Source organism: Anomaloglossus baeobatrachus, chromosome 3 (genome assembly GCF_048569485.1).
Source record: "Anomaloglossus baeobatrachus isolate aAnoBae1 chromosome 3, aAnoBae1.hap1, whole genome shotgun sequence".
Lineage (NCBI taxonomy): Eukaryota > Metazoa > Chordata > Amphibia > Anura > Aromobatidae > Anomaloglossus > Anomaloglossus baeobatrachus.
In genome coordinates this window covers 663,885,596-664,136,978 of record NC_134355.1, presented here as the reverse complement: position 1 = coordinate 664,136,978, position 251,383 = coordinate 663,885,596, and the positions used below count along the sequence as shown (strand labels likewise).

Here is a 251,383-nt window from a genome sequence, read left to right as displayed (position 1 = left end):
TCAGTGACAGCTCAGCTGATCGCTATACTCACCTCAGTTGCTGCGTGGAGCTGACCGGAGCGGCGGTGAGTAGCGCGATCAGCTGAGCTGTCACTGAGGTTACCCGCGGCCACCGCTGTATCCACCGCTGCATCCAGGTAACCTCAGTGACAGCTCAGCTGATCGCTATACTCACCTCAGTTGCTGTGTGACCGGAGCGGCGGTGTATTCTGCAGCTCCTGTCACCTTCATGCAGCACAGCTGTACGCGACGCTGGAGGTCTGTGGATTACGCCGGACATGGAGGGTTTGTCGGGGTTAATAAATTGGTGATGAGGGACTTTGTTAGTGTTTTTTATTTCTAATAAAGGATTTTTCGAGTGTGTGTGTTTTTTAACTGTAATTTACAGATTAATCATGGAAGGAATCTCGGGGAGACGCCTGACATGATTAATCTAGGATTTAGAGGCAGCTATGGGCTGCCAATAACTCCTTATTACCCCGATTTGCCAACGCACCAGGGCAAATCGGGAAGAGCCGGGTACAGTCCCAGAACTGTTGCATATAATGTATGCGGCAATTCTGGGCGGCTGCTGACTGATATTGTTAGGCTGGGGGGCTCCCCATAACGTGGAGCTCCCCATCCTGAGAATACCAGCCTTCAGCCGTATGGCTTTATCTGGCTGGTATTAAAATTGGGGGGGACCGCACGCCGTTTTTTTAATTATTTAATTATTTATTTCACTGCACAGTATACACACACACACCGGCTGCTGTGTTTGGGTGCAGTGAGACACCTGTCACTTAGCGTGGGGGCGTGTCTCACTGCAACCAATCATAGGCGCCGAAAAGCAGGAAAGTAGGGAATACGAGATTGTTTAATGAGCGGCCGGCTTTTTCAAAAGAGGAAAAGCCGCCGGAGTTTAGTGAACAGCTGTGCAGCGCCGCAGCAGTGATCAGGGAACGGTAAGTAAGAGAGAGGGGGGAGAATGACCGACAGACTGTGAGAGGGGGACAGACAAGACAGAGAGAGACCGACAGAGCGAGACCGACCGACGGGAGATCGAATGAAATAAAAAATGACCGACATCGCTAGTAAAAAGCACAAAACGTGCGTTTTGGACATCGGAGTGCCACACAATGTTTTACGTAAAATCTTTCATGTATTAATCTCAAAAAGTAACATACACCAGCTCTATCTCACTATTGGGTATGTGCCCTTAACATTTCCGACATGAAAATTCATTTTGGTGTCATTTTGGAAGGTTTTCTGGTGAGTCCGTAAAAATGGCGTAAAACGCGGACAAAATTGTTCACAGCTGTGACTTTTGAGTGATAAATGCTTCAAGGGGTCTTCCCCATGCTGTTGCCATGTCATTTGAGCACTCTTCTGAGACTTTTGTGACATTTTTAGGGTTTCTACATGCTGCCGGGGGTCATTTCATAAAAATACTCGGGTCTCCCATAGGATAACATTGGGCTCGGTGCTCGGGACGAGTACACGAGTATCTTGGGATGCTCGGCCCGAGCCTCGAGCACCCGAGCTTTTTAGTACTCGCTCATCACTAGACATTACATAAAAACATCTAAAAGGCACAAAAAATGACTGCAGCAAAACAAAATTCACGTTTCTGTTTCTTCATGTGAAGCATATTATTTCTATAGCACACAACTTAAGGTACCGTCACACATAACGAGATCGCAGCTGAGTCACTGTTTGGTGACGCAGTAGCGATCCCGTTAGCGATCTCATTATGTGTGACACCTACCAGCGATCAGGCCCCTGCTGTGAGGTCGCCGGTCGTTGCAGAATGGTCCAGGCCATTTTCTTCAAAGGCGATGTCCTGCTGGGCAGGACACATCACTGTGTTTGACATTGTGTGACAGGGTAACAGTGACTGCTGAGATTGTTATACAGGTCGCTACTGCGACCTGTATTGTTCCTGCATCGCTGGTAAGATCTCACTGTGTGACATCTCACCTGCGATCTCCCAGCGACTTACCTGCGATCCCTATCAGGTCGCATCGTTTTCGGGATCGCAGGTAAGTCGTTATGTGTGAAGGTACCTTTAGACCAGTGTCATTGTGTGCCGATGTGCGGCATAATCAAAGCTTTATTTTATTATCCCTACACTGTAAAGTGTGCTGTGTCTATGCCAGCATTTTAGCATTCTATTTTATACATAATTATTCAGTTATTACTATTATTCTAAACCTATAGGCAGGAATTTTTGTTTGTTGGGATAATATATTATAAAAGAGGTCAATTATTTCAGTTTTGCATGCATTTATTGTTGTCTATAGGACTTCTACTAACAACAACAAGTATTCCATGTTATTTGAGATCACACTGTGTAGACAGAGAGGGTCGGCAGGAGTGGTATACAGATTTGGCCTGTTTTTTGCTAAAGCGATTTTGTGTGTATTTTAAATGTTTTTATATAGTGCATTTTTGTTTCTTAAATTACAAATAAACTTTAATATTTTAAGGTGATTGCTTACAGAACTAATTGGTTTACAATTACACTACATTAACAACCTAACTGGCCTCTGCTGTCTGGGTCATGATTTTACCATAATCTGACTAATGAGGCATATGTAGCACTTCACGGGACCTGCAGGGCTTATTCTTCACCGGGCCAGTGGTTTTGTGGGTAGGGCTTCTGCACCCTGTGTGGTGCTGGTCCCGAAGGGGCTGTTGGGCTCACCCTCCGGCTACCATATGAACTCCTCTGTCTCACAGCTCCACCCAGTAGTCTACTGCTTCTCACTGTCTGCCCAGCACCCAGTCGGCCCCTCTGGTGGGAGCCGTTCAGCATCCCCCCAAGAGTCCTTGATCTTCTCTGCCTCAAGCTGTTCTCTCTCCTGTGTCCAAACTGTTCTAAAGTGAAACTAAGTGTGTTCACTCACTTCCCAGGCAGCCCCCATCTTTCTGATGACTCACCAGTGCTGGGGAAATATCTTTGCTATGGTGCCCACCTGTGTTGTGTAACTGCTGGCTAGCTGTAAGCCACCTAAGTGTTTTGTGTAAGTGAAAACCAGTGGTTAACCTCTTCCTTACCCGGGATGAGCATTGCATTTTAAGTCAGATACAATACTCTGTGGCGACTGAAGCCTTAGGAACATCACACATACACTAAACCTTATCAAATATGCACAGTGGTAAAGGACTCACAATCCCGCTGTGGCGAGTCAGGTCCACTTCCGGGAGTTTGACACTGTGTTGTTCGAGTGGCTTGTTGGGGCACACTCTCCTTCCAAGGCAGGGGGAACCTCTCCGATTCCACAGGCCCAGGGTTGATTGATGGATGGCAATGCTTCTTGTATTCGGGATCATCGACCTCAGGAGCTTCCCAATCCGATATTGGCTTGGCGAATATCAGGGCTCAGTCACAGTCCGGCTCGCAGCTTGGCACCATGCCTATCTTCCAAGTCTTGTTCTCGGGCAGTCTCTAAGGTAGCGTCTCCTCACTTACACAGCCTCTGGCAACCCAACTTCTCCTGTTCCTGCCCTATGCTTTTCTCCTGCCCTTTCTCAGCTTCCCTGCAATTTTTGGGCAAGTTTAGTCTAACTGCACAGTTTAGAGGCAAGCACCGACTCTGCCGGCTAGCCCCCCCAAAATACAGAACACAAGGGAGCACTGTCTCTTAAAGTCATAGCATGTGTAACCATTCATAGGGGTATACCCCTACATATACCCAACTTCTATTTCTTTTTTGCATTTCTTGCAATCTCAGGGTATGAAAAAGCCTAATTTCTTTAGATAGGTGGTTCCCTCCTAAAACTTTTTTTATAAATCCGGAATAGAAACAATTAGATTTAGAGATGAATGGACCAATCCACTAAGGATCGACTTCAAGAAAAGAATCCCGAAATTTGCAGGTCCTCGTGAATTCAATCTCTCTCTGACTTCGATTTTTGACGCTCGCAGTATATAAAAAAAATAACTGGCACCATTTCAAACACTACTGATCAATCAGAAAGCAGGCTAATGACTACACAGGCTTACACATAATGTCTGTAATGCCTGATTGGAGCCACAGACTCAGACTGGCTGTTAGGGGAGTTTAGAGAAAAGCCGCTCACAAAGCAGGACCCCAAGAACTATGCAACCCTTTAACCCTTTTACAGGGATTTGGAATTACACAGCGTCCCAGAGATCACTACCTGTGGTAGGCTGTAGTCCGTGGTCATCAGGCAGGGTCAAAATCAAGGAGATGCAAAACAGGAACCGAATCGGCAGGTAAGGGCATAGTGAAGAGACAAAGCAGAGGTCAAATCCGGAACTAGCAGCAAGGTACAAAAACGACAAGCAGGAGGGTAGTCAAAAAACAAGCAAAGGTCAGCGCACAGGAATCAACATACAAACAGCACATGAGCCAGGAGTACAGAACTATCTCTGGCAGTGGTCATGTGACAGGAGGGGGAATAAGAAGGGTGTGGTGTCTTCCCATTGGCTGCAGGTGAATGTTGGCAACTTCAGCTGGAAGACACACACGCCACCTAAAGTCAGCCAGTGGTACTGCAGGTTCCAGGGAAACCCAGCCTAGTGGATGAGCGGAGCCTGTACTCCGCAGAGCCACGGGCACCGACTCCTCTCCCATCACCAGCACTATCCATGGTGGGAACATGGCGTCGTCTGGCGATCGGAGCAGAAGTCGCAGGAGCGGGCTCCGGTGGGGACGTGACAATGTCCTGCAGCACATTTGAGAGCCCAGCCAGGGTGGACTATTACAACCAGTATAATAGATTGTGGCCAGATAGGCACCGCCATTTTAGGTTTTTACGGAGTAGGTATAGGGATTCAGAGTGCACAGCTCATCTCACATAGGGATAGAAAAAAGCCTTAAGTGATTCTGATGTACTACCATGGTGTATAAAACAGATTGATGATCATCAGTATGTGAATATTAATGGACAGATTCAAGTGATAATATATAGGGAGCTGCAAAAGGTGTATTCAGTCAGTCAGTGTGACTGTGAATTGATTACGATCTGTTATCCCTTTAGCCAGACAGGTCGAGGTCACTTGGACATTACAAAATTTGTGTTTGCATTACGGAGCTCAAAGCAGGTTCAATATAGACCTAGGACATCTCCTGTGTTATGCCCATATTTTCAAATCAGTTAAAGGCTTTCTATCGTAATTTAACCCTCGGATGGGATTAATGTGCCTGACAGGCGCTTCTCTTTTACTTTCATTTCTCCCTCCTGCCCAGATTTTCAGGAAATCCCCTCTCTCCAGGTAGTCTCCTGGCTCTAGCTGCTGTGTGAAACCTAATATCACAGTTGGTCTGCAGAGCTTCAGGAGGGCAGATATACCTGTGCTGGCTTCTCAGGCTTATTGTTCCCGAACACATCACACATTATAAGGTTGTTCTTGCTCTTTGCTCTGCAAATGTGTTTTTTCTGGGGAAACTTCAGGATCCAATTTTGAATAATTATGTGTGTAATATTATTTTAGGTGCCTTGAAATTATATTTTTTTTGCCAAATTTTTCTCTTTTTAATAACCGTTATGTGTTATAACTGGGGGCTATTTGGTGGGAGTTTTGAAATGTGTGTATTTCAGAGTTATTACTTTTATGTTGAGTAAATGGGTTTGTTTTGCACCTGATAATGTGTAGTCTCTTTTACTGCATCCCTATGAAGGTCTCTGATCACTTTTAGATCACTGAAATTGCAAAAATTAGATATTATAGGTATTTTTATAGCCTGCGCCTGACAGGCACATTATTCCGAAACTCGTTATTAAAGATATTCTTCCCACCAGAGGGATAATTAGAATCCAAATAAATTTGCAGTGAATCAAAATTTTGGAGAAAGCTGTTAAATTTGAATTTAAATCTAGTATCAATAAAAATGTCAACTTGCTCCTCAAATTACAAGCACTGATACATCTCAATTGACAGAAAAAAATGAAAAGCTTACGAATCTCAGAAAAAATTGATGCAAATAACAATCTAATTTTTACAAATTTCTAAAATTTTTTATTAACATTAAAATTATTTAAAAAATGGACACTTTTGGTGTTGCTATAATAATTCAGACCCGGAAAACCATGTGGCCAGGTAAGTTTTACAATACAACGAATAAACTGAAAACACCAAAAACATACTTATGCAATGGCATAAAATATAATATCTTTATTGAAAAAAAGTAAAAACACATCAAACTTGTCTCATGATAGAACCCCCCTCCAGGGGACAGGTGATAAGAATTAGGAACACCTGACCAAACCCCCTATAAAGAATGTTAGAAATTGAAAAAAAAGTAAATTTGGACCAATATAGTAAATCACCATGCATATGACTAGATATACCGTATTTTTCGGACTATAAGACGCACCGGACTATAAGACGCACCTTGGTTTTAGACGAGGAAAATAAAATTTTAAGCAAAAAATGTGGTCATGTTATGGGGCGAGGATCTGCTGCTGACACTGTTATGCGGGTAATGTCTCCAAATTTCCCACTAAGGCACCCCATCCTGGTCATGATCCTCCTGCCTTGTATATAATCCCCATCCTTGTATATATGTCCCTCATCCTGGTATAGCCCCCATCCTGATAAATACTCCCATCCTGGTATAGCCATCCTGTTATATACCCCGATCCTGTTATATACCCCCATCCTGCTATATACCCCCATCCTGCTATGTACCTTAATTCTGCTCATAATGTACCCCCATCCTGGTATATGCCCTCATCCTACTATATACCCCATCCTGCTTTATGGCCTGTATCCTATAGCACAGAAAAAAAATAAATGTTTATACTCACCTTTCCTCACTCCCTGCAGCATCTATCATCTTCCTCTCTGTGTCAGCAGCAGCGCCACTGACCTGTGTGGAACCGTTCCCCTGCAGCATTACGATGTCCTCCTGTCTGCCGGCCCACTGATGTGTGTGGAGAGCACGCACAGTGGTGACGTCATTCCTGTGCTCACCATTCTCTACACAGATCAGCTGGCCGGCAGACAGGGGGACATCGCGATGCTGCAGGGGAACGGTGAGTATACAGTACTTATTCATTGCTCCCCGCACTGATGATGATGCATGGGGGGCAGTGAATACAGCCGCTGCACATGATCACTCCAGGCTGTAGTTGCCAGGGGAGATCATGTGGGCCGGCACTTTACTATGCGCGCATCTACCGCCCATCATCCCGCCCACCTGTCAGCGCCGCCTTCAGCGCTGAGAGATAATGGGTGGGAGGATGGGCATGCATATGAAATAAGCAAACCCACATGGTCTCGGCAGGTGCTGCACAGCCTGCTTGTGCCGCCGATGACCCGCTCCACCACAGCACCCTCGTTCCCCGCAGCCCTACATTCAGACTATAAGACGCACCCACCACTTCCCCCCCAACATCTGGGGGGAAAAAAGTGTGCCTTATAGTCCGAAAAATAAGGTAATTTAAAAAAAGACACAAGTGTGTCATAATACTTTAAACATGTGTCAATCACATAATACATATACCATCTCACAGAAGACACGAGTGTCAAATTCATATTAAAAACAATAAGATATATTGTCAAAATGATAGACATGGAAAAGGTCCCAATGTAACAGACTATCACGGTATATACCTACATAGGGGAGTCAGCAAAAGGGTAGAATATGGAATCCCTAAACACCCGACGTGCGTTTCGCATAAAAAAAGGTTCATCCAGGAGTCAACGAACCAAAAAGCAATAATAACATTGTTTTTACTATTTCACAGGATTTGGAATTTTTTATCCATTTTTTTAAAAATAATAAATGGTGAAATCAATGATTCTATTCAAAATATTGAACTCTTCCCAGAAAAAGCCCTCATATGTTTTTTGTGGACAGAAAATTAAAAAAGCCGTGGCTCTTGGAAGAACAGGTGGAAAAATGACAATGGCTTAGGTGGAAAGTGGATAATATATTCTTTATCTTATTGTCAGCTCTCAAAGAAATTCGGCCCAGTGTTCAGCGTGCAGATAGGAAGCGAGAAGGTGGTTGTACTTTGTGGATATGAGACCGTGAAGGATGCTCTTGTCAACCACGCAGAAGAATTCTCTGAACGACCTTATGTCCCTATATTCCAAGACATATCAAAGGGATATGGTAGGTTTTAGTTTTTTAATCTAAATTTACCAACCTGTGCTAGAGATTAAATTCTCCTCTTTCTGAAAGAGGCTATTTGCATATTTAATTTCCCCTGAGGAGCATTGCTTGGCCTATAAGTCTTCTTATACCAGCATTTAAGGCATATCACTCTCCAGAAGAAGAAATGCTTCCCCTTAGTCCATGAATCAGATACTGTACCTCTCATCTAGCCAGATCTCCTGCTTTGCACTTAGTAGGGAAGCACACCAAAACACGTATCTGTAAATGGAGTGTCTGGTTTGGCTTCTTTTCCTAAGTCATGCAGCAAAGCTCGTAAAAGGGTACATATTGACTTCTAGAATTGTTACAGCAAATAGATAATGCAAGAGATCAAGTCCTCTTCTTTCTGAAGAGGCTGTTTGCATATTTAAGTTTGCAAAAGAGCATTGCATGGCCTAATAGACTCCTTACACTGGCATGTTAGGCATAATATTCTTCACAAGGAGAAATGTTTCCCCTTTCACCACCAGGTAAAGGTGAGAAAATTATGTTACTTTTTTGGATCTGAAAATAAAGGCATTCACAGTTTTGGGGGTTTTTTTACAGCCAGGGGAAATAAGTCACCAATATTTTAACATTCAGAAATTAGATGATTTTCAAACCGGCTGACAGTGTGTGCATTGAGGTACAAATCCAAATCAACCTCCAATACTAAAGGTGCACCACACTTGGCCTGACACCTGAGGCTTCAAATGACTTTTAAGTCTCTCCCATGTGTTACAAATAATTATTCAATTTTCTTTTTGCTTTTTACATCTCTGTTTTTGACCTGAGAAAGAGAATTCACTAGAACATACTGTGGAGACACGGAGGTCTGTGAGTACTCTCATCCGCTGGCCCGGCCAACTTTAGAAAGACCTCATGGACCAGGGCTCATCCTAACTGAAAGCCCAAACTCCTTACCTGTGGTCAAAACACTGCTCAGACAACACAGGGTGCGGGAACCACAATAATTAGACTTTATTGGATCCCCAAGAGTCAAAGGCATATAACACAAAACCAAGCAAATCACACAATGTAATAGGCAACAGAATCTCACCCTTCCGCTGGCCCACCCGTGAGAAGAATATTTGTGCCTTCAGAGCTTCCAGGGCCACATACCCCAAATCAGCAGTACCCTATTTTTGGCAGGTAGCCACCAAGAATAGGATAGTGACACGCGTAGGAAGCTTCACAAGCACAGCATAGTCCGTAGCCAGGTAACCGAACTGTCCCAACCTGGATTTCTTCCAGCCGAATCCTAGAATCCTTGGCAGTGCTCCTGCACAATATAATCCAGTTTGATTCTCTAGCTGGTGTTGAAATGCTCAGGCTGGGTAATGGACTTCCAATCAGGATCAAAACCCCTAGATTAAAAGCATGTAGCCAAATAACACCCACTGGTGACTCAAACAGACCCTTTTTATATCTCCCGGGCACTCATTCCAGGGAATGTGGTCTCACCGGTTTGGTGGAGTAAGGCTGTGATCTTATTGGGTGGCATTCCAATCTGCATAGTTAATTCTATAGGATTCTCATCTGAGTTAGGTAGACAGAGAGGCTGAGGGGAGGTTACATTAAATTAGCAATCCTCATTCTCAGACAATGGCTGGCTCCAATAGTCCTAGGGAACACAATGACTAAGCAAACAGGAGTTAACACACTTCAGGGATCCAGGTCTGGCCAATTAAGAATATTAACCCCTGACAGACATTTTACAGGGCCCTGTCTTCACACATACATTAACTATTTTGATCCAGAAAGTATCTCCGTTAAGAACTGTATATTAGAACCCACATTTTTAATATTTTGTGATAATTTCATTTAAATCAAATAGATGACTTTTCCACTATGGTGTAGGTTAAACATTTTCATATATAAAGATCTGTAGGAAAAAATAATTGGATATTTCACACAGCGTACCATAACTTTACCATTTTAACTGTCCAACCAAAAAATTGTGGGACATGTGGTTATCAGATTACTAAAAGTATGGATTTCAAAAGTCCTCATTTTGCTGACACAATCTCAAGAACTGATCTTATAAAAATACACCGACTATTAAGGTGGATTTTCTAAGCCATAGGCCAGGCTGAGCAGCATAGACCATAAACGATAGAGTATCAGAGTGGGTTTTGCTAGATAGCAGGTCACTCAGCAAAGGGCCAGGACAGGAGGGTATGCAAAATAGCAGACATAGATGTGGAGCAAGAATTACCAGATAATTCAAAGCCATGTATGAAGATACAGATGAGAACAGTATATTATAGGAATCTAATACCTGTCAGCATGGATGCAGTTAAAGGCAGGAATAACAGCATATGCAGTCTGAGTTTTTTTTCCTTATGAAGAGATTGGATGACTTTGCAACACATTAAGAAAAAAAAAAAAAAATGCATCGCCATCCCTACTACTTCCTTGATTCTTCCTTTGGAACATCACCAGCAGTGCAGAATATCTATCTATTACTACTTGACTCAAGACTTGAACATTTCGAATCACAGATGCCTCTATCCAATCTCACTAAGCTAAGAGCTATTTTGCAAAAAAGAATGGCCAAAAATGTCAGTACTTAATGGCACTTTGCTCGCTGCGACATCATTAGCCGATGGTAGTGATGCTGAGCGCAATAGTCCCCGCCCCCGTCGCACATGCGATATCTTGTGATAGCTGCCGTAGTGAACATTATCGCTACGGCAACTTCACACGCACTTACCTGCCCTGCGACGTCGCTCTGGCCGGTGAACCGCCTCCTTCCTAAGGGGGCGAGTCGTGCGGCGTCACAGCGATGTCACACGGCAGGCGGCCAATAGAAGTGGAGGGGCGGAGATGAGCTACTTCCTTCCGCATTGCAGGCGGGATGCAGGTAAGGAGATGTTCCTCGCTCCTGCGGCTTCATACACAGCGATGTGTGCTGCCGCAGGAACGAGGAACAACATCGTACCTGTCGCTGCAGCGAAATTATGAAAATGACCGACACTACACAGAACATCGATTTTCGACGCTTTTGCGATCGTTTATCGGTGCTTCTAGGCTTTACACGTTGCGACGTTGTTACCGGTGCCGGATGTGCGTCACTTTCTATTTGACCCCAACGAGATCGCAGTAGCGATGTCGCAACATGCAAAGCCCCCCTTAGATGTGAAAAGATGGTAAAAACATCCCCAAAAAACTTGCTGCAGTAACTGCAGCGAAAGGTGGTCTTACAAAGCATTGACTCAGTGGGGCAGAATAAAAATGCATGTCACAATTTTCAGATTTATATTTCTCAAATATTTAGAAAACCAGGTATCATTTCCTTTACGCATCACAAATACTTGGTTCTTTGTGTTGGTATATCACATAAAAATACATTATATATATATATATATATATATATATATCCCAATAAAGTACATTTAAATTTGTGTGTAATGTGAAAAATTGTGGAAAAGTTAATGGTGAATGAATAATTTCTCAAGGCTCTCTTAGGGGGGCTTTAAACGTTGCGACATCGCTTCCGAAATATCGTCGGGGTCACGTCGTTAGCGATGCACATCCGGCGCCGGTAGTGACATCGCAACGTGTAAATCCTAGGTGCGACGATAAATGATCGCAAAAGCATCGAAAATCGGTGATCTGTGTAGCGTCATTCATTTTCATAATGTTGGGTCGACCGCAGCTACGATGTTGTTTGTCGTTCCTGCAGCTCCACACATCGCTTTGTGTAAACTTACAGGAGCGACAAACATCACCTTACCTGCATCCCGATGGCAATGCGGAAGGAAGAAGGTGGGCGGGATGTTATGTCCCGTTCATCTTCGCCCCTCCGCTTCTATTGGCCGGCTGATTAGTGACGTCGCAGTGACTCTGAACGCACCTCCACCTTGAAGGAGGGATATTTCGGCGGTCACAGCAACGTTGCTGCACAGGTATGTGCGTGTAAAGCTGCCATAGCAATAATGTTCGCTATGGCAATAATCACCACATATCACACGTGCGACGGGGGTGGGTGCTATCGCGCTGGACATCGCTAGCAATTGCTAGCGATGTCGCAACGTGTAAAGGTTACCTTACTCTGAATTACTAAATATATATAGACAAGGAATGCCTACATAAGGTACAACATGAGGAATTCTTTAGCTTCTAGTTATCTCTGCTAACAGCCCTGGCCCAAGGTCTCATGCCAGGGGGTAAAATGCATTAAAAGTGTAATGAACGTCACCCGCTATCTAATTCAATATCAAAATGTCTATTGCTCAAAATCGTTTGTACTAATGATTAATTTTTTTTTCTGTTCGAACTTTTATCATTATAAAAAAATAATAGAAAAATAACAGTTTTTACTGTTTTTATTTTTCCGTGACATGAGAATTCATGACCTTGTATAGCAGAACAGCTGATGAAGATTAATTTATTGATCTGAGGTATGATCATGTTGCTTTGTGAATGATTTCTACTAATGCACTGCAAAGCACAAATTCACAGCAAATTTGTTGCAAAATGTTATTGATAATTGGTTTTAGACATTAGAAATTCAGTATTGGAGTTTTGGATCTTAGACATTATCAGCGTTCCCTATTGTTCAAGGATTATTTTCTCTTTTGACAAGGCGGTCAAACATGGTATTGGGACGTCCTGGCGCCGCCAGGTGGTCACACACCAAATAGGCCCCCACATAACACCTTCACTCACAGGGGTTACACCAGCCAACAACCTTAGTCACCCCCCTTAGGGTAGGACAGACACACCTGTGGGCGGGACCAGGCGGATGGAGAACGCCCACCTAGGGGTCAAGAGATCCCGTGGCGGGAAAAAAGTCAGTTTGTAGTTCAAGTTTGGAGTTAAGCAGTTAGGTGAGGTGGAGTGGAGTTCAAGCTTGAGTTAAGTGAAGGTGGAAGTGAAGTGAAGAGAAAGTGAAAGTTCAAGCAAAGTCAGAAAGGAAAGTCGTCAGGGTTTGAGCCCCGGCGTGCTGACTAGGTGGCAGATGGTGGTCGGTGTCTGTTAGGAGACGGGAAGATGGCTACCGGAGATCCGAGGTGGACCGGGACAGGGTAGGAGCCGCCGGTACTGACACCAGAGAACCGACCTGGAATCCGTTCACAGAGGGGGTACCTGGACCCTGAAGCAGAGTACGGAACCACTGGCTTTGTTAATTGACCAGTTGAGGACAGGATTACAGGTCCTGTCCCATCCAAAGTCCCATAAAACAGACAACAACCCACCGCGGGGGATAGGGCATCCGCCAGGGCCAGTTAGATCCCAAGGGTCAACGTCTGAGGGTAAGGCTCCCAACCGTAGTTCTGGGAGCAGACTCCCGAGTTTCACACCGAGAAGTCCAAAGAGAACTAAACACAGTGCAGAGGAAAGTGACACAGACCATCACCCCAGGTGAGGGACCAGAATACACCTAGCCGCGGCGGCCGGCCACCAACACCTTGGTTTACCATTTGGACTCGTGTGATTCATTCAATTGTGAGTAAGCTAACATCCCCCGGTCTAACCGGGCGCGCTGGCCCCTGCAAGTCACCATCCGTGCACAGAGACATTGGGCCCCGGGGCATCCATCCCTACCTACAGAGGGGTTAACATCCAGCTGCCATCCCATCGCCCCCGGGTGCTCCTCAACAGCAGCGGTGGTGCCACATCTCACCACACACCGTGGGTGGCGCCACAAAGTATCTACAGCAATCCCTGTATCTAAACGTCCCCCCTTTTATTTGAAGTGTTCCTCGCGACCCCCGGGTCCGGAAGATACCTTGAGCCACATTGCGGGTCCGGATCCGAGCAGCCCGGCTGCTGGCGTGGGGGCGGCACAGTATTATATATTACTCCTAAAATATATATTACATACATACATATTATATATACAATATGAGAATATTCTGTATAGGTTATCCCCAAATAAGGTTTTATTGTTTTATTTCTCTTTTTTTGCATAATTAGTAATTTTATCTTTTTTACTTTATCCTTTGTCATCAAGTTTCTTTCCAGGTGTTACTTTTTCTCATGGTGAGAACTGGAAAGTGATGAGAAGATTTACAATTTCAACTCTAAGGGATCTGGGGATGGGGAGGAAAACGATAGAAAACCAGATAAATGAAGAATGTGATTTCTTAGTAAAGAAGTTTAAATCATACGGAGGTTAGTGATGGGATTCTATTCTTTTCTGGACATAATAATTAAAAATTATAAATTATATAATTGTTTTTTGGATACTCTGTTAGAAGATGTTTATGCTATATGTGCATATAATAAGCCACTCAGGGGTTGTGAGGTGAATTGTAGCCTGTGAAGTAATTTGCTCATAATTTGCAATAGACTATTATTATTTTTATGGTAAAAAATGTGTTTTCTTCATAAAAACTAGCAGAAACATAAGAGTTGACACATTTATAATATAAAACTAAACCTTACCAACCTTCTGTAGCCCTAGATCCATCTCAAATACGATACCCAGTGTAAACATAATGAAGATACTGTATTTAAAACTACACCTTACATAAAAAGAGCACATGAGACGAAAGAAGGGATTACACGGACAGATTTATGGCCAAAAAACACCGATTGAAAAGTTGTCCGGCACTCGTTTAAAAGCTCTTTCATAGCGACCTATACAAAATGTATGGGGACAGAATGTGATTAATGTGATCATTATGCCTTTATGCAGTATACATATTTTTGCCACCATATTTTCTTTTCACACAGGGGAGATGTACTGTAAACAATGATGACAATGATGTCATGCGCTGTCCAGTTCCGCACACGCAGATTGCTACTACTGCGTTGGGCTCTGTTCATATTGCAGAGTCCGACATGCAGCCTGGTCTCTGTTAGTGCTCAGCTTGACTGGGCGTCGGCTGAGTTGTTTCACTGCTTCCAGCCGTTCAGCAGTTAATCCTTTTTGGAGTAGTATTTTACTCTTCTGTGAGCTAGGCTGCTGATTACCATCTCCAGCTGGTCTCTCCCTATTTAAGACTGGGGAGTTTAGTAAGAAGCTGCCGAAGATAGCTTCAGCGATCCTGGTCTCTGTGGAGTTCTGTTTACGGTGAACAGCATTATCTTTGTTGTGTGGTATGAATGCTCCCTTGTAAGTTTTTCAATGCTCTTTCCTTTATTCCCCAAGCATTCATATTGTCTCACTTTTGTGTGTGAGTGCAGTGTGTATGAGGTTTCATTGTCCCTTGTCCGTGTCTTTTCTGTAAGGGTGTGTTTCTGGGTTTCTAGCCCACTCCCAGAGTTGGGGGTAGTAAGATCAGGACTGGACAGGAGACAGGGCCAGGTTGAGAACCCAGGCCTCCCTACCATCAAGGGTACCCCTGGGGTGAGGGTGAGCATAGGGGCCCCAGTCTTAGGGCCAGCTCAGGAACTCCTGGTCTTTCAGTACCACCCCCATGACAGATAAGCTTTGAATTAGGCATCCACTTCCTTTTACACCAGTCCTTAGGTGTCCTGGACAGTCCCATTTCTCATATCCCATGCTTTCTTCTATCCCTTTGTCTCTCTCCCCTCCAAATTCTCATCCTTCTTATCCACTTTCTTAGATCCTGGTCATATCTTTACATTGAGCTGTTTGTGTTATGCTTTAATGTTCCACAGCCCTAAAAGAGAAAGAGACTTGTTCCAAACCAAACCTACCATTATCGGAGTAATTGGCCGTTAGTTAAACATCTGGTACATGGAAAACCGTCAACTCACCTGCCAGATGATGCTGTGGGTGATAAGAATCAGACAGTTGAAATTCAGGTTCCTTGGAAGATGAGCTGCTTCCAGAGTTTTCTCTGTACTTCCTTTTGAAGACAAACATGGGGGATTCAGAAGAATTAGCGGACAGCTGAAGAGTGCTTGGCTGTAAATTAATTCATGTGTACGGGGGCCTTTTAACATTGTTGTATATTTTGCCAATTAAAGTCTTAATCTATAGACTTGCTCTCTTCACTCAGAATGCCCTAATTGTGGTTTGGACTTACGACACTCATCTTGAATTTATCTATCAATTTTAAAATGAAACCTGTCATGTTGTACACGCAATCTGATCTGGGAACTGCATGGTCTAGAAAAGGAGACGCTGAGCAGAGTGATATATATGAGTCTTAGAAAGGATTCAGTATTACTCACACTTAATTCTTTAAAATCCCTAGACCATAAGTGCCTAGTGGGCGGTCTTATTGATTTACAGCTATCTCTACATACACAGTCATACATAAAAGACATTCAGTTACTGAAAAGGACCACCCACTTGACTCAGTTGCACTGGCTGGGAATTTCAATGACTAAAATTAAAGTTTAGTTTTAATCTTTTCCCACAAAAAAATCTACATCCATCTAATCCGTTCCTCCTGCTCTATAATATCCTGCCTGCAGATCGGAGACCATTTTCAACATGACAGGTTCCCACTGGGCAACAAATTTATTTTTTTTTAATTTTCTGTTGAATGAGGTTTTAGAACTTTTTCTATATATTTCTGCATCACTGATTCCAAATTTGAAATCCATTTTTAATGCATGCTCTAGTTTTTTGGCAATTGTCATTTATGTTTGTTAGCGTTTATGGTATGCATTGGTTTTTAAATTGGAGTTAAAGGGCAACGACTCTCGTATTGAACATAACCACAAGGCAATTAAAGAGGACCAGTCATCACTTTCTCATGACATATGATATCACTGATATCACTAGTCTTCTCAGCCAGCTTGGTGTTACCACTAGAGATGAGCGAACCGGTCGCTGTTCGGCTCGAGCTTGGTTCGCCGAACGGAGGTCTCGTTCGAGTTTGGTGCGGCGAACCGGTTCGGTGAACCACTTGAACCCCATAGGAAACAATAGGAGGCAATCACAAACACATAAAAACACATTCTAAATGTACACATACAGTTAATAAACATTGCCATAACACTTACCGGTCCCCACGATCCGTCCTGCACTCTGTCTCCTGCTGCTATTCCATCCGATGATCGCTGCATCCTCCCGGTAACCAGCACTGACAGGACCTATCATGATGTCAAAATAGCCATGTGACCAGTCACGTGTCTGTTATCTCATTGGCTACAGACTGGTCACATGACTGGGACGCGTCATGTAGGACCTGCGAGTGCATCTCTCCAGTACGCGTTGATCGTTTGTGTATCGCCGTGTACCGGGGACATGCTCTTGCACGCGGTCGGGTTCCCGGTCTGCTTCCCCGTTCCGTTATAATCCAGCTGCCACAGCCGGTCGATAATGGAGATCACCATTGCTATAGCAATGCGCCTGTTAGTGGTGACGTCACCGCTCACAAGCAGCAGCTTCTTCTCACTGAACACTGCACGGGGAATAGCACCGCCTTCTTCCTATGCAGCGCTGCTGATGGAGCAAAGCTGCATGTGTTCAAGGAGAAAGAAGACAGAAGAGCCGGATCGTGGAGGGATGCGAGGGAGTAATAAACATGGAGTCTCTAATGTGCCTGTGTATTTATTTCTATTAAAGTATTTTTTCTCTGTGTGGTGTCTTTTCTAAACCCTTTATTGGAGATTCTTAATGGCCGTGTCAAACTTGCCTGACATTAAGAATCTCTGGCTTAATACTACCTAGCAAAACAAAGCCAGTATTAACACTTATTACCCAGCAAGCCACAGTCACCAGGGCTGTTGGAAGAGTTGGACACAGCGCTAGATGATGGCGCTTCTATGAATGCGCCATTTTCTGGGGTGGCTGCGGATTGCAATTCTCAGCAGAGGCGCCCAGAAACCTTGGGCTAACCTGTGCTGCGGATTCCAATCCCCAGCTACCTAGTTGTACCTGGCTGGACACAAAAATATGGCGAAGCCTACGTCATTTGTTTTTTAATTATTTCATGAAATAAGTGAAATAATAAAAAAAAACGGGCTTCCCTATATTTTTAGTTCCCAGTCGGGTACAGATAGGCAGCTGGGGGTTGGGGGCAGCCCGTAGCTGCCTGCTGTACCTGGCTAGCATACAAAAATATGGTGAAGCCCACGTCATTTTTTTGGTGGGCAAAAAACTCCTGCATACAGTCCTGGATGGAGTATGCTGAGCCTTGTAGTTCTGCAGCTGCTGTCTGCTCTCCTGCATACACTAGTGAATGGAGCATGCTGAGCCTTGCCTGTTATGATCCGGAACCATGGAAGACCACCACAAATCATTGGCAAAAAAGGTGACAAGAGCATTGGCAACTAATCTGGCCGCCATCCCCTTACTAACCAACACAACTAGAAGTAGCCGAGGGGTGAACTAACATCCTGTGCACCGCGAACCCAGCCGGAGAACTAGCTATCCTAAAGGTAGGAAAGATGAATAACTCTCTGCCTCAGAAAATAGACAAGAATAACAAGCCCCCCACATTCAAAGACTGCGGTGATATAGGAAAAACACAATACACAGGTAGATGACAGGATTAGCAAAAGGTGAGGCCCCCGCTGACTAAAATAGGAAAGTACAGGAAAGGAACTGATGGTAGCCAGAGAAAAACCCTACAAAATACCAACTTCCTGATACTACAAAAAGGCCCTCAGATCGCTTGATCTGAACTCCATCCTATACCAGGTGCCCTTGTCATACCAATGAACAGAAAACAAGAATTATAACAAATTCAACAAGCCATAAACACATGGACCCAAAGGAGCTAAACTCCACACAGAACTGCAGGGAGTTCCTCAACAATCCCCTGAGGGGGAAAATCCCTGGAAGGAAATAAACTGAAACCAACCACAACAAATGACAAACCCAGATAAACAAAAGAACCAGACAATAAATAAAGAGCAAGCACTTATCTGGGGAAGATGTGGTGTAGAGCAGGATTAAGCAGGCTGAAAATACAAAGTACAACTGACATCCGGCAACAGCCTGCAATATGACCAGGACTTAAATAAGCAGAGAATTAGGAAAGGAAACACCCACTGCACAACCCACCTGGTCTCTGTCCAAACCCTTCCTGGCCACCAGAGGGAGCCTCCCAGCAGCCAAGACATAACTAACATTCACAACAGTACCCCCCCTTGAGGAGGGGTCACCGAACCCTCACCCATGCCACCGGGTCGCTCGGGATGAGCATGATGGAAGGCGCGAACCAACCTGTCCACATGAATGTCAGAAGCCACAACCCAAGAGTTATCCTCCTGCCCATAACCCTTCCATTTCACAAGGTACTGAAGCTGACGCCTACTGCGACGGGAATCCAGATTTTTTCGACTTCATACTCTAGTTCCCCTTGTACCAAAACAGGGTCAGGAGGCGCTGCTGCAGGAACTGCCGGCTCCACATGTTTCTTCAACAAGGACTTATGGAAGACATTGTGAATCTTAAATGACGCAGGAAGAGTCAAACGGAAAGATACAGGATTAATAATCTCCGAAATCTTATAAGGTCCAATAAATCTGGGCTTAAATTTAGGAGACGAACTCTCATAGGAATATTTTTAGAGGACAACCACACCATGTCCCCTGCTTTAAACCGGGGACCAACAGTCCGACGCCGGTTGGCAAACTTTTGGGCAGTTTCTTGGGACTGAAACAATTTATCCACTACCTGCCCCCAAATCTGCTGCATTCTGTCGACCACCGAATCCACCCCCGGACAGTCAGACGCCTCAAGCTGCCCTGAGAGGAACCTAGGGTGATACCCAAAATTGCAGAAAAAGGGGGACACCAACATGGTAGAGCTAGCTCTATTGTTAAGGGCAAATTCAGCCAAAGGCAAAAACGAAACCCAGTCATCCTGATCCGCAGAAACAAAATACCGTAAATAGGTCTCCAGGGTCTGGTTAGCCCTTTCAGTCTGACCGTTTGTCTGGGGATGAAACGCCGAGGAGAAAGACAGCTGAACACCCAATTTGGAGCAAAAAATCCTCCAAAACCTGGATACAAACTGCACCCCTCTGTCAGAAACAATGTTTTCGGGAATACCATGCAAACGGACAACGTGTTGCAAAAACAAAGGCACCAACTCTGATGAAGACGGCAACTTAGATAGGGGAACCAAGTGGACCATCTTGGAGAATCTGTCACAGATCACCCAAATCACAGTCATTTTCTGAGAGACGGGAAGCTCTGAAATAAAATCCATAGAGATGTGCGTCCAAGGTTTCTTAGGTACAGGCAAAGGCAATAATAGCCCACTAGAACGTGAACAACAGGGCTTGGACCTAGAACAAACTCCACACGACTGCACAAAATGACGGACATCTCGGGACAGGGAAGGCCACCAAAAAGAGCGTCTCACAAGATCCCGAGTACCAAAAATGCCAGGATGACCCGCCAAAACAGAGCAATGAACCTCAGAGACAACTCGGTCTCTCCATTGGTCTGGGACAAACAGTTTCCCTGTAGGACATCGCTCAGGTTTATCCCCCTGAAATTCCGCCAGTGCCAACCGCAGATCAGGCGAAATAGCCGAGAAAACTACACCATCATTCAGGATAGTAGACGGTTCGACAACCTCCAAAGAGTCAGCGCAGAAACTCCTGGAAAGGGCATCGGCCTTAACATTCTTGGTGCCCGGCAAAAAAGAGACCACAAAAGTAAACCGGGTAAAAAACAAAGTCCACCTGGCCTGCCGAGGATTCAACCTCTTGGCCGATTCCAGATAGATGAGATTCTTGTGGTCCGTAAGCACCACCACTTGATGCCTAGCCCCCTCCAACCAATGCCTCCACTCTTCAAATGCCCACTTCATAGCCAATAATTCCCGGTTCCCCACATCATAATTCCATTCAGAAGGAGCAAACTTCCGAGAGAAAAAGGCACAGGGCTTAAGTTTACCCGAAGTAGCGTCTCGTTGAGACAGAACAGCACCTGCTCCGATCTCTGAGGCATCGATCTCAACTTGAAATGGGCGAGACACATGAGGTTGCTGCAGAACTGGGGCAGAAGTGAATCGCCTTTTAAGCTCCTGGAAGGCCACAATAGCCTCAGGGGTCCAATGTTCAGCATCAGCTCCCTTCTTTGTCAAATCTGTCAAAGGTTTGACAATGGCAGAAAAATTGGCTATAAATTTACGGTAAAAATTAGCAAACCCCAAAAACCGCTGCAGGGATTTTAGAGAAGTCGGTTGCACCCAGTCGTAAATAGCCTGAACCTTAACCGGGTCCATTTCAATAGCGGAGGGAGACTGGATGAAGCCCAAAAAGGAAATCCTTTGCACCCCAAAGAGGCACTTTGACCCCTTAACGTACAGTGCATTATCCTTAAGTATCTGAAAAACCTCCCGTACTTGCCCCACATGAGAGTCCCAATCATCAGAAAAAAATCAAGATGTCATCCAAATACACAATCAAAAATTTACCAATAAGGTCCCGAAAAATTTCATTCATGAAAGCCTGGAAGATGGAGGGTGCATTAGTGAGCCCAAAAGGCATCACTAGGTACTCAAAATGCCCCTCAGGAGTATTAAAAGCCGTCTTCCATTCATCACCCTCCTTAATACGGATGAGATTATACGCACCCTTGAGATCCAGTTTCGTAAACCATTTGGCACTCTGCACTCTAGAGAACAGATAAGACATCAGAGGCAAAGGGTACTGATATTTGACTGTAATTTTATTAAGAAGACGGTAATCAATAAAGGCCTCAACGAACCATCTTTCTTAGCAACAAAGAAGAAGCCAGCACCCAAAGGAGAAGATGAGGGCTGAATGTGCCCCTTCTCCAATGATTCTCTGATGTATGACCGCATGGCATCATGTTCGGGCACAGACAAGTTGAGAATCCGCCCCTTGGGAAATTTACAACCGGGCACCAACTCAATGGCACAGTCACAGTCCCGGTGTGGGGGCAGAGAATCAGACTCCTGGTCATTAAATACATCACGGAAATCAGACAAGAAAGCTGGAACATCAACTGCCTGAGCAGACGTGGATGACACGGAAAGGTCCTGATGCAAATCTTGAAAACCCCAACTAACTACCGATAAGGATCTCCAGTCAAGAACCGGATTATGGGTCTGCAACCACGGAAATCCCAGTACCAAGGTATCCTGTAGATTATGCAATACTAAAAATGTACAAGTCTCCTGATGCGCTGGTGCAACTCTCATAGGCACCTGGGTCCAAAATTGGGGTTTATGTTCTGCCAAAGGGGTAGCATCAATGCCCCTTAAAGGAATAGGAGTTTGCAAAGGAACCATGGGAAAACCACAATCCCTAGCAAACCCAAAATCCATCAAATTGAGGGCTGCCCCTGAGTCCACAAAGGCAAATGCAGAAAAGGAAGACAAAGAGCAAATCAATGTGACAGACAAAAGAAACTTTGGTTGCAAAGAACCCACAGTAACAGAAGTAGCCAATCTCCTTTCACGTTTAGGGCAGACAGAGATGTTATGAGAAGCGTCTCCACAATAGAAGCACAGTCTATTCTTCCATCTGAACCCCTGCCGACTAGCATTAGAAAGGACCCTATCACACTCCATAGGCTCCAAAGGCTGTTCCACAGGCACAAAACCAGAAGGTATCTTCCTGCGCTCACGTAAATGCCTATCAATCTGAATGGCCAAGGTCATAGAGGCATCAAGACCAGAAGGGACGGGAAATCCTCCCATTACATCCTTCACAGCATCAGCAATACCCTTCCGAAAAAGAGCCGCAAGCGCATCATCATTCCATTTGGTAAGGACCGCCCACTTACGAAATTTCTGACAAAACGTTTCTGCAGAATCCAAACCCTGAGTTTGTACGGGATTCCCTGAGGACTTAGGGCGCAGGTCAAAAAATAATTTACAATTATTTTTGAAGCTCAAAAATCTCGATCTATCTCCCGAAAAAAATTCAGGAACAGGAATCTTAGGCTCTGCAAGGGGAGTCTGTGCAAGATAAGACTCTATATGATGAACCTTAGCATCAAGATGAGCAACACGCTCACCCAATTCATCCATGCTAGACAAAAGGAATCTTCCACAGAACCCAAAGAAGAAGAGGAAAAACACCAAAAAAAAAAAAATTCTCAGAAGCTTTTTTTTTTTTCCCTTCTTAAGAGTACCCTTTAAATTTGTAGGCCGGATGTACTGTTATGATCCGGAACCATGGAAGACCACCACAAATCATTGGCAAAAAAGGTGACAAGAGCATTGGCAACTAATCTGTCCGCCATCCCCTTACTAACCAACACAACTAGAAGTAGCCGAGGGGTGAACTAACATCCTGTGCACCGCGAACCCAGCCGGAGAACTAGCTATCCTAAAGGTAGGAAAGATGAATAACTCTCTGCCTCAGAAAATAGACAAGAATAGCAAGCCCCCCATATTCAAAGACTGCGGTGATATAGGAAAAACACAATACACAGGTAGATGACAGGATTAGCAAAAGGTGAGGCCCCCGCTGACTAAAATAGGAAAGTACAGGAAAGGAACTGATGGTAGCCAGAGAAAAACCCTACAAAATACCAACTTCCTGATAGTACAAAAAGGCCCTCAGATCGCTTGATCTGAACTCCGTCCTATACCAGGTGCCCTTGTCATACCAATGAACAGAAAACAAGAATTATAACAAATTCAACAAGCCATAAACACATGGACCCAAAGGAGCTAAACTCCACACAGAACTGCAGGGAGTTCCTCAACAATCCCCTGAGGGGGAAAATCCCTGGAAGGAAATAAACTGAAACCAACCACAACAAATGACAAACCCAGATAAACAAAAGAACCAGACAATAAATAAAGAGCAAGCACTTATCTGGGGAAGATGTGGTGTAGAGCAGGATTAAGCAGGCTGAAAATACAAAGTACAACTGACATCCGGCAACAGCCTGCAATATGACCAGGACTTAAATAAGCAGAGAATTAGGAAAGGAAACACCCACTGCACAACCCACCTGGTCTCTGTCCAAACCCTTCCTGGCCACCAGAGGGAGCCTCCCAGCAGCCAAGACATAACTAACATTCACAACACTTGCCGTTCTGCAGCTGCTGTCTGCTCTCCTCCATACAGACAGACAGCAGCTGCAGAACTACAAGGCTCAGCATACTCCATCCAGGACTGTATGCAGGACTTTTTGCCCCCCCCCCCCAAAAAATTATTTGGGCTTCGCCATATTTTTGTATACTAGCCAGGTACAGCAGGCAGCTATGGGCTGCCCCCAACCCCCAGCTACCTATTTGTACCCGGCTGGGAAGCAAAAATAAAGGGAAGCCCTTTTTTTTATTAAATATTTCATGAATTTCATGAAATAATTCAAAAACAAATGACGTGGGCTTTGCCATATTTTTGTATGCTAGCCAGGTACAGCAGGCACCTACGTGCTGCCCCCAACCCCCAGCTACCTATTTGTACCCGGCTGGGAACCAAAAATATAGGGAAGCCCTTTTTTTATTATTTCATGAAATAATTAAAAAACAAATGACGTGGACTTCGCCATATTTTTGTGTCCAGCCAGGTACAACTAGGCAGCTGGGGATTGGAATCCGCAGCACAGGTTGGCCTGAGCTTTCTGGGACCCTCTGCTGCGAATTGTAGTCCGCAGCTGCCCCAGAAAATGGCACTTTCAGAGAAGCGCCATCATCTGGCGCTATATCCAACTCTTCCAACAGCCCTGGTGAAGGTAGCTTGCTGGGTAATAATGGGGTTAGGGCTAGCTGTATATTATCAACTGGCCCTAAGCCCGAAATTCATGGTGGCACGCCAATATTAGACATGGCCACCATGAATTTCTAGTACCAATAACAAGAACCACAACACACAGAAACATATTTTTATTATAAATAAAACACAACACAATTAGTGACTCCATCTTTATTGAAATAAAGAACCCCCCTCCGCAATAATCCTGGGTCAAGGGTCCCGCGCTGTCCAATCCGAATCCAATATTATCTGATCAGTTTGCTGGAAGGAAAAGTGATCAGATGATGTGTCAGGTTCAAGGGCCTGATTCACATGACACAGCAGCTGATTGTATAAATGGCTTTTATACAATCAGCTGATGCATCAGTGCAAAAAAAACAAAAAACAAACTACACTCTTCAGTGCAGACTCCTGTCCGACAGCATCAGCTGATAGTTTAGCCGGCTAGGCGGTAAAAAGCCGGCCTCACCGTTCGACTTATAGTGTCAGCTGATTCCGTCAGGTGACCACATCAGCTGATCATCGCCAGGTCTGAGAAAGAGAGAGAGAGAAAGAAGAGAGAGAAAGATGCAAAAGAGGAGAAAGAAGAGAAAGAGAGAAGAAAGAGAGAGAGTGAGAGAAAGAAGAAAAAGAAGAAAAAGAGGAGAAAGAAAGGAGAGAGAGGGGAGAAAGAAAGGAGAGAGAGAGGAGCAAGAAAGGAGAAAGAGAAATAGAGAGAGAAAGGAGAGAAAGAAAGGAGACAGAGAAAGGAGAGAGAGAGAGAAAGAAAGGAGAGAGAGAAAGAAAGGAGAGAGAGAGAAAGAGAGAGAGAAAGGAGAGAGAGAAAAGAGAGAGAGAGAAAGGAGAGAGAGAAAGAAAGGAGAGAGAGAAAGAAAGGAGAGAGAGAAAGAAGAGACAGAGAGAAGGGAGAGAGAGAAAGAGAGAAAGAAAGGAGAGAGAGAAAGGAGAGAAAGAAAGGAGAGAGAGATAGAAAGGAAAGAGAGAAAGAAGAGAAAGAGAGAAGGAAGAGAGAGAGAGAAAGAAGAGAAAAGAGAAAGAGGAGAAAGAAGAGAAAGTAGACAGAAGAGAAAGTAGAGAAAGAAGAGAAAGAAAGGACATAGGGAAAGGAGGGAAAGAAAGGAGAGAGAGAAAGGAGAGAGAGAGAGAGAGAGAGAAAGAAAGGAGAGAAAGAAAGTAGAGAAAGAGAGAAGGAAGAGAGAGAAAGAAGAGAGAGAAGAGAAAGAAGAGAGAGAAGAGAGAGAAGAGAAAGAGGAGAAAGAAGAGAAAGAGAAAGTAGAGAAAGAAGAGAAGGAAAGGAGAGAGAGAAAGGAGAGAAAGAAAGGAGAGAGATAGGAGAGAGAGAAAGAAAGGCGAGAGGGAATGAAGAGCAAGAGAGAAGGAAGAGAGAGAGAGAGAAAGAAGAGAGAGAAGAGAAAGAGGAGAAAGAAGAGAAAGTAGAGAAAGAAGAGAAAGAAGAGGAAGTAGAGAAAGAAGAGAAAGAAAGGAGAGAGGGAAAGGAGAGAAAGAAAGGAAAGAGAGAAAGGAGAGAAAGAAAGGAGAGAGAGAAAGAGAGAAAGAAAGGAGAGAGATAGGAGAGAGAGAAAGGAGAGAAAGATAGAAGGAAGAGAGAGAGAGAAAGAAAGAAGAGAGAAGAGAAAGAGGAGAAAGAAGAGAAAGAAAGGAGAGAGAGAAAGGAGAGAAAGAAAGGAGAAAGAGATAGGAGAAAGGAAAAGGAGAGAGAGAAAGGAGATAAAGAAAGGAGAGAGAGAAAGGAGAGAGAGAAAGAAAGGAGAGCAAGAGAGAGAGCTCACAGCTGATGTCCGGCTCCTCCCCTCAGTGCATAATTAAATTATATTTATAAATATATTATAAATATAATTTATTAAAAATAAATAAATAAATTTACCGGGTCTAGCACTCGTGTTCTGTAGCAGAGATGACAGTGTCGTGTGGATTACGTCGGACCTGAAGGGGTATTGGAGGATTTTAATAAAATGGTGAAACTGTGTTTTTTTGTCTTTTATTCCAAATAAAGGATTTTTCGCGGTGTGTTTATTTACTTTCACTTTATAAATAGATAATAATTTTAATTTAAAATTATAAATAAAAAAAAAAAAATTATTTACCGGGACTAGAACTCCCAACGTTATACTTCTTAGGCAGGCGCTTTATCCACTAGTCTATTGCCTGTTACAAAACCAATAGGCAGATTTTCTAATCTTGAAACCTGCTGTGCTGACTGAAGTCTCTGCTAACTGCATGAGTCATTTCATTGCTATGGAGCCACTACATCCCGAGAGAGCAGAGCTGACCTTGTTGTGTGGATTACTTCGGACCTGGAAGGGTATTTTTGGTATTAGTAAAGGGGTGAACCAGGGTTGGTTTTTTGTCTTTTATTCCAAATAAAGGATTTTTCGGTGTGTGTGTTTCTTTACTTTCACTTACAGTTTAATCATGGAAGGTATCTCGGGGAGACGCCTGCCATGATTAAACTCATTATTACCCCAATTGCCACCACACCAGGGCAATTCGGGATGAACTGGGTAGAGTCCCGCAGGACTGTCGCACCTAATGGATGCGGCAATTCTGGGCTGCTGCAGGGTGATATTGTTAGGGTGGTGGGCTCCCCATACCGTGGTGTTAGGGCCAGGTGGACGGGCAGACCCAGGAGGTGGATCCACTGGGCCGAACTCCTTGATGAAGGCAAGGGGTCTGGTAGCCGGAGCACTATGGGTAGCAGGACAGTCCGTGTACAAGAGTAGAATGGTGAAGTCCCTGGGACCACGGAGTCACTGATGGTAGTCCGGGTGACGGAGCTCAGGTTCGGAGGCCGAGATGTTGTCAGGCGGAGTCCGGAACCGATGGAGCGAGAGGACGGGTCACCACAGGGATCAGAGGTGGTACGGACTGACAGGATGGCAGATAGTCAGCGTTCGGGGTTCGGGAATCGGCAGGACCGGATGGTGAGGCAGGAACGGCTCTAGAAGAGAGATAGATAAGTATGGCACAGAGACACAAGGAGACCTGACTCCTAGCTTGGAAAACACGAAGAACAGGCCCCGCCCACTTGGACACTAAACCCCTTTATACCCTGTACCTGTGTGCTCAATTTCCTGTCAGTGGACGCTGGCCCTTTAAGAAAGGGTCAATGACCGCGCGCGCGCCCGAATGCGCATGCGCGCGGCCCGGGTGCCAGAAGCCAGGGCAGGGAGCGGTGAGCAAGAAGCAGGAGAGCCGGGCTGGGGCTGTGTAGCCGACGGGCGCCGGGAGCGGGGACCGGGACGCCTGGAGACCGCGGGCAATGGAGGCTGGAGACTGGGGAGAGAAGCAGGGAAGCCGGGGAGCGTGGCAGGTGAGCCGGGGAGCAGGGCAGGGGACCCGGAGAGCGTGACACGTGGCACTCTCCATCCTGACAATACCAGCCTACAGCCGTGCGGCTTTATCCTGACTGGTACCAAATATGGGGGAAACCGCATTTTATTTATTTTTTTATTTATTTATTTATTTATTTTAATGCACGATACCGGCGACTGTAATTGGTTGCAGTGAGACAGCTGTCACTCAGCTTGGGGACGTGTCTGACTGCAACCAATCATAAGCGCCGGTGGGTGGGGAAAGCACGGAATAACTAATTGACTAATGAAGCGGCAGCCATTTTCTAAAGAGGAAAATATGCTGCAGATTTGTGACAGCCGTGGAGTGAGACACCCGTGATCGGTGAGTAGGAAAGGGAGAGGGATTGTGCTGGGGATGCAGGATACATGCAGATAGCAACATGTGCACATAGCCTTACTGTGAAAAGCCACATTTATAGTGATCAAACTGTTCTCGAACGTAACTCGAGCTGCTGAACTTTTAGCAAAAAGCTCGAGTTCTAGTTCTATCTAGAACACCCCCCAAAATCACTCGAACCGCGAACCACGAACCGCGCTCAACTCTAGTTACCACTTACAGTTCAACAGAATGGCGGCTATTTCTTGACAGCTCTAAAAAGAGTCTGAAATGTGTTCTCCTACATAACGGTAATATTAATGCAACGGTTCTAACTGGTCATTCAATTCATCTACGAGAAGATTATAATGACATAAAAATTGTCCTCAACTAACTCAAGTATGAGGAGCATAATTGGATCATTTATGTAGATCTTAAAATGTTAAATCTCCTGCTAGGACAACAGAGATGTTTCACAAAGTATTCTTGTTTTCTGTGTTTGTGAGACAGTTGAGCTCGGAAGAAACACTGGACACAGAAGGAGTGGCCGAAACATGAAGCTCTGGGAGTAGGGATGCAAAATATTGTGAATGAACCTGTAGTTGACCGAGACAGGATCATTTTTCCCCCACTTCAAATCAAACTTGGTTTAATGAAGCAGTTTGTTTGGGTTTTAAATAGAGAAAGTGAATGCTTTCAACTTATTATTTCTGTTTTTCTTGCCTTGCCTTTCAAAAAGATAAAAGCAGGCGCATTTCATGGATCTCAAATTAAACCCTCATATGTGACAAAGAATTTGCAAAGAAGATAAATAAGGAGGAGAAAGCAGCATGGCAGTCTTTTGTGGCAGTTACAAAGAACTTCCTTGGCAGCAAAAAAGCAGAAAACTATGAACTTCTGGTTCAAAAGATGCTGTTGGCTTTCCGTGACATTGGATGTAACATAAGCATTAAGATTCACTTCTTGAACAGTCACCTTGATAAGTTACTTACGCTTTCATCAAGATCTAAAGACAATGGAAGAGCATTATTAGGGGCGATGAGACAAAAATATGCTGGCAGACTACTGCTGGAGCATCAAACGAGATTGTCCTCAACAAGTACACAAACGCAACATCTATACATGCAAATTTTTGCCTGAATAGCAATTAAATAAGTTTTGCACAAATTTTAAGTGTTTTAATATGTTCTATTTTGAAATTGTAGACAAACTCTGATGCAATCATATCTTTTAGTGTATTTACTGCATTACATTATTACATTTTCACAAAGATGATGCCCAAGAAGACGTTCTACTTCATAATGTTAAACTAAATGTTGATATTTGTTCAATAAGATGAAAATCTTGAATTGCAAAAAAACTTTAGCTTACAGAGAAAAACAAATCTCGTTTTGAGATCAGAAGACTTGAATTAAGTAAGAACAAGTGTTTTTGTGGATGCAACAAAATGTTTGTTCCCTAATGTAATCTTTTCACATAGTGGAAGTTTTGATTGATTGAGGACCGGTGCTCAGACCCTCACCGATTCCTCAAACAAGAGGACTGTAGTGCTTGGTTGACTATTGTGCCACCTCTGCGTAGCTCTCCTTGGAGATTGAGGTTGGTGGTTCATGGATCTATAGACCTGAAGACCTAAAATGCTATGAATAATATATAAAGAGCAGTTTTCATTTTTGGGCATAATTTATACTATACAATATTCTTAATCTCTCTCAAATTTCCAGGAAAACCATTCGAGAACACAATGATAATGAACGCAGCCGTCGCCAATATCATTGTCTCCATATTACTGGGTCATCGCTTTGATTATGAGGATCCAGTATTTTTACAGCTAATGAGTTATATAAATGAAAACATAAGACTGGCGGGAACCCCAATGGTCATGGTAAGTTCTTCTACATTGCCAAAAACATTTCTATTCATCATCACGAAGCGTAAATAGGCACAATAAACAGGATAACAATGCTGATCTTGGCCAGTGAAATTGTTACAAAATCTTGTGTTTTGTATTTATATTATTACTATTAATGGTTGATGCTGGCAGTGCATTGCAGACTTTAGTTACGCTGACCTTCGCTGTGACACATGGCGGATAAGCTTTGATGCCTCATAAGGCTGTTATATGACAAGTACAAAATACACTTTGGGGCTTGTCGTTGCCTCCTCCTCATTGTCAACATACAATAAATTGCAGCTTATGTATTATTCTCAGCTTGACCCACTACGTGACTTAAAGGATTAGAATTATTATTCTAGCCTTAGCAAGTTATAACTTATGACCTATTCACCTGTTAGATGATAATGATGCTCATCACTCTGCGTTCTGTGGCCAATGAAACTCTCACCGGTCTCTAGGCAGGGGGTTGATGAACCTCTATTAAATGGAGCAATTGCCATGCACATGCATCAGCTCTCCATTCATTGTCTTTCAGTCTGTAGGACATAGTAGAGTAAAGAACTTAGCTTACCTCTAGGAGCTGCAGATATGTGCCTCTATCAATCAGCAAGCAATATGTATATGTACATTATATACTTTATTTATACAGTATATGTGTTAAGGAAAATTCCACAGTTTTGGGAAATCTCCTTCTTAACAGTGAATGTGTGCTAAATCTCAAACTTAAGGTCACTGAGAGCCGCTGGAGAAATTCAGACCACACAAGATAGCTGGTATGAAATCCTTTCTCAGTAAGGTGCCAAAGTGTGACATGCCTCATTATCACAAGCCTTTTTATAGAACAGTACTGGGCTAATCTTTTAGAAAAAATCATAAGCAAAATATATTGTATTCTCACATTTATGTGTGTATATATAATATACTGTATATATACTAGCTGTAGTACTCGGGTGTTGCCCGGGATAGTAACTGTCTCTCTCCCAGTCTCTGTCTCTGTGTCGCTGTCTGTCTCTTTCCTTGTCTGTCTGTGTCTGTCTCTGTCTGCCTGTTTATATATCTCTGTCTGTCTTTGTATCAGTTTATCTGTCTCTACATCTGTCTCTGTGTCTGTCTCTATCTCTGTGTCTCTCTCTATCTCTCTGGCTGTCTGTCTCTCTCTTTCCCGGTCTGTCTTTTTCCCGGTCTGTCTTTTTCCCGGTCTGTCTCTTTCCCGGTCTGTCTCTTTCCCGGTCTGTCTCTTTCCCGGTCTGTCTCTTTCCCGGTCTGTCTCTTTCCCGGTCTGTCTCTTTCCCCATCTGTCTCTTTCCCCATCTGTCTCTTTCCCCATCTGTCTCTTTCCCCGTCTGTCTCTTTCCCCACCTGTCTCTGTCTGTCTCTTTCCAGGTCTGTCTCTTTCCAGGTCTGTCTCTTTCCAGGTCTGTCTCTTTCCCCATCTGTCTCTTTCCCCATCTGTCTCTTTCCCCATCTGTCTCTTTCCCCGTCTGTCTCTTTCCCCACCTGTCTCTTTCCCCACCTGTCTCTGTCTGTCTCTTTCCAGGTCTGTCTCTTTCCAGGTCTGTCTCTTTCCAGGTCTGTCTCTTTCCAGGTCTGTCTCTTTCCCAGTCTGTCTCTTTCCCCACCTGTCTCTGTCTGTCTCTTTCCCAGGTCTGTCTCTTTCCCAGGTCTGTCTCTTTCCCAGGTCTGTCTCTTTCCCAGTCTGTCTCTTTCCCCACCTGTCTCTTTCCCCACTTGTCTCTTTCCCCACTTGTCTCTTTCCCCACTTGTCTCTGTTTGTCTCTTTCCAGGTATGCCTCTTTCCAGGTCTGTCTCTTTCCAGGTCTGTCTCTTTCCAGGTCTGTCTCTTTCCCAGTCTGTCTCTTTCCCCAACTGTCTTTTTCCCCACCTTTCTCTGTCTGTCTCTTTCCCAGGTCTGTCTCTTTCCCAGGTCTGTCTCTTTTCCAGGTCTGTCTCTTTCCCAGGTCAGTCTCTTTCCCGGTCTGTCTCTTTCCCCACTTGTCTCTTTCCCCACCTGTCTCTTTCCCCACCTGTCTCTGTCTGTCTCTTTCCCAGGTCTGTCTCTTTCCCAAGTCTGTCTCTTTCCCACATGCGTCTCCCCGTATCTTTTCCTGTCTCTTTCCCTGTCCCTGTCTGTCTTTGTCCATCTCTTTATCCATGTCTTTTACTGCCTGTCTCTTTCCCTGTCTGCCAGTCTCTGTCTGTCTCTTTCCTTGTCTATATCTATTTCTCTGTCTCTTTCCCTTTCTGTCTCTATCAAGGTCTGTATCTTTCCCCATCTATCTTTGTCTGTCTCTCTGGCTGTCTCCTCTTTCCCTGTCTGCCTGTTTCTGTCCCTGCCTTCCTGTCTGTCTGTCTCTTTCCCCATCTGTCTCTTCCCCCGTCTGTCTCTTTCCAGGTCTGCCTCTTTCCAGGTCTGTTTCTTTCCCTGTCTGTCTCTGTGTGTCTTTTTCCCTGTCTGTCTGTCTCTTTCACCATCTGTCTGTCTGTCTATCTCTATCTGTCTCTTTCCCTGTCTGTCTCTCTCTGTCTGTCTCTTTCTCTCTCTGTCTCTTTCTCTCTCTATCCATCTCCCCACTGACATCATATTACCTCACACATAATGTCTTTTGTTCCTATAGCAACCAATCACAGCTGCTATTAAAACCAGTAGTTCCAGGCTTCATTTACTTTAATGGAGGCAGGTTTTTGGAGAGTAACTGTAAAGCGCGGGGTTAAAATATCCTGTCAAAAATACAGTGTATATATATATATATATATATATATATATATATACAGTACAGACCAAACATTTGAACACACCTTCTCATCTCTAGAACAACTGTTAAGAGGAGACTTTGTGCAGCAGGCCTTCATGGTAAAATAGCTGCTAGGCAACCACTGCTAAGGACAGGCAACAAGCAGAAGAGACTTGTTTGGGCTAAAGAACGCAAGAAATGGACATTAGACCAGTGGAAATCTGTGCTTTGGTCTGATGAGTCCAAATTTGAGATCCTTGGATCCAACCACCGTGTCTTTGTAGAAAAGATGAACGGATGGATTCTACATGCCTGGTTCCCATCGTGAAACATGGAGGAGGAGGTGTGATGGTGTGGGGGTGCTTTGCTGGTGACACTGTTGGGGATTTATTAAAAATTGAAGGCATACAGAACCAGCATGCCTACCACAGCATCTTGCAGCGGCATGCTTTTCCATCCGGTTTGCGTTTAGTTGGACCATCATTTATTTTTCAACAGGACAATGACCCCAAACACACTTCCAGGCTGCGTAAGGGCTATTTGACTAAGAAGGAGAGTGATGGGGTGCTACGCCAGATGACCTGGTCTCCACAGTCACGAGACCTGAACCCAATCGAGATGGTTTGGGGTGAGCTGGACCGCAGAGTGAAGGCAAAAGGGCCAACAAGTGCTAAGCATCTCTGGGAACTCCTTCAAGACTGTTGGAAAACCATTTCCGGTGACTACGTCTTGAAGCTCATCAAGAGAATACCAAGAGTGTGCAAAGCAGTAATCAAAGCAAAAGGTGGCTACTTTGAGAGTCATGTTTTACTGGAGCTTTGAAAGTTGAGAAATTGTAGAAATATAAGTGTTTAGGCCCCATACACAATAGACTGATGTTGTCAAAATACAGCAATATCAATTAATTTGATAGACAGATGATCGGGAGACATGATGATCACGTATATCCGTATATCCGATTTCAGACCTCCAATCGCGTTCTCTTTTACATACGGTGTCAGCTGACATGTCAGTCGGTGGCTTTCTCATAGAAAATACAGAAGTGCTTGGCTGGACCACCGCTCCTGTGTATGGGTTTTCGGTAGAGATGGTTGTAGACCAAACAATCAACCAAAGCATTGTTCAGCTGACAGTCATTTAACATGCATAACCAGCTTTAAGGGCGCTTTACACGCAGAGAAATCGCTAGCGATGTCGCTCGTGAAAGCACCCCCCCCCCTGTCGTTTGTGCATCATGGGCAAATCGCTGCCCGTGGCGCACAATATCGCTAATACCCGTCACATGGACTTACCTTCCAAGCGACGTCACTTGGCCGGCGAACAGACTCTTTTCTAAGTGGGCGGTTCGTGCGGCGTCACAGCGACATCACACAACAGCCGTGCAATAGAAGCGGAGGGGCGGAAAGCAGCCGCATGAAAGACACGCCCACCTCGTTGCCAGAGGACGCAGGTACGATATTGTTTGTCGTTCCTGGGGTGTCACACGTAGTAATGTGTACTGCCTCAGGAGCGACGAACAACCTGCGTCCAAAAGCAGCAACGACATTTGGGAAATAGACGACATGTCGACAATCAATGATTTGGTAAGTATTTTGCATCATTATCGGTCGCTCATACGTGTCACACGCAACAACGTCGCTAACGAGGCCGGATGTGCATCACGAATTTCGTGACCCCAACGACATCTCATTAGCAATGTTGTTGCGTGTAACGGGCCCTTAAATGGTACATAATCAATCCTGGTAGATTGATGAGAGATAAAATGTCCCAAAGAAAAGCTGTTCATACCCGTTGTTAAAGAGTTGATGAAAGCCATCAATCTTAGCAGGATTGACAAACAATATTTGGATTTTAAAATGGGTGATCATTTTCTCTCTCTAGTTAAACGGAACCAATCACCAGGATTTTCGTATATAAGGTAAAGCCAGTGCTATACTGGTACTATCAGGTTAATTCTATACAGACCTGCAGTGGTCAGCTCGGATGTGTAGGTTTTGAAATCCGAGAAAGTAAAGATTATAAAATCGGCAGCTTCTTGAGTGACAGCAGCTGAGGAGTAGATAATATCTGGGGGAGAATTCATAGTTATCCCCTTCCTCTGTTACAGTTAGCATAAGTATTCTACAATTGATGTAACTTTTCACTTGTAGGACCTGTGGTGAGGTCATACCCATGTGACCAGACCAGGGGTATGACCTCACCACAGGTTCTGGATGGGAAAAGTTATATCGATTGTATAATACTTATCCCCTTCACTGTTAGAATTAGCATAACTATGAATTCCCCCCCAGATATTATCTGCTTCTCAGCTGCTGTCACTCAAGCAGCTACCGATTTTATAAACTTTACTTTCTTGGGTTTCAAAACCTAAACATCCGAGCTGACCACTAATGGTATATATAGAATCAGCCTGATAATGCCAGTATAGCACTGGCTTTAGATTATATACGAAAATCCTGATGATTGGTGTGCTTTAAGTCATCATACATGTAGGTAAATCCAAGTTGTTTATGTTGAATTCAGGTGGTCTATTGTGTATATGTGCAGCCAAAGCATTTCCAATGTTATTGCCTTTTGTGGAACTTATTGTTGGACAATGTTCACTTTTAACCTCTGTGTAGTTATGAAGTATCAAATTGTTGTAAATTTTTCCAAAATTTCATGTTTGGTAGAATCCAAACCTTTAAGGATTTGATATGCAAGAATTTAGGATAGTACCATGTGTTTTTACAGCCAGAATTGTCAAGTCATTGATGTTTAACTTCTTGTTGGGCAATGTTTGTGATCACTGTCTAGTAGAGATGAAGGAATTTAATCATTATGAAATTAATTTGCCACGAATTTCCACAGAATTTCAGATTTGCCAGAATCCAAAATGTTTGGCTTTGATTTGCACAAATCAATCAAAATGGCAGCCAGTTGTTTAAGCAGCAAGTAATTGATGTCAGGCCTAGTCAGCTTTGGAAAACATTCCTATCTGAAAGATAGGACAAAGAGGTGAAGGATGCACTGGGCGGCAAGATGAGGCTGCAGAACAAGTGAGAGGCAGGAGTAATCTTTTATTACTTTCAACACCTTCTTGGTGCTCTCAAATCAAACCTAATGTATTGGAACTGAATCTACTTATTGTTATTATTTATTATTATTATAGCACCACTTATTCCATGGTGCTTTACATATAAAAAGGTATACCTAACAAAAACAAGTTCAATATTCATGAACAAAACAAGACACATACTGGTATAGGGGGAGAGAGGACCCTGCCCATGAGGGCTCACAGGCTACAAGGGATAGGTGAGGGTACAGGAGGTGAGAGGACCCTGCCCACGAGGGCTCAAAGGCTAAAAGGGATAGGTGAGGGTACAGGAGGTGAGAGGACCTTGATCATGAGGGCTCACAGGCTACAAGGGATAGGTGAGGGTACAGGAGGTGAGAGGACCCTGCCCGCGAGGGCTCACAGGCTACAAGTGATAGGTGAGGATACAGGAGGCGAGAGGACCCTGCCCATGAGTGCTCACAGGATACAAGGGATAGGTGAGGCTACAGGAGGCGAGAGGACCTTGATCACAAGGGCTCACAGGCTACAAGGGATAGGTGAGGGTACAGGAGGTGAGAGGACCTTGATCACGAGGGCTCACAGGCTACAAGGGATAGGTGAGGGTACAGGAGGCGAGAGGACCCTACCCATGAGTGCTCACAGGATACAAGGGATAGGTGAGGCTACAGGAGGCGAGAGGACCTTGATCACAAGGGCTCACAGGCTACAAGGGATAGGTGAGGGTACAGGAGGTGAGAGGACCTTGATCACGAGGGCTCACAGGCTACAAGGGATAGGTGAGGGTACAGGAGGTGAGAGGACCATGCCCGCGAGGGCTCACAGGCTACAAGGGATAGGTGAGGGTACAGGAGGCAAGAGGATCCTGCCCGCGAGGGCTCACATGCTACAAGGAATAGGTGAGGGTACAGGAGGCGAGAGGACCCTGCCCGCGAGGGCTCACAGGCTACAAGGGATAGGTGAGGGTATAGGAGGCAAGAGGATCCTGCCCGCGAGGGCTCACAGGCTAAAAGGGATAGGTGAGGGTACAGGAGGCGAAAGGACCCTGCCCGCGAGGGCTCACAGGCTATAAGGGATAGGTGAGGGTACAGGAGGCGAGAGGACCCTGTCCACGAGGGCTCACGGGCTACAAGGGATAGGTGAAGGTACAGGAGGTGAGAGGACCTTGATCACGAGGGCTCAGAGGCCACAAGGGATAAGTGAGGGTACAGGAGACGAGAGGACCCTGCCCGCGAGGGCTCACAGGCTACAAGGGATAGGTGAGGGTACAGGAGGCGAGAGGATCCTGCCCGCAAGGGCTCACAGGCTACAAGGTATAGGTGAGGGTACAGGAGGCAAGAGGACCCTGCCCGCGAGGACTCACAGGCTACAAGGGATAGGTGAGGGTATAGGAGGCAAGAGGATCCTGCCCGCGAGGGCTCACGGGCTACAAGGGATAGGTGAGGGTACAGGAGGTGAGAGGACCTTGATCACGAGGGCTCACAGGCTACAAGGAAATGACGAGGTTACATTAAGTGAGGGTAGAGCTGCCAGTTGATTCAAATAAACCAGCCCAAAATAAGTTTCGGGATATTTGCTTATCCCTATTGTCCTGCAAAAACAAGGCATAATAATTACACTAATTAAATGTGATTTATGGGATTAAAAGGAAATAACTGCTCCATTATGTTTTTCCTCTACAGTTGTACAATACGTTTACATCTCTGATTCGGTGGTTACCAGGATGTCACAGAAAAGTCAATCAAAATGCTGTAGACACCCAAAAGTTTATTAGAGAGACCTTCAAAAAGAAAAAGGAGCAGCTGGATGTAAATGACCAGAGAACCTTGATAGACACTTTTCTTGTCAAGCAGCAAGAAGTATTGTACATAGGACTTTCTTAAAGGGAACTTGTCAGGTGCAATAAGCACCCAGAACCACGAGCAGTTCTGGGTGCATATTAGTGTTTCCTGCCTAACAGTCCCTGTTTACACTAGTATAAATGAACAGATCTTTAGAAAAAGTATTTCTAAAGATGGTTTATGATATGCTAATGAGGCCAGAGACTAGTCAAAAGAGCATTACTTCCCTTGTCTAGTCGGCCCCCTTAGCATGTTTACATGCCCCTGTGAGCGTGCTAACATGCTAATGAATGCGCAGTGACACTGCAAATTCCTCACTACTGATGGTGACCGGCAGAGAATGGATGTGCACTTCTCCTGATCCTGGGACTTCCGATCGTGCTCACTAAACTGGTGCAGGGTGTAAGGTTCCTGGCTTCAAATAGGTTTAGTGTGCATGACTGGAAGTCCTTGGGACTCTTGATTATGTGAAGTGTGCATCTATCCACCGCCATCCGCCATGAAGAGTGAGGTATGTGCAGCGTCGCTGTGCATTCATTAACATGTTAGTACACTCATAGGGGTGTGCTAACATGCTAAGGGGGCCGACTAGCCAAGGGAAGTAATGCCCTTGCAACTAGTCTCTGGCCTCATTAGCATATTCTAGTGGGTGAGCATACCCCTACAAAGGAAGCTGAAGTTGACCGGAGATGTTATTAATAAAAATGTTTTATTTGTATCTGCATGTACATTGTGTTAGGGTACCCCTAGTGGCCGGGTGGGACGGCTGTCACCACAGTGAGGAGGAGGAGCCGGCAGAAATCAGGGGGGAGGAAAGGAGAAGTGTATGTGTGTGTGTGTGAGAAAGGCAGTTGGATCCGGGACGTGAGAGAGTGAAGATCAAGGGGCAGAGTGTGGGGGCTGAATTAAGAGGGGACGCCGGAGTGAACAGGAGTGTACGGAACCTCGGAGAGTGAAGCTACCGGTGTGGGTCCGGTGTGTGTGTAACCGCCAGTGGGAGCCCAGCGAAGTGGAATAACCAGGGCACATCCCCACGTGAGGGTACGTCAGGGCAGGTTGTCCCCCAGCCCCAGAAAGTGTTTTTTTCTGCTACAGCCGGATTGTGACTTCGTGTGTAAATAAAGATGTCTTTTGTTTTCACCACATCCTGCCTGAAGACTGTTTGTACAACGGCCGACGATGACATCACCACACTCTGCCCCACCAAGTTAGTTCCCGACCTTGAAGTAGTGATGGAGCCAGGGGAGAGCCTTGAATCTACAAAGGCCACGACTACAAGGCTGGAGGCCCCCCTGGCACATCAGTACATGTGGCGTAGTCGGCAGGATGCGAATTCCCTGCCGGGGACCCAAGAAGCCGGAGATCAAGTGGTGCCTAGGGCACAGGATCCGGACTATGCGAGAAGATTTCCAGTCCCATGGTGGGAAGAAGAAACAGTGCCTGTAGCGTTGGACCAGGCACAAGATGGCGGCAAGATGGCCGTCGTCTATGAGGAAGAAGAAAGCGCGCGAAAAGTTGGCGCCAAAAGAAGAGCCTGGGGCTGGCCGGTGCTGAAGAAGAAGTTCGGAGTACTCCGCCCAAAGAGGGGAGGCGCCAGTCCCAGGGCACACAGAAAGACATGTGAAGTGGGCGGTGTTTTGAAGAAAAAGAAGAACCGCCGCGGAGGGGTCAATATGATGTGTGAGGCTGGGGGTGGAGTATGCTCAAGAGCGGGAAAAATAGACCCGCCTCCACTTCCTCCAGTATCTCCACTGACCTCGCCGCCATTGCGAGAGCTACCAAGCGTTTGCACAATGGAGACCTCCAGGCAGCAACAGGAGATAGAAGCAGCGATGGCACTCACCCACCTGGGCAGAAGGCGCCCCAAGCAGTCTGCGGCTGCAGCTGCGAATGTGTCATCGCTTGCGTTACCGGCCGCTCCGGTATCCGGTTTTATCCGGTGACGATTATTTTTATAACCGGGTACATTTGGATGTTGAGGGATTACCTCAGCGGCTACACACGCTCTACCCAGGAGAGAAAGTCCAGTTTATACCTGAAGTGGGGTGCCACGGCCTCTTTGCGGTCAGCGTCTCCCGTATGCCCACCTCCCAAGAAGCTATTCAGTGGCAGCAGGAGTTAGAGTGGGAGGAACACCAATGCCGGCGGCGGGCGCAGTCAAGACCGGTGCTGGGTGAATCCTCTCAGGCAAGACGCACCCTAGCCGTCGCTCCAGAAGTAAAGGCCGGACCACCTACCGACTCGGAGAGGGGAACCCCGGCGGTGCTGGCTATCAGCCAGAGTCTTAACAGCAATCCGGTTATCATCTTGGATATACCACCACCGCCTAGGGTAGCGACCCCATCGCCTCCATCGGTGACTGAGGAGACCATGACACCGAAGCCTGCCGTTGCCTACGAGCCTTTTCAGCGGCTGCGCCGACAGCCCGGGCAATCTCTGTCCGATTACATCAGGGCTCAGAGAGCCGAGTGGAAGCGGGTGTTGCACCCCGAATAGAACATTTTGACCAGTTTATTGGAAGACCGGGTTTTCGTTTATAGTTGAAGTTCAGCAACGTTTAAGTGACTGAGCCCGGAGAGAGTCTGCTGCCGGACTGGGCCAGGGGCTCCTCCGCGTCATGGAGAAAAAGTTTTGTGTTCCTGCTGCTCACAACCAAGACCGGGAGCGCTGCTAAGCCTCCGGGCACCACCAAAGACCGGGAGCGCTGCTAAGCCTCCGGGCACCACCAAAGACCGGGCGCTGAACTGGTGCCCCTTCTTCTGGGCCGCCGGTTGTGGACTGGTTCGTAGTTTGTTCATCATGATGTGCCTAGTTTTAAACATGTGTGTTATTTTATGTGGAGCCGTGCCGGGAGGCTCGGGTTTTAAGAGGGGAGGTGTGTAGTGGGTGAGCATACCCCTACAAAGGAAGCTGAAGTTGACCGGAGATGTTATTAATAAAAATGTTTTATTTGTATCTGCATGTACATTGTGTTAGGGTACCCCTAGTGGCCGGGTGGGACGGCTGTCACCACAGTGAGGAGGAGGAGCCGGCAGAAATCAGGGGGGAGGAAAGGAGAAGTGTATGTGTGTGTGTGTGTGAGAAAGGCAGTTGGATCCGGGACGTGAGAGAGTGAAGATCAAGGGGCAGAGTGTGGGGGCTGAATTAAGAGGGGACGCCGGAGTGAACAGAAGTGTACGGAACCTCGGAGAGTGAAGCTACCGGTGAGGGTACGTCAGGGCAGGTTGTCCCCCAGCCCCAGAAAGTGTTTTTTTCTGCTACAGCCGGATTGTGACTTCGTGTGTAAATAAAGATGTCTTTTGTTTTCACCACATCCTGCCTGAAGACTGTTTGTACAACGGCCGACGATGACATCACCACACTCTGCCCCACCAAGTTAGTTCCCGACCTTGAAGTAGTGATGGAGCCAGGGGAGAGCCTTGAATCTACAAAGGCCACGACTACAAGGCCGGAGGCCCCCCTGGCACATCATTACAATATAATAAACGATCTTTAGAAATACTGTTTCTAAAGATCTGTTTATTTATACTAGTGTATACAGGGACAGTTAGGCAGGAAATACTAATATGCACTCACAGCTGCTCGTGGTTCTGGGTGCTTATTCCACCTGCCAGGTGGGTCAAAATAGGCCTCAATGTGAATAAGGGCTAGGAGTGACTGGGTCCCAACATTGGGGCTTATTTTGGCCCATGGTAAGGTTTTAATATTAGAGAGTGTAGGTACTGTCCCAACTGGGTACACCTTGTCGTGGTGGGATGGTTTTATGCTTTTTTTGATCAAACACAGTGTTTACTAAGTACCCTATGTTAATTTATATGCATTATGCTATTATTCAGTTACAGCAGGATATACGTCCATATTATTTTTGTATTTGTTTTTTCTTTGTCTTACAAGCTGCATGTATACCAACTCATATTCTAGCTCACTTTTTTGTTTTTAAATATCCCACAATGTTTGCTGTCTGAGGATTATTTAGAAGAGTTTTATATATCTATTGCGTAATATCTGTTTAATATTATCTATGGCCTACATTAGGATCCACTTGTTTCTGAAAATGTTTTTTTTACATTATTTTAGGAAAAAGCAGAATTTGCATCATATTTCCACAATGAAAATTTAGTAATCCTTGTCGGCAACCTTTTTGCTGCTGGAATGGAGACAACTTCAACCACTCTACGATGGGGTCTTCTTCTGATGATGAAATATCCCGAGATACAAAGTAAGAAACTATTTCTTTAAACAATCTTACACTAACAATTGTTTATTTTTTCAGAATTGTATTTCTTAAATTAGATTATAACTAGGAAAATAATATCATGCCACCAGTCAGTGTCATGGCAGTCTCCCTGTTGTTGGAGACTAGTGACAGGAGCCTCTCATCTTCACCTGGCTGTGTTTCGTTACTTTTAGTACTGAAATGGTTAATGTCAATCTTGCAGCTGGCAGCTTTTCCAGCAATTCCTAGCTGGGAGTGTTTCAGCTGCAATTATTTTTTAGTCACACCCTTTAGGTTTAAATAGAGGTGTTACCCAGCAATCCCTGCTGAAGATACAAATTCATTTGTATACTGGCCCCTTTGGTGGAAGGAGCTGAGTTGGAGCATTCCAGAAGCCGGAATTTTTGTTGTGTTGCTGTTTATCCCCTGTTTGTCTCCCCTACTGTCTTATCTTATTAGTGCAGTGGTGGGTTTAGTGAACCTCACCTGCTTCACACTAGTCAGAACACCTATAGGGTTTTCTCAGGGTTGGCGATAGTTACGGAGACTGTATAGGGACTGGCTAGGAATGTAGGGACAGCTACAGGTGAGGATAAGAAGTGTCTCATCTCTTACTAGCACCAGGGCCCTCCATTATTGTGTCCCCGATGTCCCCCCTTTGTTTGTGGTGGTGTTTTGGTGATTTTTTTGTTGTGTGTCAGACTCTTTTTGGTTTTAACACTCTCGCCACGCTTACTGTGTGACAGTAAATTTACTTAACCAAACCTTTACCTTTACTTTTGGCTTGACATCTTGAAAAGAGTAGTATGAGATTACCAGCTTTGAAAAAAAACACGACTTTGTAATACTGTGTCTATGTTAAATATGTCTAAATGTGGCCAACCATTGATTGTAGTCTGAATTCAAGTGCGCCTCCCAAAAATGCCTTAAAGATATTGACTAGCCTGTATAAAAGCAAAGGCAGGGAATGCAGCAGACAGTTGCTATTGAATCTGGCTAGTGAGAGGGTTCCATAGCTCACAACTTAGTGATAGCGATAGAGAGAAAGTAAAAGAAGATTAAATAAACTGTGGAAATCATGTGTGTGACAGCAGAACAGTGAAGAAAATTAATGTGTGCGAAAAAGAAAACAGGTTTTTCAGAGCACTTAGTGGCTTTGAAGTACTTTTGATTGGAAAATTTCTGCAAGTCTGACAAATTTGAATTTCAAAAGATTCATTATCTTTTAGTTATAATGTTAATAATTAACCTTATTAAAATCTGGGTGAAAAATAATAAAAAAATAATTGCCCTTTTTTTCAAGAAAATGTACAAATTGAAATAGAAAAAGTTCTTGGATCATCTGAACCTCAATCAGAGCACCGGAAATTAATGCCCTACACAGACGCCGTCATCCACGAGGTGCAAAGATTTTCCAACATAATTCCAACTAATCTCCCCCATGCCACTGCCCAGGATGTCACATTCAAAGGATTTTTCATACCAAAAGTAAGTGAGCTTATAGTCAAAATTGAGGATAAAAAGTAGTGTGATAAAGATGAACTAAACTATATTATTATTATTATTATTATTATTATTATTATTATTATTATTATTATTATTATTATTATTATTATATTATTATCATTATTATAATTTTGCTCAGAGAGGAAAGTTATGAAACTTTAACAATCATTTATTAGGCGATTTATCTTCATTTCTGTAAAAGAAAAAAAATAATTTGTGACCTCCAATCCCTGCTTTTTCCTAGTTTATTTTCCTGTCTTCAGTTGCTCTAATATCAGAAAGTACTTATTTGGAGTACAGATGATGGCAGAGATAGGGTCAGCTCCTTTCTCCCCCTCTGAGTGTTGCAATTTTCAGAAGTCTCCTGCAACAGCTTATAGAATTAAGGCCCAGTCACACTAAACAACTTACCAGCGATCCCAACAGCGATCTAACCTGATAGGGATCGCTGGTAAGTTGCTTGGAGGTTGCTAGTGAGATGTCACACTAAGCGACGCTCCAGCGATCCCACCAGCAACCTGACCTACCCGATGTGTACTGTGGCTACGTGTGCAGGGAGCAGGGAGCCAGCACTGGCAGCGTGAGAGCGGCGGACGCTGGTAACGAAGGTAAATATCGGGTAACCAAGGGAAGGGCTTCTTGGTTACCCGCTGTTTACCGTGGTTACCAGCGTACGCAGAAGTCGGCTCCTGCTGCCTGCACATTTAGTTGTTGCTCTGTCGCTGTCACACACAGCGATGTGCGCTTCACAGCGGGAGAGCAACAACTAAAAAATGGTCCAGGACATTCAGCAACAACCAGTGACCTCACAGCAGGGGCCAGGTTGTTGCTGGATGTCACACTAAGCAACATCGCTAGCAAGTTGTGCCTCAGCAGGGATGTTGCTAGCGATGTTGCTTAGTCTGATGGTACCTTTAGTGAGACAGAGGTGTTGAGCAATATCTTTCACTGTTATCATCTGTACTTTGAATGAAATAAATCCAACTTTGAGATCTTCACCTATCAAGTATTTATTACATATATTGTCTATCCCATAAATGTTGATGTGCAACTTTTTTCTCAACTCTAGGTATTAGGCTAGGTTCACATTTCCATTGTTTTGCATCAGTCACATGCGTTGCTTGACGCTTGTGACTGATACGTTGTACAACGGATGACAAGTTTTGTATGAGAAAGCGGATTCCGCCGGCCGGCCGGCTTCTGTGAGCGATCAGCTGATCTCCCGGCCGCCAGCTTTTGAGAGCGATCAGCTGATCTCCCGGCGACCGGCTAATGAGAGCGATCAGCTGATCAGCCTCCGGGAGATCAGCTGATCGCTCAGGCTCAGATTAGCCGGTCGCCGGTAGATCAGCTGATCGCTCTCAAAAGCCAGCGGCCGGGAGATAAGCTGATCGCTCACAGAAGCCAGCCGCCGGCTTATAAGAGCGATCAGCTGATCGTTCACAATAGCCGGTGGCCTGGGCGATCAGCTGATCGTTTGGCAGCCGATGAGCATGCGCAGTGAAAACACACGGATTGCGCTGCTCAAAAAACGTTACAGGCTGCGTTCCTGATGCCTGACGGTCAGTCGTTCCACGACTAATCAGTCGGGCGGAGGATGCAACGCACAAGGGCATCAGTCGCAATCCACCGCTCATGCAAGTCTACGGGAAACAACGGAATCCGCCAAACGGATTCCGATGTTTACCAGAGCCGCAGATTGTGACTGATACAAATAGCCGGAAGTGTGAACCTAGCTTTAAGGGGCTTTACACGCTGCGACATCGCTAGCAATTGCTAGCGATGTCGAGCGCGATAACACCCGCTCCCGTCGCACATGCGATATCGTGTGATCGCTGCCGTAGCGAACATTATTGCTACGGCAGCTTCACACGCACTTACCTGGTTGGCGACATCGCTGTGACTGCTGAACAATTCCTACTTAAAGGGGGAGGTGCGTTCAGCGTCACAGCGACGTCACCACAACGTCACTAAGCGGCCGGCCAATAGAAGAGGAGGGGCGGAGATGAGCGGAACATAACATCACGCCCGCCTCCTTCCTTCCTTCCGCATTGCCGGTGGACGCAGGTAAGGAGATGTTCTTCGCTCATGCAGTGTCACACATAGCGATGTGTGCTGCCGCAGGAGCGATGAACAACATCGCTAATAAGCAATTAACGATTTTTTGTTTCAGGACGACCTCGCCATGGTGAACGATTTTCAGCACTTTTGCGATCGCTTAAGGTCGCACATACATGTCACACACTGCGATATCATTAATGATGGCGGATGTGCGTCACAAACACTGTGACCCCGACGATAATTCATAAACGATATCGTAGCGTGTAAAGCCCACTTTAGTGTTTAGTGTATTTTATGCAATGTCTTCGGGGTTACACTCTTGATGCGTCTTCTTTTTCCAGGGTACATATGTCATGCCGCTATTGACTTCTGTCCTTCGAGATGAGGCCTACTTTGAGAAACCAAATGAGTTTTACCCACAGCATTTTCTTGACTCCAAAGGGAATTTTGTAAAGAACGAAGCATTTTTGCCATTTTCAGCAGGTAAGTCAAGAAGCTTTAGCACATACATTATACAATGTGTATTCAAACAAAAAGCCTCATGGTCATAACCTTAAGGTCTCGTATAGGTCACACTGGGAAGGGTATACATTGACCCTCCAGTGTGGCCACGAGACAGCACACTCCAAATAGCATATAACAAAACAAGAGCACAAGGAGTTTTAGTGCAAGTATAGAAAAATTTTATTTCAATCTCAATAAATAACAGGAATAGAATAAAGGACATATCAAGCGCAAGGTTAGGGAATTGAACACCTAGGTCCCGAACACCACCATTTATAAGGAATTGATTAATGTAGTGGGACTCAAATTTAAAGGGGCCAAAAAAGAGTCCCAAGGCATTTTGAAAGCTTAGGAAAGACACAAAGGGTATTCTATATCTGACATGCACTTATATGATGAAGGCTATATATAGAGTAACAGTGTACAGGGAGTCAGTAGTAGTCACAGCAGCCTATATCAAAACAAGTGTAAGTTTAAATAGAGTGCTTGCCTGCTCACAGCGTTGGTGCAGGGGAGCCAGATCAGAGAAAGTTTCTCCATCTGGGTCTCATGAACCCCAGCTATGAATTCAAAAGTATTGGATATTAAATAAAAGGAGCCCACATAAAGTATCAAGTATTTTTCGTAATGGAAAAGGCAATGCGTTTACAGATAGTCCACTCCAAAGGGGAGCCCTTGAGACAGGTGAGAGTGAGCAATATGTATTATATGTTTAGAGAGTCTCTGCAGCAGTCCTAATACAGAATGGGTTGTAGAAAAAGTAAATCGCTTACCGATTCAATAGAGTGGTGTAGGGGAACCTGGCCAGAGGGGACCTCCAGACCTCCGACGGCCATTTCGCGGTAAACTACCGCTTCTTCCGGGAGGAGTGAGTGCGATGTGAATAGGCCGCGCCGCCCTTTTGAATGTTCACCACCCGGTTACATGATCGCGATCACGTGACCGGATGTCAGGGAGTCCAGAGACGCCCACGCTACCGCACAACAGTGCCCAGCGCCGCACACAATATGTGTATACTTGTAAGATGGTACTTGTCTTATAACTGTCAATTCTGGTACCAACTTAAGATAATATCCTTTATTGACATGGTTGGCCTAATTTCAATAAAGTGTAAATATCTGGACAATGTGTAGAGTTGAGCGATGTTCGAGGTTCGAGGTTCACCAATTTCATGTTCGAGTGATTTTGGGGGTGCTCGAGATCGAACGCGAACGCGAGCTTTATGCTAAAAGCTTGATAGCTCGAGTTACGTTTGAGAACAGTTCGATCAGCAAAAAGCCTAGCTACTTACTAGCTGGCTTTTCACTGTAATAGTGTGAGTCACTCTATGATTCACACTATTATCTAATTTCAGCGTATAGTGTGTGGGTGGCGGCACATTTAGATCAGTGCTGCTGGGATAATGGCGATCGCCATTTATTTTTCTTTTTTTTCCCCTAAGCACGCGTGCAGTGGGGCAGGCCAGCATGTCAGCCAATCCCAGACACACACACAGCTAAGTGCTCTTTTTGCCAGACAAGCAAGGGCATGTGTCATAGGCTGTCCATGTCACATGTCCCTGCATTATAAATATGGGCATTTTCTCTCACGGCGCCATTATCTGCTTTCTGCGTGTAGGGGACAGTCACTGCTCACGCAGCTCCTGGCGCCTCTCCGGCTGTGTACGCTATACACACAGCGCTCTACAGATTAGGGACAGAAGTTTATTTCAGTCCTTTTCAGGGCTCATTTTCTCGGGCTTAGAGCCATAGGTGACAGTCAGGTCCGTGGAAATGCTGTATACAGCTTCAGATAACAGTGTCTGTGTACCTAAGCTCAGGGAATTCCTTGCTGCATTTCACCATTAGGAGGGAGGCTTCCTTTCATGTCCACTGACCCAGAGAACCTGGCCACTGTCCCCATCTGCCCACTTTTGCCACGCTATTTTTATAGCAAACAGTGCTAGACATAAGTGGCATCCAAAAAGTGGCTGCTCTACTAATTTTATGTCCCACTGGTGCCAAGCATTTTCCAGCACCTCTGCATTAAACTCTGATGCACATTTTGCTACGCTATTTTTATAGCAAACAATGCTGAACATAAGTGGCATCAAAAAAGTGGCTGCTATACTACATTGCTGTCCCACTGGTGCCAAGCATTTTCCAGTACCTCTGCATTCAACCCTCATGCACATTTTGCTACGCTATTTTTATAGCAAACAGTGCTGCCAGTTTTAGGGCCATAGTTGCATTGTCAGGGATTGTCAGTGTTTTGATTCTTCAGCTGTCAATAAAGTTAGACCACCTCTGAAATCTCCACCACCTCTCAATTTTTGCTACCACATTTTAAGTGACTAATCTTGTCGCTAACAAAATAAGTGGCAAAAGGACAGATGCTGGTGGAAAGGGGAACAGGCGTGTTGGGAAAGGAAAAAAAGTTTGTGTCCGTGGGGAAGGTGGCAAAGCTACATTAACATCTGCTGAAGATTAGCCATCTTCCGGCAAAAGTAAGATGTCTACTACTTTCTGTGGACAATCCGATGTGCTCCCTTTTTTACAGACCCGAACAACTGTAAGAAAGGTAGATGATGCACAAAAAAAGAACATGTTTGAATGGATCTCAAGTGCTCCAACAAGTGCCCTCTCCTCTATCTCAACTACCACATAAAAAAACCAGTCCTCTGAGTTGTCATCCCAATGACAATTGCTTTCTCCCAGCTCTCAAGTCTCCACCCGCCCTGCACAGTATGGTGTACCAGAGATGGCTGAGTCTGCAGAGCTTTTCAGTCACACTATAGAGTGGGAATGAGAGGTTTGCTCCCAAGCTACAGTGAGTACAGACCAGGAAATGGTCTGCAGTGATGCCCAGAACCTTTGTGACTCAGATTCAGGCCCTGATGACCAACTTTCTGAGCATAATGTGGACCCTCATACCCCCAAACTGTAACACCTGTTGGTGGAGACAATGAGGAACATACTGATGACGATTAGACGCAGATACCAGATTGGGATGACAACTTAAATATTCGGTCAGGGCAGGAAGAGGCTAGGTCTGAGGGCGAGGGAAGTGCAAACACAACGCTTGATGATGAAGTTCTAGATCCCACTTACTGTCAACCCACAGTCAGGCACTTGAGGAGGTCAACACAGAAATTTGATCAATGAAAATGACCGTGCACCACACTAAAGAGTATAAAGTGTAAAGAAATTAGTACATATTCAAAATAATAGTGTGCGAGTCAAATGGATGTAATTGACCTACGGTAACATAAACTAGGCACCGAAAAATAGAACAAAAAATTCTAAAGGAAACCGATTAGGTCAAAAAGTATAACAATTTTATTATTAAAAATGATTGCCAACTGGCAGAAAACCTAAAAACAGGGGCATCACATGTATAAATATTGTGTGCAGTAAGGGCAGGTATTGATGTACAGGTATTACAAAGTTAATATTGAGGCTGATTAAAGACATACAAAAATGTAAAATCAATTCACAATACTAAAGCTGATGGTTGCTAGAAAAATTAAAAAGGATTGTAATATCATATCAAATTGACATCAATAGTATATATATGGTGTTTGACCATCAGGTAGCTCCTTTAGTAAAAGATAAACATATATAGTACTAGCCATAAAGAAAAAAGCCAGTTGGCAATCTTTTTTAATAATAAAATTGTTATACTTTTTGATCTAATCGGTTTCCTTTAGAATTTTTTGTTCTATTGTTCGGTGCCTACTTGAGGAGGTCAACAGAGGCGGTGGATGAGGATGCAACTGATGACGAAGTTACCTTGCGCCTTCCTGGATAGAGTCGGAGTACTGATAGCACATCTACAACTGCATCCTCAGCCACCACTCTGCCTCTGAGCACTAGTCGGGGTGGCTCTACAGGTCGCATGCCCTCTAAGCCTTGCCTAGCCTAATCCTTTTTTGACCTTGCAAAGGATCTCCCAAATCATGTGATCTGTAAAATTTGTCATGAATCTACAAGTAGAGGCAAAAAGCTCACTAGTTTGACTAATTCTTCCATGAATCGTAACATGAAAACCAAGCATAATTCCCAGTGGGAAGCTCACTGTGCTGCAATGCGGCCTAGCATAGCGGCCCAACCACTGCCTGCCCCTTCCAGTGCATCCGCACACTCTTCATCTTCTATTACTGGGGGGACAGCTGTCACACCTGGTTTTCCACGCACACCTTCCACCACTGTAACCGCAACAGGCAGTTTGCTTGTTAGGTCGTCAGTTGGTTTGGAAGGGAAAACAAGTGCGTGTGTACAGCTCTCTCAAACATCAATAGCACCAACGTTGGATGAAGGCAATATCATGTCTACGCCTGCACTTTCCTCACAAACCTGCATTTTTCCAGGGACACCCTACTCACCACCATCTCCACACAGCAGCCAGATCTCTGTCCCTCAGATGTGGATAAATAAAAGGCCATTTCCTCCAACCCATGACAAAGCTAAGAGATTGACTTTATCCCTCTGTAAGCTGTTGGCTACCGAAATGCTGCCTTTCCGCCTGGTGGACACAGAAGATTTTCAAGACATTATGTCCGTCGCAGTGCCCCAGTACCAGATGCCCAGTCGCCACTACTTCTCCAAGAAAGGTGTGCCTGCGCTACACCAGCATGTTGCACACAACATCACCGCTTCCTTGAGACGTTCTGTGTGTGAACGGGTGCATTTCACCAGCGATACTTGGACCAGTAAGCATGGACAGGGGCGTTACATGTCGCTGACTGGGCACTGGCAAACTATGGTGATAGATGGAAAAGGGTCTGCTGAACAAGTCTTGCCGTCCCCACGACTTGTGCGTCAATCCTCTGTATGTATAAGTTCTTCTAACGCTTCTGCCTCCTCAACCTCGTCTGGGTCCTCCACCTCAGCCCCAAACCTGCATGGTCTGGCCACTAGCGTTGTAACTGCGCACAAGGAATCACGCACACCTCTTTACTATGCTGGAAGCAGAGCGCAACGGCATCAGGCGGTCTTTAGCTTGAAATGTCTTGGAAATAAGAGTCACACAGCTGAGGAGTTGTGGTCAGCTCTGCTGTCCAAGTTTCATAAATGGTTGTCTCCACTCAACCTGCAGCCAGGTAAGGCCGTGTGCGACAATGCTGCAAACCTGGGTGTGGCCCTTCGCCTGGGCAAGGTGACACATGTGCCTTGTATGGCTCATGTGTTGTTTTGCAGCAATTTTTAACACACTATCCCGGCCTAGATGGCCTTCTGCACAGGGCACGAAAACTGTCTGCTCACTTCCGCCGTTCAACCGCCGCAGCTGATCAACTTGCATCACTCCAGAAGTCTTTCGGCCTGCCAGTTCATCGCCTGAAATGCGATGTGCCGACACGCTGGAATTCGACTCTCCACATGTTACAGCAACTGTGGCAGCACCGCAGAGCCCTGGTGCAATACGTCATGACGTATAGCCTGGGCCAACGAGATGCAGAGGTGGGGGAGATCACCCTGATGGAGTGGTCTCAGATCAAGGACCTATGCACCCTTCTGCACAGTTTCGACATGGCGACGAATATGTTTAGCGCTGACAATGCAATTATCAGCATGACAATTCCAGTCATTTACATGCTGGAGCACACGCTAAACACTATTCGGAGTCAGGGGGTGGTTCAACAGGAAGGGGAGGAAGTACATGAGGATTCATATGCGCAAGGGATAACAACATCACCAAGGTCCAGACGTTCATCATCACCAAGGCGGCAGGCATGGGATGGTGGGGGAGAGGGATTAACAAGGGCGCATGGTAGCATGCAAAATGTTGAGGAAGGTTCAGGAGAACATGAAGAAATGGAGGATGAACTGTCCATGGACATGGAAGACTCAGCAGATGAGGGAGACCTTGGTCACATTTCAGTTGAAAGAGGTTGTGGGAAGATGTCAGAGGAAGAAAGAACGGTTAGCACCTCTATGCCACAAACACAGCAAGGACTTGGTCCGCATGGATGCGTAAGACACATGAGCGCCTTCTTGCTGCACTACCTAAAACATGACCCTCGGATTGTCAAAATTAGAAGTGATGATGACTACTGGGTTGCCACACTATTAGATCCCTGGTAAAAGTCCAAATTTTGTGAAATAACTCCAGCCATAGAAAGGGACGCACGTATGCAGGAGTATCAGCAGAAGCTGTTACTCGATCTTAACTCGGCTTTTCCACCAAACACCCGTGATGCACGGAGTGAATCTCCCAGTTGTAACTTGACAAGCATGGGACGGTCTCGTCATCAACAGTATAACCATACCAGTAGCACCGTATCTGGTGCTGGTAACAGCAATTTTATTGAATCTTTTCATAATTTTTTTAGACCATCCTTTGCAAGGCCATCAGAGACAAGAAGTCTGACACATAGTCAATGGCTGGAGAGGATGATACAGGAGTATCTCCAAATGAACCTCGATGCCATGACTTTGCAACTGGAGCCTTGCTCATTTTGGGCATCAAATCTTGAAAAATAGCCAGATCTCTCCACTTACGCCTTGCAGATTTTGTCATGTCCAGCTGCCAGCGTTGTCTCTGAATGTGTCTTCAGTGTTGCTGGGTGTGTGCTGACAGATAAGCGCACGCTTCTGTCCAGTGACAATATGGACAGACTAACGTTCATCAAAATGAACAAGTTATGGATCCGCAATGACTTTACTACCCCTGTGTCATCCTGGTGAGAGTAAAGGCTTGTGGATTTGGAATGTGCTTGATGCAAATGTACCTGTCAAGTTTGCAACTGGGGCACAAGTGCTGCCACTGATGGGGTGTCTGTGGGGCCCAATTTTTGGAAAAAAGGGAGACTTCGCTTGGAGTAACCCTTGCGTTGTTTTTAAAAAGGTTCCAAGATGAACAGATCTGGGATCAGCAAAGACTTTTCTCGACCTTTCCCGGTGTCATCCGGGCGACAGCTAAGGCTTGCGTATTTTTGAATGTGCTTGATGCAAAATTACCTGTCAAGTTTGCCACTGGGGCACAACTGCTGTCACTGAAGGGGTTTCTGAGGGGCCCAATTTTTGGAAAAAAGGGAGACTCTGCTTCGAGTAACCCTTGCTGAGTTTTTAAAAATGAGCAAGATGAACAAGTCATGGTTCTACAAAGACTTTGCTACCCACCCCGGTGTCATCCTGGGGACAGTTAAGGCTTGCGTATTTTTGAATGTGCTTGATGCAAATGTACCTGTCAAGTTTGCAACTGGGGCACAAGTGCTGCCACTGAAGGGGTGTCTGTGTGGCCCAATTTTTGGAAAAAAGGGAGACTATGCTTGGAGTAACCCTTGCGTTGTTTTTAAAAAGGATCCAAGTTGACCAGATCTGGGATCAGCAAAGACTTTTCTAGACCTTCCCCGGTGTCATCCGGGCGACAGCTAAGGCTGGCGTATTTTGGAATGTGCTTGATGCAAATCAAAACAACCTTTTTGCAACTGGGGCACAAGTGCTGCCACTGAAGGGGTGTCTGTGGGGCCCAATTTTTGGAAAAAAGCGAGAGTCTGCTTGGAGTTCCCTTGCTGTGTTTTACATGATTTTAGAAGGGCATGCCATGCCTATATCTGTGTCTCCTCCTCTTTTTCCTCGTCCAGCTGTTTAGTTTTCGCATGAGTATTTGTCCTTGTTACTTTCCCATGTGTTTGTGTTGTCTTGGAAGTTGTTTGGCACCTTTTGGACAACTTTGAGGGTGTTTTCCAGCTGTTTTTATGTGTTTGTGATTGCCTCCCATTGTTTCCTATGGGGTTCGAGAGTTCGACGAACGGTTCGACGAACGGTTCGTTGAACGGGGCACCGTTCGACGAACCGAACTCGAACTCCAGGGGGGTGGCTCATCTCTAATAATGTGCCAGACTTGGTGTCAATATATCTTCAAAAAACCCATAGCACACAATGTTTGTTAGGCCTAGGACACACGGCGGACAATACGGAGCAAGTGGAATGCGATAAAAACTCACATTCCTCTCGGACTAATATTACTCTATAGGACAGTTCCCACGAGTGATTGTTTTCTCAGTCCTCATCGGACCGAGGAAACAGTCTCAGCATGTTGCAGGTGGAATGCGATATTGTTTCACTCGCACCCATTCAAGTCTATGGGGCGAAAGAAACATCACACTGCTCTCACATTACACCGGTGTACCATGAGTGTAGTGAGAAAATTGCATCAGCTGGCAACAGAGGAGAGAGGGAGATAAATCCCTCCCTCTCCTCCGCAGCTGTAGTCTGATCGCACAAACGGACCACAGTCGCATATCACTCGCAAGACACTCTGCTCCCGCTGTGCTGAGAGTGTGAGCCAGCGTGTCAAAGTCTCGGAATGGCTGCACTCACAATAGCTGTCTGTTTCTCCTAATGGAGTGTAAAAATAAAGAAATAAAAAAAAAATGTCACAGCGTCCCCCATACATAGATACCCAGCATAGATAAAGCATATGACTAAATAAATATTTTTTTTTTAAAAAGTGTGTGATCTGCCTTAATTTTGATACCCAGGCAAGATAAAGCCGAAAGTGGGGGGCTGATATTCTCAGGCTTGGGAGGCCTATGACTATTGGACCCCCCCAACCTAAAAATAGCAGCCAGAAGCCACACAGAATTGTCACACCAATTAGATGCAATAATTCTGGCACTTTACCCACCTCATCCTGATTGCCCTGGTGTGGTGGCAATCGAGATAATATAAGGGGTTAATTACAGCTCACAGCTGCCACTAAGCCCTAGATTAGTATTGGGTAGGGATCTATGAGACCCCTATTACTAATACTGTATGTAAAAAGAAATAAACACAAAACACAGAGAAAAATCCTTGATTTTAAACAAACAAGCACCTTATTGCTCCAAGTTAATAACCCCAGAACACCCAGATCTTACATAAACTACAACACGACATACTATGATTATCCAGGCTCTGCTACATACTGAAGTTGCAGTTCACGGGCACACTTTAAAACATGACTGCCTCAGGCAGACACTGGCTGAGCCGCAGCTGTGAGCGGTGAGATTACTGAGTTTATCTGCGATGACAGCTGAAGGTTCCCATGGTACCCCACCTGTGACTGCAGGTTAATTCTCCTCAGGTTAACTGATTGAATTCAGTGACCTTACCTCAGATGAACTGAATTCAATCAGACCTCCATTTCCTGGGAGAAAACCGTATTTTCTTTGCCAGAAGCAGATTTGGTAATGAAATTTATGCACAACAGTGTTGCACCAAATCTGCATCTTTTGGTATAAAACACATCAAAATGCAATGCCAGGCAAAGATGCAGATTTGGTGCAGAAATTTAGTGTATAAATATTAGCACCAAATTTGAATATCCTGGCCAAAAACTACACTAAAGCTGTTTTGGTGTGGTTTTCTACTAGAAGATGCAAATTTGATGCTGAAATGTCTGCATCAGATTTTAGCACCAAATTTGCATCTCTCTGGCAAAAAAAGCGCACCGTAAAGGCGTCAAATCCGTTTTTGTTTCTTTGTTTTTTTCTAAGAGATCCAGATTTGGTACTGAAATTTATACACCAAATTCCTGCGCCAAATCTGCATCTTCTGGAGTTGCAGTGGATTCCACTTGCATTGAGAGTAGTGGGAAGCCCAGATTGTGACCTCTAGTGACCTGACTGACATCACCACTTCTCAACTCCGGATCCCCCCGCTGCCGGCAGTGTTTCCCTGAGTCTGCAGTGATCAGTTATATTATTTGTCACTGCAGAGTCTGGATGTAGCAAAGTCGGGATCATCGTGTGTCCTCATGTGGATTATGTAGGACCTGCGGGGGTGTTTTGAGAGTTAATAAATTGGTGAAAAAGGATGTGCATTTTATTTAAAATCAATGATTTTTCTTTGTGATCTTTCTTTGTAAAGGATAGATCCCTCCCATTACTATTCCAGGGTTTAGAGGCAGCTGTGATTTTTGACAGATCATGAATGTCATTAACCCCTTATATTACCCCGATTGCCACCACACCAGGGCAATCGGGATGAGTCGGGTAAAGTGCAGAGATTGTTAATTTTAATGGATGCAACAATTCTGGGTGTCTTTGGGCTGTTATTTTTAGCCTGAGGAGACCAAATAATGATGTGCCTCCCCAGCCTTAGATTACCAGCCTTCAGCTGTTGGTTTTATCTTGGCTGGGTATCAAAAATGGGAGAGATTACACACTGTTTATTACAATTATTTATTTAAATAATTTTAAAAAGTCTCATGGGGTCTCTCTGACTTTGATACAGAGCCAGGATAATGCACATGTCTGGTAGCTGCAGCATGTAGCTATATGCTTTATCTGTGCTGGGTATCTATATATGGGTGACCCTTAAACATCTTTATATTTATTTATTTATTTTATTTTTACACTCTTTTAGGGAACTCAAACAGCCTCTGTGAGGGCAGCTAATCAGAGACGCCGCCACACCGGCAGTCTTGACTGCAGCCAATCACAGATGCTGGCAGAGAGGGTGAGTAGGGGAAGCAGTGCATAGATTGATTTTTCTGTAATAATGTCCTGAAGAAGGAAGTTGCACCCTCCGAAACGCGTAGATCTGATTAAATAAAAAGGAAATTAATCAGCTTCTGGATATTTGATGTCAGCGTGGCATATCCCGGTTTCCTTCTTCTACATCTGTAACACGTCTCTTCGCGGCTGCAGCAGATGCCATTTTATGCCTATGTAGGAGTTGTGACTGGCACAACTTCTACAGGCGAGTACCTTACCTGTTTGTCTTGTCAAATCCCACCAGATAAGACCCTATCTGCGCTTCTTATCCACAGCATACATCTATTAAATGACTGGGGTCAGACGTTTCCAGCCATCCATCTATTATATCAAGAGCCCCTTAGACAACTACTCCTTTCATAGCCCCTTTCGCTGTTTCAGAAAATTAATACTTCTTCTTGAAAATAAGGTCATTGTCAGCAAATGTGGAAAGCAATACTGTGATCCAATAGAACTGCTGGCCACAGTTATGAAAATGCTCTCCATTGCCAGCCCCAATGGCTCTCAGTGCATGCTCCAATGTACCCACCATACAATTGTAACCAAAGTGAGTCCCTTAACGTGAACTACAAGTCACAAGTTTCTGCAGCCAAGAGCCAACCAAAGCCCACCAAAAGGCTTTGATGTCCCAACATGCATTCCCCTCCTCCAATTCTATTGCAATAGTTCACAGCTCACTGGTATATTTACTTGTACTTTAGGAGAACTCTTTTGAGAAGTCTTTCAACATAATAACTCTGTCGGTACATGACAGTAGTATAATAATATATATAAAAGAGTGAGTAATTCATATGTTTCCTTTGTGGTTTCTCTTCTCCAGGAAAGAGAAGTTGTGCCGGGGAGAAATTGGCCAAAATGGAGCTGTTCCTCTTTTTTACAAGATTGCTGCAAAACTTCACATTTCATGCTCCTCCTGGAGAAGAACTAGACCTCACTCCAGCTGTTGGGTTTACAACGCCCCCAATGACCTATTTGATTCAGGCCATATCTCGTTCCTAAGGACAGGTCTATAAAAAAGTGGACAACGTGGGGAAAGGGATGAAACGATGTTCTTCTGAACTAGTTTTTGATAGCAAATTTATACTTCAAACTAATATTCTTGAGGAATCCAGGGAGTTGTAGCTGAATGAAAACTAGAGAACCAAGACGGGAGACCACTTCCGTGCACCTGAAATTTGTTAGTGACCATAGTATAATTTTTTATATTAAAGTTGATGCCTAGGTTCCTTCTAATTATGTAAATAAAATGAAGACTTAAACCTTAATATTTGTTTTAGTATTTTTAGGGGGTGTCTCGAGATCAACTGCAATGTCCACTGGGAGCATATGGTAGTCTAAAAATCACTCATTGTCATATCAAAGGCTCAGACTGCTGCTTCTTCCATCAGTTATCTTTGGACCCCAATATAAATTCTGTACCAGGCGCCATGTATTTTGTGCTATTTATCATCACGGTGTCTTTTTATGATTTGTGTGCCATATACTTAACATCGTGATGCTGATTCTTATTAGATTCCATTGTGATTGAACTTTCCACTATTTAGTGCAATAGATTTGAGAATACGAGTCATTATTTTCTGTAGATAATCAGCTCTGCGGATTAATTATGATTTGAGTTTGGTCTGGGGGTTTGAAAAAGAACTAAATCTTTGAGGTGGGGTCTGGGATTTTCATTCTGTTTGGAGTCAGTTGTGGGGTTTGTAAAACGTTTGGGGAATGATCTGTCCGCTGTCTTAAAATAAGGATTTAGAATGAGAACTGTAACAAAAGTTACAAAGTTGTGGGAGAGCTCCACTGTTTAGTCACTTTTGGGGTAATCTCAGAAGAAATTGCACAACAAATTGTAAGGTGCATTATCTCCTGTTACCATTATAGATATAAAATATTTGGGGGAGGTGCTTTGTTTCAGCACATCAGGGGCTCTTTAAACACGACATGACATCCGCTAACGATTCAAGCCAATTAAAGTCAAAGGGCGCTCCTTCCCCTCTGAGCCCTACCGTGCGCCAAAATAGTAGATTTCTATAGCATAAGGGGTATCAAAGTACTCAGGATAAATTGCACAACAAATTGTATGGTGCATTATCTCCTGTTACCCTTGTGAAAATAAAATACATGGGGCAGGTCCCTGTTTCAGCATATCAAGGGCTCTCCAAACGTGACATGATGACAATGATTTTAGCAAATTTTGCATCCAAAAAGTCAAAGGGTGCTCCTCCCTTTCTGAGCCCCACCATGCACCCAAAAAGTAGATTGATATCCCATAAGAGGTATCAGTGTACCCAGGAGAAATTGCACAGAAAATTGTATGGTGCCCTTTCTCCCGTTACCCTTGTGAAAATGAAAGTTTTGGGGTTAAAGCAACACTTTTGTAGTAAAAATGATTTCTTTATTTTCACAGCTCAACATTATAAAGTTATGAAAAAAACAAGAAAGCCAGCACTAAATGTGCACTACTGAACTAAAAATTCCAATCTGTACTTATTATTAAAATTGAGATTTTGGGAAAAAAATTGCAATTTCTTGACCTACCCCGCCACGTCACGGCAAATCTCATTGGGACAGTGCTACTCTAACTTATAGTTATATAAAATGTGCCATACGGCCTCACATGAAAAAGTAGAACTGTTCTTAGATGCACTTACTTGATGTTTTTCAAGCCCGTACACATGACTCAATCATGGCTGTGGGCAGGACAGGCCCAAGAAAATGCTGCTTAAAGTAAATAGCCTGTGGACAGGGCCTGATGGCTGAATGTGAACAGCCACCAATTGCCAAAATCAAGACAGGTGGAATACATCCCAAATTAGAGTGCACGGCAAGGTGGGGGTCAGCCACCGACCAATTCAGTGAAGAAAGAACAAGATAGCCAGCACTAAATGTGCACTACAGCACTAAAAATTCCAAACTGTACTTATCATTAAAATTTGAGATTTTTGGCAAAAAATTGCAATTTCTTGAGCTACCCTGCCACGTCATGGCAAATCTTATTAGGGCAGTCCTACTCTAAAATATTTTTATATAAAATGTGCCATGCGGCCTCAGATATGAAATAGTAGAACTGTTCTTAGCAGCACTTACTTGGTGTTTTTCAATCCCATACCCATGACAGAATCATGGCTGTGGGTGGGACAGGCCCAAGCAAATGCTGCATGGACAGGGCCCGATGGTTGAATGTAAACAGCCACCAATTGCCAAAATCAAGACAGGTGGAATACAACCCAAATTGGGGTGCACGGCAAGGTGGGGGTCAGCCGCCGACCAATTCAATTAAAAAAAGCTCAAGAAATTGCAATTTTTTGCCAAAAATCTCAAATTTTAATAATAAATACAGTTTGGAATTTTTAGTGCTGTAGTGCACATTTAGTGCTGACTATCTTGTTTTTTCTTTATTATAAAATTATGTCGAACACATGAGAGTTAAAGGTGCTCAGGAAACATCTCGGTAATTTCCTTGAAGGGTCTAGTTTCCAAAATGGGGTCACTTGTGGGGGAGCTCCGCTGCTTAGGCACATCAGGGGCTCTCCAAACGTGAAATGGCATCTGCTATCTATTCCAGACAATTTTGAGCTCTAAAGGCCCCATTACATGCTGCAATATATCGCTAGCGATCGTCCCCGCCCCAATTGTTTGTGCGTCACGGGCAAATCGCTGCCCATGGCACACAAGATCGGTAGGAGCCGTCACCTGCCTAGTGACATCGCTGTTGCTGGCGAACCGCCTCCTTTCTAAGGGGGCGGTTCATGCGTCGTCACAGCGGCGTCACTAAGCGGCCGCCCAATAGAAGCGGAAGGGTGGAGATGAGCGGGACGTAACAATCCGCCCACCTCCTTCCTTCCGCATTGTCGGCGGCTGCAGGTAAGCTGCAGTTCATCGTTCCCAAGGTGTCACACATAACGATGTGTGCTGCCTCGGGAATGATGAACAACCTACGTGCTCAAAAATTCAACGATTTTTTAAAAATGAACCACGTGTCAACAATGGACGATAAGGTGAGTATTTTCCATTGTTAACGGTCGTTCCTTGCTGTCACACACAATGACATCGCTAACGATGCCGGATGTGCGTCACGGAATCCGTGATCCCGGCGATATATCGTTAGATACATCGTTGCGTGTAATGGGGCCTTAAAATTCAATTGGTGCTTCCATTCTGTCCACCATAATAGAAGTATTGCTGTGCTCAGGAGAAATTGCATAACAAATTGTATGGTTCATTTTTTTTTCTACCTTACATTTGGGGCTAAAGTAACATTTTTCTGGAAAAGTGAAATTTTCATTTTTTTCTTTTCACACTGCTTTAGGTTCTGTGAAGCACCTGAAGGGTTAATAAACTTATTGGGTGTGTTTTTGAGCAATTTGAAGGGTGTAGTTTTTAGAATGGTGTCACTTGTGGGTACTGTCACTTAGACCTCTTAACCCCTTCAGGACCGGCCGATTTTGAGCTTTCCGTTTTTTCCCGCCATTTTTTTTCCTAGAAACGTAACTTTTTTATTTTTCAGTCAATATGGTCATGTTAGGGCTCGCTTTTTGTGGAACAAGCTGTACTTTTAAATGAAACCATGAGTTCTACTATATAGTGTACTGGAAAATGGCAAAAAAATTCCAAATGTGGAAAAATTGCAAAAAAAGTGCGATTGCACTATTGTTTTTGAGATATTTTATTCACTGTGTTCCCTATACGGTAAGACTGATGTTTTGTGATGCATGAGGACGATGGTAGATGATAGATGATAGACACCAAACATGAATAGGTTTACTTTTATCTAAGGGATTAAAAAAAATTCAGAAGCTTGTCCGAAAAAAGTGGCGAACATTTTGCTACGTTTTCCGCGAACCGTAGCGTTCTTATTTTTCGGGATCTATGGTTTATTGATGGCTTATTTTTTACATCTTGAGCTTACGTTTTTAACAGTACCATTTCTGTGCAGATGCTACATTTTGATCGCCTGTTATTGCATTAAGCGTAGAAATTGTGGCGACCAAAAACATAATTTTGATGTTTGGAATTTTTTTTACCACTATACCGTTTACCGATCAGATTAATTGATTTTATATTTTAATAGATCGGCCTTTTCTAAACACGACAAAACCAAGTGTGTGTATATTTTTTTTTTTTTTTTAATCTTTTAGTTTTCAATTGGGCGAAAAGAGGGTGAATTGAGCTTCTAGGTTTTTTTTGTTTTTTTTTAATTTTTTAAACTTTTTTAAAACTTTTTTTAATTTTACTAGGTCCCCTAGGAGACTATAATGATCAGCAATCTGATCGCTCATTCATTTATCCCAATCAGAGCAGCATCACACAGACCGGGATAAATCATCATCTCTTGTAACAAGCAGCACTCGGCTGTTTCTTACAGGATCTGAGTCATGTGAGCACAGGAGTCATCACATGACCCTGTATTACCATGACAACCATCGGATCCACATGATCTCGTCACAAGACTTCCAATATCGGGCGGTGAGTACGAATTTGCTGTTATCGCAGTTAATATGGCACTGTCTTACCGGAGGGGGCTGGCAGTTGTGGTGGAGCAGGGTCACAGATGGCAGGAGCGATGCTTGAGTAGGGTGATGCTGCAGGCGTTGTGGTGGTGGCTGTGCTGGCTGCACTGTGGGTTGTGCTGGCAGTGTGGAGCAGGGTGGTGCAGCGGGTGTCACAGGTGCTCTGTTGGTGAGGCGGTCTTCAAAGAAATAGTGCTCAGAGTCGGCGCATGTGCAGATTGAGCTCTCTGCTCAATGACAAGATCTCATCTGCATCTGAGTGTAATCTGATTTTAGCCTGCTTTAGATGTTACGATTTCGTATGCGATCGTAACCGCCCCCATCGTATGTGCAGCACATTCAATTTGTTGAATGTGTCACACAAACGAATAACCACCGTCACACGTACTTACCCGTCCATAAGACCTCGATGTGGGCGGCGAACGTCCACTTCTTGGAGTGGGAGGGACGTTCGGCGTCACATCGACGTCACGCGGCAGCCAGCCAATAGAAGCGGAGGGGCGGAGATGAGAGGGACGTAAACATCCTGCCCACTTCCTTCCTTCTGCATTGACGCCGGGAGCCGCGGGACGCAGGTAAGCTGCAGTTCATCATTCCCGGGGTGTCACACACTGCGATGTGTGCTACCCTGGGTACGATGAACAACCTGTCGTTAAATTTTTAGGAATTGAACGACGTGCGTGCGATGAACGTTTTACCGTTCAATCACAATCGCACATAGCTGTTACATGCTACTATGTACCTTACGATGCCGGATGTGCGTCACTTACGACGTGACCCCGCCGACACATTGTAAGATATATTTTAGCGTGTAAAGCGGGCTTTACAGAGGCAAATTGTGCATGCTGCAATTTTTTTCATTGGACAAACTTAAGGAGGCTTTACACGCAATGACATCGCTAACGAGATGTCGTTGGCGTCACGGAATTCGTGATGCACATCCGGCCTCGTTAGCGACGTTGTTGCGTGTGAAATGTACGAAGGACCGCTAACGGTCAAAAATACTCACCTTATTGTTGACAGTTGACGGGTCGTTCTAATCCCAAATATCGTTGATGGTGCTGGATACAGGTTGTTCGTCGTTCCTGAGGCAGCACACATCGCTACGTGTGACACCCCAGGAATGACGAACAGTACCTTACCTGCGTTCTGCGGCAACGAGGTGGATGTCACTTTCTTTTTTCTGCTCTCCACCTCTCCGCTTCTATTATGCGGCCGCTTAGTGACGCCGCTGTGACGCCGCACGAACCGCCCCCTTAGAAAGGAGGCGGTTCACTGGCCACAGCGATGTTGCTAGGCAGGTAAGTCCGTGTGACGGGGACTAACGATATTGTGCGCCATGGGCAGCGATTTGTCCATGACACACAAATGACGGGGGCGAGTGCTTTCATGAATGACATCGCTAGCGATGTCACAGCGTGTAACGCCCGCTTTAGTCCAAGGAAAAAATTGGACTTGTGCACTGCCCCAAGAGCGATGTGTTGTTTTGTCGGATCGCAGTCGGACCAAAAATAGTCATCTGCACAAGCCCATAGACAGCGAAAATCACTCACTTTGTCACCCCATTAACACACTTCTTACATTGTAGGCTCCTCGCAAGGACGACGGCCGAAGCGTACACATACGCGAAATGGCCGTCGTCCTTGCGAGGAGCCTGCACTCAGCTCCTCCTCTGCCTTTTATGTTGCACCGTTTGCAATAAAGAAGTTTTTCACTGGCTTCCAGGATTGTACGGTCTCTTTCTTCTCACATGAACATTCTCTGGACGTCTCCTGTTGGACGAGCACTCGCCTGCCGTGAGTGATTGGTGCCCAGGCCATATTCCACCTTAGTGTTTGACCCCCGCAAGGTAAAACCCAGTGGTGCAGGGCTGTATTTTTCCATTTATTGATGCTCTAATTATAACAAAATTAATAAACTATTTTAATACCACCACAGCCGGCATCTTCTGACAACAGTGGAGACCAAAGCTCAGCTCTAGCTGCATAGTTTAAATATTTAAATGGCACTTTCAGTCTTTGATAGCGGCAGTTAAATGGACTGATTGGCGGTGCACCCTTGTAACGGATTCTACAATATGTCTATCAACTCCTTTGCAATGGATTATGATAGTTTGGAGACTGATAGATCCCTTTTAGCTTCCATATTTTGTCCTCCTGTGTAACCCAATCTGTGGCTGGACTTCATAGGTGAACGTAATTTTTTCTATATTTTGCATTACTAAATAAATAATAAATAATACTAAACTAGAAGAAGATCTCCAACAATTACAGGTCCAAGTCCACTAGGTGGACTAAAATAAAGTAAAAAAAAAAAATGGAATTATCCACCTTTCCGTCATAAATATATACAAACAATAAAAATGTGTACCGCCCTGCACTCGACTGCAGCCGAGCCACTCGGATCCGGGCCTGTTTGTTGGAGGCTCAAGCTCTTCCGCACCGGGGGTCACTTCACTCTGAAAGGGGCTGGCGCTTTGAAGGGGGTTTAGGATTACGGCCGAGGCTGTGGTTTTTGTTAGAGTTCGTGACGCCACCCATGGGTTGTGGTGAATGTGGACACCACCGCTGCTGTTCACTAGGCACCCGGGGGAGATGTTGTGCAGCTTTGGTGTTAACCCCTCCGTTGGCAAGAAGATGGCCCCGGGACCCGTTTGGTGTGATGTGTCGGTGCTTGGCGGTGCAGGGAGATGCGTGGCCCAAGGGCACAGTTTTACTCACTATTACAGATGCACAATAGTCTCTGGTAAACCAAAAAGATGGTGGTTGATGCCCGCAGCCGGCTGCGTCTGGTCCCCCAGTCAGGTTGGTGGTCTCCGCCTTTCTCCTGCACCTTCTGTGTAGCTGTGGGCAGCCCATGCTTCAGCAACGGGAGCCTGCTCCCTGGCATTATGTGTTGGGAGAGCCCGTTTGCCCGCAGACGCTAGCCCTTTAGATCTCTTTGCCTGAGCGGTGGCTTTTTATCCCCTTTTTGATGGGCTGTTGTCTTCAGTCGGCACTTGGGTGGGAAAGGACCTAAAGTCCAGACCTCAATCAGTTAATTAACTGTGTCCACTGGTTTCTGGACCGAGTTTCAGGGTCTGAGTACCCCCCTTTGTGCTCCGGTTTCCAGTCGGTTCCCCGGTTCGGTTCCGGCGGGCCACTACCCTGTCCCGGTCCCTTACAGTTCCACCAAGCCATCTTCCCAGCTCCTGCAGACTGAGGCCACCATCTGCCTCCTAGCCAAAGGTGACTGGGCTCCGACCCAGACACCTGGATTTAGACTGGGGCAGACCTGGGCACAGGCCTGCCTCTGCACTTGAACTTCACTCCTCCACTCTCAAACTAATCTAATCTCCCTTTCTTTTCCTGCCTCAGGACCTCTGAACTCCTCGGTGGGCATGGCCAACCGCCCGGCTCCGCCCCCCTGATGTGAACATCAAATCCTGAGGGAGGTGACTAGGGTTTTAAGGGTGGCTGATGACACCTTTTTGGGGGATGAGTGTTTGTGCAAGGGCCTACCTGTGACTACCTGGCTAGTCCAGGGCGTCAAAAATTCAATAAACTATAAAAAAATAAACATATTTATAGATATGAGAGAATTGTTTGGCGGCAAAGAAAATTGTTTGGGAAAATTTGTCAATCTCATGACTGCAAAGCTTCTAATTGCCTGTAAAATATGTGCATAAAACTCGGAGGTCAGTGTTGATCTTCTTTACAGCTATGTAATGCAAACACAGCTTTATTAATGTGGCCTCGTTCAATCTCCCTACAGGAAACAGAGAGTAGTAATCGAGTGGTGTGTACAGGTATAATATTAGACGCATAAAACTAGGAGATTTGCAAGTAAAAAAATGACAACACACATTTTATTGGTAGACATTTGTGTTTAAAGGGCTTACTTGAATAATTTAATAAATTAAATACCATATTTTTTTGGACTGTAAGACGCACCTTACTATTACACATACAGGTTTAGACCGTAAAAGATAGGTAAAATATTTTTCCTTTTAATTAAAACTTCCCTAGTGGTGTAAAGTGAAGAGGTGGAATCGGGAGATGATAAATCTATTGTTAATTTATCTCTCCTATGTGTATTATATGTATACCGCCCTTGTAGCAGTCAGACTGCTCGGATCCGGGGTTGCCGTGGCTCAAGAGTTTCCGCACCCGGGGGCTTGAGGCCACTCGAAAAATGAAAGGGGGTTATTTGCAGGGGATAAGTGTTCGTGACACCACCCGTGGTTCGCGGTAAGGGGAGTACCACCGCTGCCGATGGAAGTACCCAGGGGAGATGGAGTGGGGCAGCCAAATGACAATCCCTTCATGGGTAGAAGAGACCCCGGGACTCTGAATGGTGAAGGTATAGGGAAGCATGGTGCAAACTATGCAGCAGGCAGGACGCAGGGGAGGGCAGCGTACTCACTCAGGCCGTGTGGGTGTTGATGCAACCATTAAGTAGACTCTGACACAGGAGTAAACCAAGTCTCTGGGTGCCGCTGCCACTTCAGATGAGCTCGTCCGGGAATCCGTCCCCATTGGTATTGCTGGCGATCTGATCTGGAGCCTGCCTCCATGCACTTGTGTTTAGACGTTTCTGAGTGGCCCCTCGGCCTAAAGCTGTCGGGGTCCCGCTCCCTACAATTAAATAGAGTAGCTGTGCTCTCGATGGCTGACACTTGGGATCTTTGCAGGCTGCATAAGCTGGAAAGCCCTATCCCCCTCGTTGTGTTGTTGCCTTCGATCTCCTGAGATCTTGGGAAAGTTCATAAAGAGACTATCCTCCACAGGTTAATTACCAGGTTGCGTGAAGCTACTCCCTAATCTAGGGTCCAGTACCCTGCCATACTCGGTACCAGTCCGGTTACTAGATTTTCCAGTGCCGACCATTCTCCAAAACTAAGTCTGGGCACCTTCTCCAATACCCTGCGACCGGGTCTCCGACTCCTCCGGTCCCACACCACTGTCTGCGACCTAACCAAACGTCCCACAGGGAGCTCCAACTCCCAGCTCCTTACTTTTTGGGAGCTTCTTCTCGACTGACTCTAAGCTCTGACTTCCTCCCTCCCAACTGTCTGCCTGACCCCTAGGCGGGTGGCCCTGTTCCAACCAGACCACCTACTGGTGTGCCTGACAGGGTGTGGTGTGAGGTGTGGTTAGGATTTGAATCCTGATGGAAGCAATAACAATAGTTAGGATCCCGGAACCATGTAGAATTGAGCTCTGCACCAGAAGAGAAAGGAGTACAATTCCCTATGACACCCTGATAGATTCAGGGGCGTCACATATGCACACATGTCTGTTACATGCACGTGTACATACATACACAGCTCTGTTACATAATCATATATAGACTTATAACTCTGCTACATGAACATATAGACACACATAAATATCTGCTACGTGCACACTATATGCAAATGCACACACAGCAATGCTACATGAACATATAGACACACATAATTCTCTGCTACATGCACACTATATGCACATGTACACACAGCAATGCTACATGAACATATAGACACACACATTCTCTGCTACATGCACACTATGTGCACCTGTACACACAGTAATTCTACATGCACATATAGACACACACACTCTCTGCTACATGCACACTATATGCACTTGTACACACAGCAATGCTACATGAACATATAGACACACACATTCTCTTCTGCATGCACACAATATGCATCTGTACACACAGCAATGCTACATGAACATATAGACACACACATAATTATCTGCTACATCTACACTATATGCACCTGTACACACAGCAACGCTACATGAACATATAGACACACACATCATTTTTTGCTACATGCACACTATATGCACATGTACACACAGCAATGCTACCTGAACATATAGACACAGTTCTTCAACATATGCACATTTACACACCTCTCTGCTACATGTGCAAATTTAACACACAAATACTATACAGTATCACGTATTGCAGATCGTACCAGGCTTGTGACTGATCATATGATCTGAAAGGTCCTTGATTTAATAGGGTTGAAGGTCCTTTAGCTGCTCAGCTCCTGCAGCCTCCATTCATCTCCCGGCAGCTTCTTCTTCTGCCCTCACTACTCACATAGCTCAGTGTGTGGCAGAAGTAGAGAACACAATTCTCTCTGTGATCGAGAGGGACACTGTGGCAGCATTCTTCTCCATCACAGGAAATTGCCTCAAGACTTCAAGATGCACACATTTTTTACCAGGAATTTTTCTTATTAAAAAGTCTGTTTTAAATTAAAATAAAATACATTTAAATATTAACACGTTTCTAAATACCCTTATTTATCATTAATGTATGTTTTATGCAGTAGACATTTTTTCATTATTTTAAAGATAACCACCAACATTTATTTCAGTCTCCTACCCGTGCTAGTTTCCAGAGTACATGCAATAGGAAGAGGGTTGTATGAATAATATTTTTTCGAGACACTCGTCAGGTCAAGCCCATTTCAAGGATTATGAAAGTGAATTCCTATGTTTAGTCAACCTGACAAGACAAGAACCAGGATCTCTGTGATCCTCTGGGGCGGAGATACTATTGGTGTCATCTATGCAGCCGCACATGGGCACAAAAAGTAAGGGGGCCTACATCTATTTCCAAACCAGCAGACAGCTCCTGTCACAGACGTTATTGTGTGCAGCAAATGGTCCATATACTCTTCTTGCACAGGATCCCCCTTCTGTCTATATATGCCACTGGCAAGTCTGACAGATTTAGTGCAGGGCAAGAGGACAACACAGAGCAGGGTGAACTCAAAGAAAAACGTAGAAAATAAGCATTTCTGTTCAGTCTGACATGGTTGAAGGAATACTCTCTGTATCATCCAATAAACAGAAGCTTCCCTCATAACAATCCATGTTTTATTTCCTATATAAATATCCACACATACACTATAGTACACATAAATTTATACTTCTGCATATACATAGACACACAGATTTTGTATGCACTGTATTTCATGCAAAAATAGCTGTTTGGCTTTCTATATGAAAGAAAAAGACTGATGGCACATCATACCTTTCTAATGTGAACAGATGCAACCTGAACATGAAACATTGCAACAAAAAGGAGACAGCTGCACTCTGTAGTACTAAGATATGTGGAACAATGAATATGGGAATATAGACATGCATTACTGCTATGAAAACATGTAAAAATTGAGATACTTAGGAAACAAAAATGGCCAATTTTATGTGAGTCCAACAGCCAACGACAAAGTGACCTCTTTTTGTTTGATCATTATCAAACTAATGCCTCTCTTTGGGTTAACATTCCCCCACAATTTATGGGCAGAAAGGAACCTGCAAATGAACAATTAAAATCACCTGAGGCTGAAGAACAGGATTGCTCAATCAGACAACATATCCTTGTAATCTAAAAAAAAGACTGATGGCACATCCTACCTTACTAATGTGAACAGGTGCAAACTGAATATGAAACAAAGTAACAAAAAAGGAGACAGTTGCACTCTGTACTGCTATGATATGTGGAGCGATGAATATGGGAATATAGACATGCATTACTGCTATGAAAAATGTAAAAATTGTACTTAGCACAAAAATGGCCAGTTATATGGGAGCCCAACAGCTAATAGGATGGAGACCTCTTTTTTATGGTCAATATAAAACTAATGCAAAAACCCTACAATTTATGGGTGAACAGAAACCTGCAAATGACGAATTAAAATAGCCTAAGGCTTAAGAGCAGGAGTGCTCAATCAAAAGGCATGACTTTGTACTCTAAGAAAAAAACTGATGGCACATCCTACATTTCTAATGTGAACAGGTGCAAACGGAATATGAAACATAGTAACAAAATGGAGACAGTTATTGATAGTGTTTCTGTCGGCTTGGCTACTGCTGGTTGTGAAGAGGTTAAGATTCTTCCTGAGGATGTTCCTGGGCTCCCTCTAGTGGCCAAGTGTGTCAGGTTAAATACTTGTCACTAAGACAGGTGCAGAGCCTGGCTCTAATCCTAGCGGGCCAATCATATCCAACCCTTGTGTATAAAGTAATGCATTCTGTCTCAGACTGACACCGGTGATATTGTTTTCTTGTATCAATCTAGCTCCAGTGAATATGTCTTGAAAAACCCAGTCCCCCTGTCATGTCGGGTGTGTGCCTGTAACCCACTGGACACTTCTTCATTGTGCTCCAGCTTGTCTTTTTCTCTTGGAGATCTCCAGTGTTGTCTGCTGCAGTTTGCTTTTTTGGATTCAATTTTTGCCTTTTTTCCTAGCCAACTTCATCTCGCTTTTTGGATCCTGGGATAAGTACTTTGTCTTTTTTCCTGTGACTGAATGGTTTTCATGCATTTTACTCTTGTGTGCAATGATTATTTGATTCTATTTCAATTTGTTTTGAACTGCTATGGAAACTGTTCATTCTAAGTGAAAAAACGCATAGTGGTTTTTTTTCTGAGTCTGAATATGGTTCTTCGTTTCTTTTGCTCAAATATGCGTTTATGTTCCATTGTGTTCCCACTGATGATCTTTAACAAAAGGACATTGCTGAGAATCCATTGAAGGCTTTTTCCATCACTTTTCCATATTTATTTTTGTTGTTCTTAGTATAAGTATAACACTTCAATAGACTGATGACTATTAGTTCTGTTGGACATTGAATATTTTTCTGCCTATGGAATTTGCTACTAAGCCATGTTTCTGACAACCTCTTTGGATGCTAATCCTGTCTGTTTTTTTTCACAAGAGTTTCCTGATGTAGTGGGTAGAGGATCGTGTGGTCCTAAGGGAATTTTGATCATCAGGAGTTGGCATATATTAGGGTTTTGCTGGCTGCACCCAGTGATCTATCCTATCCTTTGGAGTCTTAGTTAGCAGGGCCTCTCTTTGCTCAAGTCTATTCCTAACCAACTGTGTAATGTTTGATTCCAATATCATCGTCAATATATGTTGGGGGCTTTAACTATCCCTTTGGGGCTGCTCTGAGGAAAGGGAGGATTCCTTTCTTTATCTTTGAGGCTAGCTAGTTTCTTAGGCGGTCATGAGGCATCTAGATAGAGTAGGCCCGCTCCATACTTGTAGTTGTGTATTTATAGTCAAGGGGTTGCTGCCTGTTAGTTTCCAACCACTCTTGTGCTCTGTTTTTTTGGTTTACCTGGACTCTTGGGTAGTGGATCTTGGTTCTTGGGTTGGCTCTATCCCTGGATAAGAAAGGGTGTTTACCCTTGAATGGGATATTTATGGGAATGTCAGCGGTCACCTGACCATAACAGGAGACAGTTGCACTCTGTAGAGCTAAGTTATGTCTAAGAATGAATATGTGATATGTAGTGATGAGCGAGTACTAAAAAGCTCGGGTGCTCGAAGCTCGGGCCGAGCCTCCCAAGATACTCGTGTACTCGGCCCGAGCACCGAGCCCAATGTTATCCTATGGGAGACCCGAGTATTTTTGTGAAATGACCCCCCGGCAGCATGTAGAAACCCTAAAAATGTCACAAAAGTCTCAGAAGAGTGCTAAAATGACATGGCATCAGCATGGGGAAGACCCCTTGAAGCATTTATCACTCAAAAGTCACAGCTGTGAACAATTTTGTCCGAGTTTTACGCCATTTTTACGGACTCACCAGAAAACCTTCCAAAATGACACCAAAATGAATTTTCATGGCGGAAATGTTAAGGGCACATACCCAATAGTGAGATAGAGCTGGTGTATGTTACTTTTTGAGATTAATACATGAAAGATTTTACATGAAAACCTTGTGTGGCAGTCCGATGTCCAAAACGCACGTTTTGTGCTTTTTACTAACGATGTCGGTCATTTTTTTTTTTTATTCTATCTCCCTCAGTCCGTCGGTCTGTCTCTCTCTGTCTTGTCTGTCCCCCTCTCACAGTCTGTCGGTCAGTTCCCCCCCCTCTCTCTTACTTACCGTTCCCCGATCACTGCCGCGGCGCTGCACAGCTGTTCAAACTCCGGTGGCTTTTCCTCTTTTGAAAAAGCCGGCCGCTCATTAATCAATCTCGTATTCTCTGCTTTCCTGCTTTTCGGCGCCTATGATTGGTTGCAGTGAGACACGCTCCCACACTGAGTGACAGCTGTCTCACTGCAACCAATCACAGCAGCCGGTGTGTGTATACTGTGCAGTGAAATAAATAATTAAATAATTAAAAAAACCGGCGTGCGGTCCCCCCAATTTTAATACCAGCCAGATAAAGCCATACGGCTGAAGGCTGGTATTCTCAGGATGGGGAGCTCCACGTTATGGGGAGCCCCCCACCCTAACAATATCAGTCAGCAGCCGCCCAGAATTGCCGCATACATTAGATGCGACAGTTCTGGGGCTGTACCCGGCTCTTCCCGATTTACCCTGGTGCGTTGGCAAATCGGGGTAATAAGGAGTTAATGGCAGCCCATAGCTGCCACTAAATCCTAGATTAATCATGTCAGGCGTCTCCCCGAGATTCCTTCCATGATTAATCTGTAAATTACAGTTAAAAAACACACACACCCGAAAAATCCTTTATTAGAAATAAAAAACACTAACAAAGTCCCTCATTACCAATTTATTAACCCCGACAAACCCTCCATGTCCGGCGTAATCCACAGTCCTCCAGCGTCGCGTCCAGCTCTGCTGCATGGAAGTGACAGGAGCTGCAGAATACACCGCCGCTCCGGTCACCTCCACGCAGCTAATGAGATGAGTATAGCGATCAGCTGAGCTGTCACTGAGGTTACCTGGATCCAGCGGTGGATGCAGCGGTGGCCGCGGGTAACCTCAGTGACAGCTCAGCTGATCGCTATACTCACCGCCGCTCCAGTCAGCTCCATGCACCAACTGAGGTGAGTATAGCGATCAGCTGCTGTCACTGAGGTTAATCGCGGCCACCGCTGGATCCAGCGGTGGCCGGGAGTTACCTGACTGACAGCAGCTGATCGCGCTATTCCCTTCATTAGCTGCGTGGAGGTGACCGGCGGCTTTTACTATTTTGAAAAAGCCGGCCGCTCATTAAACAATCTCCTATTCCCTGCTTTCCCCGCCCACCGGTGCCTATGATTGGTTGCAGTGAGACACGCCCCCACGCTGAGTGACAGGTGTCACACTGCACCCAATCACAGCAGCCGGTGGGCGTGTCTATACTGTGCAGTAAAATAAATTAATAAATAATTAAAAAAAAACGGCGTGCGGTCCCCCCCCATTTTAATGCCAGCCAGATAAAGCCATACGGCTGAAGGCTGGTATTCTCAGGATGGGGAGCTCCACGTTATGGGGAGCCCCCCAGCCTAACAATATCAGTCAGCAGCCGCCCAGAATTGCCGCATACATTATATGCGACAGTTCTGGGGCTGTACCCGGCTCTTCCCGATTTGCCCTGGTGCTTTGGCAAATCGGGGTAATAAGGAGTTAATGGCAGCCCATAGCTGCCACTAAACCCTAGATTAATCATGTCAGGCGTCTATGAGACACCCTCCATGATTAATCTGTAAGTTACAGTAAATAAACACACACACCCGAAAAATCCTTTATTAGAAATAAAAAACACACACATATACCCTGGTTCACCACTTTAATCAGCCCCAAAAAGCCCTCCATGTCCGCCGGAATCCAGGATGCTCCAGCGTCGCATCCTGCGCTGCTGCATAGAGGTGACCGGAGCTGCAGAAGACACCGCCGCTCCGGTCACCTCCACGCAGCAAATGAGGTGAGTAGCGCGATCAGCTGAGCTGTCACTGAGGTTACCCGCCGTCACTGGATCCAGTGACAGCGGGTAACCTCAGTGACAGCTCAGCTGATCGCACGGCTGTCTTCATTAGCTGCGTGGAGGTGACCGGAGCGGCGGTGTATTCTGCTGCTCCTGTCACCTCCATGCAGCAGAGCTGGACGCGACGCTGGAGTCCGTGGAGTACGCCGGACATGGAGGGTTTGTCGGGGTTAATAAATTGGTAATGAGGGACTTTGTTAGTGTTTTTTATTTCTAATAAAGGATTTTTCGGGTGTGTGTGTTTTTTAACTGTAATTTACAGATTAATCATGGAAGGAATCTCGGGGAGACGCCTGACATGATTAATCTAGGATTTAGTGGCAGCTATGGGCTGCCATTAACTCCTTATTACCCCGATTTGCCAACGCACTAGGGTAAATCGGGAAGAGCCGGGTACAGCCCCAGAACTGTCGCATATAATGTATGCGGCAATTCTGGGCAGCTGCTGACTGATATTGTTAGGGTGGGGGGCTCCCCATAACGTGGAGCTCCCCATCCTGAGAATACCAGCCTTCAGCTGTATGGCTTTATCTGGCTGGTATTAAAATTGGGGGAACCGCACGCCGTTTTTTTTAATTATTTATTTATTTATTTTACTGCACAGTATAGACCCGCCCACCGGCTGCTGTGATTGGGTGCAGTGTGACACCTGTCACTCAGCGTGGGGGCGTGTCTCACTGCAACCAATCATAGGCGCCTGTGGGCGTGGAAAGCAGGGAATATGAGATGGCTGTGTACAGAGCACAGCGCGCCGGCCGGTATAAAGGCTCGGTCACGCTGTGCAGGCCGGCCAATCACTGCAATTCCACAACTAACAGGCCTGTGGCATTGCAGTGGTCTGCCAGCCAATCCCTGCATGAGGGCTGGCTCTCAAAAGAGCGCCAACATGCAGGGATGAAGACCACGAGTAAAGCACGAGTATTGCAAAATTACTCGGTACCCGCCGAGTAGACCGAGTACAGTGATACTCGTGCGAGTACCGAGTAGTAACAAGCATACTCGCTCATCACTAGTGATATGCATTACTGCTAAGAAAAACATGTAAAAATTGAGATATTTAGCACACAAAAATGATCATGAACCTCTGAATTGTAAAGTGCTCCCGAATATGTTGGCGCTATAGAAATAAAGATTATTATTGTTGTTATTATTATTATTATTATTATTCTTTCCTAAGCCAATACTAAGGACCAGGGGGCACTTACTGCGAGTGGAAAAGGTCAATTCTGGCAGCTAATTAGGAAAGGGTTATTTACAGTTAGAGCAGTCAGATTGTGGAATGCCGTACGACAAGAGGTAGAAATGTCTGACACTATAACAACTTTTATATTAGGGCTGATTTCCTCAGTACACATAACATTCTTGATTATAAATTATTTAGGGACAAAATATATCATAAAACTTCTAAATTATATATATATACTAGCTGTAGTACCCGGGAATTGCCCGGGATAGTAACTGTCTCTCTGTCTCTCTCCCAGTCTCTGTCTGTCTGTCTCTTTTCTTTGTCTGTCTGTGTCTATGTCTCTGTCTGACTATTTCTATCTCTGTATTTGTATCAGTCTCCATCTCTGTGTCTGTCTGTCTCTTTCCCCATCTGTCTCTTTTCTGTCTGTCTCTGTCCAGGTTTAATAATTAATTAATAATTTTATTCATTTATATATTAATTCCACAGCGCTTTACATACATTGGCAATACTGTCCCCATTGGGGCTCACAATCTAAAGTCCCTATCTGTATGTCTTTGGAGTGTGGGAGGAAACCAGAGTACCCAGAGGAAACCCACGCAAACATGGGGAGAACATACAAACTCTTTGCAGATGCTGTCCTTGGTGGGATTTGAACCCAGGACCCCAGTGCTGCAACACTGCAGTGCTAATCACTGAGCCACCGTGCCGCCAGGTCTGTCTCTTTCCCCGTCTGTCTCTTTGGTGGTCTGTCGCTTTGCCCGGCTGACTCTTTCCAGGACTGTCTCTTTGCCCATCTGTCTCTTTGCCCGTCTGACTCTTTTCCTGTCTGTCTCTTTGCCCGTTTGTCTCTTTGCCCGTCTGTCTCTTTCCAGGGCTGTCTCTTTCCAGGGCTGTCTCTTTCCCCATATGTCTCTGTCTGTGTCTGTCTGTCTGTCTGTCTTTTTCTGTCTCTCTATCCATCTCTCCACTGACATCATATAACCTCACGCATAAGCTTCAACAGTTTATTTTGTTCCTATAGCAACCACTGAAAGTTGCTATTAATAACCTATAGCTCCCACCTACATTCAGTTTAATGGCGGCAGGATTTTAGAGATTAACTATAAAGCATGGGGTTACATTTTTCTGTCAAAACATAGTCTACAACGTTCCCTGGGTTACATGAAGCGTCTGTGCAAAATTTCGTGATTGTAAATGCGACGGTGCGGATTTCTTTAGCGGACACACACACACACACACACACACACACACTAAGCTTTATATATATATATATATATATATATATATATATATATTATGCATATGTTTTAGATTATCTGTAGTTTAACCATTTTAGCATTGAATGTACAGGCGTTTTCCTTTTAAATTCACATTGAGTGTTACTCTCAAAGCTGAATTACTTAAGATATAGGTGTGCTAAATCAGAGTAGAAGGTATTTATTAACGCAACTTGCCCTGTCAGATATAACATGACTAAGGATGGGCTCTTTGAGCCAGCTGGGAATTTGGCAGTTTGTTTCATATTGTAAAAAATAAAGAAGTTTAACATTTGCAGAGCCGGATTACAAGATTTACAGTGGGGAAAAAAAGTATATAGTCAGCCACCAATTGTTTAAGTTCTTCCACTTAAAAAAGATGAGTTCGGCCTGTAATTGACGTCATAGGTGACCACAACTATGAGATTCAAAATGAGAAAACAAATCCAGAAAATCACCGCGTCTGATTTTGCAAGATTTTATTTGCACATTATGGTGGAAAATAAGTATTTAGTCACTTAAAAACATGCAAGATTTCTGGTGCTCACAGACCTGCAATGTCTTCTTTAAGAGGCTCCTCTGTCTTCCACTCATTACCTGTAGTAATGCCTCATGTTTGAACTTGGTATCAGTATAAAAGACACCTGTCCACAACCTCAAACAGTCACACTCCAAACTCCACTATGGGGAAGACCAAAGAGCTGTCGAAGGAAACCAGAAACAAAATTGTAGCCCTGCACATGGCTGGGAAGACTGATTCTGCAATAGGCAAACAGCTTGGTGTGATGAAATCAACTGTGGGAGCAATAATAAGAAAATGGAAGACATACAAGATTACTGATAATCTCCCTTGATCTGTGGCTCCACGCAAGATCTCACCCTGTGATGTCAAAATGATTACAAGAACGGTGAGTAAAAATCCCATAACCACACGGGGGGACCTAGTGAGTGACCTGCATAGAGCTGGGACCATTGCAACAAAGGCTACCATCAGTAACACACTATACCGCCAGGAACTTAGATCCTGCAGTGCCAGACATGTTCCCCTGCTTAAGCCGGTACATGTCTGGGCCCGTTTAGAGTTTGCTAGAGAGCATTTGGTTTATCCAGAAGAATATTGGGAGAATGTCATATGGTCTGATGAAATCAAAGTAGAACTGTTTGGTAGAAACACAACTCGTCATGTTTGGAGGAGACAGAATGCTGAGTTGCATCCAAAGAACACCATACCTATTGTGAAGCATGGAGGTGGCAGCATCCTGCTTTGGGCTGTTTCTCTGCAAAGGGACAGTGTGCATGAAAGAATGAATCGGGCTATGTATCGTGAGATTTTGAGTGCAAATCTCCTTCCATCAGCAAAGGCATTGAAGATGAAATGTGTCTGGGTCTTTCATTATAATAATGATCTGAAGGAGTGGCTTCGTAAGAAGCATATGAAGATGCTGGAGTGGCCTAGCAAGTCTCCAGTTCTCAACCCCATAGAAAACCTTTGGAGGGAGCTGAAAGTCCGTTTTGCCCAGCGACAGGCCCAAAACATCACTGTTCTAGAGGAAATCTGCATGGAGAGTGGGCCAACATACCACCAACAGTGTGTGCCAACCTTGTGAAGACTTACAGAAAACGTTTCACCTCAGTCATTGACAACAAAGGATATAAAACAAAATATTGAGATGAACTTTTGTTATTGGCCAAATACTTATTTTCCACCATAATTTACAGATAAAATTTTGCAAAATCAGACGTGGTGATTTTCTGGATTTGTTTTCTCATTTTGTCTCTCATAGTTGTGGTCACCTATGATGTCACTTACAGGCAAATCTCATTTTTTTAAGTGGGAGAACGTACACAATTAGTGGCTGACTAAATACTTTTTTTCCCCACAGTATTTTACTTCAGCAGAGCGTATCCATACTCGAAATCCAGAAACATGGACAAACGTGTGTGAGCTGGAACCTTTATTTTTCCCTTGTTCTTATAATTATGGAATGGCGTGGGAATTCCTGGATTACAATGGATTACTCATTATTAAATGAGTTAGTCTCTTGTTTTCCTTCTTTACCTTTATCTTTTTATCTTTTTCAGTTGTCCATTGTGGACTACATCATATTCTGTGGACTACTTTGGATCAATATTTTTATTTTTTTATTTAAATTGGTCAAAGAGGGCAAGAGTTGGGGAGGGATTTTTTTAAAAAAAATATATATTTGTTTGTGTTTTCTTTCTCTTTACACTTAATGGATTTGTAATGGGAGTGCCTGATAGATGCCTCTCCATTACTAACCCCTGGACTTGAAGTCATCTGACAATTCACAGCTGACATCAACCCCAAAAACTATTACTCCAATTGACATTACATCAGGGCAATCAGGAAGAGCCAAGTATAGCTCCAGAATTGGTGCATCTAATGGATGTGCCAGTTCTGGGGCAGCTGTAGGCTGGTATTTTTAGGCTGAGAAGGGCCAAATAACCATGCACCTTCCAAGCCTGATAACAGCCCCCAGCTGTCTGCTTTACCTTGGCTGATTATAAAAAAAAAGGGGGGACCAATGATGCTGATGCTGGTGATGCCGAGCGCGATAGTACCCGCCCCCGTCGCACATGTGATATCTTGTGATAGCTGCCATAGTGAACATTATCGCTATGGCAGCTTCACACGCACTTACCTGCCGTGCGACGTTGCTCTGGCCAGCCACCCGCCTCCTTCCTAAGGGGGCGGGCCGTGCGGCATCCCAGCGATGTCAAACGGCAGGCGGCCAATAGAAGCGGAGGGGCGGAGATGAGCGGGACGTAAACATCCCGCCCACCTCCTTCCTTCCACATAGCCGGTGGAGGCAGGTAAGGAGATGTTCCTCGCACCTGCAGTGTCACACACAGTGATGTGTGCTGCCGCAGGAACGAGGAACAACATTGTACCGACATTATAAAAAAGGCCGACGCTACACAGATCACCGATTTATGACGCTTTTGCGATCATTTATCGGTGCATCTAGGCTTTACACGCTGTGGTTACCGATGCTGGATGTGCGTCACTTTCGATTTGGCCCCGACGATATCGCAGCTGCGATGTCGCAGCGTGCAAAGTACCCCATAGTGTTATGTGTTTTCAAATTACATGGAATATCAAAAAACTGACCCGCACATCCAACAAATGTGAACAGGTGCTAACTGAAAAAACATGGTAACTATAAATGCATACAGTCGCTCACTGAAAAAGCCAAAAATGTACAAGGGAAAATAAGGCACTGCATTACTGCAAAAGAGAGATATTTAATTTATGTATTGGCCAATGCATGTAAGCCCGAACACCAACGGCAAGGTACAGTCATATGTAAAAGTTTGGGCACCCCTATTAATGATAACCTTTTTTCTTTATAACAATTTGGGTTTTTGCAACAGCTATTTCAGTGTCATATATCTAATAACTGATGGACTGAGTAATATTTCTGGATTGAAATGAGGTTTATTGTACTAACAGAAAATGTGTAATCCGCATTTAAACTAAATTTGACCGGTGAAAAAGTATGGGCACCCTTATCAATTTCTTGATTTGAACACTCCTAACTACTTTTTACTGACTTACTGAAGCACTAAATTGGTTTTGTAACCTCATTGAGCTTTGAGCTTCATACGCAGGTGTATCCAATCATGAGAAAAGGTATTTAAGGTGGCCACTTGCAAGTAGTTCTCCAATTTGAATCTCCTACGAAGAGTGGCATCATGGGCTCCTCAAAACAACTCTCAAATTATCTGAAACCAAAGATTATTCAACATAGTTGTTCAGGGGAAGGTACAAAAACTTGTCTCAGAGATTTAAACTGTCAGTTTCCCCTGTGAGGAACATAGTAAGGAAATGGAAGAACACAGGTACCGTTCTTGTTAAGCCCAGAAGTGGCAGGCCAAGAAAAATATCAGAAAGGCAGAGAAGAAGAATGGTGAGAACAGTCAAGGACAATCCACAGACCACCTCCAAAGACCTGCAGCATCATCTTGCTGCAGATGGTGTCAATGTGCATTGGTCAACAATACAGCGCACTTTGCACAAGGAGAAGCTGTATAGGAGAGTGATGCGAAAGAAGCCGTTTCTGCAAGCACGCCGCGAACAACGTCACCTGAGGTATGCAAAAGCACATTTGGACAAGCCAGTTACATTTTGGAAAAAGGTTCTGTGGACTGATGAAACAAAGATTGAGTTGCATGGTCATACAAAAAAGCGTTATGCATGGAGGCAAAAAAACACGGCATTCCAAGAAAAGCATTTTCTACCCACAGTAAAATTTGGTGGAGGTTCCATCATGCTTTGGGGCTGTGTGGCCAATGCCGGCACCGGGAATCTTGTTAAAGTTGAGGGTCGCATGGATTCAACTCAGTATCAGCAGATTATTGACAATAATGTGCAAGAATCAGTGACGAAGTTGAAGTTACGCAGGGAATGGATATTTCAGCAAGACAATGATCCAGAACACCGCTCTAAAACTACTCAGGCATTCATGCAGAGGAACAATTACAATGTTCTGGAATGGCCATCCCAGTCCCCAGATGTGAATATCATTGAAAATCTGTGGGATGATGTGAAGCGTGCTGTCCATGCTCGGCGACCATCAAACTTAACTGAACTGGAATTGTTTTGTAAACAGGAATGGTCAAAAATACTTTTATCCAGGATCCAGGAACTCATTAAAAGCTACAGGAAGCGACTAGAGGCTGTGATTTTTGCAAAAGGAGGATCTACAAAATATTAATGTCACTTTCATGTTGAGGTGCTCATACTTATGCACCTGTCAAATTTTGTTTAAATGCGGATTGCACATTTTCTGTTAGTACAATAAACCTCATTTCAATCCAGAAATATTACTCAGTCCATCAGTTATTAGATATATGAAACTGAAATAGCTGTTGCAAAAACCCAAATTGTTATAAAGAAAAAAGGTTAACATTAATAGGGGTGCCCAAACTTTTACATATGACTGTATATCTCTGTAATCCGGGAACCTAACTTAAATGCCACTATCTGGGTTAAAATCATCCGTATCTGGGCAAAATACCACTATTTGGACTACAAACCTCCATATATGGGCTGCTAGGCTCCTGCTATAATGGATATGAACACAGCCAGGTCTTAGGGCGGAGTGCTCAGTCAGAAAAAGACTCACTAGAAATTTAAAAAAATTGACCAGCACATCCAACAAATGTGAACAGGTGCTAACTGAAAAAACATAGAGATATACCTTGCCGTTGGTGTCCGGGCTTACGTGCATTGGCCAATACATAAACTAAATATCTCTCTTTTGCAGTAATGCAGTGCCATATTTTCCCTTGTACATTTTTGGCTTTTTCAGTGTGCGACTGTATGCACTAAAATTACATGTGACACGGATGTCACACGGATGGACAAAATGGACCGTGCAACACGTGCATTGCTTAAACAGACGTGTGAAGGGGCCTCAGAATCTCTTGGTAATTTCAATTTTCAATTAATCTAAAAAAAAGTTTTATGGACAAATCCTATAAAGCTCCAAATAATTCTAATAAAATGCATAAAACAACAGAAAGTAAAATACTGTATATTCAGCATGCACAACATTTTTCTCCTTGGCATTTTTGCATACTTGTGTTTTTAATAAGAAGCAGCATGCTCCAGGTGTAAAACCTGTTACAAAGCATGAAAATGATACATGACTGCTCAACAGTAGAGTTGAGCGCGGTTTGTGGTTCGAGGTTCTCCAGTTCTAGGTTCGAGTGATTTTGGGGGCTGTTCGAGATCGAACTAGAACTCGAGCTTTTTGCAAAAGCTCGATAGTTCTAGATACGTTCGAGAACGGTTCTAGCAGCAAAAGCAGGGCTTTTTACAGCTACAGTGTGCAGGAGCCATCGCTGGCAGCCTACCAGAAGCTGGTAACCAAGATAAACATCGGGTATCCAAGCAAAGCGCTTTGGTTAGTAACCCGATGTTTATCTTAGTTACGTGCAGGAAGCCCACACTTCCCCGCTCAGCTCGCTCCGCCCCCTCCTGCCCGCGGCATGTACACATACATACACACACACACACACACACACACACACATGGTCCCGCTCGGCTTACCTGCGGTGATGAAGTCCCGCCATCCCGACCTCAGCGCTGTCACTGTCCTCCATGGCCGCCGCTTGTCACATCACCTCTCGCTTCCGACCCGAGACTGACTAGCGGTGACGTCACGGGCCTCTCGCGATATTTGGCTGTGGAGGCGGCGGTCATTGAACTCAGTGACAGGTGCTGTCAGCAGTGCAGGAGATCAGTGCAGGTAATGTACCTCGCTGACAGCAGCACTTGTCATCCCCTGCAGTGACCTGGGCTGACCCATTGATGTTAGCTCAGGTCACTGCACTGCTCTCTCAGCCAATGGGGAACATCCTGCTCTTCATTGACTGGGACAGTGTGGATCGTCATGGCAACCCCTTGGATTTGTTTTTCATTCTAATAAATTGGTTAAAGAGGGAATGTTTTGGGGAGTGTTTTTTCAAATAAAAATGTGTTTGTCGTCTATTTTTTTTTATTACTGACTGGGTTGGTGATGTCGGGTATCTGATAGACGCCTGACCTCACCAACCCCAGGGCTTGATGCCAGGTGACATTACACATCTAGTATTAACCCCATATATTACCCCATTTGCCACCGCACCAGGGCGTGGGATGAGCTGGGGCGAAGCACCAGGATTGGCGCATCTAATGGATGCGCCACTTCTGGGGCGGCTGCGGCCTGCTATTTTTAGGCTGGGGAGAGTCCAATAACCATGGACCTCCCTAGTCTGAGAATATCTGGCCCCAGCTGTCTGCTTTACCTTGGCTGGTGATCCAATTTTGGGGGACCCCTACGTGTTTTTTTTTTAAAATTATTTATTTAATTTAAAATAACAGCGTGGGGTGCCCTCAGTTTTGGATTACCAGCCAAGGTGAGGTTGCCAGCTGTGGTCTGCAGGCTGCAGCCGTCTGCTTTACCCTAGCTGGCTACAAAACTAGGGGGAACCCTACGTCATTTTTTTTTTTCATTTTTTTGGCTAAATACAAAGCTAAGCACCCCTTAGTGCCACATGAAAGGCCCCAAAGGGTGCTCCACTTTTTCTCCATTTTTTCTCCACTTTTTCTCCACTTTGTCTACATTTTTTCTCCACTTTTTCTACATTTTTTTCTCCATTTTTTCTCCACTTTTTCTCCACTTTTTCTTCACTTTTTCTCCACTTTTTCTCCATTTTTTCTCCACTTTTTCTCCACTTTTTCTCCACTTTTTCTCCACTTTTTTCTCCACTTTTTTCTCCACTTTTTTCTCCACTTTTTCTCCACTTTGTCTCCACTTTTTCTACATTTTTTCTCCACTTTTTCTACATTTTTTTCTCCACTTTTTCTCCACTTTTTCTTCACTTTTTCTCCACTTTTTATCCATTTTTTCTCCACTTTTTCTCCACTTTTTCTCCACTTTTTCTCCATTTTTTTCTCCACTTTTTCTCCACTTTTTCTCCACTTTTTCTCCATTTTTTCTCCACTTTTTCTCCACTTTTTCTCCACTTTTTTCTCCATTTTTTCTCCACTTTTTCTCCATTTTTTCTCTACTTTTTATTCATTTTTTTCTCCACTTTTTCTCCACTTTTTCTCCACTTTTTTTCTCCACTTTTTCTCCATTTTTTATCCATTTTTTTCTCCACTTTTTCTCCATTTTTTCTCCACTTTTTCTCCACTTTTTCACAATTTTTTTCTCCACTTTTTCTCCACTTTTTCTCCACTTTTTCTCCACTTTTTTTCTCCATTTTTTTATCCATTTTTTTCTCCACTTTTTCTCCATTTTTTCTCCACTTTTTCTCCACTTTTTCTCCACTTTTTCTCCACTTTTTCTCTCCACTTTTTCTCCACTTTTTCTCCATTTTTTTCTCCACTTTTTCTCCATTTTTTCTCCACTTTTTCTCCACTTTTTCTCCACTTTTTCTCCATTTTTTTTCTCCACTTTTTCTCCACTTTTTCTCCACTTTTTCTCCACTTTTTATCCATTTTTTTTCTCCACTTTTTCTACACTTTTTCTACACTTTTTCTCCATTTTTTCTCCACTTTTTCTCCACTTTTTCTCCACTTTTTCTCCATTTGTTCTCCACTTTTTCTCCACTTTTTCTCCACTTTTTCTCCATTTTTTCTCCACTTTTTCTCCACTTTTTCTCCACTTTTTCTCCACTTTTTCTCCATTTTTTCTCCACTTTTTCTCCACTTTTTCTCCACTTTTTCTCCACTTTTTTTCTCCACTTTCTCTCCATTTTTTTCTCCACTTTTTCTCCATTTTTTTCTCCACTTTTTCTCCACTTTTTCTCCACTTTTTCTCCACTTTTTCTCCACTTTTTTTCTCCACTTTTTCTCCACTTTTTTATCCATTTTTTTCTCCACTTTTTCTCCATTTTTTCTCCACTTTTTCTCCACTTTTTCTTCACTTTTTCTCCACTTTTTCTCTCCACTTTTTCTCCACTTTTTATCCATTTTTTTCTCCACTTTTTCTCCATTTTTTCTCCACTTTTTCTCCACTTTTTCTCCACTTTTTCTCCACTTTTTCTCCACTTTTTATCCATTTTTTTCTCCACTTCTTCTCCATTTTTTCTCCATTTTTTCTCCACTTTTTCTCTCCACTTTTTCTCCACTTTTTATCCATTTTTTTCTCCACTTTTTCTCCATTTTTTCTCCACATTTTCTCCACTTTTTCTCCACTTTTTCTCCACTTTTTATCCATTTTTTTTCTCCACTTTTTCTCCGTTCTTTTTCTATGGTCGGTCTACCCATTAGCTCTGCCATGCATACTGTAGCTCTACACCTACTGCACATGTTACTTTATGATTGACATCTCTTTCGTACCAGAGCTGTCTAAGCCTACTCTGACCCCATATTTGTCATTACTATATTGTCCTTGTACTGTATTATGACATTTGTATCATGTGTTTCATTTCTTGCTGTGTTGCAATTTTTTTGCTGCATCCCAATTGTACCTCTACATTGTTCGAGTTTATGTTATTGTTCTCTCACTCTTATGTGATACTGATTATTGTCATTTTTCATGATTACATGCAGATAAGTCCAATCTGACGAAGGCTCAGGCCGAAACGTCATTTGTAACTTGTTTTGGACAAAAACATATATGCTTATGAAAATTTTTTTTTTCTTAATACGGACCAATAAAGAGTGATTTTGCATTACCATCTGTTGTGACTTACTGACTTAGTCTGGAAGATTTAGAGTGCCGAGGTTACTCACTAATTTTATCTATTATTACCTCTGAGCACCTATATACCAGTGAGCAGAGCTTCCTCTACAGTAGTTCTCCTGATTAGGCATGCCCTTACCTCATGAGCAGGGCATTGCAGCTTTGGTAGCAACCATTACGACATGGACTCTGCTGCTGTGGACCCGAGAAGAGTGAGTGCAGATTCATTGCACCCACACTCCTCACATGAAGGGTCCGCACTCCTAGAAAATGGGGGATACGTTCCCTGAGTGTCTCCCCCCCATATTCTAGACGGTCCAGAGTCGTCGTGGGACCCCTTTATTTTTTTTCTTACAATAAATTGGTGAAAGAAGAAATGTTTTGGGGACTGTTTTTTCAAATAAATTTCTTTTGTCGATTTTTTTTTTTTTTTTGTTAGTACTGACAGTTTATGATGTTGGGTATCTAATAGACGCCATGACATCACAAACTGCTGGGCTTGATCTCAGGTGACTTTACAGCTAGTATCAACCCGATTTATTACCCCATTTGCCACTGCACCAGGGCACGGGATGAGCTGGGGTGAAGCGCCAGGATTGGCGCATCTAGTGGATGCGCCACGTCTGGGGTGCCTGCGGCCTGCTATTTTTAGGCTGTGAAGGCCCAATAACTATGGACCTTCCCACCCTGAGAATAGCAGACCACAGCTGTCCGCTTTACCTTGGCTGGTGATCTAATTTGGGGGGGACCCTACTTTTATTGTGTAATTATTAATATTTATAAAATAATTATAAAAAAGAGCCTGAGGGGACCTCCACATTGGATCCCCAACCACGGTAAAGCTGCCAGCTGTGGTTTTCAGGCTACAGCCGTCTGCTTTACCCTAGCTGGCTATCAAAAATGGGGGGACCCAACGTCATTTTTTTTTTAACTATTTTTTAAATAGAAAAAATTAATGGGCTTCCCTGTATTTTGATTGCCAACCAAGGTAACGGCAGGCAGATGGGGGTGGCAACCCATAGCTGTCTGCTTTATCTGCGCTGAGAATCAAAAATACCGCGGAGCGCTACGTCGTTTTTTTAAAGATTTATTTTTACAGCACTGTCATGTCCAGCAATCAAAATACAGGGAAGCCCATTTTATTTTTAGTTATTTAAATAAATAATTAAAAAAAATATATATGGGCTCCCGCTGCATTTTTTGTATTGCTAGCTAAGGGTAATCCAAGCAGCTACTGGCTGCTAACCCCCACTGCTTGGTGTTACCTTCACTGGCAATGGAAAATCCAGGGAAGCATTTTTTATTTTTTTTGCCAAAAAACTACAAAAAAAGGACGTGAGCTTCGCCATATTTTTGTATGCTAGCCAGGTATAGCAGGCAGGTGCTGGAAGAGTTGGATACAGCGCCAGAATATGGCGCTTCTATGAAAATGCCATTTTCTGAGGTGGCTGCAGACTGCAATTCGCAGGAGTGGGGCCCAGAAAGCTCAGGCCAACCTGTGCTGCGGATTCCAATCCCCAGCTGCCTAGTTGTACCTGGGTGGACACAAAAATGGGGCGAAGCCTACGTCATTTGTTTTCTAATTATTTCATGAAATTCATGAAATAATAAAAAAAGGGCTTCCCTTTATTTTTGGTTCCCAGGCGGGTACAAATAGGCAACTGGGGGTTGGGGGCAGCCGTACCTGCCTGCTGTACCTGGCTAGCATACAAAAATATGGCGAAGCCCACATAATTTTTTCAGGGGGCAAAAAACATCTGCACACAGTCCTGGATGGAGTATGCTGAGCCTTGTAGTTCTGCAGCTGCTGTCTGTCTGTATGGAGAAGAGCAGACAGGAGCTGCAGAACTACAAGGCTCAGCATACTCCATCCAGGACTGTATGCAGAATTTTTTTGCCCACCAAAAAAATGACGTGGGCTTCGCCATATTTTTGTATGCTAGCCAGGTACAGCAGGCAGCCACGTGCTGCCTCCAACCCCCAGTTGCCTATTTGTACCCGGCTGGGAACCAAAAATATAGGGAAGCCCGTTTTTTTTAATTATTTCACTTATTTCATGAAATAATTAAAAAACAAATGACGTGGGCTTCGCCCCATTTTTGTGTCCAGCCGGGTACAACTAGGCAGCTGGGGATTGGAATCAGCAGCACAGGTTAGCCCGAGGTTTCTGGGCACCTCTGCTGCGGATTTCAGTCCGCAGCCGTCCCAGAAAATGGCGCTCTCATAGAAGCGCCATCATCTGGCGCTGTATCCATCTCTTCCAACAGCCCTGGAGCCGGGTGGCTTGTTGGGTAATCATGAGTTAATACTGGCTTTGTTTTACTAGCCAGTATTAAGCCAGAGATTCTTAATGTCAGGCACGTTTGACCCGGCCATTAAGAATCTCCAAAAAAGGGTTAAAAAAAAACACCACACAGAGAAAAAATACTTTAATAGAAATAAATACACAGACACATTAGAGACTCCATCTTTATAACCCCCTGTCAGCCCTCCACGATCCTGCTCTTCTGTCTTCTTTCTTTCTAGTGTAGTAGTAGTGACGATTGTAGTGAGGATGAGGTTCCCCAGCTCATCACTTGGGGCTGGGGAACCTCATCCTCACTACAATCCTCACTACAATCGGGAAGCAGCGTGCAGCCTTCACTCCGTGAGTGATCAGTGCTGGCTGTCAGCGGTAACAGCGGTAACGCTGACAGACGCGTTGCCATAGCAACGGTGCTCTCGGAGCCGCGGTTAGCGGTGATGTCACCGCTAACTGCATTGCTATGGCAACGGTGATCTCCGTTAATGACCGGCTGTGTCAGCCGGTCCCTAACGGAACGGGGAGTCGACCGTGTGCTAGAGCATGTCGCCTGTACATGGCGATACACATATGTGCACCGTGTACCGGAGAGATGCACTCGCAGGTCCTACATGACGCGTCATAGTCATGTGACCAGTCTGTAGCCAATGAGATAATAGCCTTGTGACTGGTCACATGGCTATTTTGACGTCACGATAGGTCCTGCATCTCTGCTGGCAGTGCAGGTCACCGGGAGGATTAAGCGATCATCGGATGGAATAGCGGCAGGAGACAGAGTGCAGAAGGGATCGCGGGGACTGGTAAGTGTTATGGCAATGTTTATTAACTGTTTGTGTACATTTATAATGCATTTTTATGTGTTTGTGATTGCCTCCCATTATAGCCTATTGGTTCGAGTTCAGTTCGTCGAACGTTCGAAGAACCGAACTCGAACGGGACCCCCGTTCGGCGAACCGACCTCGAGCCGAACCGCGACCGGTTCGCTCATCTCTACTCAACAGTAAGTAGTAGTATCTGCAGGAGGTGGAGATCTGTGTGATGAGGTTCATAGGTGCTGATTAAGTTAGATAAATAGTTGGGTAAAAGGTGACCAGGAATATCTGCTAGAGGAAAGGAGACACGAGATATCTGTGAGGTCACAACAGCTTTGGGTAGAGGAAAGTTGAAGCTTCAGACCATGTTTACATGGAAAGCAAACAGCGGCTTTGCCTTGTTCTATAAAGTAAATGACTGCAAAGCATTTTGTTATTTTATACAATATAAGGACAGGTGAATAAAATTTGCAACCAATTTCCACAAAAAATTCCGATTTTCAGTTGCCTCCATTTTTTTTAATTCTGAGCACCAAAAAAGAATTTAAAAAAAACCCAGAAAACTCTTTAAGTCACTTCTTCTCAGCCTTCCCCATACTGATCCTGCCATCATCTCTTCTTTTTGTTCTTTTCCGAAGTGTTCTTACTTTCATTCTGGTCTTCCAGTAGAGCGCCACCGCTGACCGGTCCCAACATGGATGAGTAGAGACTGAATGAGGCAGTTATCATTGACACCTACAAAAAGACCAAATCAAAAGTAAGACTCAACTAGATAAGAAGGGACAAGAGCCTCACTCTCATAGACATAACACAGAGTTGATCACCAATACTTTTTACGAGAATTTGGAGGTATCTGTGAGAATTTTTGTCCTGAACATGATTTTTGAGGTCAGATACTGATATTGTGGAGATGCCAGGTTCACAACTGTGGGTCTAGTTTATTCCAAAAGTGTTGATGGGGCTAATTTTGGGTCATGGTCTTCCACCAAACTCACCCAAACATATCTTTATGGGCATTGTGCACTGGGCACGGTCATGTAGAATAGAAGAGGGCCTTCCCCAAACTGTTTCCACAATGTTTAAAGCTAACCTTTACTTCCACCATTTATACTTTATATATGATTTCACCACCTCAACAAAATTCCCTAAAGCACAGGCAAAGGAGAATTAATGGTAAAAATATTTTTACAAATATATATCCACATATATCTCATAACTAAGATGGTGCCTATATAGTGCATACATAGGCCATGCCACTGTGAGGTAAGTAGCTAGTGGTACAGATTTCATCGAGCGCCCAAGTGTCTCGTGAACTGCTCATGTCTGCATCAATTAATTTGAGTAAAACTGAGGATTTTTTAATGAAAGTTCTATTATTAACCCTACTGTCATGTTATGGGTAGGGATGGACGGACCCGACTGTAAAACGGTGCAGGCCCCGGGCCTGGGATTCCCAGTTTTTTATGCGGATCTGCCACTTGAGAAATTAATAAAAATGAAGGAAAAATAAAGAAAATAAGAATGAAGCAAGCACTTCATACTTACCAAGACTCCGTCGCAGCTGTACACTACTCCCGCACAGCTGTAGGCTGCTCCTGCGGCCTCCCTGGGCCGCTCATCATTGCTCATCCATATGCACTGCTTTCCCTGCCCTATAGCTGGGGTTGGCCTAATCGTTATTAGGCCCCCAGCCTAAAAAAAGCAACCTATAGCTGCCCTAGTGTGTTGCATCCATTAGATGCGATAAGCTGTGTGCTTTACCCAGCTCTTCCCGATTGCCCTTATGTGGTGTCAATCGGGGTAATGAAGGGTTAATAACAACCCACAGCTGCAACTAAGCACTAGATTAGTGATGGCAGGCATCTATGACACCCCCATAACTAATCTGAAAGTGAAAGTATATAAGCACAAACACAGAAAAAGTCCTTTATTTGGAATATAATACTAATAAGCACCCTCTTTCACCACTTTATTAACCTCAACACACCCCTTCATTTCCAACGTAATCCATACGAGGTCCCACGATGGTCCTGGCTCTGCTACCCTGAGCATTGAGAGACCAAAAACATGTCTGAGCTCTCCAGGCTCCGGGAAACAATGACAGGAAGGACCTGGCTGGCAGCAGTGACATCACTCAGTTCACCAGAGGTCATACCCAGGTTGCCACGGTATGACCTCTGGTGACTTGAAGCCCTCTGGCTTAAAGTACGGGGCCGTGTCCCGCTCCCCGCCAGCCCTTTAACACTGACAGTGTTGGCTGAGGGTTGGGGAGTGCAGCCTGCACCCCCCCTGCCGATACTGTCACTGATAAATTTCAGGGCCGTATCCAGCTGCGATTAGCGGTGACGTTACTCAGGGAAGGAAGACCATGGGAACCTTTCTGCTGTAACCACAACTTACCTGAGTGACATCACAGCAGTTACAGCATGTGGACATGTTCCATGATCACACTCTGTGACTTTAGATATGTAGCACAGCCAGGACCATTGTGGGACCTCGTGTGGATTACGTTGGAACTGCAGGGGTGTATTAGGGTTAAGAAAATGGTGAAAGAGAATGCTTTTTTGTATTTTATTCCAAATAAAGGATTTTTTTTTGGCAGGAGATGTAGCTTGGGTGCAGGAATATGGTGTACATATTTCATCACCAAATTGCATCTCTTGACCCAAAAATGCAAAAAAAAAAAAAATTCCTGCCAGGAGGTGCAAATTTGTGCTGAAATCTGGTGCAGATGATTTCAGCACCAAATGTGCACCTCCTAGGAGAAAACTACAGCAAAAAATGCAGCAAAAACCGCTGCAAAAAAATGCGTAAAAAACACGATTTTTTTTTTTTACATGAGGTGCAAATTGGGTGCAGGAATATAGTGAAAAATTTCATCACCAAATCTGCATCTCTTGGCAAAAAACCCTGTGGTTTTCTGCCAGGAGATGCAGGTCTATGAACTCAGTGCACTAACCCGAGGTCAGGTTACCTGTGATCACAGGTGAAGGACCCTGGGAACCTCCAGCTGTGATAGCAAATGACCTGAGTGACATCACCGCTCATTGCGTAGCTCATTATTCTCTGCACTCACAGCGGGCAGTCATGCTCTATGGCCGCTCACTGTAACTTGAATGTTGCAAAGCTGAATCATTGTGGGACCTCGTGTGGATTACTTTGTACCTGCAGGGGTGTGTTGAGGTTAATAAAGTGGTGAAAAAGGGTGCTTTTTTGTATTTTATTCCAAATAAAAAAAATTTTTTAGTGTTTGTGTTTGTTTATTTTCCCTTACTTATTATTAATGGGGTGTCATAGATGCCTGTCATCACTAATCTAGGACATAGTAGCAGATGTGGGCTGTTATTAACCCCTCATTACCCTGATTGCCACTGGATCAGGGCAATTGGGAAGAGCTTGATAAAAAGCCCAACTTGTCGCATCGAATGTATGAAACAATTCTGGGCAGCTGGAGGCTGATATTTTTATGCTGGATCTCCCCAGCTTGAGAATACCAGCCCCAGCTGTTGGGCTTTATCTTGGCTTGGTATCAAAATTGGGGGTGACAGCACGTAGGGGTTTTTAAAATATTTATTTAAATGTTTTTAAAAAGTTGCATGCAGTTCCTTTTCTTTTGCTACACAGCCAAGATAAGTGCAGGACTGGGGCTACAGCCTGTAGCCATGGGCTTTATTGTGCTGAGTATCTGAATATGGGGGAACCTTGCACTAATTGTTTTATTTATTGATTTTTATGCCATGATACTGACAGTAGATGCTAGAGTGTAGGGGCTCCTTCCAGGTATGATGTAATTTCAAAACGCCCCTATCACATGATAGGAGCATGTTCAAAATGCCATCCAATGTCTCCAGCCAGAATAAACATCATTTTTCCAAGCCCACATGGACATTGAGTTGTTTATAATAGAAGCAGGGTTAAGACCCCCAGATAGGGAGGTGCAGTGGGTCGAAACCCCCTCTTGCATGATTATGGTGGACAAGAGGAAACATTGTGACACCCAACAACCAAGCGAGTCACGATCACTAACCTGGAATGAGCCCATATATTCTAGGATCATGGTAGATGCTATAGTGTATGGCTCCTGCAGTTACACTGCTTTTCCCACACCCTGGCCCCTGTGATTGGATGCAGTCACCTGACATGCTGCCACTCAGGGTGGGGACGCACCTGACTGCAACCAATCAAAGGCACTGGTGGGCGGGGAAAGCAATGCATATGCATGATCAGTAGTTAGCGGCCCAGGAAGGGAATGCGAATCCTGGGAGCATCATACAGCCACACCTTCTCATTTGAAGAGTTTTCTTTATTTTCAAAACTCTGAAAATTGTGGATTCACATTGAAGGCATCCAAACATTGAATTAACACATGTGGAATGAAATACTTAACAAAAAAGTGTGAAACAACTGAAAATATGTCTTATATTCTAGGTTCTTCACAGTAGCCACCTTTTGCTTTGATTACTGCTTTGCACACTCTTGGCATTCTCATGATGGGCTTCAAGAGGTAGTCACCAGAAATGGTCTTCAACAGTCTTGAAGGAGTTCCTAGAGATGCTTAGCACTTGTTGGCCCTTTTGCCTTCACTCTTTGGCCCAGCTCACCCCAAACCATCTTGATTGGGTTCAGGTCTGGCATAGCACCCCATCACTCTCCTTAGTCAAATAGCCCTTACACAGCCTGGAGGTGTGTTTGGGGTCATTGTCCTGTTGAAAAATAAATGATGGTCCAACTAAATGCAAACCGGATGGAAAAGCATGCTACTGCAAGATGCTGTGGTAGCCATGCTGGTTCAGTATGCCTTCAATTTTGAATAAATCCCCAACAGTGTCACCAGCAAAGCACCCCAACACCATCACACCACCTCCTCCATGCTTCACGATGGGAACCAGGCATGTGGAGTCCATCCGTTCACCTTTTCTGTGTTGCACAAAGACACGGTGGTTGGATCAAAATATCTCAAATTTGGACTCGTCAGACCAAAGCACAGATTTCCACTGGTCTAATGTCCATTCCTTGTGTTCTTTAGCCCAAACAAGTCTCTTCTGCTTGTTGCCTGTCCTTAGCAGTGGTTTCCTAGCAGCTATTTTACCATGAAGGCCTGCTGCACAAAGTCTCCTATTAACAGTTGTTCTAGAGATGTGTCTGCTGCTAGAACTCTGTGTGACATTGACCTGGTCTCTAATCTGAGCTGCTGTTAACCTGCGATTTCTGAGGCTGGTGACTCAGATAAACTTATCCTCCACAGCAGAGGTGACTCTTGGTCTTCCTTTCCTGGGGCGGTCCTCATGTGAGCCAGTTTCTTTGTAGCGTTTGATGGTTTTTGCCACTGTACTTGGGGACACTTTCAAAGTTTTCCCAATTTTTTGGACTTACTGACCTTCATTTCTTAAAGTAATGATGGCCACTCATTTTTCTTTACTTAGAATTTGTATTATGGCAAGAAAAAAGCAGCTAACAGTCTATTCAGTAGGACTATCAGCTGTGTATCCACCAGACTTCTGCACAACACAACTGATGGTCCCAACCCCATTTATAAGGCAAGAAATCCCACTTATTGAACCTGACAGGGCACACCTGTGAAGTGAAAACCAAGCCAAGCAAAAGGTGGCTACTTTGAGGGACCTAGAATATAAGACATACTATCAGTTGTTTCACACTTTTTTGTTAAGTATTCCATTCCACATGTGTTAATTCATAGTTTTGATGCCTTCGATGTGAATCTACAATTTTCAGAGCAATGAAAAGAAAACTGAATGAGAAAGTGTGTCCAAACGTTTGGTCTGTACTGTGTATATATACAGTATATATATATATATATATATATATATATATATATATATATATATATATATATATATAAAACGCAGGCACACCACATTAACATGGAAGGAGTGAAAATGTTTTTCACCCCACATGAGACCTCATGTCAAAAGGAGGATAAAGTTATAACTACTGAAATGTCATAAAAATGATGAAACGTTGCTGATCCCATGAAGGGGTTAATCTACACATGAAGGGAGTGACATATTCCATAAGTCAGTAGCACATTTCCGCCTATTTCCTGAGCTATATAATGGGTGGAGCAGGTTCTATAGGATAAGAATTTTCTTCTGGCTTAAATATTTTCCAAGTGTCTAAATCTAGAGGATTCTCAGAGAGAAGACCCGGGGATTGTATCTGCTGGACTCTCCGCGCTGCACAAAGTAAGACTTAAAGATCTTAGACTTTTTTAATATTAAACAGGACTTTGCCTCCATGATATGGGGACATTGTAAATGAAACGTCACCGAAAGCTGCAGTGCAAACCTCACAAGTAAGGAGAGGTCTCCAGAGAGGAGAACTCCAAATCACTGGAGTGAATGCATGCAGCAGCTGAGCTATGTATTATGAGGTTCTGCAGCAGCTGAGGACTGTATTATGAGGTTCTTTAGCAGTTGAAATGTGTATTAAGATGTTATGCAGCAGCTGTGATTTATTATGAGGTTTCGGAGCAGCTAAGCTGTGCATTATAGGGTTCTACAGCAGCTGAGGTGTGTGGTATGAGGTTCTACAGCAGCTGGGATGTATTAGGAGGTTCTGCAGGAGCTGGGGTTTGTATTTTGAGGTTCAGTAGCAGCTGAAGTGTGTATTATTTGGTTCTGCAGCAGCTGAGATTTCAATTTTAGAACACATAGCAGCTGACTTGCGTAATATTAAAATTAGGGATGATCGAATACCAAAATATCCGCTTCGACGAATATCCAACGAATAGGTCGGCACTATTCGCGAATATTCGATCCGCAATGTAAGTCTATGGGAAGCTCAAATAATTTCACGTTGGACCTACCGGCGACCTGTGGTGACTGAGGAAAAGGCTGAAGTGGATGGGATAAAGCAGGAACAGTATGAGCACAGCCTGTAGAAGGTGCCTGACTGCATTTCAGGTGTCTTGGAATAACATGTTCAGAGCAGCATACGGCTTTTACTTAGTCACTAGAACAGCTCTCAAACCAAAGTAATCGCTTTTTTGACAAACAGAAGGCAAGTCTTTCGGTCTTTCTCTCTGTCTGTCTGTCTTTCCCTCTCCCCCCTTCTCTCATACTCACCGATCACCGGCACGGTGCTGCACGGCTGTCACAAAGCTCCAGTGGCTCCTCCTCTTTTGAAAATGCCGGCCGCTCATTATTCCATCTCGTATTCCTTCCTATGCCCACCGGTGCCTATGATTAGTTGCATTTAGATGAGCCCCCACACTGAGTTACAGCTGTCTCACTGCAACCAATCACAGCCGCCAGTGGGCGGGTCTATGTAGTGCAGTAAAATAAATAAATCATTTAAAAAAAACGGCGTGCGGTCCCCCAAATTTTGATACCAGCCATGATAAAGTCACACGGCTGAAGGCTGGTAGTCTCAGGATGGGGAGCCCCACGTTATGGGGAGCCCCCAGCCTAAAGATATTAGCCAGTAGCATCTCATAATTGCCGCATCCATTAGATGCGACAGTCCCGGGACTCTACCCGGCTCATCCCGAATTGCCCTAGTGCGGTGGCAATCGGGGTAATAAGGAGTTAATGGCAGCCCATAGCTGCCACTAAGTCCTAGGTTAATCATGGTAGGCGTCTATGAGACACTCCCCATGATTTACATGTAAGTGAAAGTAAATAAACACATACACCCGAAAAAATCCGTTATTTGGAATAAAAGACGAAAAAAAAACCACCCTCTTCCACCACTTTATTAAAATCCCCAAATACCCCTCCAGGTCCGGTGTAATTCTTACAAGGTCCCGCCGCGGTGCATCCATCTCTTCTACATGAAGCTAACAGGAGCGACCGTAGAACACCGCTGCTCTCTGCCAGCTCCACGCAGCAACTGAAGTGAGACGCGCAATCAGCGGTGATGTCACTCAGGTCACCTGAGTGATGGCACCACTGATCGCGTGGCTTACTTCAGTCACTCAGGGGATTTGCAGTCACCGGTGTGTCCTTCACCTGTGATCGCAAATCAGGCAGCGGCACACAGACAGAGCCGTGCAATGACAATGAAGGCAGGTGAAGTTCATCCAAGTTAAATCTGATCGCGCGGCTCTGTCTCGCAGCCAGCCATGTTGTATGGGGATGTAGCAGAGCCAAATGGGACCGCACTGTCAAAAATGCATCCAAAACGCTGATCGGGAATATTTCCATTCCCTGACAGCAAGCAGAGATGGTGGGAAATGTTTCCATTCATTGACAGCAAGCAGACATGTTGGGGAATGTTTCCATTCAATGACAGCAAGCAGACAAGTTGGGCAATGTTTCCATTCAATGAAAGCAAGAAGAGATGATGTGGAATGTTTCCACTCACTGACAGCAAGCAGAGATGGTGGGGAATATTTCCATTCACTGACAGCAAGCTGACGTGTTAGGGAATGTTTCCATTCACTGACAGCAAGCAGAGATGATGGGGAAAGTTTCTATTTATTGACAGCAAGCAGAGCATAGAGCATGGCTGGCTGCGAGACAGAGCAGCATGATCAGAATGAACTCAGATGAACATCACCCGACTTCATTGTCATCGCGCGGTTCTGTCTGTGTGCTGCGACCTGATTTGCGATCACAGGTGATGGACTCACCGGTGACCGTAAATCCCCTGAGTGACTGAAGTGAGCCGCGTGATCAGCGGTGCTTTCACTCATGTGACGGGTGGCCAGCTACAGTCCTCCACCTGAGAGCGGTGGCCGCAGGTCACCTGAGTGACGTCACCACCGATTGTGCAGCTCACTTCAGTTACTGCGTGGAGCTCACAGGAGATGCGGTGTACTACGACCGGTCCTGTCAGCTTCGTGTAGAAGAGCTGGATGTGTCGTGGGACCTCGTGAGAATTACGTCGGACCTGGAGGGGTATTTGGGGATTTTAATAAAGTGGGGAAAGAGGGGTTGTTTTTTTGTCTTTTATTTCAAATAAAGAATTTTTTCGGGTGTATCTGTTTATTTACTTTCACTTACAGGTTAATCATTGGGGGTGTCTCATAGATGCCTGTCATGATGAACCTAGGACTTAGTGGCTGCTATGGGCTGCCATTAACTCCTTATTACCCCGATTGCCACCGCACCAGGGCAATTCGGGATGAGCCGGGTAGCGTCCCGGGACTGTCACATCTAATAGATACGGCAATTCCGGGCAGCTGCTGGCTGATATTTTTAGCCTGGGGGGCTCCCCATAACATGGGGCTCCCCATCCTGAGAATACCAGTCTTCAGCCGTCTGGCTTTATCTTTGCTGGTATCAAAATTTCGTGGGACCGTACGCCGGTTTTTTTAATTATTTAATTTTACTGCACTACATAGACCCGCCCACCGGCGGCTGTGATTGGTTGCAGTGAGACAGCTGTCACTCAGCGTGGGGGCGCGTATTACTGCAACCAATCATAGGAGCTGGTGGGCGGGGGAAGCAGGGAATACGAGATGGAATAATGAGCTGCCGGCATTTTCAAAAGCAGGAAAAGTTTCCGGAGCAGTTTGACAGTTATGCAGCGCCGCGCCGGTGATCGGTCAGTGATCGGTGAGTATGAGAGAGAGGGGGAGCGGGAGAGACAGACAGACAGACAGACAGAGAGAGACCGAAAGACCTGCCTTCTGTTTGTCAAAAAAGCGATTTATGGGGCTGATGGCAGCTACTGGACTCTGTGTTCAGCCCTTACAAGGACAATTTATTAGTTGGATCTAAGAGCGCTGTCCCTAATACAATACAGTCTATCTACACCACCAGCTCCCTATGGCTGCATGTTCACAAAATGGTCGCTGGCTTATATAGCCCTATGACGCTGTGCAGCCAATTCAATCACAGTAACGCCACAACAAAGATGTCTGCGGCGTTACTGTGAGGGCAAGCAACATCAGATGTCCAATTTGTATGAATCAGCTCACCATACAAAAGCCCAATCCCGATTCCGTCCTGGAGCACGGACAGGCACTGCCACAGCCCAATGAAATACAAAAAAAGAGGATGTCCAGCTCTTCAGGCAAAGAATCACGTCTTTATTTCATCATGCAGACACAGAGAATGACATGACCAGCACTACGCGTTTCAGGTGAAAACACTCACCCTTAATCATGATGCTGGAGAGACGGTGCTACAGAGTTTATATGCAAATGCTGATTAGTAGAACAGATGTTTAAATCACTTAAGCACTTTACATATTCAAAAATAAAGTTACCATGAAAGTTATTACATGTAAAATAAAATGCAAATACAAATACAAAATAAGTATCAATGGTTTTCTGGACTAAGTTAGGAATGTATATAAATTCTCACATATTAATTGTGGTGCACAAATATACATATGCAGATAGAACATCTACAAGTAAGTGCACATAAAATATATGCAAATGCATGATTCTATATACATGAATGAATCTGCACATATATGAGGATGCACACAAGAATTTTGTATGTGCATAGCTACAATATTTTTTTAAAAATGTATATATCTCCCCCTCATGTGCTATTGAAAAATCATGCTACCTTTAATTACAATTTTGGGTGCAAAATGACCAGAGTTGCCTAAAATGACCCATTTTTGTGCAAGCGCTGTACTCCAATGAATTTTTAAAAATGTTTTAGGGAAAAAAAATTTTTAAGAAAACATTTTTTTTTATTTTTTTATTATATAGAATTTTTTTTCCCGTTTTTTTAATATTAGGCTGTACCCAACTGAGTGAGATGAAAATATATATTGTGTTCAAGCAGAGGCCACAAAATCATATTGTGAGTTATAATTATCTGTCAGATAGTACTGACAGAATAACCAAACTCTAAAAGTGCCACAACTGGATTTTGCAATGCATTCATTTCTGATTACAGCATTTGGGATTAAATTTCAACAATTTCAAGAGGAACTAAAAATGCACCCTGCGGCTAACATGCATTCCAACCAAATGAAAGAATCCATGCGCCGAAGACAAGGCAAAGAAAATCGCATTGTGGCTGAGCAGACATAACACAGAAACCACACAAGCCGCACATAGTGTGAATTAGGATCACATTGATTAAGGATACATTTTTTGTTTTTTTTTTGTTTTTTTTTATGTTGTAAGTGACTAGGTTACCAATAAATATTTTCAGACCTAATGCTCATGCATCTGGTCAGTGTTAATAAATATGTAATTACCTGCATTGTGGCTGACCAAACATGACACACAGAAACCACACAAGCCGCACATAGTGTGAATTAGGATCACATTGATTAAAAGTGAATTTTTTGTGTTGTGAGTGACTGAATTACCTATAAATATTTTCAGACCTAATGCTCATGCATGGTCATTTTGCACCCAAAATTGTAATTAAAGGTAGCATGATTTTTCAATAGCACATGAGGGGGAGATAAATACATTTTTAAAAAAATATTGTAGCTATGCACATAAAAAATTCTTGTGTGCATCCTCATATATGTGCAGATTCATTCATGTATATAGTCATGCATTTGCATATATTTTATGTGCACTTACTTGTAGATGTTATATCTGCATATGTATATTTGTGCACCACAATTAATGTCAGAATTTATATACATTCCTAACTTGGTCCAGAAAACTATTGATACCTATATTGTATTTGCATTTTATTTTACATGTAATAACTTTCATGGTAACTTTATTTTTGAATATGTAAAGTGCTTAAGTGATTTAAACATCTGTTCTGCTAATCAGCATTTGCATATAAACTCTGTAGCACCGTCTCTCCAGCATCATGATTAAGGCTGAGTGTTTTCACCTGAAACGCGTAGTGCTGGTCATGTCATTCTCTGTGTCTGCATGATGAAATAAAGACGTGATTCTTTGCCTGAAGAGCTGGACATCCTCTTTTTTTGAACATCAGATGTGTTCATTGGCTGGAAAAAAGGCAACAGGAAGTCAGAAATTAAAATGAAAGTATCCAAGTTAATACTATATTAGCCGCCGGATAGCGAATACCTCGAATACTCCATTACCCGTCGGATACCGAATAGTGGCATAGTCGCTCATCCCTAATTATTATATGTAACAGCTGAGGCTGGAATTATGATTGGTGCAGCCTGTAAGGAATGACCATCTCTACCTCCAAAGCCGGTGGAATTGTGCATTATGATAAGTTATTGGACTGCAGAGGGTCCATGTATTCTTCTTGTATAGAGGTCTCTTCTCTATGTCCACCCCTCAGTTGTGGTGTGTATTATGAGGTTCTGCAGTAGCTGAGGTGTGTGTTATTAGGACATGAAACAGTTGAGGTGGGAATTATGATTTAGTGATCTCAGAGCATATTTTTCAAGATTTATACGAAAGAGCTTTCATATGCGTGCTCCTCGTCTAGGATACCGGTCACGGCTCATATACCGTGTGCAGAATTATTAGGAAAGTTGTATTTTAGAGGATTTTTTTATTATTGATCAACAACTATGTTCTCAATCAACCGAAAAGACTCATAAATATCAAAGCTTAATATTTTTGGAAGTTGGAGTGTTTTTTTATTTTAGAATTGGCAATCTTAGGAGGATATCTGTTTGTGCAGGTAACTATTACTGTGCAGAATTATTAGGCAACTTAATAAAAACCAAGTATATTCCCATCTCACTTGTTTATTTTCACCAGGTAAACCAATATAATTGCGCAAAATTTAGAAATAAACATTTCTGACATGCAAAAATAAAACCCCCCAAAAATAGTGACCAATATAGCCACCTTTCTTTATGATGATGTGGGGCCCCGAGGTGCGGTGTCGGTGCAGCTGTGCATTACCTTCAGGGACTCCACGCGGCTGGATCTTGTCTCAGGTAGGAAATCCTCTATTTCTGATTGTCGTGACGCCACTCTCAGAATTGCGGTCAGTGGAGACCGCCACTGCAGATTAAGGGAGGCCTGGGGCTGATGGTGGGTGCAGTCAGTTGTAATAGCCTCCTGAGAGTGAGGCAAGCCCCAGGGCCCTGTGTAGGTGTGTGGAACCACAAGGCGCAGAATAACTCAACACAAGCAGAATGTCTTTCAGGGGTTTTACTCACTGTTGATGGCAGGGTGAGTAACCCGGGCGTAGCTGGGATGAACCAGGCTGGAACCAGGCGTCCTTCAGGCTGACTTATGAGGGTGGCTACTGACTCGCCTTCCTTAGCCCTTCTGTTGTTTGTGGTAACCCCGACTTGCAGTCCCTATGGGGGTCACCCAGGGAAGTTGCTGCTCCCCTCGTTTCGGCCCGTTTGCTTGTAGCCTGGACCAGGTCACTCCGGCTGCTTGCCTCCTGTGAGCTATGGGCCCTCACTTTGCTACGTGGCTGCGGACTCTGTGGTGTTGTCTTGGGGGTTTGAAGTGCCCCCTCAGGCAGGTTTGGCAGAAGAAAGCTGGATCTATCTCTGCACTGGGACCTGTTACCCCTTCGGGCCTGGTACCTCCCTGGCAGTCCTCTTACTCTCCACTCCGTTGCTCTCTCTTTAGCCTCGTGTGGATTTCGGACGGCACCACTAGGTGACCGTTCTCCCCCGTCAGTAGTCACTGCGCGTACGTTGTCAGAATGGTGTCGAGCTCCAGGGTCGGCTTCTGCTCTCCCTGAACTTCACTACCCAACTGTCCTCGGCTCACTGTTTCCTCCTCTCCTGTTCTTGCCTACGTCACCTAGCAACCAGGCTCTCTACCACACCCCTTGAGTGGAGATGGAGGCCTCGCCCCCTCCTGGGATCCCCAGGGGTCCTCCCAAAGGTACATGTGTGAGACCTGATCACTATGCGCCTGTGTAGTCACACCTCGGTCAGCCTTCTGGATCACCTGTTTTGTACTGTCCCCAGCATGGGTGCAGTACTCAGTGGTGCCTGACCAGGTCAGGGGCGCCACAATGACACTCAGCAGCCGACCATCCATAGATTCTGTCAGTTTCTTGATCTGTTTACGATCAACATTGCATGCAGCAGCCACCACAGCCTCCAGACACTGTTCCCAGAGGTGGACTGTTTTCCCTCCGTGTAGACCTTACATTTTATGAGGGACCACAGGTACTCTATGGGGTTCAGATCAGGTGAACAAGGGGGAAATGTCATTATTTTTTCATCTTTTAGACCTTCACTGGCCAGCCACGCTGTGGAGTAGTTGGATGGATGTGATGGCGCATTGTCCTGCATGAAAATCATGTTTTTCTTGAACGATAGTGACTTCTTCCTGTACCACTGCTTGAAGAAGTTGTCTTCCAGAAACTGGCAGTAGGTCTGGGAGTTGAGCTTAACTCCATCCTCAACCCGAAAAAAGGTCCCACAAGTTCATCTTTGATGATACCAGCCCATACCAGTACCTCACCTCCACCTTGCTGGCGTCTGAGTCGGAGTGGAGCTCCCTGCCCTTTACTGATCCAGCCTAAGGCTCATCCATCTGGCCCATGAAGAGTCACTCTCATTTCATCAGTCCATAAAACCTTTGAAAATTCAATCTTAAGATATTTCTTGGCCCAGTCTTGATGTTTTATCTTATATTTATTATTCAGAGGTGGTGGTTTTTCAGCCTTCCTTACCTTAGCCATGTCCCTAAGTATGGCACACCTTGTGCTTTTTGATACTCCAGTAACGTTGCAGCTCTGAAATATGGCCAAACTAGTAGCAAATGGCATCTTGGCAGCTTCATGCTTGATTTTCCTTAATTCATGGGCAGTTATTTTGCGCCTTTTTTGCCCAACACGCTTCTTGCGACCGTGTTGGTTATTTTCCATGAAACGCTTGATTGTTCGGTGATCAGGCTTCAAAAGTTTGGCAATTTCAAGACTGCTGCATCCCCCTGCAAGACATCTCACAATTTTGGACTTTTCAGAGCCCGTCAAATTTCTCTTCTGACTCATTTTGCCAAAGCAAAGGAAGTTGCCTAATAATTAAGCACCCCTTATATAGGGTGTTGATGTCATTACACTGCACCCCTCCTCATTACAGAGATTCACATCACCTGATTTACTTAATTGGTAGTTGGCTCTCAGCCTATACAGCTTGGAGTAGGACAACATGTATTAAAAGTATCATGTGATCAAAATACTCATTTGCCTAAAAATTCTGCACACATGTATGCTGCAGAGGTGGCCGGTAACTCAAATTAATAGTTAAATATGCCTCCGTTCTTGATAACGGAAAGTATTTTTAATACAGTAGCAGGTCCTTTTTTTACTTTCACATGTTACCTATTTATAATGATGAAGCCCCTCTATATGTTCACAGGTATCACTCCCTCCGTGTCCTCTTCTAGATTTCACATTCACCATGGATCTGGTCACAGTTCTCCTCGCCATCATTGTCATCTTATTTCTGGCCAGTGCTTTCAAGAACCAAAAACAAGGAAATTACAAAAACTTCCCACCCGGACCAAAACCTTTACCGATCATTGGGAATGTTCTGATGATGGACATGTCCAAACCTTACAAAACGTTCATGGAGGTAAGGAGAAAGAAATCTGTAATATAAATCAGGGGAGCACGGCCATTTCTGGTACCACATCGTAAAATTGACCCATTCCCGGGGCCAGGTACAGCTTAGATATTTATTCTCATCTGAGACATTTATGGATATTGAATGGACAAAAATTATAAACCTCAGCTCCATTAACACTAGAACTACTGGACTCGTGACACCTATATAGAAATACATAGTGCAAAGTAGTCAAAATGACTACCTCAGTTGTTCTAGTGTTAAAGAGGTTGTAAACTACCTTTACATTGATGGCCTACAGTTAGGATAGGTCATCAATGTCTGATCGAGCAGGGTCTGCCACTTGCCACCCATGCCAATTAGCTGTTATGGGTGCCGGTGGTGGCAGCAGGTAGGAGTTAAGGTTCTGTTCTGGAGCAGCAATGGTCAACTGATAGTGCCCGTGTCTGGGTACTGCACATCCACCACTCATTCAAATCAATGGGAGGCAAATGTGCATTTACCAGCCACCTGCTGCCACTGAAAATAACCGATAGGCGGCGGGTGGGGTGTCGGACCTCTGCCAATCAGACATCGATAATCCTAAGGATTGGCCATCAATGTAGACTCGGACGACCTATTTAACAGCAACAAAGAAGCTATTAAGTGTCCAAAGCTTCATAGAAATTCACAGTCCCTGAAACTTCCTTTATCTTCTCTTTAGCGGCTCCACTTCAAACTAAGTAGTGTCCAATCAAAAAGCTCCAAAAAAGCCCCAAAACATTCTAGAAAAAAAATTCTACAAACATATTACAAACTTTAAAAAAATTGGCAATGCACATACTTGCAAGTCTTGAGAATAAATATGCAGGCTTTGGATACCACATCTGTGGACCACAGCTGTTCATAAATGTCCCCCAAATTCATCTAGGCAAAAAGGATCAGAATTTGTTAGATTCACAAATCTTGGGTACTGGATACAGAAAAGGGTTTAGTGGTACAGACAAAGAGATAGGTATGTCATGACGAAAAAAGGCAGAAGTGGACATATCATTGGTGGAACCACAAAAGAGGTCAAGGAATTGAAGCCGCCACTTCTTTCGCCGAAGCAAATAGATTATCAGGAGCATTTGGACTGCAAAGGGCCTGTATATTTTTTTTTCCAGGTGTCCCTCCTGTCTATTTCCGGTACTGAAAACAGGTATTTCTTGAATGGACACGTCAGGAGGAAAGATGGCAAGTCCTCGTCTAGTGACTCTTTAAAATCATATCTTGTGTTCACAGCTTTCTAAGACGTACGGCCCGGTCTTCAGTGTCCAGATAGGTATGAAAAAAACAGTTGTCCTCTGTGGCTATGAAGCTGTTAAGGATGCGCTCATCAATCACGCCGATGTGTTTTCTGACAGACCACACGCTCCTGTGATTCACAAGCTATTAAAAAACAATGGTAAGAAGATTTTATTGTTTTTTCTTATTTTTATCTATTCATTTATTGTAAGTATAATTTCCCCTTTACAATTTATTTTCAAAAGCTATCTGCTTTACCTTGTCTGGTTATCAAAAAGGGGGGGACCCCATGTAATTTTTTTTAGTTTGGGTCTCAATTATCTTTAAATGGGGTTAGGGGATCGGGGTGAATTCTAGGTCAAGTTCAGGTACTAAACCAAACTTTTATTTAAAAGTTCAGCAGAACCTGAAGAACCAAAATACACATGGGTCCCTCATCCCTACTATTGAGTCCAATCCCCAAGGAACCTTTATCTAACACTGTATATAAATGTTATAGATGCACTGCCACTGGGGACTTGTCTATATTAGGCAGAGTAAGGGGTACCTTGTGCTTTGCACATAGTTTGTTGATGCATGTCTGTACATGGACAGACCATGGAAAAGTCTCCGGCAGCTTTCTTCCAGATTTTAGATGACCAGCTGTGAAGGCCCTTGCAGGAGTGGCGCTGGTCCCTTATTTTCCTCTCCACACCAGCTAATCTTTTTGCAATGCACACTGACAGTGCACTTGCTGGCTTGTTACTTTTGATCAGAGCTGGGAAGTGAGCACACTGTCACTGTGTATATTGCACAGTGACAGAGATTTACTCTGTATATGTCAGAATTGACAACTGATGCATGCTCAATAGAACAGATATCCCAGTACTTGAAATGGGCCTCATTAATTACACTTTGGTTCAGGGAAGGGGCAGATGCTGCAGCACTCCTTTAAGGGCTTGTCCATACAGGTAATCTTTATGGCTCATATTTTAATGATGGGTATAATATGTATGCTTACATTTTTTTCAGGTGTTGTCTTTTCCAATGGGGAGAACTGGAAAGTGATGAGAAGATTTACTCTGTCCACATTACGAGATTATGGAATGGGCAAGAAAACCATAGAAAACAAAATCATCGAGGAGGCTGAGTGTTTGGTGCAGAAGGTGAAATCATATGATGGTGAGAGGTTAATTTCTATGAATACTATTATTATTATTTATTTTTAATATTGCACCATTTATTCCATGATGCTTTACATGTGAAAAAGGGGTATACACAATAAAACCAAGTACAATAATCATGAACAATACAAGGCACAGACTGGAACAGAAGCAAAGAGGTCCCTGCTAGTGAGGGATCACAGTCTACAAGGGATGGGTGAGGATATGTGGCACCCCTTAAGCTTCAGTTGCCACAGAGGTACGGCACCTCAGCCAGAGGTGTGGTATCCCATCCTGAGAACAGAGGAGGTCATCCACCGGTATGCACACACAACACAGAACACCTCAATTAGCAGCTCTCCACCGGGGGCCTGTGGGTGGAGTCTAGTGAGTTGGGGAGACTGTAGTGTCAGGCAGTTAGAAGGAGAGGTGGAGGAGTGAAGACCTGTGGCATGGAACTGATGCAGCTCGGCCCAGGCACAAGACAGAAGGGGTCCTAGAGACCACTGGAAGTGCGCTATACTCCTGTGGCTTCGTTCCACCAATACCATACTGGAATGGAGGGACTTGTCCGCAGATCGGGGACTGTTCCCTAGGCTAGAGGAGAAGAACCAACGTGCTTCGCTTGTAAAACCAGAGGCTGAGGACCATTTAGTGCCAAAGCTAACTTCGCACACGAATCCGCTGGAAGGTGACCACATAGGGCCATGGGATAGCGCTTCAAGCCTCCTCGAGAGGGCCCGCGGACACTGGCTCAGGGCACTGTGTGCATAGGTGCGGGACTGGTGGGAGAGAAGTCAGCACAGGAAGACTACTAGGGAAGGAACACTAGAAGGGTGCACCGGACTTGACCTCCGAACTATCTGGGATCTGCTGGAGCCCATCACAGTGAAACCCCATTATTCCAAAGGCGGTCACTGACTAGTCGTGTTACCTTGGAACCTGCTACAGTGAGTAAAAACCTTGAGACTGCATCCCTGTGTCGCTCCATTATTCACCTGCACCTCCGGCCCTGCAACCCCGTCATCACCTATTAGTCCGCCCATCCACCCTGGGGCTCTGCTCTGCTTGTGGAGAGCTGCACCATCTAAGCTGCGTCACCATCTGCCCCAGAGGTCCCCATCCCACAGCGGCGGCATATAACTTGCCGCATACCAGAGGTGGAATCACGAAAAAACTGTCATCATCCCAATCTTATTTAAATGATACCACCGGGGTCTCGACACCGCATCATCCCAGAAACAGATTTGCGGTCCGGTAACGAATGCCCCGTGGCCCTAGTGCCGGCGTGTCAGATACAGTAGGTGAGGGTATGCGTAATGATGGAGGAAAAATAATATATGGAGTATTCAAGAGATACCTGTGAGCTTTTTGGACTGAATAAAATATTTGTTAAAATGCCCTGTTTTAACCAATTGACGAACTTGGACGTATCTATGAGTCCAAGGTCGTATCTGTCCCATTTAATGTATTATTCCCTGCACATGTCTGCTGATCTCATCAGAATGAATGCTGGCAGAATAAATGGTGTAATTCAAAAGCACAACTCATTCCCCAAGAAACAAGCCTTATTTTGACAGAAAAGTAGAAATGGTATGGGTCTTGAAAGAAGGATAAAAAACTAAAAATGGAAAATCACAGGGTGGTGAAGGGGTTAATCTTTTTTTGTTTTTGGTACAAACTTTTACATAATAATCAAATTGACGTTATTTCTTTCCTGGATTTCTGTTAATGATTACTTCCTGGTCTCTCTCAAAAACCATAAAATGGGAGCTGAACTAATCACTGGCGGACCCACTTCAGTCAGTGATTGGCTGAAAAATCATTTCTAAGTGCACAGAGCAGACAATTCAGATGCCAAACCCAGGACTGGGAGGATCATGAAGTTGCATGGCTCACTAGTAGTGCTGATTTTTGTATGAGTGTATATATATATATATATATATATATATATATATATATATATATATATATATATATATATATATATATATATATATACACAGTACAGACCAAGAGTTTGAAAACATTTTCTCACTCAAAGAGTTTTCTTTATTCTCGTGACTCTGAAAATTGTAGATTCACATTGAAGGCATCAAAACTATGAATTAACACATGTGGAATGAAATACTTAACAAAAAAGTGTGAAAGAACTGAAAATATGTCTTATATTCTAGGGTCGTCAAAGTAGCCACCTTTTGCTTTGATTACTGCTTTGCACACTCTTGGCATTCTCTCGATGAGCTTCAAGAGCTAGTCACCAGAAATGGTCTTCCAACAGTCTTGAAGGAGTTCCCAGAGATGCTTAGCACTTGTTGGCCCTTTTGCCTTCACTCTGCGGTCCAGCTCACCCCAAACCATCTCGATTGGGTTCAGGTCTGGTGACTGTGGAGGTCATCTAGCGTAGCACCCCATCACTCTCCTTCTTAGTCAAACAGCCCTTGCACAGCCTGGATGTGTGTTTGGGGGTCATTGTGCTGTTGAAAAATAAATTATGGTCGAACTAAACGCAAACCGGATGGGATAGCATGCCACTGCAAGATGCTGTGGTAGCAATGCTGGTTCAGTATGCCTTCAATATTGAATAGATCCCCAACAGTGTCACCAGCAAAGCACCCCCACACCATCACACCTCCTCCTCCATGCTTCATGGCAGGAACCAGGCATGTAGAGTCCATCCATTCACCTTTTCTGCATTGCACAAAGACACGATGGTTAGATCCAAAAATCTCAAATTTGGACTCATCAGACCAAAGCACAGATTTCCACTGGTCTAATGTCCATTCCTTGTGTTCTTTAGCCCAAACAAGTCTCTTCTGCTTGTTGCCTGTCCTTAGCAGTGGTTTCCTAGCAGCTATTTTACCATGAGGGCCTGCAGTACAAAGTCTCCTCTTAACAGTTGTTCTAGAGATGTGTCTGCTTCTAGAACTCTGTGTGGTATTGACCTGGTCTCTAATCTGAGCTGCTGTTAACCTGCGATTTCTGAGGCTGGTGACTCGGATAAACTTATCCTCTGCAGCAGAGGTGACTCTTGGTCTTCCTTTCCTTGGGCGGCCTTCATGTGAGCTAATTTCTTTTGTAGCATTTGATGGTTTTTGCCACTGCATTTGGGGACACTTTCAAAGTTTTCCCAATTTTTCGGACTGACTGACCTTCATTTCTTAAAGTAATGATGGTCACTCATTTTTCTTTACTTAGCTATTTTTTTATTGCCATAATACAAATTCTAACAGTCTATTCAGTAGGGCTATCAGCTGTGTATCCACCAGACTTCTGCACACAACTGATGTTCCCAACCCCATTTATAAGGCAACAAATCCCACTTATTAAACCTAACAGGGCACACCTGTGAAGTGAAAACCATTTCCGGTGACTACCTCTTGAAGCTCATCAAGAGAATACCTAGAGAATGCAAAGCAGTAATCAAAGCAAAAGGTGTCTACTTTGAAGAACCTAGAATATAAGACATATTTTCAGTTGTTTCACAAATTTTTGTTAAGTATTTCATTCCACATGTAATTCATAGTTTTGATGCCTTCAATGTGAATCTACAATTTTCGGTCATGAAAATAAAGAAAACTCTTTGAATGAGAAGGTGTGTCCAAACTTTGGTCTGTACTGTGTGTCTATATATATATATATATATATATATATATATATATATATATATATATGCACTTTTGTGCACTTTCAGGGAGGAAAAAGCACAAAAAGGGAAAATGGCCATGAAGTGAAGGGGGTACACCAACTAAAGTGGAAAACAGAATATAGTTTTTATGAGCACATGTAATAGTGGCTTGAGATGGAAACTTAATGGGGTCTAGAAATCTTGATGTGATCCCTCCCTATTGACCTAAATTTAACAAAAAAATATAATAATTTCTACAGGCCTAAATGAATATGTATAAACGTGTATTGACATCTGGTCAACTCTAACCTATTGTCCAGTTGATGGCACCAAGGCCTACAGTTTATTATTTTGGTTACCTTTAAGCCTTGTAAGACCAAATTGGAATTCCCATCACAAAAAAGTAATTTATACAACTTTAGATCTGTGGTGAAATATTTTATAATTTATGTTTTTTTGCATATATGATTACACTTAGAGATGAGTATATAGATTTGATGCAAATTAAAGTTGTATTACATTTTTAAGAATTCTCTGAACCTGACAAACTTCTTCGCAATATGCAGGAGTCGCCTAAAATCCCGACCAACATTTTACAGATTGCTAGAGAAGAATTACATGACCAGAATGGCCATGGTGGATGATTGGGCTTACCCATAATGACCTTCAGCTTTCAAAACTTCTTGTGTATAGTCAATCGTCAAGGCCTACAGTAGCCTGTATAAAAGCAGAAGCAGGAAATGCAGTAATCTTTTAGTGGTGAATCTGAGACGCCCTGGACCCCAGGGGTCACAGGTTACAACATCACCACATACACCCCCACACTAGAAAGGTACCATCAGTCAACCATAAAGACCTGATTGCCTCCCTCAGTGTTTAACAGGCACACCAGGTGGGCGAAGTCAGGCAGAAAGACACGCCCCCCCCGAGGAGTTTGCTGGCCTGAGGCAGGAAAACACAAACAGTTCAGTTCAGTTCTGCCCAGTGCAGGAAGGAGTTGAGTGGAGTTCAGTGTAGGACAGAGGAGTGGAGAGTCGGTCCAGAACAGTCAGGCACGCAGACGGCAGTGGCCGCCTGCAGGAGACCGGGAATATGACCAGCGGAACCGTAAGGGACCGGGACAGGGTAGTGGCCTGCCGAAACCATACCAGGGAGCTAACAGGATACCAGGCAGGGTACTCAGACCCCGAACTAGGCTATATGCCACCACCATAGTCGAATTAACTGATTGCGGTCTGGACCTCAGGGGTTCATTCCCACCAAAGTCCCGTTTGACGGCAACAGCCCAACCCGTCCGGATAGTAGCCACCGCCAAAGGCCAGAGATCCAAGGGCCAGCGCCTGCAGGCAAATGAGCTCCTCCGACACCTACAAGCTGGGGAGCGGACTACCAGTGCTCAGGCACAGTGGTCAAACTACAACATAGGTGCAGGAGAAAGGTGGACATTGCCAACCCGACTAGGAAGCTGCAGCTGGCTGCGGGCCCCGTTCATACCATCGTTTGGTTTACCAGTGACTCTGTGTGGTTTAATTGTGAGTACAACAGTGCCATTAGGCACCGCACCGCGCTGCACCGCAACCCTGCGCCCTGCACCCTGGCCCTCGCACCATCGGGCCCTGAGACCAACATCCCCTACCCACGGAGGGGTCAACACCTAGCTGCGCCACTACACCGCTCCCGGGAGTCCCCATACCTTCACCGCAGCAGTGGTGTCCACCATCACCACAACCCATGGGTGGCGTCATGAACAATCACCCCAAAACCAAACACCCGCATTCCCCCGTGTGTAACGCCAACCCCCCTTGCAGAGCGACGTGACCCCCGGGTCCGTGGAAGGCTCGAGCCACCACCTGTAGAACGCGAGCACGGATTCGAGCGGCTCGGCGGCCGCAGCCGAGGCTGCAGGGCGGTACAAATCCAAAATACAGACAGCACAGCTCACAACTTAGCCATAGAGGTACTTTCAATAGAAATTGAATTTCCTGTTGAAATTTGGCAACATTTGTGGATTTAAAACTTCAAAGCTTTCACTCCTTTCTACTTATACCAAAAATGTATTGTATATGTGTGTAGGAATAAAAGTGTTTTTTTTAATGAATTTATGTTCTACTTTTTCAGGAAAGCCATTTGATAACTTGACCAGTTTAAATGCGGCTGTAGCCAATATAATTGTGGCCATACTCCTCAGCCATAGATTTGAGTATGAAGATCCGACCATATTGAAACTTATTGGCTTAATTAATGAAAATGTAAGACTCCTAGGAAGCCCATGGATCCAAGTAAGCCTAAACCTTTTTATTTTGTTATATTTATACTTATTTTTTGTAGTAGCAGTTTTGATGAAAATAATTCTTCCAATACACATGAACAGTTCGAATTTAATAACCTTCTCATTGACCTAACGAGTTTTTAACTCAAAATACATTATATAGAATAGGGGATAAATGTATGATCTCTTGGGTCCTGACTACTGGGATCCACAGTAATCACAGTAACAAAGGGTCCAAGGTTAGACTCCCCCATGATTATACAATTATCACCTTATTGCGTTGTGTTTATTGTAATACCCATTTATTGATAGGTGACAGCTGTATTGTATAACCTTTTACAAGTTGTATTAACAACAAAATTGTCACGCTGTACAAAGGACTGGTAAGATGTAGTACAGCATATTCCCACTAGGTGGCAGCAGAGTAGTGAAGGAGAGTCAAAGTAACACTGTAACAGAAAGAAGGCTGAAGAACAGCAGAGTAACCTCAGCTGGCAGTTCACAGGTGAATCACCAGGGTGCAATAGACTAGTCAAGCAGTCAGGGTCTAGCCGGGAAGTCAAGTCACTGCAGTGGGAAGATTAAGATCAAGTCACAAAACAGAACCTAGGTTGGATACCAGGAGATCAGGTATGGAGATGGAAACACAAAGGACAAGGGAAACAGAAGACAAGACCAGAGGGTGAGGAGACACAAAGACGGGAAGGAGGATAAACCAGGATGGGTAAACAACTGACAGGTGCGGTAAGTCAGCGACTGGGACAGATGGACGAATGGGGGAGGGTACAGGTCAGGGCATGGTAACAAGGAGTCAGATCAAAACAGGAAATCTCACCAAAGCCTGTCACTGGCTGCAGAGAAAAACTATAACCAGCACTGGAATGCTGTTGCAGCAACCAGATATAGTGAAACTGGAACGAGGCTGATGGTAGTTAACCCCTGACATTACCAGGCCCGGTCTGGGAAACTCTAGAGCGGGGAGTAGCAGTCCTGGATCATGACATAAATATCCATAAGGCACATATTTCAAAGACATAGACCATAGTGCCTTGCAAACGTATTTGACTCCCTTGAATTCATAGTATCATAGTTTTTAAGGTTGAAGGGAGACTCTAAGTCCATCTAGTTCAACCCGTAGCCTAAGGCTATGTGCACACAGTGCGTTTTTCTCGGCGTTTTTGCGCGTTTTTCGGGTGCGTTTTTGGCCTCAAAACTGCATGACTTTGCTTCCCCAGCAAAGTCTATGAGTTTTCATTTTTGCTGTCCCCACACAGCGTTTTTTTTCAGCTGCGTTTTTGTGGTGACCACAAAAACGCAGCATGTCAATTATTCCCGCGTTTTTCACTGCGCTTTTCATCCATTGAGTTCAATGGGATGTTGAAAGACGCAATGAGAAACGCAAATAGCTGCATTTTGGTGCGTTTTGGTGCGTTTCTAAGACCAAAAACGCAGCAATAAACGCAGGAGGTGGGTAGTAAAGTGACGTGTACAGGAAGAGGATTCCTTCTGTCAGTATATACAGAAGCGTGAATCCTCCCGGTACCGTCACCGCCGCTTCCACCTCCCGTCCGGTGCATGTCAGCTCCGTGCGGCGCCATGTCTGGGCGGGAGGTGGAAGCGGCTGCAAAATCAAAAGTGAACAGTAGAAAAAAAAAAAGTCAATACTCACCTGTCTGCAGCCTCCTGGTGCCATGCCCGCTCCCATCTCCTCCCGGTACCGCCGCTCCGGCTGTGTGCAGACGTCCAGGAAACCTCGGATGCAGGACCTGGCGATGGATCACCTGACGCATCAGCTGATCGTAAGTATCGCGGTGACGCGGGCGCCCGGCCGGTATCAGCGGATGCGTCAGGAGACTTCATCCCTGATTACCGGCAGCTGCTGCAGCGATCGGACGGGATCAGACTCTCATCCGATCACTCCAGGAGCTGCCGGTAATCAGCACATAAGTGAGTATTATTTTTTTTATTTTTTTTTGCACCGATGCATCTGCTGATTGTATAAACGGCTTTTATACAATCAGCTGATGTGTGATGGGATTCAGGCACTTGAACCTGACACATCATCTGATCGCTTTGCCTTCCAGCAAACCGATCAGATGATATTGGATCCGGATTGGACGGCGCGGGACCCTGACCCAGGATTACTGCGGAGGGGGGTTTATTTCAATAAAGATGGAGTCACTAATTGTGTTTGTGTTTTATTTCTAATAAAAATATATTTCTGTGTGTTGTGTTTTTTTTTTATCTTTACTAGAAATTCATGGTGGCCATGTCTAATATTGGCGTGACACCATGAATTTCGGGCTTAGGGCCAGCTGATAATATACAGCTAGCCCTAACTCCATTATTATTACCCAGCTAGCCACCCGGCTTCAGGGCAGCTGGAAGAGTTGGATACAGCGCCAGAAGATGGCGCTTCTATGAAAGCGCCATTTTCTGGGGTGGCTGCGGGACTGCAATTCACAGCGGGGGTGCCCAGAAAGCATGGGCACCCTGCACTGTGGATTCCAATCCCCAGCTGCCTAGTTGTACCCGGCTGGACTCAAAAATTGGGCGAAGCTCACGTCATTTTTTTTTAAATTAGTTCATGAAATTCATGAAATAATTTTAAAAAAAAGGGCTTCCCTATATTTTTGGTTCCCAGCCGGGTACAAATAGGCAGCTGGGGGTTGGGGGCAGCCCATACCTGCCTGCTGTACCCGGCTAGCATACAAAAATATGGCGAAGCCCACGTCATTTTTTTTGTTTGGGGGGGCAAAGAAATCCTGCATACAGTCCTGGAAGGAGGATGCTGAGCCTTGTAGTTCTGCAGCTGCTGTCTGCTCTCCTGCATACACTATTGGACGGAGGATGCTGAGCCTTGTAGTTCTGCAGCTGTCTGCTCTTCTGCATACACTAGTGGAGAATGAAGAACACAAGAAGGAAATGACATCAGACCTTTTTTTTTTGTTCACTGATAAAAAACGCATAAAGACGCAGTGAGCAAAAACGCAGCAAAACGCAGCAAAAAAACGCACCAAAAACCGTTTTTTCGACGCAGGTGTGTTTTTGTGCGTTTTTAGCAGCCAAAAACGCAGCGTCAAAAAGACGCACTGTGTGCACATAGCCTATCATGTTGATTCAGAGGAAGGCAAAAAAACCCAATGTGGCAAACAAGTTCCAATGGGGGAAAAATTTCCTTCCTGACTCCACATCCGGCAATCAGACTAGTTCCCTGATCAATACCCTGTCATAAAATCTAATATACATAACTGGTAATATTACATTTTTCAAGAAAGGCATCCAGGCTCTGCTTAAATGTTAGTAGTGAATCACTCATTACAACATCATGCGGCAGAGAGTTCCATAGTCTCACTGCTCGTACTGCTCGTACGAATTTTTTCTATCTTTTCCCACATTTCAGGCTACAAACATAAAGATAAAAATGTTAACGTTATGGTGAAGAATCAACAACAAGTGGGACACAATTGTGAAGTTGAATGATATGTATTGCTTATTTTAAACTTTTTTAAAAAAATAAAAAACTGAAAATTGGGGCATGCAATATTATTCGGCCCATTTATTTTCAGTGCAGCAAACTCACTCCAGAAGTTCATTGAGGATCTCTGAATGATCCAATGTTGTCCTAAATGACTGATGATAATAAATATAATCCACCTATGTGTAATCAAGTCTCTGTATAAATGCACCTGCTCTGTGATAGTCTCAGTGTTCTGTTTAAAGCACAGAGAGCATCATGAAGACCAAGGAACACAACAGGCAGGTCCGTGATACTGTTGTAGAGAAGTTTAAAGCCGGATTTGGCTACAAAAAGATTTCCAAAACTTTAAACATCCCAAAGAGCACTGTGCAAGCGATCATATTGTAATGGAAGGAGTATCATACCACTGCAAATCTACCAAGACCCGGCCGTAAATCCAAACTTTCATCTCAAACAAGGAGAAGACTGATCAGAGATGCAGCCAAGAGGCCCATGATCACTCTGGATGATCTGCAGAGATCTACAGCTGAGGTGGGAGAGTCTGTCCATAGGACAACAATCAGTTGAACACTGGAAAAATCTGGCCTTTATGGAAGAGTGGCAAGGAGAAAGCCATTTCTTCTAGAATGGCCAAGTCACAGTCCAGACCTGAATCCAATCGAGAATCTGTGGAAAGAGCTGAAAACTGCTGTTCACAAACTCTCTCCATCCAACCTCACTCAGCTCCAGCTGTTTACAAAGGAAGAATGGGTGAGAATTTCAGTCTCTCCATGTGCAAAACTGATAGACACATACCCCAAGCGACTGCAGCTGTAATCGCAGCAAAAGTTGGCGCTACAAAGTATTAACTTAAAGGGGCTGAATAATATTGCACGCCCCAATTCTCAGTTATTTATTTTTTAAAAAAAGTTTAAAATATGCAATAAATTTCGTTCAACTTTACAATTGTGTCCCACTTGTTGATTCTTCACGATAACATTAACATTTTTATCTTTATGTTTGAAGCCTGAAATGTGGAAAAAGGTTGAAAACTTCAAAGGGGCCGAATACTTTCGCAAGGCACTGTAAATCATTAGGTTGCAGAGTAATCCCACACAGTGTAGTTTTATTTGAACAACAAGATAAAAACAATTGACCTCACATACCATGTCATTATAATAATATACACAAAATACAGACAAACAATTACAAACAGGAAAATGGCTATGAGTATAAGGTTTTAACTGCACATTAATCAAATATTAACATGAATGTGTTCCCCACATAATGACCCTGTCATGAAATTTTAAGGTTTATGCTAGCAGATATAATAGTCCACAAAATATATAAAGATCAACAGGGCAGGGAGAGAACCTCATGAGTAGAGTTGAGCGCGGTTCGTGGTTCTCCAGTTCGCGGTTCGAGTGATTTTGGGGCTGTTCTAGATCGAACTAGAACTCGAGCTTTTTGCTAAAGTTCGATAGTTCTAGTTACGTTCGAGAACGGTTCTAGCAGCAAAAAGCAGGGCTTTTTACAGCTACAGTGTGCAGGAGCCATTGCTGGCAGCCTGCCAGAAGCTGGTAACCAAGATAAACATCGGGTATCCAAGCAAAGCGCTTTGGTTAGTAACCCGATATTTATCCTAGTTACGTGTGCAGGAAGCCGACACTTCCCCGCTCAGCTCGCTCCGCCCCCTCCTGCACGTGGCATGTACACATACATACACACACACACACTCACACTCACCTGTCCCCAGCCATGCAGTCCACGACACTGACGTCCTCAGCGCCACATGACCCCGCTAGGCTCCACCCACTTCACACTCCGCCGCCAGCACACATGGCTCCGCCCACCTGGAACTCTGAACACATGGTCCCGCTAGGCTCCGCCCACCTGACACTCTGCACACATAGTCCCGCTAGGCTCCGCTCACCTGGAACTCTGCACACATTACCTCGCTAGGCTCCGCCCACCTGGCACTCTGCACACATTACCTCGCTAGGCTCCGCCCACCTGGCACTCTGCACACATCATCCCGCTAGGCTCCACCCACCTGACACTCTGCACACATTGCCCCGCTAGGCTCCGCCCACCTGTCACTCTGCACACATTACCCCGCTAGGCTCCGCCCACCTGGCACTCTGCACACATTACCCCGCTAGGCTCCGCCCACCTGGCACTCTGCACACATTACCCCGCTAGGCTCCGCCCACCTGGCACTCTGCACACATGGTCCCACTAGGCTCCGCCCACCTAGCGCTCTGCACACATGGTCCTGCTAGGCTCCGCCCACCTGGCACTCTGCACACATTACCCTGCTAGGCTCCGCCCACCTGGCACTCTGCACACATGGTCCCGCTCGGCTTACCTGCGGTGATGAAGTCCCGACCTCAGCGCTGTCACTGTCCTCCATGGCCGCCGCTTGTCACATCACCTTCTCTCGCTTCCGACCCGAGACTGACTAGCGGTGACGTCACGGGCCTCTCGCGATACTTGGCTGTGAAGGTCATTGAACTGAGTGACAGGTGCTGTCAGCAGTGCAGGAGATCAGCGCAGGTAATGTACCTCGCTGACAGCAGCACTTGTCATCCCCTGCAGTGACCTGGGCTGACCCATTGATGTTAGCTCAGGTCACTGCACTGCTCTCCCAGCCAATGGGGAACATCCTGCTCTTCATTGACTGGGACAGTGTGGATCGTCATGGGAACCCCTTGGATTACACCAGAACTGAATTTGTTTTTCTTTCTAATAAATTGGTTAAAGAGGGAATGTATTGGGGAGTGTTTTTTCAAATAAAAATGTGTTTGTCGTCTATTTTTTTTTATTACTGACTGGGTTGGTGATATCGGGTATCTGATAGACGCCTGACCTCACCAACCCCAGGGCTTGGTGCCAGGTGACATTACACATCTGGTATTAACTCCATATATTACCCCGTTTGCCACTGCACCAGGGCACGGGATGAGCTGTGGTGAAGCGCCAGGATTGGCGCATCTAGTGGATGCACCACGTCTGGGGTGCCTGTGGCCTGCTATTTTTAGGCTGTGAAGGCCCAATAACTATGGACCTTCCCACCCTGAGAATACCAGACCACAGCTGTCCGCTTTACCTTGGCTGGTGATCCAATTTGGGGGGGACCCTACTTTTTTTTGTAATTATTATTATTTATAAAATAATTATAAAAAAAGAGCCTGGGGTGACCTCCACATTGGATCCCCAACCACGGTAAAGCTGCCAGCTGTGGTTTTCAGGCTACAGCCGTCTGCTTTACCCTAGCTGGCTATCAAAAATGGGGGGACCCAACATCATTTTTTTTTAATTATTTTTTAAATAAAAAAAATTAATGGGCTTCCCTGTATTTTGATTGCCAGCCAAGGTAACACCAGGCAGATGGGTGTGGCAACCCATAGCTGTCTGCTTTATCTGCACTGAGAATCAAAAATACCGCGGAGCGCTACGTCATTTTTTTTAAAGATTTATTTTTACAGCACTGTCATGTCAGGCAATCAAAATACAGGGAAGCCCTTTTTGTTTTTAGTTATTTAAATAAATAATTAAAATAAATATATATTGGCTCCCGCTGCATTTTTTGTATTGCTAGCTAAGGGTAATCCAAGGAGCTACTGGCTGCCAACCCTCACTGCTTGGTGTTACCTTCACTGGCAATGGAAAATCCAGGGAAGCATTTTTTATTTTTTTTGCCAAAAAACTACAAAAAAAATTACGTGCGCTTCGCCATATTATTGTATGCTAGCCAGGTACAGCAGGCAGGTACGGGCTGCCCGTAACCCCCAGCTGCCTATTTGTACCCGGCTGGGAACTAAAAATATAGGGAAGCCCTTTTTTTATTTAATTCATGAATTTTATGAAATAATTAAAAAAAAAAACGACGTAGGCTTCGCCCCACTTTTGTGTCCAGCCGGGTACAACTAGGCAGCTGGGGATTGGAATCTGTAGCACAGTTTAGCCCGAGGTTTCTGGGCCCCTCTGCTGCGAATTGTGCAGTCCGCAGCCGCCCCAGAAAATGGCGCTCTCATAGAAGCGCCATCATCTGGTGCTGTATCCAACTCTTCCAACAGCCCTGGAGCCGGGTGGCTTGTTGGGTAATCATGAGTTAATACTGGCTTTGTTTTACTAGCCAGTATTAAGCCAGAGATTCTTAATGTCAGGCACGTTTGACCTGGCCATTAAGAATCTTCAATAAAGGGTTAAAAAAAACCACCACACAGAGAAAAAATACTTTAATATAAATAAATACACAGACACATTAGAGACTCCATCTTTATTTCCCCCTGTCAGCCCTCCACGATCCTGCTCTTCTGTCTTCTTTCCCCTTCAACACATGCAGCTCTGTCTGCTCCATAAGACAGCACAGCTGCATGGGGGAAGACGCTGTGCTCCGTGCAGAAATCACTCTGTGAGAGTGACCACAGGCTCCTGTAAGCGGTGGCACGGGTTGCCATAGCAACGCTGCTCCGATCACGTGATTCCGGTGCCGCTGGGGGTTGGTAGGGGGACGTCCCCGTCACCGCTACCAAGCGCGTTGCTATGGCAACGGTGATCTCCGTGATTGACCGGCTGTGTCAGCCGGTCAGGAGCCGGCTTCTGCGGACGCTGGAAACTACGGTAAACATTGGGTAACCCAGAAGCCCTTTCCTTGGTTACCTGATGTTTACCGTAGTTACCAGCGTCCGCCGCTCTCACGCTGCCAGTGCCAGCCCCCTGCACACATAGCCAGACTACACATCGGGTTAAATTAACCCGATGTGTACTCTGGCTAGGAGTGCAGGCAGTCAGCGCTAAGTGGTGTGTGCTGGTAACCAAGATAAATATTGGGTTGGTTACCTGATTTTTACCTTAGTTACCAAGCGCAGCAACGCTTCCACGCGTGCTGCTGGCTGGGGGCTGTGGTCACTGGTTGCTGGTGAGATCTGCCTGTGTGACAGCTCACCAGCAACCCGTGTAGCGACGCTCCAGCGATCCCTGCCAGGTCAGGTTGCTGGTGGGATCGCTGTAGCGTCGCTTAGTGTGACGGTACCTTAAGGGAACGGGGAAGCAGAGCGAGGAGTCGAGCTAGAGCATGTCGCCGGTACACGGCGATACACAAACGTGCACCGTGTAACAGAGAGATGCAATGACAGGTCCTACATGACGCGTCATAGTCATGTGACCAGTCTGTAGCCAATGAGATAACAGGCACGTGACTGGTCACATGGCTATTTTTCACGTCACGATAGGTCCTGCATCACTGCTGGCAGTGCTGGTTACCGGGAGGATTCAGCGATCATCGGATGGAATAGCGGAAGGAGACAGAGTGCAGGAGGGATCGCGGGGACCGGTAAGTGTTATGGCAATGTTTATTAACTGTATGTGTACATTTATAATGTGTTTTTATGTGTGTGTGATTGCCTCCTATTGTTTCCTACGCGGTTCGAGTGGTTCGCCGAACCGAACTCAAACGAGACCTCCGTTCGGCGAACCGAACTCGAGCCGAACCACGGCTCATCTCTACTCATGAGAACATATTAAATAAAGTTGCAAATCCATGTGCAGGAAGCCATACTAGAACTCAGAGCAAGACCCTGATGCGCGTTTCATGTATTTCTTAGTCAAGTTGCTTATTCATGGGAATGAGAACTTTCTCCCTTGCAGTACCTTAAATCTCCATGTGAATGGATCATGTGACCAGATGTCACATGGCTGTGATTGGTCACAGCAGCACATGCGCATCTGCGGCAGACGTCTGCCCCGTCCACTATCGGTGTCAAGGAAAGTGCATGTGCGCTGGAGCCCAGCCATAACAGTGACTCCCTCACATATGTGCACAGGCCGTATAGATGCCACAAGGTGAGTGGATAAATACCACTGCAAGGCACATGCGCAGCAACAATTGCAGGCAAGAACATGACCACATTCCACCGCAGCTGCAGGACAGATAAATCATAAGAAATCAAATACAAACAGGAAGGTAACAGTCTTCAAAGATCAGGGTCATCAGAGCTGCAGTTCCATGGCAGCTCACAAATCCATATGGTACCGTGCCATTCTTACATAGCAGGATAAGGCACAGCCACAGTGTAAGAGATGTTGAGGTGCACTTGTAGGTTTCCACACCATACGTCCAGAGATTTAGAAACAAGGCACTCTCAAATGGTGATACAAACGAAGAATTTATTCCATAAGTCTTAAAGCAACAGACGTTTCGGCCAGGTGGCCTTCATCAGACAACTTGTTATTAAGACTGTCAGGGTAGTGGTAAAGGCAGTGGTATCCCCCAAATGCAGCATAGTGGGGGATACCACTGCCTTTACCACTACCCTGACAGTCTTAATAACAAGTTGTCTGATGAAGACCACCTGGCCGAAACGTCTGTTGCTTTAAAACTTATGGAATAAATTCTTAGTTTGTATCACCATTTGAGAGTGCCTTGTTTCTAATTCTTATATGTAAGGCAGTGTCAAGTCCATGTTATGCAGTCTATTGATGGGAATTATTAATGTAGTAAAGGTGCTGTTGGACAGAGAATTATCATGATATCAAAGCATAATAATATAAATCAATAAAGAAAAAGAGACAAAAACAGCCACATAATTTTAAAAGGAACAAAGAGGACCAAAATATGTCTTGTGTGGTGCAGGGCATCTACAGGAAGGAAGTGAAACCAAGACTGTCACTGACAACTTGTGGACTGATAGTCCCCAAAACCACAATTTGTTTCACCTCTCTTTGTGCCAATGTCCTCCTGATGTTACCACCCCTGATGTCTCCATGTATTATATTAATGCCATGCGCCTTCATGGATCCAGCATCACAGTTGTGATGTACCTTAAAATGCCGTGACAGAGTGTTTAAAGTGGTATTGTTATGCACCACCCTTGCTGCGCCAATGTCTCTCACATGATTCCTAGCCCTCATACAAAGCTGCCGTGAGGTGACACCCACATAAATTGTTGAACAACCACATGTGGCGTAATAGGTCATGTTCATACTGCCACATGAGCTATAATGATCAATGTTGATTTTTCATGAGCCATCTGCTATTGTATAATCAGAGCGGTGAGAGACATTGGTGCAAGCAAGGCAATGCCCAAAGGAGTAGCAGCCATGAGCGGGTGACTGGAACCAAAAAGGCCTGTAATTTTTGGAGCCTAATGGCTGTGGATGAGCAAATCTTTTATTTTTTTGCCAACCAAGACGTCATGAGTGGACCATCTTAAATGCACAAGGCAAGGAATAAATCTGTTTTTAAAATGAGAAATGTTTTTCATATTTTCCAATTCATTATTAAAGGTAGAAATGAATGTGGTTTCCCTATCAATCGTCTGTGTTTTGTTTTTAGGGAGGTTGCAGTAACTGATGGCGGAGAGTACTCCTAGCCCTATCATACCCCCTGTTACGGTTGCTGCGAGCACTGGAGACTAAGTCCAGATTTCTTGCTACTGCACATGTGCGAGCACCGGAGACTAAGTCCTATCTTGGAGCCATTGCACATGTGCGGGTGACATCATCGCTGACACGAGGTCACATGTCTCTGACACCTTCTATGCCGATTGGTCGCTGGTCATGTGCTTGTGATGCCTTGCTCGGTGATAGGCCAGCATGACGTCACTCCTGTCATTCTGGCAGCGGATTGGCTCTGGTGTCCTCCATCTTGGATGAGGCACAGAGTCTATATAAGACCCTGACACACGCCGCATGGCGCTCAGTCCTCTTGGTTCATGCATAAGAGTAGACGCTCTGTGCGCGTTCCTCTAGGCATTCCTCTGTCTATGCTAGGTGAGCGCTACCGGCAGGGTAGCGTTCTTATACCTTACAGCTTCGGCTGCTGTCCGTATCCTTACCTCTTAGGGGAGCGGACATAGGCAGGTGCCTGAGGCACATGGTCTGGCTGGGCCTTGTGGTTCGACTCGTAGGTGGACGTTGCCGCTAGGGTAACGTTCCTTATACTGCGTCTGGCAGTTGTTCGTATCCTCGCCCACTAGGGGAGCGAACAGAGGTAGGAGCTTTGTGCGGCTTACGCTGCTGTTCGTCTCTTTTGCACCACTAGAAGAGCGGACCTAGGCAGGTGCCATATCTAGTGGTTCGTGTCCTCGCACACTAGTGGAGCGAACGCAGGTAGGAGCTTTGTGCGGCTTACGCTGCTGTTCGTCTCTTTTGCACCACTAGAAGAGCGGACCTAGGTAGGTGCCATTTCGCACACATTGCCTTTGTCTCTGTGATTATTAACAGAGATCATTCCACACACCCTCCAAGTAAGGGAGGAATTGCTTTACTTACTTATTATATCCTTCTGTGAGTTAACAGAGGTATTGCACTCTGCCATAGTCTGCAGCAGAGTCTTTGCACGGTGGACCCTGACTGTCTGATACTCCTTTAGGTTATCAGACAGCCCCCCGTAACATTAGGACTGAGCCAAGGGTCTGGCAGTTATGGCAGAATATCAGCAGTTACACCGTTACATACAAGTACTTGAGTCACGGCTCAAGAGTATAGAGGATAAACCTCAGACCATGGTGACATCTGCACATGATCCTCGACTTGCTCTGCCAAACAGATATTCTGGCGATGCCAGATCATGTCGTGGTTTCATTAGTCAGTGTCAGATACACCTAGAGGTCAACTCTTCTCGCTTCTCTACGGAGAGGTCCAGAGTAGGCTTTATCATCTCCTTACTTCAGGACAAAGCCTTAGAATGGGCGACTCCCCTATGGGAGCGCTCTGATGTGGTTACTCTGAGACATCAAGACTTTCTTGATGCTCTTAAGGCGGTATTCATGGGTCCGCAGGTTACCCATGATGCGGCCCTGAGACTGTTAGATCTACCTCAGGGTTCGTTATCCACTAGTTCTTATGCCATTGCTTTTAGAACTCTGGTGGCAGAACTAGATTGGCCAGAGAAGGTGTTGATTCCTATCTTCTGGAGAGGGTTGGCAGGCTATGTCAAGGATGCTCTTGCTACTCGTGAGGTCCCTGCTTCTCTGGAGGACTTGATCACAATAGCAACGAGGATCGATGTACGCCATAAGGAACGTAGACTCGAGGTCTCTTCCTCACGCCCTAAGCATCGGGCTATTCCAGTTGTTGAGGGTCCACTACCATCTTCCTCAGCATCTGAAACATCTCCCACTCCTATGGAGTTAGGTCATACGTCTTCCAGACTACGCAAGTCTGGTCCTCCTATATGTTACGTATGTCGTCAGGCTGGGCACTATGCCAACAAGTGTCCTAGTCGTCAGGGAAACTCCCTGGCCTAGTAACCATTAGAGGGGGGTTACTAGAGACGTCTTCTGCACCCTCTAAGTGTTGTATCCCAGGTCAGCTCTCGTTATCTGAGAATACATGGCCTATTATGGCTTTTGTGGATTCCGGAGCTGACGGGACTTTTGTGTCCTCAGGATTTGTAAAGGGACACAATATTCCCTCTATCATGTTAGAGGCGCCTATTCCTGTCCGTGTTGTTAATGGAACTATGTTGTCTGACTCCATTACATTGAGGACAGTTCCCTTGCGCCTTTCCCTGTCTCAGGGTCACATAGAGGAGATTTCTTTTCTTGTTTTGCCTGAGGGTATAGACGACATCCTTCTGGGTCTCCCATGGCTTCGGACTCATGCTCCTCACATTGACTGGGAGTCTGACAGCATTATTAGTTGGGGTTCGAAATGTCAGTCCCGATGTCTTCCCTTACCACCTAAGGTCATTGCGGTTGCATCTACTGATCTCTCTCCCATACCTACACCCTATCTGGATTTCGCTGATGTGTTCTCCAAACAGGGTGCTGAGGTTCTTCCACCCCATAGGCCGTATGACTGTGCCATAGACCTTATCCCAGGTTCGGTTCCACCTAAAGGCAGGGTTTACCCCCTGTCGATACCTGAGTCGGAGACCATGTCGACTTATATAAGAGAGAGTTTAGAGAAGGGGTTCATTCGTAAGTCTGTCTCTCCCGCGGGAGCTGGGTTTTTCTTTGTTCGGAAGAAAGAGGGTGATTTGCGTCCCTGCATAGATTACAGGGGTCTCAACGCAATCACAATAAAGAACAAATACCCATTACCTTTAATTTCGGAGCTCTTTGACAGATTGAGAGGAGCTCAAGTTTTTACAAAGTTGGATCTGCGGGGTGCGTATAACTTGGTACGAATTCGAAAGGGTGACGAATGGAAGACCGCTTTTAACACCCGAGACGGTCACTATGAATACCTCGTCATGCCTTTTGGGTTATGTAATGCACCCGCAGTATTTCAGGACTTCGTAAACGATGTGTTCAGGGATTTACTGTTATCCTCAGTAGTGGTGTATCTGGACGACATCCTGATTTTTTCTCCTGATCTGGAGACTCATCGTCAGGATGTCGTTCGTGTCCTTTCCCGTTTAAGGGAGCACTCATTGTTTGCTAAACTCGAGAAATGTGTATTCGAGCAGTCCTCATTGCCTTTTTTGGGTTACATTATCTCACAAGAGGGCCTGGCTATGAATCCTGCGAAGCTCTCTGCTGTCCTGCAATGGTCCGAACCTCATTCCTTGAAGGCGGTGCAATGCTTCTTAGGATTCATAAATTATTACAGGCAGTTCATACCCCATTTTTCTACTTTGGTGGCCCCTTTGGTGGCCTTGACTAAGAAAGGTGCTAATCCCAAAGCCTGGTCTACTGAGACATCTCAGGCTTTTGAGGCAGTAAAAAGACACTTTTCAACTGCTCCCGTTCTTCAAAGACCCGATGAGAGTAAGCCCTTCTTCTTAGAGGTTGATGCCTCTTCAGTGGGTGCTGGTACGGTCTTGTATCAAAAGAACGGTGCAGGTAGAAAAAGGCCGTGTTTCTTCTTTGCGAAAACCTTTTCACCAGCAGAGAGAAACTATACCATTGGGGATAGGGAACTGCTCGCCTTGAGATTAGCCTTGGAGGAGTGGCGTCACTTGCTGGAAGGAGCGAAACATCCTTTCCAGGTCTATACAGACCATAAGAATCTGACGTACTTACAAACCGCTCAGCGTCTGAATCCTCGCCAAGCCCGCTGGTCCTTGTTTTTCTCCCGCTTTCACTTCTCCATCAACTATCTGTCTGGGAGTAAGAATAACAAGGCAGACGCCCTGTCTCGCTCTATGCTTTCTACCCAGGAGGAGATTGACGAACCTCGTCTTATCCTTCCCTCCAGGGTTTTTCATACGCTCTCCCCTGTGACGGTAGACCAAATCCCACCGGGCAAGACCTTTGTTCCGCCTGATCGACAGAATGATATACTGTCATGGGCCCACACCTCAAAGGTGGGTGGGCATTTTGGTATTAGGCGGACACGAGAGTTACTGGAGAGGTGGTATTGGTGGCCACACTTAGCCAGCCACGTCAAGAGATATGTCGGTTCCTGCTACTCGTGTGCTCGCAACCGTCCATTACGGCAGAGACCGGCTGGACTCTTGCATCCTTTACCAGTGCCAGATAGACCATGGGAGGTGGTAGGCATGGACTTTGTGGGTGATCTTCCATGTTCACAGGGACATAGATTTGTGTGGGTCATTACGGACCATTTCTCCCGGATGGTTCATCTCGTACCGTTATCGAGAATCCCATCTTCCAGGGTACTAGCCAAACTATTCCTCAAGCATGTCTTTAGGCTTCACGGGATGCCAGATCGTATCATTTGTGATAGAGGCCCGCAATTTACTTCCCGTTTCTGGCGAGATCTTTGTAGCCTTCTGCAAATTGAGTTGAATCTCTCTTCGGCATACCATCCGGAGACCAATGGTTTGGTTGAGCGTACCAATCAATCTATGATTATATACCTTCGACACTTTGTTGCTGAGAACCACGATAACTGGTCCTCCCTCCTACCCTGGGCAGAATTTGCCATTAACAATTCGCTGGCTGAGGCCACTGGGCAGACACCGTTCGTACTCAATAATGGGCAACACCCTAGGGTACCGGTACCGTTTCCCGCTGCTGCACCTCCTCCTCTTGTGGCCGACTGGGCAACTAATGCCAGAGAGGTTTGGGATCGGACTCAAGAGTCGATCCAAGCAGCTAAGGACCGTATGAAGACGGTGTCCGATCGGTTTCGTCGCCCGGCTCCTGTCTTTTCTCCAGGGGACTTTGTGTGGCTCTCTGCAAAACACGTGAGACTTAGAGTGAGCTCTGTCAAATTTGCTCCTCGCTTCCTGGGTCCTTATGAGGTTCTTCGACAGGTAAATCCTGTAGTCTACCAATTGAAGTTACCCGTCCATCTTAAGATTCATGACAAATTCCATGTCTCACTGCTAAAGCCGGCTATTTTACCTCACGCTCGTGAAGTGCACTCTCCTGCCTCTGATTCCTCTCGCTCTAGCTATGAGGTACGAGCCATAGTTGGTTCTAAGATGGTTAGAGGGCGCAGGTTCTTCTTGATAGATTGGGAGGGTTACGGCCCGGAACATCGCTCTTGGGAGCCTGAGGAGGCTGTCCATGCTCCCGACTTAGTTGCCGATTACCTGCGTCGCCGAAAGCGGGGCCCTTGAGGGGGAGGTACTGTTACGGTTGCTGCGAGCACTGGAGACTAAGTCCAGATTTCTTACTACTGCACATGTGCGAGCGCTGGAGACTAAGTCCAGATTTCTTGCTACTGCACATGTGCGAGCGCTGGAGACTAAGTCCAGATTTCTTGCTACTGCACATGTGCGAGCGCCGGAGACTAAGTCCTATCTTGGAGCCATTGCACATGTGCGGGTGACATCATCGCTGACACGAGGTCACATGTCTCTGACACCTTCTATGCTGATTGGTCGCTGGTCATGTGCTTGTGATGCCTTGCTCGGTGATAGGCCAGCATGACGTCACTCCTGTCGTTCTGGCAGCGGATTGGCTCTGGTGTCCTCCATCTTGGATGAGGCACAGAGTCTATATAAGACCCTGACACACGCCGCATGGCGCTCAGTCCTCTTGGTTCATGCATAAGAGTAGACGCTCTGTGCGCGTTCCTCTAGGCATACCTCTGTCTATGCTAGGTGAGCGCTACCGGCAGGGTAGCGTTCTTATACCTTACAGCTTCGGCTGCTGTCCGTATCCTTACCTCTTAGGGGAGCGGACATAGGCAGGTGCCTGAGGCACATGGTCTGGCTGGGCCTTGTGGTTCGACTCGTAGGTGGACGTTGCCGCTAGGGTAACGTTCCTTATACTGCGTCTGGCAGTTGTTCGTATCCTCGCACACTAGGGGAGCGAACAGAGGTAGGAGCTTTGTGCGGCTTACGCTGCTGTTCGTCTTTTTTGCACCACTAGAAGAGCGGACCTAGGCAGGTGCCATATCTAGTGGTTCGTGTCCTCGCACACTAGTGGAGCGAAAGCAGGTAGGAGCTTTGTGCGGCTTACGCTGCTGTTCGTCTCTTTTGCACCACTAGAAGAGCGGACCTAGGTAGGTGCCATTTCGCACACATTGCCTTTGTCTCTGTGATTATTAACAGAGATCATTCCACACACCCTCCAAGTAAGGGAGGAATTGCTTTACTTACTTATTATATCCTTCTGTGAGTTAACAGAGGTATTGCACTCTGCCATAGTCTGCAGCAGAGTCTTTGCACGGTGGACCCTGACTGTCTGATACTCCTTTAGGTTATCAGACAGCCCCCCGTAACACCCCCTTTGATGCTCCTGTGACTATATCCCCTCTGTGCTAACCTTGCCCTCAAATCTTCAGCCTGTTCAAAATTGGCCTTAGTGGAGCAGATCCGCTTCAGTCTAAGGATCTGACCATCCGGGATGGCCTTTATAGTGGATGAATTATGTGTAGATGAAGCATGCAGTAGTGAATTATGCACATTGGTTTGTAAAAAAAACCCTTTCATCCACCTCCATATAAATATCAAGAAAATCCATCCTCTTAATGCTCCAATTAAATGTAAGCATGATATTCCTTCTGTTGTTATTCAAAAATTACATAAGTGAACCAAGCTGCTCCACTGTGTCGTGCCAAAAAATCTAAAGATCATCAATGTAGCATAGCCAGCACTGCATATGGACCACGGCCTGCGCGCCCCGCCCATGAAAAACTCTCTCCCAATATCTAAGGTAGAGATTTGCTTATGAAGGCACACAGACCGTGTCCATCACAGTTCCTTGACTTTGTAGACAAAATTGATCTTTAAAAGTAAAAGAAAATTGTGTGTCAGGGCAAAGTGGAGCAGCTCCAGAATCAACTAGCATAGATGGCTATCCCAGTTGCTGTTCCTCAAGAAGAAGCGGACCACCTCCACACCTCCATTGATGGTCTATGCAGGTGTAGAGGGACTTCTCGTCCGCAGTGACTATAACCATATCCGGGTCTACAAACACCCCATCAATGCAGTTGAAATTTGTCCGGTGTGTCCATAACGAAGGATGGCAGTGTTTCAACAAGAGGTTTTAAGTTATAATCCATACATTTCCATATTGGTTCACACAAGCCCTCCATCACGGACACAATCAGATGACCTTTGGGAGTAAGTAAAAAGTTGGGGGATTTAATAGTTAATCCCTCCAATACCTTTTTAGTGATGATACCTTCCTCAAAAGCTCTGATTAATATCTTCTGTGTTTGATCTATAAAAAGCATCAGAGGGTTAGAATCCAGCTTGAAATATATGCCCTTATTCCTTAGCTATCTGAATGCCTCTTTTTTATATTTATAACTAAACCAGATCATAATGCCCCCCCCCATTGTCTGCTGCCTTAATTACCACATAATCTAATGACTGTAATTCTTTAAGGGCTAACCTTTGTTGATGGGTTAAGTTGTCAAATTTCTGCCTAGTGGGGATCTTTTTGAAATCCTCTACTATAAGTGTTGTAAAAATTTCAGTGGCGAGGCATAGAGACAAGGGGGGAACATTTTAGAACTGGGCATAATAATTTCAGGAAAGGTACCTCGGCAATCAATTTGTTCACCCTAGATGTCCTTCAAAACTGCCAGAGCCTTTCTCTCTGCTAATTTTCCAGACCATATGTTGAAGTGTTCCTGCTATGTAACCTTTTTAGCAGTAACTTTCTGGAAAAAATGTGTAGGTCCTTCATGGCTGCAAAAAAAAAAATTTACCCATTAGTAGGAGAGAAGGTTAGGTCCTTCAAGAGCACTCAATTTGATTTTTAGTCATGGTGTGATCCGACAAGCTGATGACCTGGAGGGAGTTTTTTTAAGCAATTTTCTGAGGAGCTAACTGGCCTTCTTTGGGGGCACAACCTCTTCTTCATCAGATGTTTTTGATGATCTATCAGGGAATTCATAATTTTTTTCATGACACGATGTAAGGGATCTAATAGAGACAGATCTAGAGCGTGAAATGGATTTAGATATTTATTCATTTTGAGGTCATGATGTTGTGTTCTCCATCGATCTACTCAATTAGTCAATTGATCATGAAGATCCCTCTGATATTTTTTTTTTAGATTTTTACATCTCTTATTTCTCGTTCCTTTCCCTCAATTTTTTCTAGGGCATAAGAGGAGAGTCCCTTACTGATATATTCTTGCAATTCCTCTAATTCAGATTCCATATCAGTGAGGCTAGAACTATTAAGAGCAGATACAACTTGAATGAACCTTGCTGAACACTGATTGGATAATTCCTCCCACTTGGATTTAAATTCTTCATTATCAATGGGAAAAGATGGGAAAATCTGCACTCTTAATCCTCTAGGAATAAGTAATTTCTGCAAGTATTTCTCAAGAAATGCACACTTCCACCAGGTTCTAGTTCTTATTTTGAGAAGATTTTTATATCTCATGATGCTTTTCTGCATGTGCACTGCATCACCTTCAAGATTCGAACCCCCATCTTCCATAAAAAAAATTACTGAGTTGAAGAGCCCACGTTATTGATAGGTGACAGCTGTATTGTATAACCCTATTACAAGTTGTATTTAACTAATAATTGTATTTATCGCCTTCCGTTACACTTTATGTCAGCGTTCATTATTACTTTTATACTTTTTTTAGCTGTATAATAGTTTCTCAACCTTGATGGATTTGCTCCCCGGACCTCACAGAACAATTTTTGGGAATATCAAAGAGTTTCAAAAATTCATTAAAGCAACATTTACTAAACAGAAAAAAGAACTGGATGTCAATGACCAGAGGAACCTCATTGATGCCTTCCTGGCCAAGCAACAAGAGGTACGATGCACTAGATCAGCCAGCACTGCCATTATATATTGTCGATTTCTCATGAAAAACATCAGACATAACAGAGTAACAGACTAAAGCGGGCTTTACACATTGCGATATTGTCAACGAGATATCGTCGGGGTCACGTCGTTAGTGACGCACATCCGGCGCCGTTACCGACATCACAGCGTTTAACGCAAATAAGCGACGATCAACGAGCACAAAAACGTCAAAAATCGTTGCTCGTTGTCACGTCGCTCATTTCAAAAATATCGCTCCAGCGACAGGTACGATGTTGTTTGTCATTCCTGCGGCAGCACACATCACTGTGTGTGACGCCGCTGGACCGACAAACATCTCCTTACCTCCGTCCACCGGAAAAGGAGGAAGGAAGGAGGTGGGAGGCATGTTCCGGCCACTCATCTCGCCTCTCCTTTTTTATTGGGCGGTGGTTCAGTGACGCTGCTGTGACATCGCTGTGATGCTGAACGAACCACCCCCCTTAGAAAGGAGGCAGATCACCGGTCACAGCGACGTTGCAGAGCAGGTATGTACGTGTGACGCTGCCGTAGCGATAATGTTCGCTACGGCAACAATCACCACTTATCGCATGTGCGACGGGGGCGGGGGCTATCGTGCTCGGCATCGCTAGCATCGGCTAGTAACGTTGCAGCGTGTAAAGCCTGCTTTAGAAAACCCTCAATAGACTGCAACACAAGTCACAATCACTTGATTACATATTAACGCAAAAAACATAAAACTCTTCCTAAATATACTTATATATTTGAAGATAATATATTCTTATTTTTTAGGTTTAGATTTTTTTTTATAACATTAACAATAGTTAATGTAGTGAAGGAAATAATTATATAATTATTTGATCTTTTGATGATTTTGTAGGTTTGTCCACTGATCAAGACATTCCCAGTCTATAATTTTAAGGGTCGGTTAATATTAACAGTGAGAGATAGAATATCCAAAATAAAATCCAGAAAATCACATTGTATAAATTATATAAATTTATTTGCATTTTGCAGAGAGAAATAAATATTTGATCCCTCTGGCAAACAAGACTTAATACTTGGTGGCCGTCCCCTTGTTGGCAGCACAACAGTCAGACTTTTTTGTAGTTGATGATGAGGTTTGCGCACATGTCAGGAGGAATTTTGCTCCACTCCTCTTTGCAGATCATCTCTAAATCATTAAGATTTTGAGGCTATCCCTTGGCAACTTGAAGCTTCAGCTCCTCCATAGGTTTTCTGTGGGATTAAGGTCTGGAGACTGGCTAGGCCACTCCATGACCTTAATGTGCTTCTTTTTGAGCAACTCCTTTGTTGCCTTAGCTGTATGTTTTGGGTCATTGTCATGGTGAAAGACCCAGCCATGACCCATTTTTAATGTTCTGGCGGAGGGAAGGAGGTTGTTACTCAAGATTTTATAGTACATGGCTCCATCCATTGTACCCTTGAAGCAGAGAAGTAGTCCTGTATCATTAGCAGAGAATCACCCCCAAAACATAATGTTTCCACCTCTATGCTTGACAGTGGGGACAGTGTTCTTTGGGTCACAGGCAGCAATTCTCTTCCTCCAAACACGGCGAGTTGAGTTAAGGCCACAAAGGTCAATTTTTGTCTCATCTGACCACAGCACCTTTTCCAATCACTCTCAGAATCATCTAGGTGTTCATTGGCAAACTTCAGATGGGCCAGCTGCACAGGGGCCTTTTTTAGATGGGCCGACTGCACATGGGCTTTTTTGAGGAGTGGGACTTTGCGAGTACTACAAGATTTTAAGCCATCTTGTAGTGCTCGCAAAGTCCCACTGCTCAAGAAAGCCCATGTGTAATGTGTTACCAATGGTTTTCTTGGTGACAGAGGTCCCAGCTGCCTTGAGAGCATTAACAACTTTTTTGTGATTTTTTTTTTTTTGTCGCTGAATATTTTCAGAAAGTCAATGTCCAGCAATGTGGATGGGATTTATAGAAATCTCTTGCCCATTATACTTTTTTACTCAGCGTAAACTGACCAGTGGTGTGTATTTCAAAATCTACAACATGTCAATTCATTTAACGAGTACACTGAGTTTTCTGCACAGATTATCCCTATAAACTTTCATTAGATGCAGAAAATCTCCAGGTAAAAAACACACACATGCGTTTTTAGTGCATTTTAACCGAGGAAACACATTAAAAACACGTAGGCCACCCATGATGTTTTGCCAAAGCAAAATACCGGGAAGTATCAAAAACAAAGCAGTTTTTTCAAAACGTGACATCCCAAAAAGACACAAACTGCAGCGTCAAAAACGCAATAAAATGCATGTAATAAAAGTCACTGAAAAATGCAATGAAAAAAACGATACTAACCTAATATACCTAATCTGTGCACAAATGCTGAAGAAATTCTGTAACATCAAAAAGTGAGCAAATACTCATCAATGAAACCTTAAAGAGGTTGGTCACTACTTATACACCAATGGCGTATCAGAAAATTAGCAGTTCTTGGCACTGGAAATGCACAGTTCTGTAGCTGCCACATCAAATGTTAGTGGCCACAGCCAGGTACTGCACTTATGCCTCTTAAGTGGGCTTTACACGCTGCGATATATCTTACGATGTGTCGTCGGGGTCATGTCGTAAGTGACGCACATCCGGCATTGTTTGATATATCGTAGCATGTGACAGCTACGTGCAACGGTGAATGAGCAGAAATACTCACCTTCTCATTCATCGTTGACACGTCGCTCATTTTCTAAACATCGAACGTCAGGTTGTTCATTGTTCCCGAAGCAGCCGTGTGACACCCCGGGAATGATGAACACAGCTTACCTGCGTCCCGCCGGCAATGCGGAAGGAAGGAGGTTGGTGGGATGTTTACGTCCCGCTCATCTCTGCCCCTCCGCTTCTATTGGCTGGCCGCTGTGTGACGTTGCTGTGACGCCAAACGTCCCTCCCCCTTCAGGAAGTGGATGTTCGCCGCCCACAGCGAGGTCGTTTGGAAGGTAAGTACATGTGACGGGGGGTTACAGCATTGTGCGACACGGGCAAGAAATTGCCCGTGCAGCACAAACGTTGGGGGCGGGTGCGATCGCAAATGCGGCATGTAAAGCAGCCTTTAGTGAATTGAATGGGAGGCGGTTGTGCAGTATCCGGCCATGGCTATTATCAGAAGACAGGGCAACTCAGAACTGAGAATTTTCGGCTGCCTGCTGCCACCATCGGCACCGAGAACAGCGGACTCAGGCCAATCAGATGTTGATGACATATTCTAAGGATACTCTATCAAGGTAAAACTAGTGGTCAACGTTCCATAGGAGAGTAGCTGGACAAGTGAGTCCCCGGTAACTTCTCTGCACCCGCTGCCAGTGACTGATATGTCTCTCCCTGTGTGTGCATGTTTGGAGAAAACTAAAACTCCAGGGCAGCAGGTAGGGAGAGGTCACCAGAGATCATCCTCCTATCTGACTAGTCTCTTGCATATTTGAGTGACCAGCAGCTTTTAAAGTATGTTTTCTACTAAAATGACACCCCGTCTAAGTCACATGTACCTGTTTGAGATCACACAGCCGGTGCCTGATGCTGCTTGTGGATCGGTCATCATAATGTATACCATCTATCAGGATCCCAGAGAAAAACATAATACACAGAAATGTGACTGTGATTGAAAGGTTATGTATGCAATTTGTGGAATTTTTTTTAACAATGAAATTCACGAGATAAAATTTGTGAAAAATCCACATCACTTGCGAAAGAATGGGGATTTGTTTAGCCAGTTTGTGGATGTAGCCTTAAACTCATTATTGCATATCAAAAACTCCTTTAAAAAAATACATTTTTTAAATTAGGTGATACCAATTTCATATACGGCTTTCATGCAAACTAAAGGGGATGCACAGGATAGGAAAACCATTTTATGTCTGAACACAGCCCTACACATGTCCATGGTATTACAACTTGGCTCCATACAAGTGAATAAGGCTAATCCGTAAGACCAAAATGGAACCTTTGGACATAAATGAATTTTTTTTTGTGAAAAAGCACCATTTTTTTTTTTTACACTGTCCAGACTTTTCAAGCATCATCATGGTCAGTATTTAATGGGATTTTATTATTTTTTGCTGTTCAGGGAAAACCTGAATCCACCGAGTATTTTCACAATGAAAACCTGACGGCCCTTGTAGGAAATTTGTTCGCTGCTGGAATGGAGACGACATCAACCACCCTGAGATGGGGACTTCTACTGATGATAAAATATCCGGAAATTCAAAGTAAGAAACGTTTTAGAAAACACAATAAAATCTTCCTATATCTAAGAATTCAAGGCACTCTATGTAAAAAAAATATGTATTTGGACATTGAGTATTTTAACCCCTTTTAATTTGAGACTTTTTCAGTTTGCACTTTTTTTTACTCCTTTCCTTTCAATATTGTTTTTTTTACAGAACATCTTTTTTTGAGAAACAAATTGTAGTTTTGATCGACACCAATCTCTTTTCCATATACTGTAGTGAAAAATAAATTAAAAAAAAATCCAGTAAAATGAAATTATGAAAATAATGTGATTCAATCATTGTGAACACGATTCTCCATAGATATAATGTTTTATTAATTTTTCTTTAACTTTTTTGAGAAAGGTGCAGTGTGAAGAAAAACTGCAATTACATCATTTTAATTTTTAGCTCTTTAGATTATTTACTATGTGGGCTAAATATTTCTTTCATTTTTTAATTTTATAAAAAAGGCAGTGATTTAAACATTTATATATATATATATATATATATATATATATATATATATATATATGTACATATATACAGTGCCTTGCAAAAGTATTCGGCCCCCTTGAATTTTTCAACCTTTTCCCACATTTCAGGATTCAAACATAAAGATAAACATTTTTATGTTATGGTGAAGAATCAACAACAAGTGGACACAATTGTGAGGGTAAACGAAATTTATTGCTTATTTTAAACTTTTGTAAAAAAGAAAAAAATGAAAATTGGGGCGTGGAATATTATTCATCCCCTTTACTTTCAGTGCAGCAAACTCACTCCAGAAGTTCATTGAGGATCTCTGAATGATCCAATGTTGTCCTAAATGACTGATGATGATAAATATAATCCCCTGTGTGTAATCAAGTCTCCATATAAATGCACCTGCTCTGTGATAGTCTCAGTGTTCTGTTTAAAGCGCAGAGAGCATCATGAAAACCAAGGAACACAACAGGCAGGTCCATGATACTGTTGTGGAGAAGTTTAAAGCCATATTTGGTTACAAAAAGATTTCCACAACTTTAAACATCCCAAGGAGCACTGTGCAAGTGATCATATTGAAATGGAAGGATTATCATACCGCTGCAAATCTACCAAGACCCGGCCGTCCATCCAAACTTTCATCTCAAAAAGGAGAAGACTGATCAGAGATGCAGCCAAGAGGCCCATGATCGCTCTGGATGAACTGCAGAGATCTACAGCTGAGGTGGGAGAGTCTGTCCATAGGACAACAATCAGTCGTACACTGCACAAATCTGGCCTTTATGGAAGAGTGGCAAGAAGAAAGCCATTTCTCAACGATATCCATAAAAAGTGTTATTTAAAGTTTTCCACAAGCCACCTGGGAGACACCAAACATGTGGAAGAAGGTGCTCTGGTCAGGTGAAACCAAAATTGAACTTTTTGGGCACAATGCCAAATGATATGTTTGGTGTAAAAGCAACACAGCTCAATACCCTGAACACACCATCCCCACTGTCAAACATGGTGGTGGCAGCATCATGGTTTGGGCCTGCTTTTCTTCAGCAGGGACGGGGAAGATGGTTAAGATTAATGGGAAGATGGATGGAGCCAAATACAGGACCATTCTTGAAGAAAACCTGTTGGAGTCTGCAAAAGACCTGAAACTAGGACGGAGATTTGTCTTCCAACAACACAATGATCCAAACCATAAAGCAAAATCTACAATGGAATGGTTCACAAATAAATGTATCCAGGTGTTAGAATGGCCAAGTCACAGTCCAGACCTGAATCCAATCGAGAATCTGTGGAAAGAGGTGAAAACTGCTGATCACAAACGCCTCCATCCAACCTCACTCAGCTCCAGCTGTTTGCAAAGGAAGAATGGGCAAGAATTTCAGTCTCTCCATGTGCAAAACTGATAGAGACATACCCCAAGCGACTTGTGCTGTAATCGCAGCAAAATTTGGTGCTACAAAATATTAACTTAAAGGGGACGAATAATATTGCACTTAAAATGAGCAATACATTTCTTTCAAGTTCACAATTGTATCCCACTTGTTGTTGAGTCTTCACCACAAAATTTAAATTTTTTATTTTTATGTTTGAAGCCTGAAATGTGGGAAAAGATTGAAAAATTCTAAGGGGCCGAATACTTTCGCAAGGCACTATGTGTGTATATATATATGTATATATATATATATATATATATATATATATATATATATATATATATATATATATATATATATATGTATATATATATATATATATATATATAAATAAAATAATATATATATATATATATATATATGTGTATATATATACATATATACATATATATATACATATATATATATATATATATATATATATATATATATATAAGTTTGGACATACCTTCTCATTCCAAGAGTTTTCATTATTTTCATGACTATGATAAGGCAAGAAATTTATATCATTTATAAGGCAAGAAATCCCACTTATTAAACCTGACAGGGCGCACCTGTGAAGTGAAGACCGTTTCCGGTGACTACCTCTTGAAGCTCATCAAGAGAATGCCAAGAGTGTGCAAAGCAGTAATCAAAGCAAAAGGTGGCTACTTTGAAGAACCTAGAATATAAGACATATTTTCAGTTGTTTCACACTTTTTTGTTAAGTATCTCATTCCACATGTGTTAATTCATAGTTTTGATGCCTTCCATGTGAATCTACAATTTTCAAAGTCATGAAAATAAAGAAAACTCTTTGAATGAGAAGGTGTGTCCAAACTTTTGGTCTGTACTGTATATATATATATATTCATGACTAAAATTGTTGGCTCCCTTCAAATTGTTTCAGAAAAGGAATTATTCTACCTAGAAAATTATTGCAATTTCACAAGTTTTGTTCTACATGTTTGTTTTTTTGCATATTGGAACAACACAAAAAAAACTGATAAAAAAGGCAAATTGGGCATAATTTCTCACGAAACTCCAAAAATGGGCCAGACAAAATAGTTGGCACCTTCACCTTCATATTTTGTTGCTCACACTATGGAATTAATAACTGCAATCAATCACTTCCTATACCCATCAATACGGTTCTTATATCTCTCAGCTGGAGTATTTTACTATTCTTCTTTTGCAAACTGCTTCACTTCTCTAATATGTGAAGACATTTTCTCCCAACAGCAATTTTAAGATCTTTCCACAGGTGTCCAATGGGATTTAGATCTACAGTAGACTCATCGCTGCCACTTCAGAACTTTCTTCAGAACTTTGTTTCCATCCATGTCTGGGGATTTCTTGAGATATCCTTGAGGTTGTTGTCCCTCTAGAAGACTTTTAGGACACAAACTCAGCTTTCTGACACTGGGCATTAAATTGCATCTCAAAATCCTTTAGTAGTCTTCAGATTTCATAATGCCTTGCACATAGTGAAGAAACTTGGTGCCATAGGCAGCAAAAGAACCTCAAAGCATCTTTGAACCTCCAAAATATTTGCCTAAAGGTCCTGTGTTCTTTTCTTTTTAGGCCTAATTCCATTTTAAGAAAAATCTATCTATATAATTGCCTTATTCTGTCTGTCTGTCTGTCTGTCTGTCTGTCTTGCTCCAAAATTGTGTCCTTACGGTGACACAAAGCTGATTGGCCGCTGGGCTCGCAATGGCCCCGCCCCCCGCACGGATTGGCCGCTCGCCCAGGCTCCGCCCGCACACGGATTGGCCGGCCGCTCGCCCAGGCTCCGCCCCCCACGGATTGGCTTCTCGCCCCGGCACCCTGCACGCATTGGCAACTCGGCCACGCCCCGCCCCCCTCACGCAATGCACGCTCGCTCTGGCCCCGCCCCCCGCACGCATTCCCCGAACCGACACGGATCCACGACTCCCAGGTGAGTACTGTACCCCCGGGAGCCCACATCAGCGTACGCCGCCAACCCAGCCGACACATACCCTCGCATTGCTGGGGTTGCCGCCGCATGCTGGTGTGGGCTCCCGTGCGAGCGGGGGACGGGATACGCTGGTAACCATGGTAGCATAGTTACCAGTGCATCAAGATCCTGCAGCGGCGGAACATACACACGCACACACATAACAACACACACACACACACACACACACTCACTCACTCTCACACACACATCACATCACATCCACACACTCACAACATCCTGGGATATCGCTTGCTTCTCGCCGGCGATACTGTGGAGTGACCTTCCAGGACCTGCCGGCGGATCACATGGCCAGAAGCATGTGGTATCTCCAGATGTTGTGAGTGTGAGCGCGTATGTGCGATATCGTCAGTGTGTGTGTGAGTGTATGCGATCGGATGTGTGTGAGTGTGTTCTGATGTGTGAGTGTGTGTGTGTGAGTGTATGCGATCGGATCTGTGAGTGTCGGCAGAGGAGCACGGCGTGCTGGGGGAGGCTGGGAGGAGAGAGGCTGATCCTGGGGAAGGCTGGGAGGGGGAGGCTGATGCTGCGGGAGGCTGGGAGGAGAGAGGCTGATGCTGGGGTAGGTTGATGCTGGGGTAGGCTGATGCTGGGGTAGGCTGGTGCTGGGGGAGGCTGGGAGGGTTTAGGCTGATGCTGGGGTAGGCTGATGCTGGGGTAGGCTGATGCTGGGGGAGGCTGGGAGGGTGTAGGCTGATGCTGGGGGAGGCTGAGAGGAGAGAGGCTGATGCTGGGGGAGGCTGGGAGGAGAGAGGCTGATGCTGGGGGAGGCTGGGAGGGGGGAGGCTGATGCTGGGGGAGGCTGGGAGGAGGGAGGCTAGGAGTAGAGAGGCTGATCCTGGGGAAGGCTGGGAGGGGGAGGCTGATGCTGGGGGAGGCTGGGAGGAGAGAGGCTGATGCTGGAGGAGGCTGGGAGGAGAGAGGCTGATGCTGGGGGAGGCTGGGAGGAGAGAGGCTGATGCTGGGGGAGGATGGGAGGCGAGAGGCTGATGCTGGGGGAGGCTGGGAGGGGGAGGCTGATGCTGGGGGAGGCTGGGAGGGGGAGACTGATGCTGGGGGAGGCTGGGAGGAGGGAGGCTGGGAGGGGGGAGGCTGAGAGAAGAGAGGCTGATGCTGGGGGAGGCTGAGGCTGGGAGGAGAGAGGCTGATGCTGGGAGGAGAGAGGCTGATGCTGGGGGCAGAGAGGCTGATGCTGGTGCAGCATGGGGGATGGAGCACGATGGGGGGTGCGCAGCATGGGGGATGGAGCATGATGGGGAGTGAGCAGCATTGGGGATGGAGCACGTTAGGGAGTGCGCAGCATGGCGAATGGAGCACGTTTGGGAGTGCGCAGCATGGCGGATGGACCACGTTTGGGAGTGCGCAGCATGGCGGATGGAGCACGTTTGGGAGTGCGCAGCATGGCGGATGGAGCACGTTTGGGAGTGCGCAGCATGGCGGATGGACCACGTTTGGGAGTGCGCAGCATGGCGGATGGAGCACGATGGGGGGTGCGCAGCATGGCGAATGGAGCACGATGGGAGGTGTACACCTCCCCCCAACACACACACACCACACACACACTGGGAACCACAAACACCGCCCTACACAGACACCCACACACACAGACAACGCTGCACACACACAACACCCAACACACAAACACCGCGGCATACATAAATATACGCACATACCACGCAACACACACACATTGCACAAAACATACCTCCCCCCAAAACACACACACCCACACAAACCGCACAACACACACACACACAACGCTACAGACACACAGCGCTCCACAAACAACGCAACACACGCAACACACATACAACACCGCTCTCACCCCCCGCCACACCCAGACAACACCCAGAACATGTACAGCGACCTACACAAACACTTGGTAACTACAGACAACAACATCTATATATATATATATATATATATAACAAAAATCATACATTAACTACACAATACGTAAATTCTAGAATACCCGATGCGTAGAATCGGGCCACCTTCTAGTAGTAGAATAATGAGCTTTGCCAAAAAGCTCCATCATAAGGGTGCTTTACATGCTATGACATTGGTAGCTATAGCTAGCGATGTCGTGCCCGATACCACCCGCCCCCGTCGTACGTGCAATATGTGGTGATCGCTGCCGTAGCGAACATTATTGCTATGGCAGCGTCATACGCACATACCTGGTCAGCGACGTCGCTGTGACCGCCGAACAATCCCTCCTTCAAGGGGGAGGTGTGTTGATCGTCATAGCGACGTCACTGTGGCGTCACTAAGCGGCCGGCCAATAGAAGCGGAGGGGCGGAGATGAGCGGGCCGAACATCCCGCCCACCCCCTTCCTTCCTCATTGACGGCGGGACGGAGGTAAGGAGATGTTCGTTGCTCCTGCGGTGTCACACACAGCGATGTGTGGTGCTGCAGGAACGACGAACAACATCGCTACTTACCTGACGATTTTTTGTAATTAAACGACCTCACCAAAACAAACGATTTTTGTCTGTTTTGCGATCGTTTTAAGTCACTCCAGCCTGTCACACGCTGCGACACCACTATCGACGCCGGATGTGCGTCAAAAACACCGTGACCCCGACGATATATCGTTAGCGATGTAACAGCGTGTAAAGCCCTCTTTAGTCTCATCTGTCCACAAGACGGTTTCTCAGAAGGATTTTGGCGTACTTACGTACATATTGGCAAACTGTAGTCTAGTTGTTTTATGTCTCTGTGTCAACAGTAGGGTCCTTCTGGGACTCCTGCCATAGTATTTCATTGCATTCAAATGTGGAACTTGATTGGGGCTGCTTATCCACCATCCATATTATCTTGCAATGCAACCTTCCATCATTTTTTCTCTGCGATTCATATCCATAAAGATTAGTTACAATGTCATGAGTTGTACACTGCTTATTTATACTGCACATCCTGGACAAAGGAACATCAAGATCTCTGGAGATGGAATTGTAACAATTAGATTGTTGATATTTTGAACAATTTTGGTTCTCAAGTCCTCAGACAGTTCTCTTTTTCTTTTTCTTTTCTCCATGCTTAGTGTGGCACACACAGACACATAATGCAAAGGTTGAATCAACTTCTCCCCTTTTTATCTTGTTCCAGGTGTGATTATCATATTGCCCACATTTTTTACTTGCCATAGGTGAGTTTGAATTAGAATCACATGCATGAAACAAAGCTGTATACCCACAATTTTGGAAATTTTGTCTGGCTCATTTTTGGAGCGTCGTGTAAAATTATGTCCAATTTGCATTTTTTTCCTCTTTTTTTGTGTTTTTTCAATACATATAAAGGAAATAAACAAGTGTGTAACAAAACATGAGTAATTGTAATAATTTTCTGGAAAAACACTTCATTTCTGGAACAATTTCAAGGGTGCCAACACTTTTGGCCATATATAATTTAGTCCCTTCAGGTGACATTATACTACAGTCAAACTTTAGCTTAAGCTTTTTTATTGACAGTAGTGATTGAATCTTATTGGGGTGCGGAATAGCAGGCACCTAAAGGATTCCCCCGACCACTAAAATACCATGGGCAGAGATTGACAGCAGGATCTAAAGGGGGGTTTACATGCTACAATATCGTTAATGTTTTATCGTCGGGGTCACGTCGTTAGTAACGCACATCCGGCGTCATTAACGGTATTGCAGCGTGTGACACTTACCAGTGACCTTTAATGTCCTCCAAAGTGGTGAAAATCGTTCACCATGGAGAGGTCGTCCTAAAACCAAAAATTGTTAATGGTTGTTTCTAGATGTTGTTCCTCGTTCCTGCGGCAGCACACATCGCTGTGTGTGACACCGCAGGAACGAGGAACTTCACCTTACCTGCGTCCCGCCCGCAATGAAGAAGGAAGGAGGTGGGCGGGATGTTCGTCATGCTCATCTCCGCCTCTCCGCTTTGATTGGCCGGCCACTTAGTGACGTCGCGGTGACGTCGACGTGGCGCCGAACGCACCTCCCCCTTGAGGGAGGGATTGTTCGGCAGTCACAGCGACGACGACGACCAGGTAAGTGCGTGTGATGCTGCCGTAGCAGTAATATTTGCTGCGGCAGTGATCACACGATATCGCATGCACGACGGGGGCGGGTGATTTTGTGAACGATATCGCTAGCAATTACTAGAAATATCGTAGCGTGTAAAGCCCGCTTAAGTGTCTATTTACACTAACCAACAGGCAGCACTAAATGACCGTCACCACTCGGTGGTCATTTAAAAGCCTATATACCGGTAGACCGCAGAAGACATTACAAACTGAACAATCTGTAATAGGCCCAGAGTATGCACAATCTACCATTGTTCTTGTCAGTGCCATTTCTATTTACACAGGACAATGTTCTATCAAAAATCATCTTTTGCGTTGCAGAACAGACTAATTTTTATCCAATGAACACATACTTTGCTCATCGTCAGGTCATCTGCAGCCTGTTAATATGGAAGAATTATCATGAGACCAGCATTTTTATTAAGCAGATTTAGCTCTTCAGCCTTTTTCATACACCACATTCAGCTTGAGGAGGCTAATTCAATAATTTCATCATTATTTCTCTTCTTATAATTTGCAGTCAACAATCACATGAATGTTTACCCACTTCTTTCCTTTTCTGCACAGGCACTAAAACTATTCAGCGCATGCGCGAAAAATGAAATTTTGCTGTCCGTATCTTTATATATATGTCTTTCAGCAGTTGTGAAGAAGAGGAAACAACTGGAGTGATGGTCATACATATGATTACCCATAGCTTTTCTTTTCTGCGCAGGCACAAATAGCATTCAGCGCATGTGCGAAAAAAGGAGATTCTACTGTCCGTATCTTCATATGCATTCACTTTCAGCACCTGTGCAGAAGAGGCAACAGCTGGGGCGATGGTCGTACATATGATTACCCACTGAACTACCATCATTGCTAAGCCCATGGGCTTAAGGATTGTTTATGTGTGTAAAGAGCCATATAGGACATCTTAGGAATTTGACAAGATAGGCCCAAGACCTTAATTGGCATAGACCATGCTTTTTTCACTGCAGGAAATGAAGGTTTTACAGTAACTCTTGCATATGGCCATATTTTGACCCAATTAATTTCAAGTAATCATCGAAAATTAAATTGTTAATTGCATGCTGTATTATGGAGGTCGTATACACAAAAAGCATAGGTGTGGGAAGGCATATAAAGTACCTCGAATTTTGTAGTGTGCACTTGTAGTAGGAACTTTGTATGTCACTATATAGGCGATGTGCACATAATAATACTTTTATGCTTCATACACATGGTGCCTATGGGTCTAAATTGTATGAACATGTCTCTACCAGAGATGAGAGCGCAATATTATGCTACACGAAACGAGTAATTCGGATGGCCTTGTATAATGGAAGTAGATGGGAAACGCAAGCATTTTTCTGGAAGATATTCTGGAAAAAAATACATGATTTTCCCATTGACTTCCACTATACTCTGTACATGAGTCGAGCCAGTCTTAAGGGTGCTTTACACGCTGTGACATTGCTAGAGATTGCTAGCGATGTCGAGCATGATAGTACCCGCCCCCGTCGCTCGTGCAACATTTGGTGCTTGCTGCCGTAGCGAACATTATCGCTACAACAGCATCACACGCACATACCTGGACAGCGACGTCGCTGTGACCACCGAACAATCTCTCCCTCAAGGTGGAGGTGCGTTCGGGGTCATAGTGACGTCACTGCGGCGTCACTAAGCGGCTGGCCAGTAGAAGCGGAGGGGCAGAGATGAGCGGGACGTAACATCCCGCCCACCTCCTTTCTTTCGCATTGCCGGTGGACGCAGGTAAGGAGATGTTCGTCGCTGATGTGTGATGCCACAGGAACGACGAACAACATCGTACCGGTGGCAGCAGCGATATTAAGGAAATGAACGACGTGTCAACGATCACCGTTTTGGAATGATTTTGCGATCGTTGATTGGCGCTCATTAGTGTTACACGCTGCGATGTCGCTACCGGCGCCGGATGTGCGTCACTAACGACGTGACCCCAACGATATATCGGTAGCGATGTCGCAGCGTGTAAAGTACCCCTTAGAGTCTGACCAACTCATTTCGAGTACCAAACACTTGAGCATGGTAGTGCTCTCTCATCACTAGTCTCTACTTTTCTGAGTTCCATCGAAGTACATGATGGTACAGAATTGCCCCATCCAAATAAATCCATAGGCTTGTTGTAGTTGCATACATGATCTATGTAGACCCTTTCAGTCTTTTTATAAACAGTACAATAGTCCTATTATTGTATCAGCGATCCTATTTCTAATAGTGTCACAAGTAAAGTTGAGTGAATATTTTGAAATTTGAAGCTCACAGCTCTGCTGAATTTCCCCAGAAGATTGGGTTAATGAAAAATCAATAAACAGCAAATCCAAAGTACTCCAAAGTTTCCAATTACCACAAAAAAATGTATGATATTATTCTCTTTTCATCACACACTAATCTTGACTGTCCATTTTCTTGAATGTATTATCACTTTTTATCCCTATCTTTATAGCTAATGGGGATTGGACCCGATGGCCCTTGAGGTCCCTTCCATTCTATGATTCTATGATTCTAAGCTTTAATTTGTGATGTTCTCTCACTGTCTAAATTCACTCCAAACAGGCTGCTTCCTTCCCTGCCTCTGCTTTTATACAGGATATAATATTCCCTTCTGATTGGCTGGGCTATATTATGTAATGTTTGTAAAATGGAGGTAGCCATTTTAGGCGATTCATGCAAAGATAATTCCAAAATTCAATTTGCATCTAATTGATTCAACTTTTCTATAATCATAACATTAAATTTATACATAGTAGATTGTAAAATAAGATTATTTTTTTTTAAACCCAGTCTTCAATGTTTTTATCATTACTAGTGATGAGCGAGCATGCTTGTTACTACTCGGTACTCGCACGAGTATCACTGTACTCGGGCTACTCGGCGGGGACCGAGTAATCTCGCGATACTCGTGCTGTACTCGTGGTCTTCATCCCTGCATGTTGGCGCTCTATGGGTAGGCTAAAATTGCCGAAACGTCAATTTCAATTAAAATAAACTCTAGTTTGAACACAAATTAATTGTTTCTTATGACTCAGAAGTGTGCCGGGATTTTTTTCTACTATACATTGTTATTTTCCTGAGCACTTACAGTGAGCCAGACCCTCTTGGACTTACCTCATGCAGGGATTGGCTGGCAGACCACTGCAATGCCACAGCCCTGTTAGTTGTGGAATTGCAGTGATTGGCCGGCCCGCACAGCGTGACCGTGCCTTTATACCGGCGGGCGCGCTGTGCTCTGCTCACAGCCATCCAGACAGTCAGTGCAGGGAGAGTGTTGCTGCTTCAGGGAAAGGTTTGCGGCCCTTTATAGTTAGTTCCGGAGCAGGGCTGCAAACAGTGTGACCAGAAGTCCTTCTCAGGACATACAATAAGTTGTATACAGGCAGGCAGGGTATAGCCAGGTCGGAGTACAGTAGCAGAGTCCTTCTCAGGACTATTGTTGCTATATACAGGCAGGGTATAGCCAGGTCGGAATACAGGATAGTGACCAGAAGAGTCCTTGTCAGGACTATTGTAGCAGTATACAGGCAGGCAGGCAGGGTATATAGCCATTCCTAGTGGTGACCGTATACCAGCCCTCATCATATCTGGGGCTGGTGTACACAGTCTAAAACAGTCCAGATAGTGTCAGACTTCTCAGTAATTGTCGCTCCTAAAAACCTGTTAGGTTCTTATTGCGTCCGTGCTTGCATTTAAAAACCGCACGTGTGTGCCTGTCGGTGGCAGCATCAGGCTCCATATTGTCCCTGGATAGAGATGTGCATGAGGGCCTCAAAACATTGTTCCCATTGCAAAGGAGCGGGTCTCCTGTCGTTGTAATGCCCATTCTGAAAGAATGGGCGAAAAAATTTACCACTGGGGGTATACCTGAAACAACGGCCTAACTATTGTAACGGTCATCATGATGGCGCATGAGGAGAAGGAGGAGCAGTCCAGCGATTAGCCAAAGTCCAGAAGTGTGTACCCATGGGTGAGTGGAGGTACATGGCAAATTCCCGTTACAAACTTTAAATCCGCTGTCATTTGCTGGTGGTGTGGTGAAGTCTGGCCCAATCCAACCCTTGTTCATCTTGATCAGAGTCAGCCTGTCAGCATTTACAGTTGACAGGCGGGTGCGTTTATCTGTAATGATTCCACCTGCGACACTAAAAACACGCTCTGACAAAACACTAGCGGCAGGGCAGGCCAGGACTTCCAAGGCGTAGAGAGCCAATTCATGCCACGTGTCCAGCTTGGATACCCATTAATTGTAAGGCACAGAGGAATGTCGGAGTACAGTTGTTTGATCTGCAAGGTACTCCTTGAGCATCTGGGCAAACTTAGGATTTCTTGTGGCACTACCCCGCACCTCAGGGACTGTGGTATGTGAGGGGCTGATAAAACTGTCCCACATCTTAAAGACTGTTCCCCTACCTCTGGCGGATTGGACTTGTGCCCCTCTCGGCTGTACGCCTTGGTTTTCCACTGATTCCTGACCTATGCCGCTAGCGTTTTGTGAGGGGAATGCTTTGCCTACTTCCGTGACTATGGCCTTCTGGAACTGCTGCATTTTGCCTGACCTCTCCGCCTCGGGAATAAGAGACATAAAGTTCTCCTTTTAGCGTGGGTCTAACAGTGTTACCAACCAGTAATGATTGTCGGCCAAGATGTTCTTAACGCGAGGGTCACGAGACAGGCAGCTTACCATAAAGTCAGCCATGTGTGCCAGACTCTTAACAGCGATCACTTCAGTATCCTGACCAACACGATGACTGAACATGCTGTCCTCCTCCTCCTCCTCCTCCTCCTCATCATCTACCCTGTCCTCTGGCCAGCCACGCTGAACCGAGGATTTGACTGCATGTCATATCCTCAATTTGGCCAGAGAGTTGCTCCATGTCTTCATCCTCCTCCTTGTCATAGTCCTCCACTGCACGTTGTAATGAGACGAGGCTGGGCTGTGTGTTATCACCCACACCCACTACTGTTTCTTGCTCAAACTCATCGCGCTCCGCCTGCAATGCATCATGGTTGTTTTTTGAGCAGAGACCATTTTAGAAGGCAGAGAAGCGGTATGGTGACGCTAATAATGTCGTCATCGCCGCTCACCATCTTGGTGGAGTCCTCAAAGTTTTGGCGGATGGTACATAGGTCGGACATCCATCTCCAGTCCTCAGGTGTTATGTGTGGAGTTTGACCCATTTCCCGACGGCTTAGGTGATGCAGGTACTCAACAACTGCCCTCTTTTGCTCACATATCCTGACCAACATGTGCAGAGTTGAATTCCAACGCGTGGGGACATCACACACCAGTCTGTGAGCCGGAAGATGCAAATGGCGCTGAAAGCCGGCAAGGCCGGCTGAAGCAGTAGGTGACTTTCGAAAATGTGCAGACAGGCGGCGAACATTTACCAGCAGATCAGACAGCTCTGGGTATGACTTTAGAAACCGTTGAACCACGAGGTTGAGCACATGGGCCACGCATGGAACATGTGTCAGCTGGCCTCGCCTCAAAGCCGCCACCAGGTTCCGGCCATTGTCACACACAACCTTTCCTGGCTTTAGGTTCAGAGGTGTGAGCCAGTGATCTGTCTGCTGTTTCAGAGCTGTCCACACCTCTTCTGCATTGTGGGGTTTGTCACCTATGCAGATTAGCTTCAGCACAGCCTGTTGCCGCTTCGCCGAGGCAGTGCTGCAGTGCTTCTGTGTCGCCCTGGACAAGCCAGGGGCCACAGAGCACAACACTTACACACCCCACACTCCCTGCAGGCATATCATAGTCAAAACACAAAATCCTTGTTGCCTTCCCCAGGGGCTGTTGTCCACACCAGGGGGTGGAGCCAGGCGGTTGGTCTCCACCCACCAAGGAGGAGGGAAAACACAGGCAGTGAGAGTTAAGCTAAGGAAGTGGAAGGAGGAAAGTAGTAGAGAGGAGAAAAGTGACAGAAAAGAGCCTGAAGTTGGTCCGGGTGTGTGGCCCGGACAGGACAGCAAGGTTGGCAGGATGTGGTGACCGTCTGCAGTGGAGGCCGATTGGAGTCTGCCGTAAGGACCGTGGACGGGTGGTGACCCGGCAGTACCGGATCGGTATACAAAGAGAAGCCAGCACCATTGGCAGGGGCCTTTCGGATCCCGGCAAGGCTTGGTGTCGCCGTGAATTTGCCAAATCCGTTAGTGAAGGGGACCTCAGGGTTTCCAAACAGCCAAGTCCCGATAGAAGGCAACCGTCCAACCGTGAAGGGGAGACACCGCCACCGCCAAGGGCAACCGTCTCCCAGGGCCAGCGCCTGTGGGCAAAAGGGGCTCCTCCGGCCCATATCCAGGTCGGGGAGCGGGTTACCGGTGGGAAACCATCACTACCAACACTGAACTTAGGTGCAGGGAGAGACAGTCATCACTAACCTGCAGGGAAAAACAACCGCAGCCGTCCGAGGGACCTGTCCCTCCAGCCACTTGTTTTACCGTGAACTGTGTCATCATCATTGGGCTGAGTGAGTACCTCCGTGCCGTGCGGCACAGCGCTGCCCCTGCGACCCTGCACCTCATCAGGCCCCGCAACCCGCCTGTCATCCATCTCTACCCCATCACCGAGCCCCGGGACAACCAACCCCCCTACCCACGGAGGGGAGAAATAACAACAAAGCTGCTCCCTGTCACAGGCTCCCGGGATCCCCGTCCAGAGCAGCGGTGGTGTCCACACAATCACCACAACCGTGGGTGGCGTCACGGACAATATCCCCAAAACCCAAACGACCCCTTTTCACTCACGGGTGATGAGCGCCGCTCGAGTCCCCGGGATCCGGCCATCGCTCGAGCCACCGAGCATCAGCAGCCGTAGAGCAGCGACAGCCGGACCCGAGCAGTGGGAGAGCGCAGCGTCCCCTCCTCCGCCCGCGACACTTCCAGCTTGGGACTGGTGTGGAGGGTAAAGTGGATGAGGATGCACAGGAGGAGGAGGAGGCTGAGGAGCATGACATTCCGGAGCTGTAGAGTGTGGGTGAAACCCTGACTGAGGTAGGGCCAGCAAACCTTGGTGTGTGAAGGACGTGTTCCGTCCCTCGCTCAGACTGGGTCCCAGCTTCCACAATATTAACCCAGTGTGACGTCAACGAGATGTAGCGGCCTTGCCCACATGCACTTGTCCACATGTCTGTGGTTAGGTGGACTTTGGCTGAAACAGCGTTGTTCAGGGCACGTGTGATGTTTTGTGACACGTGGTTATGCAATGCGGGGACGGCACACCGGGAGAAATAGTGGCGGCTGGGAACCGAGTAACGTGGGACAGCTGCCACCATCAGGTCGCGGAATGCTTCTGTCTCAACCAGCCTAAAAGGCAACATTTCCAGCGCAAGCAGTCGCGAAATGTTAGCATTTAGAAGTGTGGCATGTGGGGCGTTGGCAGTGTATTTGCGCCTGCGTTCAAAGGTTTGCTGAATGGATAACTGAACGCTGCGCTGGGACAAGGACGTGCTTGATGATGGTGTTATTTCTGCGTGGGCAACTGCAGGTGCAGGGCCGGAGGAGGCTTGTTCGCGGGCAGCATGGACAGGGGATTGGCTCGCATGCACAACAAGCGAAGACGTAGCAGTGACATCAGCAAGCACTGCTCCTCGACTCTGTTGTACATCCCACAAAGTCGGGTGCTTGGCTGACATGTGCCTGATCATGCTGGTGGTGGTCAGGCTGCTAGTTTTGGTACCCCTGCTGATGCTGGCATGGCAGGTGTTGCAAATGGCCTTTTTAGAATCATCTGGAGCCAACTTAAAAAACTGCCAGACTCGGGAAGACCTAACATTTGTACAGGCACCTTGTGTCGTGTTGTTCCGGGGAACAGTTGCCTGACGTCTGCCTGGAGCCACCACCCTGCTTCTTACTGCCTGTTGTGATGCTACGCCTCCCTCCCCCTGTGCACTGCTGTCCTCGCTCTGCATATCCTCCTGCCAGGTTGGGTCAGTTACTGGATCATCCACCACGTCGTCTTCCTCTTCCGCACCCTGCTCCTCCTCCTGACTTTCTGACAATTGTGTCTCATCATCGTCCACCACTTGTTGAGACACGTTGCCAACTTCATGAGAACGTGGCTGCTCAAATATTTGGGCATCTGTACATACAATCTCATCATGGCCCACTTCAACAGGAGCTGGCGAGAGGCCAGAATGTGTGAATGGAAACGTGAACGAACAGCTCTTCCGAGTGTCCAAGTGTGGGATCAGTAATGTCCGTGGACGTGTACTCGGCCTTGTGGTAGGAAGGAGGATCAGGTTCTGAAATGTGCGGTGCAGTATCACGGCTACTGACACTTGGACCGTGTGGAAGACAGAGTGTTTGTGGTGGTGCCAATCTGACTGGAAGCATTATCCGCTATCCAACTAACAGCCTGTTGACACTGGTCTTGGTTCAAGAGCGGTGTACTGCTGCGGTCCCCAAGAATTTGGGACAGGACGTGCGAGCGAGTAGATGTGGCGCTTTGTTGTGGCGAAATTAGAGCTTGCACACGACCTCGGTCTCTGCCTGCACCACCATCACGTCCACTTCCTTGTTCGTTGACAACGCCCTTGCGCATTTTGCAATGCTGTGCTGATGTGTATTCACTAGACTTGTGCGTTATATCCAAGTTTTTGCAAAACGCACACAAGTGCAGCGGAAAGTTGCCACCAACAGGCACACACGTGCGGTTTTTAAATGCAAGCACGGAGGCACTAAGAACCTAACAGGTCTCTATCCAGGGACAACGTGGAGCCTCCCAATTTTTGGCTGCCCTGCCTAAGGGCTATACTACAATAGACCCACTTCCTTACAATGGGCACTTCAGGTTTACAGGCCCTCATGCACGTCTCTATCCAGGGACAACGTGGAGCCTCCCAATTTTTGGCTGCCCTGCCAAAGGGCTATACTACAATAGACCCACTTCCTTACAATGGGCACTTCAGGTTTCCAGGCCCTCATGCACATCTCTATCCAGGGACAACGTGGAGCCTCCCAATTTTTGGCTGCCCTGCCAAAGGGCTATACTACAATAGACCCACTTCCTTACAATGGGCACTTCAGGTTTACAGGCCCTCATGCACGTCTCTATCCAGGGACAACGTGGAGCCTCCCAATTTTTGGCTGCCCTGCCAAAGGGCTATACTACAATAGACCCACTTCCTTACAATGGGCACTTCAGGTTTACAGGCCATCATGCACGTCTCTATCCAGGGACAACGTGGAGCCTCCCAATTTTTGGCTGCCCTGCCAAAGGGCTATACTACAATAGACCCACTTCCTTACAATGGGCACTTCAGGTTTACAGGCCCTCATGCACGTCTCTATCCAGGGACAACGTGGAGCTTCCCAATTTTTGGCTGCCCTGCCAAAGGGCTATACTACTATAGACCCACTTCCTTACAATGGGCACTTCAGGTTTACAGGCCATCATGCACGTCTCTATCCAGGGACAACGTGGAGCCTCCCAATTTTTGGCTGCCCTGCCAAAGGGCTATACTACAATAGACCCACTTCCTTACAATGGGCACTTCAGGTTTACAGGCCATCATGCACGTCTCTATCCAGGGACAACGTGGAGCCTCCCAATTTTTGGCTGCCCTGCCAAAGGGCTATACTACAATAGACCCACTTCCTTACAATGGGCACTTCAGGTTTACAGGCCATCATGCACGTCTGTATGCAGGGGCATTGGTGAACCTCACAATTTTGGACTGCCCTGGCAAAGGAAAATACTACAAAGACTCACTTCCTCAGAATGGGCACATTAGACTCAGAGGCCTTTATGTATGTCTCTTCTTAGGGACATCGGAGTGCCACACAATGTTTTACGTAAAATCTTTCATGTATTAATCTCAAAAAGTAACATACATTAGCTCTATCTCACTATTGGGTATGTGCCCTTAACATTTCCGCCATGAAAATTCATTTTGGTGTCATTTTGGAAGGTTTTCTGGTGAGTCCGTAAAAATGGCGTAAAACGCGGACAAAATTGTTCACAGCTGTGACTTTTGAGTGATAAATGCTTCAAGGGGTCTTCCCCATGCTGTTGCCATGTCATTTGAGCACTCTTCTGAGACTTTTGTGCATTTTTAGGGTTTCTACATGCTGCCGGGAGTCATTTCACAAAAATACTCGGGTCTCCCATAGGATAACATTGGGCTCGGTGCTCGGGCCGAGTACACGAGTATCTTGGGATGCTCGGCCCGAGCCTCGAGCACCCGAGCTTTTTAGTACTCGCTCATCACTAATCATTACTTTTACAGAAGGTAAACATATAAACATATTTTTTAAATTGTAATAACAAAAAATATAAATTTATTTTGGATGATCTATTTGTCCTCCTGTGGTGAAACCATCTCATGAGTTGGCATTGAGATGTATTTGGTGACCCCTCATCTTTGTAAACATTAATAATAATAGTATGTGATATTGTATTCTTTTCTTGACAGAGAAAGTTCATAATGAAATTGAGCGAGTGATCGGATCGGCCCAACCTCAAATGGAGCATCGGAAGGAAATGCCGTATACAGACGCCGTCATCCATGAGATTCAGCGGTTTGGTGATATTGCACCTAATAGTGTCCCACACGCAACTTCTGAAGATGTCACATTCAGAGGGTATTTTATTCCGAAGGTAAGAAACAATAATCAGTTTTATAGAAGATTCCTCTAAGCAGAGTATTATCTATACGGAGGCCTGGAGCAAACCTTTAGTTATGCAGTTGCAAATTGGGAGAATCCAGCCTCTAAAATAGGGGTGGGGAACCTTTTTTCTGCCGGGGGCCGTTTGGAAATTTCTACCAACCTTTGGGGGCTGAAAAAAATGAACAGCTTGAAAATTACCGTAATATATTTGGTCAAACAATTTAACTCAGCCCTACACCCTAAGGCGGGCTTTGCACACTACGACATCGCAGGTGCGATGTCGGTGGGGTCAAATTGAAAATGACGCACTTCCGGCATTGCATGCAACATCATAGTGTGTAAAGGCTCGATGATAAGATTAACGAGCGCAAAAGCGTCGTAATCATATCATCGGTGCAGCGTCGGCGTAATCCATAATTACGCTGACGCGACAGTCCGATGTTGTTCCTCGCTCCTGTGGCAGCACACATCGCTGTGTGTGAAGCCGCAGGAGCGAGGGACATCTCCTACCGGCGTCACTGCGGCTTCTGTAGGATATGCGGAAGGAAGGAGGTGGGCGGGATGTTTACATCCTGCTCATCTCCGCCCCTCCGCTCCTATTGGCTGCCTGCCGTGTGACGTCGCAGTGACGCCGCATGACCCGCCCCCTTAACAAGGAGGCGGGTCGCCGGCCAGAGCGATGGTCACAGGACAGGTGAGTCCATGTGAAGCTGCCGTAGCGATAATGTTCGCTACGGCAGCTATCACAAGGATATCGCTGCTGCGACGGGGGCGGGGACTATCGCGCTCGGCATCGCAGCATAGGCCTGCGATGTTGCAGTGTGCAAAGTACCCCTAACTGTGGTGGATGGAGCTGCTTTTCTTTGATGCGGCTGTGATGTTCAGCGATATTGATCATGTTGCTTCTCAAAACTGCTTTTCCAGGTTTGTCTCAGTCTGGAGCGCAGTCAACATTGGTAAATCATATACATCACATAGGAGACACTGGAGGCACATACAGGTATATCACAGGAGGGGATTGGGACATATACATCACTGGACATGCGGGGCATACATATCACAGAAGATGCTGGGTGCATACGTTACAGGAGATGCTGGAGGCATATATACAACACAGTAGGGTGTGGGTGCATATATACATCACAGGAGGGGCTGGGTGCATATATACATCATAGGAGGGGATGGGTGAATATATTATAGTATCATAGTATCATAGTATCATAGTTTTTAAGGTTGAAGGGAGACTCTAAGTCCATCTAGTTCAACCCGTAGCCTAACATGTTGATCCAGAGGAAGGCAAAAAAAACCCCAATGTGGCAAACAAGTTCCAATGGGGAAAAAAATTCCTTCCTGACTCCACATCCGGCAATCAGACTAGTTCCCTGGATCAATACCCTGTCATAAAATCTAATATACATAACTGGTAATATTAAATTTTTCAAGAAAGGCATCCAGGCTCTGCTTAAATGTTAGTAGTGAATCACTCATTACAACATCATGCGGCAGAGAGTTCCACAGTCTCACTGCTCGTACAGTAAAGAATCCTCGTCTGTGATTATGATTAAACCTTCTTTCCTCAAGACGTAGCGGATGCCCCCGTGTTCCAGTCGCAGGCCTAGGTGTAAAAAGATCTTTGGAAAGGTCTCTGTACTGTCCCCTCATATATTTATACATTGTGATTAGATCCCCCCTAAGCCTTCGTTTTTCCAAACTAAATAACCCCAAGTTTAATAACCTGTCTTGGTATTGCAGCCCACCCATTCCTCTAATAATCTTGGTCGCTCTTCTCTGCACCCTCTCCAGTTCAGCTATGTCCTTCTTATATATCGGTGACCAGAATTGTACACAGTATTCTAAGTGCGGTCGCACTAGTGACTTGTACAGAGGTAGAACTATATTTTTTTCATGAACACTTATACCTCTTTTAATACATCCCATTATATTATTAGCCCTGGCAGCAGTTGCCTGACACTGTCCACTAAAGTGAAGTTTACCATCCACCCATACACCCAAGTCTTTTTCTGTGTCTGTTTTACCCAGTGTTCTACAATTAAGTACATAATCATAAATGTTATTTCCTCTACCCAAGTGCATGACCTTACATTTATCTACATTAAACTTCAATTGCCACTTCTCAGCCCAATCCTCCAATTTACATAAATCTCCCTGTAATATAAAATTATCCTCCTCTGTATTGATTACCCTGCAGAGTTTAGTATCATCTGCAAATATTGAAATTCTACTCCGCATGCCCCCAACAAGGTCATTTATAAATATGTTGAAAAGAAGCGGGCCCAATACTGACCCCTGTGGTACCCCACTATGAACTGAGACCCAGTCCGAGTACGTACCATTAATAACCACCCTTTGTTTCCTATCACTGAGCCAGTTTTTAACCCAGTTACACATATTTTCCACTATCCCCATTATTCTCATTTTATGTACCAGCCTTTTGTGTGGCACCGTATCAAAAGCTTTTGAAAAGTCCATATACACAACATCCACTGCATTTCCCTGGTCCAGGCTTGAACTTACCTCTTCATAGAAGCTGATCAAATTAGTTTGACAGGATCGATCCCTCATAAACCCATGTTGATACTCTGTCATAAGGTTATTTTTCTTGAGATACTCCAGTATAGCATCTCTCAAGAAACCCTCAAGGATTTTACCAACCGTAGAGGTTAAACTTACCGGCCTATAATTTCCCGGCTCAGTTTTTGTCCCCTTTTTGAATATTGGCACCACATTTGCTATGCGCCAGTCCTGCGGTACCGACCCTGTTATTAAGGAATCTGAGAAGATTAAAAATAATGGTCTATCTATCACAGAACTCAATTCCTGTAGTACTCTGGGGTGTATGCCATCCGGGCCCGGAGATTTGTCAACCTTAGTGATTTCGAGGCGGCGGCGTACTTCCTGCTGGGTTAAGCAGGTAATATTCAAGGGTGAATTTATGGTATCCCTGGTCATGTCATCTGCCATGGCATTTTCTTGTATAAAAACCGTAGAAAAAAAGTCATTCAGCAGGTTGGCTTTACCCTCATCTCCTTCCACCATTTCACCAAGACTATTTTTAAGGGGGGCAACACTATCGCTTTTCAGTTTTTTACTGTTTATGTAGTTAAAGAATATTTTAGGATTATTTTTACTTTCTCTCGCAATGAGTCTCTCTGTCTCAAACTTAGCTAACTTAATTTGCTTTTTACATATTTTATTTAATTTTCTATAATTATATAATGCCTCATCACTACCTACCCTCTTTAATTCTTTTAAGGCTTTCTGTTTTTCTTTTATTGCTTCCCTTACAGCTCTATTTAGCCATAGGGGTTTCCTCCTATTTCTAGCATGTTTGTTCCCATAGGGTATATTTTCTGCACAAGCCCTATTCAGGATGCTCATAAAAGTCTCCCATTTGCTTTGTGTACTTTTATTACTTAGTACATCATCCCAGTTTATTGCACTAAGATCATCTCTCAACCGTTTAAAATTTGCTTTCCTGAAGTTTAGTGTCCTTGTAGCCCCTCTACTAGACATCTTACTAAAGAATACATGAAAACTTATTATTTTGTGATCACTATTCCCCAAGTAACCCCCAACTTGTATATTTGATATGCGGTCTGGCCTATTGGTTAGTACAAGGTCTAGTAGTGCTCCCCCTCTTGTGGAGTCCTGTACCATTTGTGAAAGGTAATTATCTTTCATTGTTATCAAAAATCTATTTCCTTTGCTGGAACTGCAAGTTTCTGTTCCCCAATTTATATCAGGATAGTTAAAGTCCCCCATAATAATTACCTCTCCGAGACTCGCTGCTTTATCAATTTGCTTTATGAGGAGATTCTCTACCTCTTCCATAATATTCGGCGTCTTATAACACACCCCTATCAGTATTTTATTATTCATTCTCCCCCCCCTTATCTCCACCCATAGGGACTCTACATTCTCAGTACCCTCACATATGTTGTCACGCAGGATGGGTTTTAAGGATGATTTTACATATAGACACACACCTCCCCCTCGCTTATTTGTATGGTCATTCCTGAATAGGCTATAACCCTGTAAATTAACAGCCCAGTCATAGCTCTCATCCAGCCATGTCTCTGATATCCCCACTATATCATAATTTTCTTCCAACAATATTAATTCTAATTCCTCCACCTTATTTGTGAGGCTTCGGGCATTAGTGTACATGCACGTTACGTATGACTCTGTACCTGTATTCCTGCTTACTGTATTAACTGTCCTAACCCTTCCCCCCGTACCACCCCCAATTTCATTACTTGTGCCCTGGTCACTATCTGCACTACATTCCCCTTCTATAAAGTGAATACCCTCGCCCCCCATTCCTAGTTTAAACACTCCTCCAACCTTCTAGCCATTTTCTGCCCCAGCAGAGCTGCACCTTCCCCATTAAGATGCAGCCCATCCCTAGCATAGAATCTGTAGCCAACTGAAAAGTTGGCCCAATTCTCCAGGAACCCAAAACCCTCTTTCCTACACCAATTCCTGAGCCACCTGTTAACCTCCCTGATCTCTCTTTGCCTCTCTGGTGTGGCTTGTGGCACAGGAAGTATTTCCGAAAATACCACCTTTGAGGTCCATGCTTTAAGCTTACAACCTAATTCCCTGAAATCATCTTTAAGGACCTTCCACCTACCTCTAACTTTGTCATTTGTGCCAATGTGTACAATGACCGCTGGGTCCTCCCCAGCCCCTCCCAGTAATCTGTCAACCCGATCAGCGATGTGCCGAACTCGAGCGCCAGGAAGACAACACACTGTTCGGCGATCCCTGTCTTTGTGACAGATTGCCCTATCTGTCCCCCTAATAATTGAGTCCCCCACTACCAGTACCTGTCTTGCCTGCCCTGCACTCCTATTCCCCCCCTTACTAGAGCAGACACTCCTCTGGCGTTCAGAGGTCATGCCTTGCTGCAGCAATGCTACCCCTGTAATGACAGGGGTGATATATACATCACAGGAGGGGCTGGAGGCATTTATACATCACAGCAGGGGCTGGGGGCTTGGATAGCACTGTGGGGGACACACAGACAGCACTAGGGTGGTAGGAGTCACACAGCACTGGGGCGGCAGGATTCACACAACACTGGGGAGGCATGTGTTACGCCCTGGACTAGCCAGGTTGTCACTGGTAGTCCCATACACCCCTTCCTTAGAAACGTGACAGCAGCCAAACTACAAAACCCTTGTCACCACCCTCTGGGTTTGATGTTCACACCAGGGAGGCGGAGCCAGGTGGTTGGCCCCGCCCACCAAGGAATTCACAGGCCCTGAGGTGGGAAAAACAGAGCAGTTCCCCGTGGGGAGCACAGGAGTAGAGTCTAGTCTTGACAGTGGAGTGGAGTGAAGTTCAAGGGCAGATCTGTGTCCAGGCCTGCCATAGTCTACACAGGTGTCTGGGTTGGAGCCCAGTCACCTCTGGCAAGGAGGCAGACAGTGGTGGCCACCTGCAGGAGCTGGATTACAGCCGTTGGAACCGTAGGGACCGGGGACGGGTGGTGGCCCGCCTGTACCGAACCGGGGAACCAATTGGAAACCGGAGCACCAGGAGGGGTACTCAGACCCAGTACGAGGCTCAGAAACAACCGGGCTGAGTTAAATCAACTGATTGAGGACTGGACTTATGGACCTATCCCACCTAAGACCCGACTGAAGACAACAGCCCAACCATTAGGGTAACGCCACCGCCCAGGCATAGAGACCCGAGGGGCCAGCTTCTGCGGGCAAAGAAGGCTCTCCCGGCACATACCAAGCCGGGGAGCGGACTACCGTTGCTCAGGCATAGGAGTCGACGTTTTCTAAATAAGTAAGATGCAGGAGAAAGGCAGAAAGCACTAACCTGATAAGGGGAAAACTGCAGCCGGCTGCGGACACCATTCACCATCTTGTTTGGTTTACCAGAGACTCCAGCGTGTTTGTAATAGTGAGTACAACAGTGCCTTCGGGCCGCGCACCGCGCCAACACGCCAGCATGCATCCATTCCCCTGCCTCAGCACCTCCCTCAAGCCCCCGGGACCATCACTCCCCCCTACCCACGGAGGGGTCAACACCAAGCTGCGAAACACCGTCCCCGGGAGCCTAGTCAACAGAAGCGGTGGTGTCCATCCATTCACCACAACCTGTGGGTGGCGTCACGAACTTAAAATACCCTACAAACCACCGCGGCTCCGGTCGTGGACCTCCCCACCAAAGTCTCTACGTGTAGCACCAACCCCCCCTTTTCAGAGCGACGTGACCCCTGGGTCCGTGAGGAGCTCGAGCCACCCATCGACGAGCACGGATCCGAGGGAGGCATGAGGCATGTACAGCAGGGAGTCAGGACTCGCACAACACGAGGAGGCATGCACAGCAGGGAGGCATGAGTCACACAGCCTAGGAAGGCGGTACTCACACAGCCCAGGAAGGCAGTACTCACACAGCATGGGAAGGCAGTACGCTCACAGCACGAGAAGGCATGCACAGCAGGGAAGCAGGGCTCACACCACACGGGGAGGCATGCACACCAGGGAGGCATGAGTCACACAGCACAGGGAGACATGCACAGCAGGGAAGCAGGACTCACACAGCCCAGTGAGGCATGCACAGCAGGGAAGCAGGACTCACACAGCCCAGTGAGGCATGCACAGCAGGGAAGCAGGACTCACACAGCCCAGTGAGGCATGCACAGCAGAGAAGCAGGACTCACACAGCCCAATGAGGCATGCACAGCAGAGAAGCAAAACTCACACAGCCCAGTGTGGCATTCACAGCATGGAAGCAGGACTCACACAGCCCGGTGAGGCATTCAGAGCATGGAAGCAGGACTCACACAGCCCAGTGAGGCATGCACAGCAGGGAAGCAGGACTCACACAGCCCAGTGAGGCATGCACAGCAGGGAAGCAGGACTCACACAGCCCAGTGAGGCATGCACAGCAGAGAAGCAGGACTCACACAGCCCAGTGAGGCATGCACAGCAGAGAAACAAAACTCACACAGCCCAGTGTGGCATTCACAGCATGGAAGCAGGACTCACACAGCCCGGTGAGGCATTCAGAGCATGGAAGCAGGACTCGCACAGCCCAGTGAGGCATGCACAGCAGAGAAGCAGGACTCACACAGCCCAGTGAGGCATGCACAGCAGGGAAGCAGGACTCACACAGCCCAGTGAGGCATGCACAGCAGAGAAGCAGAACTCACACAGCCCAGTGAGGCATGCACAGCAGGGAAGCAGGACTCACACAGCCCAGTGAGGCATGCACAGCATGGAAGCAGGACTCACACAGCCCAGTGAGGCATGCACAGCAGAGAAGCAGAACTCACACAGCCCAGTGTGGCATTCAAAGCATGGAAGCAGGACTCACACAGCCCAGTGAGGCATGCACAGCATGGAAGCAGGACTCACACAGCCCAGTGAGGCATGCACAGCAGAGAAGCAGGACTCACACAGCCCAGTGAGGCATACACAGCAGGGAGGCAGGAGTAAGATAGTACGTACAGCAGAGATTCCGGTAAAGCTGCTGTTGCTCCTCTTCTTCTGTGGGATCACAGCACATCTCACAAATACCCCACCCACAAGGTACTTCGGAAGAACGCTGCTACAGGCCAGTGTGCTGAGATCCTAATGCTATGCGCACCACACTTTGTGATTTAAAGGGCCGGTAGCCGACAAGACCGCAGCTGCCGCCAGAGTAGTGCGGTCACCGGCAATGTGCCTAGGGGCCACATAAAAAGTTGTCGTGGGCCATATACGGCACGCGGGCTGGAGGTTCCCCACCCCTGCTCTAAAACACAAATATAAAGGTTAAAACTTCACATTTATTGAAAATGTTTTAAACCAGGCTGTATATAAAGACATGCTAATATACTAATGACTCATTAGTATATGGGTCATTCCCATGTATATTTGCATGTTTTATATACATTCTGGTTTAAAACTTTTTATAATTATGAAATTTTAACTTTTATTATAGAACTGTGGGTGGTGGATTTCCTCAATTGTCTTCTGCTTAAGTTCACCCAGGAACCGGCGTAGAGTCATCCATTTATGTCACACATTATGGGATTGCTCCTATACTGGTGAACTGATATTATATTAACTTATTCTATAATCTATAATGTTTCTTTTTCCCATAGGACACTGTTATTTTGCCATTGCTCCACTCTATACTCCGAGATAAAGCTTACTTTGAGAAGCCGGATGAGTTTTATCCAGAACACTTTTTAGACTCTAATGGAAATTTCAAGAAGAGTGAGGGCTTTGTCCCCTTCTCAATAGGTAATTTTCATAATGAATGTCACTTTCTTAAGCTTCATTATTTTATGAATAGGATACACATCCAATATAATCCATTTGGCTGCTCACTTGTCCATGAATTTCTTACGTCAATATGGGAGGAAAAAAATCATGAAGACGTCCATTTTTCATCCGCGTCATGGACCAAATCTATTCATACAAGTCTAATTTTTTATCATTGGTGATGTTTTAATAAGCCCCCAAAAAATAAAGGACAACAACTAATGAAAATCTGATCCAGTACTGATGAAATCGATCAACTTTTTTTCATCTTCAAATCATGAGAGTCGAGATGACCAGGTCTCATTCGACTTGAGCACAACTGGTGGGACACTTCACATTAGCAGTTTGGTTTTGACATTGCATCAACTTGTAGCTTTGGCTTCCAATGCACTTTTTTTTTAGTTTTTGCTTTGCCCATGATTAGTGATGGGCGAACTGTAAAGTTCAGAGTTTGTACCGAACACATAGTGTTCGTGTACACGATCCCGAACACATAGTGTTTGTGCACATGATTTCGAACACAAGCTTTCTGGGAACATGAGCTTTCGTGTTACAGTTCAGGTCCGGTTCGGATCCAGGGGCTGTAAAAAAAAAAAGTACATTATAAAAAATCATTATGATCATACTTACAGGTCCCACGACGCGTCCTGCAGACTGTCTCCCAGCCAGTTCTACATCCGCGTCCGATTGCTGTAATCCCAGGTAACCACCACTGACTTACAGAACCTTCCATGATGTCATAGCCATGTGACCAGTCTGGTGTGAATGTTGTACAGACATTGCGCTAGACTGGTCACATGGCTATGACGTCATGGAAGGTCCTGTTAACTTCCGGGAGTATTCACTGCACTGCTCGTCACTCGGCAGTCTTTGGCTGTTTTCGGCCGTGTTCATGCTGACCTCAGTGTTCACCCGAGTCCATGGCTCATGGACTCAAATAAACTTTGACTGTCACTGTGGGAGCCTCGCATCGCATCACCTGGTACGGCCACACACTCTCCTGACAGGTGCAGTCAACTGCACATATTTCCATGGAGACTGTCATTTCTTGCCGAGTCATATGCAAGTGGAACTCCGGCCTCAATGTCAGCCTGCTTCTCACTGTATAGAAGCTGTCTTTACAGAGTTATGAAGGAGACCTGACAATGCTATCTCTGCTTCTTACTTTGTAAAGACACTGTCTGTATAAAGTGATGAAGCAGAGCTAACAATGCTCTACCTGTAGACTACGTCAGACTAAGGATTTTGTTATAATAAAGATAGAGTCTCTACATTTTCTAATAAAAAATTATTTTTTATGTTGTGTTTTTTTTTTTACTATTAACCAGAAATTCATGGTGGCCATGTATAGTTTTGCGTGACACCATGAATTTAGGGCTTAGTATCAGCTGAGACTATAAAGCTGGTATTAACCCTTTTATTACCCAGGGTGCCACCACCATCAGAGCTGCTGGACGAGCCAGGTATAGCACCTGGAAATGACACTAAGAAACAATGCGCCATTTCCAGGGGTGGCTGCGGGACCAGAACGCTTAGGCCTTACCAAGCTGAGAACCCCAGCCCCCAGCTGCTTGGTTTTGCCTGACTGGCGATCAAAATAAGGCGGGAGCCCATGCATTTTTTTTTTAAATTATTTTTTTAAATGATTAAAAACAATTAATGTGCTTCCTGTATTTTGATTGCCAGCCAAGGTAAAGCCAGGCAGATGGGGGTGGCAGCACGTAGACGTCCACTTAATTTGCACTGAGAATCAAAAATACTGTGGAGCGCTATGTCATTTTTTTAAATTATTTATTTATTTTTACACTACTATATGTGTATAGATGCTAGAATGTATGGGCTGGTTTCAGGTTACTCCAGCATCCGATTATAGATGCCCACTCTGTGACAGCATCTGTGATTGTCTTTTATTTTAACAGTGAAATAAAACAACAACACAGAGAAAAAAATATTTTATTAAAAATAAAAAAGAAGACATTTAGGACTCCATTTTTATTACCCAAAATAAACCCCTCCAATGTAGATCAAAAGCGGGTGAGCATCTTCAGCTCTGCTACATTGTGGAGGAGATAAACACATGTCTGCTTACACAGACTCAGCTGAGAGCAGTTAGACACTTCACCTGAGTGCATAGCTGAAGCCGGTCAGCTGTGCCCCCGTATAATGTCCAGTGACACGACAGGACCTTTAATGAGGTCATAGCCATGTGACGAGTCTGGTGTGAATGTTGTTATTACCTCGTTACATTACAGGACCTTCCATGATATCATAGCCATGTGACCAGTCTGTAGCCAACGAGGTAATACAACATTCACACCTGACTGGTCACATGGCTATGACATTATGGAAGGTCCTTTACTCAGTGGTGGTTTCCCGGGTCCACAGCAATGATCAGACCCGAAAGCAGAAGCGGCCGGGAGACAGAGTCTGCAGGACGCGTCGTGGGACATGTAAATATAATGACAATGTTTATTATTAACTATATTCTTTATTTTACAGCCCCCCCACTGCCCCATCCCATATTTGTAAAGTCCAAGTTCGGTGTTCTGACGCAAGTTCGCATTCTCAAAACTCGAACTTTACAAAACATTCAGGCAAGGCTCCTGATCTGGAACATCGGGGAGTTTCACCCATCACTACCCATGGTGTATTTTATTACCATGTTTCTGAAACTATAATAGAGCTGAAAAATATCTGACCAGTGTGGAAAGATTAAAAAAAAAATCACACACTTTATTAATATAGTGTAGCATTAGTGAACAGGTGAATTGGTCTGTGGGTGTCACAAAGTGACTGCAGGATAGTGAGGAACAGGGGGTGTCTATGCTGTCACTCACAGAGACCCTGAGTTATCCCTAACTTCTAAGTCACCCCTAATGGTAGAGATGACTGAGTCCCCTGCCTTACTATTCTCCTGACAAGATCTAATCTGTTATCCCCAGCCCCCAAAGGGAAGGAAAGGGCAAGAGTGTGATGGCAACACAGATTTAGACAGCCAGGGAAAAATAAGAATCAGACACACTGCAAACTCACAGAAACAAACAGTAAAGGCCACTTTACACACAGAGATAAATCTGCGGCAGATCTGTGGTTGCAGTGAAATTGTGGACAATCAGTGCCAGGTTTGTGGCTGTGTATAAGTGGAACAATATGTCCATGATTTCACTGCAACCACAGATCTGCCAAAGATTTATCTCTGTGTGTAAAGTGGCCTTTAGAAACTGGTGGAAAGCAGGAGCAGGAAGGTAGCAACAAAACGACAGCAAGAGTTAACACAAAAATCACTCAAAGCAATAATGCTTTTCCCTACACACATATGATCCAACAGGGAAGTTACTAATTTTATTATTGTCTTTTTGACTGATGACCAGCAATTTTCTGTTTTCATGCTTTCACTTTTGTATTCTTTTCTTGAAAGAGTTATAACCTTTTTTAACTTATTCATTTTTATTTATATAGTCATTTCAGGGCTTGTTTCTTGTGAGACATGGAATTCGAACGACACCATTCATTTTACCTTTTAATGTAATAGAAAACAAGTAAAACAACCCAAATTCCTTGAAATTGCGCAACCCCCCCTTCCCCAATTTAGTACCACAATTTTTTGGTGAGGGATTTGCTTCATTGTTCTATAAAAAAATCACCTAGCAATATAATTCTGCAAGTCAGTACAATTATGACAATATCGAATTTGTTCAAAGATTTTTCCAAATATTTATCGAGTCTTAGGCGGGCTTTGCACGCTGTGACATCGGTTACAATGTGTTACCAATGCTGCAGCGATAGTCCCGCCCCCGTCGCACGTGCAATATCTAGTGAAAGCTGCCGTAGCGAATATTATCGCTACGGCAGCTTCACACGCACATACCTGCCGTGCGACGTCCCTCTGGCCGGCGACCCGCCTCCTTCCTAAGGGGGCGGGTCGTGCGGCGTCACAGCGACATCACACGGCAGGCGGCCAATTGAAGTGGAGGGGCGGAGATGAGCGGGACGTAAACATCCCGCCCACCTCCGTCCTTCTCATTGCAGCCGGCGGCAGGTAAGGTGAAGTTCCTTGCTCCTGCGGCTTCACATACAGCGATGTGTGCTGCCTCAGGAACGAGGAACAACATCGTACCTGTCGCTGCACCGGCATTATGGAAATGTCGGAGGCTGCAGCGATGATACGATAACGACGCTTTTGCGCTCGTTCATCGTATCAAAAAGGTTTTACACGTTGCGATATCGACTGCGACGCCGGATGTGCGTCACTTTCGATTTGACCCCATCGACATCGCACGTGCAATGTCGCAACGTGCAAAGCCGCCCTTAATTCCATCCAGTTTGGATCTCAAATAATCAGTAATCTTCTATAACTGTTTTCTGTTCTTCGCAGGTAGACGAAGCTGTGCTGGAGAAACTTTGTCGATAATGGAGCTATTCTTGTTCTTTACAACATTATTACAAAATTTCACTTTCAAGCCAACACCTGGAGCCAAACTGGACCTCACTCCTGCCCTTGGGTCTACAAACTCTCCCAAACCTTTTGAGATCTGTGCAATATCTCGCAGATAGACTAGGCTTTCAATCACTACTGACATAGAAATGATTTTCATCTTAATTGTTGAACTAGGTTCTCCACAAAATCCGTTCTACCGATAAAATCTATTGATGGTTTAACCTTAAGAAAGGTCAACAAAATCAGAACAATGGTGGTCCTACAGCCAACACCCCGATAATTGGCAATATAAAGCCCCTGCTGTGGCAAAATGTACACAGGGCGCAGAGCTAGAACAGCACAGCTCCATTCACCATGTAGTGGCCGTTTTCAGGTTCTACAACTCAGCTCTTTACAGTGATGTGATTGAGCTGAAGTTCTCGAAAATGAACACTACACAGTGTATTGATCTGTACTGCTTCAGCCCCATACACTGTGTATTTGGTAACTGCAAATAGATTGGGGTTCTGGTGTAGGTCACCAGTATCAAAGTGCTTGACCTTCACACTTGAGAGAAGCAACTGGTATGTTCTATATACAGTGTGTACACATTTTTCACTCTGTTTTATTGCAACCATTTGGTAAATTCTAAAAAGTTATTTTTTTTCTCATTAATGTGCACTCTGCACCCCATCCCCCATCTTGACAGAAAAAAAAATTGAAATGTATAATTGTTTGCAAATTTATTAATCAAGAAAAACTGAAATATCACATGGTCATAGGTATTCAGACCCTTTGTTCAGACACTCATATTAATGACTTTAAGCTGTCCATTTCCTTGTGATCCTGCTTGAGATGGTTCTACTCCTTCATTGGAGTCCAGCTGTGTGTAATTAAACTGATAGAACTTGATTTGGAAAGACGCACATCTGTCTATATAAGACCTCACAGCTCACAGTGCATGTCAGACCAAATGAGAATCATGAGGTCAAAGGAACTGCGCAAGGAGCTCAGAGACAGAATTGTGGCAAAGATCTGGCCAAGGTTACAAAAGAATTTCTGCATTACTCAAGGTTCCAAAGAGCACAGTGGCCTCCATAATCCTTAAATGGAAGAGGTTTGGGACCACCAGAACTATTCCAAGACATGGCCAACCAGCCCAACTGAGCAATTGTTGGAGAAGAGCCTTTGTGAGAGAGGTAAAAAAGAATCCCAAGATCCCTGTGGCTGAGCTCCAGAGATGCAGTAGGGAGATGGGAGAAAGTTCCACAAAGACAACTGTCACTGAAGCCCTCCACCAGTTGGGCCTTTATGGCAGAATGGCCCGACGGAAGCCTCTCCTCAGTGCAAGACATATAAAAGCCCGCATAGAGTTTGCAAAAAACATATGAAAGACTCCCAGACTGAGAAATAAGATTCTCTGGTCTGATGAGACAAAGATAGAATAATCACCAAAAAGTTCCAAGTGGTTTGTGTGGAGAAAACCAAGCACTGCTCATCACCTGCCCAATACAATCCCCACAGTGAGACATGGTGGTGGCAGCATCATGCTATGGGGTGTTTTTCAGCTGCAGGGACAGGACGACTGGTTGTAATTGAATGAAAGATGAATGAGTCCAAGTACAGAGATATCCTGGAACAAAACCTCTTCCACAGTGCTCTGGACCTCAGACTTGGCTGAAGGTTCCCCTTCCAACAAGACAATGACCCTAAGTTCACAGCTAAAATAACAAAGGAGTGGCTTCAGAACAACTCTATGACCATTCTTGACTGGCCCAGCCAGAGCACTGTCCTAAACCTAATTAAGCATCTCTGGAGAGACCTGAAAATGGCGTCCACCAACGTTCACCACCCAACCTGACGGAACTGGAGAGGCTCTGCAAGGAAGAAAGGAAAAACATTCCCAAATCCAGGTGTTAAAAAAGTCTTGCATCATTCCCAAGAAGACTCATGGCTCTACTAGCTCAAAAGGGTGCTTGTACTCAATACTGAGCAAAGGGTCTGAATACTTATGACCATGTGATATTTCAATTTTTCTTGTTTAATAAATTTGCAAAATTTCTACATCTCTGTTTTTTCCTGTGAAGATGGGGGATGGGGTGCAGAGTCTACATTAATGAGAAACAAAATAATGAACTTTTTTGAATTTACCAAATGGCTGCAATGAATCAAAGAGTGAAAAATTTAAAGGGGTCTGAATACTTTCCATACCTACTGTAATTATTAATGGTAAAGGTTTCTGGTACTGAGTTCTAATTTCTATACAAAGGTAAAAGTCAATGCTTACATCATTGGTTAAAATTTAGATCCTCCTTTGATTCCTGTTGTGGATCTGCACTTTACAGTTCAGAGAGTTAGTCACATTGAATCCATGAGCTGCAAATTTAGAACAGAATACAATACAGGCAGGAAAGAAATGCATTGTGTTATTGCACTCTATAGAAAGATATAATTTATGAATAAATAATATAAATATAATATTTGTAAATATTTGTAAACAAATGTGAACAATTAAAATTGAATTAAAAACTTGCACATCCTTTTATAACTCTAAATTCTAACCTCATAGCTTATACTGGAGAAGGAATGAAACAATCTGTTTTCGGTGAATCCAGCGTTACACACCTTAGTACAGACTCATTCATGAGCTCCCCAAGGCTCCTCTGCTGAGTCTGCATGACCTGCAGTGGTGCAGATGTGAAGCCCCACCAGTGATGTGTCGGTGCATTACCTTCAGGGACTCCACTCAGCTGGATCTCCGTCACTGGTAGGAAATCTTCTGTTAGGATTGTCGTGACGCCACTCTCAGTATTGCGGTCAGTGGGGACCGCCACTGCAGGTTAGGGGTGCCTGGGGCTGATGATATGTGCAGTCAGATGTAGTAGCCTCCTGAGAGTGAGGCATGCCCCAGGGTCCAGTGTAGATGCGTAGTACTACAAGTCGCAGAATGACTCACACAGGCAGAACTGTCTTTCAAGGGCTTTACTCACATTTGATGGCAGGGTGAGTAGCCCGGGCGTAGCTGAGATGAACCAGGTGGGAACCAGGTATCCTTCAGGCTGACTTTATGAGGGTGACTACCAACTCGCCTTCCTTAGCCCTTGGTGGTTTGGGGTGACCCCGACTTTGAGTCCCTATGGGGGTCACCCAGGGAAGATGCTGCAGCCTCTCTCCCCTTCGTTCGCCGTGTGCTTGTCGCCTGGGCCAGATCACTCCAGCTTCTTGCCTCCTGTGAGCTATGGGCCCTAACTGTGGCTACGTGGCTGCGGCTTTTGTGGTGTTGTGGTGTGGGCTTTGAGAGCCCCACACCGGCAGGTTTAGCAAAAGAAAGCTGGATCTATCTCCGCTTCGGGATCTGCCGCCCGGTTGGGCCTGGTGCTCTCTAGCAGTCTCCTTACTTCCCACTCCGTTGCTCTCTCTCTAGCTGAAGATGGATTTCGGGTAGCACTCCTAGTTGACCGTTCTCCCCCGTCAGTAGCCACTGCGCGGGCGCTGTTAGACAGCAACAGCCCCACAGGTCTGCTCCTCACTGAGCCCTATGGAGTTCTGCTCTAACTGACTCACTGCCCCTCCTCTCCTGTTCTTGCCTACGCCACCTAGCAACCAGATTCTCTTACCACACCCCTTGAGAGGAGATGGAGGCTTTTGGCCCCCTCCACTATTCCAGTGAAGGTCAAGGCTTTTCCCCCTCCTGGGATCCCCAGGGGTCCTCTCATGGGTACATGTGTGAGAGCTGATTACTATGCGCCTGTGTACCACACCCCTGTCAGCCTTCTGGATTACCTGTATTGTACTGTTCCCAGCATGGGTGCAGTACTCAGTGGTGCCTGAGCAGGTCAGGGGCGCCACAGGCGGTGGACTCTCCGGCGCGGCTGCAGGGGTTGCCTGAGTCTCCTTGGGGGTATGCGGAGGGAGCAGATACCGATCCACCATCTCTTGTGGGAACTGGGCCTCTAGGTCAGCCTTCAGCTTCCAGTATTCGGGGTCCTCTCCTATCAGGGTCTTCCTAGCAGGGACCTCTTTGGACTGGGGAGCGGTGTCTGCTCTGGCCTTGCAGGCCGGGGTAAATGATGAGGTAATCTCTTCTTGGCGGGCCGCGCCTGGCATGGCGGCGGCCTGGTCTTGGCGGGCCGCGCCCTGTTTGGCGGCGGCCTGGTCTTGGCGGGCCGCGCCCGGCATGGCGGCGGCCTGGTCTTGGCGGGCCGCGCCCGGCATGGCGGCGGCCTGGTCTTGGCGGGCCGCGCCCGGCATGGCGGCGGCCTGGATCGGCGTCGCAGCTGTGATGGAATCTGTGCAGGCTGGGCTGGGCGTCGCTGCAGGGACCGGGTCTTGGTGGGCCGAGCAGGGCATCGCTGCGGCGGCCGGGGCTTGGCGGGCCGCGCCTGGCGTGGCTGCGGCCTGGTTCAGCACCTCACTTGCGGCGCGGACGAGCGTTGCTGCGGCGGTGGGGTCTCGGCGGGCCGGGCCTAGCAGGGCGGCGGCCTGGGTCAGCGTTACGCCTGCGGCGCGGATGAGGGTCGCGGTGGCAGCCGGTTCTTTGCGGGCCGGACTGGGCGTTGCTGCAGGGACCGGGTCTTGGTGGGCCGAGCAGGGCATCGCTGCGGCCGCTGGGGCTTGGAAGGCCGCACCTGGTGTGGCTGCGGCCTGCTTCAGCGTCGCCGCACCGGACGCCTCTTCGGGGACCGCGGGCGTGGCAGCAGGGGTCGGGGCACTTGCGCTGGCCGGGGCATCACTCGACTCACCCACCGGTGGCAGCATCGGGGTCTGCGTCATCGCCGTCCTGTCTGGCACTCGGCGCGCGGCTCTCCTTTCATAGGCCCGAACCGCCGCGGTCATCTCCAGCATTTCCATTCGTTCTTCCCGGATCTGCTCCACAACCCGGGTCTCCAGTCGGTCGCAGAACTGGGCCAGCTCCCGATACCACCAGGCAGCGGAGCCCGGTTCTGGATTTCTGCGGTCAGACGCCATTTCTTCTGCGCCCTCTTCTGCGCGACTCTCCAGCTGTGGACTCGCCGTTGCCTCTGATAGCAAGCTGTTCAGTTTCTGCTCTGCCTCTTTCAGCAGCTCCTCTCCCAGCAGCAGGCTTGTGGCTCCCTTTCTGTCCCGACGTCTCTGGACGCTTCCGCTCTCTTCACAAGCGAGGTCCGAACTCTGCAGGGGATCTCTGGGTAGCCACACCTCTTCGTGGGCGGTAACTTCTCCCAGCGCGGGCTGCTGTTGTTTTTCAGCGCGCTTTTCATGGTGGCAATATGGCGGCGCTTCCAATTTTTCAAGCGGACCGCCCAGGCACATGGTCACCTGTCTGAAGAGGTCTAGTCCTTATCCTGTTCGTGACGCCAGATGTGAAGCCCCACCAGTGATGTGTCGGTGCATTACCTTCAGGGACTCCACTCAGCTGGATCTCCGTCACTGGTAGGAAATCTTCTGTTAGGATTGTCGTGACGCCACTCTCAGTATTGCGGTCAGTGGGGACCGCCACTGCAGGTTAGGGGTGCCTGGGGCTGATGATATGTGCAGTCAGATGTAGTAGCCTCCTGAGAGTGAGGCATGCCCCAGGGTCCAGTGTAGATGCGTAGTACTACAAGTCGCAGAATGACTCACACAGGCAGAACTGTCTTTCAAGGGCTTTACTCACATTTGATGGCAGGGTGAGTAGCCCGGGCGTAGCTGAGATGAACCAGGTGGGAACCAGGTATCCTTCAGGCTGACTTTATGAGGGTGACTACCAACTCGCCTTCCTTAGCCCTTGGTGGTTTGGGGTGACCCCGACTTTGAGTCCCTATGGGGGTCACCCAGGGAAGATGCTGCAGCCTCTCTCCCCTTCGTTCGCCGTGTGCTTGTCGCCTGGGCCAGATCACTCCAGCTTCTTGCCTCCTGTGAGCTATGGGCCCTAACTGTGGCTACGTGGCTGCGGCTTTTGTGGTGTTGTGGTGTGGGCTTTGAGAGCCCCACACCGACAGGTTTAGCAAAAGAAAGCTGGATCTATCTCCGCTTCGGGATCTGCCGCCCGGTTGGGCCTGGTGCTCTCTAGCAGTCTCCTTACTTCCCACTCCGTTGCTCTCTCTCTAGCTGAAGATGGATTTCGGGTAGCACTCCTAGTTGACCGTTCTCCCCCGTCAGTAGCCACTGCGCGGGCGCTGTTAGACAGCAACAGCCCCACAGGTCTGCTCCTCACTGAGCCCTATGGAGTTCTGCTCTAACTGACTCACTGCCCCTCCTCTCCTGTTCTTGCCTACGCCACCTAGCAACCAGATTCTCTTACCACACCCCTTGAGAGGAGATGGAGGCTTTTGGCCCCCTCCACTATTCCAGTGAAGGTCAAGGCTTTTCCCCCTCCTGGGATCCCCAGGGGTCCTCTCATGGGTACATGTGTGAGAGCTGATTACTATGCGCCTGTGTACCACACCCCTGTCAGCCTTCTGGATTACCTGTATTGTACTGTTCCCAGCATGGGTGCAGTACTCAGTGGTGCCTGACCAGGTCAGGGGCGCCACACAGAAGTTATCAGGGGCGTACACAGAAATCATGGGGCACCATAGAAGGAGTTCTAATTGTACCCTTCACCTATGAAAAAAAAAATATTTGGCAGGGTCGCAGAAGAGAGTATCTCACAACATTGCAGACCTTATAATGTAATTTTCCCCTTACAGAAGCCCCTGAATACCCCTTTCAATGCACCCAAGATGTATAAAACCAACAAAAAAGCCCACAAACATTCATAGACACAGTATGATGACCCTACTGCACCCTCCCTCAACTAGTGATAAGCGAAACCATGGATCTTCGAGTTCGCTGAACCAGCAAGAACTAAAAAAAATTGTGTTCGACAGCCAAACTTGACCCCTAACCTGATCCGAGATAATGAACCCCTATATAAGTCTAAGGGTTCCGAACTTAGGTGTTATAAAATTATGTTAGAAAGGGTTAGGGGGATGCAAAAGAAAGAATAGAAGGAATAAAGCAATACAGTTAAATTTACCTAGCTTCCTTACGGCTGCAACACTGCTGCCAGGTCAAATCATTAGCTCTCATACATAGTCACTTCCCACAACCACTGTCAGTCATGACGTCTGTCACTGGTTTCAGCCAGACCACACCCCCACCCTCTGTGACAGCGTCTGTGACTGGTTGGAATCACACACGCTGCCTGTGTTCCTCTGGTAGTGTAAAAATAAATAAATGATGTAGGGATCCCCTTGTATTGATACCCAGCACAGTTAAAGCATTAAACTAAATGCTGCAGCCCCCAGACATGTGCGTTATCTTGGCAGTGTAGCAAAATACGGCGGACCCCATGTGGCTTTTTAAAATTATTTAAATAAATAATTTAAAAAATGACATGCAGTCCCCCCCATATGGATACTCAGCCAAGATAAAGCTGACAGCTAGGATCTGGTTTTCTCAGCTTGGGGAGGTCCAAAGTTATTGACCCCAGCTTAAAAATAACAGCCTGCAGCCACCCAGAATTGTTACATCTAAGAAATGCATCAATTCTGGCACTTTACCCAGCTCAACCTGATTGCCCTGGTGCAGTGGCAATCGGGATAATGTAAGGAGTTAATGACAGCTATCATTTGTCAAAAATTACAGCTGCCACTTAACCCTGTATTAGTAATAGATAGGAATTTATAACCTCCCCCTCACTAATTCTGCAATTAAAAATAAACACAAAGCAGACCAAAATTTTCTTTATTTTTTTTTAAATACACTCTCTCCAATTTATTAACCCTCCAAACATCCAGGTTTGACATAATCTACACCACGACATCCCACAATGATCCTAGCTCTGCTACATACTGAAGTCACAGCACATAGGCACATTAAAGAACATGACTACCCTCTACTTCAGGCAGACACTGACTTTCCTGCACCTTCTTGTATGCTCCTCCTGTGCTCCGGTTTCCAGCTGGCTCCCCAGTTCAGTATCGGTGGGCCACCGCCCAACCCCGGCTACCTACGGTTCCACCAAGACTGTCTTCCCAGCTCCCACAGATGGCCACTACCGTCTGCCTGACTGCTACACGAGGGCCCTAGGCTCCATCCTAGGCCCCCGTCTGCTTCTGCCACTCTGCACACCTCCTCTCCCTTCCTCTGCCTGGACTTGTCTGCTCTAGTTTCCTGCCTCAGACCAGCTAGACTCCTTTGTGGGCGTGCCCATCTGCCTGACTCCGCCCACCTGGTGTGTCTGTCTGAACCCGAGGGAAGAAATCAGGTCTCACTGGGGATGACTGCTGTGAACTGCTGGGGGTGGGGGTGTGGAGGTGTTGTTACCTGTGGCCCCTGGCTAGTCCAGGGCGCCACATTCCCCCTTGGTTAAAGGCAGACCGTCCGCGGGCTGCCCGTCCATCACCGGTTTTATTTTCACAAACTGGAAAAGAAAATAAACAAGCATGTTCAGAAATCTTCCCTTACGGGAGGCATATCACTTCAACCGTTGCAACAACAATAAAACACTTTTAATAATAACAACGGAACGTGTCCTTCAGTCACCCACCCAAACAACCTGGCCCTGATGCTGCCCCTAAGAAGTGGGCAGCACCCCTTGACCCCAGTCCAGGAACGGGCCCAGATTTGTTAATGAGACGGGTACTTCGCTGCCGTGCGGACTGCCGGAGCCGTCGTCATCTCCGTTGCGGCTGGGCGGACTGCCGGGGCCGACGTCATCAGCGGTGCGGCCGGGATGAAAGCCGGGGCCGGTGGCAGGGTGGTGACAAAGGTAAGGCCTGGGGACCCCAGGTCTGGGCCCTCCCTCACAGACGCTGCGAGCTCCGCTACCGGTGACAGGGGTAACGGGTCAGTCGGGACATTGGCCGCGGGCACGGGCACTGAGGTTTCAGCGGTGCCAGACGGACGGGACATCTCGTGCAGCGGTGCTCCAGGAACCAAATACTTGCAGAGTCTTGGCGTCCCTGCTTTTATAGCCGCGGTTCACATATGGCCAGACGCCATCCGTTCCCCCTTGGTCTTCTCTCAGCACCTCCTCTTCAGGGGTGGGGCTTCGGCTTTCGCGCCTCCACTGCTCGGGAAGACGCTCGAGCGAGGAACTTTTCGCGCCCAAAATGGCGGCTTCTAAAATTTTTCGGCAGGACACAAGGCGCACTTCTACCAGGCGGTAGAACGGTAAGATCCTGTTCATGATGCCAAGTTGTCGCGGGCGGCGGGGCGCTGCGCTCACCATGCTCGGGTCCGGCGCTGCTGCTGCTGCTCGGTGGCTCGAGCGGTGGGCCAGATCCAGGGACTCGAGCAGCGCTCCTCGCCCGTGAGTGAAAGGGGTAGTCTGTTGGGGTTTGGGATGTCGGTTTGTGACGCCACCCGTGGTGTGTGGTGAGGTTGGGGCACCACCACTGCTCTGTACGGGGATTCCGGGAGCGATGACAGGGAGCAGCTACGATGTTTCTCTCCCCTCCGTGGGTAGGGGGATCTTGGTAGTCCCGGGGCCCGAAGTTGTTGACTGTGAGGTGGATTGCGGGGCTTGGCCGGGTGCAGGATCGCGGGGCAGCGCAGTGCCAGACGGCACTGTGGAACTCGCTCAGCCAGTAACACACCTGGAGTCTCTGGTAAAACAAACGGCTGGATGGACGGGTCCCACAGGCGGCTGCGGTGTTTTTCCCCTGACCCCAGGTTGGTAGTGTAAGTCCTTTCCTGCACCTTCTTGTATGCTCCTCCTGTGCTCCGGTTTCCAGCTGGCTCCCCAGTTCAGTACCGGTGGGCCACCGCCCAACCCCGGCTACCTACGGTTCCTCCAAGACTGTCTTCCCGGCTCCCGCAGACGGCCACTACCGTCTGCCTGACTGCTACACGAGGGCCCTAGGCTCCAACCTAGGACCCCGTCTGCTTCTGCCACTCTGCACACCTCCTCTCCCTTCCTCTGCCTGGACTTGTCTGCTCTAGTTTCCTGCCTCAGACCAGCTAGACTCCTCGGTGGGCGTGCCCATCTGCCTGACTCCGCCCACCTGGTGTGTCTGTCTGAACCCGAGGGAAGAAATCAGGTCTCACTGGGGATGACTGCTGTGAACTGCTGGGGGTGGGAGTGTGTGTGTGTTGTTACCTGTGGCCCCTGGCTAGTCCAGGGCGCCACAAATATGTATGAGTTTTAAACAGAGGAAGCAGAAGCAATGTGACAGCCACACTCGCATATAAGGCTGTGTGCCCACGGGGACATTGTCCTGCGGATATAACCGCAAGATATTCCGCAGGTGCTCCCAAAAATCCGCAACAGAACTTTCTCTGTTTCAATGCTGTGGATATACAGCGGAATATTGTGCGGATATGCTGTGGTCATTCTGCATTGAGGATACAGTACCATGGCTTCGGCACTGCATCCTCAATGCAGAACAAGTGCTGCAGTGATCGGGGTGCTTATACTTACCTCCATCATGCAGCACCTCGCTTGCCGGCGGCCGGGTCACTGTCAGGCAGCGTCTGGTTCACTGTGCTGGAGGTGGGCGGGCCTGAACTAGCTCCGGCTGTCACATGACCGGAGCTCGTGCAGGCCCCGCCCACCTCTTCCTTCCTGTACCTGGCTGGATCCACCGCGCTGCTGCCGCTGCCGCTACACCGGACGGAGAAAGTGACTCGGGTCTCTATCAAGGCAGGTAAGTATATGGGACCCTGCGGAGAAATCCGCAACAATAATTGACATGCTGCAGATTTTTCTGAACGAAAATCCGCACGATTTCCGCTGCGGAAAAATCCGCAGCGTGGGCACAGCATTTCCCAAATGCCATAGAAATGGCTGGGGAGTAGCTGTGCTGCAGATTTCTGGAAAATCTGCGGCTTTTCCGCGAGATATCCGTGGCAAAATCCGCGCATTTTCCGCAGCGTGGGCACATAGCCTAATGATAAGTAATCCCAATCCCCTCCTCAAACTCTTCCTCCCGCTTATCATACAGCACCAATATCCTAGCCAAAGTCATAGTAAGGTAGAAGAAAAGCATTAGTGGAAATGCAAACACTTACCTAACTAAGGCCAAATTTTGCCGATTTTCAGAAAACTGTTCAGGAATCCGAATGTACAATATGAATTTCAGTTTTGCTAACTTTTTCAAATAAGTTCGCTCATCTCTACCCTCAACTACCCAGACAAATTATGGTGACCTCAACAAAGTTTGATCTTCAACTATGACCCCTACACAAACCTCAATGTAATATAATGGGCTATGTGACTAGTAGGAGCTGTACTGGTGATCTAAAAACATCCAGCAACTGTTGAGTTAAGGCTGCTACAGGAGACAGGACGTGTTCAGCCGTAACCCAGGGGATCCTGGAAAGTAGTGTGTGTCTTCTCTATATGAGACGAAGCAGTACCAGAAAAAGACTTGTGTGTGTCATGAAATGTGTTCAGGAAAGTGGCAGGAGGATAGTTCAAGAGCAACTCCTGATTTGTAGTGGTAGGAGGAGAGTGGAGAGAACTGACCGAGCACAGGACTCCTACCCTCACCTCACTGCATAATAAGGTGCAGTGTTCTGCTCTGTGTAAAGACACTGTGTAAGGAAAAGTGACTCTTTGGGAAGAGAATATGTTCTGTGAAAAGATTTTCATGCATGTTATTCTGGAGATCTTATGTGAAGTGAAGGAGAATTATTAAAGCCATACCATCCCCCAATACCTGAAGCTGTGTTAAATAGCACTGTACTAACTGGAATTGTGACATCACTTCATGTATGTGTAGCGCCCCTGAGACCCTCAGGGCATGACAGGGAACTGCATCCTCTTGGGGATACAGGACCTACCCCCTGGGACCTGAAGTATTAGTGCCGATACCACCAAAGCTCAACCAATATCCTAGATCTCCACTCCACACGGGGCTTGTAATGGGATGGTCGTCATGGAGAGGAAACGAGTCGCTGGGATTAGCCAGCCTGGTGGGAGGGGTCAGCATTCAGTAGAGAGTCTAGAGAGTGTGGCACACAGGAGAGGTGTGCGGACGTGCCTGAGCTGGGTCCATGCAGCGGTGACCCAGGGCCACAGGAGAAGAGAGAGGTCGCCAGTTCGGGTGCCGGAGATACCGCTGGGACCGGAGCACGCACGGGTCACAGGGCCCTAGATCAGGCGCCAGTTCCACACAGCTTGATAAATACCTGCCCGGTGAGGACACCTTCACGGACTTCACCGAACCAAATAATCTGGGGGCATCAGCAGTAAACTAAGATCGGGGTTCGGACACTTTCCTCCCCACAGACTCCGCACTGCCCACTGTACGGAGAAGGAGACTGTACCCCAAAAGGAACAGTTGGGCCTGAAATACTCCACGCTATGGGGACCAAACCAACAGAGCAACTCCTGGATCCAAGTGAGTATAGACTGTAAAAGACAACCTGGTGTGGTCTCCGTTATTATCCCTCATCATCTCCCAGGCACGTCCCTACCTGCGGAGGGCCTAACACCATTGCTGCAAACACCACCAGCTCTGGGAGTACCCACATTTAGCAGCGGCAGTTCTTTATCCTTAACCGCAACCCGCAGGTGGCATCACATGACATTAACTCAATTCACCCCTGAAAATATCCCCATTTACAAAAAGGGGCCCAGGGCATGGGACCGGGCAATGGCCACCAGAGTGACATTCCCATTTGGGACCAAGTACCACCTTCCCTGGGCGCTACATATTAATTAATTAGTTAATCCTTCAAAATCCAAAGACCTTATAGTTACTCAGCCTCCCTATACTGAGCGGTAGTCATGCGACACCTATATAGAGCTTAATGGCTCTCAAACTTCTCCACAGTGTATAATGACCTCTATTACCCTTCAAACAGTATAATGGCCTCCATACAGTATGGACACAAACCTTAACACTATATAATTGCTTGCATACAGAGTAATGTCCCCATATAGCAACCTATAAAGTATAAAAGCTCCCACATAGCCCTCCAAATAGTAAAATGGCCTCCACATAGCCCTCTAGATATTTTATTGGCTCCCATATAGCCTGCCATATAGTATAATGGGCTACACATAGTCATCCATAAAGGATAATACACCCCACAATAGTCCTCCATGTAGAATAATGTACCTCATAGTCTCCCATATGGCATAATGTACCACATAGCCATCCATGTAATATAATTCACCCCATAGTCCTCCATGTACTATAATGCACCCCATAGTCCTCCTATAGTATAATGCAACCCATAGCCCTCCATATAGTGATATGGCCACCAAATTGTAGTCACTGATTTTAAAAAATGCTCTCTCGTTTCCCTGTAGCTCTGCACATTTCGGCACAGTGGGCGCATTGTAGTGATGTCATTGCCCTGAGGTCAATACCTGAAAATATCAGATTGCTTGTGTGCTATTTATTAGCTAATCATGTATTCAGCGTTGACCATGTAGCAGTGCCAAAGAATATTATTTTTGCTCAGGAATCATTTATAAAGTAATATAGTCCTAGCTTTAATTTAGTAAACATGGCCAACATCCAGTTGCTTTTCACTTATACATTAAAAAAAAAATAACAAAATGATTTTCTCACTTGTCCCAGCTCCCACGGCGAGCCATGCCCTCTTCCTTCTCCGTGGCACAGGTTAGCAGGGCAATGTGTTGCTGTTATGTGTCACCTTTGATGAGCATGCCAACATCACTGGCAACTGAGCAGAAGGCCTGTGGAGGTATATTGGTTCAGGAAGTCAGTAATAATTAAAATCAATGGGGATCTTCAAACCTCCACGTTGTCACACAGATCGTGTGAACCACATGTCTGTTTTGTTCCGGCAACAGGGATGAAACACTTACAGCACACGGATGCCATCCACGTGACATCTGCGGAACACGTACCAGAAAATAAAAATGCATGACGCTGAAATGAATGGTTTTTTTTATGTGTTATAGATGTGCAAAGATGGATGATAGATGATGAAATGAGGCTCCATAGGGTTTGAGCAACAGCCAGTCCTGGGGCATGCATCTCTCATCACAGTCCCCGCCTCAGCAGAATGCAGCTTGTGTCGGGACCGGCTGCTGCTCAAAGCCTATGGAGCCTCGTTCTGCGTCTTGTTCAGAGTCTCCATAGACTTTGATTCAGGTAATCGAGGAATGGCGTGGAGGCCCCTGGATTACATTGGATGTGTGAACTTTACCTTTTAATACATTGGTAAATGAGTGAGTCTCTTGTTTTTATCTCTTTACCTTTCTCTTTTTATGACTTTCAGGTTTTCATTGTGGACTACATCGTATTCCGTGGACTACTTTGCACCAGTATGCTTTATATATATATATATATATATATATATATATATATATATATATATATATATATATATATATATATATATATCCCTAGAACGCGCAAACATAACAATCTACCATAGAAAACAAATGACCTAGCAGGCCTGCGAGGCCCCAGGTATGCGTTCTAGGGTTATACACTTAGGTCCAGAAGTATTTGGACAGTGACACAATTTTCACAAGTTGGGCTCTGCATGCCACCACATTGGATTTGAAATGAAACCTCTACAACAGAATTCAAGTGCAGATTGTAACGTTTAATTTGAAGGTTTGAACAAAAATATCTGATAGAAATTGTAGGAATTGTACACATTTCTTTACAAACACTCCACATTTTAGGAGGTCAAAAGTAATTGGACAAATAAACCAAACCCAAACAAAATATTTTTATTTTCAATATTTTGTTGCGAATCCTTTGGAGGCAATCACTGCCTTAAGTCTGGAACCCATGGACATCACCAAACGCTGGGTTTCCTCCTTCTTAATGCTTTGCCAGGCCTTTACAGCCGCAGCCTTCAGGTCTTGCTTGTTTGTGGGTCTTTCCGTCTTAAGTCTGGATTTGAGCAAGTGAAATGCATGCTCAATTGGGTTAAGATCTGGTGATTGACTTGGCCATTGCAGAATGTTCCACTTTTTTGCACTCATGAACTCCTGGGTAGCTTTGGCTGTATGCTTGGGGTCATTGTCCATCTGTACTATGAAGCGCCGTCCGATCAACTTTGCGGCATTTGGCTTAATCTGGGCTGAAAGTATATCCCGGTACACTTCAGAATTCATCTGGCTACTCTTGTCTGCTGTTATGTCATCAAAAAACACAAGTGACCCAGTGCCATTGAAAGCCATGCATGCCCATGCCATCACGTTGCCTCCACCATGTTTTACAGAGGATGTGGTGTGCCTTGGATCATGTGCCGTTCCCTTTCTTCTCCAAACTTTTTTCTTCCCATCATTCTGGTACAGGTTGATCTTTGTCTCATCTGTCCATAGAATACTTTTCCAGAACTGAGCTGGCTTCATGAGGTGTTTTTCAGCAAATTTAACTCTGGCCTGTCTATTTTTGGAATTGATGAATGGTTTGCATCTAGATGTGAACCCTTTGTATTTACTTTCATGGAGTCTTCTCTTTACTGTTGACTTAGAGACAGATACACCTACTTCACTGAGAGTGTTCTGGACTTCAGTTGATGTTGTGAACGGGTTCTTCTTCACCAAAGAAAGTATGCGGCGATCATCCACCACTGTTGTCATCCGTGGATGCCCAGGCCTTTTTGAGTTCCCAAGCTCACCAGTCAATTCCTTTTTTCTCTGAATGTACCCGACTGTTGATTTTGCTACTCCAAGCATGTCTGCTATCTCTCTGATGGATTTTTTCTTTTTTTTCAGCCTCAGGATGTTCTGCTTCAACTCAATTGAGAGTTCCTTAGACCGCATGTTGTCTGGTCAAAGCAACAGCTTCCAAATGCAAAACCACACACCTGTAATCAACCCCAGACCTTTTAACTACTTCATTTATTACAGGTTAACGAGGGAGACGCCTTCAGAGTTAATTGCAGCCCTTAGAGTCCTTTGTCCAATTACTTTTGGTCCCTTGAAAAAGAGGAGGCTATGCATTACAGAGCTATGATTCCTAAACCCTTTCTCCGATTTGGATGTGAAAACTCTCATATTGCAGCTGGGAGTGTGCACTTTCAGCCCATATTATATATATAATTGTATTTCTGAACATGTTTTTGTAAACAGCTAAAATAACAAACAAAACTTGTGTCACTGTCCAAATATTTCTGGACCTAACTGTATATAAATATATATATATATATATATATATATATATATATATATATATATATATATATTGTAAACGTTGCTTACCGCAACCTGGGGATTTCACTCGCTTGCAGCGGTGCTAGGTAGCTTAGACAACATAGGTATCATGTTCTCTTATAAAACGCAGCAGTTTATTTATTAGACTCAACATAAACTGCTAAACAATATGTAAGGCCTCTGCCACACTCACGTGAAATTCACGCACGTGCCGATAGACACGTATTTCCCCTGCTTGTTGCGTGCAGGTAAGTACGTGTCTCTGGTACGTGCGGGCCACGTGTGTTCTACGTGTGCTATCCGCGATAGCACACGTAGAACCGGTAATTTACATACTCACGTGGTCCATTCTGCTGTCCGTGGTGCTGATCCTCGGTCTCCAGCCCTCCCGTCTCCCCGCTGCTGCCGCTGCTGCCAGGCAGTGAAGTGAATATTAAATGAGAATAATGAGTGGCGGTCGGCAGAAAGTGGCAGCAGCGGCAGAGACAGGAGGGCTGGAGAAGGTGAGTTAAGGTTTTGGGTTTTTTTCACTGACACGTGTGTTTTCTCCGGCGCGTGTCACACGGGACCGCATCTACACTACACCCGTGTGGTACGGGTGAGGGCCGTGTGACATCCGTGCTGCGGGAGAAAACACTGAAATGTCAGCGCTTTGAAAAACGCACACACGTACAAACGCATTGTGCCTGCTACAATAGGGTAGCATTGCTTAACGTGTCTCCGTGCCGCCGGTACGTGTAAAAAATGACAAACACGTGCCGGTGGCACGGATGTGTGTCGCAGGCCTAACAAAGCCTCTCCCGGCTTAAAGAAAAATATAACATCCACATACCGTGGGCTTCCAGTCCAATTAATTGTCCATAGTGGAGTCTACACACTCTGGCTCCACCCAACAAACAGCACTCACTGTGGTTGCAACCTGCAGCCTCCAGCCCTCTCCAGCCAGGCTGCAGTATTTTCCCCAGTCCTCACCTGGACTGTTTTCCAGGAGTCTCTCTCCAGTCGTCACACAGACTGAGACCTCCAGCACACATCCTCCATCTGCAGCTCTATCAGACATCTGTCTGTCTCTAAAACTAACAGTCTCTTAAACCCAACCGGATACACCCACAGGTGCAGGTATGTGATTCTCCAGCCCTGTCCATCACACCGGTCACAGTTTAAAGGGAACCTAACCCTTAATTACAACCCAAGTTCTGTGGAACTACAGGTTCCACAGTCACGCCTTCAGTTTAATATCGCAGGGGATCCTTCTCCACTGTGACACACAGCGACCATCCACAACATTGGTGGTCGCTACCTCACAATATATATATACATATACAGTCATATGAAAAAGTTTGGGCACCCCTATTAATGTTAACCTTTTTTCTTTATAACAATTTGGGGTTTTGCAGCAGCTATTTCAGTTTCATATATCTAATAAATGATGGACTGAGTAATATTTCTGGATTAAAATGAGGTTTATTGTACTAATAGAAAATGTGCAATCTGCATTTAAACTAAATTTGACCGGTGCAAAAGTATGGGCACCCTTATCAATTTCTTGATTTGAACCCTCCTAACTACTTTTTACTGACTTACTAAAGCACTAAATTGGTTTTGTAACCTCATTGAGCTTTGAACTTCATAGGCAGGTGTATCCAATCATGAGAAAAGGTATTTAAGGTGGCCACTTGCAAGTTGTTCTCCTATTTGAATCTCCTATGAAGAGTGGCATCATGGGCTCCTCAAAACAACTCTCAAATGATCTGAAAACAACATAGTTGTTCAGGGGAAGGTACAAAACGTTGTCTCGGAGATTTTAACTGTCAGTTTTGACTGTGAGGAACATAGTAAGGAAATGGAAGAACACAGGTACAGTTCTTGTTAAGCCCAGAAGTGGCAGGCCAAGAAAAATATCAGAAAGGCAGAGAATAAGAATGGTGAGAACAGTCAAGGACAATCTACAGACCACCTCCAAAGATCTGCTGCATCATCTTGCTGCAGATGGTGTCAATGTGCATCGGCCAACAATACAGCGCACGTTGCACAAGGAGAAGCTGTATGCGTGAGTGATGCGAAAGAAGCCGTTTCTGCAAGCACGCCACAAACAGAGTCGACTGAGGTATGCAAAAAAGCCCATTTGGACAAGCCAGTTACATTTTGGAAGAAGGTCCTGTGGACTGCTGAAACAAAGATTGAGTTGTTTTGTCATACAAAATGGCATTATGCATGGAGGCAAAAAAACACGGCATTCCAAGAAAAGCACTTGTTACCCACAGTAAAATTTGGTGGAGGTTCCATCATGCTTTGGGGCTGTGTGGCCAATGGTGGCATCGGGAATCTTGTTAAAGTTGAAGGTCGCATGAATTCAACTCAGTATCAGCAGATTCTTGACAATAATGTGCAAGAATCAGTGACGAAGTTGAAGTTACGCAGGGGATGAATATTTCAGCAAGACAATGATCCAAAACACCGCTCCAAATCTACTCAGGCATTCATGCAGAGGAACAATTACAATGTTCTGGAATGGCCATCCCAGTCCCCAGACCTGAATATCATTGAAAATCTGTGGGATGATTTGAAGCGGCTGTCCATGCTCGGCGACCATCAAACTTAACTGAACTGGAATTGTTTTGTAAACAGAAATGGTCAAATATACCTTCATCCAGGATCTCATTAAAAGCTACAAGAAGCGACTAGAGGCTGTGATTTTTCCAAAAGGAGGATCTACAAAATATTAATGTCACTTTTATGTTGAGGTGCCCATACGTTTGCACCGGTCAAATTTTGTTTAAATGCGATTGCACATTTTCTGTTAGTACAATAAACCTCATTTCAATCCAGAAATATTACTCAGTCCATCAGTTATTAGATATATGAAACTGAAATAGCTGTTGCAAAAACCCAAATTGTTATAAAGAAAAAGGTTAACATTAATAGGGGTTGTTTGTTTCTATCTGTTTACACTTAATGGATTTGTAATGGGGGTGCCTAATAAATGCCTCCCCATTACTAACCCCTGTAATTGATACCATCTGAAAATCCACAGCTGACATGAAGCCCAAGAAGGATTTGATTGTCACTACACCAGGAGAATCAAGAAGAGCCATGGACAGCACCAAAATTGGTGCATCTAATGGATGTACCACTTCTGGGGCAGCTGTGGGCTGGTATTTTTAGGCTGGGGAGGCCAAATAACCATAGTTACATAGTTACATAGTTACTTAGGTTGAAAAAAGACCTAGATTCATCTAGTTCAACCTTCCTCCACCAGTTCTACATTTGGTCACTAAGTCACTTATAACCAACAATGTTGTGTGTACTGAGGAAATCATCCAGCCCTTTTTTAAAAGCTGTTATAGTATCAGCCATAATTACCTCTTGTGATAGGGCATTCCACAGTCTGACTGCTCTAACTGTAAAGAACCCTTTCCTATTTAGCTGCCGGAATCACTTTTCTTCCACTCGCAGTGAGTGCCCCCTGGTCCTTAGTATTGTCTTTGGAAGGAATAAGTCATGTGCCAGTCCTTTATATTGGCCACACATGTATTATACATATAAATGAGGTCTCCTCTGAGATGTCTTTTTTCTAAGGTAAACAAATCTAACTTTTTCAACCTCTCATCATATGGAAGGCCTTCCATTCCTTGTAATAGTCTAGTTGCCCGCCTTTGAACTGCCTCTAACTTCTGAATGTCCTTTTTAAAATGTGGAGCCCAACACTGGTTCCCATTTTCCAGATGTGGCCTTACAAGTGATTTATAGAGGGGTAACAATACGTTGGGATCACGGGATCTAATCTCTCTTTTTATACACCCTAAAATCTTGTTTGCTTTAGCAGCTGCTGCCTGACATTGAGTGCTGCTGCTCAGCTTATTTGTAATGAGAATACCCAAGTCCTTCTCCTGTTCTGTAGTCCAGAGTTTACTTCCATTTAATGTATACGCAGCTATAGGATTACTCCGTCCTAGGTGCATTACTCTACATTTATCAACATTAAATCTCATTTGCCAAGTATCTGCCCATTCTGACATCTTATCCAGATCTTTTTGTAATATTGTACTATCAAGGTCAGTTTTTAATATCCTACATAGTTTGGTGTCATCAGCAAAGACTGACACTTTACTATCAATCCCATCCACAAGGTCATTAATAAAGAGATTAAAAAGAATTGGTCCTAGCACAGATCCCTGCGGCACCCCACTGCTGACTATAGCCCATTTAGAGAATGTACCATTTATGACTACTCTTTGTTTCCTATCTTTTAGCCAATTCCTTACCCAGTTGCATATTGTGTCCCCTAGTCCTTGCTTCTGAAGCTTTAGTATAAGGCTATTATGTGGTACAGTATCAAATGCCTTTGCAAAGTCCAAATAAATCCCATCAGCTGCATTACCAATATCCAGGTTTGCACTTACCCCCTCATAGAACCCCAACAGGTTGGTTAGACATGATTTATCTTTCATGAATCCATGCTGTTTGTCAGTTATTATATTATTTTCTGCAATATATTTTTGCATGTCATCCCTTTGAATCATTTTTAACATTGAAAATATATCCTATTACTCAGTATATAAATTGTAATAGAACTAATGTTATATATCTGATCCCCTGTACTAATTGCACCTTCCCTGCACCTTCCAAGTCCAATATTACCAGCCATCAGCTGTTTGCTTTACCTTGGCTGGTTATCAAAAATAGGGAGGACCCCATGCCATTTTTTTGCCCATTTAATTATTTATTTGGGTAAATACAGTAGTTGTGCAATCTGTGCAGCTATGTATCTATCTATTTATCTATCTTTATATGTATCTGATTGTATTTGTCTATCATCTATTTATCTTTTCACATATTTAAAGCCTGCTTTACACGTTGCAATTAGTTGTACAATCGCATTTGCGATGTGACACGCCCAGGTTGCATACGGGATCTTATGAGATTTCACGTTGGTCGTTCATTTGCTGTCACACGTGCGTTAGTAGTCTATGTTAAATTGATCAATGTTATGTGCGATCCTTTAGATCATGTGTTCTGTGACGTATGCATTGGGCACCTTTTTTTTTTTTTTTTTTATTTATTGACTTGCCAAGCATGTGTACTGTGTAGGAATGCGTTTTTACTATGTCATCTGCCATTCAGCTCTGCTACATGGCCGCTGACAGCAGACACAGACAGCCATGTAGCAGCGGTGAATGGCAGATGACAGCAGACACAGAAAGAGTCGCACTGTCAGAATGAACTCGGGTGAACCTCACCCGACTTCATTGTCATGCTGCGGCTCTGTCTGTGTCGCGCCCTGATTAGCGGTCACCAGTGAAGGACTCACCGGTGACCGCTAAACTCCTGAGTAACTGAATTGAGCAGCCCTCTCTCATATACTCACCGATCCCCGATCTCCGGCGCTGCACGGCGTTCACACTGCTCCGGCGGCTTTTACTATTTTGAAAAAGCCGGCCGCCCATTAAACAATCTCGTATTCCCTGCTTACCCTGCCCACAGGCGCCTATGATTGGTTGCAGAGAGACACGCCCCCACGCTGAGTGACAGGTGTCACACTGCACCCAATCACAGAATCCGATGGGCGTGTCTATACTGTGCAGTGAAATAAATAATTAAATAATTAAAAAAAAGGCGTGCGGTCCCCCCCAATTTTAAAACCAGCCAGATAAAGCCATACGGCTGAAGGCTGGTATTCTCAGGATGGGGAGCCCCACGTTATGGGGAGCCCCCCAGCCTAACAATATCAGCCAACAGCCGCCCAGAATTGCCGCATACATTATATGCGACAGTTCTGGGACTGTACCCGGCTCTTCCCGATTTGCCCTGGTGCGTTGGCAAATCGGGGTAATAAGGAGTTAATGGCAGCCCATAGCTGCCAATAAGTCCTAGATTAAACATGTCAGGCGTCTCTCCGAGATACCTTCCATGATTAAACTGTAAGTTACAGTAAATAAACACACACACACGAAAAATCCTTTATTAGAAATAAAAAACACAAACATATACCCTGGTTAACCACTTTAATCAGCCCAAAAAAGCCCTCCATGTCCTACGTAATCCAGGATGATCCACCGTCGCTTCCAGCGCTGCTGCATGGAGGTGACCGGAGCTGCAGCAGACACAGCCGCTCCTGTCACCTCCACACAGCAACTGAAGACAGCCGCGCGATCAGCTGAGCTGACACTGAGGTTACCCGCTGTCACTGGATCCAGCGGTGGATCCAGCGGTGGCAGCGGGTAACCTCAGTGACAGCTCAGCTGATCGCGCGGCTGTCTTCAGTTGCTGCGTGGAGGTGACAGGAGCGGCTATGTGTGCTGCAGCTCCGGTCACCTCAATGCAGCAGTGCTGGAAGCGACGGTGGATCTGTGGCGCCCCTGAGGCTTCCGTCGCCACAGGTCATTGCACCCCATCTGCGGTGTGATGCCCCATTCTGGGGGAGGAAGAGAGTGAACTCCGGTCCCCTGGTAAATTCACACTACACCCATTGCTAGGGACACACAGGACCAGGGAAAGTGGCAGGCAACCCTCCCATGCTGCATGCTGAGAGGGGCTGTAAGACCCATCCCTGCTCCCATAGGCTGGTAGCTTAGCAACTGGGGAGGTGGGAGGAGCCACCAGAGAGCAGATAGAGAAAGGAAGGTCAAGCTAGTTTCAGTTTACCTCAGGGAGTGAGAGAGTGAGGAGCCAGCATGTAGTTGGGGAAGAAGAACGAGAGCAAGGAGGGAGGAGGAGGCCTGCTGGAGGCAGGCAAGGAGGAGAAAGAAAGAAAGAAAGAAGGAAAGAAAGGCTCCAAGTCAGTCAGGAGCAGAGGAACTGAAGGAGACGCTTCCTGGTGAAGAACCTGGGACCCAGAGGTCCAGGTGACACCACGCAGAGACAGAAGGAGTCGCAGGGCCGCGGGTAGTCCTGTAGGTACCACGAGCAGTCCTTGTTGGGTACCGAAGCCGAGGGCCCAGAGGCGCTACGAGTAGCTGCAGGCTGCGGTGGCCTGGTCCACAGTGACATCGGTGGAGTGATTAGCTGCGACAGGGGACGGTCCCTAGAGACTGGAGGAGTGCAAAGACAATCTCCAAACAGTAAAAACCGAGGCCCAGGGACGTTGTAAGCTCCCAGGGCCAGAACCCAGAGCAGACCTTCAGAAAGGGGGTAATCAGCCGACAGGTGACCCCCCAGCCTGGAGACTGTAGTGGAGGCCAAGCCAGGTCCATCTTAACTAAGGCAAGGCTAGCGAAGACAGCAGAGAAGGAGACACTAAGAGGAGGGTACCGGATTTCACGCTCTGAATCACCCAGAAGGCGGAGGTCCCTGACAGTGGTCCCAGCAGTCCGAGGGTCCTGCTACAGCTGTGACAAGAACTGTGAGTAAAGAACTTGAACTGCACCCTTGGAGTTGCCTCAGTTATTTCATCTGCATAGACACTTACAAGCACCAACTGTGCCCCGGGCATTGCTCCACCTGTGGGGAGCAGTACTACCATTGCTGCCATAACACCATCCCGGAGGCCTCACACAGCAGCGGCGGCTTATTAGCCGCATACCACAGGTGGCGTCACGAACACAACCATTAACAAGCAAGCCACATATTTTACTGACACCCACCAGGGCCACGGAGCCGGGCCCAGCCACCACTGACTACCACCGGACTAGTCCGGCCCGGCACCGAGTGTCCCATAGCCCTGGGGTGGGCGAGTCAACTTTGGCGTCACGAACAGGATTTCATGCCCGGTCTAACCGGGTACTGTGCGCCTGAAGAACCGTGTGACAGACTGTGTACTTTACTGAGAAACCGCCGCCATTAGCGCTGCTGAGAGCGGGAAGAAGGGGGGCGTGTCAGAAGAAAGGGCGCGAAGAGAAGCCCCGCCCCCTTGTCCAAGAAAAGAGCGCGAAGCGGTGCCCGCCATAGAAGTCGGAGGAAGAAAAGATGGCGCGTGAAGAAGCTAAAAGGATGGACGCCGAGCAACGAGCGGCCAGAGGAGGAGTGGCCGAGCCGGGACACGCACCTCAGAACCGGGTTGTGTCCTGCGTCCTGGAGAGCGGAGAAGATCCAGCAGCCGCTGCAGAGCCGGGTAAAGAGAGTGACACCCCCAGCCGGCGGAGCCCGGATTGCCAGGTGGGGTTCCTGCCCGGTCCTCCTGCAGGCGCGCGTGCCACGACCGCATCTCCGATACCAGCACCCTGCAGCAAGACAGCGACCACCAGAACACCGGAGATGCAACTGAGGGATGAGTCATTTAATGCCCCTGCCGGCGCGAGAGCCCCAACCCCCGCTGCCATGCCCGTGGTCCCTGGAGGGACGCTCGACGCGGCGACGCCGATCCGGGCCGCAGCTACGCCAGGTGCGGCCCGCCAAGATCTCACCGCCGGAGCGACGCCCATCCACACCGCAGCAGCGACTCCAACCCAGGCCGCCGCCATGCCAGGCGCGGCCCGCCAAGACAAAGAGGCAGCCCCAGAAGAGCCAGAGTGGCGCCGTATGGCTGGTAACCCCCTGCAAGCCAGCAGCCTCGCGCCAGCCAGTAACCCTATGCAAGCCAGCAGCACTACCTCAGAGCAGGCCCAGGCCGCAGCATCTTGCAGCGGGCCTGCTACAGCCACGCAGGAGATGCAGACTGTGCTGACCGCTGTCTACCTGCTGCCAGGTGGGGAGCTGGAGAAGAATCCCTACATGTAAAGAAGTAAGAAGCAGCTGAACTGTACATAGCCCCTCATTCTTTTCGAAGAAGTCCCTCATGTTTTGCCCCTGATTCTTTTCGAAGATGACACCCTTTCCTACTGTACTGCCCCTGATGCTTTTTGAAGACGTCACCCCCCATGTTATGTGCTACCGGGCCACTGAACTGGAATGTGGGCCCCGGTGAAAGTGTATGTGTTATGTCCTACCAGGCCACTGGACTTAGTGGCTGGTATGTTGTTTATGTGTCCTATGTAACCAGGCCATTGGACTTAATGGCTGGTTGATTGTCCCATTATTGTCTGATGGAAAGAAACGAACTGCCGGGCTACTGGACTTGTAGTAGCCAAAAATGTAATTAGTTGCACCCGTTGTGCCCCCTACCAGAATTATGGGGGATTTGCCTGAACCGTGCAATGGACTGGAAGTGCACACTTAGAGTTTTCTTTATAAGAAGTTCGCAACGTTCATGATATGTGCCTCCCATAAAGGGAAGAAATGTTTTACAGTTTATGTTATTGCATACCAAAAATGTTTTGCAGTTCTCCATATGTTTTTGTTGTTTTTCAGCCCGAGGACGTGCTGGGATTTGCTGTGGGGGAGTGTGGCGCCCCTGAGGCTTCCGTCGCCACAGGTCATTGCACCCCATCTGCGGTGTGATGCCCCATTCTGGGGGAGGAAGAGAGTGAACTCCGGTCCCCTGGTAAATTCACACTACACCCATTGCTAGGGACACACAGGACCAGGGAAAGTGGCAGGCAACCCTCCCATGCTGCATGCTGAGAGGGGCTGTAAGACCCATCCCTGCTCCCATAGGCTGGTAGCTTAGCAACTGGGGAGGTGGGAGGAGCCACCAGAGAGCAGATAGAGAAAGGAAGGTCAAGCTAGTTTCAGTTTACCTCAGGGAGTGAGAGAGTGAGGAGCCAGCATGTAGTTGGGGAAGAAGAACGAGAGCAAGGAGGGAGGAGGAGGCCTGCTGGAGGCAGGCAAGGAGGAGAAAGAAAGAAAGAAAGAAGGAAAGAAAGGCTCCAAGTCAGTCAGGAGCAGAGGAACTGAAGGAGACGCTTCCTGGTGAAGAACCTGGGACCCAGAGGTCCAGGTGACACCACGCAGAGACAGAAGGAGTCGCAGGGCCGCGGGTAGTCCTGTAGGTACCACGAGCAGTCCTTGTTGGGTACCGAAGCCGAGGGCCCAGAGGCGCTACGAGTAGCTGCAGGCTGCGGTGGCCTGGTCCACAGTGACATCGGTGGAGTGATTAGCTGCGACAGGGGACGGTCCCTAGAGACTGGAGGAGTGCAAAGACAATCTCCAAACAGTAAAAACCGAGGCCCAGGGACGTTGTAAGCTCCCAGGGCCAGAACCCAGAGCAGACCTTCAGAAAGGGGGTAATCAGCCGACAGGTGACCCCCCAGCCTGGAGACTGTAGTGGAGGCCAAGCCAGGTCCATCTTAACTAAGGCAAGGCTAGCGAAGACAGCAGAGAAGGAGACACTAAGAGGAGGGTACCGGATTTCACGCTCTGAATCACCCAGAAGGCGGAGGTCCCTGACAGTGGTCCCAGCAGTCCGAGGGTCCTGCTACAGCTGTGACAAGAACTGTGAGTAAAGAACTTGAACTGCACCCTTGGAGTTGCCTCAGTTATTTCATCTGCATAGACACTTACAAGCACCAACTGTGCCCCGGGCATTGCTCCACCTGTGGGGAGCAGTACTACCATTGCTGCCATAACACCATCCCGGAGGCCTCACACAGCAGCGGCGGCTTATTAGCCGCATACCACAGGTGGCGTCACGAACACAACCATTAACAAGCAAGCCACATATTTTACTGACACCCACCAGGGCCACGGAGCCGGGCCCAGCCACCACTGACTACCACCGGACTAGTCCGGCCCGGCACCGGGTGTCCCATAGCCCTGGGGTGGGCGAGTCAGATCATCCTGGATTACGCCGGACATGGAGGGCTTTTTTGGGCTGATTAAAGTGGTTAACCAGGGTATATGTTTGTGTTTTTTATTTCTAACAAAGGATTTTTCGGGTGTGTGTGTTTATTTACTGTAACTTACAGATTAATCATGGAAGGTATCTCGGGTAGACGCCTGACATGATTAATCTAGGCTTTATTGGCAGCTATGGGCTGCCATTAACTCCTTATTACCCTGATTTGCCAACGCACCAGGGCAAATCGGGAAGAGCCGGGTACAGTCCCAGAACTGTCGCATATAATGTATGCGGCAATTCTGGGTGGCTGTTGGCTGATATTGTTAGGCTGGGGGGCTCCCCATAACGTGGAGCTCCCCATCCTGAAAATACCAGCCTTCAGCTGTATGGCTTTATCTGGCTGGTTTTAAAATTGGGGGGGACCGCACGCCGTTTTTTTTAATTATTTAATTATTTATTTCACTGCACAGAATAGACACGCCCACCGGCTTCTGTGATTGGGTGCAGTGTGACACCAGTCACTCAGCGTGGGGGCGTGTCTCACTGTAACCAATCATAGGCGCCGGTGGGCGGGGAAAGCAGGGAATATGAGATTGTTTAATGGGCGGCCGGCTTTTTCAAAACAGTAAAAGCCGCCGGAGCAGTGTGAACGCCGTTCAGCGCCGGAGATCGGGGATCGGTGAGTATATGAGAGAGGGGGATAGACTGACATGGACAGATAGAGAGAGACAGAGATAGTGACCGACTGACAGAGATTAGTGAATGACAGACATTGTGAGGCGCTTCAGAACGCAGCTTTTCAGCTGCGCTCTGAAGCAGACCTTTTTTAAGCTGCGGTGCAGAGCGCACACCTGCGCACATAGCATCAGACATCAAAATCGTATGAGGGATGTCACACGTTACAATTCACTAGGTTCGTGCAACAAAACGCTCAATTCTAGACAAAGATACGATGTGTTTGCGATCAACGGTTTTGCGTTCAATCCTGATCGCACGTAGATGTCACACGCAGATACCTCACAAACGATGCCGGATGTGCGTCACTTACAACTTGACCCCAACGACGGATTGTGAGATATATTGAAGCGTGTGTTGGGGGCTTAACACAAGGAAACCCATTCATTTCAGTGTCATGCATTCTTCTGTTACATGAGACACAGATGTCACGCAGATGGAGAAAACGGACCGTGCAACAAATGCATTTAATAAACAGATGTGTGAATTGGTCCTTAGAAACCATTGCTAATTTTAATGTTCAATTTATCTAAAAAACTTTTTAAGGACAAATCCTTTAAAGCTCCAAATAACAAATAATAAAGGGTATAAAACACCAGAAGGTAAAATACTGTATAGTCAGCATTCACAACATTTTTCTTCTTGTCATTTTTGAAGGATTTTTTAATAAGAAGCAGCATGCTCCGGGTGTAAAACATGTCACAAAGCCTGAAAATGACAGATGACAGCTCAACAGTAAGTAGTAGTATCTGCAGGAGGTGGAGATCTGTGTAATGAGGTTCATAGGTGCTGATTAAGTTAGATAAATAGTCGGGTAAAAGGTGATCAGGAATATCTGCTAGAGGAAAGGTGACACGAGGTGTGTGAGGTCACAACAGCTTTGGGTAGAGGAAAGGTGAAGCATTCGGAGAATGTTTACATAGAAAGCAAACAGCGGATTTGCCTTGTTCTATTAATTACTGCAAAGCATTTTGTTATTTTATACACTATATGGACAAGTGAATCAAATTTGCAATCGATTTCCACAAAAATTCAGATTTTCAGTTGGCCTCCATTTTGTTCAATTCTGAGCACTAAAGCCAGCTTTACACCTTACAATTAGGGATGCGATCTCGTATGCGATGTGACACGCCCAGGTCGCATATGCGATTGAATGAGATTGCACATAGGTCGTTCATTTGCTGTCACACGTGCGTTAGTAGTCTATGTTAAATTGATCAATTTTGTGTGCGATCCTTTAGATCATGTGTTCTGTGACGTATGCATCGGGCACCCTTTTTTATTTTTATTTATTGACTTGCCAAGCGTGTGTAATGTGTAGGGATGCGTTTTTACTATTTCATCTGCCATTCAGCTCTGCTACATGGCCGCTGACAGCAGACACAGACAGCCATGTAGCAGAGCTGAATGGCAGATGACAGCAGACACAGACAGAGCCGCACTGTCAGAATGAACTCGGGTGAACTTCACCCGACTTCATGGTCATGCTGCGGCTCTGTCTGTGTCGCGCCCTGATTAGCTGTCACCAGTGAAGGACTCACCGGTGACCGCTAATCCCCTGAGTAACTGAATTGAGCAGCCCTCTCTCATATACTCACCGATCCCCGATCCCCGGCGCGGCTCTGCACGGCATTCACACTGTTCCGGCGGCTTTTACTGTTTTGAAAAAGCCGGCCGCCCATTAAACAATCTCGTATTCCCTGCTTACCCCGCCCACCGGCGCCTATGATTGGTTACAGTGAGACACGCCCCCACGCTGAGTGACAGGTGTCACACTGCACCCAATCACAGCAGCCGGTGGGCGTGTCTATACTGTGTAGTGAAATAAATAAATAAATAATTAAAAAAAACGGCGTGCGGTCCCCCCCAATTTTAAAACCAGCCAGATAAAGCCATACGGCTGAAGGCTAGTATTCTCAGGATGGGGAGCTCCACGTTATGGGGAGCCCCCCAGCCTAACAATATCAGCCAACAGCCGCCCAGAATTGCCGCATACATTATATGCGACAGTTCTGGGACAGTACCTGGCTCTTCCCGATTTGCCCTGGTGCGTTGGCAAATCGGGGTAATAAGGAGTTATTGGCAGCCCATAGCTGCCAATAAGTCCTAGATTAATCATGTCAGGCGTCTATGAGACACCTTCCATGATTAATCTGTAAGTGACAGTAAAAAAAACACACACACCCGAAAAAATCCTTTATTAGAAATAAAAAACACAAACAAATTCCCTCATTACCAATTTATTAACCCTGACAAACCCTCCTTGTCCGGCGTACTCCACAGTCCTCCAGCGTCGCGTCCAGCTCTGCTGCATGGAGGTGACAGGAGCAGCAGAAGACACCGCCGCTCCGGTCACCTCCACGCAGGTAATGAAGACAGCCGTGCGATCAGCTGATCTGTCACTGAGGTTACCCGCTGTCACTGGATCCAGCGGTGGATGCAGCGGTGGCCGCGGGTAACCTCAGTGACAGCTCAGCTGATCGCGCTACTCACCTCCGCTCCGGTCAGCTCCAGTCAGCAACTGAGGTGAGTAGCGCGATCAGCTGAGCTGTCACTGAGGTTACCCGCGGCCACCGCTGCATCCACCGCTGGATCCAGTGACAGCGGGTAACCTCAGTGACAGATCAGCTGATCGCACGGCTGTCTTCATTACCTGCGTGGAGGTGACCGGAGCGGCGGTGTCTTCTGCTGCTCCTGTCACCTCCATGCAGCAGAGCTGGACGCGACGCTGGAGGACTGTGGAGTACGCCGGACATGGAGGGTTTGTCGGGGTTAATAAATTGGTAATGAGGGAATTTGTTTGTGTTTTTTATTTCTAATAAAGGATTTTTTTCGGGTGTGTGTGTTTTTTTACTGTCACTTACAGATTAATCATGGAGGGTGTCTCATAGACGCCTGACATGATTAATCTAGGACTTATTGGCAGCTATGGGCTGCCAATAACTCCTTATTACCCCGATTTGCCAACGCACCAGGGCAAATCGGGAAGAGCCGGGTACTGTCCCAGAACTGTCGCATATAATGTATGCGGCAATTCTGGGCGGCTGTTGGCTGATATTGTTAGGCTGGGGGGCTCCCCATAACGTGGAGCTCCCCATCCTGAGAATACCAGCCTTCAGCCGTATGGCTTTATCTGGCTGGTTTTAAAATTGGGGGGGACCGCACGCCGTTTTTTTTAATTATTTATTTATTTATTTCACTACACAGTATAGACACGCCCACCGGCTGCTGTGATTGGGTGCAGTGTGACACCTGTCACTCAGCGTGGGGGCGTGTCTCACTGTAACCAATCATAGGCGCCGGTGGGCGGGGTAAGCAGGGAATACGAGATTGTTTAATGGGCGGCCGGCTTTTTCAAAACAGTAAAAGCCGCCGGAGCAGTGTGAATGGCGTGCAGAGCCGCGCCGGGGATCGGGGATCGGTGAGTATATGAGAGAGGGGGTAAGAGGGATAGACTGACATGGACAGAAAGAGAGGGACAGAGATAGTGACGGACTGACAGAGATTAGTGAATGACAGACATTGTGAGGCGCTTCAGAACGCAGCTTTTCAGCTGCGCTCTGAAGCAGACCTTTTTTAAGCTGCGGTGCAGAGCGCACACCTGCGCACATAGCATCAGACATCAAAATCGTATGAGGGCTGTCACACGTTACAATTGACTAGTTTCGTACTACCAAACGTCCAATGTATGAGGAATAAACGACGTGTATGCGATCACCGTATTTTCGTTCAATATCGATCGCATGTAGGTTTCACACGCAAACACGTCACGAACGATGCCGGATGTGCGTCAGTTACAACTTGACCCCGACGACGGATTGAAGGATTTATTGAAGTGTGTAAAGCAGGCTTTAAAAGGGTTTAAAAAATCTCAACAAACTTTAAAAGTCACTGACTGCTGACCAGTCTCAACATAGATGAGTAGAGACTGCATGAGGCATAGTTATCTGTTATGCTTTAGTGACTGAGGAGGATCCGAAAAAAGGGACAAAAACTGGAAAACCCAGAGTGTCACCAGAGTGGCTGGAATCTTAATGGACTGCTGACCTAATACTGAGACACAACTTGAAGTAGTCGTGGGACGTGCCTACGATTACCTAGACGCCTCGACACAGCCTAAGAACTAATTATTCTTACAGAAAGAAATACAAGAAAGATAATCTGCCTCGGAGCAGTTCCCCAAAGATATAGATAGCCCCCCCACATATAAAGACTACGGTGATATAGGAAAACACAACACACAGAAAGAAAGCAGATCCAGCAAAGATGAGGCCCCCAACTATCTATATAGGAAGGGATAGACAAAGCACTGTCTGTAGCCGTGCAAAACCCTACAAAATACCAACTCACCTGATATGGAAAAATATTGAGTCCACACGGAATCTACCCCCCACTATATCAGGACTCTGGTGTTACTGGGATCCAAGCAAAACACTAATATAGTGGAGGGACTGAAATTAGTACCAAGCATGACTAAACAAATACATAGCAGAACATGGAGCAAGGTACACAGACATTCCCAGCAGGGAGTGAACCAATTCCACCCAGACTCCATACAAGCAACAACAGAAAATAGCCTTATTACCAAGCAGCAAACAACAAGTAACAAGAAGCAAACTACAGGGTACAAAGACCCGATGTTGTGAATACATTTTCCAGTTCAGGGCTCCCTCTAGTGGTCAGTGCTGGCGTTGCTGTTGATTTGTGTAATGAAAGCCACACACCTGTCAATGACTGGCAATCAGGTCTCTCAGATTGGGGTATACAGCTGAGTAATTTTCTCTTGTTACTTGCCAAAGCTCAATGTATATCCTGTGTGTTAATGACATTCAGAATACAGCCCTGCTCTCTACCAGAACTCCTCTCAGATAAGTTGGTCTTGTACCTCTGCTTTTTGTTTTCACTTTCTTGTTGTTTTTTTCTGCTTTGATACAAATTCTTGATTCCTATTTTGCCTGTGTGAAGTTCCTGGTGGAATTGGATCATTCCCTGCTGCGAGTGTCTGTATACTTAGCTCCATGTTCTGCTATGTATTGTGTTTCTCATGCTTGGTATTAATTCAGTCCCTCATCTATATTAGTGTTTTGGATCACAGTAACATCAGAGTGCTGATTAGTGGGGGAGAGGCCGTTTGGTCTCAGGGTTATATCAGATGTGCTGGTATTTTTTAGGGCTTTTGCGGCTACTGACAGTACTCCTTACTATCCTTTCCTATGAAGATAGTTTGGGCCTCATTTTGCTAATCTGTTTTCTGGCTATGTATTTTGTTTTCTTATATCACCATAGTCTTTATATATGGGGGGGCTATCTATATCTTTAGGGCTTGCTTCAAAGCAGATTAGATTTTCTTATATTTCTATATGTAAGGATATTTAGTTCTCCAGCTGTGTCAAGATGACTAGGTCATCGTAGGCTCGTCCCACGGCTACTTCTAGTTGTGTATCAGGATTAGGTCTGCAGTCCGTTAAGGTTCCAGCTACTCTGGTTACTTTTTGGGTTTCCGCATTGTTTTGATCTTCCTCGGTCCCTGAATCATAACACCCGACTTATCTGCAATGAGTCCAGGCAGAAACAGAAAGGTTAGGCTGGTTTCAGGATATCCAAGAAAACAGGAGGAATCATTTAGCACTGGCCAGGAACAAGAGAACACTACTCAGTTATATAGGCTCAGTTTGAACCTGATTGCCAATCACAGTCAGCTGTCTGGTTTCTATTCAACAAGCAAACTTCACTACCAGCACTGACCACAAGAGGGAGCCCCAAACTGGAACCTAGTCCAAAAGTATTCACAACAGTTAATATCGATGTCTGCAAGAAGACCAAATCGAAAGAAGACCCAACCAGATGAGAAGGAAGAAGAGCCTCACTCTCATAGACAAACACAGAGTTAATCACCAGTACTCTCTACAAGAATTTGAAGGCTTCTATGAGAATTTTTGACCCTTCATCTTAAAGATGATTTCTGAAGTCAGACACTAATGTTGAGAGATGCTGGGCTCCCGATCTTGGGCTTAGCTTATTCCAAAGGTGTTGATGGGTCTAATGTTGGGTCATGGTCTTCCACCAAACTCACTGAAACATGTCTTTATGAGCATTCTGCACTCGGCAAAGTAGAACAGAGAGGGCCTTCTGAAACTGTTCCGACAATGTTGTAAGCTACCATTTTCTTTTCCACTGTTTATACTTTATATGATATCACCACCTCAAAAAAATTCCTTACAGCCCCGGCAAAGGAGAATGGACATCAACAATATTTATACAAATATTTATTCACATATATCTCATTAGACTGATGGTGCCTCTAAAGTGCATATGTACCGCCCCGCGCTCGGCTGCTGCTGCCGAGCCGCTCGGTTCCGGGCTTGGGTGTGTGTCGGTAGCTCGAGCGCCTCCGGACCGGGGGTCACGTCGCTCTGTGAAGAGGTGGTTTTGGAGATCGAGTGGGTGCGCGGCCGGGGCCGTGATAGAGATTGTTCGTGACGCCACCCACGGGTTTGTGGTGATTATTGGCACCACCGCTGCTGGTGATGGTGGGGGCTCCCGGGTGCGGTGTCGTGGCACAGCTAGGTGTTGAACCCCCTCCGTGGGTAGGGGATGTTGGGTCCCGGGGCCCGCTGGGGTGATGAGCCTGCCAGAGGGGTGCAGGGCAGGTCGGCGTAGCGCGGTGCGGTGCCTGAGGGCACTGGTGTACTCACTCTGAGGAAACACACTGAAGTCACTGGTAAACCAAAAATGGGATGGTGGTCGGTGCCCGCAAACGGCTGCGTTGTACCCCCTACTCGGGTTGATGGTGTCCGTCTTTCTCCTGCACCTCTGTAAGCTGTGTGACTACTATGCCTGAACACCGGTAGTCCACTTCCCGACATGTAAGTGCCGGAGGAGCCCTTTTCCCCGCAGGCGCTGGCCCGTGGGATCTTGATGCCTGGGAGGTGGCTTCCTATTCCCCTCGGTGGGCTGTTGCCTTCTTTCGGGACTTTGGGTGGGAATGGACCTAAAGTCCAGGCCGCAATCAGTTAATATGACTTGGTCCAGTTGCTTCTGGGCCTTGTACGGGGTCTGAGTACCCTTCCCTGGCGCTCCGGTTTGACTCCCCGATTCGGTACCAGCGGTCCACTACCCTGTCCCGGTGCCTTGACGGTTCCGCTGGTTCTACTCCCGGCCTCCTGCAGATGGCCACCACCGCCTGTCTCCTGGCCACAGGGTCCCTAGGCTCCAACCTAGGCCCTGACAGACTTCTGCTGTACTCCGCTCTACTCCAACTAAAAACTTCAACTTCACTGTACTCAACTGTGCTCAACTGTACTGTACTCAACTGTACTGTCTGGTTTTCTCCGCCCCTGACCATCAATCCTCCTCGGTGGGCGTGGCCAACCGCCTGACTCCGCCCTCGGGTGTGGACGTCAGGTACAGATGGGGGTGACTCAGGGTTTTTGGGTGACTGCTGGTACCTTTTTGGGGGACAGGTGTAGTGTAAGGGCCTATCTGTGACCCCCTGGCTAGTCCAGTGCGTCACACATACATAGGCCATGTCACTGTGCAGTAAGTAGCCAAGGGAACAGACTTCATGAAATGGCCAAGTGTCTCCTGAACTTACCCCAACCGAACATCTACGGGGAATTCTGAAGAGACAAGTTGTCATCAGTCTCCAGCCAGCACCCAGGCTCTAGAAGAGCTTGTTCTAGAAGAAATGGAAAACGATCAATGTTGCAATGTGGCACCAACTTGTTCGTTAAAGGCCTAGAAGACTTGGTGCTCTTTGACATTCATCGAGGTCATATAGAATGCTAAATGTAAAGTATTTAATGTGGGGTGTACTCATTTCTAAATCAATTAATTTGAGTAAAACTGATGATTTTGTAATGAAAGTTTTATTATTAACCCTACTTTCATGTTATGGGTTAACAAATATGTTCTATGGAACTTGGTATTGTAAACATTTTGGAAATTCATCTTGTGTTCAGTGAAATATTCATTAAAATTTACTTTTTAAAAGGGGTGTACTAAGTTATGCTGAGCACTGTATAAATATAAATATATATATATATATATATATATATATATATGTGACACCCTGGGCAAGCCAGGGGTCTCAGGTCATGACACCACCACACCCTACACCCCGGATAGGTACACCAGAGCTACACCAGAAATCCTTGTTGCCTTCCTCCAGGGGCTGATGTCCACACCAGGGGGTGGGCCAGGTGGTTGGCTCTGCCCACCGAGGAGTTCACAGCCCTGGAGGCGGGAAAACACAGGCAGATAGAGATTAGGTTTGGAGTTGAAGGGAGAGTGAAGTGGTAGAGGAGCAAGAGAGAGGAGTTGAAGTGAAGGAGAAAGTGACAGTTGGAAAGCCTGAAGTTGGTCCGGGTGTGTGCCCCGGACTGAGACAGCAAGGTTAGCAGACAGTGGTGACCGTCTGCAGGAGAGGCTGATCGGAGGTTGCCGAAAGGACCGTGGACGGGTGGTGGCCCGGCGGTACCGGACCGGTATACAAGGAGAAGCCAGCACCATTGGCAGGGGCCTTTCGGATCCCGGCAAGGCTAGGAGTCGCCGTGAATATGCCAAATCCGTCAGTGAAGGGGACCTCCGGGTCTCCCAACAACTAAGTCCCGATTGAAGGCAACAGTCCAACCGTAGGAGAGAGACACCGCCACTGCCAAGGCACCAGTTTCTCAGGGCCAGTGCCTGCGGGCAAAGAGGGGCTCCTCCGGCCCAAATCCAAGTCGGGGAGCGGGTTACCGGTGGGAACCCATCGCTACCAACATTACACTAGGTGCAGGGACAGAGACCGTCACCGCCAACTACCGGGGAAAAGCAACAGCAGCCGTCCGTGGGAACCGTCTTTCCAGCCGTGTGTTTTACCGAGAACTGTGTCAACGTCTCAGGCTGAGTGAGTACCACCGTGCTGTACGGCACAGCGCTGCCCCCGCGACCCTGCACCTCACCAGGCCCCACACCTGGCCTGCCATCCACCCCTACCCTCTCACCGGGCCCCGGGACAATCAACCCCCTACCCACGGAGGGGAGAAATAACAACAAAGCTGCTCCCTGTCACCGCTCCCGGGATCCCCATACAGAGCAGCGGTGGTGTCCACACAATCACCACAACCGTGGGTGGCGTCACGGACAACAATAAATCCCCAAAATCAATCCCCTTTTCACTCACGGGCGAGGAGCGCCGCTCGAGTCCCCGGGATCCGGCCCATCGCTCGAGCCACTGAGCAGCAGAGGCCGCAGCAGCAGCGGCAGCCGGACCCGAGCAGTGGGAGTGCGCAGCGTCCCCTCCTCCGCCCGCGACAAGTTGGCGTCACGAACAGGATCTTACCGCTTTGCCGTTGGGTAGAGGTGCGCCTTGTTACCGCCGGACGTGTCCGGTCAGAAAATTTCAGAAGCCGCCATCTTTGGCGCGAAAAGTTCCCGCTCGAGCGTCTCCTCGAGTAGTGGAGGCGCGAAGGCCAAAACCCTGCCCCGATAGAGGAGGGGCCGGAAAGAGGCTAAGGGGGACGAAATGGCAACTGGTCGCATGTAGCCACGGCTATAAAGGCAGGGACGCCAGGACTCTGCAGCCATCTTGTTCCTGGGAGAAGCCACCAGCAACATGTGGATGCCGTCCCGAAGCACCGTAGCCCCCGCGCCTGGAACCGCGGCGTGGGTGGAGATCCGGACCGCGCAGCTCTACCAAAGGCTGCAGGTCAAAATGCAGCTACTCATGGAGGAGTGGGAGACCGACATGGCGGAGGTTATAGCGGCCATGCGGAGACGCGAGGAGGAAGCTGAGGAACGGGGGGTGAGTGACCCATGCCCCGATGCCCTTGAAGGGCCGGTCATCGCGGCTGCGGAACCCGGTCTAAACCCTCTCACCCTGCTACCTCCCTCGCCACCCGTCCCGGAAGCCGTGACCCCGCCACTAGGCCCGCTACCACCGCAACCGGTAGCGATACCCAGCATGCCCGCCCCGGCGGGCCGACCTGTAGCCGGAGCCCGTAGCCGACCGGAGGTGCTGCCGTGGAAAGCCCCGACGTCAGAAGCGGAGGTGTCCCCCGAGAAACCCCCCTAGCCGAAGCCGACAGTCCGCTCCGTGCCGAAGGCCCAGCAGAGGAAAGCCCCTGTGCCCATTCCCCACACCTCGGCTGAGGTTGCGCCAGGTTGCCGCTGCAAGGTGGCGTCCAAGGCCAAGTCACCGCGGGACCTGCCGCCCAGATCAACAATAGTGGGCAGTGTCTGAGAAGTCTCGCAGGGCCGACCCGTGCGCCGGAGCTCACAGCAGCGCCGTACTGGGACAGGGAGCCGGTACCGCTGGGCCTGGAAATCGAGGACAGAGAAAGAAGGAAGGCGGAGATGGTGGCCCGTACGATACGAGAGAAGGAGAGCCTGAGACAAGCGACCTTCCGTGTCCGGGGACCGCTGTATGAGGGGCAGGTGAGGCGGTTTGATGTCCGCCGGGGCTATGGATTCATTTATGAACCGGGCCTAGAGGCCGAAGTGTTTATAGCCCGGCGGGATGTGAATGCTCACCTGCCAGAAGAGCACCCAGGCCGCAACTTGATGCCAGGGGACCTGATACAGTACACCCGGCACTGCGGGGAGAGGGGGTGGTTTGCGCTGGATGCCAAGTTAAGGGGCAGCCAGGAGGTCCGTGTGAGCGCCGCACCCCCTCCCTCAGTTGATGTCGAAGAATCAGAGTAAGGGCAGCGGAGCACCGTTGCACCGTCCCCGTTGGGACCACGTGAATATGTGTTTAAAAGTTTGCAAGTTTATGAGAAAATGAAAATGATCACCGAAGTCTCATCTGATTGTCAGCAACCGTGATTGAACCGGTCGTAGCCGGCAACTGGTCCCCGTTGGGACCCCTTTTACAAATTTTGCATAGGAACTCCTATGAACAGGCCCGAGAACTTGCAGGGCAACCACAAACGTTAGTGGCATGTAAATAATGTTTGCTGCAGCTTACCGTTATCGCCTCCGGAGAGGCAGGTTGGAGGGAGGGCCCGCAGTGGAGCAGGCTGGGGCCCAGCCACCACAGGAACCGGTGGCTACCCTCTGGAGGGGAAGGACAGATCCCGCTCGGGTGACTTGGTTCAGGACTGGGGTCAAGGGGTGCTGCCTGTTTCTTAGGGGCAGCATCAGGGCCAGGTTACTTGGGTGGGAAAGAGCGGCAGCCGCAACCGTTACCGTAACGTTTAAGAAAAGTGCCTCCCGTTGTGGGATGATGTTATTTTATTTGTATTATGTTTTTACCTTCTTTTTTCAGAAAAATAAAACCGGTGTTGGACGGGCAGCCCGCGGACGGTCTGCATTTTGCTAAGGGGGAATGTGACGCCCTGGGCAAGCCAGGGGTCACAGGTCATGACACCACCACACCCTACACCCCGGATAGGTACACCAGAGCTACACCAGAAATCCTTGTTGCCTTCCTCCAGGGGCTGATGTCCACACCAGGGGGTGGGCCAGGCAGTTGGCTCCGCCCACCGAGGAGTTCACAGCCCTGGAGGCGGGAAAACACTGGCAGATAGAGATTAGGTTTGGAGTTGAAGGGAGAGTGAAGTGGTAGAGGAGCAAGAGAGAGGAGTTGAAGTGAAGGAGAAAGTGACAGTTGGAAAGCCTGAAGTTGGTCCGGGTGTGTGCCCCGGACTGAGACAGCAAGGTTAGCAGACGGTGGTGACCGTCTGCAGGAGAGGCTGATCGGAGGTTGCCGAAAGGACCGTGGACGGGTGGTGGCCCGTCGGTACCGGACCGGTATACAAGGAGAAGCCAGCACCATTGGCTGGGGCCTTTCGGATCCCGGCAAGGCTAGGAGTTGCCGTGAATTTGCCAAATCCGTCAGTGAAGGGGACCTCCGGGTCTGCCAACAACTAAGTCCCAATTGAAGGCAACAGTCCAACCGTAGGAGAGAGACACCGCCACTGCCAAGGCACCAGTTTCTCAGGGCCAGCGCCTGCGGGCAAAGAGGGGCTCCTCCGGCCCAAATCCAAGTCGGGGAGCGGGTTACCGGTGGGAACCCATCGCTATCAATATTACACTAGGTGCAGGGACAGAGACCGTCACCACCAACTACCGGGGAAAAGCAACAGCAGCCGTCCGTGGGAACCGTCTTTCCAGCCGTGTGTTTTACCGAGAACTGTGTCAACGTCTCAGGCTGAGTGAGTACCACCGTGCCGTACGGCACAGCGCTGCCCCCGCGACCCTGCACCTCACCAGGCCCCGCACCTGGCCTGCCATCCACCCCTACCCCCTCACCGGGCCCCGGGACAATCAACCCCCTACCCACGGAGGGGAGAAATAACAACAAAGCTGCTCCCTGTCACCGCTCCCGGGATCCCCATACAGAGCAGCGGCAATAAATCCCCAAAATCAATCCCCTTTTCACTCACGGGCGAGGAGCGCCGCTCGAGTCCCCGGGATATGGCCCATCGCTCGAGCCACCGAGCAGCAGAGGCCACAGCAGCAGCGGCAGCCGGACCCGAGCAGTGGGAGAGCGCAGCGTCCCCTCCTCCACCCGCGACATATATATAGTGGAACCTTGGATTATGAGCATAATTGGTTCCAGGAGTCTGCTTTTAAACCAAGTTACTTTTATATCAAAGCGAATTTTCCCATAGAAAACAATTGAAACACAGGCAATTCGTTCCATGACCCAAAAATATTTGCTGTATTTATGCAAATTTATTACAGTAATGCAAAATAATGCACTGTATTCATATGTTATTACAGTACACTAATACAAAATACTGTGCAGTACAGTAAAAAAACATAAAAACAAATTAAACTGCACTTTAGCTTGCAAAAAAATTGTTGGTGTGCGAGAGGAACAGTATAAGCAATGTGCTGCACTGGTTAGCAGAAAGAAAGTACAATACTGTATCCACAAATGCAAATTGATAGACATGTTATATAGTATATACTGTACTGTGCAATGGTATATTGTGTACAGTATACAGTACATGCAGCATACCTCCCAACTTTTCAAGACAGGAAGGAGGGACAAATTTTGACCACGCCCCTAGCCACACCCCTAGCCCCACCCATTTAGCAGTAAGGGTCATTCAGCAGATGCCGTGGACTGTTCATTCATATTTATAGCAGTCAGAATGTTTTTATATTTCTGTGTCACTATATGACATGTTGCTTATTTGTGCCTATCAATCCGTGTTCACACGTTGCATAAATTCTGTTTCTTTTTGTTTCTGTCTGCACCAAACTACACAATAATAATCTTCTCTGTTTTTGCCATTTTTGCTGCATTTTTTCTGCCTTTTCTCCACTATTTAATGCGTTTTTGGTTCACATGTGAATCTGCGTTTTTAAGTGTTTTTATGTACAGAGAAGCTTTTTCCTGCATTTTTTTAAGCTCCACATAGAAACCTCCAGAGAAACCCCCCCCCCCCGAAAACCGCAGAATTCAGCGGCGTCTTTTCATGGAATCACATTCACTTTACTTGGACAATTAAACACAGCAGAATAAATGTGCAAAGAAACAGCAGAAAAAAATGCAGCATTTACACTACATGTGAACATGGACTAATTGTCCAAGCAAAGTGGATGAGACGTCCTGAAATCTCCGCTCCTGGTGCGTGGAAAGACGCCGCTGAACTGTGCGGATTTGGTGTTTCTTTCTTTATAAGCTTCAGGATTCACATCAGCGACAAACATGTATCAAATAAAGGACAATGTATAAAAAATACCGCAAACACGCAATAATCATAGAACATTGTTATTGCACTCGTGGAGCGGACACCTGCAGAAAAAATGCAGCATTTACGCTATGTGTGAACACGACCTCAGTGATCCATTTTTATTACATTTTTTATGGGTTTTAATAAAGAAAAATAATAAATTGCGCCTTTTTTTTTCCCGCCATTTACCGATCCCCATAAATAATCTGATCGCTGTGTTGTTCAGGTCATTACGATTACAGGGACACCAAATATGTCCATGTTATTTGCTGATTTGTAATGTTTATTATTTTATAAAAAAAAGTGCAATAACATTACATTATTCTATTTTTTTTTATTATTTTTAGTAACTTTATTAGAAGAAAAAAAATCCTCTTTTCCTCTCCCTCTAGAATACAGGACATAGAGATGCTGCTCTGTACAATGTAGCTGTGTCCTGTGTAATCTGCTGTCATTTATGTGAAATCCTCCCTCTGACATCATCAATCCTAGTGGCTCAACAGCTAGAGCAGCTAGGAAAGCCAGGAGGTTGCTGGACACAAGTTTTGAACGTTGCTGGTTTGAATCCAAGGTGGTGAAGATAAAAAAAAAATAAAAAAATTGTATTTGTATTTTTTTCCTCATTTCTTTATAGTAGTTTTATGGGAACAAATGAATCTGACTCTTTCACCAACATTGAGATACAGTATTTATGTATCTATCTCTATCTATCTATGATTCTATCTATCTATGATTCTATCTCTCTATCTATCTATCTATCTATGATTCTATCTATCTATGATTCTATCTATCGATCTATCTATCTATGATTCTATCTATGATTCTTTATATGATTCTATCTATCTATGATTCTATCTATCTATGATTCTATCCCTCTATCTATCTATGATTCTATCTCTATCTATCTATTATCTGTCGTGTATCTATATATCCCTCTATCATCCATCCCTCTATCATCCATCCATCCCACTATCATCCATCCATCCCTCCCTCTATCCCTCCCTCTATCTCTCCATTCATCCCTCCATTCATCCCTCCATTCATCCCTCTATCATCCATCCATCCCTCTATCCCTCCATTCATCCCTCTATCATCCATGCATCCATCCCTCCCTCTATCCCTCCATTCATCCCTCTATCATCCATCCCTCCCTCTATCCCTCCATTCATCCCTCCATTCATCCCTCTATCTTTCCATTCATCCCTCCATTCATCCCTCCATTCATCCCTCCATTCATCCCTCCATTCATCCCTCCATTCATCCCTCTATCCCTCCATTCATCCCTCTATCCCTCCATTTATCCCTCTATCCCTCCATTTATCCCTCCATTCATCCCTCTATCATCCATCCATCCATCCCTCCCTCTATCCCTCCCTCTATCCCTCCATTCATCCCTCCATTCATGCCTCTATCATCCATCCCTCCCTCCCTCTATCCCTCCCTCTATCCCTCCATTCATCCCTCCATTCATCCCTCTATCATCCATCCATCCCTCCCTCCCTCTATCCCTCCATTCATCCCTCTATCCCTCCATTCATCCCTCCTTCTATCCCTCTATCATCCATCCATCCCTCCCTCTATCCCTCCATTCATCCCTCCATTCATCCCTCTATTATCCATCCATCAATCCCTGCCTCTATCCCTCCATTCATCCCTCTATCCCTCCATTCATCCCTCCATTCATCCCTCTATCATCCATCCCTCCCTCTATCCCTCCATTCATCCCTCCATTCATCCCTCTATCCCTCCATTCATCCCTTCATTCATCCCTCTATCCCTCCATTCATCCCTCCCTCTATCCCTCCATCCATCCCTCCATTCATCCCTCTATCATCCATCCCTCCCTCTATCCCTCCTTTCATCCCTCTATCCCTCCATTCATCCCTCCTTCTATCCCTCCATTCATCCCTCAATTCATCCCTCTATCATCCATCCATCCCTCCCTCTATCCCTCCATTCATCCCTCAATTCATCCCTCTATCATCCATCCATGCCTGCCTCTATCCCTCCATTCATCCCTCTATCCCTCCATTCATCCCTCCATTCATCCCTCCATTCATCCCTCTATCATCCCTCTATCATCCATCCATCCCTCTCTCTATCCCTCCATTCATCCCTCTATCATCCATGCATCCATCCCTCCCTCTATCCCTCCATTCATCCCTCCATTCATCCCTCTATCATCCATCCCTCCCTCTATCCATCCATTCATCCCTCCAGTCATCCCTCTATCATCCATCCATCCCTCCCTCTATCTCTCCATTCATCCCTCCATTCATACCTCTATCCCTCCATTCATCCCTCTATCCCTCCATTCATCCCTCCCTCTATCCCTCCATTTATCCCTCCATTCATCCCTCTATCATCCATCCCTCCCTCTATCCCTCCATTCATCCCTCCATTCATCCCTCTATCCCTCCATTCATCCCTCCATTCATCCCTCTATCCCTCCATTCATCCCTCCCTCTATCCCTCCATCCATCCCTCCATTCATCCCTCTATCATCCATCCATCCCTCCCTCTATCCCTCCTTTCATCCCTCTATCCCTCCATTCATCCCTCCTTCTATCCCTCCATTTATCCCTCAATTCATCCCTCTATCATCCATCCATCCCTCCCTCTATCCCTCCATTCATCCCTCAATTCATCCCTCTATCATCCATCCATGCCTGCCTCTATCCCTCCATTCATCCCTCTATCCCTCCATTCATCCCTCCCTCTATCCCTCCATTCATCCCTCCATTCATCCCTCCATTCATCCCTCTATCATCCCTCTATCATCCATCCATCCCTCCCTCTATCCCTCCATTCATCCCTCTATCATCCATGCATCCATCCCTCCCTCTATCCCTCCATTCATCCCTCCATTCATCCCTCTATCATCCATCCCTCCCTCTATCCATCCATTCATCCCTCCATTCATCCCTCTATCATCCATCCATCCCTCCCTCTATCTCTCCATTCATCCCTCCATTCATCCCTCCATTCATCCCTCCCTCTATCCCTCCATTCATCCCTCCATTCATCCCTCCTTCTATCCCTCCATTCATCCCTCCCTCTATCCCTCCATTCATCCCTCCATTCATCCCTCTATCATCCATCCATCCCTCCCTCTATCCCTCCTTTCATCCCTCTATCCCTCCATTCATCCCTCCTTCTATCCCTCCATTCATCCCTCAATTCATCCCTCTATCATCCATCCCTCCCTCTATCCCTCCATTCATCCCTCAATTCATCCCTCTATCATCCATCCATGCCTGCCTCTATCCCTCCATTCATCCCTCTATCCCTCCATTCATCCCTCCCTCTATCCCTCCATTCATCCCTCCATTCATCCCTCTATCATCCCTCTATCATCCATCCATCCATCCCTCTATCCCTCCATTCATTCCTCTATCATCCATGCATCCATCCCTCCCTCTATCCCTCCATTCATCCCTCCATTCATCCCTCTATCATCCATCTCTCCCTCTATCCCTCCATTCATCCCTCCATTCATCCCTCTATCATCCATCCATCCCTCCCTCTATCTCTCCATTCATCCCTCCATTCATACCTCTATCCCTCCATTCATCCCTCCATTCATCCCTCCTTCTATCCCTCCATTCATCCCTCCCTATATCCCTCCATTCATCCCTCCATTCATCCCTCTATCATCCATCCATCCCTCCCTCTATCCCTCCTTTCATCCCTCTATCCCTCCATTCATCCCTCCTTCTATCCCTCCATTCATCCCTCCATTCATCCCTCTATCATCCATCCATCCCTCCCTCTATCTCTCCATTCATCCCTCCATTCATACCTCTATCCCTCCATTCATCCCTCCATTCATCCCTCCTTCTATCCCTCCATTCATCCCTCCCTATATCCCTCCATTCATCCCTCCATTCATCCCTCTATCCTTCCATTCATCCCTCCATTCATCCCTCTATCATCCATCCATCCCTGCCTCTATCCTTCCATTCATGCCTCCCTCTATCCCTCCATTCATCCCTCTATCATCCATCCATCCCTCTATCCCTCCATTCATCCCTCCATTCATCCATCCCTCCATCCATCTTTGCAGCTGAATAACCTGCTTCTGGTGTCTCTGCTGCAGTATAGAGGTCAAGATAACAAAATCGTCCTATTGGTTTCAATAGAGGCAGTAGCTCAGTGGTAAAGCTGCTGCCTTTGAAACAATGAACTCACAGCTCCACGAGTTCGAGTCCTGGCTGCCATGAAAATCAGCTGTGAGCCGCGGGAGTGTGGGACAGCCCTGATAAATCGTGCAAGTCCCGCAGAATCCGGGACGGTTGGGAGGTATGCATACAGTATATACAGAAAGTTACCTCCAGATTGGGTCAGAGCACGGTGAAAGGACAGAACCTGAAGTGTACATGGTGAGTATTTGCTCTTCTTGCACCAAGTTACAAATTTGTAAAAAGCTTTGCTTGTCTTGCAAAACGCTCTCAAACCAAGTTACTCTTAAACCAAGGTTCTGCTGTGTATATATATATACAGTATAATGTAGATAAAAATGTAGGTACACTGTGATAAATTGGTAGGAATAAAAATGTTTGTCAGCTCTTCATGTCAAGAGGAGGATAAAATTATACCTGCTGGAATGTGATGAAAGCTACGAAAGGTTGCTGAGCCTCTGAAGGGTTAATGTGCACATGTCGGACGTGACGTCAGCAGCACATTTCCGCCTGTTTCCTGTATACATATTGGGTGGCGCAGGCTCTGTAGGAATTTCCTTCTGGTTTAAATATTTTCCAAGTGTTTAGAGCTGGAGGAGGAGAAGACCCGGGGACTGTATCTGCTGGACTCTCCGCGCTGCACCGAGTAAGACACAAACATCCGAGACTTTAATATTAAATATGACTTGTCTCCATGATACAAGGCCATTGTATGTGAGACATCACTCAGAGCTGCAGTGCAAGCCTCACATGTAAGGAGAGGTCTCCAGAGAGGAGAGCTCCCAACCACTGCAGTGAGTGCATGCAGCAGCTGAGACATGTATTATGAGGTTCTGCAGCAGCTGAGGAGTGTGTTCTGAGGTTCTGCAGCAGCTGTGGTGTGTATTATCAGGTTGTACAGCAGTGGTTGTGTATTATGAGGTTCAGCAGCAACTGAGGAGTGTATTATGACGTTATTCAGCAGCTGTGGTGTATTATGAGGTTCTGCAGCAGCTGTGGTCTATTATGAGGTTCTGCAGCAGCTGAGACGTATATTATGCGGTTCTGCAGCAGTTGAAGCGTGTATCATGAGGTTATGCAGCAGCTGAGAAGTGTATTATAAGGTTATTCAGCAGCTGTGCTGTATTACGAGGTTCTGCAGCAGCTGGTGTGTGTATTATGAGTTTCTACAGCAGAAAAGGTGTGTTAAGTTCTGCAGCAGCTGAGCTATGTATTCTGATGTTCTGTAGCAGCTGAGGTGGGTATTATCAGGTTCTTTAGCAGCTGAGATGTGTATTATGAGGTTATACAGCAGCTGTGTGTTCTGAGGTTCTGCAGCAGCTGTGGTCTATTATGAGGTTCTGCAGCAGCTGAGACGTATATTATGCGGTTCTGCAGCAGTTGAAGCGTGTATCATGAGGTTATGCAGCAGCTGAGAAGTGTATTATAAGGTTATTCAGCAGCTGTGCTGCATTACGAGGTTCTGCAGCAGCTGAGGAGTGTATTGTGAGGTTATGCAGCAGCTGGTGTGTGTATTATGAGTTTCTACAGCAGAAAAGGTGTGTTAAGTTCTGCAGCAGCTGAGCTATGTATTCTGATGTTCTGTAGCAGCTGAGGTGGGTATTATCAGGTTCTTTAGCAGCTGAGATGTGTATTATGAGGTTATACAGCAGCTAAGGAGTGTATTATGATGTTCTGCAGCAGCTGTGGTGTGTATTATGAGTTTCTACAGCAGAAAAGGTATGTGTTAATTAGTTCTGCAGCAACTGAGCAGTATGTTCTGAGGTTCTGCAGCAGCTGTAAGGGTCTTATGAGGTTCTTTAGCAGCTGAAATGTATTATGAGGTTCTGCAGCAGATGAGGAGTGTATTATGAGGTTATGCAGCAACTGTGGTGTGTAGTATGAGTTTCTACAGCAGCAAATGTATATGTTAATTAAGTTCTGCAGCAGCTGAGCTGTGTATTCTGAGGTTCTGCAGCAGCTGAGGTGTATATTATGAGGTTCGCTGGTAACTTAAATTAAGAGTGAAAAATGCCTCCATTCTTGATAACAGAAGGTATTTTTAATACAGTAGCAGGTAAACCGCAGTTTCTCTTTTTTACCAGTACTTTCAATTCTTACCTATTTATAATGATGAAGCCCCTCTATGTGTACACAGGTATCACTCCCTCTGTGTCTTCTTCTAGATTTCACATTCACCATGGATCTGGTCACAGTTCTCCTCGCCATCGTTGTCATCTTATTTTTCGCCGGTGCTTTAATGAACCAAAATCAAGGAAATTCCAAAAACTTCCCACCCGGACCAAAACCTTTACCGATCATTGGGAATGTTCTGATGATGGACATGTCGAAACCTTACAAAACATTCATGGAGGTAAGGAGAAAGAAATCTGCAATATAAATCAGGGGAGCACGGCCATTTCCAGAACAAGGTCCACATTGTAACATTGTCCTACTCCCGGGGAACAGTAAAAGCTTAGATATTTATTCTCATCTGAGACATTTATGGACATTAATTGGACGGAAATCATAAATCCCAGCTCCATTAAAGAGGTTGTCCACTAGTTTTACATTGATGGCCTATAATTAGGATAGGTCATCAATGACTGATCGGGCAGGGTCCCCCACTGTCCACCCATTCCAATCAGCTGTTATCGGTGCTGCTGGTGGCTGCAGGTGGCCGGAAATGCTCAGCTCTGGAGCTGCACCGTCATCTTCTAGCTGCCGGGGTTGGGTACTGCACATCCACCACCCATTCATATCAGTAGGAGGCAGATGTGCATTTACCAGCTACTTGCTGCCACCAACGGCACTGAAACAGCTGATCGGCGCTGGTGTGAGGTGTCCGATATCAGACATCGATGACGCTAAGGCCCGCTTTACACGCTGCGATATCGTTACCTATTGAGCGTACCCGCCCCCATCATTTGTGCGACACAGGCAAATCGCTGCCCGTCACACATACTTACCTGCCTAGCGACGTCGCTGTGACCGGCGATCCGCCTCCTTTCTAAGGGGGCGGTTCATTCGGCGTCACAGCGATGTCACTAAGCGGCCGCCAAATCAAAGCGGAGCGGCGGAGATGAGCGGGACGTAACATCCCGCCCACCTCCTTCCTTCCTTATTGCAGGCGGGACGCAGGTAAGGTGAGGTTCCTCGTTCCTGAGGTGTCACACGTAGCGATGTGTGCTGTCACAGGAACGACGAACAACATCGTAGAAGCAGCAGCAACGATAATTGGGAAGAGGGGGTGATGTCACCGATGAGCGATTTTGACCTTTTTTGCGACGATTCAAAATCACTCATAGGTGTCACACACAAAGGTGTCACACACAATGACATCGCTAAAGCGGCCAGATGCGTCACAAATTCTGTCACCCCAACAAGATCGCTTTAGCGATCTCGTAGCGTGTAAAGCCACCCTAAGGATAGGCCATCAATGTTAAAGTAGTGGACGATCTATTAAACAGCAACGTAGAAGCTATTAAGTCTCCAAAGCTTCATAGAAGAGCACAGCACCGAAACTATATTTAACTTCTTTGAAGTGGCTCCTTTCCAAACTAGGCACTGTCCAATCAAAGAGCTGCAAAAAAAAAACATTTCAGAAAACAAATTCTGCAAATAGATTAAAAACTTTAATAATTTGGAAAAAAAATTGGCAATGTTTGCATTTGCAAGACTTGAGAATAAATATGCAGGTTTCGGATACCACAAGTGTGGACTATGGCTGCTGATAAATGTTCCCCAAGTAGGCACAAAGGATCAGAAGTTGTTACATTTACAAGTATTGGGTACTGAATACAAAAAAAGGGTTTATTGGTATAGAAGAAGAGATAGCTATGTCATGACCAAAACAGGCAGAAGTGTGGTGGAGTACGAGCCTTATAGGCAAGTAGTCCCTGACTGAGGGCCTAGGCATAGAGGAGGGGTAGAGAGCGTGTGTCCGGCAGCGTATGGCAGAGACATGGAAGCGTCGTTAAAGTTATAGGAATACAAAAAAAAAAAAAGAGAGAGGATTGTGGAATATGGCAGGGGGGGTGCTCAGAGGTTTTGAGTATGGTTTTGCAAGAGCACCCCCCTTCCCATGCGTCACGGACCTCCCCCTGGTGGTTGCAGGTTTTGGTACAACCCTTTGGTTTATAATTCCCCCCTCCCCTGTAAGCTCCCTCTTCCGGCATCGGCTTACGTGCGCTCCCCACCCTCCCTCCTTGTTTTATGGTTTTATTTTGGCAATGAGAATGTTATAAGTCACAGCTGGTGGTTTTTCAATAGTATGGGGACCGAGGACGCACATGCCATCCAGGAGCTGGAGGGGCAACCGTTTCGGTTGAGAGAGAGATTTTATTCACGTTGGAGTAAATTCTTAAAGAAACGAGTTTAAGGTTAAATAAAGCTGTGGCCGACCCCGTCCACGAAAGGTTACATAGGTGTTGTGTTTTTATTCACGCGTCGGGACACACAGGTAGGGTTGCTACGGTTTTGGTTCATGTCATCAATCGACATATCCTTGGTGTTACCAAAAAGAGGTCAAAGAAGTGAGGTGGCCACTTCAACCGCCAAAGCAATTGGACTGCAAAGGGCTCATATATTTTTCTTGCCCAAGTTTCTCTCCTGTCTATGTCTTTTAGTGGAAACAGGCATTTGCATGAATGGACACTTCAGGAGGAGAGATGGCAAGTCCTCTTCTTGTGACTTTTTAAAATTGTATCTTGTGTTCACAGCTTTCTAAGACGTACGGCCCGGTCTTCAGTGTCCAGATCGGCATGAGAAAAATAGTTGTCCTCTGTGGCTATGACGCTGTTAAGGATGCGCTCATCAATCACGCCGATGTGTTTTCTGACAGACCTCGTGCGCCTGTCATTCATAAAGTGTCAAAAAACCATGGTAAGAAGATTTTTATTTATTATTATTATTATTATTATTATGTATTGCTAATAAAGTTTCCCTTTATATTTGATTGTCAATTTTTCTTATCTTATTCTTACTTTACAAGTTAATTTCATATATTTCCAGTGCATTCAAAATTCCAAAAGTCAATGATTCTGATATAAATTATTGTTACTGTTCAATGTTCCACAATTATTGATACTTCTGGGTTCTATAACAGTTCTTGAAAGTTTGTGAATAGCGATGATCAAATACCTCAAATATTCGGCTTCGCGAATATTTGCCGAATAGGTCGCCGCTATTCAACTATTCGGGAATATTCGATGTGCAATGTAAGTCTATGAGAAACCCGAATAACAACTATTCGGAACTATTCGGGCTTCCCATAGACTTACATTGCGCATCGATTATTCGCGACCTATTCGTGGGATATTCGCGAAGCCGAATATTTGAGGTATTCGATCATCTCTATTTATGAACCCTTCAGAATTGTTCATATTTCTGCATACAAGTGACCTAAAACTAGATCAGATTGTGGCACTAGTCCTATATTAGAAAGAAACAAATTAAACAAATGGTTAAAAAATAATAATTTTTTTTCATATCTTTATTGAGGACAATAATCTAATATCAAGTTTTTAAAGAGAATCCTGATTCCAGTGATGTATCTGTTAGTTTACTGGATGCAGCAGTTGTGATAGAATCACTGTTTTTCTGTGCTGCAGATCTAGCAGAGTTCAGTTGTTGAGCTGCGTATAGCCCCGTCCAAACCACAGCTTTCCGTGTATATTGAAAAGTGATACAGAGTGTGGTTTGGACATAAAGGCACGAGACATCTAGTCCTGTAATGATAATCTCCTTCTGATAAAATATTCTTAGATTATATAGCAAAAACCTGCCAACAGATTTCCTTAACATCGCAAAAGTATATAAAGCTTTGCACTCAGTATCTGGTGATACCATCTTGTGCAGCAATAACTGTATCAAAATGCTTCCGGTAATTGCTTATTGGTCCTGATTTGTGATGGGTGAACCCGCAGATGTTCGAGTTTGGCGAGTCTAGTCGGACTGAAAAAAATGTCTGGTTTGGGACTGGACTTGACCCAAACTTGAGCCCAGACCCCAAAACCCCTATAAGTCTATGGAAACCCAAACTTAAATGCTATAAAAAGGTGGGCTTGGGGCTGCAAAAGAAAGCAAACAGGGATTAAATTTTGACAATACTTACCAAGTTTCCATGTGGCTGTCATACTGCTCCCAGGTCTGCTCCTTAAAACTGATAAATATTCACTGCTTGCCCTCACCCATCCTCTGTAACAGTGTCTGTGATTGGTTGCAGTCAGACTGTGCCCCTACTCTCTGTGTCCCTCACACTAGCTGTTTGGGACCTGGCGTAGGCTCCCCATTATTTTGATAACCAGGGCAAATAAAGCAGACAGCTACAGGCTGCAGCCCCCAACTGAATGCTTGTCTGTTTTTCAAAATCTGGGGGACCCCATGCAGATTTTTTGAAAATTATTTAAATAAATAATTTAAAAAATGGTGTAGGGTCCCCCCACATTTTTATACCCAAGGTAAAGCAGACAGCTGGGGGCTAGTATTCTCAACTTGGGGAAGCCCATGGTTAATGGGCCCTCACTAGCCTAAAAATAGCAGCCTGCAGTCGCTCCAGAATTAGCGCATTCATTTGATGTGCCAATTCTGGCACTCACCTGGATCATGCCGGTTGCTCTGGTGTGGTGGCAATTTGGGTAATATGTTTGGGGTTGATATCAGCTGTAAATTGGCAACTAGCATCCAGCCTATGGATTAGTAATGGATAGGCATCTATCAGACACATAGGAAAAAAATAATTTGAATAAAGACTCCCACACTCCCTCATTCACCAATTTATTAATTAAAAAAAAATCTTAAAAGTTCAATTATAATCCAATGGTGTACTATTCCACAACGTCCATCTATTCCTATGGAGCCTTCCTTCGAGAACAAGGTTCCTTAGGTCCCTCCAGGTCAGCGCTAGGCATACAATTTCTCATGAGCATGAAAAATTCTGCTCCTGCCGCTGACCACGAGTGACCTATGGAGCCTTGTTCTCAGAACAAGGTTCCATAGGATTTGATGGATGTTGTGGGATTATTCATGATTGGATTAAGTTGGAACTGTGAGGATTTTTTTAAAACTAATAAATTGGTGAACAAAGGAGCGTGTAGGAATATTTATTCAAAAAAACTATTATTTTTTCCTGTGTGTTTTGTTTAACTGTACACTTACCGGGTTAGTATGGAGGGTGTCTGATAGATGCTTTTCCATTTCTAACCCCTGGCCTTGATGCTGTCAATTAACCGCTGACATCAACCCCTAAAAAATTACCCCGATTGCCACTGTGCCACGGCAATCAAGAAGAGCTGGGCAAAGTGCCAGAATTTGCACATCTAATGTGATGCACCACTTCTGTGGCAGGTGTGGACTTCTATTTTTAGGCTGGAAAGGGCCAAATAACCATGGGCCAGCCCAGTCTGATAATACAAGCCCCCAGCTGTCTGCTTTACTTTGATTGTTTATCAAAAATAGAAGGACCCCACTTTATTTTTTTACTTAATTATTTATACATAAATCATTTATAAATGGGGTGTTGGGTCCCCTCTAGTTTTGATAACCAGCTCTTTGCTTTGCCCTGACTAGTTATCAAAAATGGTGGGACCCACATCATTTTTTTATTTATTCCCTCACCACATTTTTTTGCAGGACAAAAGTCCTGCTCTTACCCTCATTTTGCTTCCTTTTGTAGCCCCCTAGCCCTTATTATGACCATTTTACAGCATCAAAGTTTGGGTCCCAATTATATTAGATGGAGTTAGGCGGCCGGGTCAATTTCAAGTCAAGTTTGGGTACCAAGCCAAACTTTCATTTTTTGAAAAACAGACAAGCATTCAGTTGGGGGCTGCAGCCTGTAGCTGTCTGCTATATTTGCCCTGGATAACCCAAACATCCACAGGTCCCTCATCCCTGCTATTGAGTCCATTCCCAAGGAACCTTTAACACTGTGTATAAATGTTATAGATGCACTTGCACTGGGAACCTGTCTATAGTTAGGTAGAGTAAGGGGTGCCTTGTGCTTTGTGTCTAGTCAACTGAATTATTTCTGTACATGGAAAGAGTATGGAAGAGTCACCGGCAGCTTCCTTCCAGGATTTAGATGACCAAGTTGTGAAGCCACTTGCGGGGCTGGCGCCAGCCCCTGCTTTTTCTGCACACCAGGTATTCTTTTTACAATGCACACTGACAGTGCACTCTCTTGCTGAGTCATTACTTTTGACCAGAGGCAGCGAGCATATAGCACAGTGACAAGAATTTACTGAGCATATGTCAGAATTGACAACTGATGCATGCTCAGTAGAGGATGCAGCACTCCTTTAAGAGCTTGCCCATACAGGTAATCCTTATGTCCTATATTTAATTGATTGGTATGATAAGTATCATTTATTTTTTCAGGTGTTGTATTTTCCAATGGAGAGAACTGGAAAATGATGAGAAGATTTACTCTGTCCACATTACGAGATTATGGAATGGGCAAGAAAACCATAGAAGACAAGATCATCGAGGAGGCCGAGTGTTTGGTGCAGAAGCTGAAATCATATGATGGTGAGAGGTTAATCTGTATGAATATTATTATTGTTTATTACTATTGCACCATTTATTCCATGGAGCTTTACATGAGAAAAGGGTATGCATAATAGGGACAAGTAAATAATCATGAACAATTCAAGGCACAGACTGGTACAGAAGGAGAGAGGACCCTGCCCGTGAGGGCTCAGTCTACAGAAGGAGAGAAGACCCTACCCACGAGGGCTCTGTCTACAGAAGGAGAGGACCCTGCCCGCGAGGGCTCACAGTCTACAGAAGGAGAGGACCCTGCCCGCGAGGGCTCACAGTCTACAGAAGGAGAGAGGACCCTGCCCGCGAGGGCTCACAGTCTACAGAAGGAGAGAGGACCCTGCCCGCGAGGGCTCACAGTCTACAAGGGAAAGCTGAGGATACAGTAGGTGAGGGTTTGGGTAAAATGAATGGTGTCGTTCAAAAGTACAACTCGTCTCACAAAAAAAGCAAGCCCTTATATGGGTAAAACTAACATAAAAATAAAGTTATGGATCTTGGAAAAAAGGGAGAAAAAATAAAAGAAAAGGGGTTAATGGTATAATTCAAAAGTACAAGTTGTCTTGAAAAAAAAAAAGGAGCTGTCACACCACTATATTGACAGAAAAATGAAGTTATGGCACTTGGAAAAGGGGGAGGAAAACACAAAAGCAAAAAAATGGAAAATGGCCATGAAGTGAAGGGGTTAAGACCATCGCAAGTGAAAAGCAGAATAGTTTTTCTGAGCATATGTAATAGTGGCTTAAGAGGGCAAATTAATGGGGCCTATAAATCTCAATATGAGCCCTCAATATGGACCTAAAAGTAACAAAAAAGCTCTAGTAATTTCTACACGCCTAAATGAAAAGTATAAATTTATATTGGTGTTTGTCAACTTTGACTTGTCCAGCTGATGGCACCAAGGCCTACAGTTATCTTTAAAGGGAATCTGTCACCAGGGTTTTGCTATCTCATCTGAGAGCAGCATGCTGCTTGTGACGACTTTTTATGTGGCCCCTGGGCACATTCCCGGGGACTGCAGTGTTCTGGAGGCAGCCACGCTTTTCCCGGCTGCTGGTCCTTTAAATCCCACTGCGTGATGCCCTGTGGGTAGATGCTAGAATGTACGGGCTCCATCCAGATCCTGTCTTCAGCCCGTAAATTGTAAACAGACTCACTACTAAACGCTAGAATGTCCAGGCTCCATCCAGGACCTGACTGCAGCCCAAACATTCTAAGCTTAGCCCCAGCCTGTACTAGCGTGCTCTGGTGGCAGCATAAGCAGCAAGCTGCGCAAAAGTCACAGAAGAGCTGCAGCAGATTTACTGGCCACCAGGACCGGTGCTGTGCTGTATGTGTGACTCCTCTCCCCCACCCCAGTACTGTGAGTACTCAACCTATCGCTGCCTCCTGCTCAGTGCTGTATACCACCTTGTACTGTGTGTACCCCAGTTGTGCTGTGTGTACCCCCAGTGCTGTGTACCCCCTAGTAATGTGTACCCCCAGTGCTATATGTACCCCTAGTACAGTGTACCCTCCAATGCTGTGTACCCCCTCAGCTCTGTGTAACCCCCCACTTCTGTGAGTGCCCCCTAGTGCTGTCTCTACCCCCCTGGGTGATGTCTATGCTCCCCCAGTGCTGTCTGGATCACCTAATGCTGTCCATGCTGCCACCAGTGCTGTCCATGCCCCCCTTATGCTGTCCATGCTCTCCAGTGCTGTGTGCCACCCCTTAGTACTGTGTACCCCCCAGTGCTCTGTACTCTCCACTGCTGTCTGTACCCTCCCACTGCGGTCTATGCCCCCCAGTGCAGTCTGTGCTCTCCCAGTCCTGTCTGTGCCTCCCTAGTGATGCCACTTAGTGTTATCCGTGCTGCCACCTAGTACTGTCCGTGCTGCCACCTAGTGCTGTCCGTGCTGCCACCTAGTGCTGTCCGTGCTGCCACCTAGTGCTGTCCGTGCTGCCATCTAGTACTGTCTGTGCTGCCACCTAGTGCAGTCCGTGCTGCCACCTAGTGCTGTCCATGCTACCGCCAGTGTTGTCCGTGCCTCCGCCAGTGCTATCCTTGTCCCCAGTCATGCCTGTGCCACCACCAGGTCTGTCCATGGCCCCCTAGTGATGTATATGCCCCAGCATCTCCTGTGATGTACATACCTCAGCCTCTACTGGGATGTGTATGCCCCAGTCCCTCCTGTGATGTACATGCCCCAGCCCCTCCTGTAATGTATATGCACCAGCCCCTCCTGTAAAGTGTACATGTCCCAGCCCCTCCTGTGATGTATATGCCCCAGCCTCTCCTGTGATGTTATGCCTCAGCCCCTGCTGTAATGTATATGCCCCAGCCCCTGCTGTAATGTATATGTCCCAGCCCGTTTTGTGATATATATATGTCCCAGCCCCTCCTGTGATGTGTATTCCCAGTGTCTCCTGTAAATTATGCGCCCCAGCGTCTCCTGTTATGTGTATGCCCCAGCATTTCCAGACCGAGACAAACATGGAAAAGCAGCTGTGAGAAACAAGATGATCAATATCACCTTCTAACATCACAGCCGCACCAAAGAGAAGCTGCTCCGGCCACCACAGTAGGGGTGAGTTAATTAATTATTTGACCAAATATAACTGGGTAGTTTTCAAGTTGATAATTTTGTGCGGCCCCCGATGGTTGGTAAAAAATTCCAACCGGCAGTAAAAAGGTTCCCCTCCCCTGGGCTAGGGGAACCCTCACTGACCCTGATCCCAAAGATACATAAGAAGGTGACGATGTTTGGACCGCCTTCCTTACCCTAGCTGTTAAACAACCCTGGTCTAGTGGCTCCCCTATCTCCACCCAGAAGAGGGCTGGGACAAAAGTAATTAATGCCACACAATAAACAGACATGGGGGGGGGGGGGAACAAAACAGAAACTCACAGCAATCACACACAGAGGTATAGATAATACGTTATCAGGAGGAAACTAATGGAAAGTATTTCCACAACACACCAAACAGCACCCAGAAGTTCCCCAGCAACTGAATATCAAAGCATAAAACCGGGATCGCATAAAGCTATCTTCAGCATGGGAGACCAACCTCCACCATCTTAAAAAAGGAGAAGGCAACTGTGATAAGTCTGTGATAATGTGACTCATGCAGTAATTCACAGGCTAGTAGAAATTAACTCCTGCAATCCTGATTTTTAACAGAGCACAGCTGGTGAAACTCAAAGGCAGCATTATGTGGAGTGTCTGACTCTGTTGAGTGAGCAGCTGTCATGTGGTATTCATCTTTGCACTCGCTGGGTGTCATGGCGGTGACGGACTATGTTCACATCGCAGAGTCTGACAAGCAGCCTGAGATCTCTTAGTTGTACAGCCTGCCACTGGCATTGGCTGTGTTTTGCTTCAGTGCTTTCCAGTATAGCAAGAGTTAATTCCTGCTGACTTGTGAATGGTTGCTAGGAGCTCAGGCTGCTAATGACCATTCACAGCCACTTTCACTCTTTATAAGGTTCTGAATCCACTTGCTAGTCGCCGAATATAGCTTCAGCATTGTTCCTGCGCATAGGTCCTTATTATAGTGATCCCGAGCTTGGTGATCTGTTGTGTGCTTTGAAAATATCCCAATTAGTTTATTTCCTCATGGGTTTGTATTGTCTATCCCTCATATCTGATTGCAGTGTACACGATTTTTGGTTTTTCCCCTGTCTGTGTTATTTGTGTGGTTTGCTACTCCAGTCGCAGCCTCTCCTTGGGTGAGGGAAGAGCGGGAGTAAGATCAGGGCTTAAGCAGGAGTTAGGGACATGATCGAGGCCCAGACCTAGCTACCATCAACCTTACCTCTGTGATAAGGGAATGCTTAGGGTCATTAGTTTGAAGGTCAACCTAGAGGTCCATCTTCTGTTACCCTGATTCTCCGTGACAACAGCATCAGAAGTAATCCTGACACTAGACAAGTTTTGAGCCAGACACCAACCAGGATGGCCATGATGGAAGATTGGGCTTACCCATAATAACCTTCAGCTTTCACCTCTTATTGTATATTATTGTCAATCAGAAATGCCTACCATAGCTTGTATAAAAACAGAAGCAGGAAATGCAGCAACCATTTTGTAGTGAATCCGAAAAGTAAAGGGGGCTTTACACGCAACGACATTGCTAACGAGATGTCGTTGGGGTCACGGAATTCGTGATGCACATCCGGCCTCCTTAGCAACGTTGTTGCTTGTAACACATACGAGCGACCGCCAACGATGTCAAATACTCACCAAATCGTTGATCATTTCCCAAATATCGTTCCTTGCTCTGGACGCAGGTTGTTCGTCGTTCCTGAGGCATCACACATCGCTACATGTGACACCCCAGGAACGACGAACAACACCGTACTTGCGTCCTCCAGCAACGAGGTGGGCATGACTTTCCTGAGGCTGCTCTCCGCCCCTCCGCTTCAATTGGATGCCTGCCGTGTGACGTCGCTGTGACGCCGCATGAACCGCCCCCTTAGAAAAGAGGCTGTTCGCCGGCCACAGTGACGTCGTTAGGAAGGTAAGTATGTGTGACGGGTAGCAGCGAGTTTGTCCACCACGGGCAACGATTTGCCCGTGACGCACAAATGACAGGGGCGGGTGTGAATGCTAGCAATATTGCTAGCGATGTCGCAGCATATAAAGACCCTTAAGATCCAGCAAAGATCACAACAAGGTCATAGAGGTACTTTCAACAGAAATTGAATTTCCTCGTAAAATTTGGCAAAACTAGAGAATTTAAAACTTCAAAACTGTCACTTCTCTCTAGTTATACCCAAAATGTATTATATATGTGTGTAGAAATAAAAAAATTTTGTTAATACATATTTTCTACTTTTTTCAGGAAAGCCATTTGATAACTTGACCAGTTTAAATGCCGCCGTGGCCAATATAATTGTGGCCATACTCCTCAGCCATAGATTTGAGTATGAAGACCCGACCATATTGAAACTTATTGGCTTAATTAATGAAAATATGAGACTCCTGGGGAGCCCATGGATCCGGGTAAGCCTGAACTTTGGTTTTATTATATTTTATACCTTTTCTTTGTAGTAGCAGGTTTGATTAAAATAGATCTTCCAATACACATCAACAGTTCGGATTTAATAAAATTCTCATTGACCTAAAAGTTTTTTAACGCTAAATTGATTCCATAGAATAGGTGATAAATGTATGATCTCTTGGGGCCTGACTACTAGGATCCCCAATATTCGCAGCAATGAAGGTTGAACCCCCTTCAGTGATCATTCAATTATCACCTCTTCTGCAATGTGTTTATTATAATATCCATATATTAATACATGACAGTTGTATTGTAATAAAAGACTTCGGAAATAGACTTTCTAAGCCGGACAACCCTTTTCCAAGTTGTATTTAACAGAATGTACTTCCTGCCTTCCATTACACTTCATGTCAGCGTCCATTATTACTTTCATATGTTTTTTCTAGCTGTATAATAGTTTTCCAACTTTGATGGATTTTCTCCCCGGACCTCACAGAACAATTTTTGGGAATATGAAAGAGTTTCAAAAATTCATAAGAGCAACATTTACTAAACAGAAAAAAGAATTGGATGTAAATGACCAGAGGAACCTCATTGATGCCTTCTTGGCCAAGCAACAAGAGGTACGATGCATTAGATCAGCCATAACTTCAATTACGAATTCCCAATTTCTCATTAACGACCGCGGACCATAATGATTTGTCCTAAGTCATGTCCGGGTAATCACCTCCAGCTGCTGCAACCGAGCCTGAGGCAATCACTGCACATGTCTGCTGATTTGAACACCAGACATGTGTGCCTCGCAGGCACAGGTGGATCCGCGATCCACACTCACCTGTTAACCCCTTATTAAAATGTGACTGCGCGATATAAATGCCAGCCGTGGTAAACGTGAACTTACCTGGCTCCATCGGTGGGGCCGTGTTGTGAGCCGATGGTTGCCATGGTTGAACACGGTCATGTGATGACTCCTGTAGCTCACATGACTCACTTCTTGTAACAGCCGGCCGGATGCTGCCTGTTACAAAACATGTACATTTCTGGTGATCTCAGCTGTGTAGCTGTGATCAACAGAAATGAATGAGTGATCAGACTGCTGATCCTTATATATATATATATATCTGGAACAAGACATGAAGAGTCGCACTCCACTAGGATCTGGATATCATGTTCTTTTTTTAATCCATATTCAGGTAGGGATACAGGTGGTAGGGGAGGTGAATACACACCACGCCGGTGTGGTGTGTATTCACCTTCCCCACCACCTGTATCCCTACCTGAATATGGATTAAAAAAGAACATGACATCCAGATCCTAGTGGAGTGCGACTCTTCATGTCTTGTTCCAGATATATATATATATATATATATATATATATCTGGAACAAGACATGAAGAGTCGCACTCCACTAGGATCTGGATATCATGTTCTTTTTTTAATCCATATTCAGGTAGGGATACAGGTGGTAGGGGAGGTGAATACACACCACGCCGGTGTGGTGTGTATTCACCTTCCCCACCACCTGTATCCCTACCTGAATATGGATTAAAAAAAGAACATGATATCCAGATCCTAGTGGAGTGCGACTCTTCATGTCTTGTTCCAGATATATATATATATATATATATATATATATATATATATATATCTGGAACAAGACATGAAGAGTCGCACTCCACTAGGATCTGGATATCATGTTCTTTTTTTAATCCATATTCAGGTAGGGATACAGGTGGTAGGGGAGGTGAATACACACCACGCCGGTGTGGTGTGTATTCACCTCCCCCACCACCTGTATCCCTACCTGAATATGGATTAAAAAAGAACATGACATCCAGATCCTAGTGGAGTGCGACTCTTCATGTTTTGTTCCGGATAATTTTGATTCTCCCTCTTTGAGGTACGCACCCGGATCACGTTCTTGGATTGAGACTGGGCCTGCAGCTGTCAGTGGTGTAGCGGTGCACCGGTACTTCTTACTATATATATATATTTATATATATATATTTATATATATTGACCGGCAGCTTTTAAAGTATATTTTCCACTAAAGTGCTGCCCTCATTCAGAGTCTCGTACCTGTCTGAGATCACACAGCCGGTGCCTGATGCTGCTTGTGGATCGGTCATCATAATGTATACCATCTATCAGGTTGCCAGAGAAAAACACAAAACACAGAAATGTAACAGTGATGCAGGGGTTAAATATGCAATTTGTGGGAGTTTTTTCATCATGGAATTCACTAGATGGAAAATCCACATCCCATGATATAGAATGTGGATTTTTATAGCCAGTTTGTGGATGTAGCCTTAAACTTACTATTACAAATCAAACTTAAAAAAATACTCATGACTCCGGAATGTCTGACTGAAGGCCTTTGACCTTCCCCAACAACCCCCTACCCCCTAGGGTTCTTATCTAAAATAAACACAAACACTGTGTGACGTTGGATATAAAGGCCACAGCAGCCCCATTTATTCGTAACAGAAACATCAGCCATGTAACAATACAATTCTTCATTGAAGAACCCGAAAAGGAAGGGGGGGGGGTACCTGAAGGTTAACCAAAATGTTCTTTGCAACATCAGCCCGTCTCCTGACCCTCAGCCGCAACACACCGACTCGAGAGCCCAAGCCAGATGTTGCCCCCACTATGTCCCGCTGAGACTCAACCCAGCAAGGACCCGTTTACCAAACAATTGCACCGCTAGAGGTAACCCGCTCCGGCACTGGGTTCCGTCCTCTCCTCTGTGCAAACCCCCACCTTCAGACACCCCCCTCCTTTCCGCCACCGCGAGCGCGCATGACCCCTTGTGCGCGCGAGTCCTCCCACACCAACAAAGCCTTCTCAACCCCCTCCATCAGCCCTAAGGCCCAAATATCATTTCCCACCGAATTTAAATGGACCCCGTCCCGACGCAACAAGTCGGCGGACGCCGCTTCCAACTCCGGGTGCCGAACAGAGACACCCCCCAACCCGGGAAATGAACCACCCAATCTCCCGATTCACTTTACTTCGCGCCCTGTTTACTGCCTCCACCGACCTGGCGTGCCGCCATGTCAGCCGCGCAACCATATCCGACCAGACAATTATTAGACCCGGGTGGGAAGACAGGAGCCGCAGGCAGTCACATTTTATGTCTTGTATCAGGTCCCTGGAAGCCCGGAGACCCAGGTCATTCCCACCCGCGTGTAGTACTACCACGTCCGGTGCTCTGTCCAGCTGTGAATGGTGGCGCCAGGTAGGCAACACCTCACTCCCCAGCATGCCCCTGACCCCGATCCATCGCACCGTAGCCTTTTCCCTGGGAAGCCCCAACTGGCGGCCGTCCGGTCGTATTCCCGCACGAAACGCCCCCCAATACACGTATGAGTGGCCGAGCACCCACACCAACAACGGTAAACCTACAAAACAAAAGGTGACAACACAAGGAGGGGTGGGGGGGGGGGGCACGAGGAAGAAAAGATGGGTAATGATTACCAAACAAATACCGCCCCCGACCCCCCCCCCCCCCCACCAATATCTCACAACAAGTTCGGCCGGACGTAAGATCTAAACCTGGCCGAGTCCCATCGTCCAATCTTACGGAGAGCCTGCGCGCCCAGACCCCAACGAGCCGCCTGAGTCGCAGCCCCAATCCGAAAGGAATGCGACGCGAACTCAGCCTCGTTGAGACCGCAACACTGCAGGCACCTCCGAAAGATGCAGACAAATTGGTAACTAGACAAGGCTGACCCGTCCTGGTGGGACAAAAGGGACCCCGGGCGAGCTCCCCTCACTTCTAAAAACGCCGACAGCCATCTGACAGGGCACTCCGCTAAACCAGGTACACCCCATAGTTCCACCATCCGACCTCTACCCAGCTGGTCCGTCTTTGACCGTCTCAAGCAACACCGTACCACATCCATACCGCATTCCACGTCCTCCAACAACAAACCTCCGTGACTCCTCGTGTTTCTGCTCACCAGTTCACTAAACGCCCCAAAGAAGGCCAAAACAAAAGCGGTCCCGAACAACTGGCATTCATACTCCGAACAGCACACCCGAGGCAAGGCCGACAACAGCTTGCCCAGCAGCTCAAAAGATACCGGGCGCCGAAGGTCTCGGCGCGCCCCCGCCCTCCTGTAACCCTTCAGCGCCTGGCGCACCCAGAAATCCTTCGTAACATCCTTCCAGCCCAGTAACTTGAAAAAGAAAGCAATGCCCGCCAATCTGCCCGCCACGGCCGACCACGACAGGCCTTCTTCCTTAGCCCTGCCCAACATGAACAAAACTAAATAAACTCTGTCACCTTCAGATACATGACCTCCCACCTCATCAACCAACTCGAGCCAACGGTCCCACGCTGAATTATAGCTGCGCCACGTACTGGGTGCCACCGAATGTCTGATCAATTCCCAGGCCGGCTGCAAACCAGGTCCCACAACCAGACGGGCCACACGGTCTCCTGCTGCTCCGCGTCCGGCGCCAGCATTCGAAAGCGGTCCCACTGGAAGCGAGATAAAGCATCAGCCACAGAATTCAGCACCCCCGGCACATGTACAGCACAGACCCACAAGTTCAACTCCAGACATTTCAGCACCAAATGACGCAAGAGATCCACCACCGGGGGGGAATCAGCTGTCAACTTGTTAACACACTGAACGACCCCCAGGTTGTCACACATGAAACGCACCTTCCTGTCTTTCAAATCCTGTCCCCAAACCTCTATGGCCACGACAATAGGGAAAAGTTCCAACAGGGCCAAATTCCTAGTCAGACCGCAAGCCCGCCACGAATCAGGCCACCTGCCGGCACACCATCTCCCCCCAAAATACGCGCCAAAACCACTGGATCCCGCCGCGTCCGTATACAGTACCAACTCCTCATTTGACACCACCTCGCGAAGCCACAATGACCGTCCATTATACAGCTGCAAAAAACGGGACCACACTCTCAGGTCCGCCTTATGCTCCACCTTCAAACGCACAAAATGCAAAGGGTGCAACACACCGGTGGTGGCTTGAGCCAAGCGACGGGAAAAAACTCCTACACGCAAAATTCAACTTCCCCAACAGGGACTGCAAGTCCCGTAAACAAATCTTCTTGGCCTCAATGGCCCCTTGAACGCAACGCCTCAAATCCACCAGCTTGTCCTCCGGCAAGCGGCACTCCATGGCAACCGTATCCAGCTCGATACCCAGGAATTTCAAAACCGTGACCGGACCCTCCGTCTTCTCCGGCGCCAACGGAACGCCAAAGCGGCGAGCAACCTGCTCCACTGTCCGAAGCAAAAGGGAACACTGCGAGGATCCAGCAGGTCCCATGCACAAAAAGTCGTCCAAGTAATGCAACACTGAATCTAGACCCGCCTCCTCCTTAATTACCCATTCCAAGAAACAACTAAACTTCTCAAAATATGAACATGAAATTGAACAGCCCATAGGCAAACAACAATCTACATAAAACTTGTCCTCCCACCAACACCCCAACAGGTGAAAACTGTCCGGGTGCACCGGCAACAGGCGGAAGGCCGCTTCTATATCCGTTTTCGCCAAAAGCGAACCACAACCCAACTTCCTTAACCATTCCACAGCCTTATCAAAACGGACATACGATACCGAAACCAGCTCAGGATCAATACCATCGTTCACCGACCGGCCAGTAGGATAGGACAAATGGTGGATAAGCCGGAACTTGTTAGGTTCCTTTTTCGGGACCAACCCCAACGGGGACACAACCAAGTCCGGCAATGGAGGGGCATCAAAAGGCCCCGCCATCCGTCCTAGTTCCACCTCCTTCTGTAACTTATCCGCAACAATCTCACCATGTAGGCGAGTCGACTGTAAATTTTTCAAACGAATCTCTCCCGTCTTAACCACTGACGGTATCTTGAAACCAAAACTAAAACCGTCACTCAACAATTCAGCCGACCCCCGATCCGGGTATCTACTTAGAAACGGCGCCATCCGATCTACCCTCACCGGGGTCCTCCCTTTTTGACGAAGACTCAGCGGCCTTTCCTTTTCCCTTCCGGAAGCACTTAAGGTGACTATGGGCGCCACCACAGCCCGAACACTCGTGCTTGAATCGGCAGGAGGAACCAAACCGGCATTCCTTCTCATTGAACTGCCAGCAAACACCCTTTTTGGGCCCCGGCGAGGTGCCAAATGATCCCCCGCCGGTGCCCCCTGGAAAGGACTGCGATGCCGACTTCGGCGCAGCCATCAGCCGCATCCATAGACTAATCTCTTTGTGGTCCCACCGTAAACTGGGTCTGACCGCCTTCCTCTGGCGAAACTGCTCGTCATATCTTAGCCAAGCAGTCCTCCCATAGGTCCTATACGCCTCACAGATAGAATCCAGATAACAAAAAAGCGCCGAACAGTTATCCGGAGCCTTTTCCCCCACCACACTGGCCAGTATCACAAAGGCCTGCAACCAGTTCTGAAAAGTGCGAGGAATAAGGCGATAACGCCGCCGTTCTTCCTCGTCCTTCTTGCTCTCATCCGGTTTAACCCGATCCAGATTAAACTTTTCCAACGGAAGCAATGAGAATATTTCAACATATTCATCCTTCCATATTTTTTCCCTAGTCTCCTGCTTCAGATGCGCCCCCAACGGGCCATCAAAGCAGACATACACTTCCCCTCTCGCCTTGTCATCCAATCGAACAATGTCCACTGCAGCCGCAGCTTCGGCAGCGGGAGCCGCAGCTGCGGCCGCGGGAGCCACCACCACCGGCTCACCAACCCCATTGCCACTAGCAACCCCTCCAACCGCAGGAGTCGCAACCTCCTGCCCCGTCGCTCCCTGCCACACCAAGCTAGGGCCCCCCACAGGGGCAAACAAACCCCTGACCAACCTCAACAACTCGGATGCCACACTGCCGTCACCCGTCACCACATTCATGACCTGCCCACCACTCGGGCCACCACTCGGGCCACCAAGCAAACCACCCGTACCACCAACCACATTCACGCCCTGCACGCCATCCATAGCACCAGACACACCATCCATAGCCAAGCCAGGTGCACGAGAAATAGGAGAAACCGTGGTCTTACCAGGCTGACTCCGAGAAGATCCCGAAACAGCCGTCACATGTCCTCCGCGTCGCCCTCCAGCCGCTTCGCCGACCTCCACGATCTGGTCCCCGGTGTCGTCCTCCGCGGCATCCTCCTCCAAGGTGGCCTCATCTTCCTCACTGGACCCAGGCCCAGGGAGCCCGCCGTCCGGCAGACTCGACCTTAGGCCCCGTCCGCCCGCAGCACCGTCCATCCTCCGCGACGATCCAGACGCTGGCGCCGCCACATAATCACCGCCTGAGGCATGCCGTCCGGCATCCCCGCGTGCTCCAGCTGATCCCGACGCCGTCCCATCGCTGTCCCTCCGCTGTGATCCCAGGCCGGGCCCCGCTGATCCGGGCCGTCTCCGTACAGACTCCCCCGCCGACACTGGGACCCCATGCTCCTGCATGGGCCCCGCTCTGCTCCTGGCCCTTGCTGCCGCCGCCACTGTGGCCTCATCTGTGCCCCGCGGTCCCGCTGGCCCACGCAACCCAGCCGGCCCCCGTGACCCCGCTGACCCACGCGACCCCGCCAACCCACGCGACCCCGCCGACCCACGCGACCGCGCCGGCCCACGTGACCGCACCGGGTCAGGCGAGCCTGCCGGATCGCGGGGACGCGCCGGGATGGGTGAGCACGCGGGGTCACATGACCGCGCCGGGTCAGGTGACCGCGCCCGGTCAGGTGACAGCGCCCGGTCAGGTGACAGCGCCGCCCCACGTGACCGCGCCGCCCCACGTGACCGCGCCGCCCCACGTGACCGCGGCGGGTCAGGTGAGCGCGCTCGGTCAGGTGAGGCCGCCGGAGCACAAGGGGACGCCGGGCCATGCGAGCGCAGCGGGCCACGTGACCGCGCCGGGTCAGGTGACCGCGCCGGGTCAGGTGACCGCGCCGGGTCACGCGGCCGCGACGCGCGCGTCACTGCCGTGCGCCGGGAACCGGAAGAGGAGGGGAGGTCGGCCGTGTCGCTCACAGCCCCGTTGCCTTGGCGCCCGCGGCCCGACTTCCGGCCGGGGCCTCGCGACGTCCCGGCTCCCGGATCCACCGCCGCACGTCCACTCGGGCTCCGTCTCCGCTGCCGGCTCCTCGGCGTCATCTCCGGGCTGAGGCGCTCCGGGGGCCGTGTTCTTCGCTGCCGCTTCGGAGGCAGGGGGGTCCCATCTTCCTCGCCGACGCCGGACCATCGCTGGAGCTGCTCGTCCATCCAACGCTGTCCACGCTGCTCCGCCATCCTCTTCATCTGTGCCATGAAGTCCTCCATCTTCGGGATCCAGCCACAACGATTCCAGTCACCGTCCAGGTAGGAATGGCCCACCCCCCCTCTGACCTGCCCTATATACTACCCCCTATAGCACCACCCCCTAACCAATCACACTGACCCCTGATCCTAACTGCCCCTTAGCACCACCCCCAAATTTCGCGCCCAAACTGACTTCTCCATTAACCCCTTATTAACCCTATGGCCTGGCATCCCTCCTAGTCATGTAGCCCTCCCTTAAGCCCCTTCGGGTCAGCAGTCCGGGCTCTTCCTTTCTTCAGCTAATTTTTAATTAGGTGATACATATGTTGTATACCGCGTTCATAAATATTTAAGGGGTGCACAGGACTAGGAAAACCATTTTATGCCTGAACTCAGGTCCATGGTATTACAACTTGGCTCCATACAAGTCAATAATTCTATTCTGTAAGACCAAAACAGCACCTCTGGACAGAAATTGAGTTTTTTAGGGAAAAAGTAGCCATCTTTTTTTCATACTGTCCAGACTTTTCAAGCATTATCATGGTCAGCATTTAATGGTATTTTATTTATTTTTTGCTGTTCAGGGAAAACCTGAATCCACCGAGTATTACCACAATGAAAACCTGACGGCCCTTGTAGGAAATTTGTTCGCTGCTGGAATGGAGACGACATCAACCACCCTGAGATGGGGACTTCTGTTGATGATAAAATACCCGGAAATTCAAAGTAAGAAAAGTACTTAGAAAACACCACAAAATCCTCCTAGGAACACAAGACACTCTATGTCTTGCCCAGGCTCAGGTCACCGGGCAGGGGTCATCCGACATAGGTCACCGGGCAGGGTTCATCAGGCACAGGAGTCAGGACATCAGGCACAGGTGAAGCCACAGCAAGGGTAGACCGTAGCCGGATAATGCAAGCACAGCAGGCGTGGAAAGTAGCAGGGTGGTGCAGGCATAACAGGTGTAGACCACAGGAGTGTGGTGCAGGCAAAACAGCCATGGACCACAGCAGGGTGATACAGGCACAGCAAGTACTCAGGACTTCAGGGTCACGATACAAATAGGGCTTTATTCACAGGACACAGACTTAAAGTAACTCACAAGCCCCAGGTACAAGGCACAGCAGAACTTCAGGTACAGAACACAGCAATAATTCAGGTACAGAAAATGCTGGTAACTGGATACACCAGTCAGTGGATATGCAGGTACCTGAATACAGAGGATCCAAGGTTAATCAGACTCAGACAGGATACCAGACTCAGGCAGGTCACAGAACACAGGCAGAACACCGGCCTTCAGCAGTAGACAGGGACAGGTCCAGAAAAAAAGAGGAACCCAACAGAGCAGAACTGATTACAAGTAGGACTGGTGCTGGAAGCCTGCAGACCAGAGCAAATGGACAGGAGCAACCAACAGATACTAGGTGGCAAACCTAATGGGATGCTCTGGCCCCTCCCATGAGAGGAGGGTGCCTTAAGGAGCAGGTGCCTCCCAGAGATAGGCTGGGGACACCTTGGCAGGGTGCAAACACTTCCCCTTAAAGGGACATTAAGCACTTGCATACCTTCTAGACTGGAGACCAGAAAACACATGTGGGCATCTGCAGTGGGAAAGCCAGAGACCGCACTACATGTGCACAGCCCATGTAGTGCCTATAGGGCGAGCCACAAACTTCACTATGAGGATGGTCATGCAGGGAAGAGGAGGGAGCAGATACACGGCACTAGCGTGCAGTGGAGCTTCAGTGTACTAGGGGAGCCAGCGCTACACCTGTTAAATAAGAAGGGGGTTCTTCCATATATATGGAGTCTTTTGATGTAGGCACCATATACTGGAGGATTGGACCCTGTGATTGATCATTGTATTACAGCAATATATGTAATTGGAGATCAATCCATTATCAGTCTTATGAAGTCCGTTTGTTGGTTTTGGGTCTGGTCCATTGACAATTGTCGGTCAGAATCTGGCACCATAGAGTGCTCCAACAAAGGGTCATCTTAAAAAATATCTTTCCAACTGCTTGAAGTTTCTGTGTATATAATGCCCTGAAGGATCATCCGCTGATGGGGTTATGGTGGCACAGTATATACTTCTGTTGAACATCCACAAAGAAAAGTTCACCTTTTTCACTCCTGATAAACCCCTTAAAGAAAGGAACACTTTGAATGTTTGTTCTTGGCCATACATATAAAGAACACAGCTCACCGGAGAATGGAATATGAAATGCGGTGCTCGGTAACCTGGTCCGGGTCTCAGGTGATCAGCAGAAAGAATTCTAACAATTAATCCAGCATCTACAGTAGATTAAAAAAGCTTCTTTAATGAAAACATTATTTTAGAACATCATTCAACGTCAAGGCATGACTAACATCGACGCGTTTCAAGCAAGTGTGCTCTTAATCATGACAAAAGTGCATATGTTCTAGATCATACTTACTTTTGGATTTATATCATTGGTACTATAAAATATTTTATATTATATGTTATATTGTGTTACTGCATCTTAACATGATGTTTTGGCTGAAATTTTCTATATCATGATTGAGATTTATCTTTCCCATATGGCATATTTGCGAGGGTCTTGTAGAGAAAGCCAACGTGGACTAGGGGCACCACTGTCACTCTATTGTACAAACCTCAATTGTCAGGCAGGTGCAAGTAGAAATAACTATTACCATCTTAGGCCTCTTTCACACGTTCGTGAAAAACCACGCACGTTTTTCACGGACGTGTCAGAGGTGCGTTTTGCCCTCCGTGAGCCGTGTTTATGGCCTACGTGTGTTCTCCGTGATAACACACGGAGAACGGGAACTTTCTGCTCACCTGTCCCTGGCATCGCTGTCCGTGGTGCTGATCTTCGGTCTCCGCTCCTGCTGACTCCCCGCTGCTGCTGCTTCCGGCCGCAGTGAAGTGAATATTCAATGAGCATAATGAGCGGCGGTCGGAAGCAAGTGACAGCAGCGGCAGAGACAGGAGGGCTGGAGAAGGGAAGTAAAGTTTTTTTTTTTTTATTTTCTCAAACGTGTGTTTTCTCCGGCGCGTGTCACACGGAACACATCCGTGTGGTCGATTTGCGTTCCGTGTGACACCCGTGATGCCGGAGAAAAACGGGCATGTTGATGTGTGGAGCACACGGACACATGTATGCTCCACACATATGTTGCGGGCGGAGGAGGGGACGCTGCACTCTCCCACTGCTTGGGTCCGGCTGCTGCTGCTCGGTGGTGGCTCGAGAGGTGGGCCAGATCCCAGGGACTCGAGCGGCATTCCTCGCCCGTGAGTGAAAAGGGGGGGGATTGGTTGTGGGGATTTGATATTGTCCGTGACGCCACCCACGGTTGTGGTGAGGTTGGTGACACCACCGCTGCTCTGGACGGGATCCCGGGAGCGATGGCAGGGAGCAACCTGGATGTTAGTTCTCCCCTCCGTGGGTAGGGGGTTGGTTGTCCCGAGGCCCGGTGATGGGGTAGGGATTGATGGCAGGCGGGTTACGGGGCCTGATGAGGTGCAGGGTTGCGGGGGAAGCGCTGTGCTGCACGGTATGGTGGTACTCACTCAGCCAATGATAAACACAGAGTCTCTGATGAAACAAACGGCTGGATGGACGGGTACCACAGACGGCTGCGGTGTTTTTCCCCTGACCCCAGGTTGGTAATGTAAGTCATTTCCTGCACCTTCCGTACACTACTCCTGCGCTCCGGTTTCCAGCTGGCTCCCCGGTTCAGTACCGGTGGGCCACCGCCCAGCCCTGGCTACCTACGGTTCCACCAGACTGTCTTCCCGGCTCTCGCAGACGGCCACTACTGTCTGCCTGACTGCTACACGAGGGCACTAGGCTCCAACCTAGGCCCCAGTCTGCGTCTGCCTCTCTCCAGACCTCCTCTCTCTTCCTCTGCCTGGACTTGTCTGGGCTTGTTTCCTGCCTCAGGCCAGCTAAACTCCTCGGTGGGCGTGCCCATCTGCCTGACTCCGCCCACCTGGTGTGTCTGTCTGAACCCGAGGAAGAAATCAGGTCTCACTGGGGATGACTACTGTGAACTGCTGAGGGTGGGTGTGTGTGTGTGTGTTGTTACCTGTGGCCCCTGGCTTGTCCAGGGCGCCACATTCCCCCTTAGTAAAATGCAGACCGTGCGCGGGCTGCCCGTCCATCACCAGTTTTATTTTCACAAACTGAAAAAGATAAAACATTTTAAAACATTTTCACGCATGCATTTTTTTTTTTTTTTTTTTTTTTTACAACTTCCCCCACGGGAGGCATAACACTTTTAATAACGGCAACGGAACGGGTCCTTCAGTCACCCACCCAAACAACCTGGCCCTGATGCTGCCCCTAAGAAGTGGGCAGCACCCCTTGACCCCAGTCCAAGAACAGGCCCAGATTCCTTAACGGGATGGGTGCTTCGCTGCCGTTGCGGCCGGGCGGACTGTCGGAGCCGTCGTCATCAGCGGTGCCGGACGGACGGGACATCTCGCGCAGCGGTGTTCCAGGAACCAAATACTGGCAGAGTCCTGGCGTCCCTGCTTCCACAGCCGCGGTTCACATGCGGCCGGACGCCATCCGCGCCCCCTTAGTGTCTCTCTGGCACCTCCTCTACAGGGGCGGGGTTTTGGCTTTCGCGCCTCTACTTCTCGGGAAGACGCTCGAGCGGGGACTTTTCGCGCCCAAAATGGCGGCTTCTCAAGTTTTTCGGCCGGACACCTTCAGCGGTCACAAGGCGCACCTCTACCAAACGGCAGAGCGGTAAGATCCTGTTCGTGACGCCAAGTTGTCGCGGGCGGAGGAGGGGACGCTGCACTCTCCCACTGCTCGGGTCCGGCTGCTGCTGCTGCTGCTCGGTAGTGGCTCGAGCGGTGGGCTGGATCCCGGGGACTCGAGCGGCGTTCCTCGCCCGTGAGTGAAAAGGGGGGGGATTGATTGAGGGGATTTGATATTGTCCGTGACGCCACCCACGGTTGTGGTGAGGTTGGTGACACCACCGCTGCTCTGGACGGGATCCCGGGAGCGATGGCAGGGAGCAGCCTGGATGTTTGTTCTCCCCTCCATGGGTAGGGGGTTGGTTGTCCCGGGGCCCGGTGATGGGGTAGGGATTGATGGCAGGCGGGTTACGGGGCCTGATGAGGTGCAGGGTCGCGGAGGCAGCACTGTGCCGCACGGCACGGTGGTACTCACTCAGCCAATGATAAACACAGAGTCTCTGATGAAACAAACGGCTGGATGGACGGGTCCCACAGATGGCTGCGGTGTTTTTCCCTTGACCCCAGGTTGGTAATGTAAGTCCTTTCCTGCACCTTCCGTACACTACTCCTGCGCTTCGGTTTCCAGCTGGCTCCCCGGTTCAGTACCGGTGGGCCACCGCCCAGCCCCGGCTACCTACGGTTCCACCAGACTGTCTTCCCGGCTCTCGCAGACGGCCACTACTGTCTGCCTGACTGCTACACGAGGGCACTAGGCTCCAACCTAGGCCCCAGTCTGTGTCTGCCTCTCTGCCCGCCTCCTCTCTCTTCCTCTGCCTGGACTTGTCTGGGCTTGTTTCCTGCCTCAGGCCAGCTAAACTCCTCGGTGGGCGTGCCCATCTGCCTGACTCCGCCCACCTGGTGTGTCTGTCTGAACCCGAGGAAGAAATCAGGTCTCACTGGGGATGACTGCTGTGAACTGCTGAGGGTGGGGGTGTGTGTGTGTGTTGTTACCTGTGATCCCTGGCTTGTCCAGGGCGCCACACATACACATGGTCCATGGCAGAAAACGCACGTGAGCGCAGACCCATTGTTTTTAATTGGTCTACGTGTACCCGTGTCTCCGGTACGTGAGGAAAATGACCAAACACGTACCGGAGACAAGGAGGTGTGAAAGAGGCCTTAATCAGTATGCTGTGTCTGATTGCTATGTTAATTTCTGGTATGCTGTAACCAGGTGTTTAATTACATGTGCTTTGTTGTCAGCACAACATTTTGTATGTTTATTCAGATTTATCTTTTATATGGTTGTGATGCCCCAGGGCAGTGGGGTACTCGTTCCTGGGCGTATGGTGAAGAGGGGAGTCGTGGTCGCGGCCAATACCCGGTTCTGTGACTGCAGGGGTCGATCCGAAATAGGGTTAAAAAGTGGAAAAATAAAAGTAAAATAAATAAAAGAGTTTTTGACTACGCCACTTGCAGGATGCGGCTATTTTGTAGGAGCCGCCACTGCGTGATCTTCCTGGAGCGGGTAGCATAATGCAGCTCAGGTGTTCTGGCCCTGCGCAAGTAGGGCTAGGCCCCGGAAGAGCATGATGGTGGTAGTAGTGTGCATTGTGAACTGATGATGCACCAAGGTAGAAAGGATTCAAGCTTCACAGGGCTTCAGTTTAAACTGGTTTTTACTCACTGTTCTGGTACCACCACCCGGGTGATGCTGGTTTTCAGGTGTTCCCTCACCCTTTGTTCCCAGTTCCAGTTAGTGACCTGGTGAGCTGTCCTCCATGCACACTTTGTTTTTTGGTGGTTCCCCGTGGCCTAAAGTTTCCTGGGATCCCCTCCGTTTCACAGTTTTTACCCGTATAGCAGCCAGCCTGGACAATTTAATGGGCTGGACTCCCAGGTCCCCTCTTTGCTGCTTTGCTCCGGACACTCAGGTTGGTGAGAGACCCTGATGATCCCCTGACCGGGCAGATTTAACATGGAGCTTGAAGCGTACTCTCGTTAAAGGGTTTTGCACCCTGCCAGTGCTGGAGATGTGACACCCACGAATGACGATTCTCTTCAGGGACGCCACAAGACTTGAACAGTTTGGCAGACAGGTAAGGTAAGTTGTTTTATTTATCGTGACGCCACTCACGGCTTGCGGTCAGGGATGTAATGACCGCCGCTGCAGGTTTTATGAGCTTCTGGGGCTGATGAGGTCTGCAGGCAGGTGTTGTAGCCTCCCATGAGTGAGGCAGGCCCCAGGGGCTCGGGTGAGCAGAGTAGCAGGTTCCAGAAATAATGCAGGCAGAGTCCAACAGTCTTTTAACTGGTTTTTACTCACTCAGGTGTTGTTGTGAGCTGACCTGGGCGATGCTTCAATAAACCAGGTGAAACCAGGTGTCCTTCAGGCAAGTCTGAGGGTGACAAATTAGCTCACCTTCCTAGCACTTCTATGTTCGGATAACCCCCTGACCTGAAGTACCATGGGGGTCTATCCAGGGAGTCGCAACTGCCTTTTCTCCCCTGTGTTCGACCCATTTGCCAGCAGCGTGGACCAAGGAAGATGGCTCCAGGCTCTGTCCCCTGCGTTGCTACTGAGGCTCGGACCTGTGAGATTGGTGAGGTACCTGTAGTTCCCCTCACCAGCAGGTTTAACAGGTGGATAAACTGAAGCCTGTTCTAGGGACCTGTACCCCATACGTGCTTAGTCACCAGGAGCAACTTCTCTGTCCTCTCTCAGTGACCGTTCTCCCCCACTAACTGTCACTACACCGCGTAGGGTCTGACTAGTGGCAGCGCGCGCAACCAACTCGCGACCACTACCAGACTGGCTCTCCTCTCCTCCTGACAACCTCTGCACTTTAGCTCCCAGCCCCTCCGCTACACCTCTTGATGAGATTTGAAAGCTAGCCCCCTCCAGGGACTATGGAAGGGTCCCCTCTAAAGGTGCGGGAGACCTGGTGGCTATGTGTCTGTGCATACACACCTCATTCTGGCCTTTAGGGTTATCTGGAAGTACTGTCCCAGCATGGGTGCAGTACTCAATGGTGCCTGACCAGGTCAGGGGCACCACAGATGCTCTTAGTCTTGGTCCTGCACTCCTCTGGCAACCCTCGGTTCCTTGAGCACTGGTTCCTTACTCCACAGCAACTCTCCTCCTTTTTAGCTCCAGTTCTTTCTTCAGGTTTTAACACCTAGGATTACTGTCCTAAAACACTTCACTTTCTCCTTTCTGTCACTTCTGACCCCCTCAGAGTCTCTCTCCAACAAAAACTGACTTTCCTCCTCCTACCAACTCCCTACCTAGCAACAAGCCCTACCCCTTTTTGGGTCTCTCCTTGGAAGATTGGATGCTTACCAACCAATAGGTGGCCATCCTTTAAATCTGTCTCTAGAAAGTTTTCCCAGGTTGGGCATGGGTTTAAGTGTATGTGTGATGGTGTTGGTGTGTTTACCGGCACTGGTATTCCACGGTTTGGGTTGTCCACAGTTGGTTACATATTTTGTGGCACCTGATACCTCAGAGACGCTACATGGTTATTTTTTAATTTGGTATCCCTATGTTTATAGCTAAGCTTTGAGCTGTGACATTCTCTCACTGTTTAGATTCACCCCAAAAGGTCTGCTTCCTTCCCTGCATCTGCTTTTATATGGGATATAATAGTCCCTTCTGATTGGCTGTGCTATATTATGTAATGTTTGTAAAATAGAGGTAACCATTTTAGGCGATTCATGTAAAGATAATTGCAAATTATTTTGAATTTCCAAAAATTGTACAGATTCAGTATGCATCTAATTGACTCAACTCTTCAATAATCATAACATTAAATGTATATGTAGTAGATTGTAAAATATGTTTTGCCATTAAACCCAGTCTGCAATGTTTTTAGCATTTACTTTTATAGACTTTAAACATGTAAGCATCTTTTTTAAAAATACAATAACATAAAAAATATACATTTCTTTCTGATGATAAATTTGTCCTACTGTGCTGATACTATCTCATGGGTTGGCATTGGGATGTAATGGTAGATATTAAATATAATACTGGTAAGAATATTACGTGATATCGTATTCCTTTCTTGGTAGAGAAAGTTCATAATGAAATTGAGCGAGTGATCGGATCGGCCCAACCTCAAATGGAGCATCGGAAGGAAATGCCGTATACAGACGCCGTCATCCATGAGATTCAACGGTTTGGTGATATTGCACCTAATAGTGTCCCACACGCAACTTCTGAAGATGTCACATTCAGAGGGTATTTTATTCCGAAGGTAAGAAACAGAAATCGGTTTTATGTACGAGTCCTCTAAGTTTGGGAGAATTCAGCTTCTAAAACTCAAAAATAAAAGTTAAAACTTCATGTTTATTAAAAAAAAGTTTTCAACCAGGCTGTATATACAGTGGGTACGGATCGTATTCAGACACCTTTAAATTTTTCAGTCTTTGTTTCATTGCGGACATTTGGTAAATTCAAAAAAGTTCATTTTTTTTTTCTCGTTAATGTACGCTCTGCACCCCATCTTGACAGAAAAAAATCAGAAATGTTGAAATTTTTGCAAATTTTTTTAAACAAGAGAAACTGAAATATCACATGGTCATAAGTATTCAGACCCTTTGCTCAGACACTCATATTTAAGTCACATGCTGTCCATTTCCTTGTGATCCTCCTTGAGATGGTTCTACTCCTTCATTGGAGTCCAGCTGTGTTTAATTAAACTGATAGGACTTGATTTGGAAAGGCACACACCTGTCTATATAAGACCTCACAGCTCACAGTGCATGTCACACCAAATGAGAATCATGAGGTCAAAGGAACTGCCCAAAGAGCTCAGAGACAGAATTCTGGCAAGGCACAGATCTGGCCAAGGTTACAAAAGAATTTCTGCAGTACTCATGGTTCCTAAGTGAAGAGCCTTGGTGAGAAAGGTAAAGAAGAACCCCAAGATCACTGTGGCTGAGCTCCAGAGATGCAGTAGAGAGATGGGAGAAAGTTCCACAAAGTCAACTGTCACTGCAGTCCTCCACCAGTCGGGTCTTTATCGCAGAGTGGCCGACGGAAGCCTCTCCTCAGTGCAAGACATATGAAATCCTGCATAGAGTTTGCAAAAAAACACATAAAGGACTCCCAGACTATGAGAAATAAGATTCTCTGGTCTGATGAGACGAAGATAGAACATTTTAGTGATAATTCTAAGCGGTATATTTGGAGAAAACCAGTTACCTCATCACAGTGAAACATGGTGGTGGCAGCGTCATGCCAGGGGGGTATTTTTCAGCCACAGGGACAGGACGACTGGTTGCAATTGAAGGAAAGATGATGTGGCCAAGTACAGAGATATCCTGGAAGAAAACCTCTTCCAGAGTGCTCTGGACCTCAGACTTTGTCGAAGGTTCACCTTCCAACAAGACGATGACCCTAAGCACACAGCTAAAATAACAAAGGAGAGGCTTCAAAACAACTTTGTGACCATTCATAACTGGCAAAGCCAGAGCCATGACCTAAACCATATTGAGCATCTCTTGAAAGACCTGAAAATGGCTGTCCACCAACGCTCCACCATCCAACCTGACGGAACTGGAGAGGATCTGCAAGGAAGAATGGCAGAGGATCCCCAAATCCAGGGGTGAAAAACTTATTGCATCATTCCCAAGAAGACTCATACCTGTACTAGCTCAAAAGGGTGCGTCTACTCAATACTACACAAAGAGTCTGAATACTTATGACCATGTGATATTTCCGTTTTTCTTTTTTTATAAAATTTGCAAAAATTTCTACATTTCTGTTTTTTTTCTGTCATGATGGGGTGCAGAGTGCACATTAATGAGAAAAAAAGAACTTTGTTCAATTTACCAAATGTCTACAATGAAACGGAGTTTAAAATTTAAAAGGGTCTGAATACTTTCCTTACCCAGTGTAAATCCATGCTAATTTACCAATGACCCATTAGTATATGGGTCATTCCTATGTGTATTAGCATGTTTTTATATACATCCTGGTTTAAAACATTTTTAATAAATATGAAGGTTTAACTTTTATTATAGAATTGTGGGTGGTGCATTTCCTCAATTGTCTTCTGCTTAAGGTCACCCAGGAACCGGCCTAGAGTCATCTATTTATGTCACACATTATGGGATTGCTCCTATACTGGTGAACTGATGTTATATTAACTTATTCTGTAATGTATAATGATTCTTTTCCCCACAGGGCACTGTTATTTTCCCATTGCTTCACTCTATACTCCGAGATAAAGCTTACTTTGAGAAGCCGGATGAGTTTTATCCAGAACACTTTTTAGATTCGAATGGAAATTTCAAGAAGAGTGAGGGCTTTGTCCCCTTCTCAATAGGTAACTTTCATAACGAATATCACTTTCTTAAGCTTCATTATTTTATGAATAGGATAGGTATGTAATATAATCTATTTGGCTGCTCACTTGTCTATGAATTTCGGACCATGTGTCAGCAAAAGAATCATGAAGACGTGTCCGTTTTTCATCCGAGTCATGGACCAAAGTTGGCCAAACAAGTCATTGGTGATGATTTTGTAAGCCCCCCCAAAAAAAGACACACAAACTAGGATTGATGGAAATTGGTAAATTTTTTCATGTTGAAATCATATTATAAATAAAGGCTGCTTTACACGCAACGACATCGCTAACGAGATGTCGTTGGGGTCACGGAATTCGTGATGCACATCCGGCCTCGTTAGCGATGTTGTTGCGTGTGAAACGTACGAACGACCGATAATGATCAAAATTACTCACTTGATCGTTGACACGTCGTTCTAATCCCAAATATGTTGCTGTTGCAGGACGCAGGTTGTTCGTCATTCCTGAGGCAGCACACATCACTACATGTGACATGAACGACGAACAACACCGTACCTGTGTCCTCCGGCAACTAGGTGGGTGTGTCGTTTTTTTTGGCTACTCTCCGCCCCTCTGCTTCTATTAGACGGCTGCCGTGTGATGTCGCTGTGACGCCGCATGAACCGCCCCCTTAGAAAGGAGGCGGTTCGCCGGCCACAGCGAAGTCGCTATGCAGGTAAGTATGTGTGACGGGGACTAATGATATTGTGCGCCACGGGCAGCGATTTGCCCGTGATGCACAAACAACGGGGGCGGGTGCAATCGGCAGCTGGTGCGTGTAAAGTGGCCTTAACAGTCCAGATGACCAGGTCTTTTTAGACTTGAGCACAACTGGTGGGACTCTTCACTTTGCAGTTTGGTTTTGACATTGCATCAAATAGTTGCTTTGCAATACACATCATTTTTTTGTTTTTGATTCCCCCATGATGTATTATTTCCATATTTCTGCATATATAATAGAGCTTAAAAAATATACAACCAGTGGGGAAAGATTTAGAAAAAAAGTCACATTTTTTTTAATATACTGTAGCATTATTAGTGAACAGGTGAATTGGTCTGTGAGTGTCACGATGGGACTGAAGGATAGAAAGGAACAGGGGACTCTTATATTGTCCCTCACGTTAGGGGACCCTGAGCAATCCCTAACCTCAGGGTTACCCCTAATGGTGGAGATACCTGAGTCCCCTGCCTTACTATTCTCCTAACCAGATCTAATCTGTTATGCACACCCCTACAGGGAAGGAAGGGGCAAAAGTGTGATGGCAACACAGATTTAGACAGCCAGGGAAAAAACAAAACTCAGACACACTGCAAACTCCCAGGAACAAGCAGTAAGAAACTAAGGGGGAAAGCAAGAGCAGGAAGGTAGCAAAAAAAAGACAACGAGGGTTGAGACCAAAACTGCTCAAATCTGAACTACTTTTCCCTATACGTTTATGATCCAACAAGCAATTTACTATTTCTATAATTATATTCTTTAACCTTTTCTTGACTGGCAATTTTCTGCTTTCATACTTTTGATTTCATTTTCTTCTTTAAGAGTTTTTTTAAACTTTTTCATTTTTCAGTCATATAGTAATTTCAGGGCTTGTTCTTGTGAGACGTAGTTTCAAATGATGACATTCATTTTACTTTTCAATGTACTGGAAAACAAGGAAAAAAATCTAAAATTATTGAAATTGAGCATAACCCTCCAGATAATTCCACATTTTTTTTTTGGGGGGGGTTTACTTCATTGTTCTGTAAAAATATCACCTAGTAATATAATTCTCCAGGTCTTTACAATTGTGATGATACCAAATGTGTTCAAAGATTTATCCAAATATTTATCAAGTCTTAATTCCATCCAGTTGAGATCTCGAATAATCTGTAGTTTTCTATTCTTCCTCGCAGGTAGACGAAGCTGTGCCGGAGAAACTTTATCGAAGATGGAGCTATTCTTGTTCTTTACAACGTTATTACAAAATTTCACTTTCAAGCCAACACTTGGAGCCAAACTGGACCTCACCCCTGCACTGGGGTCTACAAACTCTCCCAAACCTTTTGAGATCTGTGCAATATCTCGCAAATAGACTAGGCTTTCAATCACTACTGACATAGGCATGTTTTCATCCTAATTGTTCAAAGAGGTTGTCCACAAAATCTGTTCTACTGATAAATCTATTAATGGCTTAACCGTAAGAAAGGTCAACAACATCAGAACAATGGTGGTCCGACAGCCAGTGCTCTGATAGCATAGTCGGCTGTATGAAGCTCCTATTGTGGCAAAATGTCACGGAGCTGGAACAGCACAGCTCCATTCACCGTGTAGTGGCCATTTTCTGGTACGGCAACTCCGCTCTCATTACACATCTGATGTGATTGAGCTGAAGTTCTTGAATATGGCCTCTACACAGTGTATTGATCTGTACTGTTTCAGCACCATACACTGTGCATTTGGTAACCGCAAATAGAGTGGGGTTGGTGTAGGCCACCAGTATCAAAGTGCTCTGACCTTCACACTTGAGAGAGGTGGCAAAAAGTTTTTTGGTACTGAGTTCTAATTTCCATACAAAGATAAAAATTAAGTCTATGTATACATCGATGGTTACATTTTAGACCCTCCTTTGATTCCTGTTGTGGATCTGCACTTTACAGTACAGAGAATTAAGGGGGCTTTACATGCAACGATATCGCTAACGATATGTCGTCGGGGTCACGGAATACGTGACGTACATCAGACGTCGTTAGCGGCGTCGTTGCATGTGACACCTATGAGCGAGTGTTAACGATCAAAATTACTCACCTAATCGTTGATCGTTGACACGTCGTTCCTTTCCCAAATATCGTTGCTGGTGCATGACGCAGGTTGGTCGTCGTTCCTGAGGCAGCAAATATCGCTACGTATGACACCCCAGGAACGACAAACAACAATGTACCTGCGTCCTGCCGGCAATGAGGTTAATGCGGCTGGTCTCCGCCCCTCTGCTTCTATTGGCGGGCCGCTGTGTGACGTTGCTGTGAAAGCGCATGAACCTCCCCCTTAAAAAAGAGGTTGTTCGCCGCCCACAGCAACGTTGTTAGGAAGGTAAGTATGTGTGACGGGTACCTGCGATATTGTGCGCCACGGGCAGTGATTTGCCAGTGACGCACAAATGACGGGGGCGGGTGCGATCACTAGCGATGTCGCTGCGTGTAACGCAGCCTTAAGTCACATTGAATCCATGGGCTGCAAATTGCGAACAGAATACACTGAAGTAGGCAGGAAAGAAATGCATTGCGTTAATGCACCTAATAGAAAGAAATAATTAACAAATAAATAAAATAAATATAATATTTGTAAATATTTGTAAACGAATGTGAACAACTGAAATTGACTTAAAAAATTTGTATATGCTGTATATTCTTTTCATAATAAAATAATACATGAAACTCTAACCTCATAGCTGATACTAGAGAAGGAAAGCAACATCCTTTGTTTGGTGAATCCAGCGTTACACACCTTAGTATAGGCACGTTCCTGAGCTCCCACAGGCTCCTCTGCTCAGTCTGCATGACCTGCAGTGGTGCAGCTGTTATCAGGGGTGTCCATAGAACTCACGGGGTCACATAGAAGAAGTTCTAATTGTACCCTTCCCTCCGTAAAAAAAAAAAAGAAAAATATTCAGCAGGGTAACAGAGGAGCATATCTCACAACGTTGCAGTCCTTACAAAGTAATTTCCCCCCAATAGAAGACCCTAAATTCCCCTTGCAATGCACCCGTAAAGTATAAAGCCAACAAAAGTGGTCCACAAACACTTTATGATACCTCTACAATGAATTCCTCCAGAGTACCCTTCACACACACAGTATGATGACTGTACTGCACCCTCTCTTAACTATTAATGAGTAAACCCATGGCTCTTTGGATTCGCCAAACTTAAAAAAAAATTGTGTTTGGCAGCCGAACTTGACCTCTAATGTGATCCTGGAGGCCGAGCCCCTTGTGAGGCAGCAGCTTCATAAAGCCAGTCAAGTGAGGCAGTGACCCAGTATCTTGTTCACAACAACAGTTTTATTCACACCACACAAGCGTTACAGACCTGGAAACCCGGAACGCAACTGGTTCACATGTATGCAGTCAAATAACTGTCCCGATTGCCTCCTGGACCGCTGTAGGAATCTCAGATGCAGAGCTCTGCTTAAAACGGACAGGTTTCTCAATACTGGCCTGTTTTGCTCCACACAGCACTTGCTGCTCCAACAACCTGGATCCCAAGATTGGCACGCCTTGCTGTGCACTGCAGGATTAAATGTATTTCCCCGGAGATGAGCCTGTTGCAAGACCCGGACTGGAGGGAGAGTTCCGTCCCACTGCCAAACCTTCGAAACTCTCCAAAAATAAAAGCTCTAGCAGGTTTACCTAAACAAAATACTTAGTCCAATAGCTTAACCAAGTTCACACTTTTATTTTGTGTTCCACTCACAGTGGTGACTGTGACTACCAAACACTCGAAGTCTCACAAGGTCTCCAAGCACATTCTGGGGGAAACAGCAATCTTCATATATGGCACCTGTCACTGCCTCACACCCCCATATAAGGCTAGTTTCACACATCCGGCTTTTTGCCGTTTTGCCGGATTTGGCGCACGCCAGTACAGTGTATACAGTACAATGGCAGCACGACAAGCGCCTGTCACATGCTGTCATGTGACTGGAGCATGTGACCCAGAAGTTGCGGCGCTGCCATTGTACTGTATACACTGTACTGGCGTGCGCCAAATCCGGCAAAACGGCGAAAAGCCGGATGTGTGAAACCGGCCTAAGTCTAAGGGATTGAAAATTATATGTTATAGAATAGTGTTAGCAAGGGCTAGTAGAGCTGCAAAAGAAAGAAAATAAGGAATAAAGCAGGACAGTTAGGCTATGTGCCCACGCTGCGGATTTTGCGCGGATTTTGCCGCAGATTTGCCGCGGATTTCCCGAAAATCTGCAGCAGCAGCACTTCCAAGCCATTTCAATGGCATTTTGGAAATGCTGTGCCCATGCTGCGGATTTTTCCGCTGCGGATTTGCCGCGGATTTTGATCCGGAAAAATCTGCAGCATGTCAATTGTTTGGTGCAGATTGGTCCGGATTTTTGGTTTTGAATGGGGGGGAAAAAAAAAAAACTAAATCCGCATCAAAATCCGCGGCAAATCCGCGGCAAATCTGCGGGTGCGGATTTGCCGCGAAAGTCGCGGATTTTCAGGCAAAAAAATCCGCAGGGACATTCTAGCGTGGGCACATAGCCTTATACTTACTGACCTTCCCCATGGCTGTAACACTGCTTTCGGGTCCGATCATTAGCTAGCATACATATTCACTGCTTCCCCCATACACTGTCAGTCTCGGTGTCTGGGATTGGTTGCGGTCGGACTGCGCCCCCAACCCTCTTTGACGACGTTTTTGATTGTTTGGAATCAGATACTCTGTTTGTGTCTATATAGTGGTATAAAAATAAATAGGTAAAAAAAAAAAAATGATGTAGACTACACCATATATTAATACCAAGAGCAGATAAAGCAGATGGATATAGGCTGCACCCCCTTAACTGTGCACGTTATAGTGACTGTGTATCAAAATACCAGGAACCCCATGGTGCTTTTTTTAATTATTTAAATAAATATTTTCAAAAATGACATGCGGTACCCCCCCAATACTCAATCAAGAAAAAGCTGACATCTGGGGGCTGATTTTCACAGCCTGGGTAGACCCATAGTTATTGCTTCACAGCCTAAAATAGCAGTCATCCACCATCCAAAATTGTCACATCCATTAAATGCAACAATTTTGGCACTTTACCCGACTCACCTAGTGTAAAATGATTGAAATTAATACATCAAGTTATCAAATATTTCATAGTAAGACATATACGTTCATAGTTCTGTTTATGTTGGAGGGCATAGGTTATTAATAAAGTTTATAAGGGATACATATGCCCATATTGAATACACTTGAGTG

At 46.2% G+C, this 251,383-nt stretch overlaps 2 protein-coding genes across 2 annotated transcripts in view; both read left to right on the top strand.

Annotated features, from left to right (window-relative positions):
* LOC142297394 (uncharacterized) overlaps positions 1-57,576 on the top strand; it is a 181,706-nt gene extending 124,130 nt beyond the window's left edge. Inside the window, exons 14-21 of the mRNA XM_075341620.1 lie at positions 7,910-8,072; positions 14,067-14,216; positions 30,028-30,188; positions 37,670-37,846; positions 41,906-42,047; positions 43,348-43,532; positions 45,953-46,094; positions 57,398-57,576. Of these exons, the coding sequence (XP_075197735.1) occupies positions 7,910-8,072; positions 14,067-14,216; positions 30,028-30,188; positions 37,670-37,846; positions 41,906-42,047; positions 43,348-43,532; positions 45,953-46,094; positions 57,398-57,576 (1,299 nt within the window). The remainder of the gene's footprint in view (positions 1-7,909; positions 8,073-14,066; positions 14,217-30,027; positions 30,189-37,669; positions 37,847-41,905; positions 42,048-43,347; positions 43,533-45,952; positions 46,095-57,397) is intronic.
* Positions 57,577-94,653: 37,077 nt separating this feature from the next.
* On the top strand, positions 94,654-247,494 carry LOC142297393 (uncharacterized). The gene is made up of 19 exons (XM_075341619.1): positions 94,654-94,774; positions 103,740-103,955; positions 105,210-105,372; positions 106,224-106,373; positions 112,101-112,261; positions 131,641-131,817; positions 135,933-136,074; positions 154,460-154,644; positions 162,787-162,928; positions 167,325-167,495; positions 214,763-214,950; positions 217,298-217,460; positions 220,956-221,105; positions 225,943-226,103; positions 226,548-226,724; positions 234,972-235,113; positions 243,141-243,325; positions 245,260-245,401; positions 247,316-247,494. The coding sequence occupies exons 2-19, from the start codon at positions 103,782-103,784 to the stop codon at positions 247,492-247,494; spliced, it is 2,952 nt and encodes a 983-aa protein (XP_075197734.1). The 5' UTR covers positions 94,654-94,774; positions 103,740-103,781.
* The last annotated feature ends 3,889 nt before the right edge of the window (positions 247,495-251,383 follow it).

Excerpts from the sequence above, each read along its gene's own strand:
- LOC142297393 (XM_075341619.1), top strand. The coding sequence starts at position 103,782 with ATGGATCTGGTCACAGTTCTCCTCGCCATCATTGTCATCTTATTTCTG. Across the intron at positions 103,956-105,209 it reads CTTACAAAACGTTCATGGAG|CTTTCTAAGACGTACGGCCC; the intron begins GTAAGGAGAAAG and ends TTGTGTTCACAG. Across the intron at positions 154,645-162,786 it reads GAGGGTATTTTATTCCGAAG|GACACTGTTATTTTGCCATT; the intron begins GTAAGAAACAAT and ends TTTTTCCCATAG.